Below are 288358 nucleotides of genomic sequence, written 5' to 3'. Positions count from 1 at the left end.
GACTTCATACAGAGTCTGCTTTGTATTATGTTGGGTCATCCTGTGTGATATTGGCTTTAAGCTACCTCACTGGTCCACACTCTGATTGTTCATCAAAGAGTCTGATGCCTTAAGGCCCAATCCCAATGCTCTCCCTTTACCCTACCACTTCACCATTTTACCTAATTGTGCAAATGAAGGGAATTGGTGAAGCGGAAGGGCAAAGGGCAAGGATTGGGACTGGGCTTTAAAAACACCGGCTAAGATGTTATTGGGCATTATTATCACTTTACCGAGGCATTGCTCGGCCGGTAGCGTAGATTTACGTCGACGCTACCTGGCTATACCAGCCCGCAGTAGCGAACAAGTATCGGCATACCCACCCGCTGTGCGTAAACAAATGACGTCAGGCGCGCAGCCCAAGAAGTGTCCACAGAGGAAAAGATAAAAAGGTGAGAAGTGCGTGTTGCTCCCAATATGGATGATTTTCTCATGGATAGTCCGACAAAGAACAGCAGCCAAAGCAGCCAGCTTGACGAGGATGCACTGGCGAATTTGGAGAGCAGTGCGGTACCAGCTGACACGACAAAATCCACCGAGTTTGGAATGTGCAAGTTCCATGACTGGCCCACACGGCGCAATATTGAATGCGACCTGCATACTGTTACGCCACGTGTTGTGTATCTCAGTAAAGCGATAATAATGCAAATAACATGCTGTTGTCGTGCAGTATGCATTTTCTGAGTTCCTCCATTCATGCCCAGTCACCCAAAATGGCCGATATTCGCCCGAATTAGACGAGGGCGAATATCGGTCATTTTGGGCGACTGGGTATGAATGGAGGAACTCAGAAAATGCATACCGCCCTCCAAAAGCATGTTATTGTATTAGCACAGTCTCGTTCAAGGGTGGGTACTAAAGGGGTAAAATATGACAGCTATGATGTAATTTCTCTACTTCCAGGGGAAAAAAATTACACTTTCTCTGAATTTTTGGGGCAAATTACGTGCAAACAAAGTGAAAATACAAAGAAAAAGTGATGATGCGGTGGGAAAGTGACCTGGAGCACAAACGCGTCAAGACGATTTTGCAGGCTAGAGAACATAGCTACTCTGATTAGCTGTGTAGGCTAACTCTTACGGACATGATATCTCCCGTTCGCCTCATCTTCCCTTCTCCACTGGGAACCAAAAAAAAACGCACTTTTCGCAACTGTTTCGGTGATTGCATCTGAAAACAAAACAGTACATAATTTTTCCATGTGAACTTATGCTGTGTATATTTTGCGCAACGGGAGCGACTGTCCCCATAAGTGGTCAAATCCTACGATATCACGCGGGGTTCAAACGAGACTGCGCTGCCCTATTGCTTTCAGTCTATGGGTGTAATGGAGAATACTGTATATTAATTGGACTAAAAAAAAACATGAATGAATGAATCTTGGAGAGAATAAGCATAGCAGACTCTGCAGGTCCACTCTCAGCGATATAAAAGAGGAAGATGGTGAAATACAGCTGCTGCAAAAGATAACCTGACAAGACGAGAAATGATTAACTGACAGCTTAGTATAAATGTCCGTTGAAGGAGAGGTGAAAGGCAAGCTGGAAGAAGACACGTGTGCTGAGATTGCCCCACCAGTAATTTGCACAAGGAAATCAGGGACACATGCACACACATGCATGCACACAAGGATGACAAAGGCCAAGTCTATATCACCTTCTGGCCTTACAGATAACGGGGTATGAAATGGAAATTGAAGACGATGTAGCAGTTGGATTAATAGCATCAAGGACCAGACGGACAGCGGGCCACTGACTGAAGATTAACTGCTTCAGTTATGTCTCTCCCAACATAAATGCTAACACTTTGATATATGATGTGGGTCCTTGGTTTCCAAAAATCATCCGTCTTGTTATACACCAGAGACAAGACAGTTAGTATCCTCAAAGTCTGTTGTTACTGACGCTGATTCCACTTTTTCGTCTGAGTTGGCTCAATGCGGGAGGTTCCCCCACAGTATCCAGCTGATCACTGCCTAAACCGCTGAGCTCACTGAGCTGCTCTATGTTGCATGGAAGTTTCCGAAAACCAAACTACTGTATGCGTCAGACACATTAATCACGAAGCTGTTCAACAGGAAAACACAGTTTTACAGATTCCATGTCATTAATGTCTGACCACAATGAGAGAATAAAATAAGTCTGCAGTATATTAAAAATATTTTAATGAGAGTTTTATCATTATTGCTTGGCAGGCAAAGTTTTGTTTGTCACTGCACAATGTTTATGATGGTCTTCTAAATGAATCTGTGTTGGTACACTTAGTGCCACAACACAAAGAGTCATTATGCTGCTGATGGGCCGTCTGAGGTACTGCACTCTTATTAGGATTGATTCAGAGGACAGATTAGCACTGAACACACACGAAGGAAAGGGTTAATGCATTTGTGTTAATTCCTCTGCTTTGCTGAGAATAGCACAGTTCAGCATTTAACTGTAGATACACTGGTGCTGAGCAGCTCCATTAGGCTACAAAAAGTACTTACTGCTCACTTGGGGCCGACCATTCATCACATGTGAAGCATGGAAGAAAACATACCCCCCGGTCAAGGAGAGAATACATTCAGTAAGTCCAAAAATCATCAGTTTGCCTCCAAACACAAAACACGTCCACCTCATCTGGAAGATCATATCAGATACCGTGCATGGACTGGATGCAGATAACAGATGGACATGATGTACCTCCATTATGGACTTTCCAGATGACAAGATTCAACAATTGATACAATACTTTAACTACACTGAAAAGGAATCTATTTCCTGGGAAGTTATGTTTCAGGAGATAATTAGTTCTAAAAATGATCCAAAGGACTATGTAACTGATGTTGTTCATTAGATGTTTTTTTATTATGAAATGTATGCAAATAAGATACCTTAGTGAGTTCTGAGTCCTATTTGAATATACATGTTATAAATTTTCATACTATTGTATGTTCAGTGTTTTCAGAATCTGATTACTAAGGGGGCCACAGATTAACAATGGTGGGTTTTTGTTTTGTTTTTTGTTTGTTTGTTCTTGCTAGGTCAATGTGCCAATATCCCATAAAATTAGAATCAAAATAGGTTTTATTCACCAAGTATCCACAGAATACAAGGAATTAGACTTCGATTTGAGCTGCATTCTCTCTGTAAGGCATGTATAAATATACACAAAACACTGAATAATTCAGAGTAATAAAATGTGCAAATGAAATGTGCAAGTAAAATAAAATGTGTAACAAGAGAAAAAAAAATGTGTGAAACAGACAAACACATTGAAGTTGTACATGAGGTAGATGAATTAGTGAGTTGTTTTTTTTTTTGTTGGTTTTTTTTTTTTGGCAGGTTAAGTTGTTCATCAGTGTGATGGCCTGTGGAAAGAAACTGTTCCTGTGTCTGGTTGTTTTGACGTACAGAGCTCTGTAATATCTACCAGAGGGAAGGAGTTTAAACAGTGTGTGTCCAGGGTGTGAGGGGTCTGCAGAAATGTTACCAGCTCACTTCCTTGTATTGGACCGGTATAAGTCTACAGTTCGTTGAAGTTCGTTGGAGTCTGTGCCTGTCATGTTTGGAGGCAGAGGGAAACCAAGCAGAGATGGAGATGCACAGAACAGACTGGATGATGGATGTGTAGAAGATGATGAGCAGGTTGAACTTTTAATTCTTTTTTATGAATGAGGCCCTGGGTGTATTGATGAGATAGTTTCAGGTGACTCAAATTTTGGATGCCGTGTCCACCAAGCTGCAGTTGGTTGTACCACAAATACTAATTTTAAAGAAGCATTGGTGCTCATTGTCCATTCTGACAGGAGAGGTGAAACCAGTAGATCCTTGGTTTTATTCCCTGTCTGACAGCAAAAATCAGTAAAAGACCCCTTGGTGAAAGTTCAAAATCAAAGATCTTGAGTACCTTGGCTGAGTAAATGTAACGGACTATAAATAAGTCCATTATTTTATAATCTAAAAATCTGGGGACCCATGAAGTCTGCAGATTGAGTCTCCCTTCACGGACTAGCAAAAGTTTTTTTTTTTTTTCTTCTTTTTTTATTTATTTATTTATTTTTACAGAAAAATAAGTTAATACCAATTTCACTCAAAGAAAAGTCTGTGGGTTTGAGCCTTGATATGGGGTTGTTAAAAGAAAATTCACATCAAACCAAAACCAGTCATTATGAAATAATAATGTTTACAACTCAAATTAAATGTTTTCCTGCAGCTCTATTGGAAATAACTAGAACTAAAAAGCAAATATGGAAATAAGAATGCCTCCGAGGGCCAGACGAAAGTCTGTCAGGATGTTGAAAATGCGAGTAGGAGAGACTTTAACTATCGCTGAATATCGGCTCATCTAAATTAGGAACACATGTCGTTAACTAGACATTTGTATATAAAATGTCCCAAGAATATTGTCTCGTTAAATCAAAAAAAAAGCTTGAGGAAAAGTTACACTGGTAATCATCAGGGAAAGCTGGGACCACACAGTACAAACCTTCACGAGTTCTCAAGGATGTGGCCCTGTAGGCATGAAAGATCTACAATGGGAAGAGAAGTGTAGCCTTGCACCGAGCCTTTTCAAAAGCACTCATCTCCTTGAGCGTCTGCACAGTGGGACAGATGCAACAAGGCAAAGCGACCCCTTGGAAGGGTCAAGGAAACACCCGGGGGGGATAGTGTTGACCTCAGAGAAGATATCTATAATTCATTCACGAACACGCGACGAAATACACACAGCGAAGCGTGCTTGTCTGACATTTTTGCGGGACAGGAGACGAGGCTGGCTTCATTCCTAGCACTTACTGTGGTAGTTTAGGGCACAAGGAGGCCTCCGCGCATCTGCATTTTGCAAGATAACAAGACTGACGAGCTTTCAGCAGACAAGCGTGCTCTGTCGAGGGCTGCTTTTAAGTCTGCGTGTCACCCACCGCCTGATGGTGATGTGGAAGGGCCGCTCTGAGAGGAGTGCTTGTTCGCAGCTGTTACCGTCACGGGTACAGTGACGGAGCCCGTCCACATGCCCCCCCGGCTTCTATGATGTGCACCAGGCCCTCAGTCTTGATATCTAGCACACACACTGTCAGCATGTTATGGCCCCACTCAAGTGACTGTATAAATTCAGATTATGGAAGAATTATTCTGGTCTGTCTGGCAATTAAATACACTCATGTGTGGCTTTCCAGGGCGGCCAGCCAAGCTCTCATCGGCACCAGTTCCAGTCTGGTCTAATTCTACAAGCGCCTCTTTTTGTCTGTGGTAATACATTTTTATCGAGGGGGAAGACGCGCCTCTCAGGATTGAAATTACTCTTTCCACTCATGCTTCCTGAACGCATCACCCCGACAGCAAAGGCAGCGACGTTGCTTTTTGTGGCCGAGTCGGTAAATCCAAACAAGATGAGCCATCTGAAGACTGTGTGACAGCAAGGGACGTGCGTGTGATTTAATTGTTATTTAATATCACAGCGGCTTATTCGCTGTGGAAGATAAAACGCTCAGTTCTCCAGCCCTGACTCCTCTGTTACAGGACGCTGTCTGGGCGTCTGCAGTCAAACAGAACGAGCTGCTGGCAGCGCATGAAACAGAAGAAATCGAAATCTGTTAGAGGGGCAAAGCAGATATAACGAGAGACGGTGCAGGTTAGCGGCGGTTTTCTGGGTGTGTAGCACATACACGTTTGTTTTGGAGGAGAGTGACGGTGAACTCAGTGCAGGGCCCACACACGGGAGACATCACGTCAGAGAGCTCCTCGCCACAGCGAGAGCCGCGAACTAAAGCTCTCCGCCTCAGACGTGCTCGTGACCTGCACGTGCCCACACGTGCCACCTTCGGAAGGAGCCCGCCACTCCTGCACCGCCGCGCCAGCGGACAGGGGGAAAGCGTAGAACCCGGTCTCGCCTCATCCAAAAAGGCAGAAACCACTTGAAAACACATTGTACAGCTATTTAACACGGTGGCTCAACGCAGACCAGCCTCTGAGGTCTTTTTCCAAAAACTGAGAGGAGCTGAACCGGCTGGGATCAGGGTGCAGTGGGGTGATGCAGCTGTGGGATGAAGTTATTACACAGTAACCACAAGTGGTGAAATACTGCATAAAGCTCAGTGATTTTTACCACTATGTTAAACTGTGTTCCTGAGTAGATCTTAAATCCTTATCACAACCTTCCAGACACTTTCAATCACCTCTACTTAGAAGGTCATACAGGTGTGGGTCTTGATTGGTTAATATTATGTTTGGGTGCCGCTTTAGGATTTTTTGTTTGTTTGTTTTAATATGTACGTTCTTCAATTATAAGGTACTAATGGAAGTCTTCTTCTTCTTCTTCTTCTTCTTTGTCTTTCGGCTGTTCCCGTTAGGGGTCGCCACAGCAGATCAATCGTTTCCATCTCACCCTGTCCTCTGTATCTTCCTCTGTCACACCAACCACCTGCATGTCCTCTCTCAATAATGGAAGTGATATTCATAAAACTGGACCGAGTCTGGATTAAATCCAATCAAATCAATTTTATTTATATAGCGCCAAATCACAACAAACAGTTGCCCCAAGGCGCTTTATATTGCAAGGCAAAAGCCATACAATAATTACAGAAAAACCCCAATGGTCAAAACGACCCCCTATGAGCAAGCACTTGGCGACAGTGGGAAGGAAAAACTCCCTTTTAACAGGAAGAAACCTCCAGCAGAACCAGGCTCAGGGAGGGGCAGTCTTCTGCTGGGACTGGTTGGGGCTGAGGGGAGAGAATCAGGAAAAAGACATGCTGTGGAGGGGAGCAGAGATCAATCACTAATGATTAAATGCAGAGTGGTGCATACAGAGCAAAAAGAGAAAGAAACACTCAGTGCATTATGGGAACCCCCAGCAGTCTAAGTCTATAGCAGCATAACTAAGGGATGGTTCAGGGTCACCTGATCCAGCCCTAACTCCAGATTAGATACCACCACTGCAAAAACTGATATCTAAGAAAGTGAAAACAAAACAAAAAACACTTAAAGAAAATTTGACTTAATTTTTGTCTAAATAGAAAAATAATCTTGTCAAGCATTTTTTTTACATAAGAAAAAAATTTCATATTTTTGATAAATGCATCTCACTTTTTCTTAACAGGTTTTTCCAGCTAATATCAAGCTGTATTTAACCAGTAACAAGGAAAAGCAATGGATTTCAAATCATCCAAGCAAAGGAACAAAAGTGTTTTCCTTTTTTTTTAAGACAGGCTTTTTTCTTTTTTTTTTTTCTTTTTTTTTTTTTGCTTAATACATGACAATTTGGCTAGATTTCAGATTATTTGTCTTATTTTCAGAGGGACCGTTTTTGCAGTGATATAACCTTGACTTGATTGCCATAAAGGATTTGACCCCTCCGACCCCTAACCTCCACCAAATATAAATCAGAATATTTTAACATTAGGCGTATATTTGGACATTGACCATGTTTGTCATTTTATTAGAGTTACATTAGAGTTGAAATCAAATGATAAAAGTGATGTCACATGATCCCACATTGTATGCGTTAATGGTTTAAACTTTTAGTTTGTAGTCCATTTTAACCCACAAAAAGTGAAGTTGGAAAATTGACTGCTGGGTTGTGTTAAGCCCAAATCTCTTTTCTCCCCCTTAAGAATCAGCACATTACTAGATTTTAAGTGTGACATATCATTTGGATATGAAGCATCAAAAGTCCATGAACCACTCACAGGAGACAGAGTTTGAATGAGATACGCAACACTTTTGTGTGCATTTCTACACTGTGCAAAGTGAAAATTCCTATGTCCCCACATGTATCCACAGACTAATCTTCTGTCTCCGTTAAAATGTCCAAAAAGAGTTTCTGCACACTTTGGGATGAGGTGTCACTGCCTTTTTTTTTTTTCGTGCGCAGTGTGTAGTTAAGATGCGACACATCAATGCTCCATTTCACTCAACAGCATTTTGAGTATGTCTGTATTTTTCACGGCTTGATGATCTCAAGAAATGTCTTTACTCTTCCACAGACACACGAAGACTCCACAGAGTGAAGTGTTCCAATGTCAATGAAATGCAATGAAATGAACAGCTCTGAAAGTTCACGTGAAGACTTCAAATGAAAGATTCCACCTCTGTCGGCACTGTTATTTTAGTTCCTTATAAAACATCTGGTCTCACTTTGTGGTTAATTATTATTATTACAGCGGCTTACATGTAGCATCACATCAGACAATTCAGGCACACTGAGGACACACAACAAGGACAGTGTTGTGTGGGCCGCTGAAGAGGAGGTACTGCTGGCCCACTACCACCAGAGGGCGCCCTGCTTGGAGTGTGGGCTCCAAGCACGAGAGGGCGCCAGACCCAGAGGAGGTGACAGCTGTCACTCATTACTCCAGCTGTCACTCATCTACACCACCATATAAGCCGGACTGCAACTCCACCTCCCCGCCGAGAAATCGACTACCAGTACTAAGGTAATTTTCTCTGCTGACTTATACGTTGAATAGTAATCTGAACTTCTGTTGCAGCCGTTTTCCTGGTGCTTTCCTTGTCTGGAGGATTGGCGTTTGGTGTGACAGTGACGGCTTCACCTCGCACCCCGTCCCAGATAAGTGGTTGATCAGGAGCTGCACGAGTGTGTGTGATTTGGAGGTGGAGGTGCTCCCTCCTAACGGTGTCTGGACTGTTAATTACTGAGTGTGCGGACTCACACTCACACATCATCTTTCTGTTTTCTGCCAACAGTACCAGGGTCGACAGCCGAAGACAGAGGCCACCTGGGGACTCGGGACTTGGCGGCTCCGGTGTTCTTCAGGCCGTTGGTGGTGGAGGCCGTGTGGGACGCGGCTTCTCTCTCGTCGGGCGTCTTCTATCTTCGAGCCTGCCCACACGTCACCTGGTGTTTATTGACTGTGAACATTAAGACACGTTTCGTTGTGTAATATCACAACATTAAATTGTTACCTTTTGGCTTACTTATTGTCCGTTCATTTGCGCCCCCTGTTGTGGGTCCGTGCTACGACACCTTCCCAACAGACAGAACCTAATCTCCATCTTGTGAGGACACCGAAGTAACAATATGAGGCAATCGCCAGGTATAAACATGGACAAACCCTCTGTAAACATCACCAGAAGGTGTTCTGAAAAGCAGGTTTAAAGCACAAATGGAGTGGTTCCAAATGACTCTGTAATGTGGTGCGCAATCGGCAAGACCGGCATTGCCTGGGCAGGACTAACGAAGCCAAAAACACACTCCATCTTCAAGTTACCAAACAAGCTAAAGCTAACAGGCTAATCTTGGTTTGGGTGTTTGTTTAACTCATATTTTTTTGCGTACACGGCAGTGGTTTTCATAATGGGTGGCTTGGTTGTGCATATAGCAAAGCACAGACTACCGAGATTGTCCATTAGTCCAACTAACCACACAGTAAACTATTTTATCTTAGATAGTTTTTAAAAAAAAATCCTCAGAAAGAACAAACATGGTTGTGTCCACAGCAGTTAGCAACTACTACTAGAGGCTGGTGACTAGTGGGTGGACACCTGGACCCGCGGGCACACACTAACTGTTACCCCTAATTATTCACAATGTCATTACATAAAATAGTTTTAAACTAATGTTTTATATAAAAATTATACCCTGTGCAGTTATCATGAATGAGAAAATTAGGTTTTTCACATATTACAATAAAAATCTGCCCTGTACTCGTAAACCAGCCCTCATGAGATACAAGAAAAAATAGGGCTAATAAATCATACACTTTTCCTATCAGTTTTACTGCCCTGGAAACTGGCAATAAAATCAGGGTGATACAAAAAAAGACATTGGAAAAATCAGTCTTTGTATTGCCCCACTTTTCATTCAATCAGCCCCACCAATGACACACCCCCATTTTGTGTTACCCTGGTGACAAGTGCAGGATCCTGATACAGGATCCAGATCATTTCATTCAACCAAGATGTCTGATCAAGGTGAGAGTGTTTTAGCCTCCCCATCAGGGAGAATTCTACAACTTGAGTCTCATACTGATGTTGTGAGACATCAAGAAGTTAGTGAAGAGGACTCATGACTTTATAGAGAGACATAAGAACATTCCACAATTTACATATGTACATGATTTACCTGCGTTATTCGTTCTACGTGATTCATGTTTATTCTTTAACTATTTTGATGAGTATATAGATCAGACCAACCGTGTTATGCTCTTTATTAGGAGCACAAGGGTTGAATGAACGTTGTTGGTGTAGTGAGTAAATGAGTTGTTATTAAATGGAGTTGACGATAATTATATGGTTCTTGTTCTTTATTTTTCTTGTAATACGTAATAAATATCTTATTACATGTCAGACAAGGACTGATACAGATACATTGGGGCATGATACATAAACAGACATGTGATAAGGTATACATACAGACCAAAACCACTTTTTATAGCAAGTTGTAAATATTTTTAATATGGGGTCTATAGGGAGTGACTCACTTTTGGAGCCACTCTCAAGCCACCATTCAAGGAACTGCAAAGTTTAGCACTTCCATGTGGGCTTCATTTGTCAACACTGGAGGTTGAAGTTTGAGCGTAAACAGTCTGCAGATTCTTTTACATTCATCTTCATTAAGAGGAAGAAAGAATCGTTTAGAGGAATGCTGAGCATTCAACAGTGCTGAGTCATGATCACTGCTGAGTTCTGTTGACTCGAGGAAAGAGAAAAGAAAGTCTCTCTGGTTAATCTGAGACTTGGTAGTTATTATGAGGAGGGCCGATAACACATGGCAGCATGTGGAAAGAATCACAATCAAGAACTCAAAAACACGCAACTACAGGCACACAAACTTCCTGTCACAAACATTTCTCCTGCACACAATCACACACATGGCAATTTCAAAATCATTCCATGCAAACACATCCTGGCAGACACAACGTATGAATTCCTGTTTTACCGCACACCTCCCATGTTGCACAAATAAACTCCCTTTAAAAAATGACTTGTTACATACGTCTGGGTGGTTTGCACTCACACACAGACACACACCGGCCAGTTTTTCCCTCCTGCACTGGACCATGTCTGGGCCAAAGCTCACTTTTCAAGAGGGGATGCTTTGAGTTCCAAAGGGGTGCACATGAAAGAGCAGCAGAATATAAAGGAGTGCCCAAGGATACACTGCAGTGCTCAATGTGAGGACAATTTAGGCCTGATGGAAAACCTGGATCAAAGGCTTGGCCTCCATAATTGCACATTCCCCAACAAACACTGTGCCATTTGAAGACCGGGCCAGACCTCCGGACTCCTGAGACCTGTTCTCGTGCACAGACACAAGCAGCTCAATTCCTTTCAGCTTGCTATGTTCTCTATCTCAATGTCAAAGATTAGAGAAATGCCTTCATTCTAACAGCAAGCACGGTTACTCTCTGTGTGTCGAAATACTGAAGGGCCATCGCACATTCTTCATGACTCCTTTAAAGGTTACATTGCATAGTCGTGATGACTCACAGCGAAAAACTGTAAGATCTGCTCTGTTAAAAAAAAAATCATCATCTCATGTTGTTGGTTTTACAGGAGGAGGTTGTGGATGAAGTCTGTTAGCATCACAAAAACACCCAAAGTATAGAAGAGGCTGCCACGTGAATGAATGCATCGCTCTGTTGCAGCTCCAAAACAACCTCCTGACCAGATTCTAACAATATTAGGATGATCTGTTTAAAATCATGGGTTCACCTTTATTGCAGGGCACAGTTTCTGTAGAAGACAGAAAATACCTTTAAACATACAGTGGGGCCATAAAGTATTTAGTCAGCCCCTGACTGTGCAAGTTCTCCTACTTAGAAAGATGAGAGAGGTCTGTAATTTTCATCATAGGTACACTTCAACTGTGAGAGACAAAACGAGAAAAAAATCCAGGAAATCACATTGTAGGATTTTTAAAGAATTTATTTGTAAATAATGGTGGAAAATAAGTATTTGGTCAATAAGAAAAATTCAACTCAGTACTTTGTAACATAATCTTTGTTGGCAATGACAGAGGTCAACGTTTCCTGTAAGTCTTCACCAGGTTTGCACACACTGTCGCTGGTATTTTGGCCCATTCCTCCATGCAGATCTCCTCTAGAGCAGTGATGTTTTGGGGCTGTCGCTGGGCAACATGGACTTTCAACTCCCTCAAAAAATGTTCTATGGGGTTGAGGTCTGGAGACTGGCTTGGCCACTCCAGGACTTTGAATTGCTTTTTACTGAGCCACTCCTTCGTTGCCCGAGCGGTGTGTTTGGGATCATTGTCATGCTGGAAGACCCAGGCACGTTGCATCTTCACTGCTCTCACTGAAGGAAGGAAGTTTTGGCTTAAAATCTGATGATACATGGCCACGTTCATTCTTCCCTTAACACAGATCAGTTGTCCTGTCCCCTTTGCAGAAAAAACAGCCCCAAAGCATGATGTTTCCACCCACATGCTTCACAGTAGATATGGTGTTCTTGGAATGCAACTCAGCATTCTTCTTCCTCCAAACACGACGAGTTGAGTTTTTACCAAAAAAGTTCTATTTTGGTTTCATCTGACCACATGATATTCTTCCAGTCCTCTTCTGGATCATCCATATGCTCTCTTGCAAACTTCAGATGGGCCTGGACATGTACTGGCTTAAGCAGGGGGACACGCCTGGCACTGCAGGATTTGAGTCCCTCTCTACGTAGTGTGTAGCCTTTGTTACTTTGGTCCCAGATCTCTGCAGATCATTCATCAGGTCCCTCCGTGTAGTTCTGGGATTTTTGTTCACCGTTCTCATGATCATTTTGACCCCACGGGATGATATCTTGCGTGGAGCCCCAGATCGAAGGAGATTATCAATGGTCTTGTATGTCTTCCATTTTCTTACAATTGCTCCCACAGTTGATTTATTCACACCAACCTGCTTGACTATTGTAGATTCACTCTTCCCAGCCTGGTGCAGGGCTACAATGTTCTTCCTAGTGTTCTTCAACAGCTCTTTGGTCTTGGCCATGATTGAGTTTGTAGTCTTACTGTTTGAGGCCTTGGGCGAATGTCTTTTATACAGACGAGTTCTATTTCCTGGCTTACCACAGTCCAGCATTAGGGCTCTCCAATTGGTTCAAAATGCTGCTGCCAGATGTTTGACAGGAAGCAGAAAGTTCAACCACATTACACCCATTTTGGCTTCCTGTCCCTGTGAGATCAGATTTTAAGGTTCTGTTACTAACCTATAAAATTGTTCATGGACTGGCACCTCCCAACTTAGCTGACCTAATTATACCCTCTGTACCGGCCCGGGCTTTGCGTTCTCAGGGTGCAGCGTTACTTTCTGTCCCTAGAGTGAATAAAAAGTCTGCAGGTCACAGAGCTTTCTCTTATCTTGCCCCTGCTTTGTGGAATGATCTCCCTGCATCAATAAAACAGTCAGATTCTGTAGAGAATTTCAAGTCCAGACTTAAGATGCACTTATTTTCCCTTTCATATCGCTAGCATACTGGCATAGTATGTTGCTATGCTTTTCACTCTTTTAAATTCATTTTTATTAGGAAACGGAGCGGGCCGCGGCCTCAACTTCATCTAAAGTCTGATCTTTTAGTGAAGCTTAGGGCTAGTGGCCGGTGATCACCTTAGTATTTCTTCTGTTTTTCTTGTTGCTAAATGCTGATAAATTATACTGTATTTGTTGTCTTTCTGCTGCCTGAGTCTGTTTTTCTCTCTGTTTAAGGTGCGGCTTCATCCAGAGATGGGTGTGGTGTCTTCTTCTGCAGGCCTTCCGTCCTGTGCACCAGCATCGACTGCCAAAATCTCCCAAACTTTCCTGTATAATTTCTTATATTGTCTATTGTGTCGGTAGCATGTCCCAAGCAGATTGTCACCCCTTTGAGTCTGGTCTGCTTGAGGTTTCTTCCTCAAATCATCAGAGGGAGTTTTTCGTACCACTGTCACCTGTGTGCTTGCTCTGGGGTTGGTAAGGTACTTATATGAAGCGCCTTGAGGCAACTTTGTTGTGATTTGGTGATATATAAGTGAAAATAAATTGAAACTGAAAATTGAAATTGCCACTGTGCTGCAGAAAGGTATTCAAAGAGCACAGCAATATCAAGCCCACATCAAAACATACTGGACAGGGTCGAGAAAATATTATATGGGCTTTTAAAAATGAAGGTTCAATAATAATTAAAAAAAAATATCTGAATTCACTTCCATAAAATTAGCTGTTTTCCTATGTAACAGCATTTGTCCTTGACCTCTGACCTTTTTGTTGATCAACCAAAATCAAATACAATCCCAATTCCAATGAAGTTGGGACGTTATGTAAAATGTAAATAAAAACAAAATACAATGATTTGCAAATCCTCTTAAACCTATATTCAATTGAATACACCACAAAGACAAGATATTTAATGTTCAAACTGATAAACGTCATTGTTTTATTTTGAAATGGATGCCTGCAACACGTTTCAAAAAAGCTGTGACAGTGGTATGTTTACCATTGTGTTACATCACCTTTCCTTCTAACAACACTCAGTAAGCGTTTGGGAACTAAGGACAATCGTGACTGGGTATAAAAGGAACATCCCCAAAAGTCTCAGGCTTGTGAACAACTGCATGAAAAAATAGTCCAACAGTTTAAGAACAATGTTTCTCACATTCACTTGCAAGGAATTTAGGGATTCCATCATCTACAGTCCATAATATAATCAGAGGATTCAGAGAATCTGGAGAACTTTCTATAGGTAAGCAGCAAGGCTGAAAACCAACATTGAATGCCCGTGACCTTCGATCCCTCAGGTGGCACTGCATTAAAAACCGACATCATTGTGTAAAGGATCTTACCGCGTGGGCTCAGGAACACTTCAGAAAACCATTCTCAGTTAACACAGTTGGTCACTACATCTACAAGCACAAGTTAAAACTCAATCATGCAAAGCGAAAGCCATACATCAAAAACAACCAGAAACGCTGCCGCCTTCTCTGGCCCTGAGCTCATTTGAAATGGACAGATGCAAAGTGGAAAAGTGTGCTGTGGTCTGATGAGTCCACATTTCAAATTGTTTTTGGAAATTATGGACGTCATGTCCTCCAGATAAAAGAGGAAAAAGACCATCCAGATTGTTACCAGCTCAAAGTTCAAAAGCCAGCATCTGTGATGGTATGGGGGTGTGTTAGTGCCCATGGCATGGGCAACTTACACATCTGTGATGGCACCATCAATGCTGAAAGGTACATCCAGGTTTTGGAGCAACACGTGCTGCCATCCAAGCAACATCTTTTTCAGGGACGTCCCTGCTTATTTCAGCAAGACAATGCCAAGCCACATTCTGCATGTGTTACAACAGCATGGCTTTGTAGTAAAAGAGTGCGGGTACTAGACTGGCCTGCCTGCAGACCTGTGGCCCATTGAAAATGTGTGGCCCATTATGAAGCACAAAATATGACAACGGAGACCTCGGACTGTTGAACAACTGAAGTTGTACATCAAGCAAGGATGGGAAAGAATTCCACCTACAAAGCTTCAACAATTAGTGTCCTCAGTTCCCAAATGCTTATTGAGTGTTGTTAGAAGGAAAGGTGATAAACATACCACTGTCCCAGTTTTTTTGAAACGTGTTGCAGGCATCCATTTCAAAATGAGCAAATATTTGCACAAAAACAATAAAGTTTATCAGTTTGAACATTAAATATCTTGTCATTGTGGTGTATTCAACTGAATACAGGTTGAAAAGGATTTGCAAATCATTGTATTCTGTTGTTATTTACATTTTACACACCGTCCCAACTTCATTGGAATTGGGGTTGTAATTCTTTCCATCCAAAGGCTCAACGCACCTGAATATACATACATACAGAACAGAGTCCAGCCCCCTGAGGGGTTTGTGACACTATGGGTTCATTGGTAAGAGAATGTGTGTGTGTGTGTGTGTGTGTGTGTGTGTGTGTGTGTGTGTGTGTGTGTGTGTGTGTGTGTGTGTGTGTGTGTGTGTGTGTGTGTGTGTGTGTGTGTGTGTGTGTGTGTGTGTGTGCGCGTGTGTGTGTCCTCATGAATATCTCTGGAACTGCTTGGCCAATTTTGTTGATATTGAACATCTCGGCATGATATTAATAAGAAGGCCATGACACCAGGGTGCACCCTGTCTCTCATCCAATGATCCCCTTTATTGTGATCAATGCAACAGTAATTTTCCATCACTGCTCTTTCGCTTGCAATATTTGCCAACACACGTATGAGGAGATGGATTGGGGCAAGACTATGAATTCTCTAAATGCTTGACTTGATACCTGAGATGGGAGTAAGTCACCATTAAGTCACTCTCAAGTCATGAATCAGCAAGTCCCAAGTCAAGTCTCAAGTCATAATGACCACCAAGTGTTTAACAGCTGACTTGAGACTTGACTTGGGACTTGCAGATTGATGACTTGAGAATGACTTGACAGTGACTTACTCCCACCTCTGCTTGATACACAAGCCACGAGTAGTGCTAGGAGCTCCATTCTAGGGCCTCTTACTGAAGTAGCTCTCTTGAGAGGTACACATCCCCAAAGGTCTTATCTTTTGTACCACCCTCTGTAACCTGGTAGGAACATATCAGCCCAGTCTAATGTTTATTTCATGTACCCGCCACAAAAAGCAGCCAATTTTTGTGACATGGTTTTTTATTTTGCTATTTCCAATCCTCCCCTTCTCCTAACTCTAACCATAACCATAGTGTAAGTGTCTACCCTCCCCTTACCCTAACCATAACTCCCCCAGCCCCCCCATCACCTCACATTTCGTGCCCCGCCACAAATTCAATTTGTGCGCCATCACGAAAAGCGTCCCGTTTTCATACCCCTGTCACAAATCCATAGATTAATGTACTTTTTTCACAATGCCGCCAAGAAGTACTGTGAGACTAGGTAGAAACGTACACCCATGACACTAATGGTTTCTACTGTGCTGCGACAGCCCCTACATTGAAGTAGGAGCTAAAACAAGACCCCAAGATCATCATTTTAAGAACTGTTGTCATCTCCAAGTCTATGTTGTGCGAACATACAAAAAAGGGGTAATTTCTCCAACAGTTAGAAGAACTATGAAAAAATTCCACTGGTGCACAAGCATCTATAGAGACCAAGGTGATCACAAGAGCATCTGCCTCCTGCAGGGGCATTGATAAAGTTTTCCTCACGTTTCAACCAAGAAGTAACATTTAGTATTTCTTATATACAGTACATGTAAAGTGAGCTTGGATGCTCATTTCTGCTCTTCTTCTTTGTATAACACATCTGTCAGAAGGGATGCATTAGCTATACGCTAAATCTCTCCAAACACTGCACAGATTCAGCAGAAAGCCGGCACAGTCGAGCTGTTGGTTGAGCGTGTGTGTCCATGAGTTTGTTAGTGCTTACTGAAGGACTTCTGATGGTTTTAAGTTGCGTCTAGACTTTAATAAGAGGTTGTGTTTTCTTGAAAGCAAAACCCCAAAAGTCTCCTAGCAGTCCTACAGCAACAGTTTCGTAATAAAATGGCGTATTGTGCAGCTAGGGGTTTTTTTTTTAAATGCCCATGATAAAGTCAAATTTGGCAAACTTGCATAAAATGCCTTGCCATCAGAAATACCAATGTCAATGTAAGGTTTTTGTGAAAGATAAATGTCTAACCTTCAAGCTTATCTTGAATCAATCAATCAATCAATTTTTTTTTTATATAGCGCCAAATCACAACAAACAGTTGCCCCAAGGCGCTTTATATTGTAAGGCAAGGCCATACAATAATTATGTAAAACCCCAACGGTCAAAACGACCCCCTGTGAGCAAGCACTTGGCTACAGTGGGAAGGAAAAACTCCCTTTTAACAGGAAGAAACCTCCAGCAGAACCAGGCTCAGGGAGGGGCAGTCTTCTGCTGGGACTGGTTGGGGCTGAGGGAGAGAACCAGGAAAAAGACATGCTGTGGAGGGGAGCAGAGATCGATCACTAATGATTAAATGCAGAGTGGTGCATACAGAGCAAAAAGAGAAAGAAACAGTGCATCATGGGAACCCCCCAGCAGTCTACGTCTATAGCAGCATAACTAAGGGATGGTTCAGGGTCACCTGATCCAGCCCTAACTATAATCTTTAGCAAAAAGGAAAGTTTTAAGCCTAATCTTAAAAGTAGAGAGGGTGTCTGTCTCCCTGATCTGAATTGGGAGCTGGTTCCACAGGAGAGGAGCCTGAAAGCTGAAGGCTCTGCCTCCCATTCTACTCTTACAAACCCTAGGAACTACAAGTAAGCCTGCAGTCTGAGAGCAAAGCGCTCTATTGGGGTGATATGGTACTACGAGGTTCCTAAGATAAGATGGGACCTGATTATTCAAAATCTTATAAGTAAGAAGAAGAATTTTAAATTCTATTCTAGAATTAACAGGAAGCCAATGAAGAGAGGCCAATATGGGTGAGATATGCTCTCTCCTTCTAGTCCCCGTTAGTACTCTAGCTGCAGCATTTTGAATTAACTGAAGGCTTTTTAGGGAACTTTTAGGACAACCTGATAATAATGAATTACAATAGTCCAGCCTAGAGGAAATAAATGCATGAATTAGTTTTTCAGCATCACTCTGAGACAAGACCTTTCTAATTTTAGAGATATTGCGTAAATGCAAAAAAGCAGTCCTACATATTTGTTTAATATGCGCTTTGAATGACATATCCTGATCAAAAATGACTCCAAGATTTCTCACAGTATTACTAGAGGTCAGGGTAATGCCATCCAGAGTAAGGATCTGGTTAGACACCATGTTTCTAAGATTTGTGGGGCCAAGTACAATAATTTCAGTTTTATCTGAGTTTAAAAGCAGGAAATTAGAGGTCATCCATGTCTTTATGTCTGTAAGACAATCCTGCAGTTTAGCTAATTGGTGTGTGTCCTCTGGCTTCATGGATAGATAAAGCTGGGTATCATCTGCGTAACAATGAAAATTTAAGCAATACCGTCTAATAATACTGCCTAAGGGAAGCATGTATAAAGTGAATAAAATTGGTCCTAGCACAGAACCTTGTGGAACTCCATAATTAACTTTAGTCTGTGAAGAAGATTCCCCATTTACATGAACAAATTGTAATCTATTAGACAATGTTGAATGTTTCCTTTCAGCTCCATTATGGAGAGGTGCAAAACCCTGGTTTCAGGGAAGAAAAAAAAAAGTCCCGCCACATATTTATTTTCATCCACCCACTAAACCAGCTGATTGTAATTAGTTCAACACTTCAGGCAGGTATATGAGCAAAGCGCTTTAAGGCGGCAATTCCCGCCTTAAAGCGCTTTGAGCGTTTGATGCAGATGGAAAAGCTATACCTGTGGTATACTGCGGCAAAAGTACAAAAATGATGTTACTGTCCATCTACACAGTACATTTTACTGAGTAAAATTTACTCACGATATTCACCAGCTTTGCGGTGCGCTGATGCGCTGGTCAGCTGAAGTGTTATGTTTTAATTTACAACCCCACTTCCAGTGAAGTTGGGACATTGTGTAAAATGTAAATTAAAAACAGAATACAGTGATTTGTAAATCCTCTTCAATCTATATTCAATTGAATACACCACAAAGACAAGATATTTAATGTTCAAACTGATAAACTTCATTGTTTTATTTTGAAATGGATGCCTGCAACACATTTCAAAAAAGCTGGGACAGTGGTATGTTTACCACTGTGTTACATCACCTTTCCTTCTAACAACATTCAATAAGTGTTTGGGAACTGAGGACTGAAACTAAAAGTTTGCCAGCTAAAAGCCCTACAGAGCTCTCAGCACCTTATTATAATACCGCTAATAATAATGCATTATATTTATATAGCGCTTTACACAGTGCTAAAAGACACTTTACAGGACAGAAAAAGTAACAAAGAACAAAACAACTTTATTATAGAAAGATTAAAAAATAAAGATGAGATGAGATATACTTTATTGATCTCACAGTGGAGAAATTATGTTTACACTCCAGTTACCTCAGACAGCAATTAGTCCACAATTATTACTTGTTTACCATAATAATGGCACACATCAGAATTAAAGACATCACATTTGATATTGTTTATGTGCACTAAATTTGAAGAAGTCCATTATCTGAATTGAGGCAAGTGGGTGAAGGCCACGCAGCAACCCTGAGTTGCGCCACCGTCAGCTTGATTCTCACAGATCCACCAGCTGCAGCTAAAACCGCGCCACCCCCACAGAAAGGAAGGAATGACGTGAGCAGAAGCCGGAGTAGGGGGTGTGTGATGGTAGGAGGGGGGTGCGGGGAGGGAGCGGAGCATGCTTCAGTCCTGTGAAACAGTTTATTGTCTTTATGAGTTGAGATAAGAAACAGCCAAATGTTCACCAAGGCCAAGAAGACATTCCTCTGGAGGAAAACAGCAGGGGCCATGGTTCTTGATGCTGTCGTCTTGCCAATTTTCCGGTAGATCAGGGCAGCACATAAGCCAGAAAGTACCAGCCCTGCTACCATAAGACCAAATATGAATAAATCCTCGACGCCCTCAACAGAGAAAGCATTATACCTCAGCAACCAATGCGCCGTCTACTCTTTATAATGTCTATGGCTGTGGTGCTCTGATTGCTTCCTCTGCCTTTTTTGAGGAAATAATTTTGAATTCATGTGGAAATGATTGTTGTACAAAAGCTTGATATATGTCACTGAGACAGATGATGATTGGAGTGCAATTTTAAGCAGAAACGAGGTGATAATCGTGAACTGCGGCTGATGATGCATGCACAGTGAAGGCAGGGTGGGCCGAGTTTTAGGGTCGGCGACACCGTCTAGTCAATGCAAGTGGTTCTACTCCAGTACGAGTTTAATTTACACTGTGTTGAGTTGATTTAGCCCTGTGGTAGAGTATATTTAACTCTATTTGGACAGGGACCAAATGTTATCGCAGCAGAGTCAATTTTACTCAGCAAAATTTTCTGTGTATTTATGCACCTGACTGTATATCATCTTGATGAAATGAATACCTTAGACATGGACCCATTTTAAAAATATGTGCAAAATGAAGTGACAAATGAGCTTCCACTTACTCGGGTGATGCTGAGCCAAGAAGGACAAACCCGCCTGATCTTAATACTGAACAATAAAGAATTGATGAATTGATGGCATACAGGCATAATTAACAGTGTTCTCCACAGGCCAGCCACCATCTTAAAGGTGCCTATACTGCCAATCAGCACCTGATTAACACTAAAGCTGCCTGCTCCTCCCCCTGCCCCCCATGTTCTTTCATCTCCACAGTGATCTAACCTCTAACCGAAACTATGGACTTGTCAAAGCTGAGTCTGTGGACCTTCTGTGTCTTGTTATTAGCACTTCAGCAGGTTTTACCACAGTTAAGAAAAAGCTGTCTGAAAACATGGCTGTCTTAGTTCTTGAAGAAATTCGTTAAGCTCAGTCGTAAAGTCTTCACGTTTCTTTTGAAAATATTGTTGGATATTTCCTACATACTGACTTTTTCCAACTTGAATGTCAAGCAAGTCATGAGCATGACCAGAGTGAAATGAGGCCAAGACAAGACCAAGAAGGGTGACATGGTGGCTTAGTGAGCACTGTCGCCTCACAGCAAGAAGGTCATGGGATCGATTCCCACCCGTGGCCTTTCTGTGTGGAGTTTGCATGTTCCCCTTGTGTTTGCGTGAGTTCCCTCCAGGTGGTCCAGGTTCCCCCCCACATCCAAAAATATGCAGGTTAAAGAAATTGCAAACTTTAAAATTACTGTAGGTGTTTGTTTGTCTATTTGCGGCCCTGCAACAGACTGGCATCCTGTCCAGGGTGTACCCTGCCTCATGCCTTATGACTGCTGGGATAGGCTCCAGCTCTCCACCCCCACCCCCGTGACCTTAAATTGGAGTAAGCAGGTACAGAAAATGGATGAATGGACAAGACCAAGACAAGCCTAGAACTGGCCCAGACTGGTGTCCCACATTACATCATCCATTTCAAATAAAATGTGGAAAATCCAAACCACAGGCACAATTATACAGAAGGATCCACATTCCCATCAAAATATTCACATATAAACAAACACTGAGCTGACATCAACTAAACCATCTTTAATCAACATTTCTTTCCCATGCTCTACCATCTATTGAACACAATACAATTTTTCTGCAAGCACCAGGATTTGTGGGTGACTCGTCTTCCTTTAGAAACCAACATTCAGTACATAATGTACGAAGCAGTTATTCAGTCCCCAAAATGTAACTTTACTCTGTCTCTTCTTAAATGGTACATTTTTGCTGCTTTTGAACCAACCACAAGCCTTGCACAAATACATGCAGTTTACTAAGTACTGTACATGCTGAATCTAGAAAATAGAACAAGCTGTAATGACCCAAGATATAATAAAGTTTGTGGAGTCTTTCTGCAATTTAAGATTTACGTTTGACCATCTAAACTTTTGTATGATTTCCTAATCCAAACTATTCAGTGATAGTCCCACTGTTTTGGTCTTGACTGGTCTTAAAATAAAATCAAGAGTCCTCTACCAAGACTCTAATACCAAGACAAGACCAAGACCTCTATGTCCAAGATAAGACCATTTAAAATACAGTCGAGTCCAAGACGGGACTAAGACCTTAAAAAAGTGGTCTCAAGACCAAGACCTACAACACAAGTTAAATGTCCCCGGCTGACTTGTAACTCGGGCTGTGTTCACAAAGCGAGTGTTAACACATTTACAAACATAATGTTCATTCTTTTCTCTTATTTTGGTACTGGCACTGTCACATTATTGAAACTTTCGCTACAAGGGGAGACATTTTGAGCCTGACCCAGGAAAAATAGGGCGTGGTTCTCCATGTTTTGCATTCTGAGAAACCAACATTTCTGAAGAATGTGTGATGCACTGGGTGCAATGTTGAGAAATGTTGGTTTCAGCATTCTCATATATTTTGTAAACGTTGGTGAAAAATAAACACTTTGAAATCTAAAAATGCTGTTTTTGAAATCAGATAACCCCTCCATAAGACATCTTACGGATGTTAGTCTGCACACCCGTGAATGCGCATCACACAAGCAAAAAGGTGACACCCCCAGGTAAATATGTTCTCTTCATTAAAATGGTGAGCTGTAATTTTGCAACAAGTTACAAAAATAAAGCTACATAATTAGGGGTGTGATCACTTTGAAGGGCAGCTAATGTGTGGCAGCAGGTTCAAGGCCATACTAGCAGATCCTGCTACCAGTGACTTATACACAGCAAATCTTGCAGAGTAAAATATACTCTGCCAGGATAACATTTGGTCCCAGTCCAAAGTTAAATATACTCTATCACAGTGATAAATCACTTATATCACAGTGTAAAATCAACTCTGTCATGCTGTGAATGACTCTTATTGGAGTTGAAAAACATGATTTGACACAAGGGTAGAGCTGATTTCACTGTATAGTAGAGTGTCTTTAACTCTGTTAGGACTTAGTCCAAATGTTATCCTGGCAGAGTATATTTTACCGAGCTAGCGTGACAGAGAGCCGGCACCACGCCTTGTCATCAGGCCGCCGTGGTCAAAATTCAACCAAATCAACTTTTGCCGATGCAGCCTGTGATGTAGCTTTGCACGTCCAATAAAAACAAGGTATCAGGCCAAAACACAGAAGATGACACAATGCAGAGATGTGTGCCAGAGGAACATCAGAACTGTTCATTTATACACAGCAGTTTTCTGAAGAAAATCCTTAATAATGTTTTTTTTATCTCAAGATTAATTTCTGATTGCTGTACATTTTGAAGTTAAAAAACATTTCTTACATTAGCAAAAAAAAAAAAGATTCTTTAGACATCTTTGTTCAGCTGTAAATTAAAACCATAATTTGTCCGTTGTTGTTTCAGATGAGAAGTTTTCTTGCTGAACATAATAATGAACCTTGGACATTTATTTTTAGACAAATAAAATAGCATGAAACTTAATGTGTACATTTTTAAGTCTGGTAGATTCATTTAGTCATTCATATCTGCATTTCAACAAGGAAAAAATACACTGTAAATAAATCCAAATATTTATTCTAAACACAACAGATGACGTAACAATTATGGCAGTGTGTCTGTTAACTAAGATTTCTCAATGTGACATATACCTCATGACGAAAAAAAATTTTAATTCAGTCATTTCAACATTTTATTACATCCTCATTGACTGTGATTGCTTTTAATGTTATAATCAGAATAAAGAAACTACTAAAATATGAATTTGACTATTCTAGTGATTATGAATGCTTTGAAATTTGTGCACAATACAGGCGGGGCTTGTTCTATCTGTGCAAGTGTCTTATTGACTGAACTTTGACTTCATGGACATGTTTAATGATTCATTCATTTAATGTTAAAATATGAAAGGAAATAGCTTTTTCAACGAATAAACTAGTTGCTCTTTAAAGAGCCTTTGTTTTATGTACAAAGCTCTCGATTTACTGATCGATCTACGTTCCGATCCTCACCTATGGTCATGAGATTTGGCTCATGACCGAAAGAACAAGATCGCGGGTACAAGCGGCCGAGATGAGTTTCCTCCGCAGGGTGGCTGGGCGCTCCCTTAGAGATAGGGTGAGGAGCTCGGTCACTTGGGAGGAGCTCGGAGTCGAGCCGCTGCTCCTCCACGTCGAAAGGACTCAGTTGAGGTGGCTCGGGTATCTTTTCCAGATGCCCCCTGGACGCCTCGCTGGAGAGGTGTTCCGGGCACGTCCCATTGGGAGGAGGCCCCAGGGAAGACCCAGGACATGCTGGAAGGATTACATCTCTCGGCTGGCTTGGGAACACTTTGGGGTTCCCCCGGAGGAGCTGGGGGAGGTGTGTGTGGATCGGGAGGTCTGGGCGGCTTTGCTTGAGCTGCTGCCCCCGCGACCCGACTCCGGATAAAGCGGAAGAAAATGGATGGATGGATGGATGTTTTATGTAGAAGCATAGCAGCAGGTGTTGGTTTTCAGAGAAGACAGGTGAGCTGGACCCTTAGAACATTTAACCAGATGAAGGTCTCCTCCGCAGCATCACCCTCTTTGTGGAGTTTTTAGAAACACTTTTCTCACATTTTGAAGAGCAAAGATGTTGTCTTATTCCTTCTGGACTTCAGGTTTTGGTGTTCAGCTCCATAAGTGGAGGTTTTTGAGGTGCACCTGTTTTTACAAGGTTCTCTGCACAGTAAATGTGGAAATGTTCCTAATGTGGGACAAGTGAAGAAATATATTTCTGAAAATATAAAGAAACATCATACAGTGCTGTGTTATTTTCTTTAAGGTCGGATTACTCAGTAGTTAAAGTCACAGCAGTAACAACTAAAAAACTGTGCAGCTTTATTTGGTAAAATGCCAGTGCTTTGTCCCACCAAGAAGAAAAACATGACTTATTTTAAAAGCTGAATGTCCTTTCTGCAAATATTTTACTAGCATCACAGTGCTCCATTTATTCATGGACAGCATTCACTACAACTATCCATTGTCTCTTTAGCATTCTGCTCACAACAAAAATAATGATCCACCAAGGTTAAAAAAGTATGTTAAATTACACTTAAAAACAGCAACAACAGGTCATTCATTATGTATGAGTGGATTATGAGGTTAGAGAGGCAGGATGGTGACATCATCATTTCAGAAAAGCTTATTGTATTGTATTGCTTGTCCAGATGAAAACGCCAAGGCGGCATTTTCAGATTTATTCATTCTGGGACCCGTTTTCACAAAGTACCCATGGACCAATACGATACAAAACATATGCCGATACGCCTAAACCTGTTTCCATGTGGATGGGGCCTTAAACTCACAGTGAAGACCAATCTCTACAATACGACATAAACTAAAAATATAAAAGTTAAAACAATGTCATGCATAAGTACACACACACTTAAGTATAAAACTACTAAATCATCTATTTTACAGCCACTTTTCTTTAGACAAGTCATGGGATGAATGCTTGAACAATCTTTAGATCGATTTTTAAGAAATGCAAGTAGTATGGCATTGCAGGGCAAATCTGACAGGGGAAGGCAGTTCTCAAAAACTGAGTGATCAAGACCAGGCATCTAAGTAGCTCTACTCTACTCTTTTCTACTCTTCTATTTTACTCTTCCTTTTTAGATATTTAAATATACCTTAGTATACTAGCATAGTTCCACCTTAGAATTGGAACATAATATATAAGATATACCTTACTGAATTTTCATGCAAGAAGGAGATGAGTGAGGGAAACCACCAAGACACCCATGACAACTCCGTAGGAGTTATAGGCTTCTGTGACTGAGACTGGAGAAATTGTGCATAGTGCAACTTTTAACTGTTGCATCATCAGTTGTACAGCTTCATGATGGAGTGCAACAAAGAAGGATTTTCTTTAAAAGATGTAAAAATTCAGTTACAGTTTGCAGGAACATTTGACCTGTTTTCTTGTTTGAAAATCCTTTGAAAACATTAAACCAGAGATTGGATTGTGCCCTGCACTGGATTTATTCATCATGTTGTCTTAAAGTAAATCCTATATGGGCCATCTGTGTTCTTAGAGCACTTGTTAAATGTATTTTCCTGTGGCTGGAAAAGTGTAAAGTTAATATTACCAGTATCACTGCGCTGATATATCTGAGCATTGGCTCATAACATCCTAATAATTTGGCGCTGAAACTCTAAGAATGCCTGAAGATCACTGGAATTGTTCACTTTTCAGTTTAATGGTGTAAATAAGCACATTTTTAAACCACGACACACCACTACGTGCCATTATGCCTCCAGCCCAAAGCACTGAGAAACAGTTACAAATGTAATCCAGTCTGACTGTTTCATTGCAGTCTGATTGTTCCTGCGCTCTGCAGCCACTACCATTCAGCATGGCACCCGACAATCCACTGTACTCAAAACACACACACACAACTGATATAATCTGTGATGCAAAATATGCAATGAAACAGTCGTTAAACTGACAAGTCAAAATTTAAACCCAACATGATTTACTGTACTCAGTCCAGAAAATCAGTTCTCACAAAAGAACAAAAAATCAAAAGGAAAATATTGCTTAAACAAATAAAATGCTGCCAAATGAACAACCATACTTAGCTTGACAACATTTATTAAACCAAATGAACCACTCTGTAATGAGGATTACTGAGAAAAAAGAAAAAGAGAGAGATAGAGAGAGAGAATATCTTGTATTTATGTGGGATTATTTATCTTTCTAAGATTTCAGTTTTTGCTGATTTATTTTGCAAAAACCACATCTGTCTTCACAGCACTTCAGCTGTCAAACAGAGAACAGCCATCTTGTTTTTGCACCATTTGATCCCTGATTTAAGTAGATGACTGATGATTTAGATGGCAAAATTAGATTAGATTCAGGCATTTGTGTTGTGAAGAGGCCTGTAGCAAATTTATAATTTTCAAAAGTGATCCATGTGGATGTTTATAACGTTTGCAAACATGAATTTGCTGTAGGGTGATTATTTAACTACGGGCACTATTGGCCTTGTAAATGTAATTTCCACCACACCATTGCCTTACAATATAAAGCGCCTTGGGGCAACTGTTTGTTGTGATTTGGCGCTATATAAATGTGCTCTGATGTCACTGTTTATCTCCATAGAAACTACCCAAACAATCTTTCATACAAACTGTTTAGGGACATTACAGTGTTATGGTGGAAATTACGGCAATAGTGTGGGACAACTACATTTTGTTTAAAAAAAAAATCACAACAGTTGTATGACATTGAATACCCCAATTATGTTTTGATTATTTTACTGATATTTTATTCAGAGATATTTTAAAACATTAGAAAAAACGTTTCTTTACCATTAATTTTTATCATTGAAGATCAAAAGTCTGGGTGTGGGACAAGCACAAAACAGCAATATTTGCATATAATGATGCTGAAAAAGGTGAAAACGTCATCACAGACTACTAGAACAAATTTCTTAACACACTTTCATTGTAAAGATAACTGTAAAAGTGTGAAATTTCCCCTTTTTTCTGTTTTTCATACAATATGATCAAAGGACATAATAAGTGCCCGTAGTCTAAGAATCACCCTGTAACATTTGTGTGTGTGTTTTTAAAGAAAGAAAGAAAAGAAAAGAAACCCCTGGAATGCATTTCAATTGGAACTTGGGAGAATCAATTTGGGACTTTCCAACTTTTGAGGGCGATGGATTCCAGCAGAAGTATGTTCTCTCAACTGCTGTACTACTTTCTGGCAATAAGCTGAATCTGTGTCAACACTTTAAGGGAAGAGTCGTGCATCTGCAAGCCGAGTGCACACTTGTATGCAAACCTTTCAGTAGATTCCATTTGGTGTTTGATGTTGGTCACGCTGATATTTAACAATTTTTGGTTTTTCAGTCAGGTATATGCAAAAGTGCAAAAAAAAAAAGGAAGAAAAAATATGCCAATTCAGACAACCAGCAGAAGAAGCATAGCTGATTAAAGAGTTTGTTCACAGTAAACGATAGCTGCGTGGTGCAACTTCAAAACTAGGGCATGAATGGTTTAAAAGAGTGTAAGGATGGAGGCCAGCTGTGGTTTTGATTCAGCCGTTCACTCTGTGTAGGTCCAGACAGATCAGTGTGAGGGAGGGTTTGCTGCTCTGAGGCTGCTCCACCTATTCCCAGGATGCATTACTCAACCAGCCCAGTCAAACAGCACACAGACGCGGGGACTTCCCCTTCCCTCCAAAGACGTAGAGGAACACTGTATTGCCTCATACACCAGCTGAGGTAATATCATTACTTCAACCAAATATTAGAAAGACGATGGCGAACATAATCTTAACAGTCCAAACCACATTCTGTAAATTATATTGTGTGTTCATTTTATGAAATGACTGTAATTCATGGATTATTGGTGCATCTGAGTTAATCTCATGATGCAAGGTAACAGTTAGATGGGAGAACATTGTAATATTAGTCTGGTGAGAGCTGTACAATAGAGCTCATTACCTTGTCTCCTGCCAAGAGGAACAAAGCTTTTAGTCATTTCCATGCTCCTCCCCCCAATAGATACCAATCAAACCTTCTGGAGGGGAAACCCATCACATGGCTGTACAGCAGATCCACAAGCTAAAATGTCTTGCACACAACTCTACAGTTACTGTTATCCACATTTACTGGCACCATTTCAATCTTTTCAGAGTGTTGAGGGGTGTTACGCTAAATAATAATAATAATAACCGACATTGTAGGTAACAATGTTCATGTTTCCTGGACAATCAATTAAAAAAAACCTGTCATCCCACAGTACACACAGGCACAACTGTATGTAGGTCTGGTTGGGTTTGTTTCTTTTTAGATTAGGTAACACAGAGAAACAGTCATCAAAACACAAGCTGGGAGAATGAAAGGGTGTTACACATCACAGTAGGGGTGTCACAATACATGAATGTGTGTTGAACCATGTGGTAATTTGGTGCACAGAATTTTAAGCAGAATACGCAGTATGACTCTGTACAGTATGATTATATGGGCTGCATTCAAAAAGTATCTGACCTTTGGCTGCAAAAAATAGTAAGTTACCCATGGCTCTAAAATTCTAATCCCCTTCACAATAGTCTCTTTGGGACTGCACACACTTCTCCCAGCAATTCTGCCATTGATGGAAGCATTTCTGGAAGTCCTCTTTTGGAATGGTGTTCAGCTGGGCCATTGTGTTCCACATGATGTCTTCTCATGACTCAAATCAAGTGCATTTTAGTGTCATTTTTATCTTGGGTAACAGCCAAAAATCACAGGGAGCCATGTCAGGAGAGTGGGGAGCCTGACAAATCACAGGAGTGTTGTTTTTGGCCAGGAAAGCCTGAATCAGCTGAGCAGAATGGGCAGTACATTGTCATGCTGGAGCTGCCAACATTTCATTGCCCACAGATCCAATCATTTGCAGCGCACAGCATCACAAAGGCGACACAGGGCCTCACGATAATACCCTATTAATATGTTGGCCTTCTTTTGTGTACTCATGATGCACCACTCCACGGGAGTCAAAAAAATGGTCAACATGATTTTGACATTGCTGTGTCCCTGCCATGGTTCTTTGGCCTTGGTGATGTTGGATGTTTCCATTGCAATAACAGAGATTTGGTTTCTGGGTCATACCCATAAAACCACGTCTCATCACCAGTGATGATGGCATTTAGAAAGTCGAGGTCACTGTTTGTGCATTCCAGCTTGTCCTGCAAGACTTTCAGATGCAGTTGCTTCTGCTGAGCAATCAGCAACTTCAGCACAAATTTTGGTGACACTCACCATATACCCAAATTCTCCACCAAAATGGAACATAAAAAAAAAACCTGTGCTTATTCGCACCATGTTTGTAAGCTCTTGGATTGTGATATGACAGTGATCCATGACCAAAGTCCGTATTCTGCCAATCACTTGGTCATTTCAGCTTGTGGATGATCTACTGGAACATGTGTCTCTCTATACTAATGTGCACCCATTTTTGAAGCAGTTATACCCCTACTTTATTTGTATTATGCTCATGGTGTCACTGCCAAAAGTCTTGCAAATGGTTTCTGCTTGGGTATCACCAAACTTCTGTCTTGGCCTGCCCTTGCCACGGGAAATGTCAGTTACTGCCAAAAGTGTACTGTTAGTCATTGCAAAAGCTAGCAGTACTATAAATGTTTGCAAGCAGGAGAAAACAGGGAAGACCTCCACTCAGACTCAAGGATTCAGCCAAATGAAACATGAAATGGTAGGATATAGACTGGAATAAATGGCAACAATATGCAACAGACAGACCGAAATGGAGGTGTATGATACGACCCCAGAGACTACATGAAACAGTCGTCTTTGGCTCGACAGACTGCACAGAGAAAATGAAAAAAGAAGTCTTTTGAAAAAAGCAGACTAAGAAGTACAATTGTGTCAAATTTGGTGCTTGTATCACAAAATGAAAGGTTCTTATAATATATGCACTTATCTGCTGCACTAAATTATTTTAATGTTTGCTTACTGTTACTTTCACGTGTGTTATCTCCAAGTCTGTCATCATGGAAGAAGTGAAAATTTCAGGAAAAGGGTGGCTCCACAGCTGAAAAAATTTCATGCTGTAAGGGGTGTTCCCTGCACTGGAAAACTACGTTAGGAGCCGGTAAGTCTTGTGGAGAAAGTCGCACAAGTTTATCCAAATTTAGGGAAGTATAACTATGAAGAGTCAGAGAGAAAGCGACATAGTGTGATGACAGCAGGTGACGATGGAGGATGGCTCTGTTCGCAATCTCAATGTGACAGCTGTGATGTGGACACGGATCTTGAAAAGGGTACTCACTCTTTGTGTTAGCACCATAGATGTTACCTGCTTATTGACTCTGGACAGGCAAATGAAAGAATCAAACAAAAATTAAGAGTGAACATAACAATGGCTATCAGATATTGACTGTGGAACTCACAAAACTTGGAAGCATCACAGGAGACGATGACTTTGCTGACATACAAAGCAGCGGCAGACAGGAGAATGATATTCTATATGTCTGCTGTGTGCTAACACAGAAGAAGAAATCAGCGGGATGCGGTTGTGTTTCATGGTATGATTTTATTACTACTTTGGTTGTGCTTTCTGAATACACCGCAGGTTACAAAGGAGCCAGAGTGAGATGATGCTACCAGTAACCATGTAACCCAGTACTACTTGCACAGTACTGCCGGTACTCGGTTCAATTGATCAGTCAACCTCGGAAAATTCAGGCAAAATCAAACAGGACTCCCCCACCCATGGTACATAAGTACATCCCCAATTCCAATGAAGTTGGAATCCCTAAATTCCTTGCAATTGAATGCTGAGAAACATTGTTCCTAAACTGTTAAACTATTTTTTTCCTCATAGTTGTTCACAAAGTGGTAATCCTCGCCCCATCTTTGCTTGTGAATGGCTGAGCCTTTTGAGGATGCTCCTTTTATACCTAATCATGACACTCACCTGTTTCCAATTAACCTGTTCACCTGTGGAATGTTCCAAACAGCTGTTCTTTGAGCATTCATGAATTTTCACAGTCTTTTGTTGCCTCTGTCCCAGCTTTTTGAAACGTGTTGCAGGCATATATTTCAAAATGAGCAAATATTTAATGTTCAGTTTGAACATTAAATACAACACCAATTCCAATAAAGTTGGGACGTTGTGTAAAGTACAGTGATTACAAGTACAATGATTTGAAAATCCTCTTCAACCTATATGCAAATGAATACACCACAAAGACAAGATGTTTAATGTTCAAACTGATAGAATTTGTTGTTTTGTGTAAATATTTGCTTTCCACATACCAAATTAATATCATCAATGCTGAAAGATACATCCAGGTTTTGGAGCAACACATGCTGCCATCCAAGCAACGTCTTTTTCAGGGACGTCCTGCTTATTTCAGCAAGACAATGCCAAGCCACATTCTGTACGTGTTACAACAGCGTGGCTTCATAGTAAAAGAGTGCGGGTACTAGACTGGCCTGCCTGCAGTCCAGACCTGACACCCACTGAAAATGTGTGGTGCATTATGAAGCGCAAAATACGACAACAGAGACCCCGGACTGTTGAGCAACTGAAGTCGTACATCAAGGAATAATGGGAAAGAATTCCACCTACAAAGCTTCAGTAATTAGTGTCCTCAGTTCCCAAACATTTATTGAGTGTTGTTAGAAGGAAAGGTGATGTAACTCAGTGGTAAACATACCACTGTCCCAGCTTTTTTGAAACATGTTACAGGCAACCATTTAAAAATTAGCAAATGTATTTGCACAAAAACAACATAGTTTATCAGATTGAACATTAAATATCTTGTCTTTGTGGTGTATTCAATTGAATATAGGTTGAAGATGATTTGCAAATCATTGTATTCTGTTTTTATTTTACACAACATCCCAACTTCATTGGAATTGGGGTTGTACCTATATGCATTAGGGAGACTTTATGACAGCGGTCTACATCAAACAGACTGACCATACAGTACCATACTGTTTGTTTGTATTTCCTTGTTTGTATGCTGCTGGGCAAGTTTAATAAATTCATATATTATAACAACACCCATTAAATGTGTATCAGCTCCTCTGCAGTTGCAGTTATGGTTAATTTACCTGCAGTTCCACCAGTCTGTGAACTAACAGCAACATTGTGGCTGAATGACACGTTTGCCTAATAAGTACTATTGCTCCCTCACTTGGATGTACTTGTGTTAAGGCCCGAAACAACATATCTTGCAATGTTTATTTTTTAAAAAGTCTTCAAATTTCCTCCTCCCTTTGTTGCAGAAATTTTTTTTTATTGTTTCCAAGTCCAAGTATTACACACATTGGAGCTAACTGCATTTGAGAGGATGGGTAAAAGTACACACAGGATCAGAGATGACACATTTCTCTCAATAGATAAATGTGAACTTGAAGCAAAGCATTGGAGCTATCTCTGAAAACAAACAAGGCCATATATTTCACTTGGAATAACAGAGATCAGCTGAATCAACACCGGTTCTCCTACTGCAGCCAGCCACCTCCACGGAGAACCCATCGACTCAGAGAACAGTCCGCACAGAGGCATGACACAATGGAACGCTGAATTAAAAAAGGTTTGATACTTCAACGATTCTATTGTATTTACTCTTTTAAAGGGGGAAAACAACATTCAGGCAGAAAATATACAGGCAGACTGAGGAACACATTAGGCTCTAATGGCAGAAATTATGTGAGCGATGCCCGTCTAACGCCGCACTCACAAATAATCTGACTGATGTTTGCACTGGCACAGCTGTTTGCATTGCCTTTGTTCAGCTGTCTTCACACTCCCTGTTTTTCATCAGTTTGATAAGATAATACTTTATATTTCTAAAGGGCAATAAAATGAGAGTGAGAGGTGCTGTCTTCTGTGAGATTGAGCAACACCACTTTCAAACACAGACAAGAACAGGAAGCATTTCGCCTTCCCATAGCCATGGAAAAAGCTTTAGTAATCATGTGCAAAACTGGACACTAGGATTCAGATGCAACCTTCCTGATACAAGTTACAGCAGTATGAGGAAGTCATGGCCAAGTACAGTGGATCTGGAATGTATTCTACAGAAAATTCCTTTGACTTGTGCTGTAACATGCACTGTCAACTGTAGGACCTTAAATAGACTGCATGTACAGTAGTGTTCAGAATAATAGTAGTGCTATGTGACTAAAAAGATTAATCCAGGTTTTGAGTATATTTCTTATTGTTACTTGGGAAACAAGGTACCAGTAGATTCAGTAGATTCTCACAAATCCAACAAGACCAAGCATTCATGATATGCACACTCTTAAGGCTATGAAATTGGGATTAGTTTAAAAAAAAAGTAGAAAAGGGGGTGTTCACAATAATAGTAGTGTGGCATTCAGTCAGTGAGTTCATCAATTTTGTGGAACAAACGTGTGAATAAGGTGTCCCCTATTTAAGGATGAAGCCAGCACCTGTTGAACATGCTTTTCTCTTTGAAAGCCTGAGGAAAATGGGACGTTCAAGACATTGTTCAGAAGAACAGCGTAGTTTGATTAAAAAGTTGATTGGAGAGGGGAAAACTTATACGCAGGTGCAAAAAATTATAGGTTGTTCGTCTACAATGATCTCCAATGCTTTAAAATGGACCAAAAAAAAAGAAAGAAAACAGAGTCATGTGGAAGAAAACGGAAAACAACCATCAAAATGGATAGAGGAATAACCGGAATGGCAAAGGCTCACCCATTGATCAGCTCCAGGATGATCAAAGACAGTCTGGAGTTACCTGTAAGTGCTGTGACAGTTAGAAGACGCCTGTGTGAAGCTAATTTATTTGCAAGAATCCCCTGCAAAGTCCCTCTGTTAAATAAAAGACATGTGCAGAAGAGGTTACAATTTGCCAAAGAACACATCAACTGGCCTAAAGAGAAATGGAAGAATATTTTGTGGACTGATGAGAGTAAAATTGTTCTTTTTGGGTCCAAGGGCCGCAGACAGTTTGTGAGACGACCCCCAAACTCTGAATTCAAGCCACAGTTCACAGTGAAGACAGTGAAGCATGGTGGTGCAAGCATCATGATATGGGCATGTTTCTCCTACTATGGTGTTGGGCCTATATATCGCATACCAGGTATCATGGATCAGTTTGGATATGCTGAAGAGGACATGCCCTTGAAATGGGTGTTTCAACAAGACAATGACCCCAAGCACACTAGTAAACTAGCAAAATCTTGTTAGGGTTAAACCTGTTAAAATGAGACAATCCAAACAAGCTGGGCTTACACTGTGCGTGTTTTGGCCCTTTTTCAGCAGATTTTTCACTCATGCGAGAAATTTTTGGATCGTGCCAAATTTCAGCTTAATCGTGCGTCCTGCATTGTGTAGTATACATGGAGTAACGAGCTGCATTTATCATCTCACAACCACCTCCCGATCAGCAACTGTATGGTCAGATGAAAATGAAACCTGTTTGATATTCTGGTCGGCCGTCGTGAGGGTATTGCGCTGCTGAAGCTGCACTACAACGCACTGATTACCTCTTGCACTGTGCATGTGCAAACCGGAGAGAGCATAAACAGTGATTATCTCTTTGGGAGAGCAGCTTCTGTTTCTTTTTCCCCCTTATTCTTCAACTCACATAAGGTCTTGTATTGATTTTTGTTGTTGTTAAAACTTTGATGTGGAAAAAGTGAAGCGCTGTGAATACTTTCGGATTGCACCGTAGGCACATAATAAGCAGAATCAGCATAGCCCTTTTTTCAATATGGATTTCTGAAAATATAATAATTTTCTTTTAAAAAATTGTGTGAAATTATTTTTGTATATGGAATTTTGTGAAGCTATATTATGATTGAAGTAATGGTTCTCGTTATTCCACTATTTACTCTTTTTTTTTTTTTTTTTTTTTGTATATTGAAGATATGGCATTCAATGTTATTTACAATCAGTCTATGTAGAAAGTACATCAGTATGTGCTCTACTGACACTGAATGTGACTTTCTTTTATCTATGGAAACATCTTTTTATTTCAGAGGTCAAAGAATTCTGACCCAGTAAATTCACCTTTTGACCCCACAGAATCAACATCATTGTCAAGACTGTCTGGTCTGTCAGCAAAGCAGCCGTAGGAAGCACTGATTGATGACACCAGAGGATATCAGAGCCTGCCTTTTTCTACCTTTTAAACAGTTGGCAACTCTAAAATGAGTGCCTATGATCCCATTCAAAATACCGTCAAATCAATTTAATTATAGTATAAATGAACACTACTAGGGTTGATGCACTTGATTTGTCACGATGATAATACTGATTTAACACTATTCTGAGTGGAAATGCATGCACTCACTACAAACTGTTGTGCAGTTAAGTTGACTCTGCAGTGATTACATGTAGACCCATGATAGAATTCATTTAACCCTATTTGTAATGGGACCACATAGTATTTACTGCAGTGTGTTTAAATTTACTGTGTAAGAAAAGCTGCAGTCACAGAGCTGCCTGGCTGTACCTCACTGGGATTCTGTGTTTTGTTTCAATCATCAAAGCTATTGGGTTTAAGGTCTCCCCTCTCTGCCAATCACTCAGCAACACTCATGGCCACTTGGTCCCTGAAATTTTACTCCGGGTGGCTGAGCAGAGCGGGTGGTGGTGCTATAGAAACGCTCACCCCCCAGCCTTGCTCTGTGCTGCCAGGGGTCACATGGCCATCCTTCTGTTACACAAAAGACTTCTTCAAGTGCCTGTGTGACAATGGCCTTTAGATCGCTGGGGCGTAATGAGCGCTGGTTAACATGAATGCACGTTGTATTAATTGAGCCAGAACTGATCTGAAGTTTTTAGATTTTGAAGCTTCTTAACATTGTCCAGTAGCCATCGAGTCGAAGACAGACGGATCTATCAATCGATCAGACATTATTGTACAAAGGGTAGAGGATAAATGGACAGACGGGTTCCAGACGAAGACTCGTTCTGCATCTGCTAATGAGCATATCCTCTCACATTCAACCCAGGGATCTGACATAATGCCATTCCCAACCTCCTTATAATGAACGTGCACAAACCACAATTCAACAATAGCAGTGAAGCGTGATTTCACAAGACACACATCTTTAGCTTAGTACAAAGGGAGGTCAGATGTGCTGACACAAAAGATCTCCCTTTTTTCTGGTTGTTTACATAAAGCTCTCAATGCACAGAGCGAAATCACACGTCCAAACTTTTGCACACCACATTTGGATGAATTCAGAAATCCTGTTTATGTCAGGATAAAAACTAACAAAATGTGATATTTGAGTTAACTGGCAAATTTTCAATGGTAAATATTCTTTGATGCTTCTGCTTTGGCGTTTCTTTTCGTGTACATTCTGTGTGGTTTGACTTCCTGTTTATGGTCTTTCGTGTTGGCGGGTCCCTACGCTTCCATGTTGGACTGACTTTGTGACCACAGTTAGAGCATTCCCTTGCCAGATTGTGTAGGTTCATCCTGCTCTCTCGCTTTATTAGTCCATTGCTTTTCCCCCAGTGTTTTTGCCTTCCTGTCACAGACCTTTGCTCTGCTCCATTTTCCTGTTTTTCCCACTGTCATTTTGGATTGATCACTTGGTATGAGAACTCTCTATTGCTAACGTATTACCTGTTTTTAGAAAACCCTCTGTTGCCTCCTACACAAAGACTCTTACCTGTTGGACTGATCCATGTGCCTTCCCATCGCTTATTAAAGCCCAAGACTGTTGACAGCTATATGAATTGTGCACTACTGTGGACAATACAGTGCATCCACAAAGTATTTGCAGCTTTTTCCACATTTTTTTTAATGTTTCAGCCTTGTTCCAGAATGGATTAAATAATTTTTTTTTTTACTTTGAAGTTCTACACATAATACCCCAGAATTACAATGTGAAAAAAGTTATGAGATTTTTGAAAATGTATTAAAAATAAAAAACTAAGAAATCACATGTACGTACATATTCATTTGCTATGAACCTCAAAACTGAGATCAGGTGCATCCCGTTTCCACTGATCATCCTTGGGTTGTTTCTGCAGTATAATTGGAGTCCATCTGGGATAAATTCAGTTGATTGGACATGATTTGGAAAGACACACACCTGTCTACATACGAGGTCTGTCCATAAAGTATCATACCTTTTTATTTTTTTCAAAAACTATATGGATTTCATTCATATGTTTTTACGTCAGACATGCTTGAACCCTCGTGCGCATGCGTGAGTTTTTCCACGCCTGTCGGTGACGTCATTCGCCTGTGAGCACGCCTTGTGGAAGGAGTGGTCCCGCCCCCTCGTCGGATTTTCAGTGTCTGGAAATGGCGGAATGAAAAGGACTTTTTTTCCATCAGAATTTTTTCAGAAGCTGTTAGAGACTGGCACCTAGAAACCATTCGAAAAATTTATCTGGCTTTCAGTGAAAATTTTACGGGCTTCACAGAGAATAAGGACTTTAACTACAGCTTTAAGGACCCCTTTAAGGACGGTCGGTGCGCCGCGCTGCGAGCTGCGACGATGCGGCACAAACCACTGGATCATTTCTAAGCTGATGGCTCTGTGGATACGAGACCGTCGTGTGCTCTTTCTCTGGTTATCACAAGACCTGGACATCAGCCATTTTCCGGCAGATTTCACTTTTAACAAGAGATTTTGTCATGGAAAGCCGCGCGGAGGCTTTGCACGACCGATTCGCTGATGAAGCGAGACAAGGGAACACCTCCGTTTCGGAGTGTTAGAGGACAAGTTGGGACATGTCCAGCTCTCCACAAGTTCTTTTATACTCACTTGACTGGTAAGCACTGAAAGCCGAGATAGACATGTCCCATAGCACCACTCATCACCTAACCAATACCATCCCAACAGTGAAGCATGGTGGTGGCAGCATCATGCTGTGGGGATGTTTTTCCATGGCAGGAACGGGGAGACTGGTCAAGATTGAGGGAAAGATGAATGCAACAATGTACAGAGACATCCTGGATGAAAACCTGCTCCAGAGCGCTCTTTACTTCAGGCTGGGGTGACGGTTCATCTTTCAGCAGGACAATGACCCTAACCACTCAGTATATATATATCAAAGGAGTGGCTTCAGGACAACTCTGTGAATGTCCTTGAGTGGCCCAGCCAGAGCCCAGACCTGAATCTGATTGAACATCTCTGGAGAGATCTGAAAATGGCTGTACACAGATGCTTCCCATCCAACCTGATGGAGCTTGAGAGGTGATGCAAAGAGGAATGGCCAAAACTACCCAAAGATCGGTACACCAAGTTTTTGGCATCATATTCAAGAAGACATGAGGCTGTAACTGCTGCCAAAGTTGCATCAACAAAATATTGAGGGTGTAAATACTTATGTACATGTGATTTCTATTTTAATAAATTCAAAAAAAAAACTTTTTCATGTCATCATTATGGGGTGCTATGAGTAGAATTGATTTACTCCATTTTGGAATGAGGCTATAACATAACGTGGAAAAGCCGAAGCGCTTTAAATGGGTTCTGGTTGCATTGTAAGCCTGTTTGTACTTGCCTTCCATTGTAGTTCTCTGCATTGAGGTCCATTACCAAACCATTACATTTACTGCTTCAGTCTGGGTGCCCTGTCTCCTTCCTGCACAGTCACTCAGTTTTTGGGAAGTGTCTACTCCAGTGTTACCATACAGTACCATGCTGTTTGTATTTCTTAATGATTGAAATAATCCTTATATTTAGTTTGACCAATTATTTATGTCCCCTGAAAATGGAGGAGCTGTGTATAAAAGTGGTTGTAATTTCTTCATGGGTCATGAAATATTTTTGTTGAACTCTCTGAATTAGAAATTGAACTCTACACTTCAGCTACATCTTGACAGTGTTATTTCAACTTCATTGTATCACTGTCCAAATACTCATGTACCTAACTTTAAAATGAGCACAAACACATTCAAATTGAGTGAACTTTGTTGCGCCAGATTGATTGAAAAAGAAACTTTTGGCCTATGTAATATCCCGTTGGTGTGTTTGGATGCTGGACTGATACGAGGTGCATTCAAAAAGTATTCAACTTTTGGCCACAAAAAATACAGTTACTCACCTGGGGGTCTGTAATCCTAATCCCCTACAAAGTAGACTCCTTGGGACTGCACACACTTCTCCCAGCGGGTCTGCTGTTGTTGGAAGCATTTCTGGAAGGTGTCTTTTGGAATACTTTCCAGCTGGGCCGTCTCATTCCACATGATGTTTTCTCAAGACTCAAATAGAGTCCCTTTTAGTGTCATTTTGATCATGGGAACAGCCAAAAATCAGAGGGAGCCATGTCCAGAGAGTAGGGAGCCTGACAAATCAAAAGGTCTGTTGTGTTTGGCCAAGAAAGTCTGAATCAGCTGAGCAGAATTGGCATCTGCATTGTCATGATAGAGCTACCAAGTTTTTGCCGCCCACAGATCCAGTCATTTTCGGCGCACAGCATCACAAAGGCAACGTAGGACCTCTTGATAATACTCATTATTAATATTTTGGCCTTCTGGTGCGTGCTTATGATGCTCCACTCCACGAGAGTCAAAGAAAACTGCCAACGTGATTTTGACCTTGCTGCAACCTGCTGTGCTTTCTTTTGCCTTGGTGATGTTGAATGTTTCCATTGCAATGACTGAAATTTCTCTTCCGAGTTAAACCCGTAAACCCATGTCCCATGTCCACCATGTCCTGCGAGAGTTCCAGACGCAGTTGCTTCTGCTCCGCCATCAGCAGCTTCTGCACAGATGTCACTGACAGTCTCTGCATGCCTAAATCCTCCGTTAAAATGAAATGTCCTGAACCTGTGCTTATCCCCACCTCATCCGCAAGTTGTTGGATGGTGGCATAACACTCATCCATGACTAAAGTCTGTATTCTGTCAGCCACTTGGTCATTTTGTGCTTGTAAATGGCCTACTGAAACGTGCTTCACTCTCCACAGGTATGCTCTCCTTTTTGAACCATTATACCAATCTTTTAATTTTGTCATGCGCACAGCATCATCACCAAAACCTGCTGAATCTTGCAAATGGTTTCTGCTTGGGTATCACCAAGCTTTGGCCAAACTTTGATTCAGTATCTTTTGTCAAGTTGTTCTGTCCTTTTATAGCAAAAAAGAATCCGACAGGTGTTCAGTGCACGTGATCACTGGAAGGCTGACTGTTATGCGCTCTGTGAGCAGGAAAAAATCTATGCATGTGCGAGAAGGTTCCCTGTACCTCCCCACCAAATGACAGCTTGCATGCTTCATTTGTTTCCAAAGGATAATGCACCTTGTACAAGCCCCAAACCCAGGCCCAAATTTACCTCAAATAAGCAAACTTGGTGACACAGTCTGTCACCAAAAAAAAAAAAAAATGGCTGTGGAAGTCCATTTACATAAGTGGGAGCAGAATCTCGTGGAGCAACTATTGGAAAATTCAAACATTTGCATCGTTTTTCAAGCCATTTCACCAAGTTTTATGAAAATTGGTTAAACATTTTTTGTCACCTGCTAACGACCAATGAACCAGTAAACAGACCAGTTCACACATTCAGTACCTCTACTAAAGCCAAGTGGAAGTACATGTGGGCAGAGTACATGTGTTTAATGATTATATTTTACTTAATTATGGCATCCTTTGATTTATACATGACATGTACGTTAGAAACAAACAGTGACCCACATGTGGAGGTGGGACGAAGTCACCATCAAGTCATTCTCAAGTCATCAATCTGCAAGTCCCAAGTCAAGTCTCAGATCAGCTTGCAAACAACTGGTGGTTATTATGACTTGAGACTTGACTTGGGACTTGCTGATTCATGACTTGAGAGTGGCTTGATGGTGACTTCGTCCCACCTCCACATGTGGGTCACTGTTTGTTTCTAACGTACATGTCATGTATAAATCAAAGGATGCCATAATTAAGTAAAATATAATCATTAAACAACATAGAAATCATAGAAACTATCCTGAATCTGCCTCAAAAGTCAATAAAGCTTTTCTTGAATCAACACCGACCTCTCTGCCAACTCGCACTGGAATCTATTTGTGTCTCTGAGATATTATGGAACCAGACAGACAAACAGATAAATGCAAATGAACTTTAACCCCTTACGCTGCGGTAATAGAAGAAAGAAAAACAATCACCTTCAAGTAGCAAAAGATAATTCAAATAAAGTTGGATTTCATGGTTTTGAGATTATTATTGTTCATCATTCATCATTTATAAATAGTATCTGTCACTGGATTAAGAAAACACTGGGCCCCTTTGGCTTTGCCGAACCCAACTCATAGAGACTCGCCAGCGGTTCGCTCTCTTTCAGCACAAGTCAACTTATCCAGTGACAGACATGTCAAAACACCATCTGCTTCTGCCAGCCTACAGTCAGTAACATGCAGAAAGGTGAACTGTCACTCTCAACATTTCTCACAAAAAAAGAATTCCACATATCACAACACACAGAATATATTATACAGCAGCAGCACATTCCACAGTTTGAAGAAACAGTTAGTCAACATTTATACACTTAAGCAAAAATCTTCCAATTCACCCTGTTTTTCTACACACATTCATTTCATTTTCACATTTTAAAACTTAGAACTTCAATCAACGTGAGTCTCATTCTGGCTTTTCTGACCGCCGTATTCACTCATCAGTATTTTCACATGGTCCTGTTTCTGTCCTGCTTGTTCTGCTTAATGGGAACACTGCTTTGGTGTTTTGGACCATTTAATGTGGTGTAACCACATGAGGACAGAAGCGGACAGAGATGCCAGTGTACTGCAAACAGATATGTCTTCAAAGCCAAAGAGCCTGCCAACCATGCAGAGGTAACTTATTTCTGACCCCAGTTCAAAAGGCCAGATCTGCCTTTCCCATTAAAGCTGACTGGATGATTTGCATGTAAGTACAGTGTGTTTTAAGCTTCCAAAGAAATGGCGAAGAATCTACATACTGTGAATTGATAGGGGGGTGGGGGGTGTCACATGAGGTGATTTTATGTTACATTAAAGAGAAAAGGTCTAAAAACATACTACATTTTCAGAAATTTTTGTTTGTTTGTCCTGTGACTCCTCCCATGTCCTTTGGTGGATTCCCACCAAATTTGGAATGTAGATGAAGGATGGCCCTGGATGTAGAGTGACCCTGAAATTGCCCTTAAAAAGTTTGTTTTGGCAAAGGACAAGTTCATTGGAGTCAAACATACATTTTTGGGGTTTATCTGTCTGTAACCCTATTCCTCCCAGGTACCTTGGCAGATTCCCACCAGTGTTGGTCTATGGATGATAAAGTGTTTGTTTTAGTGAAGGCCAAGGTCATCAAAGTCAAAAGGTCAAAAATTAAATTTTCATTTTATTGTCCACCAAATATGGAGCTCAGTTCTGGAATTGCCCAGACAAGCTCAAATTTACCAAAGGTCCATCAATGTGGGCAAGGTCATTGGGTTCAAAAGACAACATTTACATTTTTCACTCCAACTGGGCAGCGTAGTCTAGTTTGAGGGCAGGCGCTAAAGGGGTAACGTGTCAAGGCGGTTTAGCAGGTGAGAGAACGCAGCTACTCTGGTCTATGTAGGCTAACACTTATTGACATGACCTCTCCCATTTGCCTCGTCTTCCCTGCTCCATTGGTGACCAAAAAAAAAAAACTTTTTGCGACTGCTTCGGTGATTGCAGCTGAAAACAAAACAGTACACCATTTTTCCATGTGAAGTTATGCTGTGTATATGTTGCAGAACAGCAGCAGTTGTGCATAAGTGGTCAAATCCCACGATATCGCACAGGGTTCAAACGAGACTGCGGTGCCCTATTTGCACAAGATGTAGAACACATATGGAGGTGCACTGCGTATATGATAATATATATATTGATAAAATAAACAAATACAGGTTTATGGAGTTTCATATGTGTGACTGGCTAATCTGATATATGAAATTATTGATCAAATAGAGAATGACAGTCGGCCCTGTTTCCCTTTCACGTGGAACATAACGGAATAAAATGTTTTCAGTACATACCACATCATCATGACAGTGTAATTTAGCTCTTAATTTTATTTATTTATTAATTTTTTACTTGATTTATTCATTCATATATATATATATATACAGGGTGGGGCACAAAAAGATGGACAAAAGTAAAGACTCGTATTTTCTAAAGAAATAATTGTTTCTTTTTCTTTTTCAGTTGAGTTACAGAGCAGACCTCTAAGTTTTATTTGATACCAAGATGGACCATTACGAGCATTATTTGACGGAGGATAGGGCAAAGATTGTGGAACTGTATTTTGCAACAAAGTCACCTACCCTTGTTCAGAGGCAATTTTGACGTGAATGTCCTGGGAATAAAATTCCCCATCGCCATATGATCACACTTCTGGCAGAAAAGTTTAGAAACACTGGAAGTGTGGTTTACAATAACAAAGGCCATTGTGGCCCAAAGTTCACAGCAAGGACGTCGGCTCATATTCAAAACATCAGGGACCAGTTGTAACAGTCGCCCCGCAAGTCCACCAAACGTCTGTCACAGCAAGTGGGTTATTCCAGCAGATCTGTGCGCCGAATTATCCACAATGATTTGAAAACGTTTCCCTACAAAGTGTAGATTCTTCAAGTGCAAACTCAATCCAACAAGACCAAACGCTACGAGTTTGGCCAGACAATAAGCCACCATACTGAGTACGACCCTCAACTTTTGGAATGTCTTCTCTTCACCGATGAGGCACCGCGCACTTCCATTGTGGCCAATGTGAATAAGCAAAACTTCAGGTTTTGGGCCAGTGAACAACCTCAATCATCAGTTACTGATCACGGTGTCTAAACATTCATCAATTTAAAAATGCTTTTGGATAATAAAACTTTCAAATACTTTTCATCTCTTGTGAAAAAATCTTGAAAAAATTTGTACATTTGTAGAAACTATATATATATATATATATACATATATATATATATATATATATATATATATATATATCCTGAATCTCATTTCACTATTTGCACGGGAAAACTATATATATAGTATATGTGTGTGTCTGTGTGTCCTTTCCATTCATTCATTCATTCTTTAATAAGGTGAGATCCAACACTGATCAATTGTCTTACAGTATACATTTAGTTTTTTTAATCTTTTTTTTTTTCTTGTCTTCATATCCATATGACCCTAAGATCATCTGAAAAATAAGGGAAAGAGACCAGATTACATAAATGCCATTTTGTGATATTTAGATTTGTCCACATATTCCATTGTTAACCCTATAATGCCCGACCCACAAATGTATGCATCAAACATGATGTGTCCAGCATTATACGGTTAACAGGTAATTACTGCAACATTTTTAAAGTAATCCTTCTAAACCTGCATTTACATACACAATTAGATTAATAGATAACTACATTACATGGCTTGGTTTAATTTGTGATACTTGGTTAGGGTACAGATTACAGTTTTTAGCAGATAATTACTTTAACTTTTACTTTTTAAGTATACACAAATGTTAAATGTGATTATATTTCCATTTACATCACTTTTCAGTGTTGCTTCAAAGATGCTTACAATTGTTTCTTATTTCTCTACATCAAATTATAAGGTGTAAAATTTCTGAGTCTCTTGAAATTTGCTACAGTCAAATAATAAATAAATCAATAAATTCTCTTTGAGCAACACCAGAAAGTTGCATTATAATGTGTGATTGTATGATGGTTAGTCTAAGTGGCACTGAAAATCTTTTAGATTACGATCCCATGAATGAAACACATTGTTGTATGACACCATGAACACACTGCCTACATGCTATTTGTCATCAAGCTGTGTGGAAACACTGATCTCACTGACAGCTTTATGACCACTTCATTTCACACAGCTTTTTTGGAACCATGGACAAGTTTAAATGAGAAAGAAAGATGACAATAAAAATCTTCCTGCTGCCTATTAAGTCAACAGTGAAAATTAACCATACTGAGGTTTACCATTTATCCTGTATTACAGCGCCTGCTGGATGGGCTGAACAGAAGCATGACGTACATCTGAAAAAGATACTCTTTGCCCAAAACAGGAAATGGGAAATGACGAATACGCCCATGTGAAGTGTCACCGAAATGTCAAATGATTCAGAAGTTATTACCTCAATAAATGTTTCAGGCAAGTGTTTCCTCTTTGTGAATAATCAAACAGAAACACTTTAGAAAGATGACACTGAATATACAATACACACTTCTGAGGTACACTGTATGACGTTTTAAATGTAAGATGAATAACAGTCAGTGATTACAACTTCAAAACTGAGCATAGTTACCTTTAATTAGGTCTTTTAATAGGTCATTTGTGATTCAAGACTTTTAAAATGAGTGACTAACTCTTTTGTTTCCTCTTTTTTAAAATTAACCTGTTCAAAGGTCACTATGACGTTGACCCGTGAGGAACCATGTGTTCTATGTGTGGTCATTTGTACTATATGCAGAGGACAGTTGACTTTTGGGAAAATCTGTTTGCAGTTATGCAACATTTTTTAAGTATTGACATACACTGAACAAAAATCTAAATTCAACACTTTTGTTTTTGCTCACATTTTTCATGAGCTGAACTCAAAGATCTAAAACATGTTCTATATACACAAAAGACCTATTTCTCTCAAATATTCCCACAAATCTGTTTAAATCTGTGTTAGTGAGCACTTTTCCTTTGGCAAGATAATCCATCCCACCTCACAGATGCGGCATATGAAGATGCTGATTAGACAGCATGATTATCACACAGGTGTGCCTTAGGCTGGCCACAATAAAAGGCCACTCTGAAATGTTAGACATACAGAAAATGTCCAGATTTGAATCTTCTGTTTGGGATGTTAGAGGAAGGACAGACTGATGAATTCTGTCAGGTGTGCAGCAATCTCACAGGCTTTTATTTTGAAATATGGGCTCTTATTATGGAAGTGCAACATAAACAGGCTTGTTTTCAAAAATTACTGTTTTCTCAAAAATATTGGTCCAATCACTTTTTTTTTTTTTTTTTTTTGCTGTTTTCACGACTTGAATCCTCATTAAAAAATACATAAGTATGGCAAAGGATGAAAGTCAGCTCTTTCTGGATTTCAATTGATGCTCCGGGTACACAAACACACAGAGGCCACTTACCTTTTATTATATGGATACTGTGATGTGCACAGTAGTCCTCCACAAAGTCCCCCACAATCTTACATCAGTGTATGTAGCAATTGTATTTTACTTTTGTTTATCTGTAAATCAGATACAACTGCAGAAAGAGAAAAGTTGCAGGAAAAGTTGTGAATATGATTGCATAAGATGCTGAAACTGAAGCAAAATGAAGTAAAATATGCTGAAAAAGAAAAATTGCTATAAGCTAATTTTATGCCTGAAATTTCTTGTTTTTGATGACTTCTGTAACCTATGTCCATCCATCCATTTTCTACACCTGCTTACTCCAGTTAAGGGTCACGGGGTTAATCTATATCACATAACTGTATGTCAGAAAATGGCAATCCCTATGAAGTTTAGGTTTTATGTCAGTAAAAGTATTGGTCTAATATTACAACTTCCAAAACTTCCACAATATTCAGTAATAACTATTTATTTAAATTAAAAGCAGAACAGTTAAAACAATGTTTTTGTGTGCATGCTTGTGGTGGTGGTTGGGGAGAAGGACTGTTCTTTATTATATTTAGTAGTTGAACATATTACAGCTTTGTTCTACACAATTATATATACGCAATGTTTTTCTTTAAAGCAACGGGCCAAGAAAGGGGCTGTTTTTTTAAGACTAATTTTTTTCATGACACATCACTTCAGTGTCTACATGGTATTTATGGTTACAAACGTTACAGCATCTTTTGACAACTTTTACCTTCTTTAAAGCTTATATAAAATAACCCCTTTAAAAATACTCTGACACACATAAATACGCCTTACAACAGCTCTTACACCACAGTTCGGCACTGAGTTTTCCCAAAGAGCTCCTCAACGTGGCTCTTTTTAACCCAAATGTTGAATGAATGAATTGAAGACTGCATTATCCTATTAATAATAATAATAATAATAATAATAATAATAATAATAATAATAATAATAATAATAATAATAATAGATGTACCACAACTGTTAAACAGTTGCGTAAGTGCTCCGGCATTGTTTGCAATCAGATTGCATGCAGTCAAGTCCCGCTGGACTTCACCCAAGAGTACCTCTGCAAGTCAGGCCTTTGGCTCTCTGATACTGTTCACACACCGAGACAGGCACACCGAGAAAATTAGATAAAGGACAACGAGAAGCCAACGTACAACAACAGCTTTGTTCTACCATTACACTTGGACATAATGATTTACATGGAGACATTTTAAACAGGCACCACAATCACAATGGAGAAAGAAAGTGGGCTCATTAGTTTAACATTAACAGATAGTTCACATGCTCCAATGAAGTGGACCTTCCAATATTTAGCTTTGACATGAGTTGTTCCCACATAGCTGAATCCTTGTAACTGTTTCACTTTTAGTCACTTTAACACACGTCAAGCAAACCTGTATTCTTTCCCTTGTAAGCTGAGTCTGTAAATATTCAGTACTCTGCATGTTGGGCCACAATGGAAACAAGCATTTATGATTTTTTGTGTTACTAGAGGTGGGCGGATCAATCCTAATATCGATAATATCGATACTAACGCTGGTATTGATACTGAATGATCCTCGTGTAAAAAGATCGATACTCAAGCTTTTTTCTCTCCCGCACACACTGACTGCTGCGCACGCAGATTTATCAAAGTCTACTCTCTGTCTGTAAGAGCAGCGTTGCGCTGTGTCACACAACACGGAGCAGCACACCCTTGTATTGTGGTTTGTCAGCCCTCTACCTCAGGAAATTTTGTGTTAAGTTGTGTTGAGTGATTTTTTTTTTTTAACAAAAATGTTGATTGTGATAATAAAGTATTTTGTTGTCATGTACAATGTTTGGCGAAATACTATCCTAGGTCTTTTGGATCCTTTGGATCTATGAAGCTTAAATATGAAAAAGTATTGGTATCAGTATTGGTATCAGTATCGATATCGGTGATACTGGGCCTGTATTTACTTGGTATCGGAGCAATACCAAAATTCCCAGTATCGCCCATCTCTATGCGTTGTTCAGTATACGTATTTATGTACCCATGTTTATTTAATACATTTTAATACTGCATTACTTTACACATGTTTACATTTTATACAAATAAAAATCAATCAATCAATCAACAATCAATCCACTCACCAAATGTTGCTGTGCAATCTAAGCCCAGGATTAGGGCCCCTTCACACATAACACGAAAGACGCAGAAACCGGAATAAAATCCGCGAACCAAAAACGAAATAGGAAACCGCGAAACATTCCACCTGCTGTCAGGAGGGACGCATGGTTAGACAGGCATGCATTTTCCATGTGCTCGCACATGGAAAGTCTTGCACGCAGCAGCGGAGCAAAAAATTAATAAAACACCACAATTTATAATACTTAATTCCTGTTATAAAGAATGGATTCAGTTTCCACCGAGACGTACACAAGGAAGTAATGAAATTACGTGGATTAGTGTTCTCCCTTTTATGTTTTACATGAATTACCTGATGCGCTTGTCTCATGAAGAGCCAGCTCTCGTGTCATGAACTCATCAGCCAGCATGGTGTGTCCAGTGCGCAGTGCTCTGCTGCTGATCGCATTGCAAATGTGATATGTGTTTTAATTATTACAATGTGGGGAAATCCTGCAGTGACACGTGCCTCGCAATGATTCTCAGCACAATATTCACCAGCTTTGCGGTGCGCAGATGCGCTGGTCAGCTGAAGTGATATGTTTTAATTTACAACCCCAATTCCAATGAAGTCGGGATGTTGTGTAAAGTGTAAATTAAAAACAAAATACAATGATTTGCAAATCCTTTTCAACCTGTATTCAATTGAATACACCACAAAGACAAGATATTTAATGTTCAAACTGATAAACTTTGTTGTTTTTGTGCAAATATTTGGTCATTTTGAAATGGATGCCTGCACCACGTTTCAAAAAAGTTGGGATGAGGCAACAAAAGACTGGGAAAGTTGATGAATGCTCATAGAACACCTAACTGGAAACACGTGGTGAGTGTCCTGATTGAATAAAAAAGGAGCATCCCCAAAAGGCTCAAACATTCAACTCAAACAAAGATGAGGTGAGGATCACCACCCTGTGAACAACTGCGTGAAAATATAGTCCAACAGTTTTAGAACAATCTTAGTGCTCATGACATGGGCAACCAACAATTCTGAAAGGTACTTCCAGGTTTTGGAGCAACACATGCTGCCATCCAAGCAACGTCTTTTTGAGGGACCTTCCTGCTTATTTCAGCAAGACAATGCCAAGCCACATTCTGTACGTGTTACAACAGCGTGGCTTCATAGTAAAAGAGTGCGGGTACAGGACTGGCCTGCCTGCAGTCCAGACCTGTCACCCATTGAAAATGTGTGGCGCATTATGAAGCGCAAAATACAACAACAGAGACCCCGGACTGTTGAGCAACTGAAGTCGTACATCAAGCAATAATGGGAAAGAATTCCACCTACAAAGCTTCAGCAATTAGTGTCCTCAGTTCCCAAACACTTTATTGAGTGTTGTTAGAAGGAAAGGTGATGTAACTCAGTGGTAAACATACCACTGTCCCAGCTTTTTTGAAACATGTTACAGGCAACCATTTAAAAATTAGCAAATGTATTTGCACAAAAACAACATAGTTTATCAGATTGAACATTAAATATCTTGTCTTTGTGGTGTATTCAATTGAATATAGGTTGAAGATGATTTGCAAATCATTGTATTCTGTTTTTATTTTTCACATTGTCCTAACTTCACTGGAATTGGGGTTGTATTCCCACGTGACGACATCCGTGCGTCACGGTGTAGTTATATGATGTCATATTCTACAAGCCACTACAGGTGTTCTCCAGCTGGTCACTACAGGTCAAAGGAGGACACGCCCCCTTTGTCTGCGGACGTCACTGCTGTGGGAAAAAAAAAAAAACACACACACCATAAAACAACACCACAATTTCTAATATTTAATTCCTCTTATCAAGTGGACAATACATGCATGAACCTTCTCCTCCTCTGTATATGACCCCTGCTCATAGACGTGCAGTCGTGAAATGACATGAATACAGCAGTGCGCCTGTATCATATTCACATCTGCTGGCCCGGCCTGTCCAGTCAGCAGCGTGCCAAAAGACAGATATCGCATCATGTGGACCATAGCTCCATAGCTCACACATGGGTATCGTGACATTCAGATCACTAGCTAAGTGTACACATGATCTGACAGTCCGTTTCACCTGGCACAGCCTGTTGAGGTGCACGCTCTGTGGCCGCTGCAGACCGTTGCAAAGGCAATATATGTTTGTATGTATTTCCACGTGAGGACACCAGGCACACACACACACCTCACGGTGTACAGTTGTAAGGCCATGTTCTTCAAAACATGGTACGTGTTCTCCAGCTGTGGTGTCCAGGTCCAGAGATCTCAACAGCATGAGGCTTGCGCAGACACACCCATCTGTTCGTTCAGCCCACAGAACAAAGTATCACTCTCCTTTTCTTTGCTCTGTGGTTATTTATTATAGTTATTTGTTATGTAATTGTGCATGTAGTTATTGTAGTAATTATTTACGTATATGCCTGTCCTAGCTGTGATCTCTGTGTTTTTAATGTAACACGTCATGTGCACTGAATCGTCATTTCCAGCTGTCAGTGTGTGGCTGGGCAGTGATCAGTTGAGAGGCACTTTGCTGTGCTGTGTGCGCTCAGACGTGGCTGGCCGGCCCCCATGTGATTATGTCTGTACATACATATCAGCAATGCAAAATGCAAAACACATGCATGCCACATGTGTTGCGGGGGGGCACGACACACAAGCACACAGGCGATACACACACACATGCCACATGTGTGGAAGGGGGAGCCAACACTCTGTCACGCCACGTGTGTTGCTAGGTTATGCCACACTCGTGTGGCACTTAGACACTTTTCACAGACAGCTCGAATGTGGTCACCTGCTGTCTACTATTGTGCCAGGAGCGCGAATAGCCACGCCTTTTCTAACTGCCTGGTGAGCGGTGTTAGATGTTCGTGTGTGGCACCTGGAATTTGGCCGACACCTGCTGATAGAGGGGTCGAATGGGCACTCACAGGGCATTCGCTGTCTTTCGGCTGCTTGTGTGCATGAATGGTTGTAGTGACAGAAGTACGAGGTTTGAGGTGGCTCCGATTTTTCATGAGTGGCATGTAATTCCTCCTTTGTGTGCCAGTCAGCTTCAATCGTGTTATGTGTGAAGGGGCCCTTAAATATGACAAGAAAAAAATTGTTTGCCTGCCTGCCATTATTCAGTGCTGTAATTATGAACCTGAATTTACATTGCTGCCTGTTGTGGTAGAGTTCACTGCAATGTACAATCTCCCAAGACAGAGTTATTTATCTCAACTGTTCATAGCAAATATTTCTTACAGTCACAACCATAAGTAATTGGACAGTGGAACAATTACTATATTTCTTCCTCTGTACACCACCACAATGAAGATAAATGAAATAAGATATGCTTATAGTGTAAAGGTTTTGCATTAATTCAAGAGATTTAACAAAAATATCACATTAACCATTCATTTACATCAATTATAAAGAAATAAACTTTAAACTGTAATAAATAAATTTAAATAATAAACTCTACTGTATGGTAAATCTGACTGGAGTAGGCACTTGGTTACTCAATGTTTGAGAACTGTTAGATAGTGGGAAAAGCCACCAGTCCACCCAAACACCTCTGAAATAGTTGTATAGACATCTGTGTTTGTGAATGAAGAAACTGTGGATAGTACAACCACTGCACCATGCAGCTTAACACTGGAACAGAAAAAGATTTTCATAAATGGAAGGAGATAAATTTCAGACAGTTTTTGCCAGAAGGCACATGTGTAATACACAAGCCTTAATTTGTTCTGTTTTCTTATACAAAATCCTTCTCTGTTCCATTCCACCATGAAGCTGTGACTTACAGTGCAAAAAACAAAAGTTGCACAAGAAGCCTGTAACTCCATCAGACTGTCTGGGTCTACTGGTGGCTTTCCACACCAGCTTCCTTCTTCTTGAAAGTGTTTCAGAACTGCCTACTCGACACAAATTTACCATACAGTACTATACTGGTTGCATTTTTTAATGATTTAAGTAAATTAAGTTCAAGACATGTTCAGTGACTTGGAAATGTTCATCTATCATCATCATTTTTATAGCCGGAAAACTAACTGTGGAAGTGATGATTTATATTAAAAATGTATAAGTTGTTCCAGTTACTTACAGTACACCATGTATAGTGAGGCAAAAAAGTATTTAGTCAGCCCCTGATTGTGCACGTTCTCCTACTTAGAAAGATGAGAGAGGTCAGTAATTTTCATCATAGGTACACTTCAACTATGAGAGACAAAATGAGAAAAAAAAATCCAGAAAATCACATTGTAGGATTTTTAAAGAATTTATTTGTAAATTATGGTGGAAAATAAGTATTTAGTCACCCACAAACAAGCAAGATTTCTGGCTCTCACAGACCTGTAACTTATTCTTTAAGAAGCTCTTCTGTCCTCCACCTGTTACCTGTATTAATGGCACCTGTTTGAACTCGTTATCTGTATAAAAGACACCTATCCACAGCCTCAAACAGTCAGACTCCAAACGCAACCATGGCCAAGACCAAAGAGCTGTCAAAGGACAGCAGGAAGAAAATTGTAGATGTGCACCAGGCTGGGAAGAGTGAATCTACAATAGTCAAGCAGGTTGTGGTGAACAAATCAACTGCGGGGGCAATTCTAAGAAAATGGAAGACATACAAGACCATTGAAAATCTCCCTCAATCTGGGGCTCTACGCAAGATCTCATCCCGTGGGTTCAAAATGATCATGAGAACGGTGAACAAAAATCCCAGAACTACACCGAGGGACCTGATGAATGACCTGCAGAGAGCTGGGACCAAAGTAACAAAGGCTACACACTACACAGAGAGGGACTCAAATCCTGCAGTGCCAGGCGTGTCCCCCTGCTTAAGCCAGTACATGACCAGGCCTGTCTGAAGTTTGCCAGAGAACATATGGATGATCCAGAAGAGGATTGGAAGAATATCATGTGGTCAGATGAAGCCAAAATAGAACATTTTGGTAAAAACTCAACTCGTCGTGTTTGGAGGAAGAAGAATGCTGAGTTGCATCCCAAGAACACCATACCTACTGTGAAGCATGGGGGTGGAAACATCATGCTTTGGGGCTATTTTTCTGCAAAGGGGACAGGATGACTGATCTGTGTTAAGGGAAGAATGAACGGGGAGATTCGTGAGATTTTAAGCCAAAACTTCCTTCCATCAGTGAGAGCATTGAAGATGCAACATGGCTGAGTCTTCCAGCATGACAATGATCCCAAACACACCGCTCGGGCAACGAAGGAGTGGCTCCGTAAAAAGCATTTCAAAATCCTGGAGTGGCCAAGCCAGTCTCCAGACCTCAACCCCATAGAAAATTTGTGGAGGGAGTTGAAAGTCCGTGTTGCCCAGCGACAGCCCCAAAACATCACTGCTCTAGAGGAGATCTGCATGGAGGAATGGGCCAAAATACCAGCTACAGTGTGTGCAAACCTGGTGAAGACTTACAGGAAACGTTTGACCTCTGTCATTGCCAACAAAGATTATGTTACAAAGTATTGAGTTGAACTTTTGTTATTGACCAAATACTTATTTTCCACCAACACCCAAAACAGGAATGGTTTTACAGGTGGAGTTCACTGCTATTTTCCCATCCTCATCTTTTCTGAGATTTTTCACTAGTTTTGCATTTGGCTGGGGTCAGTGTCATGACTGGTAGCATGGTGTGGTATCTGGACCCTACAGAGGCTGCACAGGTAGTCCAGCTCCTCCAGGATGATACATCAATGTGTGCCATGGCCAGAAGGTTTGCTGTGTCTCCCAGCACAGACTCAAGACAATGGGGAAGATTCCATGGACTTTGCTCTTTTCACAGATAAGAGCAGGTTCCACTTGAGCACATATGACAGATGTGAAAGGGTTTGGAGATGCAGTGGAGAACATTATGCTGCCTGCAACATCATTCAGCATAACCGGTTTGGTGGTGAGTCAGTGATGATCTGGGGAGACATATCCCTGGAAAGACACACAGACCTCTACAGTCTAGAAAACGGTACCCTGACTTCTATTAGGTATCAGGATGAAGTCCTTGGATTCCATAGCCAGATCCTAGGCTGGTGCAGTATGTCCTGCTGGTGTACAACAATGCTCAGCCTCATGTGACGAGAGTACAGTGCATTCAGAAAGTATTCACATCACTTCTTTTTCAGCATTTTGATATGTTACAGCCTTATTCCAAAATGGAGTAAATTCATTTATTCCCCCAAAATTCAAATCATAATACCCCATAATGACATCATGAAAAAAAGTTTTGCTTTTTAATTTTTGCAAATTCATTACAAATTAAAAAAACTGAGAAATCACATGTACATAAGTATCCACAGTCTTTCTTTCTTTCTTTTATTTGAATTAGGACAGTGTATATTAATCAATGTTTTCACACAGCTTAAACATAAATATGCCAGAATTAGCACAATAGCTAAATTTCATTTGTTGTCCTAAGGCAGGTTAAAACAGAAACAGTTACAACACAACACGTGACAAATGCATAGACTGAACAGACTACAGTTTCAGACAGACAATACACTATAAGAACACAACAGGGACAGACTATTTAAAGACACTCTGAAGTTTAGTGACCGGTGTTGAGTTTACGTATGAGTACATGACTGGTTTGCTTTCAGCCATTTCTTTAGATCTGTTTTGAATGTTAGGTAGTTTTCACAGTTTCTAATACGGTCTGGTAGAGTATTCCACAATTTTGTTCCTCTGACGGACACCACCATCTGACTGAATTTAGATCTATGCCTCTGTACTTCACAGTCTCCTCTTGTTAATGCTCTGGTATGAATTCCAACATTACTTTTTTTTTGTATAAAATACATTAAGGGTGGAGGGGCAAGCCCATTTAAAACCTTGAAAATAAGACATGCATCCAGTAGCATCTGGTAACTTTCAAAGTCTAATATGTTGTACTTATTTAGAAGGTTACAATAATGATAATGCAGAGGCTTTTTATCCATAATTTTCAGGGGGTTTTTAAACAATGACTTCAGTAGTTTCAGGGTAGTTGCATCTGTTTGGGACCATGTTGTGAGACAATAAGTTAAATGACTAAAGACCATCGAGTGCATGTACACCTTCGTCTTTGCCATGTAGGTCCAAATTGAGCTCGGGTGCATCCTGTTTCCACTGATCATCCTTGAGATGTCTCTACAGCTTAACTAGAGTCCACCTGGGGTAAATTCATTTGATTGGATATGATTTGGAAAGACACACAACTGTCTACATATAAGGTCGCACAGCTGACAGTGCATGTCAGAGCACAAACCAAGCATGAAGTCAAGGAATTGTCTGCAGACCTCCGAGACAGGATTGTCTCATGACACAAATCTGGAGAAGGGTACAGAAACATTTCTGCTGCTTTGAAGGTCCCAATGAGCACAGTGACCTCCATCATCTTCAGACAGAAGATGTTCAGATCCACCAGGACTCTTCCTAGAGCTGACCGCGTGTCAAAACTGAGTAATCAGGGAAGAAGGGCCTTAATCAGGGAGGTGTCCAAGAACCCGATAGTCACTCTGTCAGAGCTCCGGCATTCCTGGGTAGAGAGGAGAACCTTCCAGAAGGACAACCATCTCTTCAGCAATCCACCAATCAGGTCTCTATGGTAGAGTGTCCAGATGGAAGTCACTCTCTTAGTGGAGCCGGACTCTCACAGGGCTACATATAGACAAACAAACACAGTCACACCCATATGCACACCTACGGACAGTGTAAAGTTTCCAATGTGTCTGAATGTGGGAGGAAGCCGGAGCACCCGGAGAGAACCCACACAAACACAGGGAGAACATGCAAACTCCACACAGAAAGGCCACAGATGGGAAGTGATCCCATTACATTCTCACTGTGGGGCAACAGTGCTAACCACTACGCCACCGTGTTGCCACACTCAGACCATGAAAAACAAAATTCTCTGGTGTCATGAGACAAAGATTGAACTCTTTGGTGTGAATACTAGGCGTCATGTTTAGAGGAAACCAGGCACCATCCCCACAGTGAAGCATGTTGGTGGCAGCATTATGCTGTGGGGATGTTTTTCAGTGGCAGGAACTGGGTAACTTGTCAGAATTGAGGAAAAGATGAATGTAGCAATGTACACAGACATCCTGGATGAAAACCTGCTCCAGAGCGCTCTTGACCTCAGACTGGGATAACGATTCATTTTTCAGCAGGACAATGACCCTAAGCACACAGCCAAGATATCAAAGGAGTGGCTTCAGGACAACTCTGTGTATTTCCTTGAGTGGCCCAGCCAAAGCCCAGACCTGAATCACATTGAACTATCAGGCGTGGCACAAACTGTATGGACACAAGTGCAAACTCACACGACTGATAGAGTTCAAAAAGGGGTTTAATTGGTTCAACAGGCAGGTGGTCGGTACATGTGTGGTCAAGCAGCGTGGCAGAGGTAGCAGACAGACGAGAGACTGAGGCATCGTCAAAAAACAGGCACAGGTCAAAATACACAGCGTAAGTAGCAGACAGACGAGAGACTGAGGCGTCGTCAAAAAACAGGCACAGGTCAAAATACACAGCGTAAGGGCAATCAGAGGCAAGACAAACGAGGTCAAAAACAGGCAAAGTCAAAATACCGGCAAGGACAACTGGACAAAACTAGGCACGGGACAGAGGCTTGAAAGTGACACGAAGTCGACGATCTGGCAGTGAGCTGTAAGACTGTGAGGGCTTAAATTACTGGTGGTGTAATTAGTGAAACAAGATGCAGGTGTCAGTGAACATTCTGAAAGGGGGCATGACTAGTGAACAAAGATATGCAAGGGGCAAGATAGTGAAGGCAGGAAAACAGAGTGGAGTGATGAAACAGACAAAGACACGTGAACAGGTGCAAGAGCGGAGGTGGATGAAAACAGAGCAAAAAGAGTAACAGTGAAAGACAAAGACACAAGGTCTGGTGCAGGGGCAGTCAAATAAGAAGGGCAAAAACTGAGAACCAAGATAAATCAGAAGGCAAGGACAGAATGCAGAAGAACCATGACAGGCAACAACCTAAGCATGAACATAAGAACTGAAAACACAAATGAGAAGGTCAAAATAAACTACTGAAAAACAGAGAATGAACAAACCCGGTGACTACAGAATAATGCAATTAATAAAAGATAACTGATAAACAGAAAATGCAATAAATAACAAATGGAACATAATCAGATAAGAAATGCTTGAAGATAAATGATAACCAAAACCTGTGACTAAAGTATAATACGTACAATGTGATAAACAGAATTAAACTGAAACTAAATGCACATAAGAGAAAGCAAACAATAAATAACACAACAAAACAACATACGTGGCAGGCACATGATACACCAAAAATAAATGAAACAAAACAAAACATAACTGAAGCATGACCATGGCAACCCGATATTATATACATAAAACACAGAAGATTCAGAACATGAACCCATCATGGGCAGGAACATGACATGAACATCTCTGGAGAGATGTGAAAATTGCTGTGCACTGATGCTCCCCATCCAATATGATGGAGCTTGAGAGGCGCTACAAAGAGGAATGGGCAAAACCGCCCAAAGATAGGTGCACCAAGCTTGTGGCATCATATTCAAGAAGACTTGAGGTTGTAAGTATTGAGCAAAGGGTGCGAATAGTTATGTACATGTGATTTCTTAGTTTTTTTTATTTTTAATAAATTTGCAAAAATTTTAAAACAAAACTTTTCATGTGTGTCCTTATGGGTGTGTTGTAAGTAGAATTTGAGGGAAAACATGAATTTGCTCCAACAAACAAAATGTGTAAAAAAGTGAAGCGCTGTGAATACTTTCTGGATGCACGGTATGTAGTTGCTGGCAAGGACTGCGATATGACCATAGTGGGATGTGGGACGTTGGCAAGGGTGGCAGCCACAACATTAATTAGTTGTATCAAACTGAGGCAGGATGATTGGATAGAACTTTACCTCATTACTGTGAAGCAAAGTTAATCAGAAGTAAAGTAACAGGCTTTCCTTATTCAATTTAACTGTCATTCATCACATATTTTGACAGTCAAACGCCACACACAAATTTTGGTCATCTGGCGCATGCATCAGGTTTTATAAAATAACTTTACAGCTTTAAATGTGCAAATGCTCAAAAACAACAATTCAAACTGCAAACTGCCACAGTTAGTCCTTTGAGAGACAGAAGATTGAATGTTGAAAAAAAAATGTATAAAAAAAAAAAAACTGTTCTCACTCAGTGCTCCGTGGTGGGTGTGAGCTTACATTTTCTTCAGTATGTGTGTTCCTGAGAGAGCTGGTGGACTTTATTTACTTTAGAGAAAAGTGAAATGCCGGGGTCGGTTATATTGAAGCTGACAGACCCATTTGGAAGCAATCATCAAATGTGTCATGGAAAAAACACTACGTCATGGTGCGAGGGATGACAAGACTTTGCCAGCATCAATATTTTCCTTTAAGGCTGGCAATGACCTTACTTTTTACTGGACTTATATGTGCATGTTCAAGTTCCTCTTGGCGAGCCTAGAAATTATTATGCGCACAGTTGGTGAACAACTGAAATGTCACAAGATCAACAAATGAGGACAAAAGAAGGAAGAGTTTTATCAGTGTCACCTCCAGATAGGAAGTTCAGGTAATTAGTTGCGCTCACCTCAAGTGAGGGTCAATATCCTGTTTGCAGAGAGCACTGTTCTGACTCAGTGATCCTGAGCCCAGACCCTCCTCACTCTGGGTGACCACCTCCAATGATGCCATGTGCAAAGGATCTAATCTTCCCGCCTGAATAGTTTGCAAACTCCCACCTTAGAAACAGTCACGCTGATCAATGGTGTAAAGATTTTTGCAGCATTCCAGATAATTCTCACGCTGCCTTTTCCATCGCGGTGACAAATTAAATACTTCACCCTCTGCAGTGACTATACACTATCACATAGCTTAATCACATGACCACAAGATGAGCAGTATAAAACACTGAGCAGAACACAGCAAGCCAAAGCAGGAATAATCTGATTTGTTTCATGGACCCCCCCCCCCCCCCTTCAGGGGATCAAACACCCTCTCCGGCTGTTAGGATATATGAAGATGCACGAACACTGAGAAACCATTCACCGGTTCTCCCAGTATAAGACCAGGTGACCCTGTTAAGGTGCACACTAAAAATTAACCACCTCTATTCCTATGGAGAGCAAAAACAAAACAAAACAAAACAAAAGTATGAGCTAAACAACTAGAATTAGCATGACATAAATGAGTCACCCACAACGCCACCACAGAAATTAAGCACAGTTCCAACCAATGAAAATCAAAACCTGTGCTCTCAACCCAACCCTCTATAATCCAATTTTCTTTTAACCTTCCTGCACCAGCTGGGCCTTCTTCACACTAACCACATTATATTAGGCTCCTTTATGCAGCCTGCTGGAGCTGGGAATGTTGCACCGTTATTCCACCTTGCCATTCCGCATAAATCATACAAGCAAGGAATTGAGGGGTACTCTGCCGGTAAACCTGCAACAGAGGCAGTCACAAAGGGATGGCGAGACATTCTTATGATACCTTACTGGTTGTGTGCGCCTCACCACTGGAGGACTTACCGTAAGCAGTTAACCCACAGAAACCAAGATACTACTCTTGAAATGTCTGCAAAAGTGTACTGGAGAACAAGTCAAATTTGGGTGCATGTGCTAGTGCTATGTGTTGCCACAACCACCATACCACAGAACTGCACTGGATCCTGGATGGCAACCACCAAAGCAGACATCCCCACCTCTTGAAAGTAGAGTACCTTGATACAGAGAGTAATGGCATGACAAGCTGAAAAAAATGGTTATGTGACTCGTGATGCCATCTTGTGGCCAAATTAGCGTTCGCTGTTAATCTGTCTGCATGTAAATCCAGCCATTTTATTTATTTATTTGCTGAAAATGCCGGGTTACTATGCATTTGGTGGCACAAGTAGACACAACAAGGGCTTCAAGATGTACAGATTCCCTTCAGATCTGAACAGAAGAAATATTTGGGAAAATAAAGTCAGCCGTGTGGGATGGAATCCGACATCATCGTCAAAGCTTTGAGAGATAAATTTACAGTTCAGTCCCATGTACAGTAAAAGTCACCTAAACCTTCATCGTATAAACCAGATATTCGCAGTCATCGAAAAAAAATTCCTAATGTTTTTTTATTGTTTTCCATGTAATAAACACCGTATATAATGGATTTTGTATAACGGATTTTTTGCTCACATTGGATAAAATGTCCCGACTGATCGCAATGTATTTCCATTAAACCCCTTGCATGTGGGATCGGAGTTATTTCCATGATTTAAAAAAAAGGCCATTTATTTTTTTCACACCGTGCTCAGACCCGAGCCGTAGCCTGAAGGTGCACCTGTTAAATAGGGCACAACAAAAGGCTGTGATTTGACACTTTGCTGTTTTCACTCCTTCGTCTGCCATCATATTATAATAGTTTTTGCAGACGGATCAGAAAAGTCTGCACACTTGCAGACCAAAGTCTGTAAAAGAGGAAATTGTACAGATTACCTCTTGATTTGGAGGTGATGATTGTAGAAAGAAAAGCTTGTTGAGGGTCAAATTAATCCAGAATAAAGCATAATCCAGCGATGGAGAACTTTGAAACTGTCACACGTCGGCATCATGACACGGAGTTACAGAGCTGCAGAATCATAAATCAGGCTTTAAATTAATTAAATAAATCATCATAAATTGTAAATGTATGTAAATTTGGTAGCATAACTATTTTTATATTGATTTTGAAAGTACCTGTACCTGGATGTGTTGCTGTATGTGGTTAACTCATTAAAAAAATGTTGAAAACATAAAAGGTTCATTCTGTAGTTCAGCACAGTTGGACCAAAAATGGTGCCATGTTCTGAGTTGACGCTATTCTCTCAATAAAGGGACCCTACTTGAAAGTAACCATATATCTACCAGGTGGATCGTGGGGGTGGGGGTGGGGTTGCTTGATCTTCAGCTGCAGAGGTACTCATGACTGAGGCCCCTGTACGCTGGGTCACACCCTAAGAAGCCTATCCCATGTCCAAAATGTCATATCTGACGTTCCCTCATAACACAAATGGTACTCCTCATCCAAGTGTCCCTAAGAAACTGCTCATCTGACAAAGTTATTTCAGTGGTACTGAAGTGACCTAGCACCAGGGACATCACATCATTGCCTTAGACCAGTGGTGTCCAAAGTATTCCAGAAAGGGCAGAGAGGGTGCAGGTTTTCTTTGCAGCCACTGACTCCAGCAGGTGATTTCACTGATGAACTCATCCCATCTGCTCAAAGTGATGTTAATCAGTGAAATCACCTGCTGGAGTCAGTGGCTGCAAAGAAAACCTGCAGCCTCTCGGCCCTTTCTGGAATACTTTGGATACCACTGCCTTATACAACTGGTTAGTGTCCCAGTCTCACAACCATACAGAAAGACAGGAAGCACCAAGACATTCAAGAGAGGCTAAAAAGAAGACCCAAATATTTTGTTGATAGGAGCCATTCCAAATTCTGGTCTTCAGGGACCCCAGCCTGCATATTTTTTTTATCTATTCCTGCTCTGCTAAAAGCTGATTAGTTCATTCACATGTCTGTTAGCCCTTGATTGGCTGAGCACATCTGAATGAGTTAATCAGGTTTTGGCAGACCAAGGAGACATGAAAAACATGCAGGTTATGAGTTCCTGAGGACCAGACCTTGGAACCACTGGTCCAGTGTGCTCGGCAGTATTCACCTTTCTGATGCATATGTCATACTTCACACTAAATGACAACACTGTCTACACCATGCGTCTGATTCTGGAACACTGTCATACTATCTAAAAATCAACCACTAGGATGGAATTATTTAGTTCCACATAAACAAAGCAAGGGCGGTGTAATGAGAAGTCTTCTTCATGGCAGTAGGATCTCTGTTTAAACAGAACTATTGAGGCACTTAAGTCATCCACACTCTGACATCAAAATACCATCACCTCACAGCATGAACTTTTGGATAAATGTTGAATATAGCAAAGCGGCCATCTTTACACTAGGAAATAATATTTATCCGACCGTTTATTGCTGATACCATCTGCACCACGTTCTGTAAAAGCAGCTCCCATAAACACGCAGTGTAAACACTGTGAGACCATTAACTGAGCCCAACACTAAACTGCAGAGGGTCTCATTTGTGCTCTCCAGCATTCTGGACACCCACCCACGTCCTCCAGTCTAGCTCAGGTACCCACCTTCACATCACTCACTTACATAGAAAAACAATGTAAATAAGTTGCATATGTTTTTATACTTGTATGTATCGGCCTTCCCAGTTTCATGCCGAATGCAAGATTTAGCTACTGATTGTCAGGAAACAAACACCAGAGGAGCCGTGCATTGAATATACACTCAAAATAATCGTGCTTATATTATTTTAATTACACTGTGACAGATAACTACAATCTCACCGAGGAAAACAGTTGCACTGCTTTTGATAAATATGCATTTAGTGAAAAGAGGGTTTTCAGTTTGCTTCAGTTTGTCTTCGGTTGGAAATTAGAGTCACTAGGCTGTCTATTTCATTATGAATTTTGCTCTTAAGTATTGTGAAATTACAATAATGTCATTACAAAAATATCACAATGCAGATCCAGCTTGGATCTGCCATAGCAACTGAAGGTACTTACTAATGGGTTACGGAAACTGACAATAAGTACATCAGGAGAGTTGTGCTGTTGCCCTGAAGTAGAACATCTGAACTCCAGATAGAAGAGATTGAGGAGCTCCTGGCAGTTTTCGGAAACTGTATCTGTACTTGAGTTTGACAAATATGAAAAAGTGGAACACAGTGTCAACAAAGAACAACGGGACCTTCAACCACAATAACCCCAGCACATACCTCCTTTAACCATAGCTACAAATTTTTAAACAAATGTAGTCTATGCCATTTCAAGAGAAGGGTATGAAAGGATCTCATTTCACAATGCTGACAAAATAAAAATTAATGCCCTAGATCTACTGCTGAATCAGCACCAAAACATACAGCAATAGGTTCTTCATGCTTCCACTGGGTCCAGAAACTGGGTCCAAATGTCTTTATGGTAATATGGCAATAAATTCTTCAGTCCATTGTTTTCTTCCCTTCCTTTTTCCGCAAAAGACCACTTCTGGATATTGTGTCACTATTACCTATACAGCACAATAAGGGGAAATAAGTCTCTTCTATGTCTTTGAGTGTTTGATGAAAATGGCACTAAAACTAACAATAGAAGGCCAGTGGTTTCAAATCTTTTTAGAAGCGAGTGGACACCAGGTAGGGGGAAGGGAATGCTCAATAAGCACCTAATCCACCACATTCTTGTTCGGGGTCCGAGTCTTTCAGGCAGGCTTCAATGCCATACACTGCAATAGGAGGGTTGCAAAAGGCTGAGGTAATTGGATTGGAATATGGCATTGAGTGTCAGACAACAAAAGATATCCATCTCTCTCATGGCTGTTCAGCTCTTTTGTTGGCGACTGGAATTTATTTGGTCATTCATTCTGCTCTTCCAAGCTCAGCAAGGACAGAAGAACAGGAGCAGGCCACCGGGACTGGCTCAGTCTGGTTGATGTAGTATGCAAGCCAGTGGAGTCATAGTGCCTGTTCAGCCTGTGTTAGGATGTGTGAATCACGGATCCCCCAAAGCCCAGGGGTCATTTGTGTGATCATTACCATAATCACATTAAGGCTGCAGGAGATTAGCACTGTGGCCTCAGAGGAGAAACCCTGTCGGTGCTCCATGACGACGACAAACCAAGCTTAGAGAACACAAACATGCTGCTTTCGTACCTACAGTTACAGGAAGACGTGAATACAAAAAACATAATGCACTTTCATGGGGCATTTGTATAAACTCCCATGTGAACACATGAACCCAAAATAATGCTGTTTCTAGTTGAACATGTCATACTGAACCTCACTGGACTGTCAAAATGACCCGTACTCTCAGGGTCTCTTTTCACTGACATTCGGTCTCCAATCTTAACCTTCATCTATCATCATTTCAACACAATCACCACCTCTGGGCAGGTCATGAGGGCGTGGCAGATGAGATCCTGTCGTATCCTTCCCAAACGTCCTACCATCTCTAAACTCAATTTAGTCTTTGACGGCAAGAGAAAAAGAAATCCTCCCCAGGGTTAAAACGTCTCCAATTAACCCTAATTACCTAGAGAGAGTGTTTCAGTGAGGCCTGTAACCTGAGATCTCTATCAGTTCAGTGAGTGAGGCGAAGCAAGAGGAAGCTTTCATCTTGAAGTTCAACACCCGGAAACAACACATCTGAATCCTGACAGCGGTAATTTATCAGACTGTAGATGCAGCATTTGTAAATTCCCCTTTTTGAATATGACCATTAACTCCATTATTTCAAAGCTGTTATTGTACAACATGGAGCAGAAGCTACAACACACACCTCTGTATCACTGCAGCATCTTATCCAAAGATAAGGGATTTGCTTTGGTGTTTCAATAAAAACAGTGAACTAGACCTTTGTGATTGCCAGTGTTTCCAAGAAAAAAAAGTGTTAGAAAACAACACATGCTTTCTGCTTATCAGGAACATGTACAGTTGAGATGTGTGACTCCCTCATATAGGGTTATAAAGTGTGATGGTGAAATATCAGATAGTTACTGATTGATACGGTTTTCTCTTTGTAATGTGAGTTCACAACTGTGCTTCCTTGATTATGACCCATTGACTGACCTGCATAATTGGTGTGCACAAATCGCTAACCACAGGGACAGAGCAGCTCCCATACTCTGATACGGATAAGTGTTTCTGTAAGTGTGTGCAGACCAACTCACTGACCCACTTCATACATTACTTCTTCCAGACAGACACCTGGATGCAATTGGCCTTTGCCACTGGAGTGAACAGAAAAGAATATCAGTGCAGTAATGCCTTTAGGTAATCTGTCTGTTATTCTCTGATCACTTACATTAATTAAAGGTTTAAATGTTGGAACACATTCAGAATAAATCTGACTGGCCATTACTTTTAGACATGAACACACGTATAAACAAACATCAGCCGCGAATGCCATACGTAAAACAAACAAAAAACTTAAAACAGCTGAATTTAAAAAGTACAAAGAAAGAAACTTTAATTTAACCAGGTTCATCCCATTGAAATTGAGACCTCTTTTGCAAGGCAGACCTGGATAATTATAAAGTTTTCAATTCACCTAACCTGCATGTCTTTAAATGTGGGAGGAAACTGGAGCAAACCCACGAAAAACATGCAAACTGCACACAGAAAGGACACAGGTGGGAATCGAACCCATGACTTTCTTGCTGTGATGCAACAGTGCTAACCACTAAGACACTGTATTGCCCAAATTTAACACTGACAACTGATATGTTCATACATTTCTTGTTAAAACCAATATAGTCTGAATAATTTAGCCTAAATTTCCTGATGGATCATAATGTTTAGTTTATCTGGGATTATTAATTACACTCCCTCTGATTAGCAGAGCAAGCGTAGAATTAATGAGGCCAGTCAGTGGGTCCGCAAAAAATTCCCCAAGTAATGCCTTTCAAACTACTGCTTTTTCAGCTCTGTAGGTTTGATACAGGTGGGAACAAGTGAACCTCCTATTTTTGGCTGTGGTTGCTTTTTTAAAACATGCACAATGGCCACAACAATAAAGTAAAGGCCTATCACATCAGTGATAGTCAGTGTTGCGCATCACGATTGTTTTACTGACAGAGGTTGTTTGTAAATAAGATCAGATGTGTAGGTGTGATTAGTCTCAACATCAACCTACAACTTTTCACTCATTTAAATCATAACATGTTTTAGTTTGTTTTTAATTCATGTCATTTTGTTTGACATATTCAGTGCTGGTTGTATGGGCAGCATGGTGGCTTAGTGGTTAGCACTGTTGCTTCACAGCAAGAAGGTCATGGGATTGGTTACCACCTGTGGCCTTTCTATGTGCAGTTTGCATGTCCTTCCCGTGTTTGTCTGTCTATATGTGACCCTGCGACAGACTGGCATCCTGTCCAGGGTGCACCCCGCCTCACGCTCTATGACTGCTGAGATAGGCTCCATCTCCTTGTGACCCTTAATTGGAGTAAGCGTTTGAAGATGAGTGAGTGTTGGTTGTACTGTCAATGGAAATAAGTGTTATCATTATTGTTCAAGTGTTGAACACATGTAGTAGTTGAACATTTTTATCCACTGGAATTTCAAGCTCTTTTTCCAAGGCTTGCATGACATGAGGGAAGTCTAACATTCCATGCATGTCTTCCATGTTTTGATTCAGCTACTGGCCTTCATGTAAGACACTTTTTGCAACCCAGATGATTTAGTGCTTCAGGTGAAAAAGTATTATGGAAATGCAGTCCATTTCAACTGGTAATACAAAATTAAATTAAGCTTATCTAATATAAGTTACATCAAATATTCATTATTATTATTATTTTTTATTTTAGGACCCGTACTATGTGCTTTGCAGCTCTTTACATAGACAGGATCTCTGACACACATGCACTCTTGTACACATAGGGATGCGTATTAGTGCATCAAACTACTTCAAATCGTGGTGTGAATAGTGCTGGTGTCTGCCCTGGGCCCAAACTGAGTAATATTCTGTCATCAAACTGATGACTGATACCTCACCTTATTCATTTATTCCATCACTGCTGTAAATGAGAATGAAAAATTCCACACACAGATTGGTCTTCAAAACAAAATGCCATTTTGAAAAGATTATATTTGAGCATAGATATTTGATGTCACATTTTAGAGCTGTATAGGGATCAAAATCATTGATCCTCTGTAAGTGTCGAAAGACCAGTACTTGAAAACACAGGATTAAAAAAAAAAAGACTTGCAGATTTTTGGATGTCAATGAACTTTATGAATGAACTCTATGAATTTAATGAAGTCTAACCTAACTCTTTAACTGTACTTAATGTGACTTGTCCTCTCTGATTACTACACACAGCAACAATTCTGAACGCCCACTTCTTCGGAAAGCTTAACAATTTTTTTTCAGTCATCTGTTCACAGCTAAGTGAATGGAGGCCGAGACCAGAACTATTCCATGCGCGCAATAAGTGTCCCTCAAATTGACTGTGGTGGCAGTCAGAAAAAAGTCATTAGTGGTCACATGTGGACAATATTTCAGGGAGTTTTAAAAACGGAAATCTTTGATAACAAAATAGTCTTCCCATCACGTAAAACTGATCATTGTTTGGATTTGTCCTCCTCCTCATTGGCTTCCCGTGACAGCTCACTAAGCTATTAGCCTTATTAGCAAACTCAACTAATTCTGCCTTTTTGTGATTATTTGTCATATTTTTGTCATTCGCATATCTATGATTGTCTTTCAGTGTCTGTTTCTGTGCCATAAATGTCTGCAAATGTCCTTATTAACAAACCCAAATTTTTATGCTAATGGCTAATGCTGAAACTGCCCAGCTTCTGTGATAAAGTTTATTATAAGGTTTGGATAAATGCAGATTGAGTGATGTTTGTGTGTTTCCTTTTCAGTTTTTTTTTTTTTTTTTTTTTTGAAAAAAGGAATTCTTTCAACCCACACAATTGTAAATGGTAAGTCAAACACTCAGAGGTTTAACTGCCAGCAATATTTTAATACCACCAAGGTTGTAAAAATGATATAAATTTGTTGTCTTTTATTTTCTTCGTTAGCCTCCTTATTGTGGCCTTATGACATCACAAAGTTCTGCTGATGGGGATGAAAGCCAGCATTCTGACTGCCCTCCTCTGTCGGTTGGCGGCGGTAATGAAGGGGCGGGTTCACTGCCCTCAGCTCATGAATATATATGAGGCGGAGCTCGGTGATCACGCCCTCCTGCTGAACTTGTGCAGCAGTGCTCCAGTTAGGACTCGCAGTCAGTCAGCAGTGGACTCGGTTGCCGCATGGCTACTGTGTAGACTTTCTTCACCAATAAGTGGAAGCTGTCGGACAGTAGAAGCTGAGAAGAAGAAAAGTGACAGGAGAGACAGAGGGACACACGAGGAGGAGCCCGTCTATGACTCCTGTTTAAAAATCAGAGTGCGCTGGAGCCGAGAGTCGGCCAGACGACTAGTGCCAACGAGAGGAACAGCAGTCCGGAGGCATGATTTTGAGACGAGGCTCAGTGGTTGTTGCCTTTTTGCTCTGCTTCTTTGCGCAGGTACGTGGGTTTAGCTCAGGGAAAAGCTGTTAAATGTGACAGAAAAAAAAAGCAGCGTTTACACCGACAGCTAGCTAGTGCCAATAAAATCTGCACGCGCCACCGTGTTTGACTTTAAGAACACGGTTTAAACAAACTCACCAGGATGTTCAGTTCCACTCTTTTGTACCTCCCTGTTTAATTTGGTTTCCTTCCCACTTTTTTCTGCCCCACTCCAACACCTTCTGTCTTCAACAGGTGTCAGACGGGTCGGGACAATTCGAATTGCAGATCTTATCGATGCACAATGTGAACGGCGAGCTGCTCAGCGGCCTGTGCTGCGACGGCACGCGGAGCGCGGCGGACAGAAAGTGCACGCAGGACGAGTGCGACACCTTTTTTAAAGTTTGTCTGAAGGAATACCAGTCGAGAGTTTCCGCCGCGGGGCCCTGCAGCTTCGGAATGGGATCTACGCCTGTCCTCGGAGGAAATACATTTTCTTTCAAGAGTTCTGTGCGGAATGACAAATCCAGGATAGTTTTGCCCTTCAGCTTTGCCTGGCCGGTGAGTTACTGTGAGAAAAATGTGTGTTTGCAAGGTTCTTACTGCCCCCCACCCCTTTCTCCTTCTCATTTGAAAAATTGTGATAGAATAGCAGAGAGAGAATTTCTCATTTGGGAGTTGACCCCTCCTCGGGGTCGTTGCACCAGTTGACCAGGTGCGTGCGTTTTTCTCCATCTGTCTTTCCTCTCAATAAAGCAAAGCAATTAGACTCAATTTAACGAAACATGGTAAAGAAAAAGGTGTCTGCACACAGCAATACATCAAAGTAGATAAATGTTCATATTTTGTTCCTTCCTCTGTAAAGATGCTGTCAATCCAGATTCTATCCATTCTGTTTTACACCTGCTGCCCCCCGGCCTGGTTAAATTCTATCAATAAAATTCTGCGTTCTTCATGATTTTCCTTCCTCTGTAAATTTTGCAGAGTAAAATAGACACTGACAGGACTGCATCTGGTCCCACTCTGAATGCAGTAAAATCCATCTTGTCATTGTGTTAAATCTGCACCATCAGTGTTAAACTCTGTTGTAGTGTTAAATTAGCTCTGTAATAATGTTGCAGTCTATGGTAGTGTTAAATCAGCACAATCACAGTGTTAGAATCCCCATCATGGTGTTAATCAATATCATAGTGTTAAATCGGCACCATTTGTGTTAAATCAACACTGCCGGTGTAAGATCAGCTCTATCATAATGTTAACCTTTATCATAGTGTTTGATCAGCACTATTGTAGTGTTAAATCAGCTTTGTCTTTAATGTTAATTCAAGTTATTCAACTCCAGTAAGAGTTACTGATGCTATGATAGACCTGAGTTAACTCCAGTTGAAGCAGGACTGAAGGTAGTCCCGCAGTCTGTTTTTTTTTTTTTTTTTTCACTGCAAAATTTGCAGTGTGGCAGCCAATCTGCTTGCAAAATAGAGTAACTTCACTCCAAGTCAAAGTGAAAATTCACTTTCTGGTTTCCTCCAGCATCGGCTCTTCTTCACTGAGTAAATAAATGGGACTGACAGGCCTGTGGGAGGGTTGCAGGTTTGTGACACATGATTCGCCCCTCCAGAGAACATTTCCATGTAGTGAAAAAAGTCTGCACACATTTTGGCAGGCCACACGACTTGGCCCGCAACGTTGTCTGCTGTGCATGATGGGTCCATTGGTGTGTGTGTGTGTGTGTGTGTGTGTGTGTGTGTGTGTGTGTGTGTGTGTCCAGTTACATCGAGTTCTTGTGGTCATGATTTTTCAAGTGCTGATAATGGCCAGAGTATGTGAAAGAACTTAATGATAAAGTGCTGTTTCCTTGTCTGTCATACATTATTATGTGCTTTCTGCTCAGTTCTTACCTCCAGGTCAGAATGAATAATTTGGATTTTTTTTTTTTTTTTTTTTTTCCTGTGATTTGACAGTCAGCATAAAGGTCTCAGCAGTGTTGTGTTTAATGTGATATTGTCAGTATTTATTTATTTACTTTTTGGGATTTGCCCTCTACTTGGACAGTGGCGCCTCACACCATTTTTAAAAGCCAAGGGTTTCTGTTTATATTCACACTATGGCAACGCTAAGGTCGCAAAAACATTCACTGCCAGATTAGTCTCAAGTTACCAGCTGAAAATCAGTCCCACTTGAAAAGAGAACTTGACATTGAAGGGAAAGTGGGGCCGTTTACAGTTTAAAGGCTTTTGTGGCTTTCACCTTTCTGGTGTATTTTTACTGAAATGTCGACGGGTCCAGACCTGTAAAGGCACCTGTCCTTGTCCATAGCTGTGCTGCCACAGAGTTTATGTGCTCTGACTACACAGGTAGTGATTTACTTGCATGTCTTAGTTCTGGCAACAATATCAATTACATTTAGGTTGTGTTGGGTGTATTAACATGTGGGTCAGTCAGTCCCAGAACAATAACCCAATGTAATGCATCTGGCAAATGGGAGTACCTGAAGAGCATTATAGAGACCCATAATGCGTGCACAATTGTAAATGCTGGAAGGATAATCAGTTTGTTATTTCCAGGTTGGAACCACTAACATCTATTTAATTGATAGTCAGTCTCTTCTCCCCTCCCCCGGCAAAGGCTTCCATGTGGAGGAGATTTGTGTTATGCTAACAGGAGCAAGCAATGAGAATGTGTATTATATTACCAGTGAAATCTGTGGATGGAGTGACAGTACTGTAGTGTGATCATTTTGTTGTTGGTGGGCCAGTTAAAGCATCTTTGGTTTAGATAACTTGATTTTTTTTTTTTTTTTTTTTTAATATCCAGAGGTTGTGAGCACCCTTGCTTAAATTGGGGGAAAATGGAGCTACTCGTCAGCTTCTCATTCTTCACATTCTGCTCTACTTCAGTGCACATCAACAATCGTCCGGATAGGTATGATATCACTCTTTGTGCTTTTCAACAGTTGATTGGCTGTTGTGGACAGATGGTAGCGTGGTGCAGTTGGATTGTTGGGTACTTTGAGTTCATGAAGCTTTCCCCCACCCTATCCTCGCTTGTGAACTGCATGAAGTTGGCCTCTTGTCCAGGATGAGGGCTTTGTTTAAGTCATGCTCTGTTGGATCCCAGGCATTTTATCGCTTTAACCTTGCCACCCACAGTAACTGCTGCACTTAATGAGGCTGCACATGTGCTTAGATCAGGTAGGGCAAGAGCTGAGGATGCAGCTGAATGCTTTAATGTGAATGCATCACCATTTTAGAAGCCTATGAGAATTCACAAGCAGTCTGCTGCATATTGAGCCACTCTCATGCTTTTATACTCGAGAAAAGTGAGGACCCTGTGACCCAGACCCAAGCCGGCCCTCGCAGTATATCAAGTATGGACAGTGATGGGCCTTCAGTGACTACAGTGAGGATTATAGAGTATAATAGCAACAGTGGAGTTGAAATGCCAGGGCATGCGACAGGAAGCAGTTATAGCTTTAGCTGTAGCTACCTATAGCATGTTGGCCCAAGTCACATTTACACTGTCAAACTGGAACAGTGGAAGTAGGTTGGAAGACTCCAGCACTCATCTGTTCATGTTCCACTGGATTTTGTAATACTTGTTTTGGAAATCCCACTCTGATTGAAGATTTTATGATGCCTATATTTTATGACAATTTTCTTCTGTCTTTCATATCGCACAATAGCAATAACTCTGTAATACTGACATCACTGTGATTGATGTGTTGACAAGTCATAGCTGTCTGAGAACTGGGATCAGGTGAGTTGTAGAACAATAGCCAGCCCAGCCTTGAGGGCAAGTGCTCCCGGCAGCCGTGGGAGTAATGACATGTTTGTTTTATATAGCCTGCTCTGATGTGGCAGTTGAGTGCAAATTACTCAAGTGAAAGAAGGCAAAGAAATGTTATTCCTATTTTCTCAACCTCACCCAGGTCTCTGCTTTAACAAGTGCTGTAGAAAATATGGTGATTTTGTCACTGTTATTACACACAAGGCTTTCAGTGGAGAGAAAAAAAAGAAGCTAAGCAGGCAAATGGTGAATGATGAGAGTCAAACTTTGTCCACAGGACTCAGCCAAGTGCAAGAGCACTAGTCCAAGCATGAACCACATGTTTTTGGATGCCCCAATGACCCACTTGTGGCATTTCTTGGCATTTTTGGTGTGAATTATATTATATCATGTTTTTGACCGAATTTGTTTTCGGTTGACATTATTCAAGTTATTTCACACAAATCAAACTATGTCTTTGGGATGAATTTACTTCAAATTATCTCCATGCAAATGTGATATGTTAATCTCAGAAATGCTGACATCAGCACTGATGAAAAAAATCTGTTATTGTGTTTCCCATTTATAGAAGTGAATAAGAATCTAATTTAAACCCAAATCAGTGTTCCTGTGAACTAAAAGTTATATTGGTAACTGAACAGTAGATACAGCATTACTTGTATCCAATTTTATTTTAAAAAGGACCTTTTTTAATTTTTTGGTATAATAGTGTCATTCTAGGTGTTGAATAAAACTAATTTTTACAGTTATTTTCAAAATGGGCATTTTCTATTAATTGCACTAAACAAATTTGCTAAAAAATAAATCGCTGGTGGAGGCACTGCATTCAAACAGGAAGTGTGACATGAGTGTACGTGGCAATTAGCGCTGCCACAAACAACTATTTTGATAGTTGACTAGTCAACTATTTATTTTTGCAATTAGTCGACTCGTCGGATCATACATAAATTGCAGTTATCGCATTTATCTGTATTGATACCATTATCGATTCCGCTTATTAGATTCCCTTATCGAGACCCTCCTGTGAATTTTCTGGGTGCTACAAGTAGCTTTACAGGTTTCTGTGTCAACAACATTTTGAGTCTTAAAGTAAATAAATATGAAATTGGTCACTGGGTCCTTGATCTCTGGACATGGATAGAAAAAAATCAGTAGTTTTTGTCAAAAGCATTTCCTTTCAGATATTAACGGCATGAAGTCTCTCCATTCTGCTGCATTCTGGAGTCCTGCAGCCTATACAGTCTGGGGTGGCTGCACGTCAGCCAGGATGTCTTATTTTGGGAGGGAAAAAAAAATTTTGATCAATTGCAGGTTATTGTTTGGAAAGAGGTGTCATTTGATTTAAATGGCTTTTCACTTTGATGTGATTAATTCGGAGCAGACTCGTTCTTTCTAACTTGACTCGGCAGCGCAGCGTTTGGAGCAACGGAACGCGGGACGATTCTTGTTTCTTTCTCACAACATTCCACACAAAAGTGACTCTCAATTGACATATTTTAATGGCTTTGAGAGGGGATAAGAAGCGGAGTTGCCGCTTCTGAAGAGGAGCGAAGCAAAGATCCAACAAAGCAGCGGATCGAAGCACTGCTTCATTGGTTCAAGGTTCAAAGCAAATGACTCATCGACTGCTAAATTAGTTGTCGACTGTTTCAATAGTCGACGTAGTCGTGACTAGTCAACTAGTCGTGGCAGCCTTAGTGGCAATGTGTTTACAATACAACAGAAAGCCATAAGCTCTGCACCTCTGCATCGGTTAACCATTTAGAATTTATAGCATGTCCTCAGCTAGACTGATAAATAGTCTACTTTTGAAACATGGCCGTTCCTTCTTATGAGTATCTGTAAATTATGTTTATGATAGATTTAACATCTCATCATAATCGTTCAGATGAGCTGTGATGCGGTGCGCTGAAGCACTGACAATCAGTGTTTTTAATTGTTTGTGCAGTGTTCACGTGAAGTTCACATAATTAATGCATGACAGATTTTGAACACTTCAAAATTTTATTTGCATACTTGCACAAAGCTGCACACAGTTTACAATGGTTTACAAAGAGTTTACTCTCTGGTAAGATAGATTGCGTACCAGTGCGCGGATCAAATTCATACACTGTCAAGGCATCTTTAGCCACGTCTCCATAAAGATAAACAAGCTGCTCTCATGGTAAATCCGCTGTTTTTTTTTTTCTCGCTGTTTTGATCTTGTTCGGCAGTGAGTTCACGTTTCCCATGATCATGGAGGGAATTGATGGTTTGTAGCGCCTCTGGTTGTTAGCTAGCCTAGCCTTTAGCTTAGTCCCGGCCTTGCAGCCCCTGGGTTTCCTCCTCAACTCTGCTGGGATGGGGTGTCATATCCCAGCTTGTCCCTTTTGTTTTCAGAGCCAGCACTTCCCCTCTTTAAATAAGTGAAAAGCTGGCTCCTTCAGCAGTGACTTCATAAACTCTTCAGTTAGATTACCCCCCCCGATATTATCAGCTAAAATGAGTTTGAAAATATCTGCATATGGAATACTGGCAAGAATCCAGTGTTCTGCATCCCTAAAATAAGTGAAACAAGAAATGGATGTTACATGTTCAGCAGAACATTGACATCCTGAGATAAGGTTTGATTTCTGATGTGGGACAAGTATTGTCATACTTTCAATAGGACATAGGACAAAAATGCTTAATGTCTAATCCTGCCCAGTCATCACTGGCAGATCTCAGGATACATGAGTTTCAGCCAGGCAAACAGCATCCCATGTTGCACAATCAGTAAGGGAGCGTTTTATGTGAAAGAAGTCTGCAGTGCAAAAGTGATTTGTTGTGGAGAAGAATGTCACCCGGCAGAGCAGATGTCAGATACTGATTGCTTATGTTGAATGTTCTTAACATGATGAACATTCTTAAATGAGTCTTGTTCTTGTTTGACGTTCAAGAGATCCAAATCTGTTCAAAGGGCATTTGGTTTTATTTGGCAAATTGTGAGATTATTTTGTTTTAATATGAGGTTCTGACAAATATCAGATGATGGTTCTTTCATTGGACAGTCATCAAACCAATATTCAGTCTTCAGCGTTCTTGTATCGAAAACTGTTTGACAAACTGTTTTTCCATTCTTTGATAAGTGTCGTAGTTTTCATGACTGAGCCAGAGTTTTTGGTAAACAGGGTGTGTTACGTAGCAGCACCAATCATTGGTTTGATCTAACATTGATACTATGAAGACATTGGCTCAGGAAACCTGATAGAGAGGGTCACATCCTTTGACTGCTCTATTTACATTTCTTCTGTGGTGTGTTGGCCAAGGCTGGTGTAATCTGTTTTCCATGCATTTATTGAGACCTTTGACTCTAATGTGTTGCTTAGAGAAACCTCTCTTTTATTTTGTTGGATTTCCTTTGAGTCGCGTATCAAATGGCTCAGAATGGAGGTATGTGTTGGGAAAATGTTCCTAATACAGGGATTTAGTAGTGTTTTTGGCACGTTACAGTGATTTGGGGCTGGAAGGATCTTTATCAGATATGTTTGTCTCTTGAACAATGTCTGGCTGGCCAGGAAAGATAAGACGACATGACTGATGAAGTGCACTTGGACATGTGTGCACATTCTCTGTAGTTCAAAGAGAAGTTGTAAGTCAGCTGGGATCTTGGGAAAAGTGAACCTGGCAGTGGCAGACAGCTTCTTGCTGATAACCCTCCACAAATTATGGGGTGTTGGTGAGCGTGGATACGGACAGGATCCCAGTTAATTGATTTGGAACTCTGCATCTCTGTAATGGTGAAGCTGCTTGTTTTACTCAGACATTGTTTACCATGGTGGCATTATGGTATTATTCAAAGCCTGTTGATTTTCAGTTATAGTTTACTTGATATGAAAATGGGGGGAAAACTGCAGGTAGTCAAAGCTGAGGCAGTGTGATATTAAAATTTGCTCATTCTTATGGTGTGGAATGTATTGCACTACTAACAGATTAGCCAATGCTGATGATGACTGCGCAGCAATTATTTCCATGTTGAGACAAGTTGGAAACACACAAGAGATGGTAGGGGTGGAATTTTTCGGCACCTCACAACTTGGTTCAGGGGACTGCAGTTTGATTATCCATGCATCTTGGTCCGCCCCCCGAGACAGGATTTCTATTGTTCTCATGGTGTGACTGATAGTTATTGAGATATATATAAAATCTCCAAATTCAGGATCGTAAGTGAAAAATTGTGGATCAGTGCATCCGTATGTGTAATGATTCATGTGCCTCTTACTCTTTGATTCTAAAATCAAGGGGGCTATTGCTCCCCCCCAGCTCAAATGTTAAAACAACCTGTGTAACTGTTGGTTCAGACTGACTCTGTTTGGATTATTACCACTCAAGATGTGTACACACTGGCTTTGCTGCTCTCAGGCACTCTGGACTGGTTTCAGAATAATTGAAACAGGAACATGTGTTAATGGCAAAGCTTTGTTGCACTATTGAATTGGTGATGCTTAAAATTGCAGACAGCATGGCCCTCGACGTCTGTTCTCATCTTATGCATACATATTGTCCTTTTTAATTGTTTTTTAGGTTTAACAGGATGAATTGCACGCATATGCGCTGCCCAGGACATTAAAATGAAAATGGTGGTGAAGATTTTAGTTGATCAGCTAAAATACTAGTCAGATGATCTATTTGGATTCTTTCTTAGCCTTTTATGAAACAACAGAAGGAGTCTGCTTTCAGTGGAGGCTTTAGCTGAGTATTTAATATGCTGACTAATGTACTTCTATTTGTTAAAAAAAAATTACCAGTACAGAAAAGTTGCTTGAGTAAAAGCAGAAACATCCACTGCTGTGAAAAACGTATTGCCCCCTTGAGCTTTTACATGTTTTCATTTTTTTAAGACATCAAAACACAAAACAAAAGTCCAGGCTTTTTATATTAAAATTTCTAGAATTATGCCCTTTTAAACTCAGTGAAAATTAATCTCTACATTATAAATTAAAAGAAATAAAAATCTAAAAACCAAAATGATGGTGTGAATAAGTAAGTGCACCTCTACTATAACACATAAACCATCACTTTTACACCCAGTCTTCTTCAGACAAGTCAGGGGACAGACACATGAACATTTCCAAGACACTGATTAGGTTTTGGACTTTATTTACACCAATTATGATGAAATACAAACAGTATGGTACTCTATGGTAAATCTGTGTGTAGCAGACAGTTCTCAAAAACTAAGGGACCATGCTAGGAGACAATTGAGGAAAGTCACCAAGACCCCCAGAAAACCCTGAAGAAGTTATAGGTGTCTGTGGCTGTGATTGACGAAATTGTGCAGAGTGCAAGTTTTACATGTTACATCACCAGTTATACAGTTTCATGAAATGGTATAAAGAAAGATTAAAAAAATAAAACTGAAAATTCCACTACAATTTGCCAGAAGGCACATTGGAGATTCAGGCCTAGATTTGATCTGTTTATTTGAAAGAAAATTCTTTTCTGCTCCACTCCACTATGATGCTATGAGTTAAAATATTCTTCTTCTGTGGTGTATAATGGCAGCCGGCATCCTTATTGTTGCATTGCTGCCACCTTCTGCATCAGTCATTATAGCAGTACTAAATGTCTTTCAAGTATTTAAAAAGCCGACACTTCCCCCTAACCTTGTGGCTAAAATACTTCCTACAGAAACTTCTTTCAGGCCTTATAATTGATTTCCTTCAGTTTTTACTCTAATAGATAAACCATTCAAAAATGACGATATATTTAGCCAAAATCAGCTTGCATCAATTCTATTTTGGCAAATTTCATTGACTGCAGTTCAGCTGGTGCACAGAATGTGCTTTTTAATGTTACCATTTAATTACTAATTGTTGTGTGTGTTGGCCTGTGGGGGTGTCCTGGTGACTGGTCTACATAGTTGAGGTGCAAACTCACATGGTGTGATTTAGGAATTTATTATGGGGCAATAATAGTAACAAAGTCACTGTTTTATACCACAAATATTGTTTTAATCTCTTGAAATGATTTACGCTTACTCGCGTGACATTCCAGTATGTCTCAGAGGTAATTGCAGGTTAAGGAAAGACACTTGAAGAATAGTTTTGGCAAGTTCAGTGATATCTGTCCAATGCTGTGGCATTTATAGTAAGTACCATATTTTCCGGACTATAAGTCGCACCGGAGTATAAGTCCCACCAGCCACTTTATCCATTATAAAGAAAAATAAACCATAAATAAGTCGCACTGGACTATAAGTTGCAAGGACATACAGGTATGTTAACTTAACATGAAAAGTTCAGATGATGATATTGTGACGGCTACCGTTTTTTTTCGTAACTTGTAATCTGCAGAGTATGATTTTCTTTTGGTGGCATTTTTTTCAGGCCTCCCTGTATGTGTTATACTAGAGGGTGCACTTACTTATCTATACCATCATTTTGGCATTTAGATTTTTGTCTTTTAATTCATAATACTTTTCACTGTAAGATTAAAGGGCATAATTTTAGAAATTTTTATATAAAAAGCCTGGATTTTTGTTTTGTGTTTTGATGCCCCCCAAAAATTTTCAAACACGTATAAGGTCAAGGGGGCACTAACTTTTTCACAGCACTGTAGGTTTACATAAGGACGATGACAAGTGTTCATTAACTGTGCCCGTCAGCTGTGTTCCTACTTCTGCAATTAAGTAAATCCCTTCGGCTGCTGCCTTGTTTTCACTCAGGGTTGTCACAGCAGATCCAAGGTGGGTCTGGATATTGATTTGGCACATTTTATGGCCCAGTCACACAAAGGAAAAAGTCACAAATCATTTAGAAAAGGTGGGCGAATGATCTCGCACCTTCCCCATCACCGAAAAGCCTGTGAATCAAGAGCACAAAAAGGAACGAAAGTAACAAAAGAAAAATGAAGCGACCATTGACCTTGACGCTTTAAACAAAATCAAAACAAAACATTCAGGATGACTTGACTGACAGCGGGTATGAGACCGAACGCAGCCAGCCTGGTCCTCATGGCTGCAGCATTTGCAGGGGTGGGATTGGTTGTCTTAGCAGGTGAGAGATGTTGTTTGTCTGCACAACATGTGTGCACAAGCAAGCCAGCCACAAACTGTTTGAATGTGCATAAATAGTTAAAGTAGTTGATAAAACGTTCTTGTCGCTATTGTGTCTGTATGACAGCATTGGTTTTTATCACACACATGGACGAGTCATCAGCGATACAAGGATGTTACGTGCAGCTTGTCAGAACTTTATTGATCCGTTCAGATACTGTCGACGTTCGTCCAAGACATCGGACTTAGGAAGTTGGACCACAGTAAAACGGAACGCTGACGTTATGTAAACTACGCACACGGTGAGGAACTGTCAAGACAGAAAGCAAAAAAGAATTTGGAAGAAATTGAGGTTATTGTTGGAATTCATTCACATTTTTCAACAGTTTGAAAATTCTGATGAAGCACCAGCTACAGGAATGAAGCTGGACAATGGTTAAACGATGCCTCCGAAAGTCAACGTAAGTCCAGATTTCTTGTTTCGTTCAGGCTTCGATGTCCTTCGTTATTGTCGTGTTACTGGGGCTTTATGCTGGATGCCCTTCCTGACGCAATTCCACGTTCCATGGAGAAATGTGGCAGGGGTGAGGTTTGAACTGGGAACCTTCTGCACTGAAACTAAGCGCACTAATCACTTGGGCTGAAGTTAATGTTTATTAGGGATATGAATCGTACAACAACTCACAATTCGATTCCGATTCTTGGGGTGACGATTCGATTCAGAATTGATTTTCGATTCAAAGAATTCTGAGAAAGTTATATTACTTAAAAAAAAAAAAAAAAAAAATGTAAGAAAATGCAGCTTTACAAGGTTAATCAAGTGATTCTAGACGTAAATTTACTTATCTGCTTTGCTCGTTCAGAGTTGGCTGGCAGTTTAGCAAAGCGCTGGTCAGTAGCTGGCAGATACCGCTGCTCCCTTCGTTTAGCTCCGGGTGATGGCGTAGCATGTGGGCTTGTGGATTTGAAGTGTTTCTGAAGTACTTGACTTTCATTTTGCGGATTTTGCACACTGCATAAGTCATGTCAAGCTCCTTCTTACGCAGCAAATAATAAAATCCAAAATGCGCCCAAACATTTGCCGTCAGCAAAGACGGTGCTGGCTGAATTAGCTCTTCGTCCACCATTCTAACCTGCAGCTCATGAATGTTTGAAGCACGCCGGACCCTCCCCTCACAGGGACGGTGTAGTACGGAAGCCGTTACCTGACAAACAGTACACGCAGCGAGTAAGCAAGAAAATGTTTAAAAATATGCTTTTTAAAAATCGATTCTTGGACATTTTGGGTCGATTAAGAATCGCGATTCAGACATGGATCGATTATTTATTTATTTTTTTTCTCCCCCGACATCCCTAATGTTTATATAATTTATTTTTGACATTCGTGAATGAATTCCTAAAAAAAATCAACCTCCTCCACCCAGACACAGATATGTTCTTGCCTTTTAAGGAGGCAGCTGATAATCATTAAACTTGAGTTAACAGCTCACCTTATTGTGACATTTGCTTTTTCCATAGTTGAGCCGTTTTACAATCAGGGTACATAAGTGGATTTTAAAGATAAAGCTTGGTTTAATGACAAGATGGAAAGGACCAAGAAAGTTTACTTTGCCATACATGGGTAACTACTACTGGTCAAGCAGCAGCAATGGTCATTTGGCTTGATATCCCCATTTGTTTACCAGCAGAACTCTAATTATACCAGTTTTTACTGAAATATGTGTCATTTCTATGATGTCTAATTTTGATGGGCTACCAAAACTATTATTTATTTACTAGGTAACTATTAAATGGACTAATTTCCCTATCATTTACCACTTAATCATTATCTGTGATACCACAAAAAGATATGTACCTAATTTGTTCAAATATCTTTAATATTGGGTTGCAACTCTCTTGTCTGTCAAAAACTGTCCTCTCTAAAAATGCTTATAGTCCTTCACTATTTGAGAATACAGAAACACAATAGTAGTTGTATACTCTGAGTACATACTTACATCAACTGTTTTATTGTTTTAGTAAGTAGTATATATGGGTAGATTGCACTAATCTTAGTCTGTAGTCTGTAATTTACACTTGTGGAAAAGTTGTACTTGTTATTTTCAATCTTGAAATAAAAAAACGTAGTGCCCCCTTGAGCTTTTACATGTTTGAAATTTTTTAGGACATCAAAAAAGAAAACAAAAAAATCTGGCTTTTTATATTAAAATTTCTAAAATTCTGCTCTTTAAGCTCACAGTGAAAAGTAATCTCTTACATTATGAGTTAAAAGAAATAAAAATCTAAAAGCCAAAATGATGGTGAGTAAGTGCCCCCTTTAGTATAACACATACAGACCATCACATTTACATCCAATCTTCTTCAGACAAGTCAGAGGATGCATGCATCAACATTTCCAAAACACTGAATGTGTCTGTCTTTATTTGCATCAGTTTTGTAGAAATACAAACAATATGGCACTCTGTGGTAAATCTGTGTGGAGCAGACAGTTCTCAAAAACTAAGGGACTGTGCAAGAAGGAGACCAGTGAGGAAAGTCACCAACACAGCCAGACAACCCTGAGCACGTTATAGGCTTCTGTGGCTGCGACTGGAGAAATTATGCATAGTGCAATTTTTTGAAAATTGCATCACCAGTTATACAGCTTCATGATGAAGTGGTACAGAGAAAGATAGATTTATTTATTTTAGAAAAAAAGAAAACTTGAAAGTTCAGTTACAGTTTGCCAGAAGGCACATCAGAGATGCAAACCTAAATTTGATCTGTCTTGTTGAAAGAATATTATTCTCTGCTCTACTCCACTATGAAGCTATGAGTGGTGATGCAAAACTCAACTTGCACTATGCGTAAGTTCTCCATGTAAAAGCTCAAGGGGACACCAACTTTTTCACAGCACTGCATATGCAAACATCTGACAGGTCTAAAACTTGGGGCATTTAAGTACCCCAGTCAGCAGGTAGATATGGATGAATAACTTGACCAGAGTAACCATTTTGAGATTTTTTATTTATTTTTTTTTTTTTTGTGTCAGTGACACATACTTGTGTACCCTGATTGTGAAAGTCCTGGATGCAGTCTAAGCTTTCAATTTGAAGCATGTGACGCATGCTTGGGGATGATTTCAGTTGGCAGGTATCCACTGTTGCTCCTATTGTACCCGCCTGGAAAATGATAATGTTCTTGCAAAGCTAGTTTTGAAAAGTGTTCAGATTGTTTGAAAGGTCAGTGGAGGTTGACTTCAGTGTTGCTACATAAAAATCTAATACAAGACTGATGAATGATGCCTCAGAGATGAACTATACACTTGGGTCTTCTGTGTACATTGAGGTTACCGTTGTTGTTGGCGGCATGGTGGGTTAGTGGTTAGCACTGTTGCCTCACACCAAGCAGGTTGTGGAATCACTTACTGCTTTTCAATGTGGAGTTTGCATGTTCTCCCTGTGTTTACGTGGGTTCCCTCCCAGTGCTCTGGCTTCCTTCCACATCCAAAGACTTGCAGATTACGTGAATTGGAAACTTTAAATTCTCACAATTCTTTAAAGACTCACTTGTTCACGAGCGAGGGACGGATGGAGCGTGAGATTGACAGACGGATCGGTGTAGTGTCTGCAGTGATGCGGTCGTGGTGAGGGGAGAACCGAGTAGGGGGGCAGGGCTCTCGATTTACCGATCGATCTATGTTCCAACCCTCACCTATGCTCATGAGATTTGGCTCATGACCGAAAGAACAAACTTGCGAGTACAAGCGGCCGAGATGAGTTTCCTCTGCAGGGTGGCTGGGTGCTCCCTTAGAGATAGGGTGAGGAGCTCGGTCACTCGAGAGGAGCTTGAAGTCGAGCCGCTGCTCCTCCATGTCGAAATGAGCCAACTGAGTTGGCTCGGGCATCTTTTCCGGATGTCCCCTGGACGCCTCGCTAGAGAGGTGTTCCGGGCACTTCCCATCTGGAGGAGGCCCCGGGGAAGACCCAGGACACGCTGGAGGGACTACGTCTCACATCTGGCTTGGGATCGCCTCGGGGTTCCCCTGGAGGAGCTGGGGGAGGTGTGTGTGGATTGGGAGGTCTGCACGGCTTTGCTTGAGCTGCTGCACCGCGACCCGACTTCAGAAGAAGCGGAGGAAAATGGATGGATGGATGGAAACTTTAAATTGACCTTAGGAGTGTGTGGGAGTGTGAATGTTTGTTTATCAGTATGTGACCCTGTGACAGACTGGCCTCCTGTCCACAGTGTGTCCTGCCTCATGCCCTGTGATTGCTGGGATAGGCTTCAGTCCCCCTGTGACTTGGTTGGAATAAGTGGGTATAAAAAATGGATGGATTATCATTATTTTTTTTAAGATAAGCACATCACCATAGCAGCAACTTTTCCATTCCTGTAATAAATACATTCCAAATCAGTTTGCATCAGTATAAAAATTTATTGGCAGAAGGGTTCATGGACCCCCTCCCCCTCCAAAACTAAATCCCCAAATGATTTTGAGTATCCTGGAGTCACTACTGTGCAGAATTCAGAATGTTGCCATGAAAAAAAAGTCCCAGGGGGTACTAATTTGCATATTTTCAAAATGGCTGCTATCGTCAGCCTTAAATTACTACATTTCATATTTCAGTAACTATTAAATGTATTTTTGTGAATTTGGTGTCAATTTTTTTCGTTTTCAGGGTTACTGAATATGTTTCAGAGAAACAAACCCATACAGGGACTGTGTGATGTGATTTAGGCAACTAACTCTTCCATTTTAATCAATGTTGGCTTCTTTTTGAATAGGGATGGGTATTGCTAAGATTTTACCTGTTGATGCCCTTATCAATACCTCATGTGAATTTTCTGTGTACTAAAAGTAGGCTTTACAGTTTTCTATGTCAGCAACATTTTGAGTCTTAAAGTAAATAAATATGAAATTGGTCACTGGGTCCTTGATCTCTGGACATAAATAGAAATAAAAAAAGCTGTAGTTTTCGTTGACATTTTGATCTATTGCAGTTTATTGGTTGTATTACAACATTTGGAAAGAAGTGTCATTTGATTTAAACGCAGATTCGCTTTGAAGTTATTAGTTCCGAGCGGATTCTTTCTAATATGACTCAGCAGGGAGCGGCGCAGCGTTTGGAGCAACAGAACAGAGGACGATTCTCGTTTCTTTCTCACAACAAGACAGGAGTCCCAGTTAACACTTTAATCTGCACAAAAGTGGCTCACGATTAACATATTTTAATGGCTTTGAGAGGGGTTAAGAAGCGGACTTGCCGCTTCTGAAGAGGAGCAAAGCAAAGAACCAACGAAGCAGCGGATCGGAGCACAGCTTTATTGATCCAAGGTTCAAAGCAAATCCGGGCTGCAGAAATGGTTGATTACAGACCCACTGCAAGGTCTGTAATCAACATATAGAAATTATCATTTTCCCGACAAACACCCTCAAAAACAACGGTCGCTCTGAAGGACTGATAAGAGAATCATTAAGCAAAAAGGCTATTGATGTTGGTGGATCAAATGATTTCTTAATGATACCTGAAAAGAACCGGTTCTCGATACCCAACCCTATTATTGAATTTCAGACATGTCTTACTTTTCCCATAGCTTCCATTTAAATAGGGATAGAAGCGTAAGCGTCTTTTTTTTTTGCCAAATCATTCTGCATTCTAAATGAATTTAATTTGTTTGAAAAAAGCATTCTAATTTTTACCTGTTGATCAAAAGGTAACCCCCCCCCCCCCCCCCCCCCCCCACTTTCCAAATTTTGGACAAATATATGTTAGTTCACTCAAGATGACGATTTTTCTTCTGCAATTTCTTTTGTAGGCATACGAAGTAAATAATTCTACTTTGAATAAGAAAGGGAATAATCTAATGCTTAATAATCATTAAATGTGGTTATTTTTGATAATATACTTCAATTTCACCAATACATTTTATATTTATATAAAACAACTCAGCTGACATGTATCCACAATATGATTCTTTAATCAGACATAATGTTACAATGATGTTTATATATCTGTTATCAGAGTCCATGAATAGGTCATCGTAATCTGTCTGGACAGTTTCTTCAGGAAACTGCTTGGCATCTTCACATTCCTCCTGATCCTTGTGTTCAGTACCATCATTATCCAAAAGGGCAATCAGTTGGGGATAGAATGGGACCAATTGACCATACAGGTTCCAGCATTCCTTCGTCTGTCTTTATTCATCCCTGACCTTCATCGTATGGCTTTGGGCTTTCAATGGTAGGTTCAACTGCACACTTGTAGCAGGCTATGCAGTGGTTTACGTGCTGTACGTGAGGTATGAGAGAGTCTTGACATGGTGGTAAATGAACCATATCGACTTTTGATTTGGTGTTGAGGGTCTGATTATCCCTTACCACCTTCCTTAGCAACTTGAGGCTGACAACAGCCATTTTAAAAATATGCAAATTAATACCTAGTGGGACTTTTTTTCCTCAAGACAACATTGTAAATTCTAAAATGTTACTCTAGGATACTAGCAATAATTTTGGAATTTAGTTTTTTTTTGGGGGGGGGGGACCCCCATCAGCTGCTGGACTAAAAGTTCTGGAAGGATTCATTGCCTCCATGTGTAATTCTACAGTTTGGAAATATTATGTAATACAGTACTTGCGCATTGGAATGTCCTGGGCATTCAGTGTGAAATTCTGAGCCAATGCACTTGCACCGGCAATTGTGTTCATCGGACTGCCAATTAAAAAAAAAAAAAAAGTCTGCTTTTCATCACAAAAAACCCACATAACTTACCTGTTTTTGTCCTGTACGAATCCTTTTGTCATTCATTAAATGTGTTCCTTGTCAGCTGATGAATCGAGATTCCATTCGAAAGTTGTGTTCATGCTCAAAGCTTTGAGTGCAGGTCAGACAGAGAACTTTCGTGGTGGTTGCACATTAGTTTGACAAGCTACTTGCTTGTAGCTTGTCAGTGGATGTCCAGTCAATTAAGCTACTTTCCCATGTCAGCAGCAGAAAGACCATATAGCAGAATTCCATCTGCAGTGGCAGACTGCAGGACACTGAGGTGTGGCCATTTTTCAATAATAACATAGACAATAATTTACTTCATTGAAAGATATAATGGAGTTTTAATGTTTTTGCACAGCGCTATATTATAATGGGAAACTCTGGCTCTGGTGGCAGCTTGGGTAGTTGACTTTTTGTGAGGTTATAAATTCATTCCTTTTTGAAATGTCACATTTAACTGTTTAAACCAGGTGACTCTCTGCACTTAAATAATCCATCTCTTGCTGTCTGTTTTTGCTTCTCGTTAAAGATAACATCCAGTTTGTCCTTGTCACTGCATTAAGCGGCTAACTTGAAAATTTTAAATTGTGCACTGCTGTCACGGTCACAACCAGAGGATCACAAGAGGAATCTTCCAAACAACATCTCAACGAAAATAATGGAACATCCAGGTTGTCCCTGCTGCTGGTGTAAATGAATGCAGTTTTATCTGTGTGTTACCTGTTTGTCTTCTGTTTGTGTCCAGAGGATTTGCATACGCGCATTCAATGGCTGTCCATTTACTCAGGGCTGGAAATCCACCAGAGACAGATGCATTAGATAAATTTTTTTTGTTGTTGTTTTGTGTTTTGCTACCGGACAAATTGTTAATTTAACTCCATTCTAATTGGTTTACTTAATCCATCACAGTGTGTGACTATTGCCGCAACTTTGACTGCATGCTTTCAAATTGATCTTGTCATGAGAGTACTGCCAGCGCGCACTGACATCGATCAGTGGACAAGAACAACTTACTGTGTGTAGACTGTGCAATCTTGTGACCACAGATGATGATGCTATTTGTTTTGTTTTTTCTTTAATGCACATGTCACTTTGAAATAGAAGTTGCAGCACCAGCCAAGAAGCAAAAAAGAAAGCGCACCTTATAAGCTGGAAAATACAGTAAATGACCACATAGTACATGAGGTGGACAATAAAGCAGTGAATCTGATGCTACCTGAAGCAGAGCAAAAGCTCTGGTGTTTTTGTTTGTGTAGTTATCTGTAGGTGGGGCTGTCATGGTAGATAAATGGGTATCACATTGCCAGTGACGTCCATGTTTGTGTTTTGTATCAATTAATTCCTGCAAACTGAGGGATGAGCACTACATTTCCTATAATAGCTTGTTGTATTCTAGTCAAAACCTGGCACAGGATGAGACAAGCGTCTCCTAGAATGATGGAAAATTGAATAGCTGACAAAACAAGGTAATGCCTCTGAGTGACTCATACCATTTTTCTTTCTGGAAACGGAACAAGCATCTGCAGATTTGTTGGGGTTACTGCAGTAAATAGCTTCAGTTGTGATGTAGAATTTCTGAAATGCCTCTTGAGTGTTGCTTTTAGAGCTAAACGTGCATGTGAATATAGTAAGTACTTGTAGTGGATACACTGTGCACTGTAAGTAGATTGCATTTTGCTGCTGATACATGCTTTCTCCTTGACTCTCCTGTGCACGCTCCCAGGCATGTTGTTCATTTCCACATGACTGTGGCACAAGGCATGGCAGATATGTAAGCTGATATTGGTGTGAACGTTAATGATCCTGACTTAGACAAAGCATTTCTTGAGCATTGAAATCAAGGCAAATCCTACAGTCAGAAGTGCTCATTGGTCTGTTTTTGTCTCTCTGCCCCCCCGCACACACACACACCCTCCCTGTCAGTTGTTCCTAAAACTAGTTCCAGGCTGATATGATAAATGAGGTTTTGTTTTGCAACCATTTTTCTCATGCATCTTCTGCATGTCAAGATCAGGGCAAGATGATGACCTACATGGTGGGATCTTAAAGGACATGTCGCATGTTATTTAACGTCCCCGGTTAGCAACACATCAAGTATTTGTGATTGTAAATCGATCCACGTGCAGGCGTTAATGTTAATAATTAGTGGTTGCTGATGTATTTTGCATGTCCGGAGAACGTCTTTCTCACCATTTCTCGCTGTTTCTGAGCATGTGACGTACATTTTGGCAAACGCAGAAACAACCCAAGTGAACCGAATACTGCCAAGTGTGATAACAATGCTTCTGAGCTTTCATTCGAAAGTGATGGCTTGGATTTACAGAAGATGTACAGAGAGGAGGCAACACACTTCACCCCAAAACTCTTAATTTTTTGATAGTCTGTCAGATTTTGGATCCTAACATGTGCTGACTCTGCAGTCTGTGTTGTAAGACGCTATTTTACTGCCACCATGAATACTTATGTGGAGCATCGCCACAACACTGTTTTTACAGGCTGCCTGAACATGCAGATGCATTTCTTACATTGGTAAAAGTCAGAAGGTTATTTTCAAAAGATAATGGACTTTCTATCTAACATGCCAGAATCGTGAAAGAACTTTGTGAGGAGCTAATGGTGGAACTGTCATGGGAGCACACCAAAATAGCTGAGATGATCGGGAAGAGAGTCGCTTTTGGAAGTGCCCAAGAGAGTCCAGCAGCCATGACTCATGCGGAGTGGGCTGAACACACCTGTGTGCACCAGCTGGGATTATCCTTTTTCTTCTTCTCCTAAATCAGGAGCACAATGGGAAAACATCTCATACTGGTGGCCATGGTCAGCCCCTGCACACAGAGGTGGTCTGCGCGCCATCTCTGCATGACTGTGCCAGTCAGGACCTCTTTGATGACATGGACATTGTTCTCCACTGGATGGTGATCGTGCGCCATCCTTGCATAACTGTGCCAGCTGGGACCTTTTTGATGGTGTGGACCTGGACATTATTCTCCGACTGGCAATTGCGCATGACCTGTGCGTGACTATTTCTTTGATGGTGTGAACTTCACATATTTAATCATGGAAATCATTTTACAAGTGGGTGAGTGCCCTGTTCAGTTTTCTTTTTTTTTTCTTTTGCATTTTGTTCACATCAGTGGAGCTGGTAGGCTTGAATTTTATTTTACTTGGAGGGAGTTTGTTGGATTTTTGGATCTCTATGTATGCGGAGTCTGCTGTCTACCACAGCAGCACAGTGTTTTAACCCAGTTATAAATGCCACCATGAATGTGCATGCGGAACTGTCCACTGTTTTTCAAGCTGTCTGAGCACGCAGATGTATTTCTTACATTGTTTATTGTTTTGTCTTCTACTCGTTATTTACTTTTACGATACCCTTGTGTTTATATGCTACGGCTGACTGATGTTTCAGACTGGGCTTCTGATTGGCCAATGCTCCGGCGCTTGGTTTGAATTCTGCATGAGCGGAGAGAGGACCGATCTCAACGCAGCAACATACATCGCGTCTGTTACAGGTCACACTTTAAGAAAAAGACAGCACGGTTGTGTGCTTTTTAATCTTAATTTATTTATTTTTATTATAACCGGACCCCAGGATGTCAGGCAGATTCTCTTGCAGAGAAGGTGCTGCACTGAGCGTCAGCGCAGTGAGAAGACAGTCAGCACACAAACATAGCATAGTGAAATATAATTTCATGATCCCTGAGCGAGCTGGATTCTATCAGCATTTGCTTTCAAACCATTGTGAATCCTGCTTAAATCTGGCTTCCCCCAGTGTGCATATACAGTGCCTTGAAAAAGTATTCAACCCCTCTGGAATCTGTCACATCTGAATTTGTTTTTGCCATTTCAAATACAAAACACAAAACAGGTTGCTGGTTGCAAACTGTGGAAGAGATTTCCTGAACGTATGCATGTCTCAATGAGACGCAGAGTAATGAGACATCTCCGTTCGTGAAATCCATTCCACAGTTTGCAGCCAGCTAGCAGGCGAGCATTAAGCAGCACTAATTGTGGCTGCCTAAAATTCATCATGTCCCCTGTATTTTACACTAGAAACACCGCAAAGCAAGACAGCTAGCGTGCAGTGTTTGCAGAGCCGTTGTACCGAGAGGCGGAAGCTCCGTCGCGACCTACAATACAGCAGACTTAAACATTTAAAAAAGTGCCACATTAAAGAGCATGAGGATTTTTTTTTTTTTGTTTTTTAGCCAGGGGCAGATACAGTCGGCAGCCGGCAGGAAGGGTGCGACGATTTACCTAGACTGACTCCTTTATTTTATTTATTTATTGGTGGTTGTAACATTTTGGAAATGCGCTCCTTCTTAAAAATGGTACATGTACTTGGGGCAGGTGTGCCATCTGGTGTTCGAGAGATGAAACTTCAGCCACTGACCCAACAATGGCCCCGTTTACATAAACATGTATACCATTAATCAGATTAATTTCGTTCTTTACATGTTTCAGCATTCGAAAGAGCTAATTTCTGTGAGTGAGAGGGGGCAGGCTACACTTTGAAAGAAAACCAGCTTATGAACTGAAATCATGTCAACCAAGTTTTTCCTGATTATTGAATTACTGAAGTGCATGTAAAGGTGAGAGATCAGATTACTAACAGTTAATGAGGGAGCTCATCTCCTGTGATTATGGCTATGACAGGGTGCGCCTGATTTTTTTTTTTTTTTTTTTTTTTTTTTCTTTTTTCTTCTTTCATAGGGGGCGCCCAAAAATTGCATATGAGTACATGTACCATTTTGAGGCTGGAGAGCATTTCCAAAATGCCACAAGAAACCACCAAAAAAATGAATAAAAGTACTCAGTTCTTTTACCAAAATATCAAATCTAGGCTTGCATCTTAGATGTACCTTCTGACAAATTGTAGCTGAACTTTCAGGTCTTCTTAAGAAAATCCTCCATCATGAAGCTGTATAACTGGGAATACAATATATCCTCATATGAGGATATATTGTAAAATCAACAATAATGATGATAATATTAAAGCAAACAGAGCTGTGGTATCGAAATAGTATCAGTAGATATCCAAATTCAGGTATTGGGGTCGGAAGTGAAAATGTGGATCAGTGCATCCTGATGTGCAACTGTCAAGGTTACCAGGTGTCAGTGGATAGTGGAAGGGAAAGCTAATGGTGCAACACCAGAAAGTTTCAAGGTTTATCTGTATGTTGATTTGGCACGTTTTACACTGGATGCCCTTCCTGACGCCACATTACGTGGGGAATGGGTAGAGGTGGTCTTGAGTCAGGATTTTTCTGCAGTGGTTTGCTTGGCCACTACTGCAGCCTTAGCATACAACATTAAATAAGACGAGAATTCGCACCAGGGACGTCTTAAATGATCCATTATGATATTTCACCAGACAACAAACCATATTATTTCAGGTGTTTGTAATAAAAGTCTCGAAACAACAGACAGCCCTACACAACAGCAAGCAGCAGACAATGGGTTATGGACGCTCTAAGAGTCGAAGCTCAGTAGCTATCACTCAGTGACCATGTCCCTACTTATGCATAACTTTATGGCTTAAAAGAGCTTAAATTAAGAATTTAGAAAATCATTCACCCCTCTGTACAGTTGTTGAGTGGAAAAATACTTATGAGACCAAAACCTTATTTATTTTTACTTATTCATTTTTTTTATTTATTTTTATACCTCTGGTATGAAAATCAGTATGTCCGTCTGTTTCATTTAACGCAATATCTCAAGAACCAGTTGGCCAATTTCGTCCATATTGAGCACAAAGGTATACTTTGGTGATCCCCGACACCAGTCGATTATGGTGACCTTGGGGTCAATTTTAAGGTTACAGTGAGATATTAAAGATATTGTCATTGGTACCCTTGTTAGCATGATGTCTCAAGAACCACTTGACCAGTTTCATTCATTTTTAGCATAAGGGTGTAGTACTTGGGTGATTCCCCCCCCCCCCCCAAACAACACTTTGTATTGCTGATTTGTGGGTACCGGGGGGATATGTCATCATCTGATGACTCACCTTTGTACCAGGCTGTAAACAAGTTGGTTATATTAACATGTAGTTGAATAGAAAGTTAGAAGCTTGATTTTGGAGCCAGCCTCTAATAGGGATGCACTAATCCACATTTTTTCCACTTGTGATCCAGACACTTGAATTTGGATATCTGTCAATACCGATACCAGAGCTCTTTGGTTTAATATTATTATTGTTGATTTTTATATGTGAGGATATTTTGTATCCCCAGTTATATCATGATGACGTGGTATACAGGATTTGTTTTTTTTTGGGGGGGGTTTTATAAAAGACCTGAAAGTTCAGCTACAATTTGCCACAAGGTACATCTAAGATGTAAGTCTAGATTTGATGTTTTGGTGAAAGAATTTAGTACTCTTATTTATTGTTGTGTCAGTGGCTGATGTTTCATCTCTTGAACACCAGATGGCGCACCCACACCGAGTACCTTTACCATTTTCAGGACAGAGCGCATTTCCAAAATGCAACAAACCACAAAAAAATAAAAGTATTTAATTTACTCATATTCGGAGTCAGTCTGGGTAAATCGTCGCACCCATCCTGTCGGCTGCTTTCGTCTTTCTGGTCCCGGCTTAAAAAATCCTTGTTGTAACCCAGATGGAGAAATAATTATAAATAATACTTTATACACCTATCCTAATTATTAATTTATATAGCTGATGATAATAATATCTTTAATAAATAAATATTTTAGCTTTTTATCTGTCAGTCTGGTCATATGACCATCATGCTGTCACGTGAGCGCGCTTCACCATTCGCGTCAGTTGTGAGGCTTTTTACACACTCTGGCGTGGGTTGGCATTCAGACGTGGGCGGGGAAGCTCATCGGACAGCAGCGACAGGTTAGTCAAACAAACGCTTATTTTCACTTAAATAACTGCTTTCATATTCTGGTTTTCATACGAATCATTATACTCTTTTAGTCCTCCTGTACCCCGGAAATTGGAGCCGGTTTGGTGTCGTGTGGGAGATAGTGAGAGGAATTGGTGAGTCTGTCTGTTTGGTTGTTAGCTTTAGCAACATTAGCATTTTGACCTGGACTTTCCAGTGGACTGGCTACATAACATCTACCTTTTTATAATGCTAATGTTGTCATGCATTTGAATGGTTCACACCACAGCAATTGAATGTTTGAATATTGAATGTGTCTATTCAGAACTTTATTTTGGGTTGCAAAACTATTGTAACTAAGCTGTTCTTGTAAATTTCACCAATGGTAGTGTATTGCATTTCATTCACTCTGTTGAGAAGAGTTATTTATAACTTATGACTTTCTATTTATCTTCCCTATTGTTGTTATGGGGTAATATTGTGTACACATAATGAAATATTACTAGCTAGTGGATTTTGACTTCTGTTGCTTATACATGGTACTGTTTACACCATACAGGCCAGGTTTACCAGGGTTGGTAACCGATGGCAAGCTGAGCATTCCGGCCTTGAGCTTGAACCTGTCTATGCCCATGGTCAGGGTAGGAGACTGTGGCTTGTTAATTGTTCACCCCACCACTCTCAATCACACGCTGCACCATAGATCCTATGGACATTTAAACTGGATTTCCTGTGGACATTTCAAGAACTCTTGTGTGCAATAATCCATTCGTGTGTGAGAGGAACCAGACTTGGTGCCCACATTGTGGGACCAGCATTTTCTTTTCTTTTGGGTTTTTGGTTTCAAATGCACTTTAAAGTAAAAATTCTGCAGATTGTAAATACTGTAAATAAATTTCTTTGTTCAACCACACTCAATATACGGTACCAACACCGAACTAAAATACCTTGTTGTTGTGTCGTTATTTACTGTCCATTACCTCCAAAAGCCAAACCTATAATCCTGAGCGCACTAGTCCAAAATCAGCATTTGTGCTATGTAGCGTTACACTGGTTGTACATGCTACATTGTGCTCTTTAATGTGGTGCTTTTTCAAATGCTTGATTAAGTTTGCTGTATTGTAGGTCGCAATGGAGCTTCTGCCTCTTGGTACAACAGCTTTGCAAACATTGCACATTGCTGTCTTGCTTTGTCGTGTTTATTGTACAATATAGCGGACATGTTGTGACAAATGTTTTCCAGCCACAGGACTGCTTAATGCTCGCCTGATAGCTGGCTGCGAACTGTGGAAGGGATTTCCTGAACGGAGACGTGTCTCAATGAAATGCAGCTCGGCTCACCCCTAGCCTCTAATGGCCAGTCAAGGAACTGCAACTTTTTCTCTTTCTGGGTGGGGTTCATCGGAGACCATTGAAGCTTACTGCTTGGCTGTGCTGTACTAATGCTCTTTGTACTTTTCAGAATAATTAAAACAGGAATGCATGTTGTAATAGTGGTGAAATATTGTTGCACTACTGATTTGCTGACCCTCTTAAAGCTGCAGAAAACATGGCATGTGACATCTTGCTTGGCAACTCCATCTGCACCACGTGCTGTCTGTCTGTCCTAGATTTCAGAATACAGTGATTTGTAACCAAGCTGTAAGCAAATGTAGCTTAAAAAAATGACATTACTGACTTAAAAAAAAGAAAGAGTAAAGTAAAAGTAGAAATCAGGATTGCATAAGGAACAGGAAAAGTGCGAGTTAACAGTCGCCAGCACCTGCCTTCTACCCCTGCGATTAACATTTATAAAATCCAATGTTGACATTTGTGAAATGATTCAGAAACCTCAAACCTCTGCTTGACGATTCATCTAAAAATTGTTCCCCCCCACCCCCTAGTGTGTCCCCTTCACTGACCTTTGACATAATGTAGTCAGAGCTTTCTCTCTCTATGTGTGTGTGTGTGTGTATGTATATATAATGCACATATTTCTTGTCTTTTTAAAAGCCGGCGTCCTCCAGAATTTTGTTTAATCATCCACAGCATAGAAGTCATTCTGTTAGAATTACATACGTTAGTATGGAGTTGAATATCCCATGTACATTGCGAACAAGAATTGACTGTGTACTTTCTTGCAATATTGGAAGTCATCCAGTGGTTTGTCTCACCACATTTTACAAACACATGGAAAACTATTGGTGAAGTGGTTGCCATGGCTGAGATGAAGACATATTTTTGGCATTGGATGATTAGGTGTCCCATTCTCTGTGTTTGTGCTGACTTTAATCATTAGTGAAGTGCCAGTCAGCCCCGTGCAGCTCTGTTCTGTTTATCTGCTTGTTGGCTTTCCTCATGTTGGGTGGCTGTCCAATTATACCAGACCACTGCCCGTATTTCTATTTGTAATTGCTGCCAAGTGCAGGCCTGTGAACAGCCACAACCTGATCCTGTCTCAATCAGACCAGCAGGATGGTTTTTGTGAGTTAGTTACTAACCTGATTTTGCAATGAATCACTGACTCTCACCATGCTAAGGATTCATTAGCATGGAATCTGAGGTCATGGGAACCAGTAATGAATTAAAACCTGGAAAAAATAATGTAAGAGGTGAAAAAAGTATCACTGCTCCATTTTTATATATTTTTGGCTGTTTTCCATGTCAAACCTAATTATAAACAGAGTTGTTGCCACATGTGAAGCCTACAGGTGAAAATGTACTTGAATTGCAGTCCAGTTTTTTTGGTGGGGGGGTATGGTTTCTAACAAATACAAGACTGTTGGCAGTTCTGTGATTTTCTGTATTTTTAATCATCTTTAAGTTATATTTTAATTGAACACATGAATCTGTTATTTTACGATGCTGTTGTCACTGCTTGTTAATCTTATGCTTTCATGTTAATGCTGTTGACTTACTGTCCTTGTATCTGTCTTGTCTTCCTCAGCGGTCCTATACTTTGATAGTGGAAGCCTTTGACTTCAACAATGAAACCAGTGGTGAGTATTTGTCCTTGTCTGGCATATCCATCTTGCCTCTACGCTCCTTCTGTCTTTTCCTCTCCTTCATGATCGCATCATGGAGGAGCTATGTTGACGGTCAGCAAAGGAAATTTATTCTTCCGGAGCCTGCTGCTTTCTCCTGCATGGTCCACTGGGTATGCATGTGTATCCCGTGTTAAAGAAGTGTGTTGACAGGTGCCGCTAAGGAGAAGGTCAGGGAAGTCAGGAGGTAAGAGGAACCAGACGGTGCTGCAGATGGAGAGAAGGAAATGTTGTGATAAGGTCTGGTAGTGGAGAAGAGGTGGGGTTATGCCACTCCCCATACAAAAATGTTTTGATTTGGCCGATGACTGATGTTAGGTGTTGCCAGTTTGGGTGTAGGGTCATACAGTGTCACTTTCCGCGTTTACACACAAATAAAATAAAACTCCAGTTGCTATCTGATTGGTGGTTATCCGATTATTAAATGGTTATGTAAATGGCAAATCTGATGTGCTTTATCCGATAACAACCGTTACTTGATTAAGAAATCTGATTAACACAGCTGGATTTGTCCCCAATACTATGATTTCTTCGGTACATGTGTACCATTAATCACGTTTATTTCGTTGTTGTGCATCTGCGCACGTGTAAAAGCAATTGTCACTCACATTTCAAGATGTACAGCAGGACGGACTGCTGCCTCACCAGGCCTTGTAATATCTATCATCAGATCACAAAGTTCATAGAGTCTGTGTCCACAAAAATTTTACAGGACACCCAAGCATCCTTGAACAGCCCTGTGTGTTGTTTCAGCATTGTAAATCTCAAATTTCTTGACTTATAGACAAATATATTAAAGATGAGCAGAGGTTCCTAAAACCATGTCATATTTCATGGGTGAGGATATCGACTACACACACACACACACACACACACACACACACACACACACACACACACACACACACACACAGAGAGAGAAAGAGCTCTCTTTTTTTCACCATTTCCAAATAAATCCTAATGAAGTGAAATCATGTAAACCCGGTTTTTACATTTATTGGATTACTGAAGTGCATGTAAATGTGAGAGATCAGATTATGAGTTATCTGATTATGAACAGTTATGATTTATTATGGTCGTGTAAATGTGGCCACTGTCACTGAGGCATAAAGCACAGACTTCACACAGGGCTACAGTAAAAACACAGGGCATGGAGGCTTACAAGCCTGGGTTCACAGTAATATCACCAGTTTTACACTGGTGATATTACTGTGTATGTGCCCTCTAGGACGCTGGACAGCGATGCACCAGCAAATGCTCCCACACCTAACTTGTACATATGTTAAAGTAGTGTTGGTTTGCATTTGAGCTGTGTACCGAGCTTGGAATTGATCTTAACACACACTAGAAGCATTTTACATGGCATCTGAGGAATGCCTGTTACCCTAAATCTGACTCCTAGGCTCCACATTGTCTAAATAAATAAATAATTAAAAATCACACAGTAGTGGCTAATTTAAGCCATTAAAACTAGATACAACAGAAATGCACATCTGGCTTTAAGACCAGGTCTTGCATTTCAGGGGTTCTCTTTAGAGCTGGTGTAAGATATTGAGACCTTGGTGTCTTCTCCACCACCTCTGCAGAGCAAGTCTGCTGTAGTTTATCACTCATTTTACCACTCGGACATTAAAAAGACTTCTTACAATATGTGCATTCTATCAATGTTTCAACAGTGCTGATGAAGTGTGAAAAAGTCAATAACTTTAATATTTTAGGATTTATGGACAAACTATGACTTTGTCAAAAATTAAGAAATGTGCTGACTAATGTAAAAACTAGTGTATGCATTAGAACCTATATTCAGGATAGACTGTGGTTTTCTATCAGATAGTCTACAGACAGTCTCAGAGGACACCGAAGCCAAAACCAAACAAGAAATCTGGACTCGTGTTGACTTTCAGAGACATTAACCGTCATCCAGCTTTGTTTCTGCAGCTGGCGCTTCGTCAGAATTTTCAAACTGTTGAAAAATGTGACCGAATCCTGACGACAAGCTCAATTCGTCTTTATTCTGTTTTGCTTTCAGTCTTGACAGTTCCTCATTTGCGTAATTCCGTACCGTCAGCGTTCTGTTTGTCATCCAACTTCGTCCAACCTTCCAAGTCTTGACGTCTTGCCCGAACATTGACGACATCTGAACGGATCAATAACTAAAGATCTTACGAGCTGAACGTGACTCGTCCACATGTGGGACGAAAAGCAACAGTTATACAAAAACAAGAGCGGCAAGAACGTCTTATCAACTGCTTTAACTATTTACGCATATTCCAGCTGTCTGTGCGCACACACTCCAACCACAGACAGCTGGAACATGCATGCGCTGTCCCACAAATGATCATGGGATCGCTTGTGTAATCAATATATGATGTGTAAACAGTTCAATGAAAACTACTTTCTGTCTCTTTCTCTGTCAGACAGCTGGGATGTGTGTGCGCACACGTTGTTGTGAAGACAAACCTGTTGTCAAGACAACCAGATCACGCACCTGCGGCACAGGCTGGCTGCAGACATGATTACAGGCTGGCGCTCAGTCTGATACCCGCTGTCAAGTCACGTCATCATGAATGTTTCGTTTTGATTTTGTTTAAAGCATCAAAGTCAACGTTTACTTCGTTTTTCTTACATTCCTTTATGCGCTCTTGAGTGAAAGGTTTTTTTGGTGATGGAAGAAGTACAGGCTCATTGTTCCACCTTTTGGCGACAATTTTTTTTTTTTTCTTCATTCAGCTATCGGCGTGTGCCGTGTGACTGGGCTCCAAACAACATCTTGGAGAAATCACCTTTCAATGTTGCTTTCTACTCCGTCAGCCTGGTCACAGTCAGAGTAGAGTAAATCAAGTGATATATCACAGGAGGGTTATTTTGCAGTGGTGGGTGGAAAAATAAACTGGAACAACAGATATGATCCTCCAGATGTGATATGAAGATACCCGACTGATGAAATACATCACGAATCACTGCACCAGTGTTGCTTCCCTCACTCAGGTCTTTGGCCATTGTCCAAAGCGATACTTTAAAAAACTTTTTTGCAGGCTAATGGTGCTTACAAACCATAAAAAAGTGCAAGGTGCACACAATATGTATACACACACACACACACACACACACACACACACACACACAAACAAATTAAATACAGTCTTTATTTAAAAAAAAAAAAAAAAAAAAACCCGCCTTGTGATTGTATTTTGATCACAGAAGATAAGAACAACAAGAAGTGTGTGTATAGTCGAGTCACACCCAAACAGACAGCTGTGTTTGCTGCCTGACACATGGCACCTCTGCTCCACATTCACCTGCAGGTGGGGCTCAAAATCTCCTCCTGGTTGGACTGTTGCCCCACTTTTTGTCTAGAGGTATTTTTGACCAATTATCGGATTATATTTGTTATTGGTTTCAGACATTGCGTCTGACACAATATGATGCAACACAATATGATGCAACACCCAACAATTCAAGTCTGCTCTATAAGATGGCCAAGCCCTTGAGTGAGGGTGACTGGTCCAATTCCCAACACTAGTCAGTAATGGTGTATTTCATCAATTGCCTGTCTTAAATTATGACACCTTGCTCACATCACTTCCAGGTCTTAAGGGAGAAGCACTAAAATGGTACATACTGTCTTAAAAGGAGAAGCATGCGTATGATAGGTTTGGTCTTAATGGGTTAACGGTCGTCTCTGTCCTCTGTGCATCATGTCTCACAAACAGAAGACTGGAAAAAAATGCCATGACTGGTCATATCATATCCTATAAGAGAACTGTATCAAACCTGAAAAAATCAACCATTTCTTGTTCATCACATGGAGCCCTGATGTGTTCTGGCTGCTTGAGTGTTAAGTGTTGGGTAGACTAGGTTTGGGGTAGGATTATGGAGAATGATGGTTTGGGTGCCTTTGTTGGTAAGGAAAGTGTTGTTTTTTTTGTTTCCACCCCCCCCCCACTTGTACTACGCAGATGCTGCTGTCATTTTTGTGGAGTTAATAAATACACTTGAGAAGCCAAGTTGAGAGTTGTAGTGTCTGGCTTTGTGATTGGCTATGATTGAGGCTATGAGTTCCTGGACTTGGCCATCAGAAATGTATCTGTATACATTGAAAGTGTTAAACTTGCAGAGAGATTGAGTTATCTCTGCAGTGGTGTTCATGTCTCTGGGTCCTAGGTCTTTGTGATTGAGAGACACCTGGGAGGAGCTTATGGACCCTTACCAAAAAGTAGTACATACAAGTATGTTTCAAGTATACTTCCAGTTTACTTTTTATATACTTATCAGTACTATTTTTTGGTAAGGGGAGCCATGAGCTCACTGAACAGCGATGTTTGGCAATGCTCACAAGTGCTTACATCCAGACCTGACCTGCTGAACACACAAGGATTATTTAGTTCATTGTATAATATAAGATTACTTGCTCTGTTTACAGGGGATTTTTTTTCTTTTAATATATAAAAGAAGTCCACAGTTGAGACAGTCTGTCCTTTTCTGATGTCTTTCCTGATAAACAGTCACCTTGTGATGGATTCTGGTCCATTATTAACGGTGACTGATTTTCACCACATTACAACATCTGATTAATTGAACATGATACCAAAGCATTAGGTTTCACAGCGAGAGAAAGTCCCATTTGGACTGTTCTGCAAAGTTATGTTTTATGGTTTTAACTGTCCTGAGGTTGTTGGTAATGAGTAGATTGGCAGCATGATTCCAGCTGAGGGAGCATCACACTGCTTTGCCATGTCCTGTGGTTGTTTGTGCACGTCTGTTGAAGGTCAACACGGTTTCAGTCTTTTCTGCTGTATTTGCCGCTCACCAGCAAGCTATTAGTGCATTGGTGTGAAAATCTACCTGAATGTACACACTTCTTACTCCACCACCATCAGTGTGACCACAAACTCTGTTATTGTGGTTTGTGACAAATAGCTAAGTTTTTTTTTTTGTTTGTTTTTATAATATATACCTGAAATTATCCAAGTGTCCTCAGTGTGTGTGCACATGTGTATGACTTTGATCACGCAAAAACCGGGGAGAGCTGACATTTGTCGTTTGGCATGCTTATGTATTTTGGGTCAAGGATGAATGCTGTGAAAATGAAAAGTTGATAGGACAAATATTTTTGGAGAAATTAGCAATTTTAGCTAACTAATGGATGATGTGCTGCAATGCACCATGGGAATTCAGGATTTTGAGGTTTTAAATGTTATTGTGGTTTGTTCATTTAACAGTTGGGGCAAGAAGCGATTTAATTGAGTAATTCGATTACAAAAAATGTTTGAGGCAAATTCTTTCTTTTTTAAACAATTCTTCGTTTAATGCTGTAGTACATACGCCAGGCCTGTATGTGGCGCTGTAACACTCTCAAAAAACAGGAGAAGACCATAGGACATGCGTATAACTAATGTAAGAGTTAATCAATGTAGCAGGTGATGCTACAACTTTACAAAGTCGCACGCTGGGTAAAAAAGTCTTAAGAGAAAGAGGGTCTGTGCTGATTGTCTGAAACAGACTTATTGTGTATTTAAAGTGAAGCAGTGTGTTTTTTATATATATATATATATATATTTATTTTTAACACAGTTTGGTCCACTGGCTGCTCTCCACTTCCACAGATCAAGGGAAAGGACGCACTCTTTAACTCAGTGATTTTCAACCTTTTTTGAGCCGCGGCACCCTTTTTGTATTTACAAAATCCTGCGGCACACCACCAACCAAAATAATATTATAATGCTATTACCTCTGGTTTTGCGCAGAACCCAATTATCGCAATAGAAAATCGATACAGAAAACACCGCATTTCGAAAATCCTCAAGCATTTTGCGCTCTGATCTCAAGTAGGGCTGTCACGATTACGAATTTCTGGAGACGATTAATTGTCAGACAAATAATTGTGATTGACGAATATATTGTCTATTTTTTTTTTCTTTTTTTCCCCTTCTTTATATTCTACTATTGTAGTATAATTACACAACTCTGGAAGAACGTTTGGCTTCTGTGAGTGGAGAAACTGGGAATGGTGCAACATTTTTATTTTTATCTTCATTTTACATACAGTCCCAACTTTTTCTGATTTGTGGTTGTTTCTGTTGCATTTCTGAAATTGTTTCTCCTCATCAGTCACATTTTGTGCTTAAACACTGCATTAAGCTCAAGATTGAACAAATAAATACCTTTGGAAAATAACAGCTGTTAAAGTTCAGAGTTCTCACCTGCTTTTTGTGATCTGTGCATTTGAACATTGTTTTTTTTTTGTGGCTCAGTTCATTCATATATTCTCATTTTTTAAATATGTTTTTAAAGATATTTGACCATTTATTTCATCTCATGATCTCATAAATTCAGCATACGACGCGCACATGGTGTGAACAGGACGGTAACGGCAGAATCACACCTTTAGAGAAAGTTCAGAGAGAAGTAAAGACAGCTTCATGTTTCCGTTTTGTTAACGTTCACTTGGGTTAAAATCCTCTCTGCTCCGTGCTCGCTGCGCACTGAACGTGTCGCGCCTGCATTCAGGAATCTCCCTCACCCACCCCCTCCCTCGCAGTCTGCAGCTTGTTAACTCCGCGCGCGCGCACACACAGGCACTGACACACACACCAACAGCTCCGCATTTTAGACGGCTTTTGAAGGAGACGGCACTGTTTTAATCGGTCGTCAGCCTCCTTGTTGTTGTCCCGCCTTAAGACGAGAGCGAGGCTGCAGCACGCGAGGCTGAGTCGTTTTATGCTTTATGGATAAAATAAATAATTCATGGTAATCGCGAATATGAAAAATACCCACGGCACCCCTGACGATCGATCACGGCACCTTAGGGTGCCGCGGCACCCCGGTTGAGAATCACTGCTTTAACTGAATCATATTTAATCATATTAATGACAGGCTGTGGAGGGCAGCATTTGTGGAAATTGTAGCTTTTCTCCTTTTGAAGAAAATCCAATAGGAAAAATATTGTATTTTGAAGAATATATTTAGTGTTTTAAAGGTCCTCTGATTTGTGTTCCGCTCTGAGCCAGGCAGCAGGTAGTAAGGATGTGCTACTCTTGCAACTGCAGGCCAACAGTTGGTGGAGAAATGCCACACAGTTGAGCTCTGGATTCCAGACCACTGCCAAATATTGCTGGACACTGTGAGTTTAGTAGCCTCTGCACATGCACAAGGTATATAAATGACAGCAGCCAACTCTTACTGATGCATTGCACCAAACTACACAGAGGAGCAATTCACCCAGCGGTCAGCAGCCTCAGCTCCTGTGACCTCAGTAAATAATGCCTCTGACACATTTTTCATTCTCTCCCAGGTGGAACTTTTAGATATCTGGTAGCGAGTACTACGCCAGTGAGTGAGTGGTGTTCATGTGCAAGTCACATACTTATGTGTACAGTGTAGCATGGCTGGTGAGCCGGTGGCCCGTGTTTGCTTAGTATGAGTGAGTTTGCTCGGTCTGTGAAGCTCATTATATTGTTTACCTTCCAGGTCAGTCACCCCCGACAGAGGCGTGACCGCTCCTTGCTTGGCATCGTTGCATATCTCCTGCATATCTCAACATCTGTCTGTAGTCTCAAGGATTGCATAATCACAACCAGGAACCATGCCTTTGCTCCTGATCTGAAGAACCGTTAGATCATTTTGTTTACGAGGCATGACTTAAGGCTGTTTTCAGGTCTACATTATAAATTGTGCTTTTAGCAGGAGAACTTGTACATATGCTGTGATAGAATTGTGAGACCTGGTGGATGTTTAACATGAAACTCTTCACATATTTAACTATAAGGGGAATATGTGAACTCTTATTGCCCCATTTGACCCATTGACATAAGGGGGAAAAAGTTAACCTTTAAACAGTGGTTCTTCAACCTGTTTTCAAAGACCACCTTGACACTTGCACGAATTTGATCCCCGCAGTGGCACGCAGTCTTGTGCGCCAATGAGTAAACTCACTGTAAACATGTAAACTGTGTGTGGTGGCGTACCAGTGTGCAAAGAAAATTTTGAAATGTTCAAAATTTCTGGCATCCGTTAGTTAGTTGCGTGCCACTTGCGTGAACTAGTCCTGAAAATTGCGTAACCTATTCAAAACACTGCAGGGCATCTGAACCTGAAATGAGATTATGATGAGATGTTACATCTGTAATAAACATTTGGTAATTTAATGTTTCCCAGAATTCACCGCAGTGCCAGCAGAGGTCTGGCGTCTCACAGCACATGCAAACAATGGCTAGCAGGGGTGTGGATGGCGCTGATCCAGCAAACTCACAGGCAATTAGAATGATGGCACATTGTCCCAAGTTGAGAGGGTTATGTAGAGGAGGTGTAGCACCTGTGAAGGACTTCTGCTGTGCCCCGATGTTGCCTTGTTGTCTGTACATCACAACGATTGCTTACATTGTGCCCTGTACCGGAACTCTGCTGAAACTGATCTCTCGCGTGAGTCATGGACGGTGAGACAGCACGAAATTCACAACTGCAAAACACTGAATAACTTTGCAGACACATTTTCTGACTCATAAGAAGGAATGAAAATGCAATTGTTCTACCAATCCATTATATATCCATATATATTAAAAATGAGACAAGATTCCAAATTCATTCTCCGCCAGACGTGTAGCTATAGATAATTTCTCTTTGATTTTGGGAGGGTGAGGGAATGGTTTCATCAGCCAAATTTTGAGAGCAAATGCATCGTTGGCTAAGAAATGATTATTTTATGTAGCATGACACAAAGTGTGACGACCAGGGGAGACAAGTGGGACACATTGGTGTGACAAATTGCACGGCAGGGCGGAGATCAAATTCGTGCAAGTGTCAAGGTGGCTTAACACATTTTCTATTTCCCCCTGCTCTGCAACAAGCTGATTAGCTCATTTAAGTGTGTTACCAGTCAAGTATTAACAGGTACTTGAATGAGCTAATCAACTTATGTCAGTGCAGGTAGAGATGGAAAATGTGGAGGTTAGGTGGTCCTTGAGGAAACGTTTGAGTTCCACTGACTGATTGAGAACAGCGTCACAGCTTTAGTGGAGCAGTCAACTCCATCCTTTAGAAAAACATTCCTGCATATGATTATAATGATAATAACTGAGAGCACTGTTTAAGATGTCTGTGTGAAATAGTTTTTCTGTTTTGCACTTTAGTCACTCAAAGCTTTTGGACATGATGTAGATAAATTTCAAACTGTCTATTGAGTTCCATGCAGTAGAGTGGAATATTGTTACCCAGAACTTCAGATCAAGCTGACTGGGAAGACATTAAGTAATGAGGACATTGAGGTGTTTGGTGATGCTGATATCTTCAAATAACAAATGGTTAATTAGGGGGACACGATGAGGTGTACCACTTGCTTTTTGAGGCTATGTCATTTATGACACTGCACATTTCTTAGGTGTCCCCGTCCGTGTTAAGGGTCCGACAAATGGAAAAGGCCAAGGAGGTGCCTGCATATCGACTGGCTGCAGTAGATAGAGATCTACTTTCAGGAATTGAGTGATGGACCAGTTGTCTGCCTGGGTGGTTGCCATCCAGAACCCAAGTTTCTGTAGTGTGGTGGATGCAGCAGCTGATGCTCTGAGGCCTGACCTGTAATTACTCAGAATAATTTTTGTATTGATGTGTTTTGACCCTTCTTAAAAAGATGACTATGATGGGATGTTTGCCTGCAGCTACTAATTATTTCTACTTGTTTGTTTATTTTTTTTGTTTGTTTTGATTTTAATGGGTGGTGCGAGTGGTTAGCACATTTCCCCCAGGATAAGAGCACTCGTAGCATTCTGTGTACATATGATGTTGCCTGTGGAAGTCTTTTGGTGTCAAACCCAGCCAGATCAACATGCAATTTCACAACAGATCTGCTGAGACATCACCCCTCAGCAAAAAACGTAGAATTCCACACATACACAAGTGGCTATCATTTCCCTACAAAGCACAATATATTTTCAAATATCTTTTCATTAAACAGTGCAAAAATTATTCAGTTTATGGTAACACAAGGGGGTGGGGGGCGGAGACATGAGTTTCTGTGACAGTGGTGAAGTTACAAGCAAAAGACAATTATTCGGTTGTCAAAATGGTGCCGGGATTTCTGTCATTTCTTCTCTGGCTAGGTAGTTATTTAATTATTCTATGCTGTGTGTACCTGCAGAAGCAGCTGCACTTTTTAAGGTCCTCACTCTGATTTTCTCACGTTTTCTTCTTTGTCACCCGTCTGTATGTGAGAGGCAGAAAAAGAAAACATGCCGATGCACATTGGTAGACTTCCCAGCAGTCACTTTGGCATTTGTGTCCTCAAGCTGTAATTTATGGCTGCTGTGGTTCTGTTGTCGGCTGAGCAGACGCAGAGGGCAGGATCTGAGACCAGCAATATCCTCGAGCTGTAAACCTGAGAATCAGAAAGCAGCCAGTGAGAGTGAGAGATGTGAGAGGGGAAAAACTGCAGTAAAGACTGCTCATTAGAGCCAGGCTTTTCCTACCACCCCCCCCCCCCCCCTTCCTTTCTAGCTTAATTATATGTAATCTACTGTCTCAGGGATGTTCTCCAATTTGTGTCAGAATTTTTTTTTTTGGGGTGGAAGGGGGGGAATTTTCAGGTTCCCACAGGATTATCACAGTCAGAATTTCAAAGTTTACAGAATACCACATTGCGTTCTTTTGCTGTTCTACAAATTTGATGACACTGTAAATCTGGAGGTGTGTGTGTGTTAATAGTGTTGTGAATTGTTTTTTGTTTGTGGTGCAGATGGGAAGTTGATAGAGAAAGCCTCTCATTCGGGCATGATCAACCCCAGCCCCCATTGGCAGAAGCTGACTCACAACGGCCCCGTAGGTCAGTTTGAGTACCATATCCGGGTCAGCTGTGATGAGCACTACTATGGTTTTGGCTGCAACAAGTTTTGTCGGCCCAGGGATGAGTTCTTTGGGCACTACACCTGTGATTTAAATGGCAACAAGACATGTCTGGAAGGCTGGTCAGGATCTGACTGCAACACGGGTAAGCTCTGCAAAAATTAAAGAACTGAGCAATTTACAACAGCGTCATAGTATTTTTAAACTAGGGATATGACTGAGGAAGGCCTTTTTTGTGGTATGTGAATGAACATTTAGAAACTTTCAGACTAATCTGTGACTCATGCTGATGCACTGTCTCCAGCTGCATTGCTGCAGATGAATGGAAGACTTTTGTTTCTGAGCTCACTGCTTATTTCTCAGCTACTTTCCATGCAAATGAGAATTTTGTCACTTCTGTGTCCTTTGTCATGGATTATAGTTTTTCCTCAGAATGTAGCATTATTAACGCCTGCTTTTTTTTTTTAATGTTTTTCATTTTTATTTATGGTTTCAAATGTTCTCTTTTTCTGTTTCATAAATAGTAATGTTCTTTCAAACTGAAATTCCACAATGGGTTATAATTGTACAATTTAAAGCTTTAATTAAAATGTGGCTGTAACAGTTTTTTATTATACATTAATTTGGTCTTGTTTTGGACAATCAAAGAAAACTGTGCTCTTTTATAAATGTGATTTGACACATATTCACAAATGTAAATACAACCCCTGGCAAAAAATTATGGAATCACCGGCCTCGGAGGATGTTCATTCACTTGTTTAATTTTGTAGAAAAAAAGCAGATCAGACATGACACAAAACTAAAGTCATTTCAAATGGCAACTTTCTGGCTTTAAGAAACACTATAAGAAATCAGGAAAAATAATTGTGGCAGTCAGTAACGGTTACTTTTTTAGACCAAGCAGAGTGGAAAAAATATGGACTCACTCAATTCTGAGGAATAAATTATGGAATCACCCTGTAAATTTTCATCCCCAAAACTAACACCTGCATCAAATCAGATCTGCTCGTTAGTCTGCATCTAAAAAGGAGTGATCACACCTTGGGGAGCTGTTGCACCAAGTGGAGACATGAGCGATGTCAATTGAAACAAAGGAGAGGATTATCAAACTCTTAAAGGGTAAATCATCACGCAATGTTGCAAAAGATGTTGGTTGTTCAGTCAGCTGTGTCTAAACTCTGGACCAAATACAAACAACATGGGAAGGTTGTTAAAGGCAAACATACTGGTAGACCAAGGAAGACATCAAAGTGTCAAGACAGAAAACTTAAAGCAATATGTCTCAAAAATCGAAAATGCACAACAAAACAATTGAGCGAATGGGAGGAAACTGGAGTCGGCGTCTGTGACCGAACTGTAAGAAACCGCCTAAAGGAAATGGGATTTACATACAGAAAAGCTAAACGAAAGCCATCATTAACACCTAAAGAGAAAAAAAACAAGGTTACAATGGGCTAAGGAAGAGCAATCGTGGACTGTGGATGACTGGATGAAAGTCATATTCAGTGATGAATCTCGAATCTGCATTGGGCAAGATGACGATGCTGGAACTTTTGTTTGGTGCCGTTCCAATGAGATTTATAAAGATGACTGCCTGAAGAGAACATGTAAATTTCCACAGTCATTGATGATATGGGGCTGCATGTCAGGTAAAGGCACTGGGGAGATGGCTGTCATTACATCATCAATAAATGCACAAGTTTACGTTGATATTTTGGACACTTTTCTTAGCCCATCAGTTGAAAGGATGTTTGGGGATGATGAAATCATTTTTCAAGATGATAATGCATCTTGCCATAGAGCAAAAACTATGAAAACATTCCTTACAAAAGAACACATAGGGTCAATGTCATGGCCTGCAAATAGTCCAGATCTTAATCCAATTGAAAATCTTTGGTGGAAGTTGAAGAAAATGGTCCATGACAAGGCTCCAACCTGCAAAGCTGATCTGGCAACAGCAATCAGAGAAAGTTGGAGCCAGATTGATGAAGAGTACTGTTTGTCACTCATTAAGTCCATGCCTCAGAGACTGCAAGCTGTTATAAAAGCCAGAGGTGGTGTAACAAAATACTAGTGATGTGTTGGAGCGTTCTTTTGTTTTCATGACTCCATAATTTTTTCCTCAAAATTGAGTGAGTCCATATTTTTTCCCTCTGCTTGGTCTAAAAAGTAACCGTTACTGACTGCCACAATTATTTTTCCTGATTTCTTATAATGTTTCTTAAAGCCAGAAAGTTGCCATTTGAAGTGACTTTAGTTTTGTGTCATGTCTGTGATCTGCTTTTTTCTACAAAATTAAACAACTGAATGAACATCCTCCGAGGCCAGTGATTCCATAATTTTTTGCCAGGGGTTGTATTCTTAGTGTACGCTATTCTTTCCTGCTTTGGTTAAAGAAATGCTCAATAGGAACATATAATTGTATATATAAAAATAGGGTGGGTCCGGGTCGGGATGTTACACTGTGTCCTGGACAGTAAGTGATCCCTGAGCTGGCACATGATTCTTTGTTAATCTTTTATTTACTTACTGTAATTGGTGATGGAAAAAGTATCATGTAAGTCTCCCCTATGGACGCTGGCTAAATGTTGCTAATATTTGCTTTTGAAGGAAATCCTCCTCTGTATCCTACTCCATCATAAAGGTGTATAACTGGTGACGCACCAAACAAACGTGGCTCTCTTTTCAGTCTCTCTAATCACAGTCACAGAAGCCTATAATTTCAGAGTTTCCATGGGTGTCTTGGTGGCTTCCTTCTTGCACAGTTCTTCAGTTTTTGAGAACTACTTACTCCATACAGATCTTGTCTGTATTTCTTATTGATTGATGTAAATGAAGTCCAAGACATTTTCATTGACTTGGAAATGTTCATGTATCTGTAGTCTGGCTTGTCTTCTCAAAACTAGCTATAAAAGTTGATAACCGTACTTGCATACCTGGCTTCCATTATATTGTCTGTGACAGTTTTGAAAACTTAATTTATATCACATTGGTTTTGATAGACTATCAAGTGCATACTTTTAGATATGTCAGCATAGAGAAGCAGCTCTACAATTTCATTTGACTGAGTTACTGTAGCCTTAAACTTGAAATGTTGCTGAACTTGATATCTGGTTTCTAGACAGTAAAAGAGCCTTTTCTTTGCACCCCTTTTCCTCTTTCAGCTATATGCCGACAAGGCTGCAGCACTGAACATGGATCATGTAAAGAGCCAGGTGGCTGCAAGTAAGTATCAGAGACTACATCCTCTCTCTAGATTTAATCTGTGTTATCAGCCTGTTATTAATGTTTAAGTCTTTGTTGTGCAGGGCTTCAAACATAGTTTGTTCAAGTGTCTCTGCTTTTTGCTGAAACTCTTGCCAGAAGCATGTGGTGTGGATTGATGACATATGTACAGATTGTGTTTGAGCACCAGTTTTGTCATGGCACAGATCTTTTTGTCTACATGCCCTTTTTGTTTTCTGGCCAAAAATGGAAGCTGTACCATGGCTTTAATGGAGATACTTGCGAATCTCTTGACGTGCTTTGGAGTGGAGCTGCCAGTCTGAGGAAAGGAGAGGCTCAACTGCCAAAACTCCATGGTGAAAATGTGTTCTAACAATGCAAATGTTATCAGCCAAATTATGTAGTGTTCAGATGAGCCTTTAAGTGTATTGTTTGTGTAGCTAATGGCTTCCTAATGCTGTTTATCTACACAGCCAGTGGGAAAGCCAGGCGCAGATGGCTATCAGCGCTGAGGCATTGTGTGCAGTAGCAGTTGTATCATACTCTCATCCTGAAGGAGGCCCCGTCACAGCCCGACTCTTCCTAGAGTTTAGGCACTGTTGGGTTTAGTTATCTGATTTGGCCTTAAATCATGCTTGAGGCTGGTCAGATTTGTTTAGTTTCTCCAACTTTTCATCGTAGTCCCAGTCACCAAGCGACCACCAGTTTAATTTCTTTCATCTCTGCACAGGTGTGGCTGTAAATCCTTGGATTTAACTGTGTTTATATGCTGTCTGACAATAAACTGTCCAGACAGGATCTACTACTGTTGTAAGCATTCGCTAGTTTTCCCATCGTTAAGGTGTTTGTACCATGTTAAACAAGATGAGTGTGCATGGCAGCATTGGCCCAAGGATGTCAATAGCTTTACTTTGGCACACCCATGGCTGATGACATTCTGTGGGATTATTATTACCATTATTATTTTAAAGGCACCCTCAGCTTTCACATTTTTGTAACAGCAGTGTACCTCTATACCAGGACTGAAGCATAAAACTGGTTTAAATAGCACTGTTTGGAGAACTCCAGTGACGTTTTGATGGAGACTTTGTATTGAGGCTAAAATTGCAACTGGCCTAAAGAACTTGTTCTTTTTTACTTGTCCACTCGCGTCTTTACATCTTTTAATCAGGAATTGGCTCATTGGTGTGGCATAGATAATAGAAAACTCTGTGGAGTCATTTATATCCCAATTAAAATATGCATGTTTTTTTTTTTTTTTTTTTTTTTTTTACATTATAGCCTTTGATTTTACTGTAACCTTTCACTTCTGATTACTATATTGTATTATTTTGCAGTGGGTCATGGCTAACTGATGCAGAATAGCAAGTTTTACTACTGCAGAAACCTTGAGGAAGAGATTTAATATCCAAAGTGATGTGATCAGTATCTCCCAGCAAGGGGAGCAGGTAGAGTTTAGGCAAGGACTGGACTATAATTTCCTTCTCTGTTTTCATTTACAGCCAGAGATCATGGATGAGCTTGTGAAAGAAAATGAGGCCAAGAACTGTTCCCAGTAGGCCTACAAGGTGATCAGTCTGTAGGAAACAATGGATGTCCTGATCAGGAAAGGATTGACAGAGCATACACAGGCAAAACAAATTACAATATGAAATGCTGCTCTTCCAAATCAGCATCTAATGAAGATGTCATCAGGAATCCATAACCCTTGAAGCACTATGTGACAACCTCCACTCCTTTTTTGCATTAAACATAGTTGGAAGCTTTTTTCATTAGAACATTTTAATGTATCTGTCACACATGAAGGAAGCACTTTAGGTATAAAATAAATTAGGGTAATAAATGACCCCACTTGCTCATTTTAAATAGCTTGGTTGCTTGAAGGTTAATTCCACCAGCAGTAAAAATATCACAAATTTTCAGCGTGGTGATGCATATCTTAACATTTCAGCAGTCTATTTCCCACGTTGTCTTAATGAATGATGTCAACATTTGACTATCAGAGGAGTTGTTAGTTGTTTTTTAATGAACGTTTTAGATGTTGAAGTGTGTTTGTGTGAGATGTTCTTTTCCTGGTAATTTGTGTTATAGCTGGTGATGGGTGAATCCTGCTTTGCTTCTCATGGACAGGATTAGTGCATTTTTAAAAATAGCCTCTTTAATCACAGACTGGTTTATTTAAGCGCCACGCTTATTTTTACAGTCCGTCCGTTTCTTTGGGCTAATCGGTGTGTGCTTCTGCAGAGGAATGGGCCTCTTCCTGTTACCAAGCCCCGTGCACTGTATCACCACTTATGAAAAGAAGGCTGTGCAATCTGGGCCAAGTGTGAGATCACCTCAGTCATTGTGGAGCCCAAGCAGAGAAGGACAGCTTTATCTGAGTAATTATTGAGCTGGACATGGAGTGGTCAGTAAGCTCTTGTTTCCCCTCTTTGGCCCTGGGGCACAAGCTTGATTTGTGACTCATGGGAACCAGGATGAGCAGCTCCACATTCTCAGCAGAGGAGGCTGAACGCTCGTCCTTTGCAGGGCTGTCGCTTCCTCCAAGCCACAGTGTCGTTAAAAAGAGCGCCTGGTTGTATGCTATTGTTAGCCGTGTGAATGGTCCCACTGGAACTATAATTTTAGTGTTTTTGTGTTTCTGTTCAGTAAAATGCTAAACACGTCTCTGTGTCCTTGTTTCCAAGTATTGCTTAAAAGCTGTTGCATAAACAGTCTGCTACTTAAGATTTGATTGTGGTCTTTTAAGACTTTGGCCAGTTGTGAGAGTGAGAATACGGCCTCTGCTCGTTTTGTGCTCCTCTGTGCTGCGTATGTGATTGTATATTTAATTAAATTCAGATTGTTGCTGCATTGCTTGTAGATGAATTTGGAATAAATTAAAGGTTATAATTTTGGTATTTTCAGATTCTGCAGCGATAATCTAAACTTGCCAAAATTGCTTGAATGCTCGGCATTTGCCACTGCTGTATGGGACTCCTTAAATACATACCCGCCTGATGACAGTCCCCACAATTTCTTGCAGGTGTCTCTATGGCTGGCAGGGCCAGTACTGTGACAAGTGCATCCCTCATCCCGGCTGTGTACAGGGTACCTGTATAGAACCTTGGCAGTGCCTGTGTGACACCAACTGGGGCGGCCATCTTTGCGATAAAGGTTAATGTCCTTCTGTTTTCATTTGCAGCCACAACCTAGGAGTGGCCCGTGTTGTGTCAAAACAAAGTAAAGCTCTGTAAAATGTTCCTTTCCCAGACCTGAATTACTGTGGCACTCATCAGCCATGCTTGAATGGAGGGACATGTATCAACACAGGACCTGACAAGTACCAGTGTACCTGTGCTGACGGTTACTCCGGAGCCAACTGTGAGAGAGGTGAGTATCTGGATGCCCATGTCACTGCATTCATAGAATAAAGCTTGGTTATCTTCTATATTCTGTACTTCAAAGCAAGCTAAAGGCAACTCAACTAAAGGCATTTCAAATTTGTATATGTATATATATATATATATATATATATATAATTTAATGTTGTAGACTCAGTGAACCTGACAGACAAAATGTCAGAGGTGCAAGGAGTTTGTAAGCACAAGAGGTGACTGTTCAATCATAGGTCCACCCTGGTTTGACTTTTGTGAAGTTGGGTAAACAGCAGTGTGATATTTGGGGTTTGATCATTTCTTTGCTCCTCACACACTTGAGACAGCTGCGTGTCATGCTTCATTCAGCTGCTGAAAACACTTAACCATGGAGATATGTTTTTTTCCTCATTAAATCTGAGACTCGTGGGGTGCTGACAGCTTAACGGCAGAGATGTCAGGAAATCGTGCCCTCTGTAACAGGAGGTCCAAACACCAGGGATAGATCAGATCCTTTGCAGCCGAGAGGCTCTTGGGTGCACAACATTCCACTGATCACCTCTTTCCCAAGTGAATAATTGACTTTTGAATGATTTGGGACCCAGTCATCCTTAAATCACTCATAAAGGAGAAACTCTTTTCACGGCTCACCTCTCTCCTCTTACTGCCGTCCCTCGTCTCGTGCTGCCACTCAGAAGAAGAATGGCAGCGAGTCAGAGGGAAGTCACGGTGTGTTGTTCAGGTCAGTCTGGCATGAAAGATGATTTCCTGGTGGTTTGTCTGTCAGGCGGGAAATGAGAGTGAGATTGGTGGGGGTGGGGGATGTGCAGGCTTCTGGGGGTGTGGAGGAAGGGGTTAGATGGTGGTTATGGTAGGGGGTGGGGGGGGGTGTGAGTTTTTTGTCAGTCAGACTTAAAAGCTGTCGAAAGGCTCAATGTCTATGGTGGATTCAGTAATTTCTATATGTGTGGATTTTGGTTTTTTATTTGTCATTCCTACATAATAACATGGCAGACATGAATAATGTCACAGTGAGATCTTCACAGAGCAGCTGCAGAAGCACACACATTTTGGAATGTGTAATAAATCTAAAGTCTTTGGTTCCAGACAGCTGAGTCAGTAGTTGTTTTTAAAATGATGCACAGCAGGTCTGTGATCATAAACTTGTCTTGATAGCGGAACACGCCTGTCTGTCCAATCCGTGCGCCAACGGTGGGAGCTGTGCAGAAACAAGTCAAGGCTATGAATGTCAGTGTGCGCCAGGCTGGAGCGGCCCCTCCTGCACCATCAGTAAGCCTACAGCCAGCCTTCACCCTTCATATCTGTGTCCATGTATGATGTCATATCTTATCTGATCGCTCCTGCGCAGATGTCGATGACTGTTCTCCAAACCCATGCTACCATGGCGGTACATGCCAGGACCTGATCAACGGCTACAAGTGTCACTGCCCTCCACAGTGGACCGGGAAGACTTGTTTGCTTGGTGAGTTAACTGGCCTGTTTCTTCTACTTGACGCCTGTCAGCTGCACGTGCAAGTACCACTGATTGCACCTCTTCGTCCCTCTAGATGCCAACGAATGTGAAAGCAAGCCTTGTGTAAATTCCAACTCGTGCCGCAACCTGATTGGTGGATACTTCTGCGAGTGCATCCCTGGTTGGACGGGCCAGAACTGTGACATCAGTGAGTTGAAGGCTGTCAGCCGCAGCTGTGGAATGGGACACCTGTCCAGTGTGCGCCTGCTCTCTTAAATGTGTAAAATGAAGGCAGAGATAAGTGCAGCCTTCTCTGCTTTGATTATTTGCCTGTGTGTGTGTGTGGTCAGGGCTGTAGTGATTAGAGCCGTCTCAAAACAATCCCACGACTAGTTTCGCTTGGCAGCAGATACGATTGCTCAATACTCTCAGTTGCACTAAATCTGCAGTCATGTCATCCAAGTGTTCCAGATTTCTTTCTTGTCTCTGCAATATTTTTTTTAAAGCCACAAGCATGGGAACCGTGAAGCAGAATTGTTTTTTAAAGCCTGAATATTTATTCAAGCTGTTGAGAATTAATAGAGTCTTGTTTTTTGGTGCAGATATAAACGACTGCAAGGACCAGTGCCAGAATGGAGGGAGTTGTAAGGTACGTGTTGTCAAAAACCCATCTAGTTTTATCTGGCATCTGCACTCTGTTTGCCAGCTTGTTTGTTTATTTTAATGTTCATCAAAGCCTCAAGTGTTTTACTGCATTCATATAAATAGTTGCTGTAAAACTGTTCTCTTCAAACTGACTGGAGTTGTTGTGGAATGTCTGTGTGAAGTCAAATGTTGGGGAGAGCGGGTTCACAGGGAGGGACACACAAGTTCTTTGACCACAATAGATTGAATTACCACAAGCATTATTGTGTTGAGCCTGTGCCAGGAAAATGTGTTGAAATAATTGTGGAGCTGTGATAATGTTCCAAACATCTCATGGCCCCCCCCCCCCCCCCCCCCCCGTCTTCTCTCTTTGCTTCGTTCTGCTCCCCATTTGACAGTTATTGTTTGGACTCCACCCTGTCAAAACACCTATTCAGATTTACGTCTGAATTTTTAACTCTCCATTACGTTCTTTCTTACAGGACTTGGTAAACGGCTATCAGTGCCTATGTCCACCCGGGTTTGCAGGTGAGCACTGTGAGCGGGACATTGACGAGTGTGCCAATGCGCCATGTCTGAATGGCGGGCGGTGTCAAGACGAAGTGAATGGCTTCCAGTGTCTCTGTCTTGCTGGCTTCTCAGGGAATCTCTGCCAGGTAAGACACAACTCCCACCACTGTCTCACACGCAATTACACACTGTTATCATTTAGCATCTTAAGCCCTGCCAGCACTGTTAGATCTTTGGATTCGTTGTGAAGTTTTTCGGCCCCACCCTCTTAAATGGCTGTTGTTCCACAGCGCTCCTTCTTTTTAAAGGGAGTGCTTTGTTGAAGCTGCTCCTGGCTGCAGCGGGATACATTCCTCAGCGCTGGAGCCCAGACTCTGAGGACAGCTTCTATGTCTCTGCCTTGTTTTTCCTCTTCCTCCTAGCATTGTGCGTGTGTTGTTTTCTGGCACGGCCTTCAGGGAGGATGCTGTGGGTTTCAGTCTGTTTAGTGTAGCAGAAGCTGTGTCGGCGATCACGTTCACCGCTCTGTCTTCTGTACCTCTCTCTCTTAGCTGGATATCGATTACTGCTCGCCCAACCACTGTCAGAACGGAGCATCCTGCTTCAACCTGGCCATGGACTACTACTGCGCTTGTCCAGAGGATTATGAGGGTAAAAACTGCTCTCATCTCAAGGACCATTGTCGCACCACCACGTGTAAAGGTAAGGGTCGTGCCCACAGCAGTAATAAGCCCTTAGTCTTTTTTCAGGTGATGTGACATAAGAAATAACAACCGCATGCAAACAAAAGCCCTACTTTACATGTGCCTGCTGGAACAAGCCCAAACATGTCCCACTGAGCCAGCATTCCTGTTTTAATATAGAAAAGCATACAGGCAAATTATGTTGAAAGATGACATCATGGCCTAAAACGGCTTCCCTGGTCATGACCTGTATCTTTCGCAATGCTGAGTATGCAGGAGCTTTTGTGGAGTTGCTGAGAGAACTGGTCCACTCACTGACTGACTCCATTATACCTATCCCTGCTCTGCTAATCGCAGACAACATGCTGTAGTAAAATGCTGAATAAGGCCTGAACTGATCGTTGCCACTTCCTCAAACACCACATGGTTCCGATCAGGACGATGCCTCTATTTTGGATTCATATGGTGAAGTTTTTATTATATTTTTGAGAGTCGCCCCCTTGATGAATATCCTCGCTGAAGCTTTTCCACGGATTTTCTCTGAAGATCTGGCAGAAGGCTGATTGCACTGTGTGTGTTCTTGGTAATGACTTTGCAGACTACCTCTTATTTCCCCCTCCTCACTGAATGCGTGTGAGTAATTGAGTGAGAGGACCAACCACGGAGCCAGATACCAAAGTGAGATTCTCTCTGCTCTTGGCAAGAATGTAGTGATTACAGGGGAACAAACTGGGCCTGCTCGCCTAAACTGATCAGACAGTAGAAGAAAGGAAGGGACTCCATTGCACAGTTTAAAAAAAAAAAAAAAAAAAAAAAAAAAAAAAAAGGTCTTGGAGTATCACTCTGCTGAAGTGACAGTGTTTAACCAGAAATCATTTAAGTGATGTCCTGATTAGACTATGGCCCCCCCCCCCCCCCCCCCCCAAAAAAGGAAGCGGTTTTGAGTCTATCCATTGTTTGGGTGTAATGGTGGGCGTCTCCTTCTGCTCTTTTTGCAGTGATTGACAGCTGCACTGTCGCTGTTGCATCCAACAGCACACCAGGAGGAGAGCGCTACATTTCCTCAAACGTTTGTGGACCTCATGGACGCTGTCGGAGCCAAGCTGGGGGTCAATTCAGCTGTGAGTGCCAGGAGGGCTTCAGAGGCACTTACTGCCACGAGAGTAAGTTTCTGCTCACAAAATAAGACTTTTTCCCACCAGTAGATTCAAGATGGCACTTCTTAATGACTCTGCAGATACACAGCATACTACGATTTTAAAGCTAACGGGATTTAGCTGATTCAGAGTGGCTTCAAATCTGGTTTCATGTAACGTGTATATATGTATGTTTGATTTTCACTATATTAAAATGGATAAGCATCGACTTAAATTAAAATGTCAAAACTGGTGAGTTGATTTAATTGTCAGTGCTGACTGAAATGTTCCAGAAAATTACATCTCCTGTTTCCATAAACAACACTAAACATGCAGTGATTCAGTGGGAAACTTTTTCAGCAGTTTACACGATGGCTTATTTATTTATTTTTCTTTGAAATGCTGTTGACTGGGTTTAGTTTAACTCTGGTGACGGATTAGTGCCAGCCACGGCTTCAGTTTTGCTTTCCAGTAGAACAAATTCCATGTCAGCGTGCAGAACTGTTGGTATTAAAATGATCAACTTGCCTTGACTGTTCTTGTTTGTAACTTTATCTTCTGTCTACATTGCCTTTTAGCGGGGAAAACCCCCACATTTGGTAATGTGGTTGACAGAATGTCAGGTAATACTGGTTCCCTTTTGTTTGTTAGCTCCCTATTAGGGCTGCCATGACTGTCAACTATTGAAACAGTCGACAACTAATTTAGTAGTCGACGAGTCATTTGCTTTGAACCTTGAACCAATGAAGCAGTGGTTTGATCCACTGCTTTGTTGGATCTTTGCTTCACTCCTCTTCAGAAGTGGCAACTCCACTTCTTATCCCCTCTCAAAGTCATTAAAATATGTCAACTGTGAGTCACTTTTGTGCAGATTAAAGTGACTAACTGGGACTCCTGTCTTGTTGTGAGAAACGAACGAGAATCATACTCCATTCCATTGCTCCAAACGCTGCGTAGCCGAGTCAAGTTAGAAAGATTGTTCGCTCTGAATTAATAGCTTCAAAGCGAATCGCTGTTTAAACAAATGACACCTTTTTCCAAACATTGTAATACAAACAATAAACTGCAATCAATCAAAATGTATTTTTGTTTTTTGTTTTTTCCTCCCAAAATGATACGTCCTGGCTGACGTGTAGCAGCCCAAGACTGTATGGCTGCAGACCTGCAGACTCCATCAGCCACCTGAGCTCAGCTCAGACATATGGAGAGACATCCATGTCACTAATGTCTGAAAGGAAATGCTTTTGACAAAAACTACAGATTTTTTTTTTTCTATCTATGTCCAGAGATCAAGGATCCAGTGACCACTTTCATATTTCTTTACTTTAAGACTCAATAAAATGTTGTTGACATAAAAAAAACCTGTAAGGCCTACTTGTAGCACACAGCAAATTCACAGGAGGTATTGGAATCGTTAATGGTATCAGTATCGATAAAATGCGATAAGCTGCAATTTATGTATGATCCGACTAGTGGACTAATCGCAAAAGTAATCATTGACTAGTCGACTATCAAAATAGTCATTTATGACAGCACTACTCCCTACAAATGTAAAGGCGGTGCTGGAAGGCTGCTAACTGAAAAGTTAACTTTTATAACGATAAACTGAAAAAAATAAAATTAGCGCTACCTGCTAATTTTTAGTATTGACTCCGGTACACTCTCAGCTACTGACAAGCCAGTTTTGAGTTTAAGCACCGCTAACGCTTCTGAGTAGAATCAAAGGCGATCACAAACCCAACACAATGAGTCACAGCTTCTCTGTGTGCGCCCTGCCCACTGCTGTCAAAAAGTCATTTACATTCAACATACAGTGCCCCAGACATGTGGCAAAAGTCATGAAAAGTAAAGCAGGTTTGAATTATGGTTTTAATTAAAAATTAAACTGATTCTGGATGGTATTGATATTAACACTAACTCTGTCATGTTTACAAAGTGAAAATATCACAAATATCTTGTAGTTTTAAACTAATGCATTTTGGGTCAAAAGCCATAGAACATCAGTGTAAATAGCATCCAACTGTCCCACAGTTGCCATTCGGTGTGCTGAATCACACAGAATTTTCAGTTTTGCAAATGTCTTTTTTTTTTTTTTTTTTTTTTTTTACAAATGAAAAGCAAATGACATACAAATATACATTTATTTGTAAAAACCAACACACACCTTACAGTAATTTGTTTTTTTTTTTCTTCAAATAAACAAACCAACCAGTGATAAGGAGACTCATTCTCCCATAATGCCTTTTGGTATCTGTGAAACTCACAGATGCCAAAATGCTCAAACGTTCAGAATTAGTGCATTAATTTAAAACTAAAAGATATTTGTGATATTTTCAATTTATAAAAATGACAGTTGACATTAAAATCAATAAAATGGCTGGAATTAGTTTGGTTTTTAAATCAAACCATAAGTCAGACCTGTTTTGATTTTTATGCCTTTTGCCACGCATCTGGGGCACTCTTTGTTGAATGTAAATGACTTTTTTTTTTCTCTTTGTAGCAGCCGGGCAGCCCCTCATAGCTGCCTGGCTACTGCAAAACAGATAAGAACTAATGTGTGATTTTAGGGTTTACGAACGTTCTTGACCGTTCGGCTTTACTTACTATGCCAACAAAAAAATGTTAGTGGACTAAAAGTTAGTGAAACTAAATTTAGCCGAAGCTAATTGGTCTGCTGATGGTTTTTGAAGTTAGCTGAAAAGCTAATCCGCTAACAAAAAAGTCAGCTTCGCTAATTACCGGTTAGCGGATTAGTGAAACTGTGCCCACCACTGGTCTTCATACCCATATGGGGGAGGAGGGAGAAGTTTTAATCTGCCAGTGTTTCACCATTAACTCAAAGGCTGTTCAGCTCATGTGCACTTTTGCTTATCTTCCATAATGACCAGAATACATGCAGAATTTCAGATCGAAACCTTAAAACACTTTTCTTTGACCCCAGATATCAACGACTGCGAGAGCAATCCGTGCCGTAATGGAGGCACTTGCATCGATAAAGTCAGTGTGTACCAGTGCATCTGTGGCGACGGCTGGGAAGGGGAGCACTGTGAGATCAGTGAGTACGATTGCTCTTTTTCAGCATCGATGTCCTGTTTGATAGAACTTCTATAAACGATAACTCACCTTTTGATGTTTCCACTAGACATTGACGACTGCAGCACCAACCCCTGTCATAACGGAGGGACGTGTCGAGACCTGGTGACTGATTTCTTCTGCGAGTGCAAGAATGGCTGGAAGGGAAAGACTTGCCACTCCCGTAAGATCCTCTTTTGTCTTTTCCACGCCCGTGTAGTTTGCCTGTGCAGACTCATGGTTCAGTGCATCCAGAAAGTTTTCACAGCGCTGCACTTTTCCACTTTTTTATGTTACAGCCTTATTCCCTAATGGATGAAATCCATTTTCCCCCCTGAAAATTATACACGCAATACCCCATAATGATGTGAATTTTTTTGAAATTTTTGCAAATTTATTAAAAGTAAAGAAACTAAAATCACATGTACATAAGTATTCACAGCCTTTGGTATGAAATTCAAAATTGAGCTCAGGTACATCCTGTTTCCACTAATCATCCTTGAGATGTTTCTACAGCTTAATTGGAGTCCACCTGGGGTAAATTCAGTTGTTTGGACATGATTTGTGAAGACACACACCTGTCTACATATAAGGTCCCATAGTTGACAGTACAGGTCAGAGCACAAACCAAGCATGAAGTCAAAGGTAATTGTCTGTAGACCTCTGAGACAGCATTGTCTTGAGGCACAAATCTGGGGAAGGGTACAGAAACCTTTCTGCTGCTTTGAAAGTCCCAATGAGCAAATCATCCATAAAAGGAGGAAGTTTGGATCCACCAGGACTCTTGATATAGCTGGTGGCCCATCTATACTGAGCAGTCAGGAGAGAAGGGCCTTAGTCATGGAAGTGACCAAGAACACGATGGTCACTCAACCATCTGTATAGCAGTCTACCAATCAGGCCTGTAAGGTAGAGTGGCCAGACAACAGCCACTCCTTAGAAAAAGGCACATGGCAGTCTGCCTGGAGTTTGTCAAAAGGCACCTGAAGGACTCTCAGACCATGAGAAACAAAATTCTCTGGATTTTTGTCTTTGGTGTGAATACCAGGCGTCATGTTTGGAGGAAACCAGGCACCATCCCTACAGTGAAGCATGGTGTTGGCAGCATCATGCTGTGGGATGTTTTTCAGCGATGGGAACTGGGAAGACTAGTCAGGATTAAGGGAAAGATGAATTTCGCAATGTACAGAGACATCCTGGATGAAAACCTGCTCCAGCGCGCTCTTGACCTCAGGCTGGGGTGATGGTTCATCTTTCAGCAGGATAATGACCCTCAGCACAACACACTATCAAAGGGAGTGGCTTAGGACAACTTTGTGAATGTCCTTGAGTGGCCCAACCAGAGCCCAGACCCGAATCTGATTGAACATCTCTGGAGAGATCTGAAAATGGCTGTGCACCGACGCTCCCCATCCAACCTGATGGCAGTTGAGAGATGGTGCCCAAAGATAGGTGCAACAAGCTTGTGGCATCATATTCAAGAAGACTTGAGGCTGTAATTGCTGCCAAAGGTGCATCAACAGAGTATTGAGCAAAGGGTATCAATACTTATGTACATGTGACTTCCTCGTTTTTTATTTTTAATAAACTTGCCAAAAAAAAAAAAAAAACCTTTTCACGTCATTACGGGGCATTGTGAGTAGAATTTAAGGAAAAAAATTTCCTCCATTTTGGAACATGAAGTGTAGAAAATGTGAATTGCTGTGAATACTTTCTGGATGCACTGTATGTGATGGCTGTGTAATAATTACCCAGTATATGTGTTGTGTTTCTGCAGACTGACAAATGTACATTTTAAACTTCCTAAGACTTGTAAATTGTCCCTCCAGGGGAAAGCCAGTGCGATGAGGCAACATGCAACAATGGAGGCACCTGCCATGACGAGGGAGACACATTCCAGTGCAAGTGTTCTCCCGGGTGGGAGGGCACAACGTGTAATATCGGTGAGCCTCTCAGTCACAGCCGTTCAGTGTGATGTTTGTATAAACACGCACACAGGTGATCGGTGCGTGACAGAGCTCCTTCTCATCTCAGATATTAATAAGATCTGTCAGATCCCTGACGTTCACAGACAATTTTTATCCCTTCATTCTGTCAGCACTCCCTCCCTTCACGTCTCCCTTAGCCATGTCTCCTTCCCCTGTGAGTGCTGACAGATATCTGCTTAAAGTCCCTGATTGCACTGTGGTTACTTTTCAAAGCTGCAGAATGCAGATTCCCTTAGAGAAAGAAGTAACTCGACCAAAAAGCTACACCATCAGCAGTCTGCTGACACTAATGGTTTATGAGCAATAACTGCTCAGGTGATCCTCTTACTTCATGCTAACAATCTGGAATTTGTTTATTTTCTTACAGCAAAAAACTCGAGTTGTCTTCCAAACCCATGTGAGAATGGAGGAACATGCGTCGTGACCGGAGAATCTTTCACATGCGTCTGCAAGGAAGGCTGGGAGGGTCCCACGTGCACACAGAGTAAGTGCTCCTTAAGTGGTGGTTGGTGGAAGCTGACATGATAAACCTCCCTGTAACGGTGCAGCGCTGCATCTGGTTAAGCCTGACCTTTCCTTTTCCCTCCATTTTTCTCCCATCTCCTCTTGATCTCTACCTTTTTATTTTAAATTTGCCTGGCTGGTACCAGCCATGAGAGAACAGAGAGGAGGAGGAGGGAAGGAGAGCGTTGAACCTCAGGAAAGTGGAGACAGATGTTTTCTCTCCTCCACCACACACTCCTCTTTTCCCTCCCTCATTGTTGCATTCCTGCTCAAACAGTGACATGTCGGCGTGTTCTGCAGCCCTCTTCCATTTCTATGCCTTCGTTGGGATTCCCGGCCTAAACGCGTGCACGCCAAAACACAAGCATCCTGACGTTTGTAAGGGAGTGACAAACAGCTGGGGTGGGAACGATAGGTGTGGACGTGATTGCAGGGAGGAGGGTCTAGTTTTTGAAAGTGAGAGTCATTCCTAATTAATACTCATGTAATGCCAAGCAACTCAACATGTCTGAGCACACGCAAGCTCAGACGTGCTCTTTGACGTCACATGCTGTGAACACACTTGTGTATATGAGAAACAAACAGCAAACTCACTGCTCTGTCATTCCCTCCCTCTTTTTTCCCCTCCCACTCTCTTTCAGACACCAACGACTGCAGCCCTCACCCATGGTAAGTGGAAGCCAAACATCTCCTGCAGACTTTAGACTGACGTAAACAAGGTGCTAAGTGTTTCTCACCTGCAGGCTAAGAACCGGGCACAGTGTACCCACATCACTGTCATTTGGCTGACGCTGTACTGTGCACAACTGTATTTAGCCACACTCACTCCTGTGACATGTAATAACCATTTTTAGTTATTACATGTCGTGTGTGTGTGTGTATAAAAACAGGCTTCCAGAGATAAAAACTGATGCTGACCAGCCTTCCTTTGTTCTGCAGCTACAACAGTGGAACTTGTGTCGATGGGGATAACTGGTACCGATGTGAGTGCGCCCCAGGCTTCGCTGGTCCAGACTGTCGGATCAGTGAGTATTGACTTTGTCTCACTTATTCTCTTGATCCCTTGTTGAATTGTTGGGTGAAGCGGGCGTGGACCACAGGACCGTCGCCGTCATTCTAAATGGATGGTCTAGTCAGCCAATTATCCACGCTTTGGGCTGCAGGCCAGGCCAAGCCATTTCAAGTGTCACCACGCCGGGCCTCGCTGCTGTCCCTCGGGGAAACCGGCTTAGCAGGCCAACAGCTAATCAGCTATGCTCTCTGACACTGATTACACAGATTGTTTTCCTTCTTAAAGGCTTTCAGATGGCCACATTCTTTCCCATTGCAAAGCCTTTGTTCAGCTAAGTCCAGTCCTTAGTTCCTGCATACCTACTAATGATGCTGCTTTTAATAAAGTCACATGTATGAAGTGTCCGGGCTGATTTAAGGCATTTTGCTTGTTGTTGTGTTTTTTTTTGTTGTTTTTGTTTTTTTTTAACTAAGTGCTCTGTATGTGTCCACTGTTCAGATGACACATGGCTTCAGTGAATTTAGCCTAGGAATTAGATTTGTGTGCTTACTGCTAACCCAATATTTGTGCTGTCTGGCTGTGCGCCCCCTCCCCTACTTTTCTTTCTTATTGTTCCTCCCCTCTGTAACAGATATTAATGAGTGTCAGTCATCCCCATGTGCATTTGGTTCCACCTGTGTGGATGAAATCAATGGATATCGCTGCCTGTGCCCACCAGACAGGACAGGACCCCACTGTCACGAAGGTAAAAACATTTGACAGTTGTTTTTTTTTTTTGGGGGGGGGGGGGGGGGGGGTGCGCAATATGACTGTGATTTCACAGTGTAAATGAAATTATAAAGTAGTTATAACCACCACAAAAAAAAAGTGGCACCAGTCTAAGTCACATTCATTTTGGAAATGTGGTCAGACTGTTTTATGCAGCAATAAGCGAAATATAATTAATTGGCACATTATTTATAACACCATTGGACAGACTATCATAGGTGAAGTAAATATGCAGTACCATTAGACATCTGAAAACTTGCTATATATTTATTTTATTACAAAAACACTGCATTAGTAAGCAGGAGCTAAAGGGCTAATTGATGTTATAGTACCAGCTACAAAAATCTGAGTAAACTGCTTCTTGTGTTTTTATTCAATGTAGTTTAACATTTGAAAACACTTCTGTAAGACATTTTAAAAAAATAATAGCCTTAGCTTAGCCTAGCTGACCTGCCATTGCAGTTCTATGTTTCACATGGTCCAAGCAAGTGAAGAAGTATGAAAGTTATATTCTCTCTTTTTATTCGAGTATGGCCTTGCAGTTTGAGATCATGACTTATTAAATTCACTCCTCCTGTAAGACACAGAACACCTCTTTCAAATCTTTTTGGCTTATGGCAGTTGGGCATCCAGTTTAATGGGGCAAGGCCACTACCTTCTGGTTTGGAGTATGAATGGATGATTTTCAAGTTGCCGCTAGACAGCGCCTACGCGCATGCGCAATGACGTCACAACTCTATCCAGTTAGGGAGATGCAGTTTTGTTCAACAACAAGAACTGTCAAGAAACTCTGTCATGTGTGGAGGTAGGAACAGCCTTTTGAATGCTTGAATAATGATGTCAGTCACACAAAGAAATCAAATAATAGTGAAAACATGTTCATTACGGCCAGAATGTTGGTATTTTGGTCATTGAACTTTCCCAGCAACGAACCTCTGGCCCCACGGCATTAACGAAGGACTGTGAAGCCAAAACTAAACAATAAATCTGTAAGTTCGCATGCTGTCTGTGGCTGGAGAGGCTGTACGCACACACAAAACAGCTGTACACACAGCCATTGTCCATTACAGCACCTCGTACAGTATATTGGAGCAGCTTGTTATGTATGTAGACTATGGCATTTTGTCGTCATAGATAATACAGTATTTTTATTATATGTACAAGTTGCTTCAGGCTATGAGTTGCAGGACCTACAAAACTAGTAAACATCGGGGTGACATCGGGGTGAATGTGAGGCATAATTGTAATGCGCCTTGAGTGTCTGATGCAGATGGAAAAGCGCTATATAAATGCAGTCCATTTACCATTCCATTTAGTAAAAAATAAAAATTTTAAAAAGTGATGTATGAACCATAAAATGCAGTACTCTACAATGTTAATATAACATTTGATTCTCAAACATAAAAACACAAATCAGTGGCTCAGTGGAAAATTAAATTACATTATCAAGTGATACACCTCATTTGTAAGGAGAAAAAGTTTCCTTTGTAGGTGTGCTTGCTGCCTTGTACATGACATGAAGACAGTTGCCAATGATTTCTCAGTATAAAAAACCTGATGACACGCAACATCATTTTCATTCCACCTTCCAGGAGACAGCCTAAAAAGATATTCCATATTTAATCTACCATAAAAAGATATTTTTAAAGGTAAAAAAATGGTGACAACTTTGAAATAAATTTATTTTTAACAAGCAGCTGTAACACAAACCTACACGTTTGTTTCTTTGTGCATAATTAATTTTGTCCATGACTTCAGTAATTGCCATATGTCCTTTTTTAGAAACTGGTCTAAGGACAAAGTTTTTTTTTTTAGTTTAAATTGACAGGATACATAATCAAGATATGAATCTGATGCTCAAAGTGAACTTAAACAGAAATGAGTGTGTATTATGTTTTACTAATTTCCAGAAATCCATTACTTGACTGCATTCCTATATGCACAGGTAGAACATTTCTATATATACTTTACATTTAGTGCATGTATCCTGTGTATTATCTAAAATGTACTTTTGTATCTGCATATAATCCAGTCTAACCTAAAGACCAACAAAACATACAAACTGAAAATCAGTTATCGCTTGACAATTGTTTTATTACTTGATCATTTGAGAACTAAAGTAACTTTAGGTACTTGTAAACATTTGTTGGTATTTCAGAAATGATCGGTTTCTTCAAATGACACTAATTTTGGTATGGCTCCTTAATGTTTGTTTGTTTAAGCACAGACAAATGTGCCCCAAATCCTGCAGTTCAGCCCCCTTCACATCATTTTTGTGTTTTTCAAATTATGAACATGCACCATTTCAAAATAAAAACTATGCCATGGCGGTTTAAAAAAATGTGGGCATGCTGCTTTGCATGAGAAGAACTCTGAAGAAGTGCTTCTAATAAAAATCAGTACTGTCAGCTGAGCTGTAACTTTTTTTTTTTTAAACAATATGTAATTGCAGAAACACTTAAAATGCACTCTGATGTATTTTACTTTTGTTCCAATCGACACAGTGCTGAGAAAACCTTGTTCTGTCAACGGACACAACACCCCTGATGGACTCAAATGGGATGAAGATTGCAACACTTGTCAGTGTTCCAATGGAAATGTTGTGTGTACAAAGGTATGTTAAAACATTTTTGTCTCCTCATTTCTGTAGTTAAAAACAAAAACTGTCCCTCCAGTGAAGTGCTTGCGAGGCACATGACTTTGCTTACTGTTGGCAGAAGGGCTGAGGACCAAGGCCCTACTGTACATGGATTACTGTTTTAGCTGGATTAAATTGTTGACGTTCAGGCATGATCCCGGATCTTTCAGTTCTTCAAAACAGATGCTGGATTGGCGATCACATCGTGTGTAAAATGGAAAACTTGCTCTGGAGCAGCTTCCTTTGTTCAATGTAAACGGGATTAGATGACAGATGTAAAAGGCGCCTTTTTAAGAACTGTGCAATCATATGGCCGCCTTGTGGGAAGCACCAGTTGTGATAAGTACTTTATTAACAAGAACTGAACTCCAAGTGCAGGGAATATGCATGACTGTCGTAATCTTTTAATGTACTCTGAGCCATTAAAACTATAGATGTACTGTTCCAGTTGGGCAGCATGGTAGCTTAGTGGTTAACACTGTTGCGTCACAGCAAGAAGGTCGTGGGATCGCTTCCCACATGGAGTTTGTATGCTCTCCCCTTGTTCATGTGGATTCCCTCCAAAGACATGCAAGTTACGTGTTACACGAATTAGTGACTCTAAATTGACCATAGGTGTGTGTGAATGCTTTTGGCTGTCTATATGTGGCCCTGCAATAGACTGGCATCCTGTCTAGGGTGAGCCGGGCTCCAGCCCCACCGTGATGCTTGATTGGAGGTATAAAAAAATGACTGAATGCTCCACTTGAGAGATAATATTGTGTTCTGACATTATTATATTATCGTTCTATTAACCTTAATATTTCTGTATTTAACCTGTTCCCAGGGCCTTTTGTGTGTTGATACTAACCTTGAATATTGAAGAATAAATAAGACTGTGTAAATGATAAAAATCATTAGTGCAGAGAACACACAAAGCTTGTGACCATCAAAAATCGAAAGGACACATTTGTCACTTTTCATTGCTTTCTGCTTGGATTTTTTTTTTTTGTCTGATTTGTGCTGTACTTGACAGTTTTAGTAAGTGAACTATTACTGATATTTTTGACCACTTTTTGCCCTCCCAACCTTTGTATTGCTGTGAATCTTATAGTCACTTCTACACAGGCTCTGACGTCCATTGTAAAGCCACCTTGACAAGCAGTCTTGCGTGCCAATGAGTAAACGCGTCGTAAACTGTGCTAGGCCCTGCGCACAATGACACACACTGACACAGGCAGCATTTGTGAATAGGATGCGCAATGTTCAAGACTATTTCACACAAGTGGCACGAAATTGATGCGTGCCAGAAATTTTGAACATTTCAAAAGCCTCGCACAGTGTACTCATTGGCACACGAGATCGTGTTCCAGTGCGGGGATCAAATTTGTGCAAGTGTCAACGTGGCTAAAGATGTCCTTCAACACAAGCTGTTGCTCCACTCAGATGAACATTCCCTCCACTGTGTGTAGAGATCGGTGACTCCCTCACCCCATTGCATTCAGCTCTCTTCATCAACCTGAACATTTTCTCTCTCCCTACAAAAAGCCTATTAGCTCGATCAGGTTCTGCCCAGCCAATCAAGAGCTGACAGACACCTGACTGAACCAATCAGCTGTGGTTAGAGCATGTACATAGAAAATATGCCAGTTTGGGGGGGGGGGGGGGGGGGGGGGGGGGTCGCAGAGGACTGATGGGCCTTTCAGATTGAGCACACAGCGCACTCAACTTGCCGCGCACAGAATACACCCAGTTTAACTTTGACCACAGTGAGTTTTGCATCAAGCGGCGGTGCACGCTCCCAGAGGAGTGTCAGCAAGCTCTGTTTTTGCATCTCACCATGCTTCTCATTGAAAATAATGGGCTTTAGAGCGATGCACGCCAGGTTTGTGCACTCTGTGAAAGAATAAGAAAGAACTTTATTAATCCCTAAGGAAATTATGTAGGCCCTTGAGATTGGGAACCCCTTCCTTAGTAAATGACCATGGGGGCCTGTAACTGTGTCAGATGATTGACTCCAGCTTCAGATGGGCTCAAATAATCAAACTAACCAGATTCATAATAAGGATTAACAGATCTTGGATTATCTAAGTGGTGCATGAAGGTGTTTAATTCTGAGAACACACTTGGTGCAGATATCTGAGGTAGGCTTGCAGCAGCGCTGTTTCACAGGGTGGAGTTAACTCACGAGTGTCAAATTCTGTGCAGAGATGAGGCAGTTTGTTTTGAATAGACAAACAATGGTACTGTTAGAAATGGGTGTCGTATGTCATTTTACACTATGGAAGTATTGTTCTCACGATCATCTTCGTCTGGACGCCAGATACTGTTCTGGACTTTTCGTCCTGATACAGTTCCCCTCAGGAAGAATGGCATCATGGGATGAAAGTGATCAAGGACTGTGAGCTTTGGGCGACCATACTGAAACGTAGTCAGATGTGGAAACTCAGGGTTTTGGCTTTTGTTTGTGTGTTTTGTTTTTTTTTTGTTTTTTGGCTCTGTCACTTAAGTGTATCTTGTCAATTATCTTGAGACGGCAGAAAGACTTCTTAATATTCAAATACCATTGTATTGAGTAAGCATTATTCCTGACTTTAATTTAGATATTAAGTGTATAATTCTATATTTACAATATTTTTCCCCCTCAGATGGTGTAAAATTACTTCTACAGATAAAAGTATTAACTTTCACCAAGTATTTTTGATTGAGGATGTAGGTAACACACCTAAATGCTGAACGTTTTTGCTGTTTTTCCAGAATTAAATGGAGACCATTTTCTGCACCTTGAGGTATACAGCTTAACCGGTGAACTACTCAGAAACCAGATTAATTAATACAAAACCTCTGGGCATGGGCCTACAACAGAATTAACACTAACGCACACTGCAGTTGCACATGGTTCACGTTTCCAATGCAGAAGAATATCAGCTGATGGAGTCAGGCTCACCTTTCGTATCACAAGACTTGGATCAGACCGGAATGTTGCAAAAGTGCAGACATAGAAAATTGTCTACGTTTGTTTGGATATTTTCACCAAATTTATTGGAAAATCATACAAAACAAGAATGAACATCCTGAATCTAAAATGTGGAGGCAGAGTCTATATAACATTGTTCAGTGAGAGCTTTTATCTCTGTATTAAACTAAATGAGGATTGGATCATCGGATTTTATTTTTTGTGACTTGTATTTCTAGTCTCTCTCTCTCTCTATATATATATATAATTTTTTTTGGTTTTTTTTTGCGCACCTGCATCTTCTCAATAGTTTCTTCTCTCATATTTTAATCTCCAGATGTTGTGTGGTCCTCTGTCCTGCCATCTGGGTGCCAAAGGTCATGGCGTGTGTCCTTCAGGCCTGAACTGTGTCCCTATCAGGGAGGGTCACTGCTTTGTCAAGCCTTGTCAAGGCCTCGGAGAGTGCTGGCGCTCCAACCCTCCCCCACAGATTACCAAATGCCATCCGAGCTCCAGTTTCCAGGACAACAGCTGCGCCAACATTACCTTCACCTTCAACAAGGAGACCATGCCTCGAGTGAGTCACCTAGACACCAGAGCAGGAGATTGATTTTTCATGCCTCAGCTTTTCACTTCAATAGGAGCAGCAAGATCAGGCCATTCCTCATCCAAAAGAGGCCTCGTGAATAGCTTTATTTAAATGTTCTTGCAAGACAAAATTGGGGAAATTTCTCTCTTCTATCCCCTTGTGTTGTCTGCTGCATCCAAGTGTTAGTGTCCTGACAAACAGGCATTTCTGACTTTGCAGCCAATCCACTGTCAACCCAAATGCACTGTGAGATTACTTTAGGGATCATATGGATTTGAGCTAAACAGGACCACTGGCGACTCTGTCACCACACAAGATCACTCGCCAGTTGTCTAACAAGCATGACAGAGGATAGTGACAAGCCCATGAGCCTGTGGTCTTTAGACTCTAAATGATGTGGATCCTACCCAGATAGCATGTAGGACATACTGCCAAAACCTAGGCCAATCTCTGCCTTTATTTATGACTGCACTGTTTTTCTTGTAAATGAGCATTTTTACTTCATTTCTTTTGCTCGTGTGTAGAGCTTGACTGTGGAAGACGTCTGTAAGCAGCTGAGGCGCCTGTATGTGGTGAAGAATTTCTCCTTGGAGCATTCTGTGTCTATAACCTGTGACCCCTCATTCTCAGCAAGCAATGAAATCCATGTCTGCATCGTAAGTGCCTTGCCCCACCCACAAGTCCACCATGTGTTCATGTTCGCTCTTCAGTGTGTGCTAATTTGTATTTGTAGGTGTGTAAGGATGTGCTTTAGAGGGGTAAAGGATGTAACCACATCAGTCGAGATGTAGCTTAAAGCTTCAGTCTTCTTGGTACTTCTAGGCGACAGAGGACCATCGATTGGACAGGAGCCCTATTAAAGACATTACAGAACGGATAATCGACCTGGTTAGTAAACGCAACGGGAACAACACCATCATCACGGCCATCGCTGAGGTGCGCGTGCCAAGACCCAACAAACCCGGTATGAACAACCTCCAGTCTGTTACAAAAAAAGAACAACTTGCACACAGTTCATAAATCTGTTCAAACATGGGCTTATGTGAATGTGTAAAAATGGTTTGGAAGACTTTTTAAAAAAATAAGCTGCCTGGCCTTAAATGTGATGATTCCTCTGATATGAGCCAAGGGCCAAACAAGCAAAGTGTAAGGAGAGAAAAAAAAAAAAAAAAGAAGCTCAATCCTCCCTCAAATACTCGACAGCCCGTGTCTGCTCGCTTCAAAAGACTAACAAGGATTTGGCTGTAAGGACCAGAGCTGTTTGGCTACATGGCTCAGAATGTGCCTGGCTGGACTTGTAGGAAGACTCCCGCATGTGTCCACCATTCGTCATCATGATGACAGCAGACGACTGCAACGGCCAAATAGAAGCCGCCTCCTTTCCCGTTACAGACTCAGACATCAGCCTGAAATGACAATAACATGCTAATAGCTTAGCCAGCAATATACAAAGTAAATGTTCAGTTTTTGTCAGCACTTAATTCTTTTTTTGTGTATGTGTAACATCTGATGCGTGCTTCTTGTTTCTTCAGACTACCTCGTGCCCCTCCTCAGCTCCATATTCATCGGCATCTGGCTCGTCGCGTTGATCTTTATCTTACTGTGGTGGTGCATGCGCCGCCGGCGGAAACAGAGCAACCACAATGGCACGTCAGCCCCCAGCTCAGATGACAACACTACCAACAATGTGCGGGAACAGCTGAATCAGATCAAGAACCCCATAGAGAAGCACGTGGGCCTTACGGTGGCCATCAAAGACTATGAAAACAAGAACTCCATCATTGCCAAAATAAGGACAAATCATCCCGAGGGGGATGAAGACGACAAGGAGAGGCACTTACAGAAGGGCCGCTTCGCCAAACAACCGGCATACACGCTGGTGGAGAGGGACGAGAAGACGCCCATCTCTCATCCCAACTCCACATCCAGCAAACACCCTAATTGGACTAATAAACAGGATAACAGAGACTTGGAGACGGCAAACAGCATTAACAGAATGGACTACATTGTATAGCTGACAGCTGCGTTGCTGTGCAACCAAGCCTTATGTCTTCACACCCCGGTGGTGGGTGGAACAGGGGAACTCTGGCGTGTGTAGTTGGTAAACTGTCGTGTCAGCGTTGACCCCACAGTATTTTCAGATATTCCCGGTGTTAATTTAAGTTTTGACAAGCTGGCTTACACTGGCAGTGGCAGTTGCTTTGGATGGCTGGAAATACAAGGCACTGGTATGCGTTTCACTGTAGAACTAGATACAAAAGTGTCCTCTATGCATTTAATTTGCCTTTGTTTAGTGGACATGTGGAAGGGGCTTCTGATGTAATTGTTGTACAATGACTAAAACTTCCAGACGTGTTCAACACTAGTTAATTATTTTAGTATGCGTATGAATTCTTCCAGTTCTTGTTTGGAGAAAGTGCCTTTTCAGCTTTAGACTTGAGCAACTGTCAAAATGAGAAAAAAGATCAACTTTATTATTTATTTTTTATTTTGTTTGGGGGTGGGGGGGGGGGGGTGGGATAGGCTCAGTGTCAGCAGTTGCTGCCAATATGAAGAATTTGTCAGTTTAGAAAATGTAGATATGTACATTTTTTTAATTAATCATTGTGTATATTTGATTTATTAAATTAATAATCAAGAGCCTTAAGATATCATTCCTTTTTATTTATGTTCTGTCTAGTTTGAAGGTTTTGATAGCTGTGGAAGCTTACAGTTTCTTTCACTTTATTATTTTTCCAATGAAACCTATTGTAAAAGAGAAATTTCAAAGACGACAAAAGCGTGGCACTATTTGGCCTGAAATCCTTTTTTTGTTCGTTGTTTGACACTTCATCTTGTTGCCAGGAGCTTGATTGGTTAGGACAAAACATGGCTGAGTAGGACAGGCGTAGTGGCAGACATGTTGTTTGCCACTCTTGGATTTAAGGCAGGGGTATTCAATTCGTTCCAGAAAGGACCGAGAGGGTGCAGGTTCTCTTTTCAACAACCCACTCCACCAGGTGATTTCGCTGATTAACGTCACCTTGAGAAGATGGAACTAGTTAATCAGTGAAATCACCTGGTGGAGTGGGTTGTTGAAAAGAGAACCTGCACCCTCTCGGTCCTTTCTGGAACGAGTTGAATACCACCGATTTGAGAACAAAATCCTTTAGCAGTTTCAGTTTTCCCCCACAGATGTCTATCAAACTCCACTAAATCTATAAAGCGAGTGGCATCAGTGACACCAGAATTCCCATCTGCTTTATCAGCTAAATATCATAAGCTAGACCATGAGTACTTGAATGGCAGGGGGGCAATGGGAACACTGCAGAATTATTGGATAAATAACACTGCCTTGCTCTGCAAGAGTCTGCTGTGTTTCTGTGCACATCTTTTTTTTTTTTTTTTTAAATGAGGCTCTTAAAAGACAAACATGTTATCATTTGCTAACCCTTGGAGATCACGCCAACATTTTGTTCTACTTTGACTTGTTATGAACTTGAGAACTATGTGTTGATCTGGCAATATATTTTTGAAAGTCATATTTATTAAATATTTTCTACAAAAAGACAAAGTCGTCTTTTGTTCTGGAGAGCAAGTGTGGCTTCTGTGTCGACGCAAACATGTCTGTGCGTACGGATGGTTTCTCTTGAGACTTCAACAAGGCCTCTCTGTCCAAATGTGTTTACAGATAATTATGATGTAACAAGCCAAGACTTTAAAAAAGTACTCTTGCGTTACACATTTACCCTTGTCGTTATCTCTCTCTGCAAAAACCTTTCAAAGCAGTAGGTCAGAGAGGACTACGTGGACTACAATTTAACTGTAGTCTTCTGTAGAATCAGTTTAAAGGGATTAAAAGCAAGGGATTAACAACACCATGTGAGAAAGACTTAAACATATTAGGCCTTAAAAACACCGGGGTCATTTTCACTAATCCACTGTATTGTCAGTGCTCTGATAAGAACCAAATTGGATCAACAGGCCCTGTTAGCGATGAGTCATCCCGTCTCCAGTTATGCATCATTACAAATGGGGAAACTAACACACAAAAAAGAATCCACCCAAAAATAAATCCGATTTCCCGCAGATAATAATAAAAAAAATCATTTATTTAAACCATAAAATGATCAATCAAAATAATACAAACAGGCAACACTGTCATTAAGTGGGCTTTAAATGCCAGTTTTGAGGCATGCTGCTACCCAACAGCGCTCTAAATGGTCTGGGACAACATGGATAACCACACCCCTGTGGTGACTCTGGACCCTGACTAAATGCTGGGTTAAACCCCACCATCTATATTTTAACCGGTAACACTACAGCCAACCATCACCAGATCAAACCATTAAAGTTTTCATTGTCACCACATGTACAGATCCAGGACGTTAAATACTGAGAAGGTTGCACATTAATGAATTCTCAAAAAAAAAAAAAAATTTAACTGATGAAATAAATCTGGAAATGGCCATCAATCAGTCTTGAACTTCAGCAGGGAAATAGTTTCAGACACGTAGGAGCCAGTATTTCATACTAAAAGCCATGACGTACTGCATGGCTCCTGCCTGTCTGAAATTCCCAATCTCTAACACAAACCCAAATCTAAACTCCAGTTAAAGGTTTTGACTTTTCGTTTGTGTGAAGTTCTCACCCACTGCGACATAAGGGTTGATCATTTGGCCCAGCACTCATAACATGCTGTCATAACATGCATTAGGTGTGTGTGTGTGTGGTGTGTACTGTACGAACAGATAGGGTAGTAAAACATTTGTGTAAGTCATCTGAGGAGACTGGGGAGGAAAACATCACGCCTGACGCAGTATCATCTCTATATCGCTGTGGCGTCAGGCATCTTTACTGTAGCTCGTCTCTTCCCCCTCAGGACCTCTTCTGTCGTCGTAATCTGGACATTCTGGGCACAATTTCTCTCCCCTCCCCGCCTGTGGATCTGGAACTAATAGAGGAGCCTGAGGATGCAGGCTTGACAGATAGGCCCCTCAGACTTGCGGCCAGCCTGTTTTGGTTTGTCTGTGCCGTGTTATTGCTTGTGAGGGGGAGCCTCTGGGCCCGTTTCCCTGGAGTAAGCAGCTCTACTTCCAGTGTGGTTTTCTTGCACTCAGAGACTGGGAAAGCCTTGGACTCTGCCTTGGCTTTGACTGGAGGAAGGGGCGGCAGAGGAAGGTCATACTTGGATGTTTGTGAGGAGCATTCGATGGCGTGTGTTTGCATTGCGACTGGAGGGCTTCCAAGGCACGTCCTCTTGGTCTTGTGCATGTGAGGATCTCCCCCTGCGTCGCTCAGCTTACACCTCTTGTTCTTGCTGCTTTCCTGACTGATTTGAGTTTGACAGAGAACACCAGATGCCTCACCCGCATTAATGCTGTCTGGAAGATTATTCCCAGTCTGCTGGTCCTGAACCGGGTCCTGCTTTCCACGACTCCAAACAGGCTCAGTTGAGGCACTGGGGCAAGTTTGACACAGCGAAAGGGGGCAGGAAATCACCTTCTTCAGGCTAGCCTGTGACTCTCCTGGTTTTAGTTGCCCGTTCTGGTTGTTCAAAGTGGCTCTTTGCTCTCCTAAACTGGAAGTAGAGTGGTCTCGCTGGACACAAGCTTGTTGGGCTCTGAGAAGTTGAAAGGAAGAATTGAACAGACAGATGAGTGTCCTCTCTGACTATTGGGCTTGGAAAGTTCTGCATTAGATCATACTTACATCTTTTGAAGTGCAGTCTTCTTTGTTTTTGTGGGGCTGTGTGAAGGCTCTTGGGTTTCTCCCACTCTGGAAAAATATTCCGATCGGCTTTGTTCACTCAGTTCAGTCTGAAGAGGACAAACAGAATCGGTGTAAACAAAAAATATTTTTCCTGGCATCATTCAGGAAAGTTTGGCGCCACAGCAGACTGCTGTCATCTTCTGGTACTTTCAGACCCACACACACCCACTACGCCTAACCTGTTGGAAGGAGAAATGCCAATTAAGAAATTAAAAAAGCAAAATATGCCAAAATCATGAAGTAATTTATACAAATGTAGCTTTTGATTCTCCAGATGCTAATCTCAGACATTCCCTCTGACTGATTAGCTTTTAGCACTCTGACATTGGAAACTCTGGTACTTTTACATTAAGACGTTTTGCTACATTGCCTTCAGAGACACTTGGCAACGCCACAGTGAGCACAAAGACTTATTCTCCGACTAAACATTGTCCAAAGGAACCACCTCAAAGGCATATAAAAATAGTCACCAGGCTGCCATGATTGTGATGCATTTCGATTTCGATGCTGTGTTCTCAAACATTTGGAGTGACACTTAACGCCCGAGGCAAAATTTCTACACAGTGAAACCATGTTGACATGTTAAAGCAGCAATTAAGGAGATTCTGCAAGATGACTGAGCAAGCCAGGGGAAAAATGTAACTGAAGCATGACTATGGAAAAATGCTAAAGTAAGCAAAATATACACTGTAAATATGTTGGCGTAGCTGCAGTCATGATGGAAAGCAAAAGTTTGACCCACTTGACACTTTGGGGAATTTGGGACAGGAAGTTGTCATGACACATTTCAACTGCCATGGTTACCATAGAAGAAAGACCTACATAGGATACAATACAATATGATCTATTATAGAATATGCTTATGCACAGTCAGGAAAATTAAGACTCTGTTTGCCAGCTTTTGTTGAGTAACAATCCTTCAGCGCAAACAGTGCTTAACACGATGCTAACACCTTTTATCTTCATATGGCGGTAAGAAAATTAAACTCAATTGGCTCTGAGGCCTATGACTCCCCCCTGGATGGAATGACAGTCCAACAGAGGTTACTTTCCCCAGCCAAGGTCGGTACCCATGGACAGCTGGGTGGATTGGCACAATGCAGATTAAGGTTTAGACAAGGACACAGACAGGTAGTGTGACTGAGAATCATATCCACTTTTACTTAGTAGTAGTCCAGCTCCCTACCCACTGGACTACCTGCTCTACAGGTGACTGCACCCTGTCCGATGCCCGTGGAAGGCAATAAGAAGCATATGTGTGCCTGTATGTTTAAATGCATTACTCAACAACTCTTACTTCTAATGACATTGAATGCTTATTTGATTTTCTGCACTCTCCAATTACTCATACTGAAACTGATAGTCACTGAGAAATTACAGTGATCCAAGCTATGAATGGTTGGAATAAAGCTTTCAATCTTCTGTCATCGTTCATGTTGAAGAACAAGCACTCATGCTGTGCGTTGACACATCCACCACTGTACAGACCCACCCTGGGTGCCAACTGACACCTATAGTGGGTATCAGTTGGGTTATGTTGTTGAGGTCAGTGACTTGAGTGCCAAGAAAATGAACACTGACCTCGTCTTTGCAAATGATGCTGCAATCTTTGTAGAATCAATGGATGTTCTAGTTGAAGCACCTGTGCTCTAAATTATTCTTGGATGGTCATTAACTTTCTTAATGAATGCCTCACAGAATTCAATATTAACGGCTGTCCGATTATCTGGGACAAGAACAGCTGTTTGAACAACTCCATTATGTTTTTCAAATCAGACAAGTGCCACTTTTAATATAAAGCTGTCAAATTATTTATTTTAATCTACATCTTTAATATGGAACTCAACCAGGAACCGCAGGTACCAAAACGATCACAAAACATGCACTACAACAATGCACAAAAATCTAAAATTAAAGAGCCAATAACACAGAAAGATGTGACTTATTTTTATGTTTTTATCTCTTCAAAAGGCATTTTTTGACAGGTGGAACTTATACATCAGTGCCAGTTATACTCCGAAAAATACAGTACGTTTTCTTTCAGACTGCGGCTGGTGACCTAATTGAGGGATCATTCACATCTTGAAAACACTGTTGTGTTTTAGAACTCACATTACATAATACGATGCTAACGTTAGCATGTGGTGAATGTGTGTACTGCCTCTGATCAGGGAATTTATAAAACCCTGTGAAAATCAAGTGTTCAGGTTTGTGCAGGAAAAAAAGACAAAAACAAAACATCTACCGTAAAAAAAAAAAAAAAAAACAGCAGAAAATGATGGATAAAGTTTATGTTAAGAATTAAACAGAATATCACAGTTTTTAACAGAAAGTAGCATATGGTTCTCAGTTTTTATTTTACTTAAAAATGAAACATGGCACCAGCACATACAGTAGTGTTCAGAATAATAGTAGTGCTATGTGACTAAAAAGATTAATCCAGGTTTTGAGTATATTTCTTATTGTTACATGGGAAACAAGGTATCACTAGATTCAGTAGATTCTCACAAATCCAACAAGACCAAGCATTCATGATATGCACATTCTTAAGGCTATGAAATTGGGCTATTAGTAAAAAAAAGTAGAAAAGGGGGTGTTCACAGTAATAGTAGTGTGGCATTCAGTCAGTGAGTTAGTCAATTCTGTGGAACAAATAGATGTGAATCAGGTGTCCCCTATTTAAGGATGAAGCCAGCACCTGTTGAACATGCTTTTCTCTTTGAAAGCCTGAGGAAAATGGGACGTTCAAGACATTGTTCAGAAGAACAGCGTAGTTTGATTAAAAAGTTGATTGGAGAGGGGGAAAACTTATACGCAGGTGCAAAAAATTATAGGCTGTTCATCTACAATGATCTCTAATGCTTTAAAATGGACAAAAAAACCAGAGACTCGTGGAAGAAAACGGAAAACAACCATCAAAATGGATAGAAGAATAACCAGAATGGCAAAGGCTCACCCATTGATCAGCTCCAGGATGATCAAAGACAGTCTGGAGTTACCTGTAAGTGCTGTGACAGTTAGAAGACACCTGTGTGAAGCTAATTTATTTGCAAGAATCCCCCGCAAAGTCCCTCTGTTAAATAAAAGACGTGCAGAAGAGGTTACAATTTGCCAAAGAACACATCAATTGGCCTAAAGAGAAATGGAGGAATATTTTGTGGAATGATGAGAGTAAAATTGTTCTTTTTGGGTCCAAGGGCCGCAGACAGTTTGTGAGATGACCCCCAAACTCTGAATTCAAGCCACAGTTCACAGTGAAGACAGTGAAACAGGGTGGTGCAAGCATCATGATATGGGCATGTTTCTCCTACTATGGTGTTGGGCCTATATATCGCATACCAGGTATCATGGATTAGTTTGGATATGTCAAAATACTTGAAGAGGTCATGTTGCCTTATGCTGAAGAGGACATGCCCTTGAAATGGGTGTTTCAACAAGAAATTGACCCCAAGCACACTAGTAAACGAGCAGAATCTTTGTTCCAAACAAACAAAATGAATGCCTCACAGATGTGAAGAAATCATGAAAAACTGTGGTTATACAACTAAATACTAGTTTAGTGATTCACAGGATTGCTTAAAAAGCAGTTTGAACATAATAGTTTTGAGTTTGTAGCGTCAACAGCAGATGCTGCTATTATTGTGAACACCCCCTTTCTACTTTTTTTTTTTACTAATAGCCCAATTTCATAGCCTTAAGAGTGTGTATATCATGAATGCTTGGTCTTGTTGGATTTGTGAGAATCTACTGAATCTACTGGTACCTTGTTTCTCATGTAACAATAAGAAATATACTCAAAACCTGGATTAATCTTTTTAGTCACACAGCACTACTATTATTCTGAACACTACTGTAATTTCGTTTTCAGTCACGTTTAAGAAAATTCCAAATTTTTCATGGATGAATTCTAAAATTTTAACCATGTAATCACAAATGTATAATTTGCAAATGATGCATTTAGAGCAGAACCAGATGTTATTTGTCATATTTTTGGTTTGTATCTACAAGTAGGCCATCTTAATAAGAGTAAGACACTGTCAAAAGTCAAATGACTGCCAGAAAAAGCTGGCAAACAAAAGCATTTAAGTAAAATGTTCAAATACAAATTAAGTGAAAATAATACATTTGTATTCTGACAGCGACTAAACATTTATAATGATAAATTACTTACTTCTTGGCCGAAAGCTTTGCAAGTTTGATTTTCAATAAATTTACATGTACAAATGTGATTAAAAATTTATAATGATAAATCACTTATTGCTTGAATTCTCATCTTGGGCTTTCAGCCTTTCTGCTGCATCAGTCTGACGTCCAGTAAATGATGGTTATTTTTCATTTGTGGAAAATGTGTCACACCTGCACCACAGCTGCATGTACATACAGCTGCTCAAGTGGTTTGTTCATTCTGTCTGAAGTTTCAGAAAAACTGGAAAATCCTAGATTCAAATCTGGTACTTTGCACCAAACTGCACCATTTTTCACCTTAAATTTCAAAATTTTTGGCAGCAGAAGACCTGCAATATTTACAATCAGACCTACAAGACAAAAAAAAAAAAGGCGTTGCATCCATAAGTGGGTTTAGAAAATGGATGGACTTCTTTGTATGGTACCACTGTGTGAAGTGTCACTGAAATAACGGTTTAGGAAGAGATATACTTTATAAAATTGTCAACTTTTTTGACAATTGCTTAATTGATTACAATGTTTAGTGACAAAAGTGCCAAACACTGGTTAAATATTATCTTAAATCTTAAATTATTCTTGGTTGGCCATTACAGTTCATTGTGTTAAAAATTCAATATGTCTGATTGCTTTGAAGCCTTCAATATCAATGGATGATACGGGACCCTCTGAGGCAAAATGGGAAGCAAGCCAGAGCACGAACCTCACCAACAAGTGCCCTGAACAGGCCACTAATAAAGGTTCATCGCAGGTATTCTCCTTGACTCAGCCAGAACAAACTGAAGCTTTGGGAGAAAATAATCAGTGATGGTAATATAGCAAGCAGAACTTGAAGCCCAAGAGCTTCCCACTTGATTCCAAAATAACTGCATCAGAAAAGTGGGTGAAAGGAGGCCAGAGTGGCACTGGTTCAAAGTCTGACTGAATACTCATTTTTAGAACATAATCAGGCATGAACACCCCCCCCCCCCCCCCCCAACTTGAATCCAATAAAGAAGCTGGGTCCCCCAGCTTGTGATATGCTAATGGTTACACGTTAGCCCACATTTGCATACGCACGCACGCACACACACACACACACACACACACACACACACACACACACACACACACACACACACACACACACACACACACACACACACACACACACACACACACACACACACACACACACACACAGACGATTCATTCCAGTTTTTGTTTGTCTGACTGCTTTTGGCAAACATTAACAGGTACACGTATAACTTTAGTTACAGTCTCCCAAACCTCTCTTCTCTTTGGTTCATCGAAAGAAAATAATGATCTTTTTAATTACTTTGGATTATCCAGTAAGTGAGCTATGAGGTAATGTAACATGTGCACTTGTAATTTTGACAAACTCAGAATGTTGGATCCCCCTGAAGAGCTGAAACCTCTCAATTTTTCAGATTAGTAGCATTCAAAAATAGTTGCTAAAACAATCAATGTACAAGCTAAGACTGGAAAAGCCAGTATGTAGTTAACTGCTCCATATAATGGGAACATTAAAATCCTTGACTCACATTTCAAGACACTAGAGAAAACATGACCTGATTCACAAGGGAACAGGAGTAATTGTCCCAAGCTGCAAGGACAAGTTTGTGTATTGTGGTTTACTGAGTGTTGAGATCTAGTAATTGCACTAAGGTCTGCGGTGTGGTGGACAGCATAAACAGGACAGAGGGGAGTGGATTAGGAGACAAAGAGACAAGCAAGTTGTTAGACATGACAAAAAAAAGAGATGCAGCAGTGCAGACTGAAAGAGGGAAAGTTTAAAGGAGAGCACAACAAAGGACCCCCACCCCACCTCCCCTACCCCAAGGGTCACAACCCCTGACCTGAACAGACTCTGCAACATGCCCACAAAAGCAAGAATCCTCACAAAGGAAGTTCTCCACAGACGGGTCTTTGTGCATAGAGACAGAGTCATGGCAGAGTGTGGGCAGAGGCTGTGTCTTCATGCTTTATCTCACACCCAAAGCCACAGCTCGCCTTGATTTAGGACAGCAACACACATCTGCACATAAACATGTATGTGCGTAAGCACCCACCGACCGCCTACACGCGCAACAACAATGCTGAGAAAGATGTGGGTGCGCGACCATTTGCATCGGACTGCCTTGATATGTATCCTCATCTGTTTAATATGAACGAATGCCGTTTGAAAAAGAACTTAAAAGAAAAAACAACATGAAGGCAATGGGAGGTTCTCTGAGAAAGTTTAGTGTCTTTCTGTTCCTGCTGGCACATGATCAAAAGACAGTGGAAGAACAGAGAATGGAGAAAAAGGAAGGGGTTGGACATACATAACAAGTAGGAGACAGAGTAAAGAATGAAACAGAGAGAGAGAGAGAGAGAGAGAGAGAGAGAGAGAGAGAGAGAGAGAGAGAGACGGTGGATAAATGTGATAGTGACTGACATAAAGCCATACGGATTGAATGTCTAAGTATCGTGTTAGCAGTGGTCTGATCGCCACGAAAAAGGAGGCAACACTCGTAAATAATGTCCATCAACCGGCTCCTCAGCAACAAAAACAGTTAACCTCCTCAATGCCAGTCAGTCTGCTCGCCCCCACACAACGCTGCATAACAGCTCTCGTGATGCAACAATGTGGACTAACAATGCCCCCCCAACTGGAGCCTCCGCCACAATGAGCCCTGCCACCGGAGTGCAACAGACAGCACATCTGGACGTCAGACTGCAGAGATAACTCCGGCAACATGTTGAGCAGGGAAATAAATCAGCCAGTTTACTGATTCTAATTACCTTCCTCCATTCTGAGTGGATGATGGAAATAACTTAAAATAAATTAATAAAACATAACGAGCTAAGGCTCCATAAAGCACAGCAAAAGTACCATTTCTCATCGAAGACAAGGTAGGAACACAGACAGAAATATGATGGTCCTTGTCCAGTATAGCTGCTCTTCAAAGTGATGTACAGTTTGAGTAAAGATGCTCCGTGAGCTGGACGGTTTCATTTCCGAGTGCTTTGTTCTGGCCTCGGCTGCGTCTGAAGGGCTGAAGTCTTTTGTGGGACACAGCTCTTAGAAGGGTGCAAACCCTGAACTGCAACACAACCACAGTGTTCTTTTCCTTGCCGGATCATTCTAGAGTTTCTGTCTTCTGCCATGCTGTTTTATCTCCTTACTGCATGAACGTTCATCTCCCCAATCCTACAACCTCCTGCCAATGAACGTTTGCATTTTGTTTTTGGACCATCTCATTGATGTGCTTTCCACTTCAGTCTGTGTGGTAACTGTTTGCAGCTTGTGCTTATCCTGACTAAGCATAACAATTTTTATTACCAACAGTAACGTTGTATCGCGGCTGGCTGTCTCTAACTCTGATGAGGTGCTACGAGGCCCTGGTTCTTCAACCGCTTTGGACTCAGTGTCGCAGACCGAACGGTCCCTTCCTAAAAATTGGTCCGCCCTACCTTCACTGCACATGTATCATTTCAGAGCGCCAGCAGCTTGTCTGAGACAGAATCTCTTCACCCAAAGTGATCAAATGGATTAATCTGATTATTAACCATCAGATGACAAGGTAAAACCTCTTAAATCATTCTAAAGTCAGTTTGAAGCAGAAACGAGGAAATATTTGGTAACACTTTGAAATGACAGACACGAAGTGAACGTATCAGCTAGCAGTACATGTAGCCGCAGCGCTCTGATCGCTTCATGTGTCTTTTATTATGAAATGATACTGAATTCATGTGGAAATGATTGTTGTACAAAAGTTTCAGATATCTGTCGCTGAGATAAATGATGACTGGAGTGCAGTTTTAAGCAGAAACGAGGTGATAATCAGTGAATCGCGGCTAATGACGCATGCGCAGTGAAGGCAGGGCGGACCGATTGGGGGGGGGTGTTCGGTCTGTGTCACAGCTTCAACACCAAGTGATGCCACGACTTTTCATTGACCAGCTTTCATTTTTATTACCAACGGAGAAGGTGATGGCACTGTTGGCATCGATACTGTTGCAAATGAGCATCTAATCAAATAGCAATTTTTAGTATGAATTAGTAGTAGAGTATTTTGTTTTAGGAACAACCCTGCTTTGTAGAAAAATAATGCATGACTTTATAAGGGAAACATGCACAACCCTACACCATACACATAAGTTCAGTTTCATGACAAAGCTGCTGAGTAAAATAACCGGCTTTTTCATGAACTACAAAACAGGCTTTTTGTCAACTTGATGACATTGCATTTTTTTTTTGGTTTATCCAAAGGGCTTTACTAGGATTTTCATAAACCCAATAGGTCATCGACCTTTCTGATCCCACTGAGGCACTGGAGACAGTCTTTCTGTACAAGTTAAAATGTGAAACTCAGCAGAAAGAAAACAGCATGACAGCTCAGAAAACAGGTCACCACTCAAAGCTCCAATCAACCATCAACTCATCCTTATTTGCATTCTTATAAAGCCGCAGAAGAAGCCAGATTTGCTTATTAGATTAGTTTAAATGTTCTTATTTTAAATCATACCGAACATGTGTTTCACTCATACCAGCGAGACGCCACTGTGTAAAGTCCATGACAGCAGTCACTGTGAAACACTCAAGTCTCCCAAACTATTTAAGTTAGTAAATTGAATTATTGTCCCCCCTGCAGGACCTTGGAACAACTTTATGAAGGCAGAACTAAGTGTCCAAAACCCTGAAACTAAAACATATTTAACTGTCAGCGTAGAATACCTCTTGTAGAGAAGTTGGTGAAACTTGTCCACAAACTCCACACTTCACTCTGCCCTCCACGCTCCCTCAGAGGAAACATGCCCTGTTTGTCTAAGCTCACCACATCTTTCATGCAACCAAGTCAACAAACAAGCATGGGCACAGACTATTTGAAAATAGATGACAGTTCTTTGCCTTAGTGATGACAATGATTTCTACATCCACCCGTTTTAAGGACCAAAATGAGCTGTTAACTGTGTGGACACGCACAGTAAACCAATGAAACCAACTTGGGACAGCGTAGCATGACAAAGACCGAACGCTTAATGTAACATGTTTCATGCAAATGTTTGGTGGCAGGTTTGCCAACTCCCTTAAAAATAAATAAGGGACACCTGGTTGGAAAGGTCGGCTGACCCCTCCTAGCATACTGAATTTGTTTTTAGGCTTTTTTCTCTGTGTGCGTTTGTGTGAAACGATTTTTAAGCTATCTAAAGTGTACTTTTGTTCCTAAATACAGGACGATTACTTTTTTCAAGGAACGGTTGGCAACCCTATGTGGTGGAGATCAGCGCACACTGGACTCTTGGGAAAGTACTGCCACTAGCTGCAAAGAGCAGAGCTGTGCTGAGGTCATGAGTAAACACTCAGACTCTTCCAGAGCTCAGGCGAGTGGGGGGGAGGACTGGAAACACATCTGCTCTGCCTTTGATCCAACCTTCTGCAGCCCAGCACGCCACTCACCTCAGCTGCCCACTCTGTGCCTGACCAGAAAACAACAGTCACGATCATAAACACTAGCACTTACTCCCCATGCTGCCCTCCACACTGTTGGTGCTGACTCACAATCTGAGTGCTGTATTTCTGCAACTATGACGGAAAAAAAGTTACTTATAGATACATGCATTAACTGCAATTTCATTATTTTTTTATTAGAAATGAGAGCTGACCATTATCAACAACAATAAAGATCTGTGAGCAAACTGTACTAGTCGCTTGCATGTATTATACAGTAGTGTTCAGAATAATAGTAGTGCTATGTGAGTAAAAAGATTAATCCAGGTTTTGAGTATATTTCTTATTGTTACATGGGAAACAAGGTACCAGTAGATTCAGTAAATTCTCTCAAATCCAACAAGACCAAGCATTCATGATATGCACACTCTTAAGGCTATGAAATTGGGCTATTAGTAAAAAAAGTAGAAAAGGGGGTGTTCACAATAATAGTAGCATCTGCTGTTGACGCTACAAACTCAAAACTATTATGTTCAAACTGCTTTTTAAGCAATCCTGTGAATCACTAAACTAGTATTTAGTTGTATAACCACAGTTTTTCATGATTTCTTCACATCTGTGAGGCATTCATTTTGTTTGTTTGGAACAAAGATTCTGCTCGTTCACTAGTGTGCTTGGGGTCATTGTCTTGTTGACACACCCATTTCAAGGGCATGTCCTCTTCAGCATAAGGCAACATGACCTCTTCAAGTATTTTGACATATCCAAACTGATCCATGATTCCTGGTATGCGATATATAGGCCCAACACCATAGTAGGAGAAACATGCCCATATCATGGTGCTTGCACCACCATGCTTCACTGTCTTCACTGTGAACTGTGGCTTGAATTCAGAGTTGGGGGGGTCATCTCACAAATTGTCTGCGGCCCTTGGACCCAAAAAGAACAATTTTACTCTCATCAGTCCACAAAATATTCCTCCATTTCTCTTTAGGCCAGTTGATGTGTTCTTTGGCAAATTGTAACCTTTTCTGCACGTCTTATTTAACAGAGAGACTTTGCGGGGGATTCTTGCAAATAAATTAGCTTCACACAGGTGTCTTCTAACTGTCACAGCACTTACAGGTAACTCCAGACTGTCTTTGATCATCCTGGAGCTGATCAATGGGTGAGCCTTTGCCATTCTGGTTATTCTTCTATCCATTTTGATGGTTGTTTTAGGTTTTCTTCCACGAGTCTCTGGTTTTTTTGTCCATTTTAAAGCATTGGAGATCATTGTAGATGAACAGCCTATAATTTTTTGCACCTGCGTATAAGTTTTCCCCCTCTCCAATCAACTTTTTAATCAAACTACGCTGTTCTTCTGAACAATGTCTTGAACGTCCCATTTTCCTCAGGCTTTCAAAGCGAAAAGCATGTTCAACAGGTGCTGGCTTCATCCTTAAATAGGGGACACCTGATTCACACATGTTTGTTCACAAAATTGACGAACTCACTGACTGAATGCCACACTACTATTATTGTGAACACCCCCTTTTCTACTTTTTTTTTACTAATAGCCCAATTTCATAGCCTTACGAGTGTGCATATCATGAATGCTTGGTCTTGTTGGATTTGTGAGAATCTACTGAATCTACTGTTACCTTGTTTCCAATGTAACAATAAGAAATATACTCAACACCTGAATTAATCTTTTTAGTCACACAGCACTACTATTATTCTGAATACTACTGTACATCAGTTGTATCTTTTTCGATGAAATGCCTGGAACACACAAACAACAAACATTGTAAACCGCTGTATACATATCTAGGGATGCACCAATACCACTTTTTCCAGACCGAGTACAAGTACGAGTACATACATTTTGGTACTCAGCGATATTGACTACCAATATGGATACTTAATGATAGGGATGGGACTGATACCGATGTCATTCACGTATCGGAAAATACCGATCCAACCCATGACATTTTCCGATACCGAAGAGCCACTGTGAAACCTCTCAACTGCTGCTGTTTGCTCTCTGGTTCAAATTGTCTGTTTGTCTACAGCTTGGATTCTACAGCTAGCCAGGCCCCTGTAGTCGGTGCGGACCAAGGTAGCTTAGCCGCCGTTAGTTCCCCCCTGGCAGATCCCGAGCAGCCGGGAAAGCAGGCTGACTGGGTGACTGTGAGGAGGAAGCGTAGCCCTAAACAGAAGCCCCGTGTACACCGCCAACCCGTTCACATTTCTAACCGTTTTTCCCCACTCGACGACACACCCGCCGAGGATCAAACTCTGGTTATTGGCGACTCTGTTTTGAGAAATGTGAAGTTAGCGACACCAGCAACCATAGTCAATTGTCTTCCGGGGGCCAGAGCAGGCGACATTGAAGGAAATTTGAAACTGCTGGTTAAGGCTAAGCGTAAATTTGGTAAGATTGTAATTCACGTCGGCAGTAATGACACCCGGTTACGCCAATCGGAGGTCACTAAAATTAACATTAAATCGGTGTGTAACTTTGCAAAAACAATGTCGGACTCTGTAGTTTTCTCTGGGCCCCTCCCCAATCAGACCGGGAGTGACATGTTTAGCCGCATGTTCTCCTTGAATTGCTGGCTGTCTGAGTGGTGTCCAAAAAATGAGGTGGGCTTCATAGATAATTGGCAAAGCTTCTGGGGAAAACCTGGTCTTGTTAGGAGAGACGGCATCCATCCCACTTTGGATGGAGCAGCTCTCATTTCTAGAAATCTGGCTAATTTTCTTAAATCCTCCAAAACCGTGACTATCCAGGGTTGGGACCAGGAAGCAGAGTTGTAGTCTTACACACCTCTCTGCAGCTTCTCTCCCCCTGCCATCCCCTCATTACCCCATCCCCGTAGAGACGGTGCCTGCTCCCAGACTACCAATAACCAGCAAAATCTATTTAAGCATAAAAATTCAAAAAGAAAAAATAATATAGCACCTTCTACTGCACCACAGACTAAAACAGTTAAATGTGGTCTATTAAACATTAGGTCTCTCTCTTCTAAGTCCCTGTTGGTAAATGATATAATAATTGATCAACATATTGATTTATTCTGCCTTACAGAAACCTGGTTACAGCAGGATGAATATGTTAGTTTAAATGAGTCAACACCCCCGAGTCACACTAACTGTCAGAATGCTCGTAGCACGGGCCGGGGCGGTGGATTAGCAGCAATCTTCCATTCCAGCTTATTAATTAATCAAAAACCCAGACAGAGCTTTAATTAATTTGAAAGCTTGTCTCTTAGTCTTGTCCATCCAAATTGGAAGTCCCAAAAACCAGTTTTATTTGTTATTATCTATCGTCCACCTGGTCGTTACTGTGAGTTTCTCTGTGAATTTTCAGACCTTTTGTCTGACTTAGTGCTTAGCTCAGATAAGATCATTATAGTGGGCGATTTTAACATCCACACAGATGCTGAGAATGACAGCCTCAACACTGCATTTAATCTATTATTAGACTCTATTGGCTTTGCTCAAAAAGTAAATGAGTCCACCCACCACTTTAATCATATCTTAGATCTTGTTCTGACTTATGGTATGGAAATAGAAGACTTAACAGTATTCCCTGAAAACTCCCTTCTGTCTGATCATTTTTTAATAACATTACATTTACTCTGATGGACTACCCAGCAGTAGGGAATAAGTTTCATTACACTAGAAGTCTTTCAGAAAGCGCTGTAACTAGGTTTAAGGATATGATTCCTTCTTTATGTTCTCTAATGCCATATAACAACACAGTGCAGAGTAGCTACCTAAACTCTGTAAGGGAGATAGAGTATCTCGTCAATAGTTTTACATCCTCATTGAAGACAACTTTGGATGCTGTAGCTCCTCTGAAAAAGAGAGCTTTAAATCAGAAGTGTCTGACTCCATGGTATAACTCTCAAACTCGTAGCTTAAAGCAGATAACCCGTAAGTTGGAGAGGAAATGGCGTCTCACTAATTTAGAAGATCTTCACTTAGCCTGGAAAAAGAGTCTGTTGCTCTATAAAAAAGCCCTCCGTAAAGCTAGGACATCTTTCTACTCATCACTAATTGAAGAAAATAAGAACAACCCCAGGTTTCTTTTCAGCACTGTAGCCAGGCTGACAAAGAGTCAGAGCTCTATTGAGCTGAGTATTCCATTATCTTTAACTAGTAATGAGTTCATGACTTTCTTTGCTAACAAAATTTTAACTATTAGAGAAAAAATTACTCATAACCATCCCAAAGACGTATCGTTATCTTTGGCTGCTTTCAGTGATGCCGGTATTTGGTTAGACTCTTTCTCTCCGATTGTTCTGTCTGAGTTATTTTCATTAGTTACTTCATCCAAACCATCAACATGTTTATTAGACCCCATTCCTACCAGGCTGCTCAAGGAAGCCCTACCATTATTTAATGCTTCGATCTTAAATATGATCAATCTATCTTTGTTAGTTGGCTATGTACCACAGGCTTTTAAGGTGGCAGTAATTAAACCATTACTTAAAAAGCCATCACTTGACCCAGCTATCTTAGCTAATTATAGGCCAATCTCCAACCTTCCTTTTCTCTCAAAAATTCTTGAAAGGGTAGTTGTAAAACAGCTAACTGATCATCTGCAGAGGAATGGTCTATTTGAAGAGTTTCAGTCAGGTTTTAGAATTCATCATAGTACAGAAACAGCATTAGTGAAGGTTACAAATGATCTTCTTATGGCCTCGGACAGTGGACTCATCTCTGTGCTTGTTCTGTTAGACCTCAGTGCTGCTTTTGATACTGTTGACCATAAATTTTATTACAGAGATTAGAGCATGCCATAGGTATTAAAGGCACTGCGCTGCGGTGGTTTGAATCATATTTGTCTAATAGATTACAATTTGTTCATGTAAATGGGGAATCTTCTTCACAGACTAAAGTTAATTATGGAGTTCCACAAGGTTCTGTGCTAGGACCAATTTTATTCACTTTATATATGCTTCCCTTAGGCAGTATTATTAGACGGTATTGCTTAAATTTTCATTGTTACGCAGATGATACCCAGCTTTATCTATCCATGAAGCCAGAGGACACACACCAATTAGCTAAACTGCAGGATTGTCTTACAGACATAAAGACATGGATGACCTCTAATTTCCTGCTTTTAAACTCAGATAAAACTGAAGTTATTGTTCTTGGCCCCACAAATCTTAGAAACATGGTGTCTAACCAGATCCTTACTCTGGATGGCATTACCCTGACCTCTAGTAATACTGTGAGAAATCTTGGAGTCATTTTTGATCAGGATATGTCATTCAAAGCGCATATTAAACAAATATGTAGGACTGCTTTTTTGCATTTACGCAATATCTCTAAAATCAGAAAGGTCTTGTCTCAGAGTGATGCTGAAAAACTAATTCATGCATTTATTTCCTCTAGGCTGGACTATTGTAATTCATTATTATCAGGTTGTCCTAAAAGTTCCCTGAAAAGCCTTCAGTTAATTCAAAATGCTGCAGCTAGAGTGCTGACGGGGACTAGAAGGAGAGAGCATATCTCACCCATATTGGCCTCTCTTCATTGGCTTCCTGTTAATTCTAGAATAGAATTTAAAATTCTTCTTCTTACTTATAAGGTTTTGAATAATCAGGTCCCATCTTATCTTAGGGACCTCGTAGTACCATATCACCCAAATAGAGCGCTTCGCTCTCAGACTGCAGGCTTACTTGTAGTTCCTAGGGTTTGTAAGAGTAGAATGGGAGGCAGAGCCTTCAGCTTTCAGGCTCCTCTCCTGTGGAACCAGCTCCCAATTCAGATCAGGGAGACAGACACCCTCTCAACTTTTAAGATTAGGCTTAAAACTTTCCTTTTTGCTAAAGCTTATAGTTAGGGCTGGATCAGGTGACCCTGAACCATCCCTTAGTTATGCTGCTATAGACGTAGACTGCTGGGGGGTTCCCATGATGCACTGTTTCTTTCTCTTTTTGCTCTGTATGCACCACTCTGCATTTAATCATTAGTGATCGATCTCTGCTCCCCTCCACAGCATGTCTTTTTCCTGGTTCTCTCCCTCAGCCCCAACCAGTCCCAGCAGAAGACTGCCCCTCCCTGAGCCTGGTTCTGCTGGAGGTTTCTTCCTGTTAAAAGGGAGTTTTTCCTTCCCACTGTAGCCAAGTGCTTGCTCACAGGGGGTCGTTTTGACCGTTGGGGTTTTACATCATTATTGTATGGCCTTGCCTTACAATATAAAGCGCCTTGGGGCAACTGTTTGTTGTGATTTGGCGCTATATAAAAAAAAAATTGATTGATTGATTGATTGTCGAGCACGGATTTTCTGAAAAATTAACTGAATTGTTGCTGAAAATGTGTGCTAAAAAGATAGCCACTTCATTGTCCCGAGGCTGTAAAACGCTACCAAAAGCCAGCTCAGCGTGCAGCCGAAGAGGACAGCGAACAGAGATTCTGTCCGCTGAAAGGGAAAAAGTCTCCATTAAAATCCTGTGCGTGAGCGTCACTGATGATACCTTTATTTTACAGTTGAAAGGCTTCGTGTTTCCAAAAAGTTTGAAGTTTCTGCAGCACGAAAACAGCGAAAGAGAAAGAAAAAGAGAGAGACGGGGGGAGAGAGAGAGAAAGAGAGACAGACAGAGAGAGGGAGAGAGACAGGCAGAGAGAGAGAGAGAGGGGGTTAGACAGACAGAGAGAAACAGAGAGACAGAGAGAGAGAGAGAGAGAGAGGGAGACAGGCAGAGAGAAAGAGGGAGAGCGAGACGAGCAGAGAAAGAGACAGACAGAGAAAGAGTGCTGTCTTTTCTCTTTAAGTCTATAAAAATAAGGCTATACAAGTCTATAAAAAATAAAAGTACATAATTCTTTCACCAGAACATGAAATCTAGGCTTTCATCTTAAGGTCTCCTTTTTAAGTAAATCCTCCTATAAAATCAACAAAAGCAAACAGAACTCTGGTATCAGATCGTAAAAGTATCGGTATCGGCAGATATCCAAATTCAGGTATCGGGATCAAATTGGAAGTGAAAAATTGTGGATCGGTGTATGCCTACTTAATGATACCATTACAGTTTTAAGATAACTTTGAAAACATGTTTTATTCATCAGTTGTTCCTTACTTTTTGACTGTAACTGCTACCAATATCATTAGCTTTGTTTTTATTTACAAACATTTCACTTAAATCATGTAACATCACTTTTTGACTACAACAAATTGTCCTTTAACATTAACCATGTGTTTCTTAACAAACATGACACTGGCAGACGTCTCACTGAAATGTAACCTGTGGACTTCAGCACTACAAAATATACAACACCAATAACTGAACTGAAAGTGTCCATCACTAACTTTGTTTATGTCTGTGAGGACTAAAAGCCTTTTTTGAAAATGTGAGGGACAGATTCTTTTTAATGAAATGAAGCTTCTGCTTCATCAGCTGTGAGACTGTTTCTGTTTTCATCTACAATGTGTGACACCGAGCTAAACAGATTTTCATTCTCCACACTATTTTTTAACTTTTAATTAAATACATACCGATAACATACACAAATACAAACCATAAATCTTTTTTCCCCAAAGGGGGAACATGTAATACTGGAGCAGAACAGCGTGCACGCACATGCACACACATACGCATGGTGTCACAACACACAGAGGCAAAATGTAGTAATTTTAACATTATTTTATTTTTTCTTTGTGGATCATGGGATAATTTCTTCGCATTCAGACAGAATAGCACATTGCTTGTGGTAAATGAGACGTTAGCGAGGCGCAGTAACTCTTTAACCTTCTGGTCCAAAGTGCAGCTCGTGGAGGCAAGCGGAGGGTTGAATGCAGCGCCACAGACATTCCGCAAACGGATTACACATGTAGCGTACCGATTTTTTTTTTCAGCCACACGGGGTATTAAAGTATTTTCAGATGTTTTCCAAACACAGGAGGCTTTATGTGGATTATTATTCTTCAGGATCGTATGATGGTGAATTCCAATAACAAGTAAGACTTTTTATTTATACTTTGTGTGAATTTTCTCCGCATGAGGACTGCGCCTTTCAGCCAATTAATGGACAGCATTGATTGGACTGACTGTATATCGACTTATGTGTAAGTTACATGAAAGCCTGTAAAAATCCATAAATTAGCCGCATCATTGTTTAACCCGTAGTGTTTAAAACATACAAAAAAAAGTAGCGGGGGATCGGGCCAATATGCGATACTGGTGTTGGGATCGGTGCATCCCTACACATAACCAACCAATATACGAGGTCTGTTAGAAAAGTATCGGACCTTTTTATTTTTTCAAAAACCATATGGATTTGAATCACGTGTGATTGCATCAGCCAAGCTTGAACCTTCGTGCGCATGCGTGAGTTTTTTCACGCCTGTCAGTTGCGTCATTCGCCTGTGAGCAGGCTTTGTGTGAGCAGTGGTACACCCTCTCGTCGGATTTTTATTGCGAATAAATGTCTGAATGATTTGGAGCTTTGCTGCATCAATTTTTTCCAGAAACTGTGAGAGACCTCCAGGTGGACACCATTCGGAAAATTCTGTTGGCTTTCAGGGACGATTTTATGGGGATTACACAGATTAAGGAGTGCTCCAGCCGGTTTAAAGACCGCCCACAGCTGCTGAGAGCGCGCCGCACTCCGTGCGCCGATCGACAGGCTGAATCAACCAGATCATTTCCAACGTGAAGGCTTTGTTGATTCGGGATGTCGTCTGACTTACGCAAAAATGGCAGGAGACGTGCACATCAGCACTTTTTCGGCACATTCCACTGTTACAGGAGTTTTCTTCATGGATAGAAAAGCGGACGGATGCGCCACCGTGCCGTTCATGGTGCGGCACAAAACCACCTCCGTGTTGGTCTCACAGGACGGCTTTGAGATGGCTTTCAGACAGCTTTTGGTGGGTTTTCAGTCGTGTGACTAACCGAGAAATTGTGGATGAGCCTGGACATGCCAGAACATGTCCTGTGAGGCTTCATCACGGCGTTGCTTTGCACCTTGCGGCTCCACCGCGACGCGCGGAACTCCTCCGCACGTCTGTCTCAATGTGCCGAAAAAGTGCTGATGTCCACGCCTTCCGCAATTCCTGTGCTAGTCAGAGGACGTCCTGGATAAAACACAGCGTCCAGTTTGGAAATGAACGGCACATTCCACTGTTACAGGAGTTTTTGTCATGGAAAGAGGAGCAGAGCGGTCATTTATTCGCAATAAAAATCCGACGAGAGGGGTGGACCACTGCTCACACAAAGCCTGCTCACAGGCGAATGACACAACCGACAGGCGTGAAAAAACTCACGCATGCGCATGAAGGTTCAAGCTTGGCCGATGCAATCACACGTGATTCAAATCCATATGGTTTTTGAAAAAAATAAAAAGGTACGATACTTTTCTAACAGACCTCGTATTTTTTTCCAATGACCCCAACTTGAATATGTGAAACCAGAATTATTTTCTTTCATGTATATCTCTCCATTGGCCCGATCCCCATGGCCCTTAATTGAAATGAGCAGCACAGATGTATTTATAAGCTGGTCTCTGGTCCTTTTACCCGCCCACTGTATCACTCAGACCGGCAACTTTCTTAGTTTAGGAGATCCTGCAACTTATACTCTGGTGCAGCTTCATTGTTGATACTAATAATAATAATTACCATTTATAAAAGGACTTTCCAAGGAATCAAAGCACTCAACAAAATAAACTCCACTAATAAAAGAATAAATGATAATAAAAATTCCACTACATCAATGCACAGAAATCCCAAATTAAAGAGCTTGTAATAGAGGAAAGAAAGATGCAACTGATACTCCGCTGTGACATATATATGGGTTTTTCCTCTTTGAGTGGCATTTTTTTTAACAGGTGTGGCTTGTACTTCGGTGCAACTTATACTATGAAAAATACAGTAAATTGGTTTGTGAGTCCATGTTGTAAAGTGGAGCCATTTCAGAACAAGAGTCATCAGGAGATGACATATTCCAACCACAAACCCGTAACTGACTGGTGTCGGGAGATCACGCAAGTACACACTTATGCTAAATATGAAAGAAACTGGTCAGCTCGTTCTTGAGATATCATGCTAACAACGGTGGCAATGACAATATCTTGAATATGTCGCTGTGACCTCAAAATTGACCCCAAGGTCACCATAATCAACTAATCATCCATACACCCTTATGTTGAATATGAATGAAATTGGTCAAGTGGTTCCCGAGATATCATGTTAACAAGCGAAAACAGACAGACAGATGGACATGCTGATTGCTATACACTCCTTCCCCCCCAACCGTATTTCATACCAGGGGGTTAAAGAAAAGGAGACATTTGTCATGAATGGGTAAAATGACAACTGTTCCGTTTGCAAAAAGTACTGCAAAATAACAAGCTATAACTGTTCTAAATCAAGCATCATTAAAAAAGATGCATCATGTCTAGACAAAATGTAACGTGTGCATTCTATTTGCAAAAAAACTAATTCCCATTACCTGATTGAGAATCCAGAGCCTTAACCACTACCGTACAGAATCAACTGGTCAAAACCAGAAATTTTGGCCTCAAGCAGGAACAAAAGAGGGAATGATGTCTGCCTGTCACGTGGTTGGTCACACAAGTGGGAAGTATGGTTAGTTCCCAGGCTAATGATTTGTTAAATGTATATGGTAGGTAGCCAAAGCAAAAAAATAAAAGAATAATGTCGCTCTCAGTATTGGCCTGGGGCCTCATGTACAAAGTGTGCGTACCCACAATAACATGGTGTAACTCCGTCTCCACACCAACGTTCACATGTATCAAAAGTGAAATGACTGTGGAAATGTGCGGTGTGTCACCCAGAAATCCTGACTGGTGGATGCACGCTGCTACAGCTATTGTTTCACTGCCAACACGTAGAGGTGATGCTGGGAACTGTTAATAATGTGAAAACAAGACGGAATCAGAGTGATGTGCATACCAGAGACACACTTATGAACAATTAACACACCCACGTGTTTGCAATTATACATAAAAGCATGTGCAAAATGATGTGTGACATGGCATTAACAATGGCTGTGTTAGCGTTGTTAGAGGACTTTGCAAATGGTGCAATCCAACATGAGTGTGTATTTAGGGAACAAGAGGATTAAGTTGCAAATAACGCGCTGGGATCAATGCGAACGCACACTTTGATACATCTGGATAGTTTTGTGCTTGCTCCAGTTTCTGGATGTTGGCGTACACCATGTTTTCTGTAGGAAATCCACGCAGGTCTTTGTACATGAGGCCCCCAGACACCAGATAACCACTGGTTCTTCATGGTCTCATTCTTGTAAGTGAAGCACAGTTCAGGATTTGACTAGTAACCCAAAAAATGCAAGACACATACGGCAAGTTTGAAAGGGGACGTTGGGGGAGAGAAAAGCCAAATATGATGTCATACATACGCAGGGCAACACCCCCCCCATTAAAGTGTTAATCTAATCAGTTGACATTTCCACTGTGGTCAAAGGTTTTTGTTCAACAAATCACCAAATTGAATCTCTACAACAGAAAACATAACATCATAAGTGATTCCAGGGAAATGTGGCATTTTATTGAGATGAGTGTTTTTATGCTGTCAAGAGTTGTGAGCCAAAAGACCCCCAATGAAACCTCTGAGTAAGTCTGACATGTAATTCCAAGGACACCTCCCCCCCCATTATTTTTGACAGTAACATTACTATGCCTTACACTAGCTATGATTCACTCTGTTAACTCTTCTCCATTTAGACTTTCACAATGACAATAAAATTACAAAAATAAAATAGGAAAAATGCCTTTCTGACAAAGGAGAACAGAGTGGAGGAGGTAAACTAATAATTGTTTTTGTCATGTGAAAAACTTCAGCCTTGCTGTCTGGTATCTTTCCCTAAGAAACCGCGCTCAAGGCTGGGCTAGTGAGTGCTCCACCACAAGACTCCCACCCTCCAATTCCTTCGGCTTGTACTGTATGAGCCTAGAGAACCACATCCTGAGGAGAAGAACGCAGTCGAGAGCAATGCCTCCTTGAACTGGAAAATTGGTTACACAATATGAATTTTTTTCACTGACGACTGTGTTGCTCCACTAAAAATATTACAATCACTGCTTTCATTGGAAGCCAAACTGCAGAGAGATTTCAAAGGGAAACAATAGCAAATAGAAAAACAGTGCGCCACTGATCATGGGATGTGTTGAGAGTGATGTCTGTCCTTGATGTGTGTGCCAAGGTGAGAGGCTCCACAGATTTCCCAGAGTACTCTGGAGAGTTGGGTTCAAGCACAGGCCAAAATATAAATGGATAAAAAGCAGATAACCATACACAGATTTTAAATAGGTAGCCTTATCAAGAATATTAAGAATATTAACGAAAGTGTCTCATTGAAAAGCATACTTTCTTGTAGGGCTCTCAAATTATTTTACTTGAAACTCAGGAAATAAAAGAATCCAATCCCCTGTCCTGAATTTCTGATGTCGGCTACTGATAAAAAATATTCCCAGACAAGGTAACAATGTCAAATTATAGTATTATGCCAATTTTTTAAAGGTGCTGTAATTTCAAAAGTGTTCACAACACTATCATTAATTTCATTTGCATTAACATATTTGGGTGGGACAGGTACTGTATGTAACTGTAGGTTAAATTTAGAAAAGCTAAGGGGTGCTTCACATTGGTATTTTGCTGATTAATACAGTGCATCACTTTTTCTACATTTTGTTATGTTACAGCCTTATTCAAAAATGGAAGAAATTAATTTTTTTCTACAAATTCTACACACAAAACCACATAATGACAATGTGAATTTTTTTTTTATTTTGCAAATTTGGTAGAATAGCCAGATGGAAGCCACTCCTTAGTAAAAGGCACATGGCAGCCATGTTGGAGTTTGCCAAAAGGCACCTGAAGGACTCTCAGACCATGAGAAACAAAATTCTCTGGTCTGATAAAACAAAGATTGAACTCTTTGGTGTGAATGCCAGGTGTCATGTTTGGAGGAAACCAGGCACCCTCCCTACAGTGAAGCATGGTGGTGGCAGCATCATGTTGTGGGGATGTTTTTCAGTGGCAAGAAATGGGAGACTAGTCAGGATTGAGGGAAAGATGAATGCAGCAATGTACAGAGACATCCTGGATGGAAAACCTGCTCCAGAGCGCTCTTGACCTCAGACTGGGGATGGTTCATCTTTTGGAAGCATACAGCCAAGATATCACAGGACTGACTATAGGACAACTCTGAGAATGTCCTTGAGTGGCCCAGCAAGACACTAGACCTTAATCTGATTGAACATCTCTGGAGAGATCTGAAAATGGCTGTGCACCAACACTCCCCATCTAACCTGATGGAGTTTGAAAGGTGCTGCAAAGAAGAATGGGCAAAACTGCCCAAAGATAGGTGAACCAAGCCTGTGGCATCATATTCAAGAAGACTTGTAAAAGGTGCATCAACAAAGTACTGAGCAAAGGGTGTGAATACTTATGTACAAGTGATTTCTTATTTATTTATTTTTTTTTAATAAATTTTCAAAAATAAAAAAACTGTTTTTCGTGTTGTCATTATGGGGTGCTGTGAGTACAACTGTGAGGGGGAAAAATGAATTTACTCAATTTTGGAATAAGGCTGTAACATAACAATATGTGGAAAAAGTGAAGCACTGTGAATACTTTCCGGATGGACTGTAGATGATGCTCAGTGAATTAAACTACAAAGAGGCAAGCAATGTAGAATCAAGTTTTAACCTTTGTTAAAATTCCTGGGAACTTAGCCTGGGAACCAGAAAAATCTGAGAGCTCAGGTTAAATTTGCATTGCTGATTGGTTTGGGGCCCTTTCCCGTAAAAAGTAATTTCCACCCAGTGGCTTTTCACCATAAACAGTGGGTGTGAGATAGTACACTTGACTCCCGGTATCATATGTATCACAATATGTCGGTGCCATCATTGATTTCTGCACTCTTTAGCTGGCACGCCTTTCAGTAAATAATTATCAGTGCTGAATTGAAGAAATATTTTGCAATCCGCCATTAAGTTTTCTTGACACTGTTTGAAACAGATGTGACGTCAGGTAACACCGAATAAAAGTATTACTACATGTCCACCTCATTTCAACCAGCAATTGAATATGCCGATTTTTAAACTTTTGAAATTGATTTTATGTCATAAAATTAAATATTGTGTTATTGTGATTATCAATTTTCCCCCACCCACAGTAAATATACATTTCATATTGAAAGAAAAACAAAACATACAAATGAGCTTTTGAAAAAGACAGCAAATTATTACATCCTACACTAATTAGATTTGTATAGCAGTAGGCTATCATTTTCTTGAATTCTATTGGACATATAAAATCTCCCATATGAATATTATTAAAAACTGTCAAGATCTACTGATAGAGAAAAGCTACTCAATATTTCAGTCACATAAAATATTATGTCCAATATACTGCTTAAAGTTTTAAGAGTGGAAACACTGGTTATCAATTTGATTATTTTATATATGATTAGATGCACTACGATATTTACATTGAGAAAATAAGTATTTGAACACCCTGCGATTTTGCAAGTTCTCCCTTTTAGAAATCATGGAGGGGTCTGAAATTTTCATCTACGTAGGTGCACGTCCACTGTGAGAGACATAGTCTAAAGAAAAAAATCCGGAAATCACAATGTATGATTTTTTAATAATTTATTTGTATGTTACTGCTGCAAAAAAGTATTTGAACACCTGTGAAAATCAATGTTAATATTTGGTACAGTAGCCTTTGTTTGCAATTACAGAGGTCAAACGTTTCCTGTAGTTTTCACCAGGTTTGCACACATTGCAGCAGGGATTTTGGCCCATTCCTCCACACAGATCTTCTCTAGATCAGCCAGGTTACTGGGCTGTTGCTGAGAAACATGGAGTTTGAGCTCCCTCCAAAGATTTTCTATTGGGTTTAGGTCTGGAGACTGGCTAGGCCACTCCAGAACCTTGATATGCTTCTTACGGAGCCACTCCTTGGTTATCCTGGCTGTGTGCTTCGGGTCATTGTCGTGTTGGAAGACCCATCCACGACCCATCTTCAATGCTCTAACTGAGGGAAGGAGGTTGTTCCCCAAAATCTCGCAATACATGGCCCCGGTCATCCTCTCCTTAATACAGTAGAGGCGATGTTTTTGAGGTAGTACTCAGCATTCTTCTTCCTCCAAACACAGCGAGTGGAATTAAGACCAAAAAGCTCTATTTTGGTCTCATCTGACCACATAACTTTCTCCCATGACTCCTCTGGATCATCCAAATGGTCATGGGGAAACTTAAGATGGGCCTGGACGTGTGCTGATTTAAACAGGAGAACCTCCCGTGCCATGCATGATTTTAACCCATGACGTCTTAGTGTATTACCCACAGTAACCTTGGAAACAGTGGTGCCAGCTCTCTTCAGGTCATTGACCAGCTCCTCCCATGCAGTTCTGGGCTGATTCCTCAACTTTCTTAGGATCATTGATACGCCACGAGGTGGGATCTTGCATGGAGCCCCAGTCCAAGGGAGATTGACAGTCATGTTTATCTTCTTCCATTTTCTAATAATTGCTCCAACAGTTGATCTTTTTTTACCAAGCCGCTTGGCAACTGCGCCGCAGCCCTTTCCAGCCTTGTGGAGGTCTACAATTTTGTCTCTGGTGTCTTTGGACAGCTCTTTGGTCTTAGCCATGTTAGTAGTTGGAGTCTTACTGACTGTGTGGGGTGGACAGGTGTCTTTATACAGCTAACGACCTCAAATAGGTGCTTCCAGTTTGGAATAATAAGTGGAGTGGAGGTGGACTTTTTAGAGGCAGACTAACAGGTCTTTGAGGGCCAGAATTTCTGCTGATTGACAGGTTTTGAAATACTTATTTGCAGCAGTAACATGCAAATAAATTATTAAAAAAATCATACATTGTGATTTCCGGATTTGGTTTTTTTGGATTGTCTCTCACAGTGGACATGCAGCTAAGATGAAAATTTCAGACCCCTCCATGATTTCTAAGTGGGAGAACTTGCAAAATTGCAGGGTGTTCAAATACTTATTTTACTCACTGTATATGTAATGCCACTTGAGAAAATTATCAATGAATGTAATTTTATTTTCTTCAACTATACTGTAAACTGCAAATTTTTAAAAAATGCTTTAGTCTGTTGCTTGCATCCCCGTTCATCTCTGTTATGTCTGTTGCGTTTGTGATCAGCTTCAGAATAATTTGGCTCAAACCTGTCAAGCTGATCCCCAAATACAACTGCAATGTTTGCGTCTGAAAGGTCCATTTCTTATGAGCTGTCAAACACTGAGACAATTGTATTCCCACTATTTTCATCAGAGCTGCTCGTGGGAGCCGACATTGTTTGCATGTACTAAGTCTCAAACCAGCATGGTGAGCATGCTGAGGTACCTCTCTGACTTCACAATAAGATGCTTTCAGCTGCTTTTCCGCTGGTGGGGCCGAAATAACGTGAAAGGATCACGCCTCAATCATTCAAGATTTTTTCCCAACAGAACAAAACACGTGCTATCAAAAAATATTAAAAAAAAAACCATGTCAGTTGCACTTTAACTGAGAATGAATAAAAATCATTGGTCAGTCCCAACCAGGTCTGGTGCGTGGTTCTGAAAGAGGCTCAGCAGGTTCAGGGGCCACTCTATGTAAAAATAATCAACATAAACTCTGCAGAATAAGTACAATTTGGTAACACTTCACTATAATAACAAACAGACCTAACAAACAGACCCATGCAGGATTTTGTGCCAGACAACTCTGCAAGAGGAAACAGAGGAGCATAAACAGCACTCACTGTGGCCAGGCTCGGGTTTCCATGGTGCGCTGAGGCATCCTCAGGACATCTTACGCACACAACATAGCGTTCAGGAAAGACACGCAACTCTGAAGACAGGCACAGAAACAACACAGATGAAGTTAATAAATTGGGCCATGTCTAATTGCTAGTAAAGTCAGACAGAAAAAAAATTTGTGGTCAGAGTTTCTAAGAAACTGTGCACACTCCAAGTATTTAATGCCCTTAAACATTTAGATTACTCTTAATGTGAGTAATCTAAATGTTTTTATCAGATAAAAGCATATAAAAAAAGATAAATTTGGTACTCGTTCTGGTAATCCCATCCTTATATTTTTGCTATGTCAGCGCTGGATGTGTGGAGTCATTAGTCTCTTCAACATTGCGTTGAGGTCTGGGACAATACCTAAGGAGTGGCAAACTGGGGTGGTGGTCCCCATATTTAAAAAGGGGGACCAGAGCATGTGTGCCAACTACAGAGGCATCACACTACTCAGCCTCCCTGGTAAAGTCTACTCCAGGGTGCTGGAAAGGAGGGTTCGGCCGATAGTTGAGCCTCTGATTGAAAAGGAAGAATGCGGATTCCATCCTGGTCGTGGAATAACCGACCAGCTCTTTACTCTCACAAGAATCCTGGAGGGGGCCTGGGAGTATGCCCATCCAGTCTACATGTGTTTTGTGGACTTGAAGAAGGCGTATGATCAGGTACCCCAGGAGATCCTGTGGGAGGTGCTGCGGGAGTATGGAAGTGATGGGGTCCCTTCTCAGGGCCATCCGATCTCTGTACTCACAAAGCGAGAGCTGTGTTCGGGTGCTTGGGAGTAAGAAGGACTCTTTTCCGGTGGGGGTTGGGCTCCGCCAGGACTGTGCCTTGTCACCAGTCCTGTTTGTGATATTCATGGAGAGGATATTGAGGCGTAGACAGGGGGAGGAAGGTTTCCAGGTTGGTGGGCTCAGGGTCTCGTCACTGCTTTTTGCAGATGATGTGGTCCTGTTGGCTTCATCAGCTGGTGACTTTCAACACTCACTGGATCGGTTCACAGCCGACCCATGGTTCTCAGCAGGAAACCGATGGATTGCCCACTATAGGTAGGAAACTTGCTCTTGCCCCAAGTGAAGGAGTTCAAGTACCTCGGGGTCTTGTTCACAAGTGAGGGGACAATGGAGCATGAGATTGGCTGGAGAATCGGCACAGCAGGGGCAGTGCTGCATTCGCTCTACCGTACTCTTGTGATGAAAAGGGAGCTGAGCCAAAAGGCGAAGCTCTCGATCTATTGGTCAATCTTCATTCCTACTCTCACCTATGGTCATGAGGGTTGGTTCATGACCGAAAGAACTAGACTGTGGGTACAAGTGGCCGAAATGGACTTCCTTAGGAGGGTGGCTGGTGTCTCCTTTAGAGATAGGGTGAGAAGTTTGGTCATCCGTGGGGAGCTCGGGGTAGAGCCACTGCTCCTTCACATTGAAAGGAGCCAGCTGAGGTGGGTCGGGCATCTGGTAAGGATGCCTCCTGGGCTCCTTCCTAGGGAGGTGTTCCAGGCACGTCCACGTAGGAGGAGACCCCGGGGAAGACCCAGGACTAGGTGGAGAGATTATATCTCTACACTCGTCTGGGAATGCCTCAGAATCCACCAGTCAGAGGTGGTCAATGTGGCACAGGAGAGGGAAGTCTGGGGTCTCCTGCTAGAGCTGTTGCCCCCGTGACCCAATCTCAGATAAGCGGTTGAAGATGAGTGAGTGAGTGAGTGAGTGAGTGAGTGAGTGAGTGTTTTTTATTTTTAATAAATCTGCAAAAATTTCCACAAAAAAGAGACATTTTACATGCTGTTATTATGGGGTGTTGTGAGTAGGATTTTGAGGGAAAAAAATGAATTTACTGCATTTTGGAATAACGCTGCAACATAACAACATGTGGAAAAAGTGAAGCCCCATGAATACGTTCAGATGCACTGTATGTTCATTGTATGTTCATTTAACTTTTCTGCATAACTATAGTGAGATATGAAGCAACATCTTTTATTTTTAAGCGATGTCTAAACTACAGCATAACTGGGTCTGTTTGGGGTTTTAGATTTAAAATCAGGCCAGTTAGGGTTACGAAATCCAAATACGAAAAAGATTAAGGGTCATGGAGTTGGTATTCTTATCACACAAATGTAGATTGTGACGTAATTTGGTATAGCGCAAAGGCAAAGAAAGGTGAAAATGTACAAAAGGAAATACAAATACAACACACATTAAGCAGTATAACTAAAGTATCAAAAAGCTGGGTTACACATCAACATCACCAGTGGTGGGCACAGTTCTGCTAATCCGCTAACCGCTAATTATCGAAGATAATGTTTTCATTAACGGATTAGCTTTTCAGATAACTTTGAAAACCATCATCGGACTAATTATCTTCCGATAAGTTTTGGGCCGATAATGTTTTAGACCGCTAACGTATTTTTGCAGATGTGGTAAACAAAGCTGAATAGTTACAAACATCTATTAAATCTAAAATCAGTTAAGCACCTACCTGTTAAATGGTTAAAATGGTTAAATGGTTAAATAGTAGATGCAGTTCTATCTTCTGTAAACAGAGTAGAGCTGGTTCTAGAAGAAACCGCTCTATCCTTTGCAGGCAAAGGAGAACTGTTCAAAAAAAAGAAAAAAAGGCTCATTTCTTTCTGTTACACTGGCAATATCACCCAAGTCATCCAGAGGCATACAGTTTTAACTTGTGGTTAAAATTTTTACTAAACTAATTTCAGACAAGTTATTTAAATTAACATCACATCTGAAGTTTTATAAAGTGAAAATATCATATATATGTTTTAGTTTTAAAATAATGCACTAATTTTGAAGGTTTTAGTGTGGACATGCTGTGCCCAGGTGCACTACGGGTACCTCAGTACGTTCACTACAGAAGAAATGCATTTGAGACGCTCTGATCAGGCTCCACACGGACAACAGCATTAAAGTCTTTGTATATTGTGCCTAAAACTCTTGTGACTATATTCTCTGGGTTTATAGACATTGCTACTGTGTTTGTTTTATGTAAAAATGCCAGAAGAAACTCAGGTTGCTCCTCCATTCTTTTCAATTGGAATCACTGCAATCGATTCCTGTTTGGTATTTAGAGTCCTGCTTGTGTCATCTTTGTTCCAGAGTAATATATATGTCTGAAATTCAGTTTGTGTTTATTAAATTCCATGCATCTTAAACGTAGCAGACACAAATTATCTGAAATTTTGTTTTGGCAAGTTTTCACGGTCTCTACTGCCATCTACTGGCCAGTAGTGTTCATGGCAGTATTCGCCCTAGTACAGAGCATCCAGTAGTTGGCAGTGTTCTATTTATTTTGACGGTTATATCAGACGGTTATCTAATTACAACTTGGCTTTTTTTAAATGCCTTTTTTTTACAAATAAAAAATTGGCATATTTTGCAAAAGTGTTTATCTGTAAACACTAACACAAGACACACGTCACATTAATGTGTTGGTTTACACAGAATGAATGAATCAACCAATCAGTGTTAGCGGAGGCACATTTTACCCATAATCCTTTTCCATCTGTCTGTGTTTGTTACAAAACTTCAGAATTAGTGCATTATTCAACATTAAAAGATATATGTTATATTTTAACTTTGTACAAATGACAGAATTGACATTAATGGAGTTATTCTATCAGTACTAATTTTATTTATAAACCAAACCATAAGTCAGCACTACTTTATTTTCCAAGACCTCCACCTCACGGCAACGCTGTTATTGAGTAGAGAGTTGAGCTTCGCTGCTTCTCTCAACTATTTAGCTGCAGGGCACTCAAAGACAGAAGTGCTTACTCATTGTTTGGGTCTGTAGTCACCTCTGATGCTATCAGAAGCGACTGTGGTGTTAAAACTCAAAATCACCTTGTTAGTAGTTGCAAGTGTACCGGAGACAATACTGGAAGTTATCAGTTATCTGTAGCTTCCAATAAATTTTGGGGTGGTTTATGTGGTTTAGCTTTATAAAAGATAACTTTTCAGTTAGCTGATTATCTGTTATCGAAGCAAATTTTTTGGGTAGCTGTGCCCACCACTGAACATCACACACTACAACTTATGCACGCATTTATTGTATTTTCCAGAGTATAAGTTGTGTAATTTTGTTGTTGTTGTTTTAGCTTGTGTGGGAGGTCCAGTGACTTATATACTGAAAAATGACATTTAATATCAATAATAATAATAATAAGCTTTTATATGACTTTCCCAGGAATCAAAGCACTAAATAAAATAAACTCTAATAGTAAAAGAATAAATGTCAATAATAAAAAGTATACCAAAACAATGCACAAAAATCCCAAATTAAAGATCTGATAATATAGAAAAAATGTGTGACTTACTTCAGTGCAACTTGTACTCTGGTGCAACATATATACTGTGGTTTCTCCTCTTCAAGAGGCATTTTTAACAGGTACAACTTATACTCCAGAAAATATGGTAAATAAAATTCATAAGCAGAAAGCACTAAAATATAACATGATGCGTATCGTATCGCGCGTTGAGTAGCAATATAAGATATGATAAGAGCGACTTTATTTATCCTGAAATTAATTTACCAGCGTACCGAAACAGTAAACAGTGAACAATTTTTTTTACAATAACAACAACAAATTTATATGAAATGATTTCAAGACATTGGCACAAGATGTTCGATAATACTGCATATACTGTAACTCTGAGTAACTGAATAACTCTGAATAACTCTGTTCATTATGCATTCATCCTGCAGAGGCAAGAGGAATCTGATTGCCACAGGTAAGAAAGACCTCTTGTGGCGTTCTGTGGTGCACCTCGGTGGTCTCAGTCTATGGCTGAAGGTGCTCTGACAGGACATCAGTGTGGCATGCACGGGGTGGGAGGTGCTGTCCAGGATGGTGAGCAATTTCATCAACATCCTCCTCTTTGACACCTTCACCACAGACTCCAGCTCAACTGCCAGGACAGAGCCAGCTCTCCTGATGAGCTTGTTGAGCCTGTTTGTGTCAGCTGCCTTCAGCCTGCTGCCTCAGCACACTATAGCATAGAAGATGACACTGGAGACCACAGAGTGATAAAACATCTGCAACATATTTCTGCAGACATTGAAAGATTTGCACCTCCTGAGCATTTGCACCTCCTGAGGAAGCACAGTCAGCTCTGACCTTTCTTATACACAGCATCTGTGTTTACAGTCCAGTCCAGTCCAGTTTGTTGTCTATGTGGACACCCAGGTACTTGTAGTTGTCCACAATGTCCACCTCAGTTCCATTAATGGTAACTGGGTTTGGACGGGTCTTCAGTTTTCTGAAGTCCACTACCAGCCGTTGAGCTGCAGGTGGTTGAGTTCACACCACTCCACAAACCTGTCTACCACAATGCAACCCACAATGGCAGAGTCGTACGAAAACGTCTGCAGGTGGCAGGACTGTGACCACAACCTGAAATCTGAAGTGTAGAGTGTGAACAGGAAGAGAGTCAGGACCATCCCCTGTGCTGGTGATGATGGTGTCGGATGTAATGTCCCGAAGCCTCACATGCTGTGGGCGTCCTGTGAGAACATGCACGCTGGAGAAGTCAAAGAACATGACTCTCACAGTGCTGCCTGCCTCCTCCAGATATGAGTAAACTCCGTGCAGCATGAAGATGATGGTATCCTCCACTCCCCTGTTGGACTGGTACGCAAACTTCAGGGGTCCAGCGATGATTCGACGACTGTGAGGAGGTGCCTCAGGATGAGCCTCGCAAGTGACGTCATAACATGTGATGTTAGGGCAACAGATTTGCAGTCATTAAGTGTGATGGGATTCTTCTTCTTGGGCACATGGACCAGGCATGAGGTTTTCCACCGCTCAGGAACAACCATCTGGCTCAGGCTCAAGTTGAAGATGTGCTGGAAAATCCCACACAGCTGGATAGCACATCCCTTCAGCACTCTGGGACTGAGGCCGTCAGAACCCGCAGCCTTTCCTGGACACAGGCGACAAATTATTTTCTCACATCATCAGCAGCGATGGTGATGGGAGGCGTCGAGGAGAATGAGGGAGTAGTGGAGGGAGGGTAGTGGGGTCAGGTTGGTGGGAGGAGGGGGGTGATACTAACTAGGGTGTGAGGTGAGTGCACAGGGGAGGGGGAGCAATGAGAGAAGCTGGGGGCCGAGTGGGCAGAGTCCATGGTGTCAAACCTGTTGAAGAACAGGTTTAGCTCATTGGCCTCATGTAGGTCTCCTTCTTAGCAGGGCCCTAGTCTGTGCTGTAAAATGTATGTTCATATTTTAGCTCATAAAATGTGAATCTCACAAACTTGATATTTAGAGCTAGAAAGAAATAAAGAAAGAACAAACATATTTCCCCACACAGAATGTCAGAATTATAATAACTCAGAACAAACAAAAATATCACATTAATCATTTAGGAAGTACAGCCGTTTGTATACACAGAACCTCCATTTTCGAGCTCATATGTAAATGAGCTATGTAAATTATTAGCTCAATTCAAATACTCAGTTTTCATGTAGTTTTCTTTTGACAAGTCCATGAACATTTACATTTACATGAACATTTCCAAGTCACTGAATACGTCTTGGACTTCACTTACATCAATTATTAAGAAACACAAACAGTGTGGAACTGCATGGTAAATCTGTCTAGAGTAAGCAGTTCCCAAAAATGGAGTGTCCATACATAAAGGAGACTAGTGAAGGAAGCCATCAAGCCACCCAAGAGCACTCTGAAGATGTTATAGGTTTCTATGGCTGTGACTGAATAAACTGGGGATAGTGCAACTTTTGGCATGGTGCACTGGAGCACAGAAAGATTTTAGTACAAGAAAACAGATCAAATCTTGGCTCGAGTCTCCCATGTGCATTCTGGCAAACTGTATCAAAAATTTCTTTGTCTGTTTGTACAAGTTATTCAGTGTTCTGAAAGAGTTTGCTTTTTCAGAAAGCATCAAATAAAACATGTATGCCAAAATCTGTAATGCATTCAATCGCTCCTCTTGTTGAATATCTAATTTCAAATGTTAAACTATGACTATGTACACAAAACCCTAATTTGATTAGTAAAAAAGAAATGGTTAGAGACGCTGTGTGGGAAAGCTTTTCTGCCTTCACATCAACAAGTGTCAGGAGAACATATTATATCTTCACTAACAGGAAGAGGGCCACACTAGTCTCATGGAAAGGTGGTCAAGGGTCACAGGCACTAGATGGGCCATGGGAGGAGATTCTCAGTGCCTTCCACTCAAAACTCTCCAGTCCTTCTCTTCTACTCTCAGTGAACTGAAAAGGGAACTAAATAATGGCTGGCTGTCCTCTGTAACACCCCAGAGCAGGTAGGGACAGGACATAAAAGCAAGCGAAGAGGAGAAACATCAACATACAGACCACAAGAGATGATTTTTTTTTAGAATTTAGCTGGTTAGGACCCATTGAGGTCAATGTACTGATCACATGTAGGATACGTACCCCGATAATGCTGTTTCGCAACACATCTGAGAGTGGTGTGCCGCTTCAGAAAGTTGGCCACTAGGTTGAATTTTTTTCCTGTAGAAAACAAATTTTTTGAAAAAAATTAAAAGTTGAAGGAGGAAATGTATTTATTTTTATTCTTTCCACTTTTCAAGGGTCTTGAGATTTTTGGAGACTAAAGCCTTGAGTATGTTTTGTGACACATTCTCCAAGGGCAGCAGAGTGGCTCAGTGATTAGCACGACTGACTCACAGCGAGAAAGTCAAAGGTTTGCTTCTGACCTCGTCCTTTCTGTGTGGAGTTTGTGCATGTTCTCCCCTATGTTTGTATTGGATCTCTCTGGTTGCTGAAACTTCCTTCCACTTTTAAAGACATGCAGTTTAGGTGAATTGGACACCTCAAATTGGCTGTTGGAATGTGCACGTGTTTGTCTGTCTAACTTTATTCAAACTACCAGCTCAAATTGGACTTAAAGCATATCAGACCTCAATGGCTGACTGTCCACAGTATAGATAGCAAGTGACAAGATCAAATTTCTGTGTCTGTACTCTAATCTTCATCTCCCACTTCCCTCGCCTACTGTCTCAAGCAAGTTCCATTTCTTAAAAATGCACCTATGTCAAATATGTGGGCATATTTTAACATAGAAGTCAGCGCACTTTAATGCAACATAGGGTGCCTTGAATGTAGGGCTGCGCGATATTGGAAAAAACTGACACTGTGATTGTTTTGCCCATGAATGTGTTTGCACGTGAATGTGTTTGTTTGTCTGTATGTGGCCCTGTGATAGAGTGGCATCCTGTCCAAGGTGTACCCCACCTCATGCCCTACTACCTGACTGCTGGGACAGGCTCCACCCCCCGTGACTCTTAATTGGAGCAAGGAGTTAGATAATGGATGGATGGTCATTTGTTTCCAAAAATATCTCCGTGCACACAAATCCACTGAAAACACCTTAAATGCTGTAGTACATACAGTATGCCAGGCCTGTATGTGGCGCTGTAATGCTTCCACAAAAAAACGACGGGAAAAAGACGGGACCACGCGCATAACCTGTGTAAGGAGCTAATCAATGGAGCAAAGTCTTTTAATCTGATCCAATTCATCCTGTCTGTACAGATTCATCAACACAGCCCGCTGAAAACGTATCAACAGAAGAGGCCCTTGTTTAGAAAGACGTCATTGGAAACACTTTAATCCCTTATCGTGGAAATTGCTTGTGAAAAAGTAGCACTTTAAAAGAAGTCCCTCTGTGTTAAAAATAAATCCCATTAATGATCCACCAAGACAAAAAAGTAGTGCAGCAAAACTCGCCTAATCCGTCATTGTATAAACCGGATACTCACACTCATCCGGACAAAAACAAAAGTCCCACTGCTTTTGTATGGTTTCCATGTAGTAAACACCATATATACTGGATTTTGTATAATGGATTTTTGCTCACATCAGTCAAAACGTCCTCCCCATTGCAATGTATTTCCATTAAAAACCCCTCGCATGTACCGGACATGGCAGTCTGGGATTGCCCAGTCTCAACAGAGGTACAAAATCAAGTGCAGCACTGATACTCGCCGATTCAAGGAGTCTGTACCGTATTTACTTGATTAAAAGCCCAGGCGCTTATCTTTTAAAAACCCTGCTCAGACTTGCCGCCTAAATGAGGCAGGCCATAAGTAATTAAAGGCCAGTGATTATTAACAAAATTCTGCAGGTTGCCTGCACTGTAATATGGTGTTAAGTTTCACACATATCCGTGGGTGTGGCGAACCAAAGACAACCGCTTTAGATCAGAGCCCTCCGCGTGGCTGCGAACCCTCTCCGTAGCGCGGTCAAAACAATAGAGACCGCAAGGGCTGTGAATTATGCTTTCACTCCTTTCTCTCCCGTCATATTTTAATAGTTTTTGCAGTGCGCCCACTGATTACATTTCGATCATGGATCAAATACATTTGGCAAAAAAGTCTGCAAATATGGCCAACTTTACAACACAGAGACTAAAAACTACAAAGACGCTCAAATGACCTGCAATTCATGGAGGAAAACTGCACATACTGTAACATTGGTTTGGAGTTTGAGATTTATGCTTCAGCTGTAGAAGCATAAATCAGGCTTTACGATTTTAAGGTACCACTCTGCGGACTTTGAAAAAAGAGTGACTCGACCAAATGTAATGTTTTTAATGCACATAATGCCTGGTGCTTATTTAAATCAAATAAAATCAAATCAGTTTTATTTATATAGCACCAAATCACAACAGTCGCCCCAAGGTGCTTTTGTAAGGCAAAAGCCATACAATAATTACAGAAAAACCCCAACGGTCAAAACGACCCCCTATGAGCAAGCACTTGGCAACAGTGGGAAGGAAAACTCCCTTTTAACAGGAAGAAACCTCCAGCAGAACCAGGCTCAGGGAGGGGCAGTCTTCTGCTGGGACTGGTTGGGGCTGAGGGGAGAGAATCAGGAAAAAGACATGCTGTGGAAGAGAGCAGAGATCAATCACCAATGATTAAAAGCAGAGTGGTGCATACAGAGCAAAAAGAGGTGAATAAAAAGAAACACTGGGTGCATCATGGGAAACCCCCTAGCAGTCTAAGTCTATAGCAGGATAACTAAGGGATGGTTCAGGGTCACCTGATCCAGCCCTAACTATAAGCTTTTTCAAAAAGGAAAGTTTTAAGCTTAATCTTAAAAGTAGAGAGGGTGTCTGTCTCCCTAATCCGAATTGGGAGCTGGTTCCACAGAGAGGAGCCTGAAAGCAGAAGGCTCTCCCTCCCATTCTACTCTTACAAACCCTAGGAACTACAAGTAAGCCTGCAGTCTGACAGCGAAGCGCTCTATTGGGGTGATATGGTACTATGAGGTCCCTAAGATAAGATGGGACCTGACTATTCAAAACCTTACAAGTAAGAAGAAGAATTTTAAATTCTATTCTGGAATTAACAGGGAGCCAATGAAGAGAAGCCAATATGGGTGAAATATGCTCTCTCCTTCTAGTCCCTGTCAGCACTCTAGCTGCAGCATTTTGAATTAACTGAAGGCTTTTCAGGGAACTTTTAGGACAACCTGATAATAATGAATTACAATAGTCCAGCCTAGAATAAATAAATGCATGAATTAGCTTTTCAGCATCACTCTGAGACAAGACCTTTCTAATTTTAGAGATATTGCGCAAATGCAAAAAAGCAGTCCTACATATTCGCTTAATATGTGCACTGAAGGACATATGCTGATCAAAAATGACTCCAAGATTTCTCACAGTATTACTGGAGGTCAGGGTAATGCCATCCAGAGTAAGGATCTGGTTAGAAACCATGTTTCTAAGATTTTTGGGGCCAAGTACAATAACTTCAGTTTTATCTAAATTTAAAAGCAGGAAATTAGAGGTCATCCATGTGTTTATGTCTGAAAGACAGTCCTGCAGTTTAACTAATTGGTGCGTGTCCTCTGGCTTCATGGATAGATAAAGCTGGGTATCATCTGTGTAATAATGAAAATTTAAGCAATGCTTTCTAATAATACTGCCTAAGGGAAGCATGTATAAAGTGAATAAAATCGGTCCTAGCACAGAACCTTGTGGAACTCCATAATTAACCTTAGTCCGTGAAGAAGACTGCCCATTTACATGAACAAATTGTAATCTATTAGATAAATATGATTCAAACCACTGCAGCACAGTGCCTTTAATACCTGTGGCATGCTCTAATCTCTGTAATAAAATTTTATGGTCAACAGTATCAAAAGCTGCACTGAGGTCTAACAGGACAAGCACAGAGATGAATCCACTGTCTGAGGCCATAAGAAGATCATTTGTAACCTTCACTAATGCTGTTTCTGTACTATGATGAATTCTGAAACCTGACTGAAACTCTTCAAATAGACCATTCCACTGCAGATGATGAGTTAACTGTTTTACAACTACCCTTTCAAGAATTTTTGAGAGAAAAGGAAGGTTGGAGATTGGCCTATAATTACCTAAGATAGCTGGGTCAAGTGATGGCTTTTTAAGTAATGGTTTAATTACTGCCACCTTAAAAGCCTGTGGTACATAGCCAACTAATAAAGACAGATTGATCATATTTAAGATTGAAGCATTAATTAACGGTAGGGCTTCCTTGAGCAGCCTGGTAGGAATGGGATCTAACAGACATGTTGATGGTTTGGAGGAAGTGACTAATGAAAGTAACTCAGACAGAACAATCGGAGAGAAAGAGTCTAACCAAATACCAGCATTACTGAAAGCAGTCGAACATAAAGATATGTCTTTGGGATGGTTTTGAATAATTTTTTCTCTAATAGTTAAAATTTTATTTGCAAAGAAAGTCATGAAGTCATTACTAGTTAAAGTTAAAGGAATACTCGGCTCAATAGAGCTCTGACTCTTTGTCAGCCTGGCTACAGTGCTGAAACCTGGGGTTGTTCTTATTTTCTTCAATTAGTGATGACTAGTAAGATGTCCTAGCTTTACGGAGGGCTTTTTTTTATAGAGCAACAGACTCTTTTTCCAGGCTAAATGAAGATCTTCTAAATTAGTGAGACGCCATTTCCTCTCCAGCTTACGGGTTATCTGCTTTAAGCTGCGAGTTTGTGGGTTCTGATTTAAGGCTCTCTTTTTCAGAGGAGCTACAGCATCCAAAGTTGTGCTCAATGAGGATGTAAAGCTATTGACGAGATAATCTATCTCACTCACAGAGTTTAGGTAGCTATTCTGCACTGTGTTGGTATATGGCATTGAAGAACATAACAAAGAAGGAATCATATCCATAAACCTAGTTACAGCGCTTTCAGAAAGACTTCTACTATAATGAAACTTATTCCCCACTGCTGGGTAGTCCATTAAAGTAAATGTAAATGTTATTAAGAAATGATCAGACAAAAAGGGGTTTTCAGGGAATACTGTTAAGTCTTCAATTTCTATGCCATATGTCAGAACAAGATCTAAAGTGTGGCTAAGGTGGTGGGTGGGCTCATTTACATTTTGAGCGAAGCCAACTGAGTCTAATAATAGATTAAATGCAGTGTTGAGGCTGTCATTCTCAGCATCTATGTGGATGTTAAAATCACCCACTATAATTATCTTATCTGAGCTAAGCACTAAGTCAGACAAAAGGTCTGAAAAATCACAAAGAAACTCACAGTAACGACCAGGTGGACGATAGATAATAACAAATAAAACTGGTTTTTGAGACTTCCAATTTGGATGGACAAGACTAAGAGTCAAGCTTTCAAATGAATTAAAGCTCTGTCTGGGTCTTTGATTAATTAATAAGCTGGAGTGGAAGATTACTGCTACTCCTCCTCCTTGACCCGTGCTTCGAGCATTTTGACAGTTAGTGTGACTCGGGGGTGTTGACTCATTTAAACTAACATATTCATCCTGCTGTAACCAGGTTTCTGTAAGGCAGAATAAATCAATATGTTGATCAATTATTATATCATTTACTAACAGGGACTTAGAAGAGAGAGACCTAATGTTTAATAGACCACATTTAACTGTTTTAGTGTGTGGTGCAGTTGAAGGTGCTATATTATTTTTTCTTTTGGAATTTTTATGCTTAAATAGATTTTTACTGGTTATTGGTGGTCTGGGAGCAGGCACCGTCTCTACGGGGATGGGGTATTGGGGAGATGGCAGGGGGAGAGAAGCTGCAGAGAGGTGTGTAAGACTACAACTCTGCTTCCTGCTCCCAACCCTGGACAGTCACGATTTGGAGGGTTTAATAAAACTGGCCAGATTTCTAGAGATGAGAGCTGCTCCATCCAAAGTGGGATGGATGCCGTCTCTCCTAACAAGACCAGGTTTTCCCCAGAAACTTTGCCAATTATCTATGAAGCCCACCTCATTTTTTGGACACCACTCAGACAGCCAGCAATTCAAGGAGAACATGCGGCTAAACATGTCACTCCCGGTCCGATTGGGGAGAAGCCCAGAGAGAGAGAGAGTCCGACATTGTTTCTGCAAAGCTACACACTGATTCAATATTAATTTTAGTGACCTCCGATTGGCGTAACCGGGTGTCATTACTGCCGACGTGAATTACAATCTTACCAAATTTACGCTTAGCCTTAGCCAGCAGTTTCAAATTTCCTTCAATGTTGCCTCCTCTGGCCCCCGGAAGACATTTGACTATGGTTGCTGGTGTCGCTAACTTCACATTTCTCAAAACAGAGTCGCCAATAACCAGAGTTTGATCCTCGGAGGGTGTGTCGCCGAGTGGGGAAAAACGGTTAGAGATGTGAACGGGTTGGTGGTGTACAGGGGCTTCTGTTTAGAACTATGCTTCTTCCTCACAGTCCCCCAGCCGGCCTGCTTTCCCAGCTGCTCGGGATCTGCTGGGGGACAGCTAAGGGCGGATAAGCTACCTTATTTAAGGCAGGCGTTTATTTTTTCAGATGAAGTTTTGACCTGGCCATTGAATGAGGCAGGTCCCTATTCAAGGTCAAGCTTTTAATCAAGGAAATACGTAAACCTAATTGGTGCTGGGGATTCTCCATAGATCATTTGGCACCTCCTGACAGTAACTAATCCGTTACATACATATAACGGATTTTGTCCATTTTATAGATATAGTGGATTTTGTCAGTTTTATACATATAGTGGATTTTGATTTTAATGTACAAAATTTGCTTGGCCCACCTGAATCCAATATATGCAATTTTTACTGTATGTCAAATTACACTGTTAACAACAACATGTCATTAATTATGAGTGGCTGAGGCTACCAAGACAGGGCTATGAGACACAAATGCAGTGGTTTTCAATTTATTCACTCTGATCATCACATCCAGCACAAGAACAACCAGCACTGGCGCCCCTCAGGGGCATGTGCTCTCCCCACTGCTCTTCTCCCTCTATACAAACGACTTCACCTCAGGGAACCCCTCTGTTAAACTCCTGAAGTTTGCGGACGACACCACCATCACTGGACTCATCCAGGATGGTGATGAAGCAGCATACGGACAGGAGGTGGAACAGTTGGGCCTCTGGTGTGGTCAGAACAACCTGGAGCTGAACCCGCTCAAGACTGTAGAGATGATAGCAGACTTCAGGAGAAATCCACCATCACTCACCCCTCTCCATCCCCACTTCCTGGTTCCTGGGATCCACTATCTCCTAAGATCTGAAGTGGACCTCCCACATAGACTCCAACAGGAAAAAAGCACAGTAGAGGATGTACTTCCTCAAACAGCTCAGGAAGTTCAACCTGCCCCAGGATCTGCTCATTATCTTCTACACATCCATCATCCAGTCTGTTCTGTCCATCTCCATCTCTGTTTGGTTTCCCTCTGCCTCCAAACATGACAGGCACAGACTTCAACGAACTGTCGCAAGGCGATGCTCAAACGTCATATCGTGCAGCCAGACATGAGTGGGTTAGTAGTTATAAATAGCAGCTGCTTTTCTTGGTGAAAAAAATGTAATACTCCCTTATTCTTTAAATAGAAAACCAATGGTCATCTATTTCCCATTCTGGATTTCTACCCAGAGAGGAATGCAGATCTGTATCTCTGTTGTTTTCTCTGCCCATTCTGGGCCCATGAAATAACAGAATACAAGCATCTTTCATTGGACAACATTCATAGGTTTCAATGTTTTTAAAAGCTTTGATTTAGTCCATTAGACTCTTTAGCCTCATGCGTAGCTCCAACTGTTAACATTGCTTTCCCTGGTGGGTTGAGCCGGCCAATTCCCAGGACATGTTTGACAGGGATGTCTGGACACAGAGTTGGGAACCACTGAAACCGCATGGCTTGAGACATCAGCTGTTGCCCTAGCTTTATAATGTCCTGCACAGTGCAGAGTTGCTTTTGGACCCATGCCCCAGGTTCTCTCGTGCTAAGCTTATATTCATGTGTTTCTCTCTCACATGCAGTTTGCTGGTGCCTCCTCAGGGAATTACTCGCCCCTTTCTGTGGCAACTGCGGTGCAATACCAAAATCTGCAGCATATAGACTTTAATAGGTTTGATTTGTACTTTCCTCAACAGAAGACAGTCTTGCTTAATTGTTTCGAAACCTAATACACATTAATATTATGAAAGGTCAAATCAAACCATAAACAAGCTAGCATGGCATGTTTTCAGAAATGTAGATAATATCGCAACCACATGCATGAAAATCACCATAGACCATCTTATAATATACCACAGGACAACTTCAGAAAAGACAAAGAATCTGCAGGCACAGGGCTGGTGGCAATGCTACAATACTGTACTTCTGACACACACATCTCTATAAAGCTTTCACCATTTCCTCAGAAAACAATGACAGGAAAGAAAAGTCAATAAACCAAAGGCATCCACAGTTACTAGGACTATAAATTGGGACTGGGGTGAGAACCATTCAGACCAGGGTCAAAGGTAAACCCAAAGGTTAAAAGACTTCAGTCATTTCCCGAGAAGATCATTACAGCCTGGGTTTTCTGGAAGCCCCTGTTTTTATTTTATTTGTTTTCTTGATCTGGACTACTTTGTTGAGCACCTCGAAGAACTCCGCCTTCATTAGACCCAAAACATTAGGTCAAATAGCTGTTATGAAAGGAGTAATACAATACATGTTTACTGTTAGTACGCTTACCTGTGTTTAAGTCAGTTATTATTGGCATTTGTGGGAACATTTTTTTATAACAAGTAAAAAGCAGTAATGCAGTTTCATGATCAGAGTAAAAGACTTAAAATAAACCAAGTTATCTAACCAATTACATGTAAAGGTGAATTTTATAGTTGACACATCATCCCAGTGCACATAAATACATTTCCAGATTTCCTGCTTTAACCCATTTTCTCTGCAAACTGCGTTTCCCACGCACCTCCTTCATGAGCAGGACTTGAATCAGCAGGACAGTCAGACATCAGTGCTGGAGAGTTCTGCTCTTTTGACATCAGTGCTTTGATGTTGATCCCCTCCTGCTGCTCAAGTGTGTATGGACATTTGCAAGCTAAAGCAAATGAAAAGTGGAGTGATGAAGAATGAGAGCACAAGAGGAAGTTACGCATATGAAAGCGGGACCTTTCCTGGAAGGACATCACTCTGTGTGACTGTAACTACGGCTGTAGCGGAGTACTTCATCTTATCATTCTGCACAACATCCACCTGAAACAATATTTGCACATGAGTGTTCAATTTAACATTTGGATGACCCTTCATCACAGTTACAAAATACACCACAGCATGGTAGCTCAGGCCAAGCCATAATGCAGCATGTGACTAAAGTGGTGGGGAGCATTTTGGAGCACAGGAACAATTATCAAAAGAGAGAAAAAGTAAATCTGGTGAGAGAACTGCAATCACAACACAAATACAAAATGTCATACTCAATCAAGGTAATATCTTAATTAGCCTAGGCTGCCACAAATCTCAATTCTGCAAGCCTATGCTACTGTTTATATCAAAGAGCCTTTCAAATGAAAATGAGTCAAAGTGCTTTCTTTCTTTTCAGCTTTTTGGAATTAATGTGGAGAGTAGTTTGTGGACTTGAGTTATGCACTGTGTTGGCCCTGTAAAATTCAGATCAAGGTCTCACTGGAAGCACGTTGTCTCTATGTGCTTGCTCCTCTGTAAATCTTCCAACTTTTTTTTTACAAATCCGAAGAGATAAACCACAGAAAAGAGAGTACACCGACATCTTTCTAGTATTTTTCTATCATCATAAAACATGTTTATGGGCTTCAAAGTACTGACCTCATCAGATTAAAAGACCTGGGGCTAGATGTACAGTAGTGTTCAGAACAATAGTAGTGCTATGTGACTAAAAAGATTAATCCAGGTTTTGAGTATATTTCTTATTGTTACATGGGAAACAAGGTACCAGTAGATTCTCATAAATCCAACAAGACCAAGCATTCATGATATGCACACTCTTAAGGCTATGAAACTGGGCTATTAGTAAAAAAGTAGAGAAGGGGGTGTTCACAGTAATAGCATTTGCTGTTGACGCTACAAACTCAAAACTTTTATGTTCAAACTGCTTTTTTAGCAATCCTGCGAATCACTAAATCACTATTTAGTTGTATAACCACAGTTTTTCATGATTTCTTCACATCTGCGAGGCATTAATTTTGTTGGTTTGGAACCAAGATTTTGCTCATTAACTAGTGTGCTTGGGGTCATTGTCTTGTTGAAACACCCATTTCAAGGGCATGTCCTCTTCAGCATAAGGCAACATGACCTCTTCAAGTATTTTGACATATCCAAACTGATCCATGATACCTGGTATGCGATATATAGGCCCAAAACCATAGTAGGAGAAACATGCCCATATCATGGTGCTTGCACCACCATGCTTCACTGTCTTCACTGTGAACTGTGGCTTGAATTCAGAGTTTGGGGGTCGTCTCACAAACTGTCTGTGGCCCTTGGACCCAAAAAGAACAATTTTACTCTCATCAGTCCACAAAATATTCCTCCATTTCTCTTTAGGCCAGTTGATGTGTTCTTTGGCAAATTGTAACCTCTTCTGCACGTATTTTATTTAACAGCGGGACTTTGCGGGGGATTCTTGCAAATAAATTAGCTTCACACAGGCGTCTTCTAACTGTCACAGCACTTACAGGTAACTCCAGACTGTCTTTGATCATCCTGGAGCTGATCAATGGGTGAGCCTTTGCCATTCTGGTTATTCTTCTATCCATTTTGATGGTTGTTCTCTGTTTTCTTCCACACGTCTCTGGTTTTATTGTCCATTTTAAAGCATTGGAGATCATTGTAGATGAGCAGCCTATAATTTTTTGCACCTGCGTATAAGTTTTCCCCTCTCCAATCAACTTTTTAATCAAACTACGCTTTTCTTCTGAACAATGTCTTGAATGTCCCATTTTCGTCAGACTTTCAAAGAGAAAAGCATGTTCAACAGGTGCTGGCTTCATCCTTAAATAGGGGACACCTGATTCACACCTGTTTGTTCCACAAAACTGACAAACTCACTGACTGAATGCCACACTACTATTATTGTGAACACCCCCTTTTCTACTTTTTTTTACTAATAGCCCAATTTCATAGCCTTAAGAGTGTGCATATCATGAATGCTTGGTCTTGTTGGATTTGTGAGAATCTACTGAATCTACTGTTACCTTGTTTCCCATGTAACAATAAGAAACATACTCAAAACCTGGATTAATCTTTTTAGTCACATAGCACTACTATTATTCTGAACACTACTGTATAAAGGATATTCATGCAACATGCACATGCCAAATTCCCACAGAGAATCTGATATTTACAAAAGAGCATATGGTGAGAATGTGTGCATCAGATGAGGAGCACACAACAGTGTCTAACATGTTCAAGACTGGCATATTAAAGAAGAAAAACAAGATAACACAACTTGTACATTGCCTATGAATAGTATTCACACCCTTGGACTTTTACACATTTTAACTTCTTTAGGCGTTTGTCATGTGTGTCTTGATGGCTTCCCTCACTAATACCCTTTTTGAACTGTCAAGTTTTTGTTGAGCTTCATAAGGTCATGCTCAGGGAAGATGTTCCTGCAGCACAAGGAAAATTTGGCACACTGGACCAAACTGACACCTGCCCCCAGAAAAACCCACAGCGCTCACAAGACCACAGGGCAGGGCAGGTTTATCAAACTGAGGCAAAGAACACAGAAATACAAAGAAACCCCGAACACAAGGCATTATAGCCAGGCTGAACACTTATCACGAGTTCAACAGAGTGTACGCTGTCTCCCAGACCAGATTGTGGTAAAGGGGAGCAGTCACATGAATGTGATCGGTGCTGAGGCTCAAGCTCAGACCTTAATTATATGGGAAAGAGTGTGGTGTGACAGCTATGGCAGGGGCTGTGGTTGTGTCCTACAGTAAAAGACTGCAGCTGACCCTCAGCAGAAGGAAAAGGAGAGAAAGTGAGAAAACATGAGAGGGCATGAGACATGCCAACACATGAACAGCAGAGAGGAGACAGCAAGAGAAGAGACGAGGTGACTGAGAGAAAGCAACAGGAGAAAATGTGAAAGGGGGGACTGAGCCAAGACAAAAAGAGAGAAAAACAATAAAGAAAAAAATGGGGGGAGCTATGGGGAAGACGTACTATTTACTTATAATGTATGAGCAGTTAAGAGGCCTGAGGCATGTTTGTACGTATCAGGAGACACACCACAGCGCTTATGATGACACTGACTTATCTACTCAGCTTAAGCTCAGCAGCATTTACAAAAATAAATGTGAATTTAAGTGGATTTGTGTGTGCGTGTGTGTGTGTGTGTGTGTGTGTGTGTGTACAAGTTAAGGGAAGAAACCAACCTTGAACATTTTTTATGAGTGCTGAAATATTACTTTCATGAGCTGCAGTTGTGGAAGCATCAATACAAGTTGTGTGTATAAAGGCCCCCTGACACTTGCATGACTTTGATGCACGTACTGTGTCGTGCAGAAGAGTAAACTCGTCGTGTACGGGTGTAGACTGAACGTTAGAGGGGCACCGGTGCATTTTGATACCGGTTATATCACACGGTTGTTGAGCTGAATCAGAACTTAAACAGACTTTTCGGTTTTGCAAATGCCTTTTTTAAACAAATGTTAAAAATGACATATTTTACAAAATTTGTTTGTAAACACCAACACACACGTTACATTAACTTATGTTGGTCTTTACATAGAATAAATTAGTCAACCAATCAGTGTGAGTGGAGGCTGAGTTTACTCATAATCCCTTTGAGCATGTGTGTGTGTTAATGTTCAAATCTTCAGAATTAGTGCGTTATTTTAAAATTAACAGATATGTGGTATATTTTCACTTTGTACATTTTAAGAGCTGACATTAATGTACTTATTCTATCCAGATTAATTTATTTATAAATCAAAACCATAAGTCAAACCTGCTTTCCTTTTCAAGATGTCTGCCTCACAGCTGGACCACTGTATGCTGCAGAAAGGGCCTGGCAGCCATTGAAGTTAGCTGAAAGTGCCCACCACTGCTGGCCCCCGATCCAAACTGCACAATCTGGGGAGAAGGGCCTTAGTCAGGGAGGTGACCAAGAACCCAATGTTTACTCTGTCAGAGCTCCAGCATTCCTCTGTAGAGACAGCAGAATCTTCCAGAAAGAAAACCATCTCTGCAGCAATCCATTAATCAGGCCTGTATTGTAGAGTGGCCAGACGGAAGCCATTCCTTAGTAAAAGGCACATGGCAGCCCACGTGGAGTTTGCCAAAAGGCACCTGAAGGACTCAGATCATGAGAAACAAAATTCTCTGGTCTAATAAGACAAAGACTGAACTCTTTGGCGTGAATGCCGGGGGTCATGTTTGAGGGAAACCAGGTGTAGGCTGATCTGGAAGGGTGGATGGGGGTCACACATGCACACCACGTTCACTCACACACTACATACCTTCTGTCTTGCAAGAATAAATTGCATATATGTGTATTAATGTACATAAATGGTTCTGCCAGTGTGGCATTTACCATTACTATATATGCAGACAGGGGAAAGAAAAAAGAAGAAAAAAAAAAACCCAGGCACCGCTCCTCACCTCGCCAATACGATCCTTATAGTGAAGCATGGTGGTGGCAGCATCATGCTGTGGGATGTTTTTCAGTAAAAGGAACGGGAGACTAGTCAGGACTGAGGGAACAATGAATGTAGCAATGTACAGAGACATCCTGGATGAAAACCTGCTCCAGAGTGCTCTTGACCTCACACTGGGTTCATATTTCAATAGGACAATGATCCTAAGCACACAGCCAAGGCATCAAAGGCGTGTCTTCAGGACAACTCTGTGAATGTCCTCGAGTGGCCCAGTCAAAGCCCAGACCTGAATCTGATTGAACATCTCTGGAGAGATCTGAAAATGGCTGTGCACCGACGCTCCCCATCCAACCAAATGGAGCTTAACAAGGACTTCTACCAAGTTTCACGAAATTCCTCCTAAAAATGTGAACGAAGTTGATTTCAGATTGCAGGCACCCACTCATGAAACTGATGGAGTCTAAAATTGTTAATCATGGGCTGTAATTTTGGTAAAATGGCCCAACTCGAACGATATAGTAATATGTTTACAAAGTTGTATACAAAGTTTCACAAAATTCCTCCTAAAAATGGGAGTTGTGTATAAAAGGCTGTGCTTCTGTTCATCGTTCGCTTGATTCTCCAATGTCCAACGCTGGCCTGTAAGTAAAGGACAGAAACTACACTCACCCAGTGGTATGGCTCATCAGAGTGCCTGATTTACCCAAAGATGTCACGGAGGCATAAGTGTCAAATGTGCACACCAAATATGGGGGCAGCTATATAAAAGGCTCTGCTCCTGTGCACCGTTGGCTTGATTCTTCAGTCTCAGACGCTCCCCTGTACATGTGAATGCATCAATCCCCCTGTGCCTGCACAGGTAGAGCAATGGACACAGAGTAATTACGGCAGGACTTGACTTTTTCTTATCATGGCGACGTTGGGCAGATGTTTTTGTTGTGTGTCCATGACTATGTAAGTTACAAAGTTCTACAAGGTTATGTTCTGTGATAATTTATATGTGGCCATGAGTGCAAAAAACTGATTCATTCTGCCAAATCATCTGTAAGCTAGCTAAGTCTGTTGTACATTTATGCAACATTTATGCGTTTGTACACTATAAACCTGTTAAATATTATTGAGTATTTATCCAGCATTGTTTATGATATCTTTACGCAAGTAATAATAGCTATGAGTTGTGAAGTTATATGTACTTATGTCTTGTAGCCTATTGAGGTTTATGTTATACTGCATTTACACATAAGGACGACGAGTCACGAATACCACGAAGTGTACATTTTGGCCACTGATCACGAATGTGATGATTCGGAGGTGTCAGGTATCCCCAGGAACTGTTGGGACCTGTTAAGACGCGTTACGATTAATGGCACATGTCTCTGGTGAATTATTACGAGCCATTACGCAAGAATATTGTTGCACGCAACAGCTCATTGTTATGTTCTTTCACAAATTGTCAGGAATGTTGTGAATTTGGCGAATTGTCTCCACACACCCTGCATATTCTTCCTACCGCCAGCTGCTGAACAATTCAGATCACTCCAGATTGCTCCTCAAAATCCAGATTAACCCACAGCAGAACATTGTGATTGCAGGCTCAGTTGGACTCTGTGCCATGGAGTGGCGAGACGGAGCGAGCCAGATGTCCAGCTGCATACGGCTTTGACAGCTAAAAACATGCTCAATGAATGTCACACACCTACATGCACTGTTAAGAAACCTATTCAGATGTGTTAAGTCACGTTAAGAATGTCAGGAATGTGCCACGAATGTCACAAATATGACATTCGTAAGGCATCCTGCCTATGTGTAAATGCAGCATTAGATAGTATGCAAATAATGAATGTTTATGAGTTCATGAGGTGAAACTGGAACAGCTTTCACCGAATTAAATATTCGTACCATTGAGTGAATGTAAAAACATTCATTATTTGTTTTATATAACGGCTAAAATAGATCCTTGTCACATTAAATTTTATTAATTTATAAACAACAGAAAAGGGACTTACATTTTGGTGTTCCACTGTGACGTGTAGTCCAGTGATGCTGTGCACTGACTTCGGACTTCCATAAAAAAAAGACTTTGTGTACGAGGTCTGTCCGAAAAGTAACAGACCTTTTTATTTTTTTCAAAAACTATATCTAACTATACTAAATCGCAGAAAATGTGGACATCAGCACTTTTGCGGCACATTCCACTGTTAGGAGATTTTGTAATGAAAGATGTGCGGAGGAAATCGCGTGTCGGGACGGAGCCACTCATGGCGCACAACAAAAACACTTCCGTGTTGGAAACCATTCGGAAGATTCAGACGGCTTTCGGTGGCTTTTCAGTCAAGTGAGTATCCGAGAAATTGTGTAACAGCTGGGCATGCCACAACATGTCCTGTGAGACTTCCAACACGGACGTGTTTTTTGTTGTGCGCCATGAGCGGCTCCGTCCCGACACGCAAATTCCTCCGCACGTCTTTCATTACAAAATCTCCTGTAACAATGGAATGTGCCGCAAAAGTGCTGATGTCCACATTTTCTGCAATTTCTCTGGTAGTCACATGACGTCCCGGATCAACACAGCCTTCACTTTGGAAATGATCTGGTCGTTTCAGCCTGTCGATGGCCGCTTGAAGCGCGACGCGCCCTCCGCCATTGTGCACCGTCTTTAAACCGGCTGTAACACTCCTTAATCTGTGTGACGCCGATAGAATCTTCACTGAAAGCTATATGAATTTTCTGAATGGTTTCCACCTGGCTGTCTCACACAGTTTCTGAAAAAATTTTCAGGGAGCAAAGCGGCAGTCGCTCAGCCATTTCCCTGACAATGAAAATCCGACGAGGGGGCTGGACCAGTGCTCACTCAAAGCCTGCCCACAGGTGAGTGACGCAACCGACAGGCGTGAAAAAACTCACGCATGCACACGAAGGTTCAAGCTTGGCTGATGCAAGCGTACATGATTCAAATCCACATAGTTTTTGAAAAAAATAAAAAGGTCCATTACTTTTCGGACAGATGTCGTAGTTCCTCAGTCCAGGCAAAAATCACATCAGCGTTTCATGTTAGCAGCTTTTCATGCATCTAGACGGTTTACGGCGGCGTGGATTTTGTGTGTGTGTGTAGCAGCGTCAGTTAACTCAATCAAATGTCGCTGTCCCGTGCACGCACGCGCACACACGCAACTGGCTCAGCGAAAAAAAAGTCACGTCAGAAATGAGTCCAGGTTTTCTTTCTCTCTTCTTGCTAACAGACAGCACAGTGGATTTGTTTTGTGTGTGTGTGTGTGTATATCTTACAAGAATTAGTAGTGTCAGTTAGCTCAAATTATGTCTCAGGAGAGTCGTGTCCCGCGCGCACACACACGCAACCTGGTTGGCGGTTGTGCGCACGTGAACAACAAAAATAAGACTGTATACATCCTCAGTGCAGCGTAAAAAAAAAAATCACGTCAGAAATGAGTCCAGCTTTTGTTCTCTCTTCCTGCTAACGACCTCCAGGCAGCACAGTGGATTGGTTTTGTGTGCGCGTGCGTGCACACGCATGGGTGCACATGCACGCGTGGGCACGCATGTACTCGTGCGCAAGCATGAGTGTGCGCAAAGTGCGCGTGCATGAGTATATGCGTGTGCACGAGGACATACACACTTGCATGTGCGCGTGCGCGTGAGAGTGAAATGGCACCAAACGTATGGAGCCAAATTTGCACTCCAAATGGAACCAAGCCGCACTCTGAATGCAATGCAACACAAATGGGATGAATTAATCCATGTCATGTGACATACAAAGCACCAATCAAATGACAGGAATCCACTCAGCCGTTAAATGATAATTGTTAACCACTCTGTACTTGTCAAGGCAGGTGGCAGCCCGGCACCAGGAGCAGCTGGACCCGCAATACAGACTCTCAGTCTAGGGTTAGGTGTGGAGGAAATCATGGTCTTTATTCCAGGCTCGGGTATGGTACACATGTAATCAGTCAGCGAGGCAGAGGTACAAGCAGGGTCAGGCTGAGATGCAGTCATGGACAGGCAGGTTTCTGTGACACGAGCAAGCACGGATGTCCAGGGAGAGGCAAGAGCCATAGTCAAGGAGAACAGACCAGTAAACGGAACACGGCGTGGCAAAACTCAGGACTGTGGAAGGCGCTGGAAAGTGTACAAAGACAACAATCTGGCAGGGAAGTGATGGACTGTGAGGTTTAAATACAGGTGGACTAATCAGGATGTGAGATGAGGAACAGGTGGCATTAACGAGGTGCACGTGAGGAAAGACCTAGAAGGGGGCGTGGCCAGTGAACAAATTATACACGGGCAAGACTGTGAGGAGAGGAGTGCACAAGGTGGAGTGATGTAATAAACAAAGACACATGAGCTGGTGCCAAGAATGTGAGTGAACAAAAACACAAAGCAGACATAAACAAGGTGAGAGAAAGACATGGGGCAGGTGCAGTGATGTGAAGTGAGAACATAATCAGATATGAGTGAGGGATGAAGACAAAATGGCAGGTGCAGCATGTGGAGTGAGACAAACAAAGGGCCATGAGGAAAAAACTGAGAACAACAGAAACCAAGGGCAGAATAAAATACAACTATGAACAGGAACTTGAACAGAACAAGAGACATGAGAACTAAAAGAGAACCAAGAGATAAGTACAAAAGACAAAACTAAACTGGAACTGACTAATGACATAAGAATACAATAAAGATAACCAAGCAAAGACTAGATAATAAACGGAAAGCAAACCCGATATTAAAGTACAGCAGAAAATGGCAGAAATGAAAACAGCAAAAATAAACAGATGATAACTAAATGATCCATAATGTGAACACAAACCAGCTAGAGAAAACTAGAACTGAACTGAACATATAGCCAAAGAATAAAAGTAAAGAAACAAAATGACAAGGCAAAATAGAACAGAGAATAATCACATCATGAAAATAACAACTAATAAACAAAGCTGGGGCAGATGGAAATGAACTATAGAAGCCCAGATCAGGGCATGGCAAGACAGTACTTTTTGTTCTCTGCTGTTGCAGAACCACACACTTACGCATGTAACTATATAAACAGTAGCTTTCTAAAAAGACTATGCATCTTTTCCTTCACACGCTTACCTGAACCATCGCAATTAGTGTCCTGACCCAACACCCTGAAGTGTTTGCTGACACACCTAGTGATTCATCACACTCTTCCAAACAAGTTGATTTGAGAAAGCAGGCACCCACTTATGAAACAGAGTCTGGATTTCTTAAGTAAGTGCCATAACTCTGATAAAATCAGCCCAATTGAACGATATGATAATATGCATACGAGGTCTGTTAGAAAAGTATCGGACCTTTTTATTTTTTTCAAAAACCTGATGGATTTGAATCACATGTGCTTGCATGAGCCAACCTTGAACCTTCGTGCGCATGTGTGAATTTTTTCACGCCTGTCGATTGCGTCATTTGCTTGTAAGCAGCCTTTGCGTGAGGATGGGTGGAGTCTCTCGTCAGATTTTCCTTGCAAGGGAAATGGCAGAACAACTGGAGCAGCGCGACTGCATCAAATTTTGCCAGAAACTGGGCGACAGCCAGGTGGAAACCATTCGGATTATTCAGATGGCTTTCGGTGATGATGCTATGAGCATCACACAGATTAAGGAGCGATACAACCGGTTTAAAGACGTCCGCACAACAGTGGAGAGCGAGCCATGCTCCGGACGGCCATCAACACGCTGAAATGACCAGATCATTCCAAAGTGGACGCTGTGGTGATGCGGGACCGTCGTGTGACTATCCGAGAAATTGCGGAAGAGGTGGACATCAGCACTTTTTCGGCACATTCCACTGAGACAGAAGATTTGGCCATGAAAAGAGTTGCAGAGAAATTCATGCCGATGGCTTCGGCACAAAGCTGCTGACGGAGCAAAAGCGCCACCATGTTGAATTCTCACAGGACATGCTGGACTCCGAAAAATGATGCTCACCTCTTCCACCATTCAGAAGATTCAGACTGCTTTCAGTGGCTTTTCAGTCATGTGACTATCCGAGAAATTGTGGAAGAGGTGAGCATGTCACAACATGTCCTGTGAGACTTCAACACGGTGGCGCTTTTGCTCCTGGCTGTCGCCCAGTTTCTGGCAAAATTTGATGCAGTCGCGCTGCTCCAGTCGTTGCGTCTTTTTCCTTGGAATGAAAAAAACGCCGAGCGCACAGCACACATCCCACACAAAGGCTGCTTACCAGGAAATGATGCAATCGACAGGCGTGAAAAAATTCACGCATGCGCACGAAGGTTCAAGGTTGGCTCATGCAAGCACACATGATTCAAATCCATCAGGTTTTTGAAAAAATAAAAAGGTCTGATACTTTTGTAACAGACCTCGTACAACCCCAATTCCAATGAAGTTGGGACATTGTGTGAAATGTAAATAAAAACAGAATACAACGATTTGCAAATCCTCTTCAACCTATATTCAATTGAATACACCACAAAGGCAACATATTTAACGTTCAAACTGATAAACTTTAGGCATTATGAAGCGCAAAATACAACGGAGAACTGAAGTCATACATCAAGCAAGAATGGGAAAGAATTCCACCTACAAAGCTTCAACAATTAGTGTCCTCAGTTCCCAAATGCTTATTGAGTGTTGTTAGAAGGAAAGGTGTTATAACACAGTGGTAAACATTCCACTGTCCCAGCTTTTTTGAAACATTTGCAGGCATCGATTTTAAAATGAGCAAATATTTGCGCAAAAACAAAAACGTCTATCAATTTGAACATTAAATATCTTGTCTTTGTGGTGTATTCAATTGTATATAGGTTGAAAAGGATTTGCAAATCATTGTATTCTGTTTTTATTTACATTTCACACAACGTCCCAACTTCACTGGAATTGGGGTTGTATTTTCAAGGTATCACAAGCACAAAATTCCGCCTAAAAATGTGAGAGGAATTGATTTTAGAACACTTATACCCTTTGTGGGACAGATGGACGAACAGAGAGAGAGACAGGCAGAGTCTTTGCTGCAATTATCTTATTAGTGTCACAATTAGGGCTGCAGCTATCGATTATTTTAGTAATTGAGTATTCTATTGATTATTGTGGCGATTAATCAGATAAAAAATACTTTTGCCTTTTTAAACAACATCAACAGTCCAGGGCTCTCCCTAAGGGCCCCTTCACATATTAGCGCGAATAAGTACAACTCAGGGCGACTCACAGCAAAACAGCTTGCATGATCAAACCACGAAAACATTGAGCCGACAGGCAGGTATGCATGATGCCACTGCGACGGTTCATGCACATGGGAACACAGTGCGAGCAGCTGCGCGATGTGTAACCACACATCAGAGGCAGCTGCTGTGAAAATAAAAAAATAAAAAATACATGCCACCCACGGGATTCAAACCTGCACTTTCCAAAAGCTCTGATTGCCGGTCAGAAACTTTACCATTGAGCTACCATCGCTGTCCTGTGAAAGGTGCGGGAAAATCCCTGATATCAAGAAGGACATGGACTTATTTTAAAAAAAAAAAACCACACACAATATAAAAACACTGCATTTTATTTAAGCCCTCTTATCGAGTGGACAACACAAGTATGATCCATCTGTTCCTCTGTCGAAGACCCCAGGTCACAGATGTACAATCATGAAATGACATGAATGAGAAGCAGGGTGCTCTTATCATGTCCACATCTGCTGGCGGTATGTCTAGCCAGCCCACTGCAACAGCGATATTTGTTTTTATGTATGTCCATGTGATGACAGCAAGCAGAGACAAGCGATTCACAGTGGCCAATTATTAGCTCATGTCCATCCAAGCATGGTACGTGTTTCCCAGACGTGATGTCCAGAACCACAGATGTCCGCAGCCGGTCCTGTGGGTGGAGACACCCCCGTCAGTTCAGCGCACACACTAATGTGTCACTGTGTCTGTTTGCAAAGCCACACTCGTGGGGCACTTAGACAAATTTCACATCCAGCTCGACAGTGATCGTCTGCTGACTGTTGTTGTGTTAATAGTGTGAACAAGTGCCAAGTGAGCGGTGTTAGATGTTCATGTGTGTCACCAGGAATTTGGCCAACACCTGCCGCGAGAGGGTTCAATGGGCTCTCACAGCGAACGATCTGTCTTTCAGCTGCTGGTGTGCGCAAATAGTTGTAGCAACAGGTGTACGAGGCGTTAGAGGCAGCTACAATTTTACACGAATTGCATAGGATTCCTGCTTCATGAGCACTTCATGTGCAATTCAGCCAAATTCGCACTATGTGTGAAGGGGCCCTAAGCAATGGCACAATGTCGCTGCGCCATCACACAGATTGTCAAATTTAGTGTATCCCTTTCTGTTTTCCTGGATAATTATTTATTTTTTCATGCCTTCACAAGTTTTGGATCTTTCCTGGTGTCAGGAGCTCAGTAATCCCCTGACACCGGGCTGTAAGAGCATGCAGTCGGTGTAATCCTCAGTCAGTCAGGCTGCATGTGAACATGAGCACAGCCTATGAAAAACTGCTCTAAAGTGCAGCTTTTCCACAAAAGCCACACCGCTCTGCACTTAAACTTAAGGTGCACGCAGAGCGGAGAGCAGCCAGCGGACCAAACCGCGTGTTTTTAAAAATAGACAAACACACAGCTTCGCTTTAAAAGCACAGTAAGTCTATTTCAGATGATCACTGTGGACCCTCTTTCTCTGCAAAGTTTTATTTTACTCTGTGTGTTGCGTTGGAAAGCTGTAGCTTTTGGTGCTACATTGATTAGTTCTTACACGGCTTATGCGCATGCTCTAGTCTTCTTCTGTTTTTTTCTGGGGACTTTACAGTGCCAGACACAGGCCTGGCATATGTACTACAACGTTATTTGGAGCTTTGAGGCACAGAATTTACCTAGAAACATTTTTTGTAATTGAATTATTCAAGTTACTCGACTAATCGTTTCAGCCCTAGTCACAATGGTCCCCGCATTCACCACAGCTATCCTTCATCTCCTCAGCAATCTGCTAGCTATGAAAATATATCACATTAAGGGTCCACAAAGACAAAAACAAAAAAGTATGTTAAATTTCTAGGTTAAATTACATTGTTAACAACATGTAATTTGTTATGAGAGGCTGAGGTTACAAAGGCCAGGCTATGAGATAATCGTTTCAAAAAAGCTCTCTGTAGGCCGTGCACACAAAATGCGAATCCAGCATTTTCAGATTTATCCACTCTTTGACCCATTTCCAAAAAGTAGCAGTTTCGGGCTCTGAAAATCCGGTTTTGTGTGGGCGAAACGCCTACATGATACAAAACTTTCACGGATACACCTAAACCCATCTCCGTGTGGATGGGCCCTTACAAACATAAACTTTCTTTTCATTCAAACTGTCCATCCTCTGGCTGTGACATAGCCAGTTAGCAGGGCTACATTCAGCAGCTAAAAACAGAGCCACACACCCGCAGTGAGTTAAAACTAATGCTTTGTTTGTTTGTTTTTCAAATATGCCTAAAATCTCTTTCTGAGGACATAAAAAGCGCTGATAAAACCTCCCCCTCAATCAGTCGCACTTTCAACATAAAATACATGTTGAGTAACGCACTATTGATATTGCTGTTTAAAAACTCAAAAGTACTTTATGGATGAATGGTTTATTCAGCACGAACAAAATCTCTCATTTACAAAACAAATCAAGAGAAAAACAAAATTAAAAACATATAGGACAAAACTTGTAAACAATTACCAATTTGGTGCAGCTGAAAGGGTGTGGGCAGAAGCAGAAGCTTATAAACGCCCGCCCTGTACATCAGTTTCTATGTACAACCAAAAAAATATACACGAAAGACAAATACCAGTCAGTAATGTAACTCAGCAAAGTAATACAACGGACAGACGAACCAAAAAATAGCCACACAGGCAAATTACTTAATTATTCAATCAATCAATCAATTTTTTTATATAGCGCCAAATCACAACAAACAGTTGCCCCAAGGCGCTTTATATTGTAAGGCAAGGCCATATAATAATTATGTAAAACCCCAACGGTCAAAACGACCCCCTGTGAGCAAGCACCCGGCTACAGTGGGAAGGAAAAACTCCCTTTTAACAGGAAGAAACCTCCAGCAGAACCAGGCTCAGGGAGGGGCAGTCTTCTGCTGGGACTGGTTGGGGCTGAGGGAGAGAACCAGGAAAAAGACATGCTGTGGAGGGGAGCAGAGATCGATCACTAATGATTAAATGCAGAGTGGTGCATACAGAGCAAAAAGAGAAAGAAACAGTGCATCATGGGAACCCCCCAGCAGTCTACGTCTATAGCAGCATAACTAAGGGATGGTTCAGGGTCACCTGATCCAACCCTAACTATAAGCTTTAGCAAAAAGGAAAGTTTTACGCCTAATCTTAAAAGTAGAGAGGGTGTCTGTCTCCCTGATCTGAATTGGGAGCTGGTTCCACAGGAGAGGAGCCTGAAAGCTGAAGGCTCTGCCTCCCATTCTACTCTTACAAACCCTAGGAACTACAAGTAAGCCTGCAGTCTGAGAGCGAAGCGCTCTATTGGAGTGATATGGTACTACGAGGTCCCTAAGATAAGATGGGACCTGATTATTCAAAACCTTATAAGTAAGAAGAAGAATTTTAAATTCTATTCTAGAATTAACAGGAAGCCAATGAAGAGAGGCCAATATGGGTGAGATATGCTCTCTCCTTCTAGTCCCCGTCAGTACTCTAGCTGCAGCATTTTGAATTAACTGAAGGCTTTTTAGGGAACTTTTAGGACAACCTGATAATAATGAATTACAATAGTCCAGCCTAGAGGAAATAAATGCATGAATTAGTTTTTCAGCATCACTCTGAGACAAGACCTTTCTGATTTTAGAGATATTGCGTAAATGCAAAAAAGCAGTCCTACATATTTGTTTAATATGCGCTTTGAATGACATATCCTGATCAAAAATGACTCCAAGATTTCTCACAGTATTACTAGAGGTCAGGGTAATGCCATCCACAGTAAGGATCTGGTTAGACACCATGTTTCTAAGATTTGTGGGGCCAAGTACAATAACTTCAGTTTTATCTGAGTTTAAAAGCAGGAAATTAGAGGTCATCCATGTCTTTATGTCTGTAAGACAGTATGAAGCCCTGTTCAATTTTATTCAACCTTCATATTTTTTGCAAGAAAAATTAACTTGTCCAAAACTGTCACACTCTATAAAGAGAATTTCAAGATGTTCAAGATGTTCAAAATTAAAGCCTCGGTCCCACCGAATAATGAAAGCTGAAGAAGGAGCCACGCATGGGTGTGGGGTGATTATTTGAAGAATGACCCACGTTTTGATCTATCACGTAGGAAGGTGCCACTATGTGCCTCTCTGTACCCCGCATGTGCCGTGTAGCAGCCTCTAGTGAGCCATGACCGACCTGTCATTACAGCCTCGAATGGTTCGCATCAGCCACACTAATCCACCTAGTGCCATGATAGCGCCATGATAACGCCATGTTGGCGCACGTTTAGGCATGAGTTTGGTCCAAACCTCCAGCCCTCCCACACCTGGTCCCTTCAAAGTGTGGGTTTTCAATTCACAGATTCACAGCAGCATTTAAAGATGTCCCTTCTTTTTTTTTTTTAAACGCAGTCCAAAAATAGACACTCCATCACAGTTCGCAGTTGTGCGCTGTGCGCAAGGCTGCTGTACACCTGGACTTTTTGCAGACTCGTAAGCACCACGCATATGCCTCTAAGCCGTCGCAGTAACTCGAACACAAACTGCGCCACGCTGTTGTTGCTAAATTTTGAACATCTTGAAATTAGCGCCACGCTCAGAGAAGAGCCTCGTTAACTGAAGATAATGCCTCTAAGAGCCACTCTGAGCCACTATAATGCCACGATAGCTCACGAAACAAAAAAAAAAAACAGGGTGTGTGGCTCCTTCTTCACTCCTTCTTCACTCGATGGGACCGAGGCTTTAGCAACAACAGCGTGGCGCAGTTTGTGTGCGAGTTACTGCGACGGCTTAGAGGCATTTGCACGGTGATTATGAGTCTGCTAAAAGCCCATTATCCGTGCGCCTGGCAGTTACGCAGGACCTGAGAGGCTATTTTTTGGAACAGCTCTCCTCTTGCGCACACAATTCCACCTGCTCTGTGTGCTGGACTCTATATAAATAATCTAATCATTTCCTGCCAAACCTTGGATGCTGAAAACACCTCTAATCACTTCTGGAATCACAGAGGACTGTTTCATCTGGATGCTTTTTTTCCTCTCTTTCCTGCTCCATGTGGAATATATTTTGAACAGCTTAAGGTAACTATTTTTAATGTTTTTAGAGCTTGATAACATCACGCTACACAGCACTGCGTGGCTCATACGTGGCTCATGCGTGGCTTAGCATGGCTTAGCATGGCTGATACGAGCCATTTGAGGCTCTAATGAACTGTCGGTCGTGGCTTCTACGTGGCACGTGCGGGGTATAGAGAGGCACCTTAATAGTGGATACGTGTTAAGCCTCGGTCCCACCGAGTGAAGAAGGAGTGAAGAAGGAGCCACGCACCCTGTTTTTTTTTTGTTTCGTGAGCTATCGTGGCAGTATAGTGGCTCAGAGTGACTCTTAGAGGCATTATCTTCAGTTAACAAGGCTCCTCTCTGAGCATGGCGCTAATTTCAAGATGTTCAAAATTTAGTAACAACAGCGTGGCGCAGTTTGTGTTCGAGTTACTGCGACGACTTAGAGGCATTTGCGTGGTGATTACAAGTCTGCTAAAAGCCCATTATCCGTGCGCCTGGCAGTTACGCAGGACCTGAGAGGCTATTTTTGGAACGGCTCTCCTCTTGCGCACACAATTCCACCTGCTCTGTGCGCTGAGCTCTATATAAATAATGTAATCATTTCCTGCCAAACCTTGGATGCTGAAAACACCTCTAATCACTTCTGGAATCACAGAGGACTGTTTCATCTGGATGCTTTTTTTCCTCTCCTTCCTGCTCCATGTGGAATATATTTTGAACATCTTAAGGTAACTATTTTTAATGTTTTTATAGCTTGATAATATCACGCTACACAGCACTGCGTGGCTCATACATGGCTCATGCGTGGCTTAGCATGGCTTAGCATGGCTGATACGAGCCATTTGAGGCTCTAATGACCTGTCGGTCATGGCTTCTATGTGGCACGTGCAGGGTATAGAGAGGCACCTTAGTAATGGATACTTGTTAAGCCTCGGTCCCACCGAGTGAAGAAGGAGTGAAGAAGGAGCCACGCACCCTGTTTTTTTTGTTTCATGAGCTATCGTGGCAGTATAGTGGCTCAGAGTGTTGTGAAAGTGTCGTGACACGGACCCACAACAGGGGGCGGTAATGAACGGACAATGGATAAGCCAAAAAGTAACAATTTAATGTTGTGAATCGCACTACGAAGTACAGACAAAAACAATATGGTGGAATGTCAATTATACACAAGGTGACGTGTGGGCAGGCTCGAAGATAGAAGACGTCTGGCGAGAGAAGAGCCGGATCCCACACAGCTTCCACCACCAACGGATCTGAAGAACACCGGAGCCGCCAAGCCCTGCGCCCCAGGTGGCCACTGTCTTCAGCAGTCAGACCCGGTACTGCTGGCAGAGAACAGAAACAGTATTGATGAGTGCGAGTTCGCACACTCAGTAATCCCACAGTCTGTGTTCTTTAAGGAGGGAGCACCTCCACCTCCAATCACACACTCGTGCAGCTCCTGTTTAACCACTTATCTGGTTTGGGGTGTGAGGCGAAGCCGTCGCAGTCCACACCAAACGCCAATCCCACAGATAAGGACACACCACAGGAAAACGGCTGCAAAGAAGTTCAGATTATTACTTAATGTAAGTCAGCAGAGAAGTTACCTGAATGGTAGTTGATTTCTCGGCGAGGAGGTGGAGTCGCAGTCCGGCCTTTATGGAGATGGTGATGAGTTGACTGAGTGACAGCTGGTGCTGATGAAGAGTGACAGCTGTCACTCCCAGTGGCTCCGGCGCCCTCTCGTGCTTGAAGCCCGCACTCCAAGCAGGGCGCCATCTGGTGGTGGTGGGCCAGCAGTACCTCCTCTTCAGCGGCCCACACAACACAGAGTGACTCTTAGAGGCATTATCTTCAGTTAACGAGGCTCCTCTCTGAGCGTGGCGCTAATTTCAAGATGTTCAAAATTTAGTAACAACAGCGTTGTGTTCGAGTTACTGCGACAGTTTAGAGGCATTTGCGTGGTGATTACAAGTCTGCTAAAAGCCCATTATCCGTGCGCCTGGAAGTTACGCGGGACCTGAGAGGCTATTTTTGGAACGGCTCTCCTCTTGCGCACACAATTCCACCTGCTCTGTGCGCTGAGCTCTGTATAAATAATGTAATCATTTTCTGCCAAACCTTGGATGCTGAAAACACCTCTAATCACTTCTGGAATCACAGAGGACTGTTTCACCTGGACGCTTTATTTTCCTCTCTTTCCTGCTCCATGTGGAATATATTTTGAAAAGCTTAAGGTAACTATTTTTAATGTTTTTATAGCTTGATAACATCACGCTACACAGCACTACGTGGCTCATGCGTGGCTTAGCATGGCTTAGCATGGCTTAGCGTGGCTGATACGAGCCATTCAAGGCTCTAATGACCTGTCGGTCGTGGCTTCTACTTGGCACGTGCGGGGTACAGAAAGGCACCTTAGTAGTGGATACGTGTTAAGCCTCGGTCCCACCGAATAATGAAGGCTGAAGAAGGAGCCACGCATGGGTGTGGGGTGATTATTTGAAGAATGACCCACGTTTTCATCTTAACACATATCCACTATGAAGGTGCCACTATGTGCCTCTCTGTACCCCGCATGTGCCGTGTAGCAGCCTCTAGTGAGCCACGACCGACCTGTCATTACAGCCTCGAATGGCTCGCATCAGCCACACTAAGCCACGTAGTGCCATGATAACGCCATGATAACGCCATGTTGGCGCACGTTTAGGCATGAGTTTGGTCCAAACCTCGAGCCCTCCCACACCTGGTCCCTTCAAAGTGTGGGTTTTCAATTCACAGATTCACAGCAGCATTTAAAGATGTCCCTTCTTTTTTTTAACGCAGTCCAAAAATAGACACTCCATCACAGTTCCGCAGTTGTGCGCTGTGCGCCAGGCTGCAGTCCACCTGTAATGCACCAGACCAGCTAGACCCGAACCATGGGTTCCTGGAGAGCCGCCTCTGTGCTCCTCGCTGGCTCCGCGGCTCTCTGGCTTTTTTTTTTTTTTTTTTTTTTGCGGCTTTAAACACACAAACTTTATGTTTGTCCATTTATTTCTGCAAAAGCTCTCTTTTGCGCGCGCGCTGCTGTTGTCCTTTCATGGACAGCCGCCACTCTGCTCTTTCTGGCTTCCGTTCCATCCATGGCTTGTTGGCTTTATTTTTTCCCTGGCTTTAAGCACAATCATTTTTACAACGTGATTCCACTTTTGACTTTGTGTTCGTCTGTTTATTTCTGCAAAAGTGCTCTTTTGCGTGCGGTGCTGTTCTGCATATAGAATGAGGTGGCCGTTTTATTATATACACCTGTGGATCATTTTCAATATATATTTCTTTATTTCTTCCGCAGCTTACAAGTTATCATGATACAACTTTTAACTTTGTGTTATGTCTTCAAAATCGCTCTTTTGCGTGCTCTCCACCTGTGTTGCCGCACAGCTCTTAGCTGCTCCACTGGAGTTATTATCTTCCATGGCTTTAAACACACATCCACTTTCATGCAGTCACCCAAATTTTAACTTTGTGTTCGTCCAATATTGACTGAAATATCACTCTTTTGTGAGCTGGCGTTCTGCCTAAATGCTTGTTTGAAGCGTGATGAGGAGTCACTACTGCCTCAGTGCGCACACACAGCGGAGCTCATGTGATACATTAATTCTAGAAGTGATTACAGGTATTTTCGGCATCCAAGGTTTGACAAAAAATGATTAATCCACTACAACATAATTATTTTATATAGAGTCCAGCGCACAGAGCAGGTGGAATTTGGTGCGCAAAGAGGAGACCCGCTCCAAAAATATTTGGTCCTGCCTCAGTGCGCACACACAGTGATCCATTAACAAGATATTAAATCAACATACTTTTATATACAACAGACCTCAACATACAGACATACTTTTATAGCAAGGAACTGTTTTATCAAGCTATAAAAAACATTAAAAATAATTACCTTAAGCTGTTCAAAATACATCCCACATGGAGCAGGAAAGAGAGGGGAAAAAAGCGTCCAGATGAAACAGTCCTCTGTGATGCCAGAAGTGATTAGAAGTGTTTTCAACAGCCAAGGTTTGGCAGAAAATGATTAATCCACTACAAAATATATAGAGTCCAGCGCACAGAGCAGGTGCAATTGTGTGCGCAAGAGGAGGAGCCGCTCCAAAAATAGCCTCTCAGGTCCTGCGAAGGTGCCAGGCGCACGGATAATGGACTTTTTGCAGACTCGTAAGCACCACGCAAATGCCTCTATGCCGTCGCAGTAACTCGAACACAAACTGCGCCACGCTGTTGTTGCTAAATTTTGAACATCTTGAAATTAGCGCCAGGCTCAGAGAGGAGCCTCGTTAACTGAAGATAATGCCTCTAAGAGCCACTCTGAGCCACTATAGCTCACGTGGCTCCTTCTTCACTCCTTCTTCACTCGGTGGGACCGAGGCTTTAGATGAAAACGTGGGTCATTCTTTGAATAATCACTCCACACCCATGCGTGGCTCCTTTTTCATCCTTCATTATTCAGTGGGACCCAGGCTTTAGATGAAAACGTGGGTCATTCTTTGAATAATCACTCCACACCCATGCGTGGCTCCTTCTTCATCCTTCATTATTCGGTGGGACCCAGGCTTTAGTCATAAGTGGACACACATCCATACCCACATGCAGACATGTACATATCTGACTTTTATATGCAAGATCAAAGCTTCACTGGAGTTTTCTCTTTCTGCAGCTCTGAACTGAAATTTGACATGACCTCTGTGCTTCACTCACAGACAGGAAAGTGAAAAAGGCCGAGCAACAAATGCACTAGGAATGGCCACATTCACATAAAAAAGTGGACTGCTCTGGAGACACAAAAAATTTAACTCAATGACTGGAAATTTATTTTGAAAATGTACATGCCAGCCTAAAAAAGGAAGGTGAAATTGGGAACCAGTGGGGTTGCAACATTAAGCACCGCCTTTCATTTGACACGTCATTCCAGCGGTACCAAGTTTGGTGCTCCAGCATTGCTTATGATCATAATACATGTGGCCGCATCATAGTCCAGCTGGACAACACCCCAGTCCACCTCTGCAAGCAAGGTCAGACATGTGCCAATGTGCCTGCTCATTCTCTGTCCCAGAACACACACACTAGTCAAATAACCTGTACTTTGGGGGAGTAACACGCTCTGGCATGGTCCAGAGAGCATAGTGTGAGTAAACCCTTAAAGACCCACAGTAACTCTAACTGTAATTACGATGGGTTAAATGCAGAGGACAAATTTCATTTTATGTATCCATGTATGTACAATGACAAAGGCCCTTCTTCTGTTCTTATTCAACAACACAAAGCACCATGAGGAAGGGGGTGTCTCAGTAGGGGCCAAAGGAGTGAGCACAAATGGAAAGAGAAGCATGCAGGCTGCAGTGGCTACTCAGACCAGGATCCATTTACATCCCTGGTCTCGGAATTCCTTTGTTCCTGTCACAGGTCTCCCTTTCCCCCTCGCCTTAATCCTGGCGTGCCTCACACCCAGTAACACAGAGCAGCGCAGGTAAATTATGCCACAAGCATTCCTCTCCATTTACACACCAGTCACTCACTGGACTGAATGTGCATTACATAGCAGCTAGTCACATAAAAATAATAGCTGTGGTAGTTCTGCAATAATAACCTTCTTACTTTCTTACTTTTTGTTGCTTTGAAATGTCACAGCAGCAGCAGGATGAACCCAGATTCATTACCACACTTATTTTGTTCACAAAAGTTAACATTTTAGCCAATAGCCAATTTGCAAAAGTGCTTTAACCTTTTAAAATAATGAGCGAATGCAGGGCAAGGCACAGAAAAAAAAAATACATTCTCCATTTCTACACATCCCTGTGTTCTTCAATGGGAGGAAGATGGTCATTCATAAACACATTCTCAAACAGTAAAGTTATCCGGTACCAACACTTGTGCTTTCTTGCAATGGCTGTGGCCAAGCTGTCTTAAGCCCCCTTCATGGAGCTGCCAAGAGGAGTCACTGGTACACTATGCTGCTTTCGCAAAGCCCTCTCCCACGGCTATTAGTGACCATTCATCTGGGGAGCCTGGGAAAATGCTTCTCCAGCCTGCCGTGGCCATGGGGAAACAGACTGGCAGGTGTTCCCTCCCAATAAGCCCTGGCACCTGTGAAGGGAGAGGAAGGAGAACCCAGCTCTGCCATGGGCTAAAAGGCACCCTAGGTACCACTGTGAGCTTTTGCTGGGGTTACCTTTACTTCTGATTGGTAGGAAGCGTATAAAACATAACACTTAAAAACAGAGGAGGTGGAGCTCTCATGTGTGGAGATCAAAATGCATGTACTAGTACTTGAGTTAACACATCTGGTAATGTGCTTTTGGCAGCTTTAAATGCCATGCTGACAAAATCTGTGTAAAGAGGGGTATTCTCATTTTACACTGTACAAGGAGAAATACCCATATTAGTTTGAATCACAAAATACTCTCCTCTAAACTCAATTGGCAAGACTAAAATCATATTAAGACTGCAAAATCAACATTATACATATGTTTATGTTAATGTAATCAAATACAAAATAGATACTAAAGTTCTTTTGGCTTCTCCCTCTTATCTTGGAGTGGCCACAGCAGATCCAGTATGGATCTACATGTTGATTTGACACAAGCTTTATGCCAGATGCCCTTCCTGATTAAACTTCACATTACAAAGAGAATGGGCACAGGTAGTCGTAAACTGGGAACCTTCTGTTTTGAAGGACAGCTGGTGACACCTGCCAGTCTCACCCATGTTGGTCTCTCTTCATTGGCTTCCTGTTAATTCTAGAACAGAATTTAAAATTCTTCTTCTTACTTATAAGGTTTTGAATAATCAGGTCCCATCTTATCTTAGGGACCTCATAGTACCATATCACCCCAATAGAGCGCTTCACTCTCAGACTGCAGGCTTACTTGTAGTTCCTAGGGTTTGTAAGAGTAGAATGGGAGGCAGAGCCTTCAGCTTTCAGGCTCCTCTCCTGTGGAACCAGCTCCCAATTCGGATCAGGGAGACAGATACCCTCTCTACTTTTAAGATTAGGCTTAAAACTTTCCTTTTTGCTAAAGCTTATAGTTAGGGCTGGATCAGGTGACCCTGAACCATCCCTTAGTTATGCTGCTATAGACTTAGACTGCTGGGGGGTTCCCATGATGCACTGAGTGTTTCTTTCTCTTTTTGCTCTGTATGCACCACTCTGCATTTAATCATTAGTGATTGATCTCTGCTCCCCTCCACAGCATGTCTTTTTCCTGGTTCTCTCCCTCAGCCCCAATCAGTCCCAGCAGAAGACTGCCCCTCCCTGAGCCTGGTTCTGCTGGAGGTTTCTTCCTGTTAAAAGGGAGTTTTTCCTTCCCACTGTCGCCAAGTGCTTGCTCACAGGGGGTCATTCTGACCGTTGGGGTTTTTCCGTAACTATTGTATGGCTTTGCCTTACAATATAAAGCGCCTTGGGGCAACAGTTTGTTGTGATTTGGCGCTATATATATAAAATTGATTTCAATTGATTTGATTTGAAAGAAATTTAAAAAAAAAAAAACAGAGAGCAGATACATATCCTGAATGACTGACACACAATGATATAATTATACATGTAAATATGCATGTTTGCAATAGTGTTTTTGACATTGACTTCTGTGTGACTTCATTATGAAGTCATTCATACCAATCAATCACAAATACTTTGCTGATCAATACATCTATACTTCAGATGAAGCATCTGGGCTTCTTGGACATTGAGATATACAAAAAAAGGTTTTTAAACCATGTTATCCTTGACCTTTGACCGAACTACTCCAAAATGTAATCACCTCTAGACATCTATCCAAGTAATATTATCACTAGCTTTGAAGGAAATCCATCAAGCTGTTTTTGAATTAACTCATCCACAGACACACACGCCAGTGAAAATAATCAGCCTCGTTCACTGTTCTTAAGAACAAATTTGTCCTGCTTACGAAGTTTTTACAAAGATTGTGGCATTCATGAATGTTTTCCTATGAACACTCAGGAGTACTCTTACACACATTTCAGTGCTGACATGTGACAATGGTTGCATCACATTCAATCAATCAATTCAATCAATTTTATTTATATAGCGCCAAATCACAACAAACAGTTGCCCCAAGGCGCTTTATATTGTAAGGCAAGGCCATACAATAATTACGTAAAAACCCCAACGGTCAAAACGACCCCCTGTGAGCAAGCACTTGGCGACAGTGGGAAGAAAAAAACTCCCTTTTAACAGGAAGAAACCTCCAGTAGAACCAGGCTCAGGGAGGGGCAGTCTTCTCCTGGGACTGGTTGGGGCTGAGGGAGAGAACCAGGAAAAAGACATGCTGTGGAGGGGAGCAGAGATCAATCACTAATGATTAAATGCAGAGTGGTGCATACAGAGCAAAAAGAGAAAGAAACACTCAGTGCATAAGTCTATAGCAGCATAACTAAGGGATGGTTCAGGGTCACCTGATCCAGCCCTAACTATAAGCTTTAGCAAAAAGGAAAGTTTTAAGCCTAATCTTAAAAGTAGAGAGGGTGTCTGTCTGCCTGATCTGAATTGGGAGCTGGTTCCACAGGAGAGGAACCTGAAAACTGAAGGCTCTGCCTCCCATTCTACTCTTACAAACCCTAGGAACGGCAAGTAAGCCTGCAGTCTGAGAGCGAAGCGCTCTATTGGGGTGATATGGTACTATGAGGTCCCTAAGATAAGATGGGACCTGATTATTCAAATCCTTTAAAGTAAGAAGAAGAATTTTAAATTCTATTCTAGAATTAACAGGAAGCCAATGAAGAGAGGCCAATATGGGTGAGATATGCTCTCTCCTTCTAGTCCCCATTAGTACTCTAGCTGCAGCATTTTGAATTAACTGAAGGCTTTTCAGGGAACTTTTAGGACAACCTGATAATAATGAATTACAATAGTCCAGCCTAGAGGAAATAAATGCATGAATTAGTTTTTCAGCATCACTGAGACAAGACCTTTCTAATTTTAGAGATATTGCGTAAATGCAAAAAAGCAGTCCTACATATTTGTTTAATATGCGCATTAAACATATCCTGATCAAAAATGACTCCAAGATTTCTCACAGTATTACTAGAGGTCAGGGTAATGCCATCCAGAGTAAGGATCTGGTTAGACACCATTGTAAGATTTGTGGGGCCAAGTACAATAACTTCAGTTTTATCTGAGTTTAAAAGCAGGAAATTAGAGGTCATCCATGTCTTTATGTCTGTAAGACAATCCTGCAGTTTAGCTAATTGGTGTGTGTCCTCTGGCTTCATGGATAGATAAAGCCGGGTATCATCTGCGTAACAATGAAAATTTAAGCAATGCCGTCTAATAATACTGCCTAAGGGAAGCATGTATAAAGTGAATAAAATTGGTCCTAGCACAGAACCTTGTGGAACTCCATAATTAACCTTAGTCTGTGAAGAAGATTCCCCATTTACATGAACAAATTGTAATCTATTAGATAAATATGATTCAAACCACCGCAGCGCAGTGCCTTTAATACCTATGGCATGCTCTAATCTCTGTAATAAAATTTTATGGTCAACAGTATCAAAAGCAGCACTGAGGTCTAACAGAATAAGCACAGAGATGAGTCCACTGTCTGAGGCCATAAGAAGATCATTTGTAACCTTCACTAATGCTGTTTCTGTACTATGATGAATTCTAAAACCTGACTGAAACTCTTCAAATAGACCATTCCTCTGCAGATGATCAGTTAGCTGTTTTACAACTACCCTTTCAATAATTTTTGAGAGAAAAGGAAGGTTGGAGATTGGCCTATAATTAGCTAAGATAGCTGGGTCAAGTGATGGCTTTTTAAGTAATGGTTTAATTACTGCCACCTTAAAAGCCTGTGGTACATAGCCAACTAATAAAGATAGATTGATCATATTTAAGATCGAAGCATTAAATAATGGTAGGGCTTCCTTGAGCAGCCTGGTAGGAATGGGGTCTAATAGACATGTTGATGGTTTGGATGAAGTAACTAATGAAAATAACTCAGACAGAACAATCGGAGAGAAAGAGTCTAACCAAATACCGGCATCACTGAAAGCAGCCAAAGATAACGATACATCTTTGGGATGGTTATGAGTAATTTTTTCTCTAATAGTTAAAATTTTATTAGCAAAGAAAGTCATGAAGTCATTACTAGTTAAAGTTAAAGGAATATTCGGCTCAATAGAGCTCTCACTCTTTGTCAGCCTGGCTACAGTGCTGAAAAGAAACCTGGGGTTGTTCTTATTTTCTTCAATTAGTGATGACTAGTAAGATGTCCTAGCTTTACGGAGGGCTTTTTTATAGAGCAACAGACTTTTTCCAGGCTAAGTGAAGATCTTCTAAATTAGTGAGACGCCATTTCCTCTCCAACTTACGGGTTATCTGCTTTAAGATGCGAGTTTGTGAGTTATACCACCGAGTCAGGCACTTCTGATTTAAAGCTCTCTTTTTCAGAGGAGCTACAGCATCCAAAGTTGTCTTCAATGAGGATGTAAAACTATTGACGAGATACTCTATCTCACTTACAGAGTTTAGGTAGCTACTCTGCACTGTGTTGGTATATGGCATTAGAGAACATAAAGAAGGAATCATATCCTTAAACCTAGTTACAGCGCTTTCTGAAAGACTTCTAGTGTAATGAAACTTATTCCCCACTGCTGGGTAGTCCATCAGAGTAAATGTAAATGTTATTAAGAAATGATCAGACAGAAGGGAGTTTTCAGGGAATACTGTTAAGTCTTCAATTTCCATACCATAAGTCAGAACAAGATCTAAGATATGATTAAAGTGGTGGGTGGACTCATTTACATTTTGAGCAAAGCCAATTGAGTCTAATAACAGATTAAATGCAGTGTTGAGGCTGTCATTCTCAGCATCTGTGTGGATGTTAAAATCACCCACTATAATTATCTTATCTGAGCTAAGCACTAAGTCAGACAAAAGGTCTGAAAATTCACAGAGAAACTCACAGTAACGACCAGGTGGACGATAGATAATAACAAACAAAACTGGTTTTTGGGACTTCCAATTTGGATGGACAAGACTAAGAGTCAAGCTTTCAAATGAATTAAAGCTCTGTCTGGGTTTTTGATTAATTAATAAGCTGGAATGGAAGATTGCTGCTACTCCTCCGCCTCGGCCCGTGCTACGAGCATTCTGGCAGTTAGTGTGACTCGGGGGTGTTGACTCATTTAAACTAACATATTCATCCTGCTGTAACCAGGTTTCTGTAAGGCAGAATAAATCAATATGTTGATCAATTATTATATCATTTACTAACAGGGACTTAGAAGAGAGAGACCTAATGTTTAATAGACCACATTTAACTGTTTTAGTCTGTGGTGCAGTTGAAGGTGCTATATTTTTTTTCTTTTTGAATTTTTATGCTTAAATAGATTTTTGCTGGTTATTGGTGGTCTGGAGCAGGCACCGTCTCTACGGGGATGGGGTAATGAGGGGATGGCAGGGGGAGAGAAGCTGCAGAGAGGTGTGTAAGACTACAACTCTACTCCACTTGTAATGGCAAGTTTATGATACTGGAATCAAGTTAATATGTTTTCAAAATCTGAACTCAAAGCTCTCCATTGTTTTCACTAATTGTGAGTTGAAACAAAGATTATCTTTAAGGTGAGTTAACTAATATTCAGTTGAATTAACTGACATTTTGAAGGCAACTGGTGAACTTTAGTTTTTACAGTGCACCAACACATTAACATTAATCAAGTGGTGGTCCAGGCCTGTATCCAGACACTCAGTTGATGGTACTCCTAAAAGGTAGCGTGGGGGAAAATTATATAAATATACGTAAAATGATTTACAGTGGTATATAAAAGCTTGGGCACCCCTGATGATTTCCATGTTTTTCTTTTATAAATCATTAGTTGTTTGGATCAGCAATTTCAGTTAAATATATCATATAGCAGACAAACAGTGATATTTGAAGAGTGAAATGAAGTTTATAGGATTTACAGAAAGTGTGCAATAATTCTTGAAACAAAATTAGGCAGGTGCATAAATCTGGGCACCCCAACAGAAAAAAAAAAACATCAATATTTAGCAGCTCCGCTTTTTGCAGAAATAACAGCCTCTAAACACTTCCTATAGCTTCCAATGAGAGTCTGGATTCTGGTTGAAGGTATTTTGGCCCATTCTTCTTTACAAAACATCTCAGGTTTGTTGGTTTCCGAGCATGGTCAGCCCGCTTAAAATCATACCACAGATTTTCAATAACATTCAGGTCTGGGGACTGAGATGGCCATTCTAGAACATTGTACTTGTTCCTCTGCATGAATGCCTTAGGCTGGGCATACACTGTACGATATTTTCAATCGTTGTACTTGGCTCCAGCTCAAACTGTGCAACAAAACCGCAGGGGTTAAAAGTTCAGAGCGCACAATTCATGTTCTCACACTGTAAGGCCCGATGCTCTGATGCGATCTGACTGCGCACACTGTACGTTCAAAAACCACACGTTGGAAGCTTTTTTTTTTCCTTTTTAAAATTTTTTTTTCATGCCTATCAGCGCGCACAGTGAGTGGAATCAGGTGGGGGAGACTGAACGTATATGTGCGCGCGCACATACAGCAGACAGCAACATGATTCATGAGAGGACGGTAAAAAAAGAAAACAAACATTCATAACAGGTGTTGCTACTTACACTGTTGTATAAATAAACTATATTTCATACGGAGTCATACAGCTGTGCAAGGTGTAGCAACTTACCCCCTCATCTGTCGTAAATCCTGTTGTTGTCTGCTGTGTGTGTGCGTGCGCGCGCATATACATTCAGTATATGCGTGCGGGTCATGAACATTGTTCTCAAGAATCTGCTGATATTAACTGGAATCCATGTGATCCTCAACTTCAACAAGATTCCCAGTACCTGCACTGGCCACACAGCATGATGGAACCACCTCCAAATTTTACTGTAGGTAGCAAGTCAGCCAGATCAGAATCAGGGTGTACCAGTGGGGTACACTAAGGGTAGAAATTTAATGTTCCTATATTAAATTATTTATACTCAGAAAAAAATTATTAAAGGTGTTGCCTAATAGATGCCAAAATATATTTTTATTAACTTTACTTCCTGAAAAGCTATTTCGAAATGTATGTTTTTTGTGCCAAAGTGTGGTGTACGGACACTACAATTTCATCGTTTGTTAAATGATAAGGTGCTGTTATTTAGTGATGCATATATCTATGTTTTCTAGGTGGATAGAATCTAATCTTCGTTAATTTAAAACTGCTTTTCATTTAAAACTCATTTAGAACTGCCGCAATCAAATGCACGTTCAAGCACTGATAACGTTGTGATGAACAGGGCCCAGGGTTAAACACTGGTCCAAAATATACAGGACATTACCACAGGCATATTGCCTCATAATAGTGGTATCATTTATTATGAAGGATTGATCAATCCAGAACCAACCTGAAATGATCTTTAGCGTGTGTGTGTGCGTGCGTGCATGTGTGAAGGGTGAGGGAATGGGTGGGTGGGGTGCAGCATTTAATTATGTGGTGTTTCTTTAATAGGGGAAATAAAACATGTTTTCTCATACATACTTGAATGTTACACATATTACAGCATGGAAGTGAGCTTTGCATTATTTATTGTAACTCTAATATAACTGGTTTCTATGTTTGTAGACTAGACTTGCAGCACAAAATATCTTGGTGCGGACAATACATGGTGTACTTTGCAAACCTGAATTCCAAATCAGCCTTGCTGATTTACACTAAATATCAGTTGTTGCATGTAAATATAATTTAGTTGTTACTAAAGAAATTTGAACTTTTCAATGAAATAATATTGCTAAACTAGATCAATCTAAACCATTTAAATAGTGGTGTATGGACACTACACTCATTTTTGTGAAATATTAAGGGTCATATTTCTCAAGACATAAATCCAGAATTTATCGAGACAACGATCACAAAATCTATTTCGATCAATCAATGTGTCACTGTGTATCAAATAACAGTGTTATGGTCACTCAGAAGTATGCATATTTACTTTAAAACAGAACATTTTCTGTCAATGACGTGAAAAAGATTGATTTCATAATGGCAAACATGAATACATCAATTGGCCATATCAGCGTTGCTTCTCAGCAATAAGTAAAATACAAATCACACATTACCAATCCAACAACTAAATTTAACTTGCAGAAACATTGTTTGCCAAAGGTTTTCTGCATATAAGATACATTCTTCGTAGTACTTTGATGAAATCAGCACCACAACATCAAAACAATTTAATAATACACCATAATTTTAAAAAGAACATTGGAAATTTCACCAAACTGTGCACTGTGGTTCATTTCGGTACCATGAAACTAACAAAAACATGCAAATTGTTCACTGGCAAGATATTAAATTGTAAATCACATAACAAAGATTTGCTTAACCTGTACCCCTTGACTGTGATCTGGTTTTTCTTGGAATGCTGTGTTCTTCTTCAGCCATGCATACCACCCCTTGTTATGTCCAAATAACTCAATTTTAGTTTCATCAGTCCACAGCACCTTATTCCAAAATGAAGCTGGCTTGTCCAAATGTGCTTTAGCATACCTCAAGCGACTCTGTTTGTGGCGTGTACACAGAAAATGCTTTCTCTACATTACAGCATCATACAGCATCTCCTTGTGCAAAGTGCGCTGTATAGTTGAACGATGCACAGAGATACTATCTGCAGCAAGATCATGTTGTAGGTCTTTGGAGCAGGTCTGTGGGTTGACTAGGACTGTTCTCACCATCCTTCACTTCAGCTTATCTGAGATTTTTCTTAGCCTGCCACTTTGGGCCTTAACTAGTACTGTGCCTGTAGTCTTCCATTTCCTCACTATGTTCCTTACAGTGGATACTGACAGCTGAAATCTCTAATAGCTTTTGTATCCTTCCCCTAAACCATGCTGTTGAACAATCTTTGTTTTCAGGTCATTTGGAGTTGTTTAAAGGCTCCCATGTTGTCACTCATTAGAAGAGATGCAAAGAGGGGAAACATTTGTAAATGGCCACCTTACATAGCCTTTCTCATGATAGGATTCACCTGTGTAAGGAAGTCAAGGGAAAATGAGTTTACCAAACCAATTTTGTGCTCCAATAATTACTGCTAAATGTAATTAAATCAGTAAAATGACAAGGGTGCCCAAATTTATGCACCTGCCTAATTTTATTTAAATAATTATTGCACACTTTCTGTAAATACTAGAAACTTAATTTCACTTCTCAAATATCAGTGTTTGTCTGCTATATGATATATTTAACTGAAATTTCTGATCCAGACAACCAATGATTTATAAAGGAAAATCATGAAAATTATCAGGGGTGCCCAAACTTTTGCATACAACTGTAGATTTTTCCCATAGCCTACCTTGAGAGTGCCGTCTCCCTTGGACAGTTTTTGGGTGTCTGCTGTTCCCCCTCCAGTCCACTGCATCTCCTGTCGTGATTTTGAGATGGTTTTTTAGTGTTGGATTTTAAATCAAACCCATTCTTTTCGCTGATTTCCTGCAGTAGTTCCTCCACCTCTGAACTGTCACAGTTCTTTTTTCTCTTTGCCTGGTGCGCTGAAATTTATTTCCATTTTGACATTTTGTTTCCTCTTTATGAAATCTGCGTCTGGCCACAGCCATGCAGTTCCATGCCCTTTTAAGAGCACTGATGGGCTGTTACTTATGCTAATCACATGTTAATTAGGTTCACCAGGCACGCACTTTCAGTTTATGAGGAGATCAACTTAAGGAGATCAACTTAAGAACACAGCTGCGAACAATTCTGCGTTTACGAACATGTTGATGAATCTGCAGGTAGAGTTTTCTTAAGATCCTTCTTAAGGTGCACTTACACGAGCATGCCTTTGACTCACGCACTAACACGAACTGTGTCGTGCTGGAAGGTAAACTCATCTTTAACGGGTGCAGACAGGATGCGAGGGGGCACAGGTGCATGCTATTGCACACAGGGAATCTTTCACGCACAAATGTCGTGCTATGTGGCGCAATCTAATCTCCAACACTACGTGCAGCTCGTCAAGTGGAGCAAAGAAGAACTGAACAGAGCAAGCAGCTGTAAAAGTATGTTTATGATAGATTTAACATCTTGTTATAATGGATCAGATGAGGTGCACTCTGTGTGGACTGACGCAATGACTCGGACTCAAGACGAGCATTTACACAGAACACGAGCACACAAAAGAATGATTTTACAGAGAATAACGGGTGAACACAAAGTTAAAAGTTGGATCACCGGTGTCAAAATGACTGTAAGCCGCGGATGAAATAAAGCCAGCGAGAAGAAGCGCAGAGGCAAGTGTTCGGGAACCCGTGGTCCAGTTCTAGCTGGTCTATGGATGTGTTTTGTGTTGCGCTTTTTTTCTTTTTCTTCTTTTTTTTTTTTAAGGGATGTGATCCACACAGTTGCGGGTGTATATAATTAAAGTGGCCACCTCATTGTGGTGTCTTTTTTTTTTTGGGTCACAGAGAGCTGGGTGAACACGCAGAACTGCTGCATTTAAATGACTCTAGAACACAGGTGAACTAGGGATGCGCACACCGCTGGACTGTGCAGAGCATCTTTTTTTGGACTGCTTTTAAAAAATGTGACAACATCTTGAATGGATGCTGTGAATTGAAAACCCACACTTTAAAGGGATCAAGTGTGGGGGGGTGGAGGATTGGACCGAACCCATGCCTAAACGTCGGGTTACATGGCGCTACATGGATCATATGTGACTTGATGTGGATCATATGCAGCGACATGAGCCATTCAAGGCTGGATGGGGCTCAAATGACAGGTCAGTCATGGTTCATTAGAGGCTGTCCATATAGCAGTTTATTTACTTTCCCTAAGTGGCACTGTGTTTTTTTCAATTGCTCTAAATGAGAATGGAGTGTATGCAGCCACAGAGTGAAAAAATGCCGCATCCAGCAGCATTTTTTTTCCAGAGCACTTTGTCTTTTCTGTGCAGCTGTTCAGACAGTGAAAATCTGTTTTGAAAGATGTTCACTGTACACTGTCGTGCAGTCAATCAGACAGAGGAATACTTTTCACATCCTCAGGGAAAGACCAAAGAGCTGACTTCATCTCTTTCTGCAGTCAGCTGATTTAGACAAAAAAAATGCTACTAATAATAATAACAACGTACAGTGCCTCCAGAAAGTATTCACAGCACTTCACTTTTCCACATTTTATTATGTTACAGCCTTATTCCAAAATAAATGAATTTCATTTTTTTTCCTCAAAATTCTACAAACAATACCACATGATGACAATGTGAAAAAGTTTTTTTTTTTTTGAGAAATTTTGCAAATTTATTAAAAATAAAATAAAATAAATCACAAGTACATAAGCATCCATAGCCTTCACCATGAAGCTCAAAATTGAGCTCAGGTGCATTCTGTTTCCACTGATCATCCCTGAGATGTTTTTACAGCTTAATTGGAGTCCACTTGGGGTAAATTCAGTTGATTGGACATGATTTGGAAAGACACACACCTATCTACATACAGTATAAGGTCCCACAGTTGACAGTGCATGTCAGAGCATAAACCAAGTATGAAGTCAAAGGAATTGTCTGTAGACCCCCGAGACAGGATTGTCTCGAGGCACAAATCTGAGGAAGGGTACAGAAACATCTCTGTTGCTTTGAAGGTCCCATTGAGCGCAGTGGCCTCCATCATCCATAAATGGAAGAAGCTCCAGATCCACCAGAACTTTTCCTAGAGCTGACCGCCTGTCTAAACTGAGTGATCTTAGACAGGAAGGTGACCAAGAACCCGATGGTCACTCTGTCAGAGCTCGAGCATAAAACTTTGTAAAAACCTTGTAATTGTTAGAGGTGGGCCACCCCTCTGAGTCTGGCCTCCTTGAGGTTTCTTCCGAGGGAGTTTTTCCTTACCACTATTGCCTGTGTGCTTGCTCTAGGGGTTGGTAAGGTTAGACCTTACTTGTGTGAAGTGCCTTGAGCTTTGTTGTGATTTGGCGCTATATAAACAAAATGAAATAAACTACAGCAAGGATAAACATAAGCGTGTTACCCATGGGAATCCACAGGCTCTAGATTGGGTAGAGTTCATAAAATAGGTAGCTGACATTTTTCAAGGGTAATAATAAATTAAGCAAAGCTTGTATAAGGAGTTGGAAGGGCGTGTTAGTCCAGAATGTAAGAAGCAACGTTAGCTACTATCTGTAATTTCTCAAAAAATATTAGTCCTATCAACATTCCGTTTTGGTGCCGTTCATCCTTGACCCAGAATACATAAGCATACCAAACGGCAAACGGCAGCTGTCCCCAGTCGCATGCACACACAGCTTTCTGTTTTTTCTGCATTCTGCTGCAAGCAGGCGCTTTCCATTTTTACACACCCACAAACAGAGACTGTGGTGGAAGACATCAAAAGCAATGCTCTTTTCATTCATGGGGACGACAACATGGCACTTAACTAAACTGACTAAACCAATTGAACTCCAAAAACACAATAAATCAATAACACTAACAACACTGTTAAATTAACATGAACCACAATAGCTTTTAAAACCCCCAAACCCTGAACTCCCATTGTGCACTGCAGCACAATGTCTATTGTTTACTGGTTAGCTAAAATTAACAATTTCTCCAAAAACATCCTTGACCAAAAATACATAAGCATACCAAATGGCAAATAACAGCTGTCCCCAGTTGCACGCATGCAGAGCTTTTAGTTTTTTATGCATTCCACTGCAAGCAGGTGCTTTTAATTTTTACACAAGCACAAACAGACACGGCAGCTGCTTGATGCAGGTGGTTTCCATTTTTACATATGCACAAACAGAAATGTGTTGGGAAGGTGTCGTAGCACGCACCCACAACAGGGGGCGCAAATGAATGGACAATGAGTAAGCCAAAAGGTAACAATTTAATGTTGTGATAATACACAACGAAATGTGTCGTAATTTTCACAGTCAATAAACACCAGGTGACGTGTGGGCAGGCTCGAAGATAGAAGACGCCCGACGAGAGAGAAGCCGCGTCCCACACGGCCTCCACCACCAACAGTCTGAAGAACACCGGAGCCGCCAAGTCCCGAGTCCCCAGGTGGCCTCTGTCTTCGGCTGTCGACCCTGGTACTGCTGGCAGAAAACAGAAAGATGATGTATGAGTGTGAGTCCGCACACTCAGTAATTTACAGTCCAGACACCGTTAGGAGGAAGCACCTCCACCTCTAAATCACACACACTCGTGCAGCTCCTGATCAACCACTTATCTGGGATGGGGTGTGAGGTGAAGCCATCACTGTCACACCAAACGCCAATCCTCCAGACAAGGCAACACTTCAGGAAAACGGCTGCAACAGAAGTTCAGATGGTTACACAATGTGTCAGTCAGCAGAGAAATTACCTTGGTACTGGTAGTCGATTTCTCGGCGGAGAGGTGGAGTTGCAGTCCGGCTTATATGGTGGTGTAGATGAGTGACAGCTGGAGTAATGAGTGACAGCTGTCACTTCCTCTGGGTCTGGCGCCCTCTCGTGCTTGGAGCCCGCACTCCAAGCAGGGCGCCCTCTGGTGGTAGTGGGCCAGCAGTACCTCCTCTTCAGCGGCCCACACAACAAAATGTGGCAAAAGACATCAAAAGCAATACTTTTTTCAGTTATACAGACAGACAGAAAGAAGCACACATACTGTGACAGAGATGGCCATTATCTGGAAGCAGTATAGTAAAAGCAAGCCAGTTTTAATAGGTTACACTATAAATTAACTTGTATTTACATATCACAATTGGGGGAAGGGGGGACGCTGTATGATTATATTTTTTGCCATATTGCCCAGCCTTATATGGGAATGACTGTGTCAAACAAATGACTCCTTAGGGAGCTTCAGATGAAGAGTATCCCATGCATTGTGAAGGGAACATCAGCAACAACATTTTGGCCATGCAGCACATTTCTCTTGACATGGTCCACCACAAAGATGCCTCGGTGTTGAGGACCCCAGCAGCTGGAGAAGGCTCAATGGAATTTTAACTTGGCTGCAGCAGACTGACCGTTATTTTCATGAGGTGGGTCTGAATCTGTGGGTGGTTGCCCAAGACGATTCCATTGCATGATGAATGCAGGCACTAGGTCATACTCCCAAATTTGACCTGACCTCTGACAACTTTTAGAAAAACGAGGTTGTATTTAATCAATTATTTATAATTATGTTATTTTATACAGTGATCATTAACAACTTTGTGTTATTTTGTACCAGGCAGTTCAGTTATAAAGAATTTTTTTAACATCACATTTTTTAAACATCAGGTTTGCAACATAACAGTTACTTTATTAAAATAAATTTTATTTTATTTGAAAAAGATTCTTATAAAATAGAAAAAGACAACACCCCACCCCCAATACATAAAAAGTATGTGGATGATAATATCTGCACAGTACTATATGGGAAAAAAATAAGAAGTAAAAATAAGAACAAAATTTTGCTTTTTATTGGAAGGGCAGATCAGCAATATCTTTTGCACAGGCCAGCAGCACTCTTACTCAAATATGGTATGAAAAATGAAAACAAAGTGTTCCTTTGTACACAGAAAAACTGTTGTCCATTCATTTAAAATTCATCATTACCGTGAGAAATGTAGACATGAACAACATGGATGATCAGGGAGAATAAAGGGAACATATCCCTAGACGCCTTTCCCTGGACGTTTCAAGTCTTGGAAGTCCATTCAGTTTGCCCAGAGCCAAACTATTTGGTGGGAAAAGTTCTCACAGTTCATCTTTCTAAAAACAAAAATAAATCACATCACTATGAGCTAATCATGAATTCTCAAGCTTGAGTTAAACAAAAGGGGGGGGGGGGGCATTTGGAAACTGGCCTCTGCTGCTTAGATTTGAAGAGCGGGCACAAATTTATGTTGGCAGAAGACAGGAGATAAGGCACTCTCAGACATTTTCACAGGCTGCTGTACATGTTGAATATGCATTACTACATACAATACATAAATACTATAACCCGCAGAGATAAGTCAGATACAAACGGTTGCGCTGAAATACTTTGGAATGTTAAAAGCTGTTGATGGCTCATTTGCAGTGCCAACAGCTGAGGCTGTTCTTGCTGCTGTCTGTTGGCAGAAGCCCTTGTGACTTCACTCTGGCACCAACTCAAACATCTTCTCATGCAAGACCAATGCACACACACACACTATCCCACACATCACCACCACCATCCTCTATCCTATTCTTGGCCTGAAACTTTGCAGACATGTTGGTTATAAGCACATATTGCATAGAATGTGGATGCTCCAGCACACACAGTTAAGTCCCCATTACACATAGCAAGAATGTGCAAGAACTGGGCCGAAACGGCAAATATTGTCATAATCAGACGCAGTCGGGAGGAAAAGAGCTGTGGTCAGCTGTGTCGGAACGCATCCAGATTACCTTGTTTACACCTGCACGATGGCATCCAAAGTGTATGTAGACAACAAGTAGATGACACAGATTGCCGTCAGATGGCCATAAAAGTATCGTTAAGAAATTATTCGATTCACAGACATCAATAGCCTTTTTGCTTAATGATTCCCTTATTGGTCCTTCAGAGCAGCCGTTGTTTTTGAGGGTGTTTATTGGGAAAATGATCATTTCTCTATGTTGATTACAGACCCTGCAGCGGCTCTGTAATCAACTGCTTCTGCATCTCGACTTCACTTTGAAGCATGGACAAATGAAGCAATTCTTCGATCCGCTGGCTCGTTGGTTCTTTGATTCGCTGCTCTTCAGAAGCGGCAAGTCTGCTTCTTAACCCCACTCAAAGCCATTAAAATATGTCAATCGTGAGTCACTTTTGTGTGGATTAAAGTCACTAACTAGGACTCTTGTTGCAGTCAAGAAACGAGAATTGCCCTCCATTCCGTTGGCACAGCTCCAAAAGCTGCATGGCTCTCTGCTGAGACACAGTCCGGTCGGAATTAATAACTTCAAAACGATTTGCCGCTTTAAATAAAATGACACCTCTTTCCAAATGCTGTAATACAGACAATAAACTACAATCAACTAAAACGTTTTTTCCTCCCAAAATGAGACAGTATAAGTCTCACTACAGATTGCGATATTGACTCTCCAATAGCATTAATAATGGGTACAATGATCCTCTAAAGGATATAAGCTTCCACTGCCTGCTCTGTACAGTTTGAAAGATTTGTGAGGGTTAGCAAGTTGGCGTTTGACTTACTAGCAAAAAGGGCCTCGGTATTTAATACCCACCCTGAGGTTTGCTGGGTTTCCCTCCCTAACTCTATAGTCTGTCCTCTCCTTTTTATGGCTCCTGTCAGCCTGCTCATTTCTCTCAGTCACAGTCTCCACCTTTACTGCTGCCTCCCCACACGGGACAATGAAAAAAACCCAAAAATGTCATTACACTCACTTAAGACTTTTAATAGGACTACAGCACATGAACTGCATGACTTATTTGAGGCATTACACCCTTTTTCCAAGTTCTGTAAGGGGAACATTCTCTGATATGGCATGGGCTCATGTTCCACTGGGTACATTCTTTTTGGCACAGCTTCAAGGAGCTTAATCATTTTTAAATGCATATTTCACCGCTGAAATACTGATAGTCCTTTTGTTCACATAGTGCACGCAAATGAGTGTGCGTGGCGACTGGGTCTCTGATCGCCATCATTAGAGATGTCTGTCTCTCCTCAGTCTGTCATGGAGAGTATGAGTCAGGCTTTTCAGTAACTGTACACTGCCAGCCTGTTCACACCTAACCAAAAAGAAAGGATATATCTTCCAACACACTGTCGCTCTTTCTGAAGCTCATCAGTTCGGACCTGCATCTATGTGTGTGTATCCTCACACCACTGAACCAGCACACTTGCTCCTATTTATGTATGACATGAAAGTAGCAAAACATAAAGCCACCATTATCCGTGTACATGATCGAGTATGGAAGTAAATACACAAAGGAATGCACATACACAAAGACCAGAACACAGTTTAGTATTGAAAAGAGTAAACTAGTGGCGAGTAGCGTGAGAGCCGATGCTGAAGCTACAGGAGAAACTTTATGAGGCTGACTGCCCTGTAATCCCACTCTCACAGTCAGGGCTGCCCCGCTGAGTGAGCCCATTTTAACTGGCTTTAACTGCTACCTGTGACAAACCTGTCTACATTACAACACACAGCTGGGGGTTCCTCTGAAGCCAGTGCTTCAAAGGTATGTGCATGGGTGGCTGGGGGGATAGGACAGAAAGGTTTGAGTTGGTTCTTCCTCTAGGCACATTTCTTCTTGCACTTTTTCTGTGTACTGTGGAAACAGTACACTGGGGTTGAACGATTAATAGAATCTTTACCTTTATCACAATAAGGCACATCATGTGGGCTGTGATAAAACTGAATTAATTAAATCAGAGATTAAAAGAATACTGTGGTGCATTTCAACAGCATTCGCTTGACTGTAACTGAAGAAATGGGTGTTGATGATGTGGTGCAGGGATCACCCGTTTGCCATGCAACAATGTGCACTGCATAAAAATAAAATAAATAAATACAACCCCAATTCCAATGAAGCTGGGACGTTGTGTAAAATGTAAATAAAAACAGAATATGATTTGCAAATCCTCTTCAACCTATATTCAATTGAATACACCACAAAGACAAGATATTTAACGTTCAAACTGATAAACTTTATTGTTTTTGTGCAAATATTTGCTCATTTTGAAATGGATGCCTGCAACACGTTTCAAAAAATCTGGGACAGTGGTATGTTTACCACTGTGTTATATTACCTTTCCTTCTAACAACACTCAATAAGCGTTTGGGAACTGAGGACACAAACTGTGAGTGTCATGATTGGGTATGAAAGGAACATCCCCAAAAGTGTCAGCTGTTCACAAGCAAAGATGGGGTGAGGATCACCACTTGGTGAACAACTGCATGAAAAAAATAGTGCAACAGTTTCAGAACAATGTGTCTCAACGTTCAATTGCAAGGAATTTAGGGATTCCATCGTCTACAGTCCATAATATAATCAGAAGATGCAGAGAATCTGGAGAACTTTCTACATGTAAGCGGCAAGGCCGAAAACCAACACTAAATGCCCGTGACCTTCGATCCTTCAGGTGGCACTACATTAAAAAACCACCATCATTGTGTAAAGGATCTTACTGCGTGGGCTCAGGAACACGTCAGAAAACCATTGTCAGTTAACACAGTTCGTCGCAACAGCTACAAGTGCAAGTTGAAACTCTACCATGCAAATTGAAAGCCATACATTAACAACATCCAGAAACACTGCCGCCTTCTCTGGGCCTGAGCTCATTTGAAATGGACAGACGCAAAGTGGAAAAGTGTGCTGTGGTCTGATGAGTTCACATTTCAAATTGTTTTTGGAAATCATGGACATTGTGTCCTCCAGATAAAAGAGGAAAAAGACCATCCAGATTGTTACCAGTGCTAAGTTCAAAAGCCAGCATCTGTGATGGTATGGGGGTGTGTTAGTGCCCATGGCATGGGCAACTTACACATCTGTGATGGCACCATCAATGCTGAAAGGTACATCCAGGTTTTGGAGCAACACATGCTGCCATCCAAGCAATGTCTTTTTCAGGGACATCGCTGCTTATTTCAGTAAGACAATGCCAAGCCACATTCTGTACGTGTTACAACAGTGTGGCTTCGTAGTAAAAGAGTGCGGGTACTAGACTGGCCTGCCTACAGTCCAGACCTGATGCCCATTGAAAATGTGTGGCACATTATGAAGCGCAAAATACGACAACGGAGACCCCGGACTGTTGAACAACTGAAGCCGTACATCAAGCAAGAATGGGAAAGAATTCCACCTACAAAGCTTCAACAATTAGTGTCCTCAGTTCCCAAATGCTTATTGAGTGTTGTTAGAAGGAAAGGTGATGTAACACCGTGGTAAACATACCACTGTCCCAGCTTTTTTGAAACGTGTTGCAGGCATCCATTTCAAAATGAGCAAATATTTGCACAAAAACAATAAAGTTTATCAGTTTGAACATTAAATATCTTGTCTTTGTGGTGTATTCAAGTGAATATAGCTTGAAGAGGATTTGCAAATCATTGTATTCTGTTTTTATTTACATTTTACACAATGTCCCAACTTCACTGGAATTGGGGTTGTAAATAATCCTATCTCAGTGTGAAACTTTGCTTTTTATTTGCATGAAATGTGGTCCAGGCTTCTGCTCTGCTATGCACACAAGAAGTGTGCACAAACCGCATACAGACAAAATAAATAAAGAAAACAAAAGTGAAACAGATATCTGTAAATTACTGTGGAGACTAACCAATTATTTTCAGAGCTGAAAAAAAGGTGCACAAGCCTTAACTGACAAACAGAATCGTGACATAATCAGTATTTTACTACAATGTTTTTGAATCATGAGATTGCGAATGTCAAAGAATTACGTATGTCACAAGTGCTCGACTCCCCTGTGGTCTAATATTTAAATTATACATTTGGTGTCTACAAATAAGAGATAAAACAATACAAATAATTATAATTTCCAGTGAGTTATTGAGAATGTATTTATACTGTATCCCCAAAATATCCGCTGTTCCTAAATTTTCATAAACTTTTACCAGCCCAGTTAGGTGCATGGTGGCTTAGTGGTAGGGCTGGGTATTAATCAAAGATTTTCGATACCGGTACCTGAACAATACTTTTTTCTATACCAATTTTATTTTATAATTTTATGAGCAACAACATTTTATTGAGTCTTAAAGTAAATAAATATGAAATTGATTACTGGATCCTTGATCTTTGGACTTAAATAAAATCTACATGGTGGATCCTTGATTTCTGGACATAAATAGAAATAAACTAAATCTGTAGTTTCTGTCAAAAGCATTTCCTTTCAGACAATGCCAGCATGAATGTCACTCCATACCTGTGAGCTGAACTCAGCCAGCTGCTGCACGTCAGCGTAGCACGTCTCATTTTGGGAGGAAAAAACGTTTTGATCGATTGCAGTTTACTGTTTGTATTACAACATTTGGAAAGAGGTGTCACTTGATTTAAATGGTGATTCGCTTTGAAGTTATTAATTCCGACCAGATTATAACGTGACTCGGCACAGAGAGGCGTAGCGTTTGGAGCTGTGCGAACGGAATGGAGGATGATTCTCATTTCTTTCTCGCAACAAGACAGGAGTCCCAGTTAGTGACTTTAATCCACACAAAAGTGATTCATGATTGACAAAATTTAATGGCTTTGAGAGGGGTTAAGAAGCGGATCTGCCACTTCTGAAAAGCAGCGAAGCAATGAACCAACGAAGCAGCAGATCGGAGCAATGCTTCGCTGGTTCATTGCTTAAAAGCGGAGCCATTACAGAAGTGGCTGATTACAGAGAAATAATCATTTTCCCGGCAAACATCCTCAAAAACAACGGCTGCTGTGAAGGACCGATAAGGGAATCGTCAAGTCTTGATCACGTGATTAACCTCTGGGTATCGAAACTTGGCACCGAAAGACGAGGCATGTTTTGATACTCGGTACTACCGAAGCATTTCGGTCAGTGTCACAAAAGAACCAAAGTTCGGTACCCAGCCCTGCTTAGTGGTTAGCACTGTTGCCTCACAGCAAGAAGGTCATGGGTTTGATTCCCACCTGTGCCCTTTCTGTGTGGAGTTTCATGTTCTCCCAGAGTATGCATGGGTTTCCTCCGGGTGCGCCTGTTTCGTCCTACATTTAAAGATATGCAGGTTAGGTGAATTGGAAACTTTATAATTGTCCAGGTCTCCTTTGCAAAAAAGGTCTCGATCTCAACAAGATTAAATAAAGGATACATTAAATTAATTTAAAATGTTCAGAAAATCAACAGCTGACTACCACTGAAACACACCTGACTGAGCTGATCTGTTCTGATTAGTTCAGGGACAAATGGAAAATGTGTAATACTTTGGGACCTGAGGACCAGGATTGAGAAACACTGGATTAAAGTATGATGAGAGGATGCCATAAAAAGAAACACAACAAACCTCTTCAAGCACTTAAGACTCAAAAATGAAGGCTGTAAAAAACCTGCAAGCAAGGTTGGAGACCCTTTAATATTGTAAACTCTCTCTCTGATTTACTATGCCAATTATCATTACCAAACAGTTTATCAAATATGAATTTTTTCCCATATTGTGCAACCCTACTATATGGTATACTTGTTTATGTTCGTGTGTCAGAGCAACTGCCATTGATAGCATCCATTTAACTAAGTATAGGCAAACACAGGTGTGCCCAAACCACATTCAGCAGAAGGGTAATAAACATCAGACATTTAAAAAGACTTGCATCTTGCATACTCAAAATGTTCATTGATGTGTGCCAAGTTAAACAATGTTACAATATAAAAAATCCTATCAGCTCTTGCCTTACAAGTTATACCCTGGGTGTGGAAAGCCACCATGTCCCAACTAGCTCTTCCCACCTACACTCTCCTCAAAGGCAGCCACGAAACACTGAAAATATTTTGAAACTCCATTCTCATCCATCTTGCAGACTTCAATGGGCAGCTGCATGCAAAGAGTCAAATCTCTGCTCAAGTGTACAAGATTACCATCAAAATGAATCCTTTACTTGGAGAGTATGACTGGCACTCACACAACATTGATGACAATATTCCACAGGAATGAGAAACAGTTAAACCAACAAAGAATAAATACAACTTGGACTTGTAATTCAAAATAACAGGTCAGGTCAGATCTGAGGGCATGCAACAGTGCACACACTGTTCCACCAGCACTGAGGTATCTGTGTGCCAGATCATAATCAAGAAAGCATGCTAAATGGGTGCAGAGCATTAGGTGATGTTCCTTCACAATGCAAGTAGGGGAACTTCATCTGAGTTTCCCCAAGTAGCTGCTCATCTTAAACAAAGTTATTCGAATGGTATCCAAGAATCCTCCAAAGAGGCTTTGTACCAAAGAACGATATCCGGTTGTTAAGCGCTGACGTAACGCATCACGTGATAAATCTGTTTCCGGGTCCAAAGACCTCCAAGTTTACAAATAAAGTTACGTCTGTTTGATCCTTTTAAGGAGAAGTGCCGTTCTCAATGTTAATGACAGCGCGCCTTTTTTGTTTGGAGCCGTAAGTTGAAAATCACATGATGTGTTACATCACACTTAACAACCGGATGGTAAAACCCTGGTCAGACCGAATGATAAAGCTATGAATAATGAGCCACATATGGATTTGTCAGAAATTTCAGTGATTATTTGAATAATGAGCCCCATATGTGATGTTCTTCTGAAGGAATTTCAGAAACTAGATGTTAAAAAAAACTACAAGGGCTTTCTCAGAGTGGTACCTGCTCTGTTGCAGCCTGTCCTGTCCTTGGAGCCACGAGGTACTCGGATAATGGGCTTCTAACTGCCTCGTACTCACCACTGACATGCCTCTAACATCCTCGTTTTCCCTCGTAGTACCTCGTACACAAATCGCCCCACGCTATTTTTACAAAATTTTGAACGTCACGAAATTAGCGCCATGCTCAGAGATGAGCCGAATGAGCTGCCTCAAAGAGCCTCTAAGAGTCACTATTCTCCCATGTTTCTTGAATAACTCGACGCACACAAAATTATTCAGAACTTTGCTTTTGGTTTGAGTTTAAGGAAGATAATTTTTTTGTGTTTCTTGTATTTGAAATGGCATAAACAAATTAAAATGTGTGAAATACCAAGTGTTCCAATACTTTTGGAGGGCACTGTATCCTAACCTTATGATGAGTGCAAAATGAGTGTGGTATTATTATTGTTATTATTATTATTATTATTATTATTACTGTTTTGTTTATGAATATTTAATTTTCACTGTTGCTACACACTGTTGATTTCACTGTTGTGTGAAATCAGTCACATCGTATATCATACTGATATGACAATACTGAGATATGATAATTTGGTCATATTGTACAGCCCTACTGTCAACTATTTGAAAACTTTGAATACGAGGTCTGTCCAAAAAGTATCGGACCTTTTTATTTTTTGCAAAAACCATATGGATTTGAATCACGTGTGATTGCATCAGCCAAGCTTGAACCTTCGTGCGCATGCGTGAGTTTTTTCACGCCTGTCGGTTGCATCATTCACCTGTGAGCAGGCTTTGTGTGAGCAGTGGTCCACCCCTCTCGTCGACGCGTGGAATTCCTCCGCTCCTCTTTCCATGACAAAAACTCCTGTAACAGTGGAATGTGCCGTTCATTTCCAAACTGGACGCTGTGTTTTATCCGGAACGTCCTCTGACTAGCACAGGAATTGCGGAAGACGTGGACATCAGCACTTTTTCGGCACACTGAGACAGACGTGCGGAGGAATTCCGCGCGTCGCGGTGGAGCCGCATGGCGCAAAGCAGCGGGGCAGGGGGTTAACAGGGCTGTAATTAGGGGGCTCTGTGTGGTGGAGCCCACCTGAAGGTCAAAGGCAAAAAAGAAAAATGCTTAAAAAGGCTGGGTGCCTGGGAGAACTGAAAGGCAAAAAAGAAAAATGCTTAAAAAGGCGGGGGGTCTGGGGAAGGGGCAGAGCTCCTACAGAAGCTGAAAGACAAAAAAAGAAAAATGTTTAAAAAGGTGGGGAGTCGGGGGGGCAGAACCCTCCCAGAAGCTGAAACATTTTAGCCATGCTCATGCTGCCAAGAACCTAAATGACATGGTTAGATGGTGAGGAGCTTCCAGGCATGTGAGAGGCAAATAAAGAAAAATGCTTAAAAAGCCAGGGGGTCTTGGGGGGGGAGGGGAGGGGGTAGAGCTCCCCACAGAAGCTGAACAGTTTTAGCCATGCTAATGCTTTCCTGAAGCATTTACTCAAAAAAAAAAGTCTGAAGGACCTAAATGACATGGTGAGATGCTGAAGAGCTTTGCTCATTCATGTCTGTGAAATATACAAATTAAAATAAATAACGTTGAAAAGGTTAAAAACACATTAATATTTGATGGGCAATATTATTTGCCCATCAAATAATATTGCCCAATATATTATTTGCTTTCTTCTTCTTCTTTCATTCAGTGAAGCAGGCAGTTTTTTCTGTCATGACAGTTTTTTCCCCAACATGTTTGAGTGGGATTGTATTACTTTAAAAACAACAAAAAAACAATATAACGTAAAAAAAAAGTTTTAACTTTTTCTGGGAGGGCATACCCCAGAGAGGGTAACATGAAATAGCCACAGTGTCGAAGGAGAGCAGCCCTTATCAAGGACAATGCACCTGGGTGCATTTTGGTGCATTCTGGTAGATTCTTGACACACAATTCTTACTTAAAAAAAATCAGTGTTCTCAGTCATATCTGAACAAGATATATCCCTCAAAAGTGATTTTTTTTCAAAGTAAAAAGTGTATCTTTTTCTTAGTGTACCAGACAGAGCTGAAGATGACCTGGTTGTCGAACTGTGACTAGAGGATGAAGTGACATCAGATGTGTGTTCTGTGGTTGATCTGCCAGCAGACAGCACTGGTACATCATCTGAACTAAACAACTGAACTACTAAACAACAGTAAGATAATTAAAAATGCAACAGCAAATCACACGAGGAGCAGACAGACGATCCAGATTAAGAGAAAATCTAACCCTCAAGAGAACAAGTGGGGTCATTTATGACCCTGGGCATATATTTTTGTGCACCATTTTTCTAATTTTATTCTGGAAAAAGTTAATAAATTTGTCAATCTATTTGTCCTGCATTTGTTGATAGTATTTTGCAAGGATCGGCCGATCAATGTGGTAAGTATAATCCAAACATGTGCGGGGTCACTTATGACCCCCTTCGAAGATCTATGATATTTTTGGTATTATAGCTTCAGATGGTTTTGCAATCTGCCAACTGTAATTGTTATATTTTACTGTTTTGCAGGGAAACATGGCCGACAGACCTAGAACAGCAAGATTTACAGCTGCACAAGCACTGAGACTGATTCTTGATGCCCAGAGTGAGGATGAAAATAGCTCCATTGATGGAGATGAGTCCGCATCAGGCAGTGAAGATCGTTCATTAAGATTTGTATTAAAGCATTGGCATATTTGCTAGTCACTGTTTTTTGTACATTTTGATGCTATAGTTATCCAACCATGTTGTAATGCATATTTTCTCAAAGAAACTTAATTTTTATGATTTATTGTTTTCATTTTTGATGCAAAGAATAATAAATGCAAAGAAATAAAAGGTAACGTGCATTTTACAAGATGCAACAGACAAGGGTTGTCTAAATAAATGTAATATTGTTCCATCGGTCTGTCTTTTGGCTACTTTTTTGTAAAAAAATAAAAAATAAAAATAATAATAATAATAAAATATAATTTAATTCCATACCCTGTTAACAGATTTTTATTTTGCTCATTGATTCAACTTAATGCAGTATTGCAGTAGTAAAACTAGGACACAGAGTAATATTAACTGTTCAATGTTTTAGTTGTAAGAAACACATGAATTCTTCCTCCTCTTCTTCTTATGTGACAAAGGTATTTAAAATGTCTTCAAAAGTAAACCTTTACTCAAAGGTGGTGAGTGCCTTTCGTCCCCTCACCCCTCTGGCTTCACGTACCGATTCTGTTACCAGGAGAATAATAGAAATGACAAAGAGAAAAATTTATTTATGTGAAAAGTGCTACCTGATTGGGTGGTTAAAAACGTTATGTCACATGTGCCATGCATCAGAAACAGAATATGTGTGTGTCTGATGCACAAGAGAGTGAAATATGTTTATAAAACTTGCTTTGCTGCAGCACTAACTGTGACATTGAGTGATAACCCAATGCTGGCTGTTACCACCAAGTCGGCACTGAACTGATTAAACAAAGTGAAACTAATGCGCACTGATGATGATCTGTGTGAATAAAACAGATTGCTGTTGGCTGCCATGCCTAATGCTAGTCAACTGGGGCACGCTATCAATCATCATCATTAAAGAAAATTACCCATCAAATTTGAGTCTAGGGAAATTATGGGTCAACAGATCTCTAGATAACACTTAGCATACAGGTCCACTTATGAAAAGGAAGACAAGGAAGTCATTGAAAGCATGAATCTTGGTCTTATTTCAGGACAATTGAAAACTCAGACACTCGGACCCGTTGTTCAGCTGCTCAAGTACTGCAATCAGATCATCCATTTATTCCACAAAGATTAGTGTCATTCGCAAAGTCAAGATCAATGAAAATTTTCTCACTGACAAAGGCGCCCACGTTGCTAGACTCCACATTACCCAACACAGGGCTCAACAGTAAGCGTTGCCCACTTGACAATGGTAAGTGAATGGTGCTGTCAAACTTGGGCACTATGCCTCTAATGTGCCCTACACCGCAAGTTAATTTTCAGGTTCATTTAGAACAAAATCTGGGGAAAAATAAAAACATTTTAGTCATGTTCCTGGGGCAGCAGAAGCCAGAGTTTTTCCTGCATAAATGTCAAGTTAAAAAGGTTCATTGAAAAGTTTCAGGCAAAAATATTTTGAGGATGTTTGTTCCATCAGGCACAAACAATTCATTGTTTCCTCACTGTTCAGCAATATTTTTGTTATTTTGTGGCTTTAAAATCACTGCAGGCATGTGCACATTCATTTGATCTGCATACGCAGTGGCAGAATGTCTCTATCAGATACTGTTGCCAGCTGATGTGGCTAGCAGGATTTATCAACGAAGGTGATTTATTTTTTTCTTAATGCATGGCAGAGCTGTTAAGCTGTCAAGCATGCACAATGGATTGATTTTAAAGTGCTTGCAATGTGTTCTGTCCAAGTGCAATACATAGGAAAATACAAGTATAAGATGGGGACTCTGTGGCGGCAGATATACAGTATTATTTACACTCTATTATTTACATAGCTTTCCCAGAAATCAAAACACTTAAACAAAATAAACTCAAATTATAAAATAATAAATGCCAATAATAAAAAGTACTTCAACACTGCAGAAAAATCCCAAATGAAAGAGCTGATAACAGAAAAATGTGTGACTTATACTCCGGAAAATACAGTAGCTGTCTTATCTGGTTAAATTAGTTTTACCATGTAGCAAGTAGATTTGCCCCTCAGCATGGCAAGTGACCCCTGGACCCAGATCCAAAGGTTAACATCCAGTTCATACAAGCTTTTAACAGAGTAGGAGCCTGGACGAGGTCCACTACAGTAAGTTTTTCCGGCTTCACCCTCTTTCACTCTGGGTCAACACAGCAGATCCAATATGGATCTGCATGCTAATTTTGGTGAAGGTTTTATGTCGGATGCCCTTCCTAATGCAACTCCACATTACATGGAGAATGGGCAGGGGTGGTGTTGTACCGGGAACTTTCCGCTCTGGCAAAAAGTGCACTAACTACTTGACTACCATGCAGAGGAAGCCGTGATGAGCATCAGAATGTAGTAGGGAGAAAGCTACTCTGCCTCTGCCCTACTCAGCACTCTCAGTCATCATGTATAGGTTGACAATGTTATTATAATACAATTTAGGCAAATTCTTACAGTAAATGTAAAGAATTCAATGTTACATATAACAGATGGTTTAATCCTGGTGCAGTCCTACAAGACTCACAAGATTGTGTATTACCTTTGACATAAAATGCAGGAGCAGGTGGCAGTTCCTTCTTCTGTTTGGGCTGTCTTCTGTTTTGGAGGAACTCTGTGTACTGCTTAACTCTCTTGTCCATGGCATCTTGAACCACAGTTTTAACTTCCTACAACAGATGAGCAGACAATGAATAACATCGGATTCAACTATTAAGCTGATTTTAATGAGGAGAAGGGTAAAAATAACAGGTCAACAAGGGAGCACAGACCATAGTAAAGTAAGGAGATTTGAAGCAGTTAACGTTTTTAACAATGGAAACTCCTAAGAAGGAAAAACACAAGGTTCAAAGTCATTTTAGATTCCACGCTGTCGCTTTCTTTTGATGACAGCCTAAGGACAAAAGGTAGCTATTCGCTTACAAATGCCCTTCTCCTTGTGTCTGTACCTCAGTGTGCTCCATGGTAAACCAGCTGGTGTCCTCTTGATCGCCCAGGGGCAGAACATGGAGATCGACTAGCACAGCAAAGTTCCCACACTGTAATACAAAGAGGAAGAACAACCACAGGTTACTGAGGCGAACTGAGCTGACAGACAACAAAGGACATCACAGTGTGAGTGATTGACAGCGAGACAAAGCACAACGACACCCTATGTCCTTAAACATCACCTCACCCCTCTCACAGCCATCTCCTCCCTCATGACTGTCTGTCTAACCAATCTGTATTTAAAAGTATAGTCCATCTGTTTCCTTATATTCCCCTTCATGAACAGTAAACGTTTGCCTGTTCCATAAGAAATACAGTGAATGCATCAGGTTACAACAAGCTGCACAAAAAAGCCTTTCGGTGCATGACAACCAGTGAGGAATTATTGTACGTTTTAGCAGAGTGGTTGTAAAACACAATAGTATTAAGTGTTTCTGTAGTTCTGCAATACAAAATCTGTTGAAGGATCCAGAGTGGATTCCTGAAGCGTTCCATCACTGTGTTAATGGCAAGAATCTACAAGGAACAAGGAGGCAGGAAATACAGTGACTGTTGAAATTTTAGTTTTATCTCTTTCACCCTAGCGTGAATACAGAATACGTACATATGATTGCAAAAAACTGCCCCCTGCAGAGAACAAATGGATGTGGGTCTCGTGAAATTTGTCTTTTCCTGGGCAAAATTATAACGGAGAAAAAGAAACCATGCACAATATGACACTGAGTAACAAGAAGTACTACTCATAAGCCTGGAGTAGCTAAGCGTGAGTGTTAACCAGAACAGAAATGATAGTAACAGCACTTACAGATTCTAGGCTTTCTGTGAAAAAGTGGAATAAACAGTGTGCAAACAAAAGTGTTTCTCAATACAAATTGCACATTAAAAGCTTTGGTTTAAGCCAGGCTTATACCTCCTGGGCAGTCATCACAGCTTGGATGACTAATCTCTGCCAGTAGAGTTACAAACTCAGACACGAGGGGTGTTTCTAAGGGATTGTCCCCAGGATGATGCGAGAAAATGAATTAACAGGGTGTGTGTGGGAAGGCCCCTGCTACTTAGCTCTTAATTTTGGACAAAATCCTACATTTCTGAAACATTCCTCCAGTTGTCTCCTCCTCATCCTTAACGGAGCTGGCTCAAGTGGTGTGAAGGCAGAGAAATTAAAAGTGACTTTCACTGAACACCTTTTGTCATAGCATGTAAAAGCACAATTATTCTGTCAATCAAGCTGGCTAATTATTTATTTGACAACTGTTTGTTTGTTAAAGTCTCTGTAACTATTGGAAGTGAAGCTGTTCCTTTACTGCTTTGAGGTCAACGAGAGGAGAGAGAGCCCCCTAATGACTGATTAGTGAATGTGTCCGATACGTGGCAGCTCATTCTGAAGCATATTATTTGAAGTCCTAATGCATGTAATACTACATCAATATACCAAGATTAATGGTAATTCATGTAATATGTGCAGACAGCTGATTCACTTTGGATCCACTGAGACGCCAGACTTATCCCGAAACATAGCTGGAAAAACAAAATTTAAAAAACTCCAGACATTTAGATATGGTCACCAAAATTTGACAATTTAAAAATGTAACACTATGAAAACACACAAACACAGATGGACACACAAACATGTATGCTTTCACATGGAGTTAACAGCCACAGACTTGAAAAAGAGCCCCTTCTTGTGTTATTTGCACTTCATGTATAAAATATGTGCATGTGTGTTTGTCAGTGGAGGACCATGCAGCTCGTCTCTAAAGATCAGTATTCTCTCTGTCTTCTGCCTTTTCTCATGAGTCAGTCCACGGATGATTGGTGGTCTCAGCTAACTGCCTCCAACAATTACCAGTGCGTGGGAAACCCTAGCAAGACAGGGTCAGACCCTGTCAATCACATCCAGGGACTGAAGAGACCCCACAGTGTCCCATGGATTCGACGTGACACAGGCTGAAGGATCCAGCCTTTAAGTTTTGTATTTATATCATTATATTCATGTGTGTTACAGCCAATGTCAAATTTAATGTTATCAATTTAACAAGTATCTGTATAATGTATTACAATCCTCTATAACAGCTGTGTGTCTGTGAAGCTTGTTATAATATCTAACATAATAATAGCTGAGTTCTCTTAAACCCCCTTGGGGTAAAAGTGACAAAAATGGAACAAATCATTAATTAAGAAGAGTGAAAAGGAAAAACAACCCACAAATGCAACATAAATGAATTGTTCCACACAGACTTCAACTTTTCTAGATTGTGCTGTATCAACGTATTGCAGTTGAATAATTTATTCATTACATGTACAAGTATACTTGGTATAGGACTGGGCAACAGGGATATTATTCAGTGCTACAAGGGGAAAAAAAATCCTCAATATAAAACCAAGAACTTCAAAGGGAAGCTAATAACAACAGACAAAGCCTCATCACATAGGTGCAGATGTTTCATCCAAATTCTGTGCTCGTATGGGCCAATAATGGCTCCCCTGTAGAAGCTTGTGTTTAGTTTGTAGAAGCTTGTGTTTAGCAGCAAGCCTTCACACAAAAATTAAGATATTACAAATAAAGATGGGTATTAGAATTACTTTATTGACATGATGGCATTATCAATTCGCCCTATCGATCCAATTCTTTATCTATCCCTTACCAAAACTCCTGTGAATTTTCTGTGTACCAAAAGTAGTTTTTTAAGCAGTTTTCTATGTCAAAAACATTTTATTGAGTCTTAAAGTAAATAAATATGAAATTGGTCACTGGATCCTTGATCTCTGGACATAAATAAAAATAAACAAAATCTGTAAATTTTAGCATTTCACTGAAAAAAATGATACATTGGATCAACTTAAAAAAACTGATGTAACTTTGAACTTATTTATTTGGCACACAACTCGTCAATAACAAAAACTGATATACAAGACAATTCCACAGTGACATGTGTGACCAAAAAGGGGGTGAGCAGAAGCAAAGTTTATAAATACCCACCCCATATATACATACATACATACATATATACACATTACCTACCTCCAGAGCAAGCACAAGGGCAACAGTAGTAAGGAAAAACTCCCTCTGATGTATTGAGGAAGAAACCTCAAGCAGACCAGACTCTAAGGGGTGACCCTCTGCCTGGGCCATGCTACAAACACATTTAACAACACAAACTCAAATCCCATTATCATAAACATATCAAGTGAACACCGTGTCTTCGTCTACATACATATTTACATACATATCCAGTATACATGTATACACTAGGGTTATGACTACAAAACTTTTTTCAAAACTTTCATTTTCCTGATGTTGCATTTGATGAACTTTTTTACCCATAGATCACTTTTTTGAAGTTTATTTCATTGGATCATGAAAAAACCTCCCGCACCTAGCATCACATCACTTTTAAAAATACACGAATTTACACAATACTATTTAAAAATAACGTAACAAGAAAAGAATTAACAAGTATCAAGAAATAACAAGAAAATATATACAAATAAATATTGCTAAAATATATTATTAAACAATAATTAAAGAAATAAAAAATAAGGTAAAATAGATGATGGGGGAGGTGATGATCTAGTGGTTAAGGTGTTGGGCTTGAGTCCAGAAGATCATGGTTTCAAATCCCCACCTGACTGGAAAATCACTAAGGGCTCTTGGGCAAGGCCTTTAATCCCCTATTGCTCCCGGTGTGTAGTGAACGCCTTGTATGGCAGCACCCTGACATTGGGGTGAATATGAGGCATAATTGTAAAGTGCTTTGAGCGTCTGATGCAGATGGAAAAGCGCTATATAAATGCAGTCCATTTACCATTTATATAAATGCAGTCCATTTACAGATAAACGTGAACATGCCACTCAACAAAGTCTGCTGCCAAACTGGTGTCTAAACACTCTTTGTCAACCAGAAAAGCGTCACAGGTGCTTCAAAGTCTGGCTGAAGATGGAGTTAGTGTCAACACCATCACAGTCTGTTGTCTGGCGTCGAACAATCAGAGATGCAGAACCCAACTTAAGAACCGCCTCATGGAACTGATTTCTGAAGAGAATTTTGTTTGCATTTTGATGGTAAGAAAATTGACAATAAGGAAGTACCAAGTTGTTGTACTGAAAACATGACCAGAAGAACATTACAATCTTGGCATTTGGCTTGTGACAGTAGAACCACTGCAGACATCTATATACCAAGATAGGACCTGCTTGATGAGTACAATGCATGGAACAGTATTCAGATGATCATCTCTGACACAACAGCAGTCAATACTGGTCACAAAAACTGTGTTGTAGCCAGGCTTCAGAGAACATTTTGACACAAGGATTCGATGAACCTCAATATATCGGCTGCCAACACTGCATTCTTGATCTTGTTCTACGACGTGTGTTGGACTTCTTTTTTCCTATACGGTCACGGTCACCTAACATTAACTACGAGTTTATTGATGAGATTTTGGAACAGTATGATGATTTGCATAATGCACACATGGGCACAGAAGTGATACCAGAATATGAGAACCTTGGCTGGAGACTTGATTTTAAATTCCTTTTTGAGCTTTGTGAAGCATACAAGTTTTACAAAATGGAGGAAAAACGGCCTCACATCAAATGGCACAAGCTGCCATCACTTCACAGTGCCAGGTGCAACTCACGAGGAATTTTAGCACTTACTGCATTTTTCCTTCTTGCAAAGTGGCTGAGAACAGCTGAGGGTAACTTGCGATTTCATTGCAACTACATGGTCGCGGGCCTGGTTTTCTAACCAACCACTATTCAGAGGACAGATTATGAAGTCCTGCTGTCATCAATATCCAAACTTAAGTGACCCAAAGCTGTTGAAATGCTTCTCTACTCATAGTAGCTGAGAGAGCTGTAAGGTTGATGAGGAGGTTTGTTCTACTTGCAAACAGACAAATCATCTTAGCAGCAAATTTATTAACACTAATACACAATCTGAAACACTATTAAAACACGACAACTGCTATTTATGTACTCATTTTCATGTATTCCTCATGTGTATTGTAGTAAAACTGACATGTTATAATAAAAAGTGTTTGAGCGCTAGGTGTTTTAATGTGAAATATGAAACTGTCTTTAGGTGCGGGAGGTTTTTTTTCAAGGTCTGGCAAAACCAAAGTCATTTTTGTGAGTTTTAGGTAAAAGTTCATCATTTATAACCCCAGGCTAATAAATTTGAGATTTGTCATAACCCTACACACACCAACATACACCTACACATACATACCTAATTACACACACACACACACACACATATATACATACATATATATACATATACGAGGTCTGATGAGTTTTGTGTTGTCAGTTGTAATTGTGAACTTGTACAGTAACATTCATTTGTATATGTGCATGTACGAGGTCTGTCAATAAAGTAATGGTCCTTTTTATTTTTTTCAAAAACTATATGGATTTCATTCATATGTTTTTACGTCAGACATGCTTGAACCCTCATGCGCATGCGTGAGTTTTTCCACGCCTGTCGGTGACGTCATTTGCCTGTGAGCACGCCTTGGGAAGGAGTGGTCCCGCCCCCTCGTCGGATTTTCATTGTCTGGAAATGGCGGCATGAAAAGGACTTTTTTCCATCAGAATTTTTTCAGAAGCTGTTAGAGACTGGCAGCTGGAAACCATTCGAAAAATTTATCTGGCTTTTGGTGAAAATTTTACAGGCTTCACAGAGAATAAGGTCTGTTAGTACAGCTTTAAAAAACCCCTTTAAGGACGCTCGGTGCACCGCGCTACGAGCTGCGACGACGCGGCACAAGCCACCGGACCATTTCTAAACGGATGGCTCTGTGGATACGAGACCGTCGTGTGCTCTTTCTCTGGTTATCACAAGAGCTGGACATCAGCCATTTTCCAGCAGATTTCACTTTTAACAAGAGATTTTGTCATGGAAAGCCGCGCAGAGGCTTCGCGCGTCACGACCAATTCGCTTTGGAAGCGAGACAAAGGAACACCTCTGTTTCGGTGTGTCAGAGGACAAGTTTGGACATGTCCAGCTCTCCACAATTTCACTGATACTTACTGGACTGGTAAGCACTGAAAGCCGAGATAGACATCTCTTGTTAAAATCTCTTGTTAAAAGTGAAATCTGCCGGAAAATGGCTGATGTCCAGCTCTTGTGATAACCAGAGAAAGAGCACACGATGGTCTCGTATCCACAGAGCCATCCGTTTAGAAATGGTCCGGTGGCTTGTGCCACGTCGTCGCAGCTCAGAGCGCGGCGCACGGAGCGTCCTTAAAGCTGTACTAACAGACTTTATTCTCTGTGAAGCCCGTAAAATTTTCACCGAAAGCCAGATAAATTTTTCGAATGGTTTCCAGCTGCCAGTCTCTAACAGCTTCTGAAAAAATTCTGATGGAAAAAAGTCCTTTTCATTCCGCCATTTCCAGACAATGAAAATCCGACGAGGGGGCGGGACCACTCCTTCCCAAGGCGTGCTCACAGGCAAATGACGTCACCGACAGGCATGCGCATGAGGGTTCAAGCATGTTTGACGTAAAAACATATGAATGAAATCCATATAGTTTTTGCAAAAAATAAAAAGGACCGTTACTTTATTGACAGACCTCGTACATGCACATATACAAATGAATGTTACTGTACAAGTTCACAATTACAACTGACAACACAAAACTCATCATACTTCATTAGATACATATCTTAAACATCATTTTTTATATTGATTTTTAAACTGACTGATATTTGGACATCGTTTGAGTTCATCCGTCAGGTTATTCCATAATCTAGGGCCACACATGGAGAAACAGACACCTTTCCTGGTCGTCCGAGCACCAGCAATTTTAAAAAGATACAAGCCCCGTAAATTATATTTTCCTTCTCTCTCAGTAAAATATTCTTGAATTCTCAATGGCACTTCTTTATTTTTCACTTTGTGCATTAATTGAACAGTCTTGAACGAAATCATATCATTAAGTTTTAATATTTGAGATTTAATGAACAGTGGGTTGGTGTTGTCTCGATAACCTGTATTATGAATTGTCCTTAATTCTGTTTTTTGAAGGATGAATAATGGTTGCAATGTAGTTTTGTAATTGTTGCCCCAAACTTCAGCGCAATAAGTCAAGTAGGGTGCAACCAAAGAACAATAGAGAGTATGCAGTGCTCTGCAATCAAGAACATGCTTTACTTTATTTAATACTGCAATACTTTTTGATACCTTCATTTGAATATGCTGAATATGAGCTTTCCAATTAATTTTTTCATCAATAATGACACCTAAAAACTTATTCTCTTTGACACGTTCTGTTTACCCCATGTATATTTAACTGAATTTGTATGTCTTTTTTATAATTTCCTAATAACATCAATTTAGTTTTAGACAAATTTAATGATAATTTGCTAATATCAATCCATCTCTTTAACTTTAACATTTCTGTTCCTAAATCAGATAATTGTTGCAGATTTTCCCCTGAGCAAAACAGGTTTGTGTCATCTGCAAAGAGCACAGTTTTAACCATATCTGAGACTTTACATAAATCATTAATGTATAAAATAAATAATTTTGGGCCAAACACAGAACCCTGTGGTAGCCCACAAACAATGTCCAGATATGAAGAACAGCATTCCCCGAGTTTAACAAACTGCTTTCGGTTTTGTAAGTAGCTTTTAATCCAACTCAGAGCAACTCCTCTGATCCCATACAGTTCCAACTTTTGAAATAATATACTGTGATCAATTGCGTCAAAAGCCTTTCTTAAGTCAATAAATAAACCTGCAACTATTACCCTTTGGTCCACATGTTTATTGATCTCTTCTATGAAATCGAACAATGCCAGAGTCGTGGACCTTTTTGCTCAAAAACCATATTGACTTTCATCAAGCAAGTTGTGTCGATCTATAAATTTATCCAGTCTGCTGTTGTAAAGTTTTTCCAGTATCTTTGAAAATTGTGATAGTAGAGACACAGGCCTGTAGTTAGTAAAAAGATGCTTGCTGCCAGATTTGAATAAAGGTATCACTTTTGCCACTTTCATACTGTTAGGAACAATCCCAGTTTGAAATGATTTGTTAAAAATATGATAATGGTTTTGCGATTTCAGTGATTATTCGCTTTACTAAGGACATATGTACCTCATTATGATCCGTTGACTTTTTACTTTTACATGTACTAACTATGTTAATAATTTCCCTTTCATCTACTGGGCTGAGAAACATTGTGTGCAGATTTCTGGCGATTAATTGCTGATTTTCCCACGTACTGTGTGGGATTTCAGCTGCCAGATCTGGCCCAAAATTAGCAAAAAATTTATTGAAACTATTCACTACTTGGCTCATGTTATATTCATCTTTGTTGTCATAAGTAAAGTATGTTGGATAGTTATTTGATTTGGGTTTATTTGCTATAATACTATTCAATATTTTCCATGTTTCCTTTATATTGTTTTTATTATCGTTTAGTAGTTTTCCAAAGTATGATTTTTTACAGTTCCGCATAATAGTTGTTAGTTTATTTTTATAGTCCTTATATTTAACCTCTGCCTCTCTTGATTTACTTTTAATTAATTCTCTGTATAGCCTATTTTTCTTTTTACACGCCTTTTGAAGACCTTTTGTTATCCATGGGTTAGCTTTATAGTTATTATTTTATTATACTGTATAATTAGACAATTTTTGTTATATATATTGAGAAATATGTTTTCAAATTCGGAATATGCTGAATTCGCATTTTGCCTATTGTAAATGGGATTCCAATCCTGTAAAAGTAAATCATTTTTTAAGGCAGATAGCTGATAGCTTCCTCAGATTGCAGGCACTTGCAATATTGTTTTTTCTCAGTACATTTTTTTATTAAACTTCAAATCAATTACTATAAAAATTGGTAAATGGTCACTAATATAATTAATTAATAAGCCACTTAGTGTTTTGGTATCGATATCATTTGTAAATATATTATCAATGAGAGTAGCTGAATGTGAAGTGATTCTTGAAGGCCTAGTAATTTTTGGATATAGATTTAGACTGTACATAGTGTTAACAAAACCCTCAGTTACTATATGCTGATGCGGGTTTAAGAGATCAATGTTTATATCTCCACAAACAAATACTCGCTTATTACCCATCTGTGAAAACAATTTCTCTGTCCAATTTTGAAATTCTTCAATTTTAGAGCCAGGAGCTCTATATATGCAGCTAATAATTATATTTTTGCCTTTTTCCATACCTATTTCAATTGTGATGGATTCCAAAAGGTTTTCCACAGCCACAGTCATTTCATCTTTAATTTTGTAGTTAATCCTTTTGTCAACATACAAAGCCACTCCTCCTCCTCTATTTCGTCTATTCAGATGATTAAATTCGTAACCCTCCAGCTCATAGTTTGTGTCATCACCCTCTGTAAGCCATGTTTCCGTTAAGGCAATTATACTGAATGGTTGACAAAATTGTTTTAAATAGTCTTTGATACTCCCAAAATTTTTGTACAGACTCCTGCTATTAAAGTGGATTATTGACAATTTCCCATCACTTGAAATGCAGTTACTGTATTGTTCCTCTGTGTAATACTGACAGTTACTATCTATGAAGGCATAGATAGATTGTCCGAATCTAGCTCATATTCCACATCTTGTATATGATGCTCAGTGTACTTAAAAGATTGTAATTCCACATTCTCATAACCATGTATGATCTCAGTTATACTATTACTGTTCAGAAGCAAACAAAAGCATTACCTTTGGACATATAGGTTATATGTATACGTAGTGCTGGATTTGCTGATTTTCACAGATCTGGCAACTTGCTTCTGACGGATTGTTTGTTGCTGTGACGCCACGCTGAACTTCACACGGTTGTATACGCTTCTTTTATTTTTGTTTAGCACTCTTCTGGTTATTAATTGTATCGACTCTGAACGTTATTTAACAACAGTCTTGTTGTGAATCGCTAGCAGTTAGTATTCGCTAGCGGTTAGCTTTCGCTAGCTAGGTCGACACCTCCCCTCTCCATTGTTACTTTTTATAGCTATTTCTTTTCTACCCGTTTAATACTTCTGTTCGTTTTTCAGTTGAACTGCTGTGAATTTTAAGTAATTTTTACTCCTGTGTAAAATCTTAGGAGCAGCTAGCATTTTCGCTAGCGGTTAGCTTGCCTTAGCTATTTCTGACCCCTGTCATTTTTTCATTTCATTTTTTTACACTCCTGTTAGTTAAATAACTGTTTAGTGTATTTTATAGCTGCTGCTTTTTTTTACCTGTTTAATACTTCTGTTAGTTTTTCAGTGTAACTGCTGTGAATTTTAATTCATTTATCTGCATCTGTGTGAGCCTTAGGAGTGGTTAGCTTATCCATTATTGGTTAGCTCGTGTTTGCTTGGCTACATTTTTGAATTTCTTAGTGCACAAAGTACACTACTAATTCTACTTTACACCCTCCAGAAATCCTGCGTGATGTTGGAAGATAGGGTGGCTCTCTTAGAGAGCCGTATCCATAAGTTAGAGCAGCTTCTTAGCGCAGTGGAGTTAGATGTTACGGGCACTCCAGATGAGGTTAGTGTTGGGCCGGCTAGCGAGCCCATTAGCATCAGCTTAGAAATGCCGGCTGTGGAGGACGGCTTTCGGACTGTGGCGAGGCGGAGGAAGCCCCGTAGGGCTTGGTGCCCAGTTGTGGCACCCCGATCACACTCTCCAGTGCGAACTGTGAATCGGTTCTCCCCCTTGGATTTGCCAGATGTGAATTCTCTGAGTCCACGCGTGACTTCCACTCCTGTCTCCAGGCCGAAACACCGGACTTTAGTGATAGGGGATTCTATCACCCGCAAAGTCAGGTTGCAAACGCCGGCTGACGTTAAATGTATTCCTGGGGCCAGAGCTCCCGACACTGCATCTCATCTTAGGGTGCTGACGCTGCAGAAGGGAAGACAGACGAAGGAACATGACATGAGATATAGTCACATAGTTATTCACGTTGGCACCAATGATAGGATGAAGCACTCAGAGGTCACAAAAATGGACATAGAGAGGACTTGTGACCTTGCCAGAAAGATGTGTCGGCATCGATTAATAGTCTCTGGTCCCCTCCCTTCCCGGGGTACTGATGAGGCGTTTAGCAGGCTGACATCATTAAATAGGTGGCTGGTGCAGTTTTGTAGACAGCAAGGCTTTAGCTTTATTGATAACTGGCCTTTGTTCTGGGGCCGCCGTGGCCTGCTGATGCCTCCACTCTACTGGGGAAGGCACCGCCATCTTGTCTGCGAACATAGATAGAGCTCTACAGGGAGGGTAACATTAGGAATCTACAGCAGGCAACGGAGCAGGTGATTAGAGACCCTGCAAGGCCTATGACAAATGTGGGTGTGGAATCCATTAGCTTAGCGGGTAAATTAGTGCAGAAAATCCACTATGGTGATACTGCAGTTTATCTGCCAGGGAGGGAATTTCAACAAGTTGAGACTGTGGCCTGCTCCCGTAGACGTGTCCATAAAAATCATAGAGGGATATGCTTTCCAAACTTAATACCCATTACTATATTGGATCATGTTGAAATTGAGGATGGCCCAATGGTTGTTCCAGCAATATCAAAGATTTCATGTCTGCTACCTACAATGCATGTGGAATGTCTCAAACCTAAACCTACTTCTAGGCACCTTATATATGCCACTCTGGAACCACCCCTAAACCCAAACAGCTCAACTGTCAACCCCACTGAGGTCCTTAGACTGGGTCTCATTAACATAAGATCACTGTTCTCAAAATCATTGTTGATTAATGATTTAATTATTGATCATCACTTAAATATGATTGGGTTATGTGAAACCTGGCTTAAACCTACAGCTGTCCTCCCCGTAAATGAGGCCTGCCCACCAGCATATACATTTAGTCACGTCCCTCGTGATGCGAAGCAAGGCGGGGGTGTAGCTCTTATTTATAAATCTAGGTTTAGCTTATTAGCAGTTGGGGGTCACAAATATAACTCGTTTGAGCATCTGATTCTCCGCTCCGCTCAGGATATTACGCATTGCCAAGGTCAGAAGAATAAAAATCAGCCGTATTACTTTGTCACTGTATATAGGCCTCCTGGCCCATATTCCGAATTCTTAGATGAATTTGGTGCGTTCATCTCATACAAAATGGGAGCAAAACCAAAAGTGTTGCATTTATATTTTTGTTGAGTGTAAATAAGCCTTCTGATCCCCTCTGCAAATCATTTATGGAAATTGTGGATGCATTAGGATTTCGGCAATGCATTCGGGATTCAACGCACATTAGTGGAAATACCCTGGATCTGGTTCTCGCATGTGGTATTGCTGTCACGAATATTGACATCATGCCTCTTACATCAGTGGTCTCTGATCACTCACTTATTAAGTTTACAGTTTCACTGCCGTGTTTAGTGGAACAACAACCTTATTTATCATTACGGCGATGCATCAACTCCTCAACTAAGACAATTAAATCTGCTGGAATCACTTTACCATATCATAAATATACATTGTGAAAAACTAAAGAGCAAGCGTGAGCACCAGAGCGAGCGAGCAAGCGTGAGCGGACGGTCGGCGTCTGGGTAGACGGCCGTACCATTCAACTTCAATCAGAGTCCACGGGCCGCCGAAGGCCCCAGCCATTTTATCAACCAACGAAGTGGGTCCAGCTCACGCCAGAGAACAACCACGTGCGCTGCCCCACGAAAAGTTAATGAGGAATGAATAAAAACTCAGGTGTGGAACGATTCTCGTTTCTTGCCCACAAGACAAGACTCCCACTTAGTGACTTTAATCAGCACAATCGTGAGTCACAACTGACATCATTAAATGGCTTTGAGGGGGATTAATGAAGAAATTGCGGACCTGCCGCTTCTGAGAAGCAGAGAACCAGCGAAGCAGCGGGTCGCAGCGCTGCTTCATTGCTTCAAGCACACCCGCTGCAGAAGTAGCAGGTCTGCAATCACCATAGAGAGATGAACATTTTCCCGATACACACCCTCCAAAACAATGGCCACTCCAGCATAATGTGAACTGAAGGACCGATAAGGGAATCGTTAAGCAAACAGGCTATTGATGTCGGTGGATCGAATAATTTCTTATTGATTCTTAACAGGAACCATTTTTCGATATCCATCCCTAATTACAAAGAAAGCCGCTGTAGACGCAAGGTATCTGTTTGCTGAAAAAGACAAAATATGTTGATTTGAGTGCACCATTCACAAGCAAAATGTGTTTAATTTTGGGAATGTGTGTACCTGAAGATTTCAGGTTATAGCCACTTTTGTCAGTTTATGTATAATAACTCCATTAATGCTTGAAGGTTATTAATCATGATTTTTTTTTCATGTTGATAAGATATGAAATTCTATTTAAATTCTTGGATTATTTTATTTATTCAAGTTAATTTCACATGGCTGTTTGCATTTTATACCATTATCAGTAATCATTTATATTCTAGTTGCATATATAATTGATAAATGTAGCATCTACATACCAATCATATCATATACAGAACACTCGTAGCATCCCACAAGTAAATAATAATAATAAAAAAGAATTCCAGGATGGGCAAAACTCTGTTTTAAATCAACAATTTACCCTGAAATGACCAAAATCAATTCATATCAACTCCGTGTCCTACAAAAACAGGTGATTTTGGTCTTTTCTGTTGATCAGCACTGAAACTCACAGAGGTGTTATTAACTCAGTATCAATGCTGCAGTTTGTCATTAGTGGTGATGAACCGCATTATACTGAGAGGTGTTTGTAATATTCTGACCCCTCTGCGCACATAAATCATGACTAGGACCACAACATCCATCTATTAAGGCACATAGATTCAAATTATACAGGCTAATGAAAAGTCTAATGAATGGTCGAAAGAGCAGCACAAGGTTAATTTGATCAATATCTTAGAAGGAGAGCAGTCTGATTCAGAGTGTCGTCCTTATGGAGAAACACGGCAAGAAGAATCCCCTAAAGTGATTCCTGAGTTTCTCATTAAGGCTGCTTTGGGCTGAAAGCCAACCAACTACGAGTAGCTAGCCTGAGACCAAATTCTTTTTCATCACATTAGAGGACCAGATGAGGCACAACTGGGAAATGGACATTAATGATAAGCATTGGTCTCTCCTGAACACAAAAACAGCATGTGATTCCTTGGGATTCTCAGAAACCGGGGATTTTGCCAAGAATGCAAATGAATACAATCTCACTAGTAATAATTTGCCAAAGAAAATTGGTAATTTCCCACTAATCGCTGAGTCCAGACTGAGACATTTATGTCAGACTGGAATAGAAGAGACAAAACCAGGAGGCAAAACCTAATTATACAGAAAGCATCTGACTACAATTTAAACATGTTGTAATCTAAATTTGTCATCTTAAAGCACAAAGTGTAACAAGTGAGTCTCGAGTGCATACTCTGCTGTGAACTATGACCTCCAGTGCCCCATCCCAGCCCTATGGATTGTGGCTCCCATTTAGACAGTTGCCCAGAAACAGTCAGTACTTTGAAAATGAAAAATGAACGATCACAAGAAGGTTTAGGAAAGAAAACATCTCAACCTAAAATGTGCCAAGTGTGCTCTTTAAAACATAAAAAACTAAAAGGTCAAGAAAAAGCAAATGCAGAAACTCTAACAAAGGAAATAATTCAACATAACTGCCTCACATTACAAAACATTTCCACAGTATACTCTGGTGGTAGCAATGTAGGACTTGGACAGCTCTTTCAGCTTGACAAGTTTTCTTGAGCTGTGTCTCAGGCTGGCTCATGTGTCTACTAGGGGGGAGGCTGGCATGTTACTCGGCACAGATCAGTACAAATGAGGAAAGCTTAGTGAAATGTGCCGGTTTTGAACATGTTCAAAAATTTTGGGAGCTCAGCTGGACACCTTGGCACCCTCTCACTTGGCTTGGTGCAGTTCAGTGCAAGTTGGGTTCCAATTATTAGGCTCAGCATGGAAAGAATTGCCCTGAGATTTGAGGATGGCATGCACATCAAGTCCACCCAGAGTTAAACCAAGCTGTGACAAGCCTGACCTAGGCCATCCTGAGCCATTTGGGAGGTGTCCGGGAATCCAATGAATTCCAGAAAGAAAAAAAAAAAAAAAAAAAACTTTTCCTGACTTTTGTGAGCAGTGTACCTGCTCAGGAAAACTCTGCGTAGGGAAATCAACTCAGCCTGTTACAGTGCACAACATAACCAAACTCAAACAGATGTAGGAACAGCTGGTCAATCCCACCTAGTCTGTGTAAAAAACAAACAAACAAAAAACAATGTATGCTACCTAGGGCTGCACCTAATAATTAGTTTTTCATTGATTAATCTGTTAAATATTTTTTCAGTTAATTGATTAATCTGTCATTTTGTTTGTTGCTTAATCTATTATTACTCAATTAATATAACAATAAATTTGCCCAAATGAAAAATTTAAAACTTGAAATTTATGTTTGAATATTCAATTGTCTTCACTGTGAAATAAAAATATGACAAAGTATGCATTAGTAAGTTTCCCTTTTCACTTGGGATTGCCACAGTTGATGTGATATGGATCTGCATGTTGAGTTTTTTGTTTTTACGCCGGATGTCCTTCCTGACGCAACTCCACATTACATGGAGAATGGGCAGGGGTAGGTTTGAACCGGGAACCTTGTGCTCTGGACAAGCACACTAATCACTTGGCTACCACGCTGCCCGACCTGACCAAAGTATGCACTACTGGACATTAGTCACCAACAATAAATAAATAAATAAATATAATAATAATCCCAACTGGAAAATATACAGTCCAATATAAAAGTCTTTCTAAAATAAAATTAATGCAAGAGCTTGTTTCATTCAAATAAAAGTAATGTAGTGCATTGTACTGCTTATTAGTCTGGTATTTTATTGGTATTGGTACTTTTGTTTTGAGAAAGAGCGCTCTTACACACATATACATACACACACACACACACAACAGTACTAGAGTATAACATTGAAAGTTTACAGAGTTTAACCCAGTTCTGATGAGATTATTTTACAGGATAAGAAAGCTCAATGACCGTGTGAACAGCCCAGATGTACAGCCATCACTCCCCAAAAAATAAAGTAAATAAAATAAATAGCCAGAAGATGATAGCATTGCCATCATCGTGAAAGTCACCATATTAAGGACTTGTTCAGACTGGAGTTTGCAATCCATCTTGAGCCAGATTCAGCCCAGATTGCTTTCTAGCCGGATTTCCGACCTGTCTTTGAAATGTGGCTCATCCTACACACACACACACACACACACGTCCAAACTCAATACTGCTCAAGTAAAATCCAAGTCGTGCACCAGTGTTTGAGGTGTTGGTCCTTGCCAGAGAGGGAGAACTGGCTGTGTTTTATTTACCAATGAGGAACAGTGGACAGCTTGATGGATTACTTAAATGCAGAGAGTCTCTTGGCTTTAAACAGATAAACTTGAATTTGTGTGATATTTGAGAAAGGAATTTATAAGCGTAATCTCACACAAAATTTACTTTTAAGCTCCCGTGATAAACCTGCAGTCTGTCACTGCAGATGACATAAATTCTGCTGTAATGACCTGCAAAGGTTTTCTGGCACCAACATCTGAACGAGTGCAGGTGTGTGTTTGTGCATTCCTGTGTGGTGATAAGGCACCACAGAGAAAGAGGGTTGTTTTTCTGAGTGCTTTATCAGAGAAGACGCTGGCCGCACGGACTGTAGTTTGATGTGATGGTCCCGAGCCAGCCACAGTAAATCCTGCTCAAATCCAGCTCAAAACAAATCTGTCTTAAATTTATTTTAAATCAAATTTAAAGTGTAATTCCCACCTGCAATCCCTGAACTGTGTGCGAGGAGTTGCTGAGTGTCACCACACTCACCTCGCTTTCTGTCTTGTTTCCTGCCAGCAGTACCAGATCCAACAGCCGGAGACGGTGGCCACCTGGGGACTCAGGACTTGGCGGCTCCAGTATCCTCCGGGTTCGGTGGCAGTGGAAATCGTGTGGGATCCGGCTCTTCTCTGGACGTACGTCTCCTATCCTCGAGCCTGCCCACACGTCCCCTTTGTACATTTGACTCTAATCCAAATTCTGCATTTGTCTGTATTTCGTTGTGCACGTTTCACAACAGTAAAGTGTTGTATTTTGGCTCATCTATTGTCCGTTCATTTGCGCCCTCTGTTGTGGGTCCGTGTCACTACACTTTCCCAACAGGATATCTTGGCCAGTGTCATGGATTCCGAGGGGCGTCAACCATCTGTTGAACAACCAATGGAAGAGCAGGGTGCACAGGTGCCAGCGGGAGGCGTGGTAGGTGAGTTGCAGCAAATCCTCACCGCCTTCACTGCTCAGTTGGATTTAATGACCGAGCAGAACGTCATTCTCAATCGCAGGATGGAGGCTCTCACCGCACAGGTGGAAGCGCGCGCACAGGGTGCTGCTGCAGCTCCTCTCCTGCTGTCCTGGTGCCAAATATAGACGTTCCAATGGTCATTCAACGACCCCCCCACCATCCCCTGAAGCATACATAAGTCCCCCGGAGCCGTACGGAGGCTGTGTGGAGGACGTGCGCAGCTTCTTGATGCGTGTTCGCTCGTCTTTGCACCGTGTCCCGTGCATGTACGCGTCAGACTCCAGCCGGGTGGCTTATGTAATTAATTTGCTTCGAGGTGAGGACGCGCCTGGGCTACGGTGCTTTGGGAGCAGAATGCACGGCTCCTAGCAAACATATACTGGGTTGTGAGGAAGTTCAGAACAGTCTTTGATCAGCCAAATAGAGGCGAAGAGACCGCTTCAAACAGTGCTGCTGTCTATGAGACAGGGGGCGTCGGAGTGCAGCTGAGTATCAGTCGACTTCTGCATCGCGGCTGCGAGGTCCGGCTGGAATACGACTCCGCTCCGTGCCGCCTTCGTAAATGGACTGTCGGTCCTGAAGGAGCACCTGGTGGCTAAGGATGAGCCGCGGGATTTGGCGGGCTTATTGATCTAGTTTATACGATTAGACAGTCGGGTTAGAAGAACGCCGGCGGGAGCGAGACGAAGGACGTGGCCGGCACGCGCCGTCCCTCTCCCTTCCGGGTCTGAAAAGGTTCCGTCCTCCCCACGCTCCACAGCCTCAGCGCTCCGTGTGGTAACAGCTCCCCCTGCTGATGATGCTATGGACACGAGCAGGGCTAAATTAAGAGCTTCTAACAGACAGAGAAGACTGGCCCGCGGGGAGTGCTTTATCTGCGGCTCAAGCGAGCATCAGCAGAGAGACTGCCCCAAGCGGTTAAACACCAACACCCGCCCTTAGAAACTGGGCTAAGGGTGGGCCAAGAAATTCACGTGGGACACACACGCATTTCTGCACGTCTCCCAGTTACGATCCTGAGTGGGGATCTAACCCTTCAAGCCCCAGCACTGGTGGACACGGGGTCAGAAGGGGAATCTGCCGGACAGCAGATGGGAAGGGAAGTAGGCTCCTTCTAGTGCCACTCCCTTCACCATTGAAGGTGCGGGCACTAGATGGCACCCTTCTCCCTTTAATCACACACAAGACACTACCTGTAACTGTGGTAGTGTCTGGGAATCATCGGGAGGAGATGAGTTTTATGTGACTCCTTCTACCTCCCGTGTAATTTTGGGCTTCCTGTGGATGATAAACACAATCCCCGGATTGATTGGCCATCTGGGGTTGTGGCTCAGTGGAGCGAAACCTGCCACCGGGAGTGTTTAGGATCCTCGGTTCCCCCTGGTTTGACTGCTAATGAGGAGGTAAAGTCCCCCCCAGTCTGACGGCGGATGCCCGAGGAGTACCACGATCTGCTGACGTCTTCAGCAAAGATCTGGCACTCACTCTTCCCCCGCACCGTCCGTATGATTGCGCCATTGATTTCACCCTGGGCGTTGAGTAACCCGTCCTGCAGGCTGTACAACCTCTCACGTCCAGAGCGCGAATCAATGGAAACTACATCCGGGACTCGTTAGCGGCCGGGCTGATCCGGAACCCACCTCCCGATGGGTGCTGGTTTCTTTTTGTGGGCAAGAAAGATTGGCGGACTCCGTCCATGCATTGATACAGAGGGCTGAACGAGAGTTACGGTCGCAATCGATACCCGTTGCCCCTGTTGGATCAGTGTTCACGCCCCTGCATGGAGCAAAAATTTTCAAAAGCTGGATCTTAGGAAGCGTATCACCTGGTTCGGATCCGGAAGGGAGCGAATGGAAGACGGCATTTAACACCCCCTTAGGTCACTTGAGTACCTGGTCATGCCATTCGGCCTCACTACGCCCCCGCGACGTTCCAAGCATTGGTTAATGACGTCTTGCGGGACTTCCTGCATCGGTTTGTCTTCGTATATCTAGACGATATACTCATCTTTTCTCCGGATCCTGAGACCCATGTCAAGCATGTACGTCAGGTCCTACAAGCGGTTGTTGGAGAACCGGCTGTTTGTGAAGGGCGAGAAGTGTGAGTTCCACCACACTTCTTTGTCTTTCCTGGGGTTCATAATCTCCTCCAACTCCGTCGCCCCATGATCCGGCCAAGGTTGCGGCGGTGAGAGATTGGCCCCAACCAACAAGCCGTAGGAAGCTGGCAACAGTTCCTCGGCTTTGCAATTTCTACAGGAGGTTCATTAAGGCCTACAGTCAGGTGGTTAGTCCCCTGACAGCACTGACCTCCTCTAAGGTCCCCTTCACCTGGTCGGATCGTGTGCGAGGCACGTTTAGGGAATTGAAATGTTGGTTTTCGACTGCACCAGTTCTGGTGCAGCCCGATCCTAGCTGCCAGTTTGTGGTTGAAGTGGATGCCTCTGACTCAGGGATAGGAGCCGTGCTGTCCCAGAGCGGGGAGTCCGACAAGGTTCTCCACCCATGTGCCTATTTTCACGCAGGTGACCCCGGCTGAACAGAACTATGACGTGGCAATCGGGGAACTCCTCATGGTGAAAGAGGCTCTTGAGGAGTGGACACATCTGTTGGAAGGAGCTGTGGTACCATTCACGGTTTTCACGGACCATCAGAACCTGGAGTATATCAGGACCGCCAAGCGGCTGAACCCCAGGCAAGCTCGCTGGTCATTGTTCTTCGGGGGTTTTGACTTCCAGATCACCTAACGCCCCGGGACCAAGAATCAAAGATCAGACGCCTTGTCCCGGGTTCACGAAGATGAAATCAAAACAGAGCTGTCGGATCCGCCGGAATCCATCATACCTGAGTCCACTATCGTGGCCACCCTCACCTGGGGATGTGGAGAGAGGACCCTCCGGGAGGCCCTGGCACAGAGCCCGGACCCAGGAACGAGCTGCCGAGAGACCGTTTGTAAGTCCCACCAGAAGCCAGAGACTGCAGTCCTGGACTTCTGTCACGGTTCCAAGCTCTCCTGTCACCCAGGGCTGCGAAGGACCGTGGCAATGGTCCGGCAGCACTTCTGGTGGGCGTCCAATGGAAGCCGACATCCGGGAATATGTCCAGGCCGTACCACCTGTGCCAGGGGCAAGGCAGACCATACAAAGACACAAGGACTTCTGCAACCGCTCCCGGTGCCATCATCGCCCCTGGTCCCACATCAGCCTGGATTTGTCATGGGCCTCCCGCCGTCCCAGGGCATGACGACCATCCTCACGGTAGGGACCTGGTTCTCCAAGGCAGCCCACTTCGTGGCCTTCCCGAAGCTCCCAACGGCCCAGGAGACAGCAGACCTCCTGGTCCGCCACGTCGTTGCGTCTGCATGGGATACCAACTGACATTGTCTCGGATCGTGGTCCTCAGTTCTCCTCACAGGTCTGGAAGAGTTTCTGCAGAGAAACTGGGGGCCACCGTGAGCCTCTCGTCCGGGTATCACCCACAGACAAATGGACAGGCAGAGAGCGGGCCAACCAAGAACTTGAACAGGCCCTCCGCTGTGTGACATCCGCGCACACGCCGACGGCCTGGAGTGACCATCTGGCCTGGATCAAGTACGCACATACAGCCAGTTGTCCTCTGCCACCGGGCCTCTCCCCGTTTGAGGTGTGTCTGGGGTACCAGCCCCCACTGTTTCCCATAGTGGAGGGAGAGGTCGGTGTGCCCTCAGTCCAGGCCCACCTGCGAAGATGCCGTGGGGTGTGGCGCACCGCCCGTTCTGCCTTGATGAGGCCCGACGAGGGCTAAGGCCCATGCTGACCGCCGGCGTTCCCCGGCCCCTGCATATCAGCCCGGGAAGGAGGTGTTGGTTGTCTACAAGGACATTCCCCTACAGGTGGACTCCCAAACTAAAGGACAGATACATGGCCCCTTCAAAGCCTCAAAGTCCTCAGTCCGGCCGCAGTGAAGCTCCAACTCCCAGCTTCACTGCGGATCCACCCTGTATTTCATGTTTCCAGACTCAAACCACACCACAACTCACCCCTCTGTGCTCCCGGACCGGCACCACCTCCTGCCGGATCACTGACTGGGAGCCGGCTTGGACGGTGCTGCGCGCTCCTGGGAAGTTTCGTCGAAAGGGCCGGGGGTTCCAGGACTTGGTGTGACGTGGGAGATGGGTACGGACTGAGGAATGCTCCTGGGGGAAAAGGAGCTATCATCCCTGGACCCGGCCGCTCCTGGGACCACTTCTACACCCGACAACACCCCCGACAAGCCTGGTCGGAGCGCAGGAGGCGCCCGTTGAGGGGGGTCTGTTGTTGGGCCTCTAAGAGGAGGTGACGTGCTGCCCACCACCAGAGGCGCCCTGCCTGAAGTCGGGCTTCAGGGCAGCGAGGGCACAGCCGCCTCACGGGAATGGCCGGGAGTGACAGCTGTCACTCATCAACTCATGACAGTTGTCATCTATCACCACATCATCAACACTCCATAAAAGCTGGACAACATCTCCACCCCACTGCCGAGATATCGCCTACCTTCGGAGATAACTTCCTCAGCCATATTCTGTGCCGTATCGCACTTAACTGTTATCTGATTACTACAGGAGTTCCTGACTGCTTGTGTCAGCTGGAGGCTGAGCTGGTCGTGGATGACAGGGTGACGAACCGCACCCTTCCCGACCCGTGAAGACAAGGGTTTGTTTCAGGTCCTGTGAAAGGACTGTGTTGTATTTGCGGAGGTGGAGGTGTAATTCCCACCTGCAATCCGTGAACTGTGTGCGAGGAGTTGCTGAGTGTCACCACACTCACCTCGCTTTCTGTCTTGTTTCCTGCCAGCAGTACCAGATCCGACAGCCAGAGACGGTGGCCACCTGGGGACTCAGGACTTGGCGGCTCCAGTATCCTCCGGGTTCGGTGGCAATGGAAATCGTGTGGGATCCGGCTCTTCTCTGGATGTACGTCTCCTATCCTCGAGCCTGCCCACACGTCCCCTTTGTACATTGACTCTAATCCAAATTCTGCATTTGTCTGTATTTCATTGTGCACGTTTCACAACAGTAAAGGTGTTGTATTTTGGCTCATCTATTGTCCGTTCATTTGCGCCCTCTGTTGTGGGTCCGTGTCACTACACTTTCCCAACAGCTGCATTATTAACAGAAAGGCTGCACCAGCACAGATGTTGGTTGTTACACTTGCTGCCCACTAAAGGATGTTACCAACATGACAGTAACTAAAGTTTTTAGATTTTATTTACTTTGACAGTTTTAAGGCAATGCAGTGAACAAATGTCACCGCTGTTCCAAGGAAAAGCTTGTTAAAGGGCCAAGTTTGAGAGGAAGTTTCTCTCTTCACACATAGTAAAGTGGGACAGTACAGCTTTGTTCTGTCTCTTGCACAGGCGTTTAGCAACGAACAGAGACTGAAGGCTGAATGAGAGGCGCGCAGGCGTGCTACTTAATACTAATCCTGTATTGCACCGTCTTTTTGGTGCCTTCACACAGTGAATGAATAGGACTAGAGGCGTCTTACTTCAGGTTAAGCTCAACTTCCTCTATTCTAATTTTTCCCTGCTGCCAATCTGATCACCATGATGTGGAGAGAAAAAACAAAATGCTAACTGAAATATTATAAACAGTTGAAACCTAAAAACTGCAGATTTCCACAGGAAAGCCAGAATAAGTCAATTCCACTAGTTTTTCTGTGTGTAAATAAATGAATCCTGACCCAAACATACCAAAGCCTCCCTTCCCTTTTCTGGACTTCATTACTCTCCAGTTCCCAAAACACTCGCTACCTTCCCTTATCTCTCTCTCAGACATGACTCTCCATCCTCCTGCCTGTGCATGCTCCAAGTCAAGTACACCGCCCAAAGTCTATGAGCAGCTTGACCGCCGTCCCCACCTACTACTGCCCTTTGCCATTGCTATCGCGCCGCGGTAAGAACCAGACCTTCCCAGACTGCACTTAGCTCAGAAGGCTAACATTAACCACCGCAGATGTTTACATTGGGAGAGAAGGGCCAGCAGATGCGGTCTCATTCAATAAAACTTGCATCGCTCACTCTTTCTTTGTCTTCCTCTGACTCTGTGCAGTCTACATGGAACCCAGGGAGCGCTTTAGATCTTTGGGTGTAACAATATTGCTCTCAGGCTGCATTTGCCTCATTCCCAGCTCTTTCTGTCTGCTGTGAGTCACCTGGGTTTCCCCTAAAAAAATATATATTCAAACTGTGCCAGATTATGAGCTAGGAGACTTGAAAGTTAATTATCAGTGAAGCACATGCTATTTGGAGAGAGTGTGGATATGTTTATATGTTTTAAACTCCTATCACTCAGGTGAATGTTAGCACACCCATGTTCTTTTCATATTTGATGATATAAAGAGACACAACCCAGGAGTGGCATTCCAGCAGCAAGAACAGACAGGAATATCTCCAGGTAACACGGCACACAAAACTCAAGTGGACTCATCGATCAGAAATCCTGAATAAACCAAAATAGCAGGATGGCAAGTATGTGGCCTCAGTAAATGTGAATTTGCATGGCAAAAAAAAAATAAGCAATGTTAAGAAGTAACGGGCACTTTTAACACTTGTCAACTTGATGTCATCAAACTGCAATGGGTTTGTACAGAATGTGTGGTCTGATATGAGCTCAACGACAGAGTGACAACATCACTAAACAGAACATAAACCTCTGACATTCAACTACGCTGTGATACCTCAGACTTTTTATTCTTTAAAGCCCTTTGGTCTCTGTGTTAGCCTACTACATTATATGGTTAAACAGTCAGCAGCCCTAATAAAAGGCAGATTGCCGAGCTCTGGAGCAGTAATGTTCTGGCAGTCAGCATGCACTTCAGTGGATCAGTGTTTTAGCCTGCAGGCAATTGTGGGGTGGAGGGGTCTGAACAGTCATAGGTCACTATTAAGAAGGAGCACTCCAGCACCTCCTGCAGTTTGGCAAACCCTCAAGGAAGCCGTTTTGAAAGCGCTTAAATGTTTACTAAATAAAAAGTTTGAATTCTTTCGAGCAGAGTATGCAAGATATTAATCGCAATTTCCAACATGTCTGTCTGAACACAAAGATTTTTATCCTATGATAAGTTTACTGAAGTGTATTATTATAAAAAAAAGCAGCTGGGATCAAGTATTGTGCCTGAAATATATTATTTAAACCTGTGATCTTAAATATAGTTGTTAATGATTAGTTGGTTAAATACAGTAATGTCAGTTGGCAAAACGTGATCATTATTGCCCAGTGGGAAGGAACCTTTTGCAAACTTGCAGGGTTTTACCTCACCTTATACTATACAAAGGCATGCATATGACCCAAATAAAGGAGGCAAACGCAATAACCTGATCAGCCAATTATACATGGCATTATGAAGGATGGGAGATAAGCACAATTATCTGCAGCCCTCGCCCAAAACCCTCAATAAATGAAACAATAACAAAAGAGAGAACAGTGGCTTTCATTGCACTAAACAAAGACATCTGATGTTCATTATTTCTGACAGCACATCAGACTGAGGATGAACGGCTTCGTTTTAACAGCCTCCTGTGTTGTATATGTTGTGTAGACAAGGCTGAGATTTGAAAACAATGCTGAGACAATGACTAACTTGTTCTAAACAACATTAGAGAGTGAAGGCATGGAAGTGGAAATATGCATCTCTGCTTCCCTCTAGTGGTCATACAATCACTACTGACAATTAATACAGGGATTGTATTTAAGAACATATAATTATATAACAAAATAATTTTATAGCAGCACGGTGGCTTAGTAGTTAGCACTGTTGCCTCACAGCAAGAAGGCCATGGGATCATTTCACACTTGACGCTTTTCTGTGTGGAGTTTTGCATGTTCTCCCCGTGTTTGCGTGGGTTCCCTCTGGGTGGTCTGGCTTCCTCCCACATCCAAAGACATGCAGGGTAGGTACATAGGTGTGCATGCGGGATAAATGCATTTGTCTATCTGTATGTGGCTGTACAATAGTTTAGTTTAGTTAACCTTTATTTATAAATAGACTGGCGTTGTGTCCAAGGTGTACCCTGGCTCATGCCCTGTGCCTGCTGGGATAGGCTCAAGGCTACCGTGACCCTTAACTGGAGTATGCAGGTAGAGGAAATGGATGTAATAATTTCATGCATATTCAAAAAACTTACTGCATATCAGCTTTTATTTGCAGTTCCATGGCTCATAACAGCAGCCATCAGACTGAGCTAAAGTCTACATGTCCCATTGTTTAAAGATAAATACAGAAGCAATCATTTATTATGAAATCTATAGGATCTATCAATCCATTTTCAGTGTAAACTAAAAAAAAAAATCTCACATTTTGCAGCAAATATGTGAAACACTCTTACTGAACCATTTCATGAACTTTAAGAGGGTGAATCTAAATGGGCATTTGTTCCCTTTATTCTTTAGTATCCTATGTACATTATAGCTGCTACACATTTTTCTTAAAAGAGCAGTGATCAGGCGAAACCACTTCTAATCATGTTCATTCGTACATATTTGTTCGAGTAAAGTCAGGTAGGTAAATATTTGGACAGTGACACAATTTGTGTAGTTTTGCCTCTACATACAATCACAGTAAATGCAATTTAAAAGACAATGTACTTGATGTGCAGACTTTCAATTTTAATTCCAGAGGTTTAAAGGAGAACTAAGTGACTTTGGTCAGTATGTCACCAAACTATCTCTCTCTCTCTGCGAGGACACACACGAACAGTGAGGAAATATGATGTCATGCTTTCATGGTAAGGTCCACTCCAAAGCGTGCCCCAGCAGCAGGCACACATGTCTGCATCTGTTTTTCACACTTCTTTGTAGGACCGAAACGATTAGTCGAGCAACTCAATAATTCGATAAACAAAAAAATGTTTGAGGCAAATTCTGTGCCTCGAAGCTCTGTTTAACGTTGTAGTACATATGCCAGGCCTGTGTGTGGGTGCTGTAACATCCCCAGAAAAAAACAGAAGACTAGAGCATGTGCACAGGCCATGTAACAGCTAATCAATTTAGCACTAAAAGCTACAGCTTTCCAATGCAACACACAGAGTCAAATAAAGCCTTTTAAGAGAAAGAAAGCACACGCTGATCATCTGAACAGACTGACTGCGCATTTAAAGCGAGGCTGTGTGTTTGTCTATTTTTAAAAAACACAGCCCACTCAACGTAGAGAGTCACTATTGACCCGGCGGCCGGCTGCTGTCTCTCTCTGCCCAGTGTGACGGGCTCTCAGCAGAAGTCCACTCTTCTTCTGCATTTTGCTCAGACTCGCACTGAGTGTTTTGCTTTTTAATTTTCACTTTTTTGGGCAACATACAACACTTCACAAACACGGTAACTTAAATAAAAAAAAAGTGACTGCGAGGCTTGCATGTTCAACCTCCAGCTGAAATGCATCTGCTGAAAATCCAAGAAAGAGGGATTAAAAAAAAAGAAAAAGGGACCAGTCCAGCAACCTTTAAAAAAAAAAAAAAAAAGGTTAAATTTTAAAAGTTCGGGGAAAAAAGACAGAACAGAAAACCACATCCCATCGCCATTTCAGCAAAATGTCAAGACTTTGGGGCAGCGACATTGTGCCATTGCTTAGGGAGAGCCCTGGACTATTGCTGTTTTTTAAAAATGCAAAAGTATTTTTTATCCGATTACTCAATTAATTGCCAGAATACTCAAACTAAAATAATTGATAGCTGCAGCCCTACGTCTTGGTCTTTCAACTCTGTTACTCCAAGAAAGCGTGGCAGAGGCTGACTCATGTGTGACACCTGTCTTCCCTCTTCCCACGACAGCATTTTTTTCCTCGCCTGCTGTGTCATGATTATGGACTTACCAAGATTCTCATTCGCAGGACAGTAGGTGGTGTCTCTGATGTTGTGAAACTGGTTTTCTGCTGCGAGACCTCTGGAGAGGGAGAGAGAGCCCCCATTCTACCAAAAGCAAGTCATTTAATAAAAAAAGATATATAATTGTAATCATCAACAGCAACAGCAGTTGATGTTGCTTGACCCATGATCCAGAAATGTTAGGAAGTGCTAGCGACATGTGCACTAAAAAGTGTCCATACTATGCATACAAGTCCATACTATGTCTTATTGTATATAATGACTACCCAAGGACACACGTGCAATAAAATGGACATGAAATTATTTAATCCAGGTCCTACAATGTAAAAATAATATAGATTTTTCCCCCCACCATACATGCTAGTCTCAGTAAATAACTGTTGGATATCACTTTCAGGCCAAGGCAGTTCAAGTGCTTTACATAAACAAAAACACACAAGAATACAGCAAAGAAAAAAGCTAAGAAAAGGAAAAAAAACACAAAGTAGGTGCACAGATTTAAAAAAAAAAAAAAGGTTAAAAGTCTAAGCAGGTACAGTATGCATGCTTTAAAACCCACAACAGATACCATCTACAAGTATCAGAAAAAAAGTACATTTTAAGATTGGATTTAAAAGATTAACAGAATTTGACATTTGACCATCAACTGGCAGATTATTCCACAACGACAGAATGCAAAAAGCAAAAGCTCTACATCCTGCTGACTTCTCCTTAACCTTAGCAACACAGATTAAACCTGCATCCTGAGACTGCAGGCACATGATGGTACATAAGGCTTGATACGTTCCATAAGATGAGGGCACACCAACAACAGAACCTTAAAATGTGTTCTCACATTCACAGGAAGCCAGTGAAATGAGGCAATATACATGTACTGTGACCAATTTTAGTTTCAGTCAAAACTCAAGCAGCCATATTCTGAATCAGGTGAAAATGTAATAATATAATATAATAATCAGTCGGATTGCACAATTTTTAATTTAGGTCATTCACTTCCGGGTCAGTTCACTGCACTCTGGATAGCTTGTGAAGAAGGCTAGCTTGTGGAATTATGGAGGATTTGGATGAGTTTCTGCACTCTAGAGCAGTTTCACAAGAGGACATATCTCGTATGAAGGTGGCTAGAAAATGCACTCAATCCAGTTTTGCAAGCTCTAGCCAAAAAAAAAAATTTTCATGTCCCTTTAGGGGTTACATACTACACAAAGAGGGGGAAAAAACTAAGTTGACCTTGAACAGATCCCTGTAGTACCTCGTACTTCAGTTTCAGGGGTAAATTCAGTTGATTAGACATGATCTAGAAAGGCACACACCTGTTTACATATAAGCTCCCATAGTTGTCAGTGCATGTTAGAGCACAAACCAAGTATGAAGTCAAAGGAATTGTTTGTAGAACTCAAAGACAGGATTGTGTCTCAAGGCACAAATCTGGGGAAGGGTACAGAAACATTTCTGATGCATTGAAGGTCCCAATGAGCACAGTGACCTCCATCACCCGTAAATGGAAGCAGTTCGGATCCACTAGGACTCCTCCTAGAACCAGCTGACTGTCGAAACTGAGCAATCGGGGAGAAGGGCCTTAGTCAGTGGGTTGACTAAAAACCTGATGGTCATTCTGTCAGAGCTCCAGCATTCCTCTGTGGAGAGAGGAGAACCTTCTAGAAAGACAACCATCTCTGCAGCAATTCACCAATCAGGCCTGTATGGTAGAGTAGCCACTCGTCCATAAAAGTTACATGGCAGCCCGCCTGAAGTTTGCAAAAAGGCACCTGAAGGACTCTCAGGGCATGAGAAACAAAATTCTCTGGTACGATAAGACAAAGACTGAACTCTTTGGAGTGAATCATGAGTCATGTTTGAAGGAAACCAGGCACCATCCATACAATGAAGAATGGTGGTGGCAGCATCATGCTGTGGGGATGTTATTCAGCGACACAAAATAGGAGACTAGTCAAGATTGAGGGAACGATGAATGCAACAATGTACATAAAAACCTGCTCCAGAGCGCTCTTGATCTCAGACTGGGGCAATGGTTCAGGACAATGACCCTAAGCACACAGCCACAATATCACAGGAGTGGCTTCAGGACAACGCTATGAATATCTTTTTTGTGGCCCAGCCAGAGCCCAGACCTGAATCCCACTGAACATCTCTTGAGAGATCTGAAAATGGCTGTGCGCCAACGCTCCCCATCCAACCTGATGGAGCTTGAGAGGTGCTGCAAAGAGGAATGAACAAAACTGGCCAAAGATAGGAGCACCAAGCTTGTTGCATCATATTCAAGAAGAACTGAGGATGTAATTGCTGCCAAAGGTGCATCAACAAAGAGAGTGAATACTTAGGTATATGTGATTCCTTAGGTTTTTTTTTATTTTTATATTTGCAAAAAAAAATAAAAAAAAAATCATGTTATTATGGGGTGCTGTAAGTAGAATTTTGATGGAAAAAATGTATTTAATCAATTTTGGAATAAGACTGTAAACATAACACAATTTGGAAAAAGTAAAGTGCTGTGAATACTTTCTGGATGCACTGTATACCATTCAGCATTTGCATAAAATAGGTGTCTTGTCTATTTTGGCCCCACCCAACTGGTAGCATAGTGAGCACTTATCTCTGGTCGATGTAAAACACCCACTCGGATTGAAAATGAATGCCAGGTGGTCACTTTGCCTTGACTTTTTTGCAGCTAATGTGACCAAGGGGTGATGGGGATCCAAGCCATGCTTGGCAGTGTTATAAACAAATCTTTTGGTATACCCTCTGCTGGAAAAACTACATAATAATACCATTTTCAGAAGCCCAAGTGTGTTATGCATTGTTTATTCAGCAAAATAAAAATGTTTTGACATGTGCAAAAAACAACGACGGTAATGATATGCTGGTATATCGGCTAATATTGATATCGGCTAATATCGGGTCAGATTTCTTCATTTTTACTCAATGCCAAAATATAGCCATCAGGTATTGCGAAGACTTTGCGACTGTCCATCCGTCCGTGTTCAGCATGAGTCGATTCCTATTACTGCCAGGTTCTTCAAATTCACAGAGACCATTCTTGAGATACAAACCTTGGGCAAGTTCAAAGATGCCTAACCTTGACCTAATGTAAGAGGTCAAAAGGTCACATTTTGTTTCCTATTTTTATGCTCATATGACAGAGAGTATTTTAGCATTGTGTTATATTTGGAATTACGAAGGCAAACATAGACTGTCAAAATTGTTCAGGTATTCGTATTTCAGGTGTCAAAATCCAACCCCTCGTCTGCGTCATGACACCTGAGTAATGGCTCAAGTAGGGGATTGCCTGTTGGGGTGAAATACGGTGGGGATCTTGTGCGTCGTGTGGCCACTATGGTAACCATGAAGCCCCAACAGTAGAGTCCCTTTATGGGGGCCAATTTTGCAGCACTACAGAAGCAATGCTTGCACTGTGTACTGTGACTATACACGTATAATGCAATGTCACTGCACAAACACGGGGCAGGTTAGGGAGTACTTTGAATGTTATTTATTTTTATTTTCTTGGGTTTGGGGGGATTGTTTGTTTTTTGTTCGTTTATTGAAACTGTATCGAGAGAGAGTTCTATAAGTATAAGCTTCAATATCAGATTGCTTGTAAAAGAACATTGGTTTGTTTGAAATATAGAGCAGCAAATAAAAAGTGAGAAGACTGATGACTGTGAATACATGCAATTATCCATGATAGTAGCAATAATAATTTAATATCTCATGGACGGTAGAGAATTTGAACATAATACATGTAACAAATTAGGGCTTATAACTTAAAATTATTTAATTGCTTCAATTAAGGCAATAGGAAGGGGCTTTAAAAATACACTTGTTTTTCTTTAAAAAGTAAATTTAACAAGTTTTCAGAGGCAATAAACTCATACATACAAACACGCACACACAACACATTCTCTCTCTCTCTCACACACACACACACACACACAGAGGCTCTTGGTTGATGTACACAGTAAATGAACCCCACACACACTCGCTCATCTCAACCGCTTACTCTAATTAACCCATTTATCCCCATTTTTTTTTTTTTTTATAAGTGGAAAAAGCTGCGTTAGCACCTTTGAGATTTTTTATTGTGAGTAGAAAATGACAGTGATACACTTTGGCAACAATTGTTGACAGTGGGGCAAAACGGGTTAACGGGTTAAGTGTCAAGGAGTGGCTGAAGCCTATCCCAGCAATCATAGGGCGTGAGTCGGGCTGCACCCCGGACAGGACACCAATCTGTCGCAGGTAAATTAACCTTTTCAACATTTGTTTTTTCAGTTAACCACAACCAGCAACAGATTCATGTACAGGTACAATCACTCACACACACGCATGCGTGCGAGCGCACACACACACACACACACACACAAAGGCTATTGGTCAATGCACACAGTAAATTAACTTTTCTATTTTCAACATGTTCTTTATCAGTTAACTACATACACCAACACATTCAGGTACAAGTACTATCAAAATGCAGTGAGGAAAACAAGTATTTGAACACCCTGCGATTTTGCAAGTTCTCCCACTTAGAAATCATGGGGGGGATCTGAAATTTTCATCTTAGGTACATGTCCACTGTGAGAGACATAATCAAAAAAAATCTAGAAACCACAATGTATGATTTTTTAATAATTTATTTGTATGTTACTGCTGCAAATAAGTATTTGAACACCTGTGAAAATCAATGTTAATATTTGGTACAGTAGCCTTTGCAATTACAGAGGTTAAACGTTTCCTGTAGGTCTTGACCAAGTTTTCACACACTGCAGCAGGGATTTTGGTCCACTCCTACATACAGATCTTCTCCAAATCTTTCAGGTTTGGAGTTTCAGCTCCCTCCAAAGATTTTCTATTGAGTTCAGGTCTGGAGACTGGCCAGGCCACTCCAGGACCTTGAAATGCTTCTTACGGAGCTCCTCCTTAGTTGCCCTGGCTGTGTGTTTGGGGTCATTGTCATGCTGTAAGACCCAGCCATGACCCATCTTCAATGCTCTTACTGAGGGAAGGAGTTTGTTTGCCAAAATCTTGCAATACATGACCCCATCCATCCTCCCTTCAATACGGTGCAGTCGTCCTGTCCCCTTTGCAGAAGAGCACCCCCAGAGTATGATGTTTCCACCCCCATGCTTCACGGTTGGGACGGTTTTCTTGGGGTTGTTCTCATCCTCTAAACATGGTAAGTGGAGTTGATTCCAAAAAAGCTCTATTCTGGTCTCATCTGACCACATGACCTTCTCTCATGCCTCCTCTGGATCATCCAGATAGTCACTGGTGAACTTCAAACGGGCCTGGACACGTGCTGGCTTGAGCAGGGGGACCTTGCTGCCCTGCAGGATTTTAAAACCATGACAGCATCATGTGTTACTAATGTAATCTTTGTGACTGTGGTCCCAGCTCTCTTCAGGTCATTGACCAGGTCCTCCTGTGTAGTTCTGAGCTTTCTCAGAATCAGCCTTACCCCACAAAGTGAGATCTTGCATGGAATCCCAGACCGAGAGAGATTGACAGTCATCTTGTGTTTCTTCCACTGTCTAATAAATAATCATAACAGTTGTTGTCTTCTACCAAGCTGCTTGCCTAATGTCCTGTAGGCCACCCCAGCCTTGTGCAGGTCTACAGTTTTGTCCCTGGTCTCCTTAGACAGCTCTTTGGTCTTGGCTATGGTGGACAGGTTGGAGTGTGGTTGACTGAGTGTGTGAACAGGTGTCTTTTATACAGGTAACAAGTTCAAACAGGTGCAATTAATAAAGGTAAAGAGTGCAGAATAAGAGGGCTTCTTAAAGAAAAATTAACAGGTCTGTGTGAGCCAGAATTCTTGCTGGTTGGTAGGTGTTCAAATACTTATTTGCAGCAGTAACATACAAATAAATGATTAAAAATACATACATTGTGATTTTTGGAATTTTTTTTTTAGATTATGTCTCTCACAGTGGACATGCACCTAAAATGAAAATTTCAGACCTCTCCATGATTTCTAAGTGGGAGAACTTGCAAAACCGCAGGGTGTTCAAATACTTCCTCACTGTAAATATAAAAATAGTTAAGCTGTCAATTTTACAATATATGATGATTTTTTTTTTTTTTTTTAGTGCACTTTAATCACTTCTGTCAAGGTACAAATTAGGTAAAGGTTGTTGTGTGGGCCGCTGAAGAGGAGGTACTGCTGGCCCACCACCACCAGATGGTGCCCTGCTTGAAGTGCGGGCTTCAAGCATGAGAGGGCGTCATAGCATCCGGGAGTGACAGCTGTCACTCGTCATCAGCACCAGCTGTCACTCATCCACATCACCACCACCATAAAGGCCGGACTGCAACTCCACCTCCCCGCCGAGAAATCAGCCATCAGAAGAGGTAATTTCTCTGCAGTGAGAGTATAGTCAGAACGTTTTTGCAGCCGTTTTCCTGTGGCGTTTCCTTATGTGTGGGATTTGCGTAAAGTGTGATCAGCGACGGCTTCGCTTCACACTCCAACCAGATAAGTGGTTAGACAGGAGCTGCACAAGTGTGTGATTGGAGGTGGAGGTGCTCCCTCCCAAAAGAATACAGACTGTGGGATTACTGAGTGTGCGAACTCACACTCATCAACACTGTTTCTGTTCTCTGCCAGCAGTACCAGGTCTGACAGCTGGAGACGGTGACCACCTGGGGACACAGGACTTGGCAGCTCCGGTGTTCTTCAGATCCGTTGGCGGTGAGGGCCGTGTGGGATCCGGCTCGGCTCAGGACAGATGTCTCCTATCCTCAAGCCTGCCCACACGTCACTCAAATCTGTAATTCGGTGGTACCTAAACTGTGATTGTATTTTGTTGTGCACTACAACATTAAATTGTTACTGTTTGGCTTATCCATTGCCCGTTCATTTAACGCCCCCTGTTGTGGGTCCGTGTTCCTACACCTTCACAACAGGATTTCTCGGCCAGCGTCATGGATGCCGAGGGGCGTCAACCATCGCTTGAACAGCCAATGGAAGAGCGAGGTGCACAGGCGTCAGCAGGAGGCGTGTTAGGTGAGCTGCAGCAAATCTTAACCGCTTTCACTGCTCGGCTGGACTTGCTCGGCAGAATGTGATCCTCAATCGGAGGATGGAGGCTCTCACCGCCAAGGTGGAAGAGCAGGCTCAGGGCGCTGCTGCAGCACCTCCCCCTGCTGACCGGAGGCCTGAAACAGACATTCCGCTGGTCGTTCAACGAACCCCCCCACCGTCCCCTGAAGCATATATAAGCCCTCCGGAGCCGTACGGAGGCTGTGTCGAGACGTGTGTGGACTTCTTAATGCAGTGCTCGCTCGTCTTTTCACAGCGTCCCGTCATGTACGCATCAGACCTAGCCGGGTGGCTTACGTAATAAATCTGCTTCGAGGAGAGGCACGCGCCTGGGCTACGGCGCTCTGGGAGCAGAATTCACGGCTCCTAACGACATATACTGGGTTTGTGAGGGAGTTCAGACAGGTGTTCGACCACCCTCATAGAGGCGAGACCGCTTCAAGCATGCTGCTGTCGATAAGACAGGGGTGTCGGAGCGCAGCGAAGCATGCAGTTGACTTCCACATCGCGGCAGCGCGAGCCGGCTGGAATGCTGTTGTGCTCCGCGCTGCCTTTGTAAACGGACTGTCTCTGGTCCTTAAGGAGCACCTGGTGGCGAAGGACGAGCCGCGGGATTTAGACGGGCTTATCGACCTAGTTATACGGTTAGACAACCGATTAACAGAACACCGACGGGAGCGAGACGAAGGGCGTGGTCAGGCACAAGCCGTCCCTCTTCCTCCCGGGTCCGAAAGGGAGCCGTCTTCCCCATGCTCCACAGCCAGGGTACTCCACGTGATGACAGCTCCCCCTGCTGACGTTGCTATGGAAACGAGCAGGGCCAAAAGGCGATCAGATCAGAGACAAAGGAGGCTGGTCCGTGGGGAGTGTTTTCACTGCAGCTCAACCGAGCACACGCAGAAAAACTGCCCCAAACGGTCAAAACAGCAGTACTCGTCCTTAGAGACTGGGCTAAGGGTGGGTCATAATACCCACGCGGGGAAGCCCCGTAAATCTGCACACATCCCAGTCACAATCCTGAGTGGGGATCTGACCCTTCACGCCCCAGCACTGGTAGACACGGGGTCGGAAGGGAATCTGCTGGACAGCAGATGGGCAAGGGAAGTCGGGCTCCCTCTAGTGGCTCTACCTTCACCTATGAAGGTACGGGCACTAGATGGCACCCTTCTTCCATTAATCACACACCAGACACAACCAGTGACATTGGTGGTGTCTGGTAATCACAGGGAGGAGATCGTGTTCTATGTAACACATTCCACCTCCCGGGTGATTTTGGGTTATCCTTGGATGATAAAACACAATCCCCGGATTTTATTGGCCGTCTGGGGTTGTGGCTCAGTGGAGCGAAACCTGCCACCGGGAGTGTCTCGGATCCTCGGTTCCGCCTGGTGTGACAGCTACTGAGGAGGTTAAAGTCCCTCCCAATCTGACGGCAGTGCCAAGTGAGTACCACGATCTTGCTGATGTTTTCAGCAAAGATCTGGCACTCACCCTTCCCCCGCACCATCCGTACGATTGTGCAATTGATTTGATCCCGGGCGCTGAGTACCCGTCCAGCAGGCTGTACAACCTCTCACGTCCGGAGCGCGAATCAATGGAGACCTACATCCGGGACTCATTAGCTGCCGGGCTGATCCGGAACTCCACCTCCCCGATGGGTGCTGGTTTCTTTTTTGTGGGCAAGAAAGACGGTGGACTCCGTCCATGCATTGATTACAGGGGGCTGAACGAGATCACGGTTCGCAACCGATACCCCCTGCCCCTGTTAGATTCAGTGTTCACGCCCTTGCATGGAGCCCAAATATTCACAAAACTGTATCTTAGGAATGCGTACCACCTGGTTCGGATCCGGAAGGGAGACGAATGGAAGACGGCGTTTAACACCCCGTTAGGTCACTTTGAGTACCTGGTCATGCCGTTCGGCCTCACTAACGGCCCTGCGACGTTCCAAGCTTTGGTAAATGATGTCTTGTGGGACTTCCTGCATCGGTTTGTCTTCGTATATCTGGACGATATACTCATCTTTTCCCCGGATCCTGAGACCCATGTTACGCATGTACGTCAGGTCCTGCAGCGGTTGTTGGAGAACCGGCTGTTTGTGAAGGGCGAGATGTGCGAGTTCCACCGCACTTCTTTGTCCTTCCTGGGGTTTATCATCTCCTCCAACTCCGTCGCCCCTGATCCGGCCAAGGTAGCGGCGGTGAGAGATTGGCCCCAACCTACAAACTGTAGGAAATTGCAGCAGTTCCTTGGTTTTGCTAATTTTTACCGGAGGTTCATCAAGGGATATAGTCAGGTAGTTAGCCCCCTGACAGCCCTGACCTCCACTAAAGTCCCCTTCACCTGGTCGGATCGGTGCGAAGCCACGTTTAGGGAGTTGAAACGTCGGTTCTCCTGATCTTACTCGCCAATTTATTGTTGAAGTGGATGCCTCTGACTCAGGGATAGGAGCCATGCTATCCCAGAGCGGGGAGTCCAATAAGGTTCTCCATCCTTGTGCCTATTTTTCCCGCAGGTTGACCCCGGCAGAAAGGAACTATGACGTCGGCAACCGGGAACTTCTTGCGGTGAAGGAGGCTCTGGAGGAGTGGAGACACCTGTTGGAGGGAGCTTCGATGCCATTCACGGTTTTCACAGACCATCGGAACCTGGAGTACATTCAGACCACCAAGCGTCTGAACCCCAGGCAAGCCCGCTGGTCACTGTTCTTCGGGCGTTTTGACTTTCGGATCACATACCGCCCCGGGACGAAGAACCAACGGTCTGACGCCCTGTCCCGGGTGCACGAAGAGGAGGTCAGGACCGAGCTGTCAGACCCAACGGAAACCATCATTCCCGAGTCCACTGTCGTGGCCGCTCTCACCTGGGACGTGGAGAAGACCGTCCGGGAGGCCCTGACACGGAACCCGGACCCGGGAACTGGCCCGAAAAACAAAATGTACGTCCCACCAGAAGCCAGGGCTGCAGTTCTGGACTTCTGCTATGGTTCCAAATTCTCCTGCCACCCAGGGGTACGAAGAACCGTGGCAGTCGTTCGGCAGTGCTTCTGGTGGGCGTCTTTGGAAACCGACGTCCGGGAGTATGTCCAGGCCTGCACCACCTGCGCCAGAGGCAAAGCAGATCATTATAAGACCCAAGGCCTCCTCCAGCCTCTGCCCGTGCCTCATCGCCCATGGTCTCACATCGGCCTGGACTTCGTCACGGGCCTCCCGCCGTCCCAGGGCAAGACTGTCACCACCATAAAGGCCGGACTGCAACTCCACCTCCCCGCCAAGAAATCAGCCATCAGAAGAGGTAATTTATCTGCAGTGAGAGTATAGTCAGAACGTTTTTGCAGCCGTTTTCCTGTGGCGTTTCCTTATCTGTGGGATTGGCGTAAAGTGTGATCAGCAACAGCTTCGCTTCACACTCCAACCAGATAAGTGGTTAGACAGGAGCTGCACGAGTGTGTGATTGGAGGTGGAGGTGCTCCCTCCCAAAAGAATACAGACTGTGGGATTACTGAGTGTGCGAACTCACACTCATCAACACTGTTTCTGTTCTCTGCCAGCAGTACCAGGTCTGACAGCTGGAGACGGTGACCACCTGGGGACACAGGACTTGGCGGCTCCGGTGTTCTTCTGATCCGTTGGCGGTGAGGGCCATGTGGGATCTGGCTCGGCTCAGGGCGGATGTCTCCTATCCTCAAGCCTGCCCACACGTCACTCAAATCTGTAATTCGGTGGTACCTAAACTGTGATTGTCTGTATTTTGTTGTGCACTACAACATTAAATTGTTACTGTTTGGCTTATCCATTGCCTGTTCATTTAACACCCCCTGTTGTGGGTCCGTGTTCCTACACCTTAACAACAAAGGTTTTGCAATATTAACTTTGGTAACAAAGTTCTTGTCAGGCTTCATGTTTCAACATTACATTTTCTTTATTCTTGTTCAGCAATGAATGCACGGCTGACTTTATTTCCCCAAAATTTTATGCCTGTTGGGATCTGAAGGGAATCTGTACATCTTGAAACCCTTATGTCAATTTGTGCATCTAAATGCACAACAATCCTGCATTTTCAGTGAATAAATAAACTCCATATAGATGCAGATAGCCAAAAGCGAGCACAAATTTGGCTCCATGAGTCACATGATGACCATATTTTTGTTGGCTCATCATGTCGTAACTCTCTATATAAAGGGACTCTACGCAACAGGAACCCTGAACACGACATGGCTAACAGAGCTCTGGTAAAACACAAAGCCCTCATCGGCGGATCAGGCAGAGAAGGTGATTGCTTCTAACCCATTGGCTGTGAAGGAGGATGAAGGCTACAACAGGTCCTCAAACTCCGATCATCTGGGATTTCCCAGCCATTGGATCAGGCTCAGTATATGTCAAGGATCGTGTGTTTGTTGGCATGCAATGACATTCCCACATTAAACAAACCCACACACAGGCATCTCTAGATTGACCCTGGATGTAGATATGCCATCCGGGAATCAATCAAGAGACAATATCCCTCATCACAGAGGGACTGCCACAATGATGATTTGCCAGCAACCCAGAGTCCAAACAAGGCTTCTTCAGAAGACTTTTTACTGCAGCACTTTTAAAGTTGAAAGGAACACTTCCAGTTTTCTAATTTACAAATCCAAGACTTGCTCAACACAATCTAAACATACATGTTTTGGGTCTAAAATAACTGTATCTAAATAATAATCTTAAAAGTACTGACAATTTCTAGTTTACAATTTCTAGATATCACAGCATTTCCAAATGTCAATAACTGGAGTCAGAAGCATCACCAAGATATTCAAAGAGAGCCGTACAGAACAAGCCTGGCAGAAATAGGAAACAAAATATTTCAAAGATTCTGGAAAGAAAACTAGTGAGAGATGTGTCTAAAGATGCGAGAACAACTGCCAAGACACCAGTGAATGACTTACCCAAGTTGGGAATTGTAGTCTCAAAGAAGACAATCACTAGAGCCCTGAACAGGAATGGACTGTGAGGTTGCAGACAAAGAAAAATTCCACATCTGCAAAAGAGACACCTGCAAGCCAGACTGAAGTATGCTAAGGACAACCCGGAGAAAAAGTATGCATACTGGAAGCATGTCCTTTGCTCAGATGAGATGAAACTACAGCTCTTTGGCCATATAGACATTTCTTATGTTTGGAGAAAGAAGGGACAGGTGTATAACCCAAAGAACACCATTCCCACAGTGAAAGATGGTGGTGAGAGTATTATAGTGGGATGCTTCAATGTGTCTGGAACTGGGAATCTCCTCAAGGTGAAAGGAATCATGAAGAAATATAGTATACAAAAATATTTTGAAAGAAAACCTCAAGCATTCACCAGCAAAACTAGGTCTGGGTTGTCACTTTGTCTTCCAGCACAACAACTACCCAAACCATACATCGGTCTTGGTGAAGAACTACCTCCAGAAGACCAAAGTGAATGTTACTGACTGGCCTGCACATAGCTATGATTTGAATCCCACTGAAAATCTGTGGGGTGAACTGAAGACCAAGGTCCATGCCAGAAGACCATCAAATCGGGAGGAACTTGAGAGATTTGCCAAAGAAGAATGGGTTAGGATTTCTTGGGAGACATGTTTTTGAGAGTTGCTGAAAGCTACAACAGATGACTGCAGGCTGTTATCAAGCAAAAAGGGCACACAACTGACTATTAGCATCAGGGGGGGCTAATAATTTTGACCCTGATAGTTTATGGTTTTTGTGAAATTATTTTGTTTCTGTGTGCAAAATAAAATAGTGTAAGCATCCAAAATAAAAATGGGATGTTTAGATATGCTATGTTAAAAATTCCTTGCTCTGTTAAAAAAAATGCACTTGGGAAAATTTTTGAAGAAAACATTAAATTTCAATAATTTTGTCCTCATCTGTAGGTTAGCATCCAAGTTTTACAGCCATACAGTAAGACAGGAACTACCAGCACCCTGAGGACTTGGACCTTTCTTCTTAGGTACTGGCATCACCTAAACACCTCTCTCCAGGGACCTCATGACTCCAAAAGCTCCTCTCCACTATGTCTCCACCTCAGAGGCTGAGGACTCACAGACATGAATGTCAAAGCTGAGATAACTGAATCACTGAAACTTGGTTATTAGTGTTCATCCAAGGTAACAGTAAATCCAGACACTCCAAATGCTCACTCAAATTCTCAAGTTACATTATGAGACCTATCACCCAAGTAAATCCAGGTAAAACCTAAAACAATGTATGCTTGAGAACATTTGACATTTTTGGGACTTCACAAAACTGTCTACGCACTCTATAATTTACTGTCACTCACCTTAATGACAAATTTGAGGGGAGCCATGTCAAGTCAGTGTTTCACCTGAAACCAGAGCAAGTTCAAGGATTACCACATGGTACCATTAAAAACAAGATAATCCAACTGTCATTTATTATAGACATTACTTGAGCAACCTTCCAACTACCAAAACACGAGCTACTCTGATACTCTTGATAATCTGTATCTTGATACTCGATACTCTACTCTGTGTGCTTCTTGCCCTGTGTTCTGCTATACAATGCTTCTGGAGCCTCAATTTCCCTGAGGGAGTCTTCCCAAGGGATCAATAAAATTCCATCTAATCTAATCTAATCTTAGATCCACAGTATGTGGATAGCACTGACAATGTTTGTTTTATTTTTTTGTTTTAATTTATTTCTTTTTATTGTAGCTATCACAGCACATTAGAGTCAAAAGTAATTAATGATTAAGGATTCATAGTGATTACTGTCAATTTTAATGCAGGGATAAATTACATCTAAATTAAGTGATCAATGAAGACATATCACCAGTTTTGTATGTGACCTCCATTTTAAAGAGACAATTGGCCTTGCTGCTGTTAGGTGTGCCTTATTCCCTTCAAGAGTAAATTAAAAAGGTGTACAGTCTATTTCAAGTATTAGTTGCAGCAGAAGTTGCATTTAAGCAAAAACTAGAGGTAAGCCTCTTGTGCATTCTGACAAAAATAACTGTTGTTCCCATGTGTTCTTTTTAAGGTTAGCAAGTGATCTCCAAGATAAATGAAAATTAAAATCATCTCTAAACTGTTTTTCTGTTGACTTGTCAATGAAATAATGAGGGTATAACGTAGTTGGAATGTAGGCCTAAGTTTTGGGAGAACCTAACACACAAAATGTGATCATTCCTTCAACATTCACAAGGTGTCACTATCCTAAATTATATCACACACAAAACTTTAATATGAATTTACTATATCGTGTATTGAATATTACTGTTTTATTAGACTACGTATGCATTTTAATCTTTTGTGAGCACATGTTCCACAGAATGTGTTTCTCTTTGAAATGTAGAAATATCTTGTACATGTGAACACATTTTCTAAACAGGTTTTTTTTTTTAGGTCTAGACATAGGTCTAGACCTAAAAAAGGTCTAGTCATATTGCTTACAAGCTACTGTGCAGGTATGCTATGTTACACATAAGCAGGTGGTCAAACACACCAGTCTATCAATACAATTCTGATGTTTTTTCGATGGGATCTTGAGTAAATCATTTTTAAACTCTGTTTTGTGTTTCCCCAGGGTGCAGTTGCTAAATCTTGTTTGCATATCTGAAACAATTTCATGTGCAATATACACAAAAAGTGGGAGACACAGCTAAATGGCTCCCTATGCCATATGAACAATGCAATATCTATCAACATTTACAGCTGCCTTTGAGAGATATCACAACAGAAATTAATAAATTAAAAAGGTGGCTTGATTAAAAAAAATAAACTGACTTTAAGTTCAAATAAAACAAAATGTATGTTATTTGGAAACGGAGGTACAAATGAAAATAGAAAATGTTATTATTGAGATAGTGTATGGAAATACATTTCTGGGTACTGGACCATAAATCATTAGTTACTTTCAACGTGGCAGTTTTGGGGGAAAGCGAGACAGCTACTGTAATATAAATCACTGTATTTGATCTACTGTTCCCTTATTTTACCATGTCTAAACTACTGTGTGGAGCTCCGGGGTACCACCTAGAAAAGCCACTTACAACCATTATACATACTACAAAAAGGAGTAATTAGGATTTGTGCATATGTGGGGTACAGAGAGTACACCAACATACTGTTTTGAGGTGGAGGCATTGAAAATTTGGGGATATAGCTAAATTTAAAACAGCACAAGTTATGTATAAAGCAGTAGTAATTTACTTCCAGGCAATATTCAAAATGTTTAGTGATGGGGAGGGGGGTGGGTGGCACAACTGTATGAAGAGAACGTGTATTTGTATTTAACCGTCGTGTATTTAAGTTTGCGGATGGATTTATGGAATGGGTTGGGTGAAGAACTGCAGGAAAGTATTAATATACAGAAGTTCAATAAACTTTTTCTGATTGAGAGCGCCGTGGCTGTCGGATCATTTTGATTTTCTCATGGTGATATGCTGTGATCCTGCATGCCTCTTCAGATGCTTGGGATGTGCGTGTCTTCATCGTATTATTAATATACAGAAGGACCATTTTAAGAGTGTTTGCAGATGAGCAGGGGGTCACAGTGAGAGACTGATTATAATTGTAGTTTTTTTTTATGTTTATATATTTCTTAGATTTGTTTAATTATTTATGATTTTGTTAGGTGCTGGATGGCTATTGGACTGTAATATTTTGAATTTACACGGTGATGGAATTAATTTGTCATTGATTTTGGAAGTGGTTACAGTTACGACAGCCGTAACACTAAATCTTGGGGCTATGCTTACAGCAGCTGTCGTAATTGATGTTCTGTGACTCTGTGCTTGTTGCTAACTCCTTGTTAGTATAGTGGTAAATATCCCCGCCCATCATGCAGGAGACCTGGACTCAATTCTTCGACAGGGAGAACAAGACATGTTTTTTTCACTCCCTTCATACCAACCAACATTTCTTGTTTCAGTTTTTTTTTTTTTTTTCGGTTCATGTATCTCTGGCAGACTTGGGTGATTTGGGCTATTAGTGTGCTTAGTGTTACTTCTTCCTACTCCTTTTTGAGTACTGTTTCTTGGTTGACATATTTTTCTTGTGGATTTGTATGTGTGTGTTTTCTTTGTTCAAATAAAATCTTTTCATTCATTCATTCAACATAACCTTCAAAGGTCACAACCAAAAGGCACTTCATATTTGTTAACCTACTCGGGTAGTTTCTAAGTGATCCATCTTGGTTTGTTTGTTTCAGAATCAAATTAACAAAATAAATAAAATAAAATTTAAAAAAATGCTTCATTGTAAGTATTCAGATTAGAGTGATTATTGTGGGAAATGTTACAATTGTGTTTTATTGTTATTATGAAATGTATTTTAACATATTTACTAAGTAACTCAAAGACTAAAATTGTTGGTAGTCCGGCACCATAGACCCATTTCCACAGCAATTTTCACTTGGCATGTCAGGGTTTGGTTTTGTTTTTTCTCAGTTTTGAATACAGTTCTAAGGGGGGCGGTAGATTAAAACACTGGTCTACATCTAAGGGAGACCCGAGGCACCTATTTAGTTACGCCCCTGATTCTGAAAGTCAGTTACTACCATGTACTGTACATAAAGTACACATAAAACATTTCTATGTGCATTTCGGGATCACAAACACAAACCTTTTTCTACCGTATTTCTAAACTGTAACCACACTGTAACTCTGTCACTTACTCAACTGAAGAACTGCAGTCAGCTTGGCGCAAAGTAAGAGTTTTCGTTCATCACTAATTTATTTCCACCATGGACATAAAGTCGGTGACTCACACCTCTAAATACTCCTGTAAATTAATCTGAATTTACTTGTTGGGCGGTTTTATAGCGGAGAAACGGAGTTTGTAAAGCTTTTGAAAGCTACAAACCCACAATGCAACGCTCTTAAAGTAATACACTCACTACGCTACAGGCGGTGTTGTGTCGAGTTTTGTGACCCATCATCATCGACTCCCCCCTCGTCTATGAAACGCCTTCCACAGGAGGAAGCTTGAATTAAAGTAGAGATTATATTGTATCGTTGCAATGTCTCAATACATTTTCTTTGACAGAAACCACTGTTTAATAAACTCAGCATTATTATGTATTGTTAAAAAAAAGATGGTAAATTATGAACAGGCACTATCCAAGTCGTACTAACATAGCTAAACGGGTTTTATTTACAGACAGCTCAAATGTCTCGACTCGTGAAGAAATCGCCATCTGTTTGCACGGATTTACCTTTGGACAACACAGATATCTACAACAAGCTTGGCTTTCTGAAGCAGCTTGTCAGGTCGTGTTACGGTCCCACTGGGAGATTGAAACTAATCCATAACAGCGTGGGTGGCCCGATGGTCACCACCTCAACCTCATCACCTCTACTGACGGCGGTTACGTCCTCTCAGCCTTTCATCAACCTCATCAAAAGCTCCATTCTCGGTCACGTTCGTCGTTTCAGTGACTGTGGGTTGTTTGCTGCCATTCTTAGTTTTGTCTCTTATTGAACAAGCGAAGCTCCGTGGTCTCAGAGCAGATACAGCTGTCAAAGTCTACAGCCATCTACTGGGTTTGTGCACCGCTTATCTTCACCAAGAAGACTGCAGCTGCAAGGTGAAGATCGATTTCTGCAGCAGCCAGACGCTGATCGCATTAAGTCGCAGTGTTATCCTCAGCAAACCAGCCTGTGTGCTGTCTCAGATCGAGGCAGTGCATATCGTCAAACTGGCTGTGCAGGCTTTCTTACTGACTGTGCCATGTGACAGCCCAGGTACAGTCAGTCTTGGGTGCACAGTGACCATCTCTGTTGAAGGCCATTCCCTGCTGGATTCTGCAGTGTTTTCCGGTTTGCTTTTGGACATTTCTGATGTATTTTACCTTGGCGAGATAGATCATCCTCATCCGACTCCCCTGCGGGTTGCGGTGTTCAGTGTGTCCCTGGCTGGGGACCTTTCTGAGTTAGGAGATGGGATCATTGAGGTGCACCCAGGTGTAGACATAGATTCACAGATCCTGGATCAGCTGTTGGAGCTTGGAAAACGTGTGGTTAAAGATGAGGTGAAGCTCTTCATTGTCAGAAGGTCATCCATCCGGTCCTGCAGCAATACCTGAGGAGTCACGGGGTCATAGTCATAGAAAGAGTGGGGATCACTCTCATGGAGCCACTTGCTCAGCTGACGGGTACATCTGGCAGCCATGTTTCCCTCACTTGCATCTTTTTACACCTGCATGCAGCAGTACCACATGACAGGATGTTGTTTTCAGTCTTGTATGATTGTCCATATGTTCTGCATTTTAATGCATGAGCCTGAGGGAATGAACAAATTTATGATACAGGTGTATTTGCCGATACACCCGTGTATAAACAATGGCAGTGATTCATAATATTATGTTATCAAACCCTTATGACAGAAATATAATTGAGGCTTGATGTTTTACAGTTCAAACAAACTTTATTTGAAGAAGAAGAGCCTTTATTGTCATTGTACATATATACAACAAAGTCATTCTGATTATAAATGTGTCTGTTATAAATAATAGTCTGATTATAAATAACTAACCAACAACCAACCAACATACATCATGCTGCCTTCATTCTGTTGGGCAGTCGCCATGTCGCATTACTTAACATTTACATAAAATTGACTCCTAATCTATTTTGACCTTGCCTAGCTGGTGGCATAGTGACCAATTGTCTCTTGTTGCTGTAAAACCTCCACTTTTATTGAAATTGAATGGCAGCTGGTCGCTTTGCCTCTGTCTCTTGTAGCTAATGTGACCAAGGGGTGATGGGAAGTCCCAGTCATGATTGACAGTACTGTAAGATATGCTATCGGACAAATTTTGTAATGATACAATTTCCTACAGCCAGTGTTTTTGTGCATTTATGTTGTAAAGCAATTTTTCATATCGTCAGCAATAACAGGTACCAGTATGTTCACGAGAGGCTCATATCGACCAGTATTATTTGCCAAGTAAGTAATTTGGTTTTGAGAAAAAAATGGTTAAAAGTCAAGATCACAGGCCCAGGTCAAATGTTTGGTCCAGTGTTTTATATGTAGGGATTATTAGAATGGCTAGTTTGAGAAATTGGTTCATGATATGCCTGTGGTTACTATTAAATGTTAAAATAAAAATGTAGGTCATGTTTATACTGGTCCCGCAGCCTTTGACCTCATGGCTGTTTAACTGAACAGTTTGGAGCCAGTATGGATTAAACATAGTGGCTCTGTTGTGGATAGAAGTGATAAAATGTCAAGGCCACACAGAACCATCGACCACTTTATTAGGTACACCTGCTAGTACCGGGTTGGACCCCCTTCTGCCTTCATAACTGCCTTAATTCTTTGTGGCATAGCTTGAACAAGGTGTTGGAAGCATTCTTCAGAGATGTTGGTCCATATTGATGTGATGGCATCACGCAGTCATGTGTTCAACCAGTCTGCCCATTTTTCTCTGACCTCTGACATCAACAAGGCATTTTCATCCACACAACTGCCGCTCACTGGATGGCTTCACTTTTTTTGTCCATTCTTTGTAAACCCATGAGATGGTTGTGCATGAAAATCCCAGTAGATAGGAGTTTCTAAAATACTCAGACCAGCCCGTATGGCACCAGCAACCATGTCACGGTCAAATCAGACAAGTGTGTAGTAACACTACAGCTGCTGAGAACGTGAACAGAACATGGTGAATGAATTGTAAAACTTGTGTTTTCAAAGCAGGATGTAATATAAATTTAATTATCATGTGTACAGTATAGTATGTTAAGTAATAGTTTGCATACCGCTATCTTAAAGTACCTATAAAAAGAAAACATTCACCCTTGGGGATTTCACACGGTTTTACTAATTAATGACATCAAATAAATAAATATAAACCGACTTCTTTATTCAACCATAATGCTCTTAAATCTCACTGTTGACTCCCTAAAACAGCCCTTTCTCAGCCTTAACAATGCTGTAGCCACTTTGAAATCTGAAAATTGTTTGGGATTCACTCAAATATTTTTGACACCAAGATAAAATACAGTATTTCCATATATTATGTTAAATAAATAAATAATAACATGGATTTTAAATCCCATGGCTTTATTACATCTGATTACATTTTAAAATAATAAATATTTTGAGGTCATTTTAAGCTTAATTACAAAGTTAATCAAATCAAGCAAGTTTTTATTTATTCATGAGCTGTGCCCCACTTTTAGTACATTCAACATCCACCAGGGGACAGCAGCCTACAAGTCTGGAATGTACAGCCTGGATCAGAATCACTGTTGTAGAACATGATCTATATAAAATACAATACACAATAAAACACAGTGCTAAATGATGGCTTGCATAAAAAATACAAAGCCCCTTTAATGTAACCCAACTTGGTTATTACTTTTACAGCCAATTGGGTTTTGATAAGTCTATGGATAAACACAAGGACTTTTGAATATTTAGTAGTTTAATACAGTAAATCATTAAGCAATGGAAAGATTACACTAGTCAACACAATTTCTCTTGCAAGGAGTTTTTCAATGGATTTTGGGTAATTTGGGGGTGCTGAATCGGAATCTGTTGTTAGTTTTTGCCAATCACATCACATTTTTGTAACATGAAAACATTTCTCGTATCAAGCATGGAAGCAAAAGCTGCAGTCTTGCACAGCTCTTCAGCGCCATAAATGATATTACGGCTCTTGTTCACATTTTGTGAACCATGGTTTAAAAATTATGCTTTTTGAAGCTGCTTTTGTGCACAATTAGTGGCATCAAACTCGTGAGGTGAATGAGCAACTTTGCATCATACATCAATACGGAACATGCAGATTGCAAAAAAAAGGTGTGATGTGACAGAGGAAATCTGAGCTCAGATTTGGATTCATTTCCCCAAAATGACCCTAAATCAGTTCTCAAAGTCCATGCAGGAAAAAATAATAATTTTTGTTGACCTTTGTTACTGCACCTATCTCGAGCTGGCCTTCCTGAACACATCGACCACATAGATGCAAGACTAGTGTGGGAAGCCACAAGACCCTCCTGATAACTCTGAAGGAGATGCAAGCTTCAGTGGCTGACTGGTGAAAGTGCGCATAGAAGTACTATTGTCTTGTTGCTTCAACAGTCACAGTTTTATGTCAGAATTGTACAGAGAAAGTTGTTAAAAAGAAGACTTTTGTCAAAAGGTAAGACTTGGATGTTCCCTGAAGAACCTGCCTTAAATATTTATAGTTGTTTGCTGTCATCTGTCTATTGGTGTCAGTAATTGTGGTATTAGTACTCTGTTGGTGGAGACGTGCTTTAATAGGTGCCCAAATAGGTATGGCTGTTCTTCCATGAGACAAAGTCAAATGTGTAATGTCATCGTCTGCATGTTTTGGCCATTACATTGAAATGTATGTTCACTGCTCAGATGTTTGACACATATGAGCATTTTCTGTCAGCTGCCTAAATGATGGCGTTTAGACCATTTGCTTCTCCGTAATATATCATAATGTGCAAGAGTAACTTAGAGATATATTGTGGGTGGAGAAAAGGAAATCATGTCAGGATGTAGTTTATAGTTGATGGATTTTCATCTTCACATGACTAAGTGGAAATTAATCTGAGAGCATTAAGTAAGAGGTTTCGTTGAGCTTTGCTGTTTCAGCACTCACGTAATGTTATGGGATATTGTACATTTTGGGACTTCCCCTCCTGATATGTCTGATGTTTTGTTTGATTTCTGTCCATGTGAACATGTAGGTGCTCATCCCACGGCCACAGTACATACCACAATCCCACATGAAGCTTATGGGAAAGTGAGCGATCTTAGAATTCGGCAGTTTGGATCCAAGACCATGGTGCATTTGTATCCTGTTGGACAGTCAGTGATCTGCACAATGGTCCTCTGCCATCGAAATGAAACCATGTTAAGTGAGTTGAAGGTAAGTTTAAATGAGTGTTTGAGCTCATAAACATCTGCGCAGCTGCTACTTTCCAGAGTCTTAACATTCAGTGGATCTTGCTTGCCTGCCAACATATCGACTCTCTCTACCAGAAATTAGACGATTAAACAAAAATGTCAGAAATACCGTAGTATTTTGCCCATCCATTTGTCATAAACAAAACTTTTTGACATCCCTTTTTTTTTTTACCTCCGCCAAGGAGGTTATGTTTTCGGTCGCGTTTGTTTGTTTGTCTGTCTGTTTGTCAGCAGGATAACTCAAAAAGTTTTGAACGGATTTTGATGAAATTTTGTGGAGTGGGTGGAAATGACGGAACAAGTGATTAAATTTTAGTGGTGATCCGGTTCACGATCTGGATCCCGATGCTAACGCGTTAGCATGTCTATAGCATTTTCAATGTTAAAAGTTAGCATTAAGCAGTTGCAGCTGTCATCACGTTCGGGTGAATTTGTTTTCAAATTGTAATACTTCTTAAATTTATTTTTACCTCTGCCAAGGAAGTTGGAAATGACAAGAGGAACAAGTGATTAAATTTTAGTGGTGATCCGGATCGTGATCTTAAATTTATTTTTGTTTATATATTAATAATCTAATGATTATTATATACAATTTTAGAGAAAGAGACAAAAAGAAATAGATCACTGTGCCAAGGAGGGAATCTCTTTAGGGTCAGTGACCCTATGGCCTTGTTTAGAGAAGTGTTTGATAAATGTTAAAAAAGTCATATATTTGCAGTTTAGTTGAATAATAAATTGAATTTTGTCTCATTTGTTTTTGTCTATAAGCACATGCAATATCAATATCAGTGCTCAGATGACAGTAGCTTCTGGGAAAGGTGCAAGTTACAATAAACTGTGATGGCAAGCGCTAAGGATACATGCTATCCAGTCACAGCAGATGAAACTTTTTTTTACTACTGAGCAAACATCGTTAGACTTTTTTAGGTTCAATGATTCCACGGCGTGTAGATGTTATGGCGTCAGTGACCCCATGGCCTTGGCGGAGGTTTGCACTCTGAGTGCTTCTAGTTAAAATATAGAATTTAAAATCTGTTGAGAAATAAATGCAAGCCAAACAATTTTGTGTAGTTACAATATTTTATAAAATGTCCAAAATTCTTGAAGAACAAAAAATTGCTTTACAGATGAAAAATGGACATGACACTTTGATGTATTTACAGTAAATCATCACTTTCACAGCCAGATTTTCTTTACAAGTCAGGGGATGAGTACATGACTTCCTTCTCTGGCTTTTATGTTTTTATCTTTTTCTTCAGTGAAATCACGTTTCCTGAAATACAGAGATTAGGGTTAATCTCGTTGCAAAATTAACCCTGGCATTGCTGGTTATTTTCAGGAAAACTGTTTTATCGCATGAAATAAAACCTATGTTGGCCGAGTAATTTAAGGCCATTTGGTCATTCCAGCTGGGTAAAGATCAAAAAAGGTCTTTCTGGACTTTTTGGGATTTTTTTTCTCTCATTTTAAATAATCTGTTACTAAGAGAAAAATAGTGGCCAATTTTGTTGTGTTTGACTGTTGCCTTTGTAACAGGTTTTACAAAGTGTTACATTAGAGCCTGTGGAAAGCTGCAGTTTTGAAATAATTTGACAGCAAAGTTAAGTAACAGTTCCTGAAATACAGCATAACATCCACAGAAGTATGCATGAAGAGACAGAATACTACTATTCATAGTGTGTGTGTACACGTACGCGGAGGAATATCTCAGGAACCATTTGGCCAATTTCATTCACTTTGCACTAAATTAAATTAAATTGCAAGGGATAACATATCGGCATGACCTTTAATAGGAATGTCAAGGTTAATCAAGGTCACTGAATATTCACTCACTAGTTTTCACAGTAACTTCATAACTAAGAGAACTAAAAGAATGATTTCAATGCATGTCAATCAGCAGACAGATTGCCATATGCTGATTTGTACATGACATCATGAGGATCATCATGATGTCACTATCTGCTGTCATATGGCAGTATATCATCCAAAAACAACACATTTTTCTCACTAACCCTGACACTAGAAAGGTAAGAATGATCTAGAGTAGATTTAAATCAGAAAATAGAATGTCACATTCTAATGTATGTGTGATGTTATACGCGGGTGGCTGACAAGTTATCCCTGCTACGCAATTATTTTGGCCACAATCAAGATAATCACATGAATCGCATATTTGCTTAAAGCCTGGAATGTTCTCTATCAGGCAGTGTCAATATGTTTGCATGTAGTCACCTGCCCTTTCCACACACTTACGCCAATGCCGGACACGTTTTGCATCTGGTCTGTAAAGAAATCAGGCGTCATCTCTTGACACCAGCGGCACACACCTAACTCTAACGGTATTCCTTCAAGTGTTCTTTCAGCTTGCGAAAAAGAAGACTCAGAGTGCACCAGATTATGACTATAGAGCGCGTGCAGTCAGAGCTTGTAAAATCTGAGCCACTGCAATGCATCCTGTGTTTGTTGACTTGTGTGTACGAGCTTTGTTATTGAAAAAATCTCTTTTCCACGGCGAACCCACTTCACACGTGCGCGGTTTTTCCAAAGTGTCCACATACCAGTCAGATTTGACAGTGTTGCTGTGTTCCAGAAACTGTGTGAGGACTGTGCCCGTACACCCACACTTGATGATTTACTTCTGTGGCTGTTATGGGGTGCCCATAACAGATCACACTGATTTGTCGAAGAATGTCCATGGGTGCACAGCCCCCCACCGCAAAGAATTCAGTAACTGCACAGTGTTTCAAATGCTCGTCCATGTACGTCTCCATTTTTCAACAGCTCCTGTGTGCACATTACATGAAAAGTGATTCTGTGCATGCCTCAATTTGCAGGCGAAACCTGTTTGGTGTAGTGATAGTCAATATGTAAATGATTATCAAAAATCTCCCAAAATTTCCTGTATAATTTCCTGTATTGTCTATTGTCTCAGTAGCATGGCCCAAGCAGAAGGTCCCCCCTTTGAGTCTGGTCTGCTTGAGGTTTCTTCCTCAAATCATCAGAGAGAGTTTTTCCTTACCGCTGGGGTTGGTAAGGTTAGACCTTACTTGTGTGAAGCGCCTTGAGGCAACTTTGTTGTGATTTGGCACTAAATGAATGAAAATAAATTGAAATTGATTATTCTCATACCAGTTTCACTTTGATATCTCGGTTGTCATCACAATGTCACCATAATGGACATGGTTTGGTGTGAGACCCTGAATTCCTTGAATTCTCTCTTTAAGTAGTCGGGTTCATGTGCAGGGCGTACGGTGTTCATTTATTTTAACGGGGGCATGAATCACCGATATGTCCATGCAGATTTCTGTCACTGAGTGAAATTTGAAAGATGAGTGTAACTTTGTGTGTGTGACGGTTGAAGGTGGCGTGTCAGAAGACGGAACACGTGCTGAGGCTCACCTTGAAGGAACCGTCTGCTCTGCTTGGGGGTGGGTGCACTGAGACGCACTTAGCTGCTTACATCAGAAACAAGGTGAGAACCAGCTAATTATCAGCACAGATTAAAGACACTGACCTGATGAGACATCGCTACATGCTTTAAAGGTGTTCTGTTTTGAGTGTCACGGTAGTGGTGATGATGATGGTATATTTGTGTCCTAGAGCATGAGTAAAATGACTGAGACGGCCTCACTGTTGGGATGCTCACAGACCGACTACATTCTTGGCGTGGAAGCGTTTTGCAGCTCTTTAACATCTGTGGCCGAGGCTCTGGAACACGATGGTGGAGATTCTTTTATCGATCTGACTCACGCTCACCGCTGGACTCGGCCTGCTGATGCGCCACATGTACACTGGGAGGACAACTTGGGTACTTGCGCATGTGGACTGGTGAAAAGCAGCCAGAGTCAGAAATGGACCTTCCTGAACACTAAACATCCCACGTTTTCTCCTGCACCTCTCACTCCAGAAGCCACTGTGCAGCCACATGTACTGGACTCCTTCACAGCCAAGCTTAATGCATTACAGGTTGCCGTAGAAACAGCTAATCTTGCTCTGGATGTGCGATATATAATTCAGGATACTAACTAGCAGGAATATTTTAACCAGTGTTGACTTTTGTAGAATGAAAGCCATTTTCCAAATAAAGTTTAGGCATTAGAGTGAAAATGTCACCATAATCCTGTCGCCTCATATTGGTTCCATCGCAGGGGTGGGTAATAAAGAGTAAACGCACATAAGTAACAAACAAGCACTTTTCACATTCCTTTTTAAAACTCTAGTTCTGCTATTACTTGAGCCATTTTTTTTAACCAGTAATCAACTTTTTACTTAAGTGCATTTACTTTAAGACTTATTACGGTCAATCTCCTCCATTTCCTGGGGAGAAAACACAAGGAGGAGCTGCAGATGTCGAGGTGTGCTGTTAATGAAAGAGAAGCACAATCTAGTTTTGGTCTATGACACAAGTGCAGTGATAGGAGACACACAACAAGAAGCAATTAAGTGGCAATCCCTGACCACATCTGGACAAAGTTTAGATTCCAAAATTTAAAAATAAATAAATGAATGAGGGGGTCCCTTCTCAGGGTCATCCAATCTCTGTACCCACAAAGCGAGAGCTGTGTTCGGGTGCTCCGCAGTAAGTCAGACTCATTTCCAGTGGGTTTGGCTTCCGCCAGGGCTGCGCCTTGTCACCAATCCTGTTTGTGATATTCATAGACAGGATAGCGAGGCGTAGTTGGGTGGAGGAGGGTTTCCAGTTTGGTGGGTTCAGAGTCTCCTTACTGCTTTTTGCAGATGATGTGGTCTTGTTGGCTTCATCGGCCAGTGGCCTCCAACACTCACTGGATCGGTTTGCAACCAAGTGTGAAGCGGCTGAGATGAGGATCAGCACCTCTAAATCTGAGGCCATGCTTCTCAGCAGGAAACCGATGGGATTGCCTACTACAGGTAGGGAATACGGTCTTGCCCCAAGTGAAGTAGTTCAAGTACCTTGGGGTCTTGTTCACGAGTGAGGGGACAATGGCAAAGCAGGGGCGGTATTGCATTCATTCTGCCGTACTGTTGTGATGAAAAGGGAGCTGAGCCAAAAGGCAAAGCTCTCGACCTAAATCAAATCAAATCAGTTTCATTTATATAGCACCAAATCACAACAAACAGTTGCCCCAAGGCGCTTCATATTGCAAGGCAAAGCCATACAATAATGACGGGAAAACCCCAACTGTCAAAACGACCCCCTGTGAGCAAGCACTTGGCGACAGTGTGAAGGAAAAACTCCCTTTTAACAGGAAGAAACCTCCAGCAGAACCAGGCTCAGGGAGGGGCAGTCTTTTGCTGGGACTGGTTGGGGCTGAGGGAGAGAACCAGGAAAAAGACATGCTGTGGAGGGGAGCAGAGATCAATCACTAATGATTAAATGCAGAGTGGTGCATACAGAGCAAAAAGAGAAAGAAACACTCAGTGCATCATGGGAACCCCCAGCAGTCTAACTCTATAGCAGCATAACTAAGGGATGGTTCAGGGTCACATGATCCAGCCCTAACTATAAGCTTTAGCAAAAGGAAAGTTTTAAGCCTAATCTTAAAAGTAGAGAGGGTGTCTGTCTCCCTGATCCGAATTGGGAGCTGGTTCCAGAGGAGAGGAGCCTGAAAGCTGAAGGCTCTGCCTCCCATTCTACTCTTACAAACCCTAGGAACTACAAGTAAGCCTGCAGTCTGAGGGGAAAGCGCTCTATTGGGGTGATATGGTACTATGAGGTCCCTAAGATAAGATGGGACCTGATTATTCAAAACCTTATAAGTAAGAAGAAGAATTTTAAATTCTATTCTAGAATTAACAGGAAGCCAATGAAGAGAGGCCAGTACCGGTGAGATATGCTCTCTCCTTTTAGTCCCTGTCAGTAGTCTAGCTCCAGCATTTTGAATTAACTGAAGGCTTTTCAGGGAGCTTTTAGGACAATCTGATAATAATGAATTACAATAGTCCAGCCTAGAGGAAATAAATGCATGAATTAGTTCTTCAGCATCACTCTGAGACAAGACCTTTCTAATTTTAGAGATATTGCGCAAATGCAAAAAAGCAGTCCTACGTATTTGTTTAATATGCGCACTGAATGACATATCCTGATCAAAAATGACTCCAAGATTTCTCACAGTATTACTAGAGGTCAGGGTAATGCCATCCAGAGTAAGGATCTGGTTAGACACCATGTTTCTAAGATTTGTGGGGCCAAGTACAATAACTTCAGTTTTATCTGAGTTTAAAAGCAGGAAATTAGAGGTCATCCATGTCTTTATGTCGGTAAGACAATCCTGCAGTTTAGCTAATTGGTGTGTGTCCTCTGGCTTCATGGATAGATAAAGCTGAGTATCATCTGCGTAACAATGAAAATTTAAGCAATGCTGTCTAATAATACTGCCTAAGGGAAGCATGTATAAAGTGAATAAAATTGGTCCTAGCACAGAACCTTGTGGAACTCCATAATTAACCTTAGTCTGTGAAGAAGATTCCCCATTTACTTGAACAAATTGTAATCTATTAGATAAATATGATTCAAACCACCGCAGCGCAGTGCCTTTAATACCTATGGCATGCTCTAATCTCAGTAATAAAATTTTATGGTCAACAGTATCAAAAGCAGCACTGAGGTCTAACAGAACAAGCACAGAGATGAGTCCACTGTCTGAGGCCATAAGAAGATCATTTGTAACCTTCACTAATGCTGTTTCTGTACTATGATGAATTCTAAACCCTGACTGAAACTCTTCAAATAGACCAGTCCTCTGCAGATGATCAGTTAGCTGTTTTACAACTACCCTTTCAAGAATTTTTGAGAGAAAAGGAAGGTTGGAGATTGGCCTATAATTAGCTAAGATAGCTGGGTCAAGTGATGGCTTTTTAAGTAATGGTTTATTTACTGCCACCTTAAAAGCCTGTGGTACATAGCCAACTAATAAACACAGATTGATCATATTTAAGATCGAAGCATTAATTAATGGTAGTGCTTCCTTGAGCAGCCTGGTAGGAATGGGGTCTAATAGACATGTTGATGGTTTGGAGGAAGTAACTAATGAAAATAACTCAAACGGAACAATCGGAGAGAAAGAGTCTAACCAAATACCAGCATCACTGAAAGCAGCCAAAGAGAACGATATGTCTTTGGGATGGTTATGAGTAATTTTTTCTCTAATAGATCAAATTTTATTAGCAAAGAAAGTCATGAAGTCATTACTAGTTAAAGTTAAAGGAATACTCAGCTCAATAGAGCTCTGACTCTTTGTCAGCCTGGCTACAGTGCTGAAAAGAAACCTGGGGTTGTTCTTATTTTCTTCAATTAGTGATGAGTAGTAAGATGTCCTAGCTTTATGGAGGGCTTTTTTATAGAGCAACAGACTCTTTTTCCAGGCTAAGTGAAGATCTTCTAAATTAGTGAGACGCCATTTCCTCTCCAACTTACGGGTTATCTGCTTGAAGATTGAAGAATTGAAGAATGAAGATTGACCTACTGGTCAATCTTCATTCCTACTCTCACATATGGTCATGAGGGTTGGGTCATGACCGAAAGAACTAGATCGCGGGTACAAACGGCCGAAATGGGCTTCCTTAGGATGGTGGCTGGTGTGTCTCCCTTAGAGATAGGTTGAGAAGTTCGGTCATCCGTGGGGAGCTCAGAGTAGAGTCGCTGCTCCTTCACGTTGAAAGCAGCCAGCTGAGGTGGTTCGGGCATCTGGTAAGGATGACTCCTGGGCACCTCCCTAGGGAGGTGTTCCAGGCACGTCCACCTGGGAGGAGATCCCGGCGAAGACCCAGGACTAGGTGGAGAGATTATATCTCCACACTGTCCTGGGAATGCCTCGGAATCCAACAGTCAGGGGTGGTCAATGTGGCACGGGAGAGGGAAGTCTGGGGTCCCCTGCTGGAGCTGTTGCTCCCGCGACCCGATGCCGGATAAGTGGTTGAAGATGAGTGATGAGTGAGTAAATAACCATCGCTATAGAGTGCTCGCTCCA

The 288358-nt window shown here is 41.4% G+C and overlaps 3 protein-coding genes and 1 long non-coding RNA gene across 5 annotated transcripts; 3 read left to right on the top strand and 1 right to left on the bottom strand.

Annotated features, from left to right (window-relative positions):
- Window positions 1–68945: 68945 nt before the first annotated feature.
- jag1b (jagged canonical Notch ligand 1b) lies at window positions 68946–135563 on the top strand. The gene is made up of 26 exons (XM_034185695.1): window positions 68946–69242; window positions 69480–69785; window positions 96557–96608; window positions 107380–107631; window positions 110651–110711; window positions 113737–113867; window positions 113964–114083; window positions 115244–115357; window positions 115437–115550; window positions 115636–115749; window positions 116144–116190; window positions 116669–116842; window positions 117248–117398; window positions 118378–118542; window positions 121457–121570; window positions 121658–121771; window positions 123417–123530; window positions 123943–124059; window positions 124721–124748; window positions 125019–125104; window positions 125723–125836; window positions 128364–128473; window positions 131770–132009; window positions 132546–132677; window positions 132844–132985; window positions 133554–135563. Exons 1-26 carry the CDS (start codon window positions 69186–69188, stop codon window positions 134033–134035), a joined length of 3651 nt encoding a protein of 1216 aa, XP_034041586.1. The 5' UTR covers window positions 68946–69185; the 3' UTR covers window positions 134036–135563.
- Window positions 71808–92679, top strand: LOC117523995. Its single transcript, XR_004564668.1, has 3 exons — window positions 71808–71819; window positions 83257–83268; window positions 92533–92679. It is a non-coding gene; the product is annotated as an uncharacterized LOC117523995 (long non-coding RNA).
- Window positions 135564–135685: 122 nt separating the features above from the next.
- Window positions 135686–275294, bottom strand: slx4ip (SLX4 interacting protein). Of its 2 annotated transcripts, XM_034185696.1 has the most exons (8): window positions 275158–275294; window positions 271802–271846; window positions 231265–231354; window positions 230859–230985; window positions 171629–171706; window positions 164156–164244; window positions 137713–137819; window positions 135686–137623 (listed from the first exon to the last, which is right to left on the bottom strand). In XM_034185696.1, the coding sequence occupies exons 2-8, from the start codon at window positions 271826–271828 to the stop codon at window positions 136879–136881; spliced, it is 1263 nt and encodes a 420-aa protein (XP_034041587.1). In that variant the 5' UTR covers window positions 271829–271846; window positions 275158–275294; the 3' UTR covers window positions 135686–136878. The 2 variants fall into 2 exon arrangements, with proteins under 2 accessions (XP_034041587.1, XP_034041588.1); XM_034185697.1 differs by lacking the exon at window positions 171629–171706.
- A 289-nt stretch (window positions 275295–275583) lies between these two features.
- On the top strand, window positions 275584–284441 carry mkks (McKusick-Kaufman syndrome). The gene is given in 6 exon segments (XM_034185114.1): window positions 275584–275942; window positions 275944–276523; window positions 276526–276636; window positions 280190–280371; window positions 283771–283881; window positions 284010–284441. Coding segments are annotated over 6 exon segments (1704 nt in total). The 5' UTR covers window positions 275584–275651; the 3' UTR covers window positions 284439–284441.
- Window positions 284442–288358: the final 3917 nt, after the last annotated feature.

Source organism: Thalassophryne amazonica, chromosome 13, assembly GCF_902500255.1.
Source record: "Thalassophryne amazonica chromosome 13, fThaAma1.1, whole genome shotgun sequence".
NCBI lineage: Eukaryota > Metazoa > Chordata > Actinopteri > Batrachoidiformes > Batrachoididae > Thalassophryne > Thalassophryne amazonica.
Note: the sequence above shows the minus strand (reverse complement) of the source record. Positions and strands in the feature narration are given on the sequence as shown.

Excerpts from the sequence above, each read along its gene's own strand:
- jag1b (XM_034185695.1), top strand. The coding sequence starts at position 69,186 with ATGATTTTGAGACGAGGCTCAGTGGTTGTTGCCTTTTTGCTCTGCTTC. Across the intron at positions 125,105-125,722 it reads TGGTCCAGACTGTCGGATCA|ATATTAATGAGTGTCAGTCA; the intron begins GTGAGTATTGAC and ends CCTCTGTAACAG. Across the intron at positions 132,010-132,545 it reads ACAAGGAGACCATGCCTCGA|AGCTTGACTGTGGAAGACGT; the intron begins GTGAGTCACCTA and ends GCTCGTGTGTAG.
- slx4ip (XM_034185696.1), bottom strand. The coding sequence starts at position 271,828 with ATGGCTCCCCTCAAATTTGTCATTAAG. Across the intron at positions 171,707-230,858 it reads TCCTGCATTTTATGTCAAAG|GAAAAAAATTCAACCTAGTG; the intron begins GTAATACACAAT and ends TGTTTTCTACAG. Across the intron at positions 164,245-171,628 it reads TGCGAAACAGCATTATCGGG|AGTTGCGTGTCTTTCCTGAA; the intron begins GTACGTATCCTA and ends GCCTGTCTTCAG.